Source organism: Mus caroli, unplaced genomic scaffold (assembly GCF_978045245.1).
Source record: "Mus caroli unplaced genomic scaffold, Mus_caroli_1 scaffold_19, whole genome shotgun sequence".
NCBI classification, from domain to species: domain Eukaryota; kingdom Metazoa; phylum Chordata; class Mammalia; order Rodentia; family Muridae; genus Mus; species Mus caroli.
In genome coordinates this window covers 3,038,748-3,327,105 of record NW_028227274.1, presented here as the reverse complement: position 1 = coordinate 3,327,105, position 288,358 = coordinate 3,038,748, and the positions used below count along the sequence as shown (strand labels likewise).

Sequence of the window (288,358 nt, the reverse complement as noted above, 5' to 3'; positions counted from 1 at the left end):
GTGTTGGATTCCCTGGAGTTGGTGTTACAGGACATGGTGCTAGAACTTTCTAATTCACTGCATCACCCCAAGAACCTGGGAGGTGGTTGAAGTCATTATTGTCACTGGCAGAAGAGACAGTGAGATGGAGACTGGATGCTAGGAGCAAAATTTGGTCCTCTTCAAAACAATAAGGACTTTAAACTGCTGAGCTATCTCTCCAGCTCCACCCCAACCCCTCCTAGCTTATTGTGGAAGCAAACTGGAGATGACCCTTCCTACAAGACATAGTTCTACACTTTGCAAGTCACTGAATCGTTCAAAGAGGTTGAGGTCATTATTGCCTCTTACAGAGGGGACAGAGGCATAGTAGTTGACCTGACAGTTGACACCTTGCAAACTTTTCCTTGCTCTTGTTCCCAAATACAAATGAATTTGCTTCTTACCTGGCCACAAATGGCATTGGGGCTGGGGGATATAAATTAAAGACATTTTTTGTGTGTTTTATGATGACATTCTCTATAAAATATGGGCTTAAGTCCCAAGGATTTTGCTGTTGTCAAAACATAGATGAACAATGTGAGTCACAGAGCAATCTGGCCCCTGCTCCCAGTGCTAAAGTCATTTCAAAAGTGGGCCATGGGCGTGGAAATGAGAGTCATCTTGAGGAAGCAACCTAGTCCCACCCCAGGAGGCAGAGACCTCAAGCTTACCTCTGGTTTGTCTTATAGTCCCTCTTCACAGGGGGAGAGTCACACCCTCCACACAGTTCCCAGTGCACACAGAGGAGCTGCCTCCACCTTGAGGGTTCTCCTGACCTTACAGTGCCCAGTGCACTCTCATCTTTCAGCTAAGCTGCCAACTTTCCTCTCAGGCCTTCAGAATTAAGACAAAGAAGCGTCCTTCAAAGTCATGCCAGGACTTTTGTTTTTTTCTTTCTTTGTTGGCATCTGTTTTCAGTGGAAACCTAATACACACATACACACACACACACACACACACATACACAAACAAACAGGGAACGGTAGGAGGAGGGAGATACAGAGCACTGCATCATCGAATTAAAAGTGTGCCCCACCCCAGGGTTTGAATGGGACTTCTCTGAGACACTCAGAGAACATTCTAGAAAAATAATGTTCTGAAGCACATGGCTGTCAAAGTATTAGTCTTGAGACTCATCCTTGCTGCATGAAACATATGCTTTAATAGCAGTGACAGTAATCTTACTGAGATTCAGGAAGTGTATTCCTCCATCTATCTGAGCACAGAGCTGGGCTGCCCTACTGCCTAGCTGTTGGTTCAGCTGGGAGACACAAAGGAGTAAGGAATTCTAACTTAACCAGTTCTTTTTTTTTTTTAAGATTTAATTTAGTGTGTGTGTGTGTGTGTGTGTGTGTGCATAAGCACACAAGTATGTGAGTGCAGGTAGGTGCCCATGAAGGCCAGAAGAAGGTGTCAGATCCCTTGGAGCTGGAGTTATAGGCAGTTGTGAGCCAACCAACAGGGGTGTAAAATCAGTACACCTCTTATCTTCTGAGCCATCTTCCCTGTCTCAACAGGTCTTTGTTGTTTGTTCAGTGAATGTGACAGGACAAAGGCTATAGACATAACAGCTCCTGACAGGAAAGTCTCTGAACTTAATGACCTAGGTCAAAAAAATCTGTTCTGCCATGTGCTAGCTAGGTGAACGCCAGTGTGTTATCTGGCCATGCAGGAGCTGTGGTGCAGACAGAATGGTGGCAGCTTGTAGAGCTGCTGGCTGTTAGATGAGTTAGGAAGTATGAAGCATCAGAGGGGTGATTTTTGTGTCATGTTATCAGGATGTCTAGTAAATGGTTTATATAGACGCATCATCAAGGCACAGCTTTCCGTCCGTATCGTTCTGATTGCGATCATTGCCTCCCTTGCTTCTGATTAACATTTGTGTCTGTAGACAGCCATGGCAATGGATGATAATCCTCACTGCCAACACCTCTGGGATTACCTAGTAGAAACATCTCTCTCTGGATTGTGGAGAAGACCGTGACGGAAGTCACCCTAAGTTCATCTCTGCCCTGCAAAGAACACACACGCAGCTGCCACATCTTAGCAAGGTGAAACTGAGAATTACCGAACATCAACTATGTACCAGTACTTAGCATGTCTCATTTCAATCCTCATGATGATTTTGAAGATAAATATACAAATAAATGTTTTGAGAAATGTTAATTTACTCCAGGGAGCAGCAAAGCCAGGATCTGAGGACAAGTCTGTGCCACTCTAAAACCCATGTCTTTCTCAACCCTGATGTTTTTAGCCAGCACTTCAGTTATTGTGAAAAAATGCCTAAAATAAGTCAACTGAAAAAGAGGAAAGGTTTGCTGTGACTCTAGTCTCAGAGGTTTTAGTGCACAGTCACTTGCCCTACTGCTTTGGACCCCAGGATAGCATAGGACAGTGAAAGCACCCAGCAGAAGGGGCCTGCTTGGTTCCCCACACCGAGCAGCTCACAACTGCCTGTACCTGCACCTCCACGGCATCTGACTCTGTGACCTCTTTTCTAACCTCTGTGGACACACACAAGCACGTTTTAACTGGAAAAAAAATGTTTTTTAAAGATACACACTCTAGACCCTGAGCTGGGAAGGACTGCAGAGTGAGGATACACCGCCCATCTGCTTGGTGGTGCCGACCCTACTTTAAATGAAACATAAGTGCTTCATTTTGTACTGGGATATAGCTTGAAAGATGCAGACAATCTGCTGAGAGAATCTCCCACCAAGTGGAAGCATCTGATGTAAAATCCTTTCTTGATATCAGATTTGACCGTGGCAGGAACAAAAGGGCATTGGTCCCAGAAATGGAGGCCAGATCAAATTTAGGCCACCACGTACTGCATTCCTGGTAGGGTTTACCTGCCCTAGAAAACTCCATATTCATGTCTGTTCCTCATATATTGCCAGACTTGAAAGAAAGAAGGAAGGAAGGAAGGAAGGAAGGAAGGAAGGAAGGAAGGAAGGAAGGAAGGAAGGAAAGAAAGAAAGAAAGAAAGAAAGAAAGAAAGAAAGAAAGAAAGAAAGAAAGAAAGAAAGAAAGAAAGAAAGAAAGAAAGAGAAGGAAAGAGAGAAGGAGGGGAGGGGAGGGGAGGGGAGGGGACGGGAGTTTAGTTTAGTTTAAAACATAAAACTAATATGTTTTAATATAAGTAGGTCTCGTCTCATGCGATCAATATTCAGGACATACTGTAGTTTAAAGCTGAGACTCACATTTAGCTGGTGAGCCTCTTTATTTCACTTGGCAACCAACCCTAGTTCCTTGACCTAAAGGTTTCCCACTAGATATGTGCAGATGGAAGGGTAAAGATGCAGCTGCTAGCCGGGCGTGGTGGCGCACGCCTTTAATCCCAGCACTCGGGAGGCAGAGGCAGGCGGATTTCTCAGTTCGAGGCCAGCCTGGTCTACAAAATGAGTTCCAGGACAGCCAAGGCTACACAGAGAAACCCTGTCTGGAAAAACAAACAAACAAACAAACAAACAAACAAAGATGCAGCTGCTAGGCATCTTGACCTCAGAGTCAGGCCTAGCACCTTCCTAGCAGCTTCGGTGGAACTCTGAGCTGTTTTCAAGCAGCACTGAGCTGGAGCCAGCCCAGTTGCCTACGAGTGGGAGTGTTGAGGTGGGAATGGGCATGGGCAGGGTGGAGCGTTGTTCTGTCTCTAAGAACTTGTATATTTGTTTCTATTACTACCCTAACAAGTAACCACGAATTTAGTGGCTTAAAGTAACACACATTTATTATTTCTCTCATAGATTTGTCTCAGCAAATCTCCCACCCCAGCCTCCTAAATGCTGGGATTACAGGCTCATCGTTGGTTCACAATCTTATCCATCTTCAAAGCCAATAGCAGTTTGTAACCTCACTAACTGTCCTCTGCTGCAGCCTCCTGACAGATGACCTCTGCTTTCTTCTCTCTCTCTCTCTCTCTCTCTCTCTGGGTGTGTGTGTGTGTGTGTTTACTTTTTTGAGACAGTTTCTCTGTCCTGAAACTTGCTCTGTAGATCAGGGTAGCCTCAAACTCAGAAACCCACCTGTGTCTGCCTCCCAAATGCTGGGATTAAAGGTGTGGTCCACCACCACCTGGCTCTTTTCTTTCTTCTTATGCTAAAGATCCCAGCATTGCCCTAGGCCAATCCAAAGAATTCCGAAAGATCTCTTTACAGTCATTGATTAAAAAATTAATTACACCAGCAAAGTTCTTTTTGTACATAATGTAATATATTCACAGGAGGAACAGAAGGGGACAAAGGTAATGAGCTTATAATTCTTTTTACACTCCAGGTTGGCCAGGATTGGCACACTTCCCAAGATCAACTCCCCATAATGTCCAAGTGTACAGCTCTGCCTACATCCACTGTGCTGCAGAGTGAGATAACTATGATGTGTGGTCAGCTTCATTGCCGCTGTGCCCAAACACCTGACACAGACAACGTAAAGGAGGAAGGACCTTTTCTGACTCAACGGTTTCAGACCACTAAGTTCATGACTACATGCTTAGTCTTATGCAGCTATGCAAATACATAGGGGTGGGGACAGCTATTTGCCTCATGGCTGACAAATGGGAGAACAAGATTCCCCAGGGGCCTTCCAGTAGTGTACTTCCTCCAGCTGGCCCCACCTCCTGACGTTTTTAGACTCTCCAAAAGTATATGTGCACCATTCAGGAGCATTGCGCATGGAAGGGAGGAAAGATTATAAGAGGCACAGGTTAGAAAGATCTGCTACAAAGCAGTATCTTCTGTATATCTTAGGGCCTCTGCACGTATAAGCTCACAGTAGCTGTGCTTATCTGTGTAACCTACACAAGATCCAGCATAGGTTGGAGAGGGGCACCCTCAAAGGACCACCATAGATGAGAAGCTCTGGCAACTGAAGGCTGCTGGGGAGCCAGTTGTATTCCAGAGAAGTGGCACCCATTAGGCTGCCCATACTCCAGTGGATGTCCCATAACCCCTATGCACATAAAAGACAATACTGATTGGATCCAGTGTGCTGTAAAAAGAAGACATGAAGTTAGGAGGGGGATGTGGAAGAGGAATGTTCTGGAATGAGTTGACTCTGTCGTAGTGGGTTGTCATGATTAAAGTACATTTTTTACATGAATGAAATTCTCAAAGAATGAATAAAAATAAGTAAGTAAATAAATAAAAACAGCTCTATAGCCGTCAAGCTGGAGACTGAATGTTTAACACATGTGCCTGAGGGAGATATTTCATATTCAAGCCATAATAAAGGAGAGCCCAAACCACCCTGAATCAAGCCCATCTAAATATTTAAAGTCAGTGAGTGTGTTATCTGTCAGTATACTAGAAAGAGTCTAGCTTCTAACCAAAGACCTGTGAGTAGCTTGCTCTGCACTGCCACATACATAGATAGCCAACCAGGAAGGCTCTTGTGGACACCCTCCCTGGTCTTATATTTACTCAGCTAGGGTTTCTATTGCTGTGATAGAACACTATGATCAAAGAGAACATGGAAGGGAAGGGATTAGTTCATCCGACAACTCTCAGATCCATCACTGAGGGAAGTCAGGACAGGAACCAGGAGGCAGGAACTGAAGCAGGAACCATAGAGGAGTGCTGCTGACTGGCTTGCTCCCCCTGGCTTGCTCAGTTTCTCGTCTTAGTCACCTCAGGATCATCTGCCATTCTACAATGGGCTGGACCATCCCTCAGTGACCATTAATCAAGAAAACACCCTGTAGGCTTTTCTAGAGCTCTGTCTTACGGAGGCATTTCCTCAGTTGAGGCTCTCTCCTCTCAGGTGACTGTAGCTTGTGTCAAACTGACTGAAAACTAGGCAGCACAACCCCGTGACTCCATCCAGAGCTTCCTTCCCAGGGAAGGAGCAAAGGAGCCAGGTTAGCCGGGCATGGTGGCGCATGCATTTAATCCCAGCAGAGGCAGAGGCAGGCAGATTTCTGAGTTCAAGGCCAGCCTGGTCTACAAAGTGAGCTCCAGGACAGCTAGGGCTATACAGAGAAACCCTGTCTGGAAAAACAAAACAAAACAAAACAAAACAAAACAAAAGGAGCCAGGTTTAGGCTCCACCTTAACTCAATACACAGGGCTCCTTTCCCCAACGCTTTGATCACAGGTCTATAAAGTGCAGGGTTTTGCAGGGTTTTGCTGAGTCCCTCAAAAGTGAAACTGCGCACTGCAAGCACCTTACACCGCTGATCCTTGCTAGGGCCGTTCCATGGAAGAAAAGGGAACTGGGGGCACTCGGGCCTTCTCTTTCACCTCTTGCTTGTAACGTTGCATGTAACTGCTACAGTTTCCTCATGGCGGCATCACGTATCTTCTGCATATCAGCGCTACCTAGAGCCACGGACCTATCAGACAGTGCAGCCGAGTGGCTCCAGCAGCGCTATGAATTGTTGGGCTAATGCAGCCAGGCATTGACTGATGCTTACTCAGTCCCATTAAAGTCTGGACACCAGCTGAGTGCCAAGCATGAAGAGGTAAGTGAGCCCTGTTTGCCACTGGCAGGAAGTGCTCACCTCCCTTAAGGCATTACCGCATGGGGTAAATCACTCTGTCATCAAGGATTGATTCAAGGCCTCACTTCTGGCCTCAGATTTCATATAATCCTCTGGACTCAAAGATAATCTTTATTTTCTAAATAAGTAGACTGAGGACCTTGGAAAACACACACACACACATACACACACACACACACACACACACGTTTTTCCAGACAGGGTTTCTCTAGTTCTGCCTGTTCTGAACTCTCTTTGTAGACCAGGCTGGCCTGGAACCCAGACATCCTTCTGCCTCTGTATCCCTATCGCTGGGATTAAAGATGTGTACCACCACTGCCTGGCTATCTATCATCTATCTATCTATCTATCTATCTATCTATCTATCGTTTTTGTGACAGTATCTTTGTGAAACCCAGTTCAGCCTTGAATTCATAATTAAAAAAAAATTATTTATTTATTATATGTAAGCACACTGTAGTTGTCTTCAGACACACCAGAAGAGGGCATCAGATCTTGTTATGGATGGTTGTGAGCCACCATGGGGTTGCTGGGATTTGAACTCGAGACCTTTGGAAGAGCAGTCAGTGCTCTTAACCGCTGAGCCATCTCACCAGCCCTCACAATCTTTTTTGCTCCTGCCTTTCAAGTGAAGAAAACACAAAAGTGCTTCAGTATTCCTGGTGAGAACAAAATCTTATCAGCCAACCCTACCCCACTAGTGTGTGATGGATTTGAGATTCAAACTCAGTAAGGGACTCCTACATGGCAGCTGGAGAGAGGCTCCAGAGAGGGGCCTGGAGGTGAAGCCTGAGCTTCCTGGGGTTAAAGGGTGGGAGGCTGCGATGCCTCAAGCTTTGGAAAGCTAGAGTGCTGTGCTTATTATAAATGGCACTATTACAATTATTATAAATTAATTCTTGTTACTTGGACTAAGACTTTCAAAAGTTCCAGGTCTGGCTGGGACTCTAGATCAGTTGGTAGAGCATTGACCTAGTCTGCTCTAAGTCCTGAGCTCAATCCTCAGTATTTGGGTGTGGTGGCCTGAACTCAGCACTCCAGGAGTGGAATAGTAGAAGTTCAAGGTCATCCTCTTCTGCGTAGTCAGGTTAAGGCAGCCTGGGCTATATGCTATCTTGAAAGGAAGAGGGAGTTATTCCAAGCTACCTATAAGCCACTATGAAAAGGCATGGTTTCTCTCTGAACTAGAGCCTTCCAGGTAGACTCTGACATGGGTCTCATTTACAGAAGTTCATCTGTGCTCTGTGCTGATGGAAAGAATACTCAAGACCATGGAGTCAATGGTCTACTCCAGGAGGGCGCTAGAGAGTCTGTTTTTGTGCAGTGATGCACTAAACACAGTGCCTCTCAATGAGGCCATTTAAGGACCAGCGTCCTATGTAGATATAAAGAACCCATTTATCCTACCTCACTGGCTTGATGAAAAAGCTAAACGTGGGTGTGTATAGAATGCCAGTTGATAATAAAGAGCACAGCCCAACCCGGAGCTAGGAGGAGAGCGAATGTGAGGATGATGTAATGGTCTCCTCCCTAAAAATGCTTCCCTGAGTCTCCACAAGGATGATAGCATTGGCAAACATTTAAGTTAAGTGCCTCTGCCTGTGCCCTGTGTGGTCCTGCCAAGGATGGATGCCAGGAAGCCCAGCCCTGGCCAGAGTCCATCCCAAAGTGTCTTCTGATTTCAGGTTGTGAATGCTAGCCCACTTCACAACCCTTTCTCTCCAGGTTCCCTGTGCAGACCAGAGGCCTGGCCTGGCTCAGCTTTGCCTCTCCCCTAGGGACAATTCTGCAGCCACAGAACAAACACAGCTTTTCCTGTCAGTTCACTTCCAGATGGACTTAAATCAGTCAGACTGAATCAGGTCAGGACTCTCTTTCCTCTTTGATCTTTGTTCAGTCCAGACAGAAAAGCTTAATGTACAAACAAGGAAGACTGACTTCTACCCTGCTGCACCAGGAGGCGAGCCGATCATTCTGCCCATCTCCAGCCTTCCCGATTACTAAACAAGAATGAAGGAAGCATTCACAATCTCAAATCTTGTACAATGCTTGAAGTACACTGAAGAAGAAGCAGAGAGCTACAAAGTACCGTGAAACTCCTTTGGGAGATTAGCAATAGTAATCACTGCGGTCCCATTCACTTATATCTTCTCTCTGACTATACATCTATTGAGCACCTACTGCATGTAGGGAGTCCTTTGCTGGCCATGCACAAGAAAGGGATGGTAGAGGGGTGAGGGAAGGGAGAGACGTAATTGCAGCTGTTCAGATGTCTACTGTTTCAAACAGGCAGAGTGTTAGAGGACATGAGCTGGAAGACACCCTTGGAGTTATTTCCTATTCATTCTGAACATGTCACAAACACGCCATAACAGGCAGAGCTGGTGCTGACAGCTGGCTCCCCTCACATGCCTTTCCGGTCACTGGAGAGCAAGGCCTGGAAAGCCTACATGCTCTCAGCTGAGCCCAAGGTGTGTCTGTCTGCTTAAAGGCAAACAAAGTTAGTTTCAAGTCTGTTAGTGGGCACTTTGGGGCTTTAAGTGTACTCATTTTTAATTCATGAGGTTGAAAGCCTACTCTAGAGCTGGCTCTCCAGCTCTAACAGGCTGGTCTGAAAATTAGGGGTGGCAACATTGCAGAGGAATTGAGGAGCCACACCCCAACTGGGTCAGAGAAAGTGATGACTCACCCAAGCCTCTTAGGTTGCGTAGGAAGCAGCTGACTCTCTTTTGCAGTTCTAGCTGTGGCAGGAAAGGACTGGGGTAGGGAGTGGGGGTGATGGGCAGGATGGAAGGTGTCCTGAATTCCGAGGCATGGGGGTGGGTAGCAGGAGCATCGTGGTAGAAGCTTAATTGTTACTTATTTTCTGTCTCTTTCTTGGTTGGTTGGTTGGTTTGTTTATTTGTTTTTAGGGATTTTGAGAAAGAGTTGAGCACTGGAATGAGCTGAAGGAGTCGAGTAGGAAGGTTAAAACCTGAGGGGATAGAGGACAAGTGCTCCTTGTGGAAGGAGAGTTTGCTTTGATGCTCAGAGCACCTGGCAGGAAACCTCCAAACCTCATTCTAAAACACAATTAATAATAGAAGCCACCTGTAGGATTGTCTGTGAAGATGAATGACAAAACCATGAAGCCACCAGGACAATGTGTGGTTCCGAAGAATGACTTAAGATTTTTAGTTATTTTTATGAGGTAAGAGGAGGACAATCACACACCAATAGCAACTCCTGCACAGACATCGCTTGTTAGGACTGGAAGAGCAGGGCCAGATGTTTTTCTATTTTAAGAAACCAGGCTAATGACAGGTGCCTGCAGGAAGTGACTCTGCACCTGTTGAGCCCAAGCTGGGTGCCTGGATGTGGCTCTTTCCTTCCTCTAAGCCTCAGCTGTATCTACTTGATTGTCTAAGCCTGAGGATCTCAAAACACAGACTCTGGCTCCTGGACCGGAGAGCCGCAGCTCTGCCTTTCTTACTGATAAGTCTCAAACCCTGGGATAAACAGCTTAGATACCGATTTAACCAATCAAAGTGAAGCTGGTGACCAGGTTCTCCCAGCATCCCTCGGCCTGTTACAGGGTCCTCTTGGGTCCCTCTCCTGCCCAGAGGTGAGCTGCTCTTGCCTGTGTAATCCAACTGTTTCCATATCCTGCCCTTTTTGTACCTTTGCTCTCCAGGCTGTTACAATAGGTTCCCTTCTCTCCCCTCCCGCTCCCTATCCCCCCTCTCCTCACAGCCACTCTGGACTCTTCTAGATGTCCCTGCCTCCAGCTATGCCCTCCCACATATTGACAATAAACTTTCTCCTCCAGCAGACATAGGACCAGTCGTGTCCTTCCTTTTTATTTCTTCATTCATTCAATAAATTCATTCATTCATTTATTCAAGCTCCCTGTAACGCCAGTACCTTGGAGTACCGTGGATAAAGCCAGCACTGTCCACAGCTTCTTCATGAAGCCTGGCACAGTGGTATGCACAACTATAATCCCAGAACTTGACCAGCAGAGGTAGGAGAATCATGAATTTGAGGCCAGCTTGGACTATATCATGGGACTTCGTCTCAAAAAACAAACAAACAGCCGGGCGTGGTGGCGCATGCCTTTAATCCCAGCACTCGGGAGGCAGAGGCAGGCGGATTTCTGAGTTCGAGGCCAGCCTGGTCTACAGAGTGAGCTCCAGGACAGCCAGAGCTATAAAGAGAAACCCTGTCTCGAAAAACCAAAAAAAAAAAAAAAAAAAAAAAAAAAAAAAAAAAAAAAAAAACAAACAAACAAAGCAAAAGCAACAACAAATGTTCAGTGCTGACAGAACTGTACAGTCTCTGCTGCTGATGGACCAGTGGACAGAAAGCCATTAGAAACTGATGCTTCAGTCTTACCTAAGCCAAGCATTAATCATGAGCACTTAGAGAATCCCTCATTGGACAGTTCTAGCCCTACATTCAGAGGCTAAGGTCAGGGTTCTAGTCCTTGTTAGAGCCATGGTCCAGACTGTGTCCAAAATCAGATGGGTTTTAGGATGAAGGCAGAGTAAAAATGTAGTCGGTTCTGTGTACCATCAACACACCCAGAAAACATAATACACAGGTATACGCTTTGCTGTAGCAGAGTCTGTAGAAAAGGCTTCCTGAGGGGCGGCACTTCTCTCATTCTGACCTGGAACTGGAGCCTCATTATTGTCTGTGTTTTGGTAAAGAAAGAATAGACGATAACCCCTGACTATGAATCCTACAACAGCTTCAGCTCATAATCTTCAGGTTTGAGTTGCTTTCCTCACGTGTTCAGTGTGTGCTTCTTTTTTTTTTTTTTTTTTTTCGAGACAGGGTTTCTCTGTGTAGCCCTGGCTGTCCTGGAACTCACTTTGTTTGTAGACCAGGCTGGCCTCGAACTCAGAAATCTGCCTGCCTCTCAGTGGGTGCTTTTGAGAGCCCATGCTACATAGAAATGGGCCTTTTCAGATGGATAGATGGAAATCTGAGTAAATTCAGGCAAGGCCATAGATTTTTTTTTATTGTAGTGTACTGAGAATAAGAAATTGAAATGCATAAGTAGCAAGATTTTTTTAAAAACCAGATGCAGTGGTATAGGATTACAATCCCAGAGCTTGGAAGGTGAAGAAAGAGGCAAGTTCAAGGCCAGGCTCAGCTACACAGCCAGCTAGAGCCAACCTAGACTACAGGAGACCCTTCACCAAAGAAGAAAAAGAAAGGGCTCTCTTTAAAGTTTGTTTCTATTAATTAGTGAGCTCAGATTGAAAACGGCAAGTGTTGCAACAGACAATAGTAGAAAGATGAGACACAAAAACATATTGGTCTTTAAATGCTTTTTAATTTCTTTCTTTCCTGGCTTTTTGAAACCTGTAGCAGTTTTGACTGACTGCAAACTTGCTATGTAGACTAGACTATGAATTGATGTATAGATCCAACTGCTTCTGCCTCCCAATCACTAGGATTAAAGGTGTGCACCACTAAGCTTGGCTTGATCTTTACATTTTTCATATCAGTGAACTAAATGGTGTAACTAAATCTTTATAGCAATACAGATTGGGAGTATTAAAATTCACATGAGCAATTGCTTTCTTATGCTGATGCCTAGACTGTGTGTTTTCATGAATAGACCTTCATTTCCCGTGTGTGCTCCTGTGTGTGTATGTGAGTGTGTGGTACACATATCTGAGTGTGTGCAATGTGAGAGTGTGTGTTGAGAGAGGCTAACATAATCTAGCTTTGTGTGTGGATATGTCTTTACTGAGCTTGTCTTAGACAGGCTTTCTGCCATTTTAGACACTGCTCTTTAAAAAATATTTTTAAAGTGTGTTCTTTGATAATTTCATGTTATGAATACAATGTATTTTAGTCATGTCTACTTCATTTTCTCTCTTCCAAGTTCTCCCAGAATTCCTCCACCCATCCTCCTCCCAATTTCATGTCCTTTTTTTAACTGAAGGAAAATTGTGTGTGTGTGTTCATTATTCTTTCTTCATGCAATACATCCTGCCTGCAACCTCTTTCCTCTCCTCCCAGTTCTCCCAGATCTTCTGCTCCTCCATTTCCCTTCAGAAAAAAGCCAGCCTCCCAGGGATATCAATCAAACATAACATAACAAAGTGCAATAAGACTAATCCCAAACCCTCGTATCAGGGCTAGATAAGGCAATCCAGGAGGAGGAAAAGGGTCCTAAGAGAAGGCAAAAGAGTCAGAGGCATCCCCTCTCCCATTGTCCCACAAAAACCCCAAGCCAAACAACTTGTATACAACTTGTAAACTCAGTGTATATGCAGAGGACATAGTGTAGACCCATGCACACTCTGTGATGCTGTTTCAGTCTGTGATCTCCTATGAAACATGCTTAGTTGATTCTGTGGGCCCTCTGACTCCTATAATCCTTCCTCTCCCTCTTCCACAGGTTTCCCATACGTAGCTCCACTTAATAATGTCTGGCTGCGGGTTTCTGCATCTGCTCCCATCAGCTGCTGGAGGAAGCCTCTCTGATGACAACTGGGCTGGCTGTGGATCTATAACTATAGCAGAATATCATTAGGAATCATTTCATTTGACTGTGTGTGCTTGGTGCTACTCTCAGTCTCTGCACCATGCAGCTTGTTCTGGGCCATCATGTCCTCTTTTTTAAAACCACCCAGACCAATTGTGTATGTGCCCTGGTGCTGTCCACTGAAGCATGTGACCTCTGTTAGAGACCACACCCCTGAAGAAAGCTGACTCTCCTCCCCAACCTCCCTGCTGCCAATAGCACCTCAGCTAGGGTAGGGCTTTGTAAGCCTCTCTCTCACCCAGGCTTGGCTTGAGACTGACTTGATCTTGTACAGGTCTGACTTAGGCAAGCACAGGAACTATGAGTTCATACATGCAGGAGTCACCTCCTGTCCCCAAACCAGAATGTGTCTTAATTCAACTAAAAGTTGCTTGTTTGAGTTTTCAGGGCAAGTGCCAAATTATTGAGTCCTACCTAGATCAAACATTCCTGCAACTATAGGATGCCCAGTGCTTCCCACAGGGCCACGTGTCACTGTGGATTCCCATTACCCAAGACAGTACGTTAAATATGATCAAAGAGAAAAATAGATCGACATCAAAATGTAGATATCGGTGACTAATGAACTAAAATAATGGTAATGAATTAGGATAGACTCCCAACTCCACCTGGATGAAGCTAGAAGAGTGTACCTGTCCAGGATACTTGTGTTTCTTAAACTGTGGAGCAGAAATGAGGCTGTCTTATGAAGAACCTGCCCCAGGGTCCCAGATCTTTCTGCTAGCCTGCAGAGTGATTGCAGGCTTCCTTCCACTCTGTCCTTAATTCACCAGGCAACCTGAACTTGAACCACAATCATGCCTGAGGCAGAAGAAATGTTTCTGTGCCCTGCCCCACCCCTCAAAGCCATGAGAAGTCAGTCAAGGCATTAAGTACCAAGTCTCAAACCCGTGCCACTGCAGAGTAGCTACACCTACCTTCAGGAACCCCTGGCTCTGCCAATACCCTAAGGAAATTCAGATCAAACTGCAGCCTGCTGAGTCCTGTTCTACTTTCAGGGTCCAGCTCAGGACCTTCCAGGGATCTTTCTCCATTTTATTATCCTTATCTCTTTGTGTGCTCCTCATTTTATCTTCACTACTAAGTATACAGAGGAGCACATTCCAAATTTAATCCATCCCTTCAACTGCTATTTCCCCCAGCATGCCTCACCCAAATTATGTCAACACTGACTAGGCTAGGGACTGCTGACAGAGCTCCAATATGCATTGTTACTTGAAGTCAAACAAGGAGCCAGCTGTTTCAACATTTGCATCTGCCTCTCTAGAAACAAAATGAGCTAAAGCAATGACTCAAAGCATGTTAGAAAGACAGGACAGTGTTTGCTGCCCTTCCTCTTCTCAGTTGGTTTAAACATTGGAGCACAGACTTTGCCCTTCACAGTCCTGGCTCCTGGCTTGTCCACTTCAAGGCTGCTCCATCCCAACATGATAACAAGTCGCCTCCTTTACTCAGCTTCAAAGAGAAGAAACAAAATGCCTTTTCCACCCCTTTGTAAAATTTCTCTCTGAGTTTTGTTTTTCTCTGGCTTCTGAGAGTTCCCAGGGAGAAACAATGCTGAAGGTTAGACAATTCAGCCTTAGTTATCAAAGCCCCTTCTCATTATCTGTGGCTTTTGCGTCACTCCCAACAAGCACTGCGGCTTCTGTCCTCCTCTCTGCATGTATTCTTACCCTGATGTCAATCAGCTGCCAGCAGGATCAGACGTTGCCCCCTTGGCTGTAAAGATTAACAAGGCACAAAGAAACCCTCCCTGATTGGGAGGTGGACAGAGTCACTTTCCCTTGGCAAGGACTCCCTGGGGGTGTTACTATCTGAACTACTTAGTCACCATTGTTCCCTAAACTGAAGCCAGGAACTGCAGTCTCTCCACCCAAAGTCATTGTGCTGGAAGAACCAGCTCTCCCTTGTTGCTGGTGCCTGTGTTGATGGCTCAGTGCCTGGACTCCCACTGGGAGCCAAAGGCTCTTCTTTGCCTCTGCAGAGCCTTCCATCCTGTCTTTCTGACTAACAGCTTATGTAGAGTTTTGGTCTCTTAAACAACATTTTCAACTTAAGGTGTTGATGTAGTAAACAAGCAGTGTTGAGCAGGAAGCCTTTGCAGATAATTTTGATTTGGTGATGGTTTTTGTTTGTCTGGTTGGATCACAATCCTTGCCTACTTAGAAGGAAGGAAGGAAGGAAGGAAGGAAGGAAGGAAGGAAGGAAGGAAGGAAGAAAGAAAGAAAGAAAGAAAGAAAGAAAGAAAGAAAGAAAGAAAGAAAGAAAGAAAGAAAGAAAGAAAACAAGCTATTTCCTGATCCACATTGCTGATAGCATGGCAGGCCTCTGTTCTCCCCTCAGTCAGTGGGATCCAGAGTAAGAGCCAAAAAAATGTGTGTTCCATAAATTTGGGCATGTTGTACCCTCATTTTGATTGAATTCTAGAAAGATTTCTTCCTTTATTTCTTCCCTGTCCCAGAGATATTTGAATAGAGAGTTGTTCAATTTCCATGACAGTGTAAGCTGTCTGGTGTTTCTGCTGTTGTTGAAGTCCAGCTTTAATCCACGGGCAGTCTGATAAGATATAAGGCGTTGTTTCAATTTTCTTGTATCCATGGAGGCCTACTTTGTGACCAACTATATGGTCAGTTTTGAAGAAGGATCCATTAGGTGCTAAGAAGGTATGTTTCTTTTGTGTTTGGATGAAATATTTTATACACACACATACATGCATATACGTATCTGTGTTAGGTCCATTTGATTCCTAATATCTGTCAGTTTCATTATTTCTCTGCTTAGTTTTGGTCTGGATGTCCTGACAATTGGTGAGAGTGGGGTGAAAATGAATAGAAATCTGCAACTGATGGAGGTGAGGAGCTAGGGGGTCATCTCCAGGATGAGACAGAGACCTGGGATAAGGGAGGCACCCAATGGGGGTGGAATCAATGGGGGTGACCTTAGCTATGACTCACTGCACTGGGGATATGGAACCTGAAGAGGCCACCTCCTGTAGCCAAGCAGAAACCCCAGTGGAGTGATATAGACACCAACCCACCCACAAAACTTTAGACCCAAAATTTATCCCGTCTACAAGAAATGCAGGGATGGGAGATGGAGCCGACTGAGGAAATGGCCAACCAATAACTGGCCCAAACAGAGACCCATCCATGGGCAAGTTCCAATCCCTCTCACTATTAATGGTACTCTGTTATGCTTGCAAATAGAGAGGCTCTACCAGGCAGCTGACTCAGACAGATACAGATACCCATAGCTAAACAGTGGATGGAGCTTAGGGACTCTTATGGAAGAACAATAGGAAGGATTATGACCCCGAAACATAGAAACTCCACAGGAAGGCCAACAGAGTCAACTAATTTGTACCCTTGGGACTCTCAGAGTCTGAACTACCAGCCAAAGAGCATAGGCTGGACCTAGGCCTCCCTGCACATATGTAACAGATGTGTAGCTTGGTCTTCATATGGGTCCCTAACAACTGGACTGAGGGCTATCCCAAAAGCTGTTGCCTGTATGTGGGATATGTTCTCCCTGGGCTGCCTTGTCTGGTCTCAATGGGAGAGGAAGTGCATAGCCTCTCAGAGACTTGAAGTGCCAAGATGTGTGTAGAGGGTTACCCAGGGGAGCCCAACCCACTCAGAGGAGAAGGGAGGAAGGAATGGGGGAAGGATTGTAGAAGGGGGTAACCAGGAGGGGGGCAGTGAGTGGGATGTAAAGTGAGTAAGAAAAAAATAAAATACATTTTTTTAAAAAGCTAAAACAAACAATAAACAACCAAACAAAAACTAGACTTCAATAGGGAAAGAACTCACTCTGAAAAGACAAGTGAGACTCTCATTTTAAGGCCTACCATATTTTTATTCTTTTTGTTTTGTTTGGGAGAAATAGCAGTCTGGTTGCTATTTAGAATATGAACTTGGAACCATTATTAGTTGGACATTGTGTTTTCACTTGCATCAATAAACAATTCTGCTTCTATATACTTATAACTTATTCATACAGATGGCATTCTGTGGGGCAAACCTTGGCTTGCCAATTCTAGCTGGAGAGCAAACTGTATTTCTAGAATTATTTTCCTTCTAAAACCTGTATGGCAAATTTCAAGGTCCTTAACACAGTGAAGATTAAGATCATCAAGGAGACAAAGGAAGTAAAAGGGCTTTCTGTTGAAGGAGTCATTTCAGAGTCTTGCATTTAAATTACCTTAAGTGTTTCAAAAGCCTTTGCAGGTCTTGTTTGAAGGTTTGCTTGTTTGGGTGTAGTTTGGGGGTGGGGAGGCGGGTAGCCTGAGTGATCTAGACACACTATGCTGATTTTAGTTCTAAAATTACATGTGTTTGTTAGTTTTGTCTGTCTGCCACACACTTACATGGAGGTTAGAGGACAAGTTGTAGCAGTTGGTTCTTTCTGTCCACCATTGGTCCCCGGGGGTCACTTGCAGGTACACAGTGTGAGGGTAAGTGCCTACCTGCTGAGCTATCTTACCAGGCCTGTACATGACAGATCTGCACTCTGCTGAGCTAGGTCCCCAGTGCCCTGAACATTATAACTTTAAAAGAGATTAAATGTCATATGAACATGGAATTTTAGTACGTGAGTATGAGAAAGAGAGAGAGAGAGAGACAGAGAGAGAGAGAGAGAGAGAGAGAGAGAGAGAGAGAGAGAGAGAATGTTATACTATGGCCAGTCTATAAGTGGCATTGAAGTGATCCATCCATGCCTGATTCAATGATGTTCACCTTTGAAATTCCTGAAGAGTTGGCTAGGGCATGACTTTGTGACATTCTTCCTAATGCACTTCCCCTTGAGCCTGTCCTATGTCCATATTCAATCCTACTCCTAAAGGTTTACCAACTCCAATACTGTAACAGGATAGAGACAAAACCTACAACACATGGGCTTTTAAGGACATTAACACCCAAGTAGCAGGTCCCAAACTCCTGGAAGACTATTTGCTCTTTAGGGCAGGAATTCTAGCACTATTGCATTTGATTTTCCTGTGCTGGGCATCAAACCCGGGGCCTTACAAATGCTAGGCATGTGTGCAGAGTTTTATTTATTGTTTGGGTTTCAACTTATACTGCAATTATCATTATAGCTGATACTATGAGGAAAAAAAAGAGAACAGGCATGGTGGCTCCTGCCTTTAATTCCAGCACTCAGGAGCAGAGACATGCTGATCTCTCTTAGTTTGAGGCCATCCTTGTCTCCACAGAGAATGTCAGGCCAGCTAAAACCTACATTAATAATTCTAAACTTAACTGATTTGAATGTCTCCAAAATTTTTCATTATTCACAAAGAAGTCTTTAGAAGATTTTATTTTCCCTTTAGAATTATTGAAAAAAAGAGAAAGACCTCAAATTGACTTTTTTTTTGGGGGGGGGTTATTTATTATATGTATGTGAGTACACTATTGCTGTCTTCAGACACACCAGAAGAGGGCATTGGATCCCATTATAGATGGTTGTGAGCCACCATGTCGTTGCTGGGAAATGAACTTAGGACCTCTGGAAGAACAGTCAGTGGTCTTAACTGCTAAGCCATCTCTCTAGCCCCATCAAATTGGCATGTTAATACACATGGCATTAGGCCTGGTTGTTCTCCTACCCTGTTTTGTAAGCACTGTGTGCTTCGTGACCAAATTCTGCCATAGAGACCCCACATTGCATTTCACTGGGCCTGACAAGGCAACCCAAACTTGTGACTTTTATGTTTGTTATTTTAAAAGTTATTTTATATGAATTTTAATAACAATCAACATATGCTTACTCAAAAGAAATGAAAAGTACAGATAAGTAAAGTGAAATTCCCCATCAGCCTACTCTGAATGTGGGACAATGGGGCATAGCTTTCTTATCTAGAAATATACAGAACTTGTTTGCTTTGTTTCTTGCATCAAGGTATCAGATAACCTGTTTGTAGTGAGAGATGGAAATTTACTCTTGAACAGATCTTTGTCCTGTGACTGTCACTTCAGCGCCACAGTTTAGATAGGAGTCTCTGTCCTGAATCCTCAGTTGACACAGGCCGGTTATTTGATTCCACAAAACTGACCTTCTCTCCCAAGCCCTTTCCACTGATAGTGGTGAGCACATGTTTAGGGAAGCCCAGCTTATAGGTATTGTGGGAAAACCTGATGTGCCCTATATATATGACTTTGTGAAGCAAAGCTGTCTTAGTTAGGGTTTTACTGCTGTGAACAGACACCATGACCAAGGCAAGTCTTATAGAAAAAAAAAAAAAAACCAACATTTAATTGGGGCTGCCTTACAGGTCCAGAAGTTCAGTCCATTATCATCAAGGTGGGAGCATGGCAGCATCCAGGCAGGCATGGCACAGGCAGAGCTGAGAGTTCTATGTCTTCATCCAAAGACTGACTTCCAGGCAACTAGGGTGAGGGTCTTAAGCCCACTGCTACATCCACTCCAGTAGTGACTTGCTTGACAGGTTTAGAAACCTAGAAGCAGTCCTGAGGCGAAGAGTTTCACAGAAACTTAGTCTCCTGGAACTGTGGCATCCCATATGCTTCAATTTTGCCCTTGCAAATGGATCTGTGTGCTTCCTTTCACTATTGTTTTGTTATAGGTGCCTCCAAGCAATGACTTGCCAAATACCTAAGCAAAATCGAACTTTGCTTCCTGGCCTTCACCAATGCCCTAGATAGTCCTTGAGCCGACCCTGGGTTTTGAATTCAGTAAGAATGTTGCCTATTCAGTGACATTCAGAATTGCCTCTAGTATTGTAAGAGAGATAGTGAAAGAAATCAGGCTTTACTATCTACTACATAGAGTTAGAAATCTCAGGGCAAGCTTAGCAATGTAAGTTTAGAATTCTTATTATAGTTATGTATGGCAGACTACATTACTTATTAGTAGAAAGTCCCACCACACTATCACTTAGAATAAAAGCCAAGTCACTCACATATACAGGAACTTACAATGGTTTAGGAAGTAGATCAGGCTGTGGTTTTAGAGTACTGCATTATTCATTCATGAGAAGGTTTGCTGCAGAGCCTTTTTGATCCCTGTCTGCGTAGAATGGGTCTCTAGTTGCAAGTAGACGAGGAGTCGGCGAATGAATGACAGACAGAAGCGACACACGAGATTGTGTAGAATCTGAATGTAATTTTTCAAGTCGAGCACCAAACTTTTTATACAGAAGAGTGACAAGAAACCAGGCAAGATACATCCACCGAGTTACAGTGACACAATACAAAAGGAATGTATGCATCAAAAGAAGGCAGGGACCAGGCCGCTACCACTAAGAAGGGAGCCAGGTGTAATGCTAGTCTATTGTTAAGCCCACCACCAGGGGTTCTTAGTAAATGCCTGATTTATACTGTTTCTTTGGGCCTAGTGAAGAAAACTGTCTCAGGGGGATTCCCTAAATCTTTCATGGTAAACCCACCTATTTGTTAGGCCATTGTGAATTCCCTTGTCTGAGTAAGACTGGCTACTGTCCTAAGTAATCACTCTGCAGACCAGCCTTGAGCTATTCCAGCTCTGTTCTTTGTAATGCCTAATTAGTTTCACTGTCTCTACTAGAAGTAAATTGGAATGTTACTAAATAGGTAAAGTTCTTACTGAATTCCAAGTTTGTCAGCTTCAAGGATTTTCTGGGAAGTTGAAACACTGGCAAAGGCTTAGCTATGTCAGAATTCAATATTTAAAGGCACTTATAATAAAATAATACTAAAAGAGAGCACATGCATTCATACATCAGACTAACACGGGGATAGGGTATGAGTATACAGGTTATGAGAATGCCAAGGTTCCAGGAGGTTGAGTTTCCTTGAAACTCTTTACCTCGTGAGTGCTTCCAGGCCTCTCGGCCTGCCAAGCAGACTTCACTGGACTGTGTGTAGCAAAGGTTAGCTAGAGCTGAACTCCCTAATTAGAACCATAAATTGGACATGAAAGCTCTTACCCTGGGAGTGTAAAGACCTCACACCTGGCTTCTAAGACTATAGCTGACCTTAGATAGAGCTGACTTTGTCTCTGTAGTTTTATTGCCCAGTTCCTTCCAGTCTTTGTGTTTGCATTCCTCTGTTTTGTGTAAGAGTCATTAAACATCCGGTAACCTCATTGTACCTTGCAGATGTGTCACCTAACTTCCCTATATTCTTCTGTATAAAAAGTTTGATGCTCAATTTGACATTACATTCAGATCCACTGTAACCTCCCCTCAGCCTGAAGCAGGCTGAGCCAGACCTTGACTTTGCTGCCACTAGAAGATTACCGAGGGTGGAGCCTTCCTCCCTAGATCACTCTATTGTTCAGCCACTCTTGCTGTTCCTCTTCAAGATACTGCTATAGCTCCAAGATACAAGAATAGCTCCAGAGCTATTCTGGAGACTATGCCCTATCCTGCAGCTGGTTCCAGGCTCCAAGGATGAATTGGTGGGAATGGGCCTTCCCCCCACCCACTTTTATAAGTGCATTCACCATTAAACATTTGTGCTTTGATCAGGAACCTTGACTTAGCTCCATTTTTCTCTTGTCTGCCTAGTTTCCCTCTCTTTCGGCTCTGGCCTGCCACTCAGGTGTACCCTGTCCAGCTTGCAACAATCTGGCGCCCAACGTAGGGCCTGAGGAATGGCAGAAAAACGCTGGAGGAACGCTGCTTGGTAATGGAGCTCCACGTAAAGAATCAGAGAATTTGTATCAGGGCAGTGAAGAGGAACAGCAACAATCCACACTCCCTTGTGTCCAGTCTGTTTGTCACCCCATTCCCGCCAACTCTATGCCCATCTGTCCAACACAGATTGAAGAGGGCCCACTGAGCTCAGTAGGTGGCAGCCCACACCCACAGTGACACACCTACTCCATCTAGGTCACACCTATTCCAACAAGGCCACACCTCAAAATGGTGCCACTCCCTGGTCCAAGAATATACACACCATCACAAAAGCAAATTCAGATTGCTTGTTGGTGCACTGGCTGAGCACTGTTTTCTTTAAGAAGAGTCAGTAGCGTCCAGTGCAATGCACATGAGGCTTGGGCAGATGTCACAACCAACAGTGGCTGGACACCATTTTCTGCAGAACTGTGGTAGGTCAGTGTGTGTGTGTGTGTGTGTGTGTGTTGACAAAACACCATGACCAAAAAGCAAGTTAGGAAAGAAAGGGTTTTTTATTCAGCTTATACTTTCACAGCACTCTTTAACAGTAAAGGAAGTCTGGACAGGAACTCAAACGGGGCAAGATCCTGGAGGCAGGAGCTGTTGTAGAGGCCATAGAGGAGCGCTGCTTACTGGCTTGCTTCCCATGGCTTGCTCAACCTTCTTTCTTATAGATCCTGGGACCATAGGCCCAGGGATGGCACCACAATGGGTTGGGCCCTCCCCCATCAATCACTAATTAAGAAAATATCCTACAGCTGGATCTTAAGGAGGTATTTTCCTCTTTTCTGATAACTATAGTGTGTCAAGGTGACATAAGACCAGCCAGCAGGACTGACCACCCCACCCCCCATCCCCTGTCAACTTGACACAAATTTATTAAGCCATAACTTTCCTTCTTTTTTTTTTTTTTTTGTGTGGTTTTTCGAGACAGGGTTTCTCTGTGTAGCTCTGGCTGTCCTGGAACTCACTTTGTAGACCAGGCTGGCCTCGAACTCAGAAATCCGCCTGCCTCTGCCTCCCGAGTGCTGGGATTAAAGGCGTGTGCCACCACGCCCGGCTATAACTTTCCTTCTTATTCGTGCCCAAGATCTCACATTAAAGGCAAATAACTTTAAAAGTTCCACAGTCTTTACAAATTCAAACACATTAAAATTTCAGTCTCTTTAAATAAATATCCAATCTCTCTAAAAAACCCAAAATCTCTTTTAAAAGTTTAATCCCCAGAATTTACACTGTAGCAGCAGAGAGTTGACTTCTGAAAGTTGTCCTCTGACCTCTACAAGTGCAGCCCAACTTCTACCCAACCCTACAAAACAAATGATAAACAAATAACATAAAAATTAAAGACATTAAGTTTTCAGCCATTTCTTAAATGTGCATTTACATTTTAAAATTATATATCTTAACAAATAGTATAAGAGCTAAATGTACTGAAAAAATTACATGAAGAGGATCTGCTTCTAGTTATTTTTAACTAAGTGTATTATAAAATGAGCCTAAGACCTCTCAGAGGTCAAGTTTTACAAAGATATAAAAATTGAACTAGTGTTGGTGGGGCCATATGTGGAGAACTCTGAAAGTGTGAGTCAGGACCTCTGGAATGAAGGCAGAATGGTGGTAATCAATCTAGGGACCTGAAGGCATGCACTCAGAGAGCTGGTCCAAATCTATTTTAGTAAATGCACATGTCTCCAAAATGAAAGGTATTCTCCAAATGGTCTAATGGCATCTGAACCTTACAGGGTTGTGGCTTCTAGTTTCATGTATTTAAAAATTATTCAAATGTTAATAGACACTCTAGAATCTTCAAAATGGTAGAGGAATGTCAAATATTTTAAGAGTTTGTGATCCGAGTCTGGTCTCCATCACACAGAGGGTAGAGGTCATTTGGGATATTAGCTCTCATGGCTGTGGGAGGCGCTGACTATACAAACAATGTAAGGGTCATCTAGGCTATTAGGCATCTCCAATCCTGTTTGTGGGAGTTTGATATAGCCTGGTCCTACACATAATCACCCGGCTATTAATCACTTCCAATTTCTAGCTTTTTAGAGTGGAGAACAGGTTTTAGATCTTTGCCATTGGAAATACAATCTTGAGTGCTTAGCATTCCTGATTTCTCTAGAGATCTATGAGCACAAGCACCTTTGTGCTGTCTTCCAACAAAGGGGAACTTTATGAACATGGACTTGGAGGAAGGGAAAGAGGTTGTGCCAGAAGTCAGTGTTCCTCCTTGACTCCATTCCTCCTCAATAAAACAGGGATGATATTGATACAAAGTGTATGGGCAGTAACCATGTTGAAAGAGATAATGCTCATGAAAGTATAATGGAAGCTAAAGTAGTGTGCAAATGCTATTCCCCTTCTCTGTTCTCCAGGCAAACACTGGGTTGTCATTTCCTTCCTCTGGACAGTATTGGAGGATAGTAACAAATACCTTTCCAAGTTCCTCACCCCACCCCAACACCACTGCTTCTGAAATGTGAAATGTTTTCACATTATCATTTGGAAGAACGATATGAACTCTATAATGAATTCAGCTAAGGTTTTAGAGGATGCTTGAGAATGGCACCTTGGCTGGGTAACTCCTATGAAAGAGGATAACCTTATGCATTTCATATTTTCTTATCACTACCTCTAACTTCAGAGACAATTGCTTTCACAACTTGTTCAAACACAGAAATGTGATGTGACTTTTTTTCTTTTAATCCCAGGTGTGGGATATGGGACTACTTCAGATCGTCCACAGCAGGTAACTATGATTTGTCTCCTGCTCTGGCAGGGGTATGATTCTGTCAGCTGAAGACAATTTACATTGGGAATTCTGGTGACTTTTCAAAGGGTATATAAATTTCAGAGCCCTGAGAAAGGTAGCTGCTGCAGCTCCTGCTGCTGGATTGCAGGACTGCAGGACTGCAGGACTGCAGGATTGCAGGATTGCAGGATTGCAGGATTGCAGGATTACAGGATTGTATATCCTGACAACAAGGATAAAATTTGTCCCCCAGAACTCAACACACCTAGTCAGCAAGAAGTAGTACAAGATCAATTCTCCTTTTCCCCTATATCCTTTTTCTCTCCCACCTAGTGTTGGGGAGTTGGTAGGGATATGGGTTTGAATGAGGAGGTAGATACAAGAACCCAATGAAGTAGTCAATGTCTGGTTACAATACTGTTTGGAGGTGACTTAAGCCAAAGAAACCAACACCTGGTGTCTGCCGATATATTTTGCTCTGGGGAAGCACTCAGTTTCTTCACTGTTGATAATTATATATAAAAATCTTGAAACATATGAGTTAGATGCATGTATCAGTAAATGAGCAAATGAAAGAGATGGTCATAGCTGGAAATACCAAAGGAAGAACTGCTAAAAGTGGCTGATCAAGGTTAAGCAATTTCTTTCATGTTAGAAATATTAAGTCTGCTACTTTCTACAGAGTAACATGTTAATTCCACCAGCTGAGAATAAGACCATTACCACAATTTAAAACCAAACTAACGCAAGCTTTTATTAAGTACTGGCCAGAAGCATGGACTCTGTGCAGGCTCATCCCTGGGTTTTCAGGAAATGGCCACAAGTCATGTTTTGCAGGGGCTTAAAAAGGCAAAATCATGGGGCTACCATATTTCCCATCAGGTCCAATCAGGGGCAAGAATATATCATCACATACTTCCTGCCTGTGCACCTCCCACCTACATCCGGTTTGGGGCAAGCACACCTCCTAATGTATTTGCTTGTCTATATAACATCTACACACACACACACACACACACACACACACACACACTCTCTCTCACATATCCAATCAAGCACATTTCAAGCAAACAAACTTGTTTATGAGAGTGAAAGCATGTGGTTTGTTATCTCCCATAAACTATAGCCTCCAGCATTTCAGGAAATAACTGTTCTTGGACAAGACAAGGGGCTTACTGGCTAGAGGCATTATTGTTTCATGGATCTCTTAGGCACTGTCTTAGTTAGGGTTTACTGCTGTAAACAGACACCATGACCAAGGCAAGTCTTATAAAAAAAACAACATTTAATTGGGGCTGGCTTACAGGTTCAGAGGTTCAGTCCATTATCATCAAGGTGGGAGCATGGCAGTATCCAGGCATGGTGCAGGCAGAGCTGAGAGTTCTACATCTTCATCCAAAGGCTGCTACTGGAAGATTGACTTCCAGGCAACTAGGGTAAGGATCTTATGCCCACACCCACAGTGACACACCTACTCCAACCAGGTCACACCCATTTCAACCAGGTCACACCTCCAAATGGTGCCACTCCCTGGTCCAAGAATATACAAACCATCACAGGCACTATAACTAAACTTAAAAAAAAAACTTTGGTGCGCTCTCTCTCTCTCTCTCTCTCTCTCTCTCTCTCTCACACACACACACACACACACACCAGGTTATTGCAGCTCTGGGCTCTGGAAAGACAGAGTTAGGGCAGCTAGGCTGGAATGAAATAGAATGGAGCAAGGCTCCGATGTGAAGTATAGGTATATAATTCCTTTGAATCAGAACTTACAGTGCTATAATTTTAATAAGTGCCCCCAAACTCCTTTTTTTTTTTTTTTTTTTGGTTTTTCGAGACAGGGTTTCTCTGTATAGCCCTGGCTGTCCTGGAACTCCCTCTGTAGACCAGGCAGGCCTCAAACTCAGAAATCTGCCTGCCTCTGCCTCCCGAGTGCTGGGATTAAAGGCGTGTGCCACCACGCCCGGCTGCCCCTAAACTCCTATGTTATAGGCTTAGTGCCTTTCTCTATGGATCTCAGAGCAATTTATTTATTTCAAGACTAGATCTTTCATTGATCCTAGAGCTGACTAGACTGTAGTCCATGAATCCTCCCATCCCTGACTCTCTAGTATCTTGCATGTATGAGACAAGTGTTCTTCCACTACATGTTGACATTGACTTTCTTTTTTTTTTTTATTATTTTTTATTTTTATTTTATTTTTTTTTATTATTATTATTATTATTATTATTATTATTTGGTTTTTCGAGACAGGGTTTCTCTGTATAGCTCTGGCTAGTCCTGAACTTACTTTGTAGACCAGGCTGGCCTCGAACTCAGAAATCCGCCTGCCTCTGCCTCTGCCTCCCGAGTGCTGGGATTAAAGGCATGCGCCACCATGCCCGGCGCCATTGACTTTCTTATTGTATTGTATTTTTTATTTTGAAGCAAGCAGAAGTCTACCTGAGTTGTCCAGGCTGGCTTCGAGCCTGCTCTGTAGCTTAAGCAAGCTTTGAACTTGAAATCCTCCCATACTAGTCTCCCAAGTAGCTAGAATTGTAGGCCTATACCATCACTCCCAGATGCTTAAAAGCAATTCTACAACAGACTCAAGACACCAAACAAATCTCTTCTATCTCAATTTGATTCTATTTAATCTGGACATGGTGTCTGAAGCCATATGATGCACCTTCCTCTTATCTCCACGTCAGATGCTGATCATAACCACAATATAGTTTGGCACCTGCACTTCTGACTATAAAAATCAGGGTGTCCACAGCCTTCTCCCTAGTTCTACTCAGTTGTTCGAATAGCTCACTAAACTCAAGAAGACACTTCACTTCCACTTATCTATTTATTATGAACACTAGTACAAAGAATACAGATGGATGGCCACAGGAACGTAGGGCAAGGCATGAGGAGACAATTGGGAGCATCCATGGTCTTCTTGGGTATACCATTCTCCAGACCTCCATATGTCCTCCAACAACCCTGTCCTTTGGGGACATTAGGAAAGCTCCATTCTGCAGTGTGATAGATATATTGAAGCTTTTACCTCTGGTGATCAGATATCATCCTTAGCTATTGCGCCCTCCTCCCTGTCCCAGGCAGGGAGATCAGGTGAGTTGTAGAATGTGGTTAGCTGAACAAAAGAGCCAGAGCCACATTCTTAATCAGATCATCTGTGTCTGCTCACAAGAGTCCATTACTAGTTTGTCCATTGTCTGTTGATGTCTCCTCAGTGAAGGGGCACATATGGTTATTTGACCTATGGGAAATTCCGATTGTTTCTCCCAGACATTTGCATGCAATTCTGGCTTAGTTGCATATGGCTTTGGTGTCTCAGGACATGTTAGAGTACATAGGCTTGGGGAACATGACAGAAGGGGGCTCTATGCAGCCACAAGAGCACTATCATCCACTCCAGGTGAAAACTTGTAGTAAGGCAGCTTTAGGGTCACCCACACTCCTGTAAGCAACCCTCACACATTTCCATAAGTCAGCCCAATAATCTCATTGGTTCCCAGAGTCCACTGCAGTGGAATCACACTGTGCTTTACGGTTGGGACCTTATAAGGAGGAGGTATATGCTGTTTACACCTCTCCAGGGAAGGAATCCTCAAAACAGAATGGTGGGAAAGCTTTAACTTGTTTTATTCTTTTTTGTTTTATTTCTAGTATAAATGTTTAATTTAGCACTCCTGTGAGCCAAGTGGTTGATATCCAGGACCCAGAAGCAAGGTCAGCCTCCAACAAGGTGGATCTGTCACACACACCCATGTGGGGCATATCACATTGAGGATGACTGAGAGCCTGGCATCATGAGTTGGTTCCACAGGCACCTGCATGTCATCCTCCCATGAGCCAGATCTGCTCAGCACTTGGGTGACCCAGGATGACAGGAATCCTGCTGAGAGCAAAGGCTTGACTCTTACTCATACCTTGGTCTTCCTTAGTACCCTCAGTCACCAGACAGTTTATTTATCAGCATAGCCTATGGCTCTGGCATCTTCAAGGGTTTTAGGAGCTGCATGCCAGACATGAGGATAAGGACCAAAGTTATGTTTGAACAGTTTTGTTCTATAATTCTAAAATGTTCAAGTTTGCTTTAAAGGAAGTAATAGGAAGCATTTATATAAAGCCAAGATACTACTGTGAGGGAAATGTGATCAGTATTTGGCCAGGATGGGCATGAAGAGAAATGATGAACTGCAAAGGGCAGATGGTGAGGTGAGGAGGGCCAGTCCACATCTCAATGGTTACACGGTTATTCATACTTATAGCAAAGCTGATCAAATACTTTGAACTGTGAGGATTTTACTGTATATATAATGCATTCAGAGTAGCAAAGGAAGTCTCAGGAAGGCACCTCAAGTGTTTTACACTGTTGTGTGAATTGCTGCAGGAAATTATCTAAGTTACAGGACAGAGAATATTTTGAAGATGAGATCAGCAAGGCAGCAACTACAGGATTCCAGGACCACAGTCTGACAAAGAACTGCTGGGCTGAAGTAGCAATGAGTGGTGAGCTCAAGCCACAGTGGAGCAGGCAGACAGCAATGAGACAGAGAACAGCCCCAGAGCCCATCACCCATCACTAGAGTCCAGCCACAGGAGGCAGGAGTAGAACCACTGCCTTACCAGGAAGAGTTGACTCAGATGTGGGCAGGGGAAACAGACCTGCTGCTGAAGGGAAGTGACACACTGACATCTGTCAGATCTTGGGACCTTCCTATCTAGTTTGTTCTACAGTTTTCAGGTCTTCAGAGCTCACTTGACCATATTTGCTTACATTGTAGTATGTCTTCATTACACCAAATATTTTTAAATTTGAAGTGTATGCCATAAATCTTAGAGATTAATAGTAAATTGCTCATCATCTTCCAGACACGTGCCACATCTTTACACCCACATTTAGGGAAAAGAAAATAAATCTCCCTAAGTTGGACACTAATCATGATTACTCTTTTTAATTTGATAACTTGAGGTCCTAGGTTTCAGGCTTCTCTGTCTCCTAGAGTGCATCCAGAGTTCCTGTCTGAAGTGAAATCATTGAGTCTTGATTTACTAGGCCTTGGCGTGATCGGATTTGCCTGATGTGGTGGCCATTTCTCAAGGACAAACAGATAAAAATAAAAAATAAAAAAATACCACAGTTATTATCTTAAAGGTTCTCTCTAAAATGAAACATCTCAAAGGTGTCTTCCACATCTGTCAACTAACAAAGTGTATTCAGACACATAGGGTTGAGGGTGCTACTTGTTTGGTGACTGTAGAGTGGTACCCTAGCTGCTGGACCTGTGTTTCAGGTTTCTGTTCCCTGTCTAATCCCCACAAGCAATGGCTACATGAAAGCCAACTTGCAGTTAAGGTATTACTGTCCCTGGGAGAGGTGACACTTTAAACAGTTTGCAAGTTGTATTTGATTAGGATTTTGTTTAAAATCCTCTCTGAGAAGAGATTTGAGAAGGAAATAGCCATTGAAGAAGGCTGAGAGAGGAAATACCAAAAGCTGGGATCCTGAGTTCTCCCACATATTCCCACAATTCTTTCTGATTCTTGCCCCTCTCCATCTCTCAGTGTTTCCATTTGGTCATCTGTGTGCCAAACTCTCAGGCAGAACCTCTGACAGGCAATTTCCCAATAGTGAGCATCCATATGAATAGTCACACAAATCAGAAGGTGTGGAGAGAATGCTCTTGAGCGTTTGTAACTCAGATGTGCCTGACTTCACTTCCCGTCTCACTGAAATGTGAGCAGTCTCAACTTCCAGCATCTGTGATCAATATAAGTCAAGGATTTTTCATTGTGAATGATGATTAACTTTTATTGGGTATCTATTTTGTGTCAGGTACTTTGATCTTAGTTTAAACAAAAATAGATGTGCAAATATATCTGCAAGAACAATAAATCATTTTCAAAGACAGAACAGAGTAAAATTTGAGAAAGAAATGCTATCCTCAAGAAATCTCAGTTCTGCCGGGCGTGGTGGCACACACCTTTAATCCCAGCACTCGGGAGGCAGAGGCAGGCGGATTTCTGAGTTCTAGGCCAGCCTGGTCTACAAAGTGAGTTCCAGGACAGCCAGGGATATACAGAGAAACCCTGTCTCGAAAAAACAAAACAAACAAACAAACAAACAAACAAAAAAGAAATCTCAGTTCTTGGGGTCTCTCCAACAATGAAGAAAAATGTTGGAAATATTATGCAAAATCTATAACTCATCATGTTCCTAAAGCTTTCAAGCTTTCACTTATAAAGTTGTGTGTGTGTATGTGTGTGTGTGTGTTTCTTTCCCAAATAGTTCATTAATGTGTTTTTCAAAACTGGGAAACAAGGGAACATTAGGCTCTCACAGGTAAATTTAAGCCTTGATCTCAGCAACATACACTGACCTCAGAACTTAAGTTTCTCTGAGTTTTAAGGACTCCAGGTATAGGTAAGCCAAGAACTTAGGTGACCAAATGGGAGGGCCTAAAGCACAATATTCTATAAAGAAACTATAAAATACTATAAAACTATAATTTTTGGTGCACGCCTTTAATCCCAGCACTTGGGAGGCAGAGGCAGGCGGATTTCTGAGTTCGAGGCTAGCCTGGTCTACAAAGTGAGTTCCAGGACAGCCAAGGCTACCCAGAGAAACCCTGTCTCGAAGAACAAAAAAAAAAACCTATAATTTTTAAAAAGAACTATATCTAAGGAAAAGTGTTATGGCATCTGTAGTTTAACTGGAAATACATCAGAAAGAAGGTAGTCAACAAAAGGATGGCTGAATGACTGGGTGGCTGGGTGGGTGATGACTGGATGGGTGGATGGATAGCTGGATGGGTGGATGGGTGGGTGATGGTTAAATGGGTGGTGACTGGGTGGGTGATGGCTTGATTGGTGGGTAATGCCTGAAGAGGTGATGGTTGGATGGGTGGGTGATGGCTGGATGGCTGTACTCACAAAAAAGAAAGTATAATGAAATGGTTAGTGTAGAAGTCAAGCTATAGGAACATATCTGATTATCAGAAGATTTTTTTGACTTTGCTATAAGTTTGCAAATTGACAAAGTGGAAGAGTAGATAGTTAGATAAATAGAATCTTTTTTTATGTTTCTTTCTTTTTAAATATTATTTATTTATTTATTTTTATGTATACAAGAATACTGTAGCTGTCTTCAGGCACACCAGAAGAGTGCATCAGATCCCATTACAGATGGTTGTGAGCCCCCATGTGGTTGCTGGGAATTGAACTCAGGACCTCTGGTCAATGCTCTTAACCACGGAGCCATCTCTCCAGCCCAGAGGAACAGAATCTTCAGTGAAAGCTTGTTTGTGTGTTTATTTGTGATAGGGTCTTAGTATGTAGTCCTGGTTGACATGGAACAGACTATGTAGACCAGGTAGACCTTGAACTCCTGATCTTCTGACTTTGCCTCCTGAGTGCTATAAACAGGTTGTGTGCCTCTGTGTTTGTCTCATATTTTTTTTTGAAAGGAGCCCAGAAACATGTCTATGAATATATGAAAAATTTGTGTCTGACAGTAGTATCAAAGAATTTTGATTAACAAATGGTAATGGGAAAATTAGATTTCAACCTTACCAAGTGGCCTCATGTTTCCCACCAAGCTGTGAGAGCCTTGATGGTGGATCTAGGTCTGTTTTTCCTTATCATAACCTCAGAGCCTGGTACTTGCTGGTAATATTGCTGATATTTGTTGTGTGAAGATTTGGGTCTTGGAAGATAATTGTGGACTGTAGGATTCCTGGCACCTGTGTTGCTGTCACCAACTGGAGGAAAGAGCACATAGCGGAACCCTGAACCCACCGCTTCCCTGTTCTTTGTCAGCCAGGCTGAAGCAACTGTTCTGACCACGGACTATTGACAAGAGATAAGAAAACAGAATAGTGAGTGCTGTAAACTCCACTCAGTGGCTAGCAGAGCATTTTTGTTTGTGACCTGAACCTGCAAGAACAAACTTTACGGTTGCTCTTACTTCCTAAGGCTACATTTAATGAAATGAGGGAGCAGTATCTGAGGGATGGGGGGAAACAATAATGTAGGAAAAAATGATTTAACCAAAATACAGATCCTATTATAGATATAACTTATGTATGCTTATAGATAGATGTAAATATGGTATGTGTGTTAAGTGTACATGTATAAAACAATAACAAAGAATTCTATCTGATGAACGTAAGCAGACCTTATAAATATTTTCCTTACAGCCCTGAAGGAGAGCAAGTTATTTCACAGTCAAATTTGGCAAAGGAACTCTGAACCACTTTCACATATTGACTCAGAGGTTTTAGTAGTCAGGCTACATCCTGCACTTTGATTCTGGTCAGTCACGTGCTCATTCTCAGCACTCCAATGAAGAAGTGAAAGAACTGCATTTGAATTATAGATACTGAACTTGGAGGTTGCATTTTCACTGCTAAATCAATCAGAGCATGTTCCTTGCTCAACAGCATCGTCAGTGACAGTTTTCTACAAGGCTGATCTGAATGAACTGCTGTCTTCCTTCCAGTAGTTTCCTAATTCCCCAGTAATTTAGTTCTTCCATGTTGTGAGCTTTACATCAACCAACTACAAATACACAAGTGAGTTCAGAAATGTCAATAATATCCATTCTAATGCTGTGAATAAAAGATTTGATGCCAGGACTGGAGAGATGGTGCAGTGGTTAAGAGCCCTAACTGCTCTTCTAGAGGTCCTGAGTTCAATTCTCAGCAACCACATGGTGGCTCACAACCATCTGTAATGGGATCTGATGCCCTCTTCTGTGTGTCTGAAGAGAGTGACAGTGTACTCATATATACAAAATAAGTAAATAAATCTTTTTAAAAAAATGATGCCTAATAGGTTCCTCTACCAATCAGCTATTGGAATCCCATCTTTCTGCCAGTACTGCTCAATTTTCAACCATAAGTGATACAGTTTAATGATCTTGAAAAAGACAGGATCTTTACAAATTTATATATTTGGTACCCCCTCATCCATGGATTTACAATTATCCAACTGCTATCTGAAACTATTAAATGGAAAATCTGGTAACAAACAACTCATATGTTTGGAATTGCAGGCAATTCTGAGTAGTACTATGAAATCTTCTGCCTTCCTACTGTCTCCCAGAGCATGAATCCCTTTGTCCTGGATGTCCACAGTGCATTGTATGTACGTGGAGAGAAAATAGGCTATAGCTAAGGGTTGGTGCTATCGGCATTTCAGGCATTCACTGGAGGGACTGGAACATGTACCCCTCAGACAAGAGAGACTACTGTGCCTCTTGGTTATTTTTGTGTATTTTATACCCAGCATGAGGTAGAGTTGTCCTGATTAAGCCAGACATGTTCCAACGTGACTACTATTAGGACAAAGGAGAGGTTGCCTTCTTGATTTCAACTTTAAAGACTTTTATTTTGATTCTATCATTAAGATGCATGTGATAAAATATGAGGCTATATTTTTACACACACACACTTCAGGCCTTCATAATAAGACATCTTGTTCCCCTTCTGAACAGGATTGTCTCAGCTCCTTAGCTTGTGGAATGACAATGATAACCAGAACTGAAGGGCAGTGGGTACTGGTGACCAGACAGCTTGAAGGTGCCAAGTGGTCGTTGACATTAGGATACACATTTTGGGGCTAGAGAAATGGCTTTTCGGTTAAGGACAGATACTACACTTGCAGATGACCCAAGTTCAGCTCCCAGCACTCATGTCAGGCAGCTCACATGAGTAGCATGATGAAATTTGCCCTCCTACTGTCTGACCTATAGTGAGTGGCCTGTAACAAAGAGCTCCCCAGCTCTAGGGGAGCCAGGGCCTTGGGTATCTGACATATATATATATATATATATATATATATATATATATATCTCCATATGTATACATGTTTGGTCAGAAACAAAAGTTAAAAACAACAACAACATGCTTGGAAAAAGTCATAACTGTCAGTTAAACAGTAGGTGGTCCCTACTTGGAGCACAGTCACAGAAAATTAGATTCACATTCTTTGCCTTTTAGTGGAGGGACCCATTTAGTTACTTGGATTTGTTTTTAGTTTCGGGTAAAGAAGAGGACAGTTGGTGGAAGAGCATCAGCTGGTGGTTTTTACTATGTGAAATCAAGTCTTTGCAGAAATCAACACTACATGTCCTGCAATGTTAGTATGGAGAGTGCTGTGATGTGCTACATATATTCACACACATGGTAGAGAGCAAGAACTGACTACCCAAACATAGTGGATATTTCCTTATACTCATCTGAATTGGTCTGCAGTTATAAACCTCCCTCCCACTAACAATGGGGGTATGGCCACTCACAGAACAAGCAAAAGTTAAGGTGCTAGAATTCCTTGATGGAAATCTCACCTTTGCATTTTGTTGCTCTGTTTCCTGAAATAACTTGGAAGATGCCCAGGAAACACCATTCTGCTTTGTTTTTCTTAAAATCCACCCATTCTGTCACTTCAGAAAAGCAAATGGCCTTTGCAAAGTCACTAAGTTTGCAGCTGCACATTTCCCAAATAAAGCAATTTTAAAGAGCCATCAAAAGTGTTGTCTTCTAACCTCCATGTGTGTTCCATGGCACCCTTCTCAAATGAGCATACATACGTGTCAAAGACAGAGAGAGAGAGAGAGAGAGAGAGAGAGAGAGAGAGAGAGAGAGACCTCTGAACTCTTCCACAGCAGTAAGATGGCTAGGTGGATAAAGGCCCTTGCCCCTAATCCTTATCATTGGAGTTCTATTCCCAGAATCCACATGGTGGAAGGGTGACCCGTCTAGCAGGTCCAGTTATTCGAGGGTCTCGAGGAGACCTTCTCCTAAGAACCAAATGGGGGGTAAAGAGAGACGAGAACCTTGTGAAATGAAGACACACGGAAGCAGTCTGAGTAGCATCAAGGTCCCACTGTATTAGCAAGGCTCAAGGTTTAAATGCACAAGCAAAGGGGGAAGTACTTCTCAGCAGGTGGGATGGGGCAGCAGAAATTTTTCTTTTGGTGACTACACGGGGAAGCAGGAACTTGGTGGTATCAGGGTACATCTTAGGTCAGGACATCCAGAGCTGACTTAGGGCTGGAACAATCTGTGGCCCACTTTTGACCCCCTTTTCTTCTCAGGGGGGTGGTGGTGAGAGGCCCAATTCAGAGATCAGGACAATAGTGTTGTCTTAATAGCTCCCAACAGAAGAGAATCAATGACTCTGATTTCAGAGAGATGCTGCAGCAAGCAGGGGCGGGGAGATACACACACTAAGTAAATAGATGAGAAGAACTGGTTTCCCAAATGTCCATTATCATGCTGTGATGGCATCACTTACATAGAACTTGCTCTGGTGATTTGGGATTATAATGACCCCATCCTAAAACAGGACTTCCTTAACAGGAAGCTGTTCCCAGTTGTAACTCATCACCTCTTGAGTACACCATAGTAATTAGGAAGCATTCATTGAATTCCAATCTCACTTAATAGAGATGATTCATTAGTGCATAAGAGAGCCTAAGTATTGAGCTAAAAAAGCATTTTCTGAGAATGAGTAGCATTCTCCAGAAAGGTTATATTCTTAGGGTGATAATTAGAAACTTAGAAACAAACTGTGGCCAATTAAATATGGCAAATTGAGGGTGGAGAAACAACGTGACAGTAGAGTGCTTCCCTGACACGGGTCTTGAAAACGATCTCCAGTACTGCACAAAGGGAAACAATGCAGACTGAATGTTCACATATGTCTTCAATCCTCTGACTTTCCATAAAAGTGACAGTTAATACATACAAATGTCCAAAACACACAAGTGTAAGAAAAGCTCGCAGGAAACCACAACTGACAAGAAAGCAGCACTCTGGAGAATGCCAAGTCCTATGCTGGCAGAGCAGAAAGTTAAAAATTCAGTCTTTATTCTACACACAACACCCCAAAACCTTAAGACTTGCAGATACCAGGAGGCACAGGGCAATGTACAGTGGAAATAGGAAAGTTTAGTTGAAGTTTCTATGGAGACCTTTTGAAATACAATCTCCCTCAAACAGAAATGCCAAAAGTTTGCTCCATTCTAGCACAATCAAAGGAAGAAAACGTCCTGTCTGGGGAGGCTGAGTCAGAGAGACTGAGGAACAGCAGACCGCTGAAGAGAAGACTGCCTGGCCTCCCCCAAAACTGCACATAAACCACAAACTGAATGTTGAGATCTCCCAACACAACTCAATTAAAAGAGAAAAAGGGCTGGAGAGATGGCTCAGCGGTTAAAAGTACTGTCTGCTCTTCCAAAGGTCCTGAGTTCAATTCCCAGCAACCACATGGTGGCTCAAAACCATTTGTAATAGGATCTGATGCCCTCTTCTGGTGTGTCTGAAGACACCTACAATGTACTCATATAAATAAAATAAATCTTAAAAAAAAAAAAGATTAAAAAAAAACTTGTAGCAGGATGTATATTAATCCAACAATAAATTAAGAGTTCACCTTTGTGGAAAACAACCAATCCAAAAGAATGTCATTAGAGACATTTTAGATCAGAGCAGTCTACAGATTCAGTGCAATACCTATTGAAATATCAATTTATTCCACAAAAATATATATATTGAAACATCCTTACATGGGCATGAAGTACAAAAGATCCTCAATAGGCATAGCCTTCTTGAGAAGAAAGAGCACACACAGCTGGGAGTGAACGCCTGTAGAACAGTAGTACTTGACTTCAAAATATACTACAAAGTTACAACATCCAAAACACCATGGAACTAGCATCAAAACAAACACATCGGCCAATGGATTAGAATAGGCAACCCCAAGATAAAGCCACACATCCAATTGATTTTTCATGATGCCAAGAACACACAGCAGAGACCGTGGAAAGCTAGTTATTTACATGCAGAAGAATGAAATGAAACCATATCTCACAACATACACAAAAATAAAATCAAAATGGAATAAATACTTTAATGTAAAACTCTAATTGTGAACCTATTGGAAGACAAACTTGAGGCCCCGGGGGAAGGAGAAAACCCTGGGGGGGGGGGTGGAGGGAGGAAGAATGGGGTAAAGAACTGTATGGTGAGGATTGGGGGGAGGGACAATGGCTGCAATGTAAATAAATAAAATAATTTTAAAAATAAATAAATAAAAGCCATTTTGGGCTAGAGAGATGGCTTAGTAGTTAAGACCACTGACTGCTCTTTCAGAGGTCCTGAGTTTAATTCTCAACCATGTGGTGCCTCACAACCATCTGTAATGGAGTCTGAATCCTTCTTCTGGCATACATGAAAACAGAGCATTTATATAAATAAAAGAAACCAATAAATATTTTTAAAAGCCATTTCGCATGAAATATAAAACACATATTCCTTAACCACTGTGCCATCTCTCCAGCCCCCTCTAAAACACACACACACACATATATATATATATATATATATATATATATATATATATATATATTTTAGCGCAGTAGGGGAGGAAGCTACTCTCGGTCAACTCTGTCAAGCATTTGCACAGACACCAAAGGAACGCTCTTCCTCCACTCCCCATAATACAGTTAGTGTAAGCTAAATAAACCCTTTCCTTCCTATTTGCTTCATAGTCACAGTGTTTCATTGCAGCAATAGAAACCCTAACTAAGACACGAGGGTTGAAAGGCCTGAGGCATTGTTGGATCTTCTGCTCAGGACCGGAGAGATGGCTCAGCAGTTGCGAGCACTCACTGCTCTTCCAGAGGTCCTGATTTCAATTCCCAGTTAACCACATGGTGACTCACAACCATCTGTAATGGAACCCAGTGCCTCTTCTGGAGTGTCTGAAGACAGCTACAGTGTACTCATATACATAAAATAAATAAATAATTTTTATTTTTATTTTTTTATTTTTTTATTTTTTTTTGGTTTTTTGAGACAGGGTTTCTCTGTGTAGCCCTGGCTGTCCTGGAACTCACTTTGTAGACCAGGCTGGCCTCGAACTTAGAAATCCGCCTGCCTCTGCCTCCCGACTGCTGGGATTAAAGGCGTGCGCCACCACGCCCGGCGCCATAAATAATTTTTAAAAAAGAGTAGTACTGTACCATACAGTTGTCATGATAGATCCTCTTCAATTTTTTATGTCTGGGTGTATTGCCTGCATCTATGTCCATGCACCACATGCATGCAGTGCCTGAGGACGCTAGAAGAAGGAGTACAATCCCCTGGAACTAGAGTTGCAGATGGGTGTGAGCCTCCATGTTGGTGATAGGAATCAAACCTGGGTCCTCTGGAAGAACTCCAGTTCTCTTAAACATTAAGCCATCTTTCTATCCCCCTTTCAAACTCTAGAATAAAGTCCAATTTAAGTACATTCATTACATATAAATTACATTTTGCAAACTTATTTCTGGAAGATAAAATTTAAGTTTGAAGTTGCAGGAACAGCTTGAAACAATAACTGCCTTATTGTATTTCATGATTTTATGGGCCAGGTATTTAGGCAGGCCTCAGCTGGTTGACTTTTCTGCTCTGAGAGTGTCAATTGAGATTACTTACTGGTATTCAACTAATGGATTATGTTGGTCTACATGTCCAAAATGGCCTAGGTAGGAATGGCTGGAGGGCTGAGATCATCTGAGACTATTGTCTGGAGTACCTACACATGACCTTGCTAGTATTGTGCTTTCAGAGTGGCTGGACTTGATGTGCCAGTCAGAACCACAAAAGGAGTATCCCAAAAGATCGAAGTTGATACTGCAAGCTGTCTTCACTGTGAGTTTAAGATACCATGAAGTGTTACACTTTTTCCATATCAAATAAGGGTCAAAGGGCCAGCTTAGATCCTAGTAAAGAGATCACACAGAGATGTGAATTCCTGGAGGTCTGATTCATTGGAGGGCCATTACTGAAGACTAACTTAACCTTTATAGATAAAGATATCATTCATATTTTCCTTAAGATGTTATGTTGACAAGTCACAAACTCAAAGAAATTTATTATTTCACTAAAAATACTGTATGATGGGGAGTGGAGGAAGAGCGTTCCTTTGGTGTCTGTGCAAATGCTTGACAGAGTTGACCGAGAGTAGCTTCCTCCCCTACTGCGCTAAAACAGCATCAAGCCACACAGGTCTTGGCAACTGTATAACTGTGGAGTTTATATATGTAAGACAAGTTGAGATTACGAAGTTTTTAAAATCAATCTTTTGGGGAGTGGACAGATAGCTCAGTGACTAGAAGCATTTGCTACTGTTCCAGAGGATGCCAGTTTGGTCCTAGTACTGATGTCAAGTGGCTGACACCATCTGTAACTGCAGCTCCAGAGCATCCTATACCCTCAACTGGCTTTGTAGACACCTGTAGACAAAGCACACACTCATAAACATACACACAAATAAAAAAGTAGAATTTAAAAAATCAATCTTTGTTTCTTCATGAAAGTTGTGATGGTTTGTATATGCTTGGCCCAGGGAGTGGGACTATTAGAAGGTGTGGCCTTTTGGGAGTAGGCGTGGCACTGTAGGTGTTGGCTTTAAGACCCTCATCCTAGCTGCTAGCAGCCTTCAGATGAAGATGTAGAACCCTCAGCTCCTCCTGTACCATGCCTGCCTGGATGCTGCCATGCTCTTGCCTTGATGATAATGGACTGAACCTCTGAACCTATAAGCCAGCCTCAATTAAATGTCGTCTTTTTAAGAGTTGCCTTGGTTGTGGTGTCTGTTCACAAACAAGTTTTGTTCACAAAACCCTAACTAAGACAGAATTATTCCATAGGAATTTATTATCATAATAGTTTATTATCACAAAAGGTTGAGAAAGAGCTTGTCTTCTACATAGCCTTTTTCTCCTTTGTGGTTCTGTGATGACAGGATATGGTGCTTCCTTACCCAAGTACGCAGGGCAGGTCCGAAAGCAGAAGGCTCTTGCAGGGCATTTCCCTTCATGGCTTTTGTTTTTATGAGACCTGAGCTTCCAAAATCTGCCATGTAGGAAGAAGCAGCAAGGCATGCTGTCTAGTCTTGTATCAACTAACCACAAACTAGAAGTATCTGAAAGGAGAGAACTTTGAGAAAATGCCTCCATAAAATCCTGTTGTAAGGCATTTTCTTAATTTGTGATTGATGTGGGAGGGCCTAGCCCATTGAAGGTGGTGCCATCCCTGGGTCTCTGGTCCTGTGTTCTATAAGAAAGCAGGCTGAACAAGCCCTGGGAAGCAAGCCAGTAAGCAGCACCCCTCCATGGCCTCTGCAACCCTGCCTCCAGGATCCTGCCCTGTTTGAGTTCCTGTCCTGACTTCCTTCAGTGGTGAACACCAACATGTTAGTGTAAGCTAAATAAACCCTTTCCTTCCTATTTGCTTCATAGTCACAGTGTTTCATTGCAGCAATAGAAACCCTAACTAAGACACGAAGGTTGAAAGGCCTGAGGCATTGTTGAATCTTTTGCTCAGGGCAGTATCCCAGAGTGTCCCTCTCAGGTTCATTCATCTTCCTTCTTTGTTCCCATACCTATGCAGCCTTCTGAGTTACCTCTTGGGAATGCTCCTCTATTTTAACCTAAAAACATCTAATTATCTCAGTATAAACCAGAGTTCAGTTCACTATGGGTTCCTTTCCAACTGCAGTAGCTTATGATTTTTTTTAACCTTTGATAATAGGTTAATAGTCAAAGAAATCAATGAGGGTCTTATCTTTATTGTTGGCTTTCTTTTTGTTTTGTTTATAGTTTTTTGTTTGTTTGTTTGATATAGGGTATCTATCTATCTATCTCAAGTGGCCAGGAACTCATTATGTATACCATGGTGATCTTGAACTCAAAATCCTTCTATCTCAGCCTCCTGAGTTCTAGATTACAAAAGGGCACACATTTGTCTCCTTTTTTCCTTAAAGTATGTTAAAAAAAAAAAAAAAGGAAGAGGAAGGAGGTGCCAAGAGAGGAGGAGGAGGAAAGGAAGAAGGAAGAGGAGGCAACTACAGAAGCTGACACTGGCAGGAGGCAGGTACTGGAGAATTTAGAATGTAAACAAAAAACCTACTTCTCAGAAAGAGGACTAGATTCTTTTGAAATTAGAGATAAAGATGACAGGATATAGATAATGATGAAGAAATAAGATGAAAAATAATAGAACTGAAGAGGCAACAAAGTAAAAAATTCTCAGTATCCTGGGCTAATAATAGACATAGAGCAGATACAAACAGAGCAGGAAAAGATCTCTCTCTCAAGGACATGCTATGTTCAGAAAGCATTTATGGCCAATTCCTCTTCACACTGATTCTCCACTTCTTACTGAAAACTTTGTTCTCTAAAATCATGAACTACCCAAAACCATGGTTCCAAATATCATCAAAAAGAACACCTTCCACTCTTGTCTGAAGGATAGAAACAGCAAAACAGCCTTCAATTCAAAAGAGTTCAGGAAAAAAAAAAGTCTTCCCAGGACAGTATTCCACATAGGTGCTTTGTCATGCTCAAGGACATGGTACCTTAGCCCACTGTTATCCAGACCTGATGGATGACGCTCTGCCTTGCCTGGAGCGTCTCAGAACACTGGATCATTTAAATTCTATCCAAATTTCACACTTCCAAGGCCTGTGATAATGCCCCTGTTTTCTTTATTTCTAAGATTCTCCACTGTTCCCCTGCAATTGAGCTCTTCTCCATTGCAGAAAGCCAATCAAGCTGGATCTATTTGTTTCTAGAGGTGCTAGAATGTTCCAGCAAACTCAGGGGTCAGGGAGGTGTCCATAGTCCCACCATTCATTTACCCAGCACAGTCTGGAAACCAGAAGAAAGGTTTCTTATTGTCACTGAAGGTTTTCCTTGCAGAACCTCAGAGCCATTTCCGCATAGAGTTTTTGTGGTATTTATCTTCTGAAAAGGGAATGCTAAGTCATCTATTTTTGAAGTGCAAGGGGTGGTTGAAGCCAGGGCCTCCTGCTTTCTAAGCAAACACACTACCAGAGTTCCAACTCTAGCCCCAGGAGTGGTTTTCTTAGGTATGTAATCCACACATATCAATCTAGGTCAGTGGTCTTTAACCTTCCTAACGCTGAGACCCATTAATATGCTTCATGTTATGGTGATCCCCAAGCATAAAATTATTTCACTGCTATTTCATAACTGTAATTTTGCTACTGTTATGAATAGTAATATAAAAAAAATCTGATATGCGATTCCCAAAGAGGTTGTGACTCACAGGTTGTGAACAGGCGATCTAGGCCTTTAAAGACATTGGTAAGGATCTGGGGCTGCAACATCAATCCTTTGGTGTTGCAGCTAAGTGGAGTTTCCCATTGGTCGGAGAAGTGGGAACTCAGATTTACCAAATACCTTTGGGATACTGTGGCTCACCTGTGTGATGTCAAGCCCTGGGCAGCTAAAGGTGACACGTGAGGGGAGGTTCTTCTCCTATCCCACCTAGCTGTTCCGGATCGCTTGGGAAACTTTTTTCATTACTGGAAAGAAGCTTCCCCTTTCTTTGTTATGTCTGAATAAAGCTCCCAGGCTCGCAGGGCGGGGTGCGTTACTGATGCTCCCGGGCCATGCCCCGCCCTTAATTCAAATCTCCCCGGTTTTGGCAAAGCGATTTAAAACAGAAACAAAATAAAACCCAAGGTTGCATCAGTAATCTTTCTTTTTTTTCTCTAAGGCCAAAATGAAAGCACTTTTCTTTTTTAGGGATCTGGTCTTATACTAAGTTGAACACCACCATTAAGTGGTTAAAACAAACTCCTCCAAAGAAAAAGATAAGTAAACCTTCTGGTGCTCTGAGGAATTCTGCAGCGGCCTTGGCGCTACTCAACTTGCAGGAAAACTCGATCTGAAGCCCCAAACCTGCAGCTGGGTGGAGCCAGCCAAAATCGGCGGCCCGGCGCGGGCTAGGATTGGCTGCTGGGCATCGCCCCGCGCCTGCGCAGTGTTCCTCCCGCCCGCCCAGCTTGCTGCCGGCCTGGGCACTAAGGCCTTTGGAGGGTGCGCGCGTCAGCTGGCCGGGAAGCCGGCGAGCTGCCGGGACAGGATAGTGGGCCGAGCCGTAGGCCTCGGCTATCCTTCCCGAAAACAAAAGAAAGAGCCGCTCGCCGGCCCCCGCAGCCTGTGGAGGCCGGTGAGGGAGACGCCGAGGAGCACTGAGGCTCTGTGGGCGCCGCCGCCGCCTTGGCCGCCATGATGGAGCGGAAGTGAACTTCGGGCGCAGGCTGCCGGCGACAGCGCTTCGTTCTAGCTGCCCGGGGTGCGCGGCGCTACGGAGCCCGGACCTTCCGGTCCTCGCGACCCCGGCCTCTTGGCTCCCTTCGCTTACCCCAAGACTGAGCGGCTTGGAGAGGCGCCCGGCCTGCGGTCCAGGCTTCCAGAAAGATGGCGGACCCGGCGGAGTGCAACATCAAAGTGATGTGTCGCTTCAGACCTCTCAACGAATCTGAAGTGAACCGCGGCGATAAGTACGTCGCCAAATTCCAGGGAGAAGACACGGTGATGATCGCGGTGAGTGGCCCCTGTCCCCACGTCACGTGGGGTCGGGCAGGACGGTGAGTTCTGGGACAAGGCGGGTCGCAAAGCCCAGAGAAGCAGGGAGTGCTCGCTCTCCCGAGCCGGGTTTGCGGGTTCAGACGACCAGGGAGGAAGGAGCAGTGTTCAGGCGACTCCGCGACGGTTCGAGGATCACCCCCACCCCAGTGCTAAGCTTGGCAGCTGGGAGGTGTCTTGTTTCTCATTCTGGACACTCCCCCACCTGGGGCTCTGGAGGCTGTGTCCCAGGAGCTGGTTTAGTGCACGCTCATCCGTGTGTGTGTGTGTGTGTGTGTGTGTGTGTGTGTGTGTGTGTAAAATAATATGCTTGTTTCTTAAATGGTCTCCCTCTCGACTTTCCATGTAATAAGTGGGAAATTGGAGCCTGTAAAAAGAACTAGTGGCTTTTCTTTGAAATTAGAGTTTTCTCTAACGTCATAAGTGGATTTAGATTGGGCCAAATAAGTGTCAGAAAGATCTAGAATTTCATTCTTTACCGTATTTTAACATTGTAGGAAAGATCGCTATAGCCGAGACATAGTGTTGTAAAGACCTTACAATGGGGCTTGAATCACTGTTACTAGATTCATGTTAGTAGTCTATCTTGAAGGAAATTGATTATGGTAATCTGAGAGGTAGCACATACTCCTTTGTAGTGTAAAATGTAACTGAGCTGATTGATTATTATTTGAGAAACTTGAAAGGGTTTTTATATCTAGCATTGCAGGTTCTCAGCATTCTGAGCTCAAGATTAAAAGTGACTGGATAAGATTGCCTCAGTATACAGAACTAAACTAACAAGTAAATTCATCATTCGTGATGATGCCATGGGTATTGCTATTAGGATTTGATTGTTAATGTCAGTTTTTACTCGAAATTGTTTGTTCTTGAGTAGTAATCTATATTTAGTACATTGTTTGCGCTACTTAATTTAGAAATAGGGCAGAGAGGTCACAGGAGACTGGCCATTGATGAGTGAAAACATTTTAGCCTGAAGATAGTACTAAAGTTCTCTAGTGGGTGTGCTAATGTGAAGGCTTCCAAAGTTCAGTTTTCGGAAATTGAATGTTAGTACTATATCCTCCCGGCAGGGTTTTGGTAGGCAAATATATATATATATATATATATCGGATCACCAACCCCGACTATCAGGCCAGTTCTTTGGGGGTGTTTTGTTTTGTTGTGTTTTTTCTTTTTCTTCGAGACAGGATTTCTCTGTATAGTCCTAGCTGTCCTGGAACTCATTCTGTAGACCAGGCTGGCCTTGAACTCAGAAATCCGCCTGCCTCTGCCTCCTGAGAGTCGGGGTTAAAGGCAACACCACCACTGCCGGGCTAGTTCTTTGTTAAGTCCTCAAGATGCTCTTGTATACAAGACATCATAGTAAAGAAGGGATGCTAATTGAGCATAGGAATCCTGTTCTTTAGAGCACAGAGGATAGAGTGGAAGGTGGTTGGGTGTATGTTGTGCCTGCAGTCCTTACCAGGTTTCAACTCCACTATTAGTCCCCAAATTTGAGGCTACTTATTCCTTCCCATCTATGATTATTCAGCTTTAGCTATATTTCATTTGTCACTTGTATTAAGATGGTCTTAATTCTCTGAGTTTTTGTGCTTGTTTAAAAAAATTGTAAATATTGCTAAGATTTCTTTTGCTTGGAATGCCAAATTTCAGGATTTACAAAATATGTTAAGTTGTGGTGGCTTACATTCTTGTAATCATAGCACTGGTGAGCCTGAGACAAGAGAGTTGTAGCCATAATACATGAAACAAAAGATAGCCACCACTACAGAAAACACATTTATTTTAGATCCTTTCCTTTGGAAAAAGTTGCCATAATTTCTGTTTCAAAATTTCTGTAAGTAATACAAATAAGTTTAAGTGATGAATAGAAACTTAGGGTAGATGATGAACAAAAAGTATAGGGGAAAGTACATTATTATAAAGCCACAGGAAACACTGAGGACACTAAAAAGATATTTAATATATCTCATCCCCTATTTTAGGAATTGATTTCTTACATGTATTATCCGTATTTATATGCTTGGGTCTTTGTGTTCAATTTTTAGTGAATTTTAAAAGCCTATTTGGTGACTTATACAGGGATTTAAGGAATGAAATGAAAGTCTCCATGTCCAAGAAACATATTGAAAAAAATTGTAAAACATGATTTATTTTATTCATTTTATTGAATCATAAACATGATACATTAGAAATAGTTTAGGAGAGAATTGAAGCAGCACAGCATGTAAAACTAGATTGTTTTAGATAGGATATTTAGGTATTTTGTTCATTATCTTTAAGTTAAATCAAAATTTAAAGCTTAAATGTGTTTGTCTATAATGTCGACTGAATGGTAATCATAATCACTATTCAGATAGAAAATAATTAAGGAGTCCGCTTTTCTTCTAAGTTTAGCTTTTAATATTCTGTCCAAAATTGTTCCTGTTATCCTCAGAACCGATTTTAATATAACATGGCATTCTGGTAGGCAAGTCTTTTGATCTTGCAGAGTTATGCATGATTTGAGTAGCTTTTAGTCTTATTTGTGATATAAGTGCTTGGTAAAGTGCCAGAAATGCTACCACACTGAGTGAAACAAATTATTCCCTGAAAATCTTTAAGTAATACAAAATAGCCTATTTCAATTAGAGAGCTCACAAAACAAGGAGAGAGAGAGCAAATAAAAATGAATATCTATGTGTTCCACTGAACTTACTGAAAGTGAAAACCTCAAAGCAAAAAAGTTCATAGAAGTATTTCTGCATCAGCGTGTGCAGGGTTAAATGTCTTTTAGTCATAGTTCCTTATATGGTATATTGTTCAGGCTGCAGAACCTAAGCCAGCTTGCTATAATTCATTGACATTAGAAGGAATTAAAACTTAATTAGATTATCTTTTCCCTTTCCTTGCCTCAAACAAAACACAACTTGTACTTACAAGTCAGTACTGGCTTGATATTAAGCTTTGATTAATTGAAAAAGAAGGAGTCCTCCTCACCTCAGTGTTTAAGAAAAACCCAGTGCAGTGAAACACCACTATTCAGAATGCCTCTCAGTAGCATATTCCTGCTTCATGACCAAATTTGGTTTGGTCTATACAATCTCACATGGCAGTCATTCAAGAAGTCTAAGGTGTCATGTAGTTTAGTTAAACTCATTCCTTGGATTTATCTTTTGAAGGCTAAGTCAGATATGGATGCATCTTGTGACTTAGAGTTTATAAAATAGAGTAATTTTGAAAACACATAGAATTATAGGTTGTGTAATGTGTATTTCAAGTCAAAAAATGAATTGAAAAAATTTAAGACCTGTTAGGTAGGCTTTCTTAATTATGGATTTTTCATTCTCAAGGTCTTGCTTTCTCCCTAGGAAGCCAGGTTCAGTTAGTATAGTAACTTTAGGCAGTATGTTTAGTGACAACATTTGACTTACATAGTAAAATGAATGATTTATTTTTATTGGGGTGTTTGTGAGTTTGAATGTATGAGCATGTATGCATTGGGGTCCCCGTGGAGGCCAGGAGAGGGCATTGGATTCCTAGGGGGTAGAGTTAGAACTATTGCTTATGCTAGGAGCAGAACTCAGACCAATAGGAGGTATTCTTAACTCTTTTTTTTTTTTTAATCTTTCTTTCTTTATTATATGTAAGTACACCGTCGCTGTCTTCAGTCACTCCAGAAGAGGGCATCAGATTTTGTTATGGATGGTTGTGAGCCACCATGTGGTTGCTGGGATTTGAACTTGGGACCTTCAGAAGAGCAGTCGGCGCTCTTAACCACTGAGCCATCTCACCAGCCCGTGTTCTTAACTCTTGAACCATCTTTCCAGTCCCAATTAATACTTTAGAACTGCAATCCAAAAAGAATGCTTTGTGAAATAAATAAAAGAACAAATTGTCTTTTTAAAGACCTGCACCTTTGGGATTGAATGTTAATGTGTTAGTAGCATGTTAACAAAGGGATGCTTTGAGAATAATCAAAATTGATGCCACTTGAAATTGGTGCCCAAATGAAGTCATTCTTGCAGTTGCTGAGGGGAAACAACTGGGGCTTAAATAAATTAAAGGCTGTGTTTCTCATACCATAGAAATTTTAGAAACAGGCTCACATTGCTGCTGCTTCCAAGACCCTGACTGTTACAGTCTGTCGTGCTTAGTTGCTCGCTTTGGATTATAATAGTTAAGATTTCAAGATGAGTACTACAGCTCCAGATTTGATTCCATGAATAACTGGTAAAGTAAGAACTTCTCTGAGGCCTGCTTGCAGATAACCTCTTTACATGATGCAGAACTGGGTCATATGACCACCAATTGCAAGGGGACTAGACTTGTAGAAAGGAGCAGGGAAAAAGACAAGGTTTGGGATAAGTAGCCATAAGAACAGGTTGTGTTTTTTTTTGTTGTTGGTTGGTTGGTTTTTTTTTTTCTTTTTTCTTTTTTCTTTTTTCTTTTCGAGACAGGGTTTCTCTGTATAGCCCTGGCTGTCCTGTAGACCAGGTTGGCCTCGAACTCAGAAATCCGCCTGTCTCTGCCTCCCGAGTGCTGGGATTAAAGGCGTGTACCACCACGCCCGGCTAAGAACAGGGTTTCTTAAACTTTCCTTACTTGCCTAAGAAGTAATAAGCATAGTCTTACGCTGCTTACAGTATATGAGTATATAAAATATTGGACATTTACTGATAATAAAATTATTTTAAGACATTTCTTTGTGATACTACTTTTTAAAGATGAACACAATTTTACTTACCAATGAGATGGATGTTCTTGTTTACTTTTAAATAAGGAATTAAGTTTTAGTTGACTATTTGATACTGCAATATATAGAACATCTTTAGTAGTTGAAAAGTATTGACTACTCCAAGTTGTCTTTAATGTGTGTGTGCAGTATAAGCACATATGCAAATTAAATGTAATTTAATTCTTTAATTAAAAAAAATAGAATATAAAATATATATACCTCAAGGAAAGGTAGTTGTGAATTGAAAAATACCCAGTAACAAAGGTGAGATTACTACCAGAGGTATGAGTCAGTAGTAGTAGAGCATTGACTTCAAAGGTAAGATTGGAAAAGAAGAAGAAGCAATCAAGTAGAGCAGAATTGTCAGTGAGTCTAAGAAGATTTAATTTTTAAGGTGGGCTCAACATTGGCAGGAACAATGTAATTATTTAGATCAGACCTTCTAAAAAGAGGAAAAGAAGGTCTAAGTATGAATTTGCCCGCTCCCTGGTTTTTTCCTAAAGGAAAAAATTGGATCTCCAAATATACAGCAGTCGTGACTCTAGGGAACATATGATTTTAACATCATTGAGTGCTTACTAGGCCCCCTACCTGAGTACCAGGGGTTGACTATGTGTCGTCATGCTTGGCAGACTCCTTTACCCAGTGAATCATCTCGATGAACTTAAAAAAAATTACGTAGATAATAAAAAATAATCTACAAAATATGATGCCCTTTTCACTGTATTGACATTTGCATTTGATCCTTGCTCCTGACACTTCAGACTTGACTTCTCTGTTTTTTGAATGTTATATAAGCTTCTTTTGACTGCAGGCTCCTAAACGTCTTATCGATGCCTACACTACTTCCTCACATTAACCCCAACTGGCTTCCTGGCTAATACTGAAGAGGGCCAGTGAGTCAGCTGCTTTTTCTAAGACTGTCTTGACACACTCTTGTGCTATCCTCTAGTGTATTCTTCCAGTATGTAGTTAAACTGTGGTCACTTAATTGTGCCATGTGTATCTCACTGTTAATTTAAGCTCCACTAAAACAGAATCTGTCTTTGTCATCATGGCATCTGCATTCCATAAATATTTGTTAAAGGAAAGGATGAAAAGCTGAATGGAATTATTGAAAGAGGACTGAATTTTAATTGATGGAAGTTCTCTTTTAATTTTGTCATTAACAACAGTTTTTATGCCTGTCAAATTCTATTTTTCTTATTTGCAAAGTAATATTAGTATTAAAAATGAACACTAATCCCAGCACTCGGGAGGCAGAGGCAGGCGGATTTCTGAGTTCGAGGCCAGCCTGGTCTACAAAGTGAGTTCCAGGACAGCCAAGGCTACACAGAGAAACCCTGTCTCGAAAAACAAGAGCAAAAACAAAAAAACAAACAAAAAATGAACACTAGTCCTGGTGGCGAAGGCCTGAAATCCAAGCTATTTTGGAGTGGGAGCCAAGAGAATCACATGTTCAGGACCAACTTGGACAGTTTAGTGAAACCCTGTCTCAAGACAAAAATGCTTTTAAAGAAGCTGAGGAAGGCTGAGACTAGAACTAGAAGTGGAGTTGTATGGATAGCAAGGAGTAGAGAGAGAAGACTCTCGGAGTAGAGCCTGCAGTGCACTGAGAGTAAACCAGATGGTTTGTGTGCATGGAGCTGACTCTCTACAAGTCTCTCACACTCGCGATGCATACATCGCAGGAATCTCTCACACTCGAGATGTATACATAGCAGGAATCTCTCACACTCGAGATGCATACATCGCAGGAATCTCTCACACTCGAGATGTATACATAGCAGGAATCTCTCACACTTGAGATGCAAACATCACAGGAATCTCTCACACTCGAGATGCATACATAGCAGGAATCTCTCACACTCAAGATGCAAACATCACAGGAATCTCTCACACTTGAGATGCAAACATCACAGGAATCTCTCACACTTGAGATGCAAACATCACAGGAATCTCTCACACTTGAGATGCAAACATCACAGGAATCTCTCACACTCGAGATGCAAACATCACAGGAATCTCTCACACTCGAGATGCAAACATAGCAGGAATATTGTTTCTAAAGGTGCCGAGGCAACGTTGTCTTTGAGTTTAAGAATGTGCACACACCTGTAACTTGTGAAACTCTTTTGTTTTCATTTTTTAGTCCAAGCCTTATGCATTTGATCGTGTGTTCCAGTCAAGCACATCTCAAGAGCAAGTATACAACGACTGTGCAAAAAAGATTGTTAAAGGTAAATATGTATAACTAGTCAAACCCAGTTTACTTACTGTCCTAGCAATAAGTAAAATTTGGTCTGTGATCTTTCTGTTTCACACAACATTGCTTTTTTATTTGTTTGTTTTTGTTAAAGATTTATTTGTTTATTATATCTAAGTACACTGTAGCCATGTTCGGATGCATCAGAAGAGGTTTCTGGGATTTGAACTCAGGACCTTTGGAAGAGCAGTCAGTGCTCTTAACCGTTGAGCCATCTCTCCAACCGCTCGCTTTATTTTCAATGCCTGCTTTCACCTGCATTAATTAGAAAGTTAAAGTAACAAAAATCTAAATAGAATTAGTAAACACTGTACTTTTCAGTTACCGTGATTTCATTATATATTGTACCTAGTGGAGACTGATACAGGGATTATGTTACAAGCATATTGATTTCATTATATATTGTACCTAGTGGAGACTGATACAGGGATTATGTTACAAGCATATTGATTTCATTATATATTGTACCTAGTGGAGACTGATACAGGGATTATGTTACAAGCATATTTTTGAAAAGTGATTTCATGGGAGAATTCCCAAGGTACTGTTGTAGAAATGGAACGTATGAGAATGAAGTGGCTAGATACATTTTTAAAAAATAGAAAATAAGTCTTTTTTTTTTTTTCTATTCCACTGTTCTTTCCTCAAAACCTTATCTTACAGTCATTAGAGAAATCCTGATGGAACTTATTAGGGATTGCCAAGGATTTAAAAAAAAAAGAAAAAGTAGTAGCACCTACAAGACTACTTTTTAGTTTTGTATTTTCTAAAACCTTTGACCTCTAAAAGCAGAGAGGGTGCTAGAATTTACGTTTACTGTTAAAGGGCTCTTACTATTAAATGGCTGTTTATGATAGTTATATGTATTTATAGTTCTAACAATGCCCATTAGTTTGCAACAAAAGTCTTAGATACCAGACAGGTTGGGCTTCAATATAAAAATGAATGAGGGCTGGTGAGATGGCTCAGCAGTTAAGAGCACTGACTGCTCTTCCAAAGGTCCCGAGTTCAAATCCCAGCAACCACATGGTGGCTCACAACCATCTGTAATGAGAGCTGACGGCCTCTTCTGGTACATATGAAGACCGCTACAGTGTACATAGATAGAGTAATAAATAAATCTTTTTTTTTTTTTTTAAAGAAGGAAAAAATAAAAATGAATGAGTAAGAGCAGGCATGGCCCCAATATAGGGGAATGCCAGGGCCAAAAGAATGGGAATGGGTGGGTAGGGAAGTGGGGGGCGCTATGGGGGACTTTTGGGATAGTATTGGAAATGTAATTGAGGAAAATATGTAATAAAAATATAAAAAAAAAAAAAAAGAGATAAGTGAAGAAATCACTAAGGAAAAGTGAAAAAAAAAAAAAAAAAAAAAAGAGCAGGCATGGTGGAAGAGGTCTTCAACCCCAGAACTTAGAAAGCGGGGGCAGGCCAATCTCTGCGAGCTCGAGGCTAACCTGTTCTATCTACCTAGGAAGTTTCAGGCCAGCCACGTCTAGGCAGTGAGCCACTACACATAGGTGCTAGGAACCAAACATCTGCAAGAGCAGCAGGTGCTAAGCCATCACCTTGCTTTTTTGAGACAGGATCTCTCCTGTAGTTTACCATTTGGGCTGGGCTGGCTTGCCTCCAGTTCCCCAGAACTGAGATTACAGGCACAAACCACCATTCCTGTAGCAGTTACTTTACCCATTGAGCCCTCTCCCTACTCCCCCACCCCCACATACATTTTAAAAATAGTATAATTTAAGATAATTTTAGCTTTTTGTTTTGTTGTGCTGAAATAAAGCCCTGTACTCTCCACACAATAGGCAAATGCTCTACCATTGAACTACATTCTGCCTTTTTAAATAATAAAAGATTGACTTAATGAATTTGTGGATACTTTAAATGGACAAATCTCTTAACGTGAGCTACAGCCATGTTGATGTACAAGTTCCATCACACACTGATGGATTTCATTTTGTTCAACTTAAGTCTTAGCTGTGTTTTAGTTTTAAGTTTATAGGCATCTTACCAGGAATCTGCCCAGGCTTGTCTGAAACTTATTCACTAGCCCAGGCAGACCTTAAATTTATACCGTCCTGTCGCAGCCTCTCATATAGCTGGCTTTATAGACCTGTGCCTTCCATATCTGATATACTTTCTGCAGTTGTCTTCCTGTTTCTCATAAGATTATATTAAAAGGAAAGGGGGGGGGGTAGAAAGATGTATATTATTCATAATATTCATAATCATTCAGCCATAATCATTCAATAAGATTTGATTCCTCCTGCCAGGCACTGATACTGTGAATTATGAGGCTGAAAAATGTATAGTAATACTCAATGACAAGTGTCTTGGATGCACGGCTGTGAGCACAGGACTTTCCTGTATTTGGAGTGGTTGTAGAGTTGGATTCAAGGAAGTACTACTAAAACTTCAATTAGTCTTACTTAAAAAAAAAGAAAAAAGGGGGTACCTTCTAGGTAGAGGTGCCAATCCACCCTTGGAGAATTTTCAAGACAACAATGTGCTACATGTGTGGGAGAGACCATATATTATGAAATTGTTACATTTGACTATTTTCACCAGAGCAGCAAGATGAGGGAAGTATGGTGGGAAGTAAGATGGGTAAGAGCCAAGTCAGGTCAGACTGTATGTGATTTATGCCCAGTATTATGTGACTACAGATTTGTATTTTCCAAGATTTTAAAGTATATCATAAGAGATTTAACATCACTTTTTTACCTTAAAAGAAAAAAGAAAATTACTAAATACTAGTTAATGATATGTATGCCCTGATAGTGTGAGGTAGAAAAGTCCTGAAGTATAGATGTCTACAGTTTACCTTGAAATGCATTTATAGATAAGGAACGAGCAGATGTATGACTAAACCTAGCAGTAAAATGGTGTTAGTGGCAGAGTCTTCATCATAGAGTATGCACCATAGAACATATTCTTTTCTGCACATTATATTGAAAATGTTGGCAGTGAAATTATAAAAACTAAAGTTGAGTAGACTTAAAGATAAGAAAAATGATTAGGGTCAACCATAAGTCCACCAACCTCAGGTCAGAAGTCTTTGAAAATAAAATTATACCATATCAAACATACATACACCCAATGTATGCATGCACCCGATTCGCTGTTCCCTAAACAATACAGTGTAACAACTATAAAGCACTGGCATAAGTTTAGTAGGAAACAAAAGATGATTTAAGGAAATACCATCTTATGGAAGAGACTTGAGTACCCAAGTATTTTAGTAGCCTCAGAGGCCCTGAAACTAGTCCCTCTTGCTACTCTTTTAGCCAATAAAAATGCAATCACATTTGCCATATTAGCATTTTGTTATTTTCCACACCCCAAACAGCATAAATGAAAGTGAGTGCTTAAAAAATGTTTCATTACTACATAGTATTACACAGCCACTGAAATTAGAAAAAACATTAAAAATTACACCTTAAATCTCAGATGTGTTACATGTATGCATTTATTATCCCAGTGTTATGCAACCGTATATTGTCTGGTAAGTATATTATATAGATATCTACCTACAAATATTTACTTAGTACCCAATTGTGAAGTAGCAGGATAATTAGATCATATCACGAGAGGACATTTTTACTTTTTATTATTTGAAATGTTTTCATTTTATTTTACTTGTTTGGGTGTTTTGTCCAACACTTGTGTGCCTGGCACCTGCAGAAGCCAGAAAAGGCATTGGATCCCCTGGAACTAGAGTCTCAATTGTGAGCCACCATGTAGGTGCTGGGAATTGAACCCTATGTCCTTGAAGAGCAGCCTGTATCTTAACTGCTGAGCCACTTCTCAAGCCCTAGAAAGGACCTTTTAAAAAGATATCAAAATATTGAATTGTATGCTGTGATGGTTTGTATATTCTTGGGCCAAGGAGTGGCACCATTTGGAGGTGTGGCCTTTTTGGAATAGGTGTGTCACTGTGGGTGTGGGCTTAAGATCCTTACCCTAGTTGCCTTGGAAGTCAGTCTTCCACTAGCAGCCTTTGGATGAAGATGTAGAACTCTCAGCTCCTCCTGTACCATGCCTGCCTGGATACTGCCATGCTCCCACCTTGATGATAATGGACTGAACCTCTGAACCTGTAAGCCAGCCCCAATTAAATGTTGTTTTTATAAGACTTGCCTTGGTCATGGTGTCTGTTTACAGCAGTAAAACCCTAACTAAGACATATGCTTAGGCATGTGATTGTTTGAAAGATCCTAAGGATATTTGACATAGACCTATTGAGAATGGTTATATATAAAGTGAATTGAAATGGGTCTGGCATTGGTTCAATCCCTGATACTGCAAAAGGGGGAGAGAGACAGAGGATATAATAACAACAAAAAGGCTTTGAAAAGAAGTTTCAGATATTTGGAGTTTCTAAATTACCTTTAGTAGTAAGTAACGATACCTTTTTCTCCTGTACCCACTCTGTCAACAATGGTTTTATAGCCCAGAGTGAGCTTGAACTCCTGATTCTTTATGTTGAGATTGGTGGAAAGGAGAGCATGAATCAGGACCCACCACAGAAGGCTGTAATGTCTTCTAAATATGTACCTTGCCAAAGAGCTTATAAAATGGGGAGTAAGCATGCAAATACATGAGCCTATGAGGGGGGTGGGACAGTCTCATTTAAACCATGATTGAGTCAGCAATTAATTCCACTTGCTTGTAAAACTAATTCATACATGTATATTTTAATTGATAGTGTTTTTGTCTTTTAAAACAGTAAAGCTTTAGAATATATGTATAATGAAATGCTGAGCTTTATGTTGGTAAGTTGATCTTAAGCAGTGGAAATTTTAAAGTGTTTTTGTGTTGTGGACTGGTGTTTACACACTTGAGTCCAGTTGCCCTTGGAGGCCAGAGCCATTGGATCTCCTGGAGCTGAAGTTACATGTGGTTATGAGCCTATGTGGATGCTGGGAACTGAATTTGGATCCTGGAAGAACAGGTGCACCCTTAACCACTGAGCCATCTATCTTAGTTATGTTTATTATTGTGACGAAACACCATGACCAAAAGCAACTTGGAGAACACTTCCAGATAACAGTTAAAAGCAGGGAAGGCAAGAACTCAAGCAGGGCAGGAACCTAGAGGCGTATGTTGATGTAGAGGCCATGGGAGAACACTGCTTACTGGCTTGCTTTTCATGGCTTGGTCAGCTTGTTTCTTTATAGAACTCAGGAACAACAATCTAGAGATGGTCTAGCCCACAATGGGCTGGGCCCTCCCATATCAATTACTCAGAAATCCACCTGCCTTTGACTCCCAAGTGCTTGTGATTAAAGGCATGTACCACCATATCAATTACTAATTAAGAAAAAAATACCCTACAGGTTTGCCTACAGCCAGATCTTCGGAGGAATTTTCTCAATTGAGATCCCCTCCTCTCAAGAGACGCTAGCTTGTGTCAAATTGACAGACATGATAACCAATATCTCATCTTTCCATGCCTCCTTTGGTGATTTTATAAGCTCATTACATATTAAACTTTAATCACTTCTTACTGACTTTATAATGAGAGCATTTCTTAAGGAAAAAAGACTTGGAAGTACAAGATTTTTTGTTTTCTCATAGATGTTCTTGAGGGCTATAATGGAACAATATTTGCATATGGACAAACATCATCTGGGAAGACCCACACGATGGAGGTAATGTTTCATAGTCTATCCTTAAGTATAGTTTACACCCTAAGTCATCCACTTACTGATTTCTTGTAGTTAATTCATTGTGCTTAATTTTTTATCTTTATTGCCTTTTCTCGTACAAATAATACACGTAGAAGTGCAAGATTCGAATTAGCTTCTAAGCTTGGTTAGTAAGCTGTACCTTTATTTTATATTACAAAGTCTTAGAAATTAGTATAACTATAAAGAATGTGACATTTTAAAATTAAATGGGAGTTTTTCTACTATTCTATAATGTGAGAAAACTTAGATAGTATTAAAAGTGATTGTCTCCTGAATATCTGTTACACTTCTTATAAGATAGTCTATATCAGCCAGGGCCACACAGAGAAACTCTGTCACAAAAGAAAAAGGAAGAAAGAAAGAAAAAGAGAAAGAAAGAACGAAAACTTAGTTTGTATATGCTTATACAGTATAACATGTAATAGTTGAAACTTTGAAATTATTTGTAGAGCAATTTCTAAAAGAAAACAAACCCAGTCACAATGCTTATCCTATTAATTTTATATTAGTAAAGAGTCACGTTTTTTTGTTTCAATTTTTCTCTTGAAATTTGTTAACAATTTGTTTTCTATGCAGGGTAAACTTCATGATCCAGAAGGCATGGGAATTATTCCAAGAATAGTGCAAGATATTTTTAATTATATTTACTCCATGGATGAAAATTTGGAATTTCATATTAAGGTAAATTCTTGTGAGAAAGGTTATATTTATTTAACTTAGGATACTTATTTTCCAAAATAGCTGCTTCCTGGAAGTCAAATTTAAAAAGTTGTTACAGGTATATAAGGTTGAAGAATTGTTAGGAGTTTATATGCCACTAGATGAATAACAGGGTAAGCTAAGTCTGTTCTTAGCTCCTTTCCTTGTAGAAAAACAGTTTAACTACAAAGCTTCAAGAAGCTGGGCGTGGTGGCGCACGCCTTTAATCCCAGCACTCAGGAGGCAGAGGCAGGCGGATTTCTGAGTTCGAGGCCAGCCTGGTCTACAGAGTGAGTTCCAGGACAGCCAGAGCTACACAGAGAAACCCTGTCTCGAAAAAACAAAACAAAACAAAAAATAAATAAATAATAATAACAAAGCTTCAAGATTCCCACCACACTTACCTACTTGTCCATTGTTCTTGTCCATTGTGGGTGGTTGTAACAGAAATGGGCTTTTCGTTATTTAAGAAGCTTAGTGACTCACACTTTTCTCTTACAATGTGAGTTGTGGCTAGTGTGGTGTCCTAGTCTAGATATCGGGCACTTAGACCACATTGTTTACAGAGAGAACAGCTGGATAAATTTAACAGATTGACTTTTCTTTGTGCTTTAGGTTTCATATTTTGAAATATATTTGGATAAGATAAGGGACTTGTTAGATGGTAAGTTAAATTCTTGCTTTAATAATTTCAGTAGTACCTGTTGCTCTTCTAGTATTAAATGTTCTTAGTAACATAGATGAAATTTCGTAAAGTGATAACATTATACATAGGATAACTTAATAGCATATGTATACTATTATTAAAGTCAAGCAACATTTATTAAGAACTGAAGGATTAGCTCCTTGTTGCTGGGAGGGATTGTGAACCTGAGATGCCATCATATGGGCACTTTTGAGGGCTTTAAACTAAGAGTTGTAGGGCTTAAACCCAAAGTGTTAGTCCCAGTTGTTCAATGCATTGTCCTTCCCTTGGGCCTAATGTTATTTAGAAACTGGGAGTGGTAGAAGTTTGAAATTTCTGTTTTGTTTTTTTAACATTAGTTTCTAGATTATTCTCCTAGTATGTTTACAACACTTTGCTTTTTTAGAGTAATGCATATATGTATAAAATATATATTTTAAAAGTTCTAAGGTTGGGCTGCTAAGGGAAACCTACCCACTTACATTATTTATTTTATAACTGATATAATGTAACTTTTTTTTTCAGTTTCAAAGACTAACCTTTCAGTCCATGAAGACAAAAATCGTGTTCCCTATGTAAAGGTACTTAAAAGAATGATGACTATAGAAAACACTGTAAGAGAATTTTTAAAGAGTATTAAGAATACTTTAAAATTACTCCACAGGGGTGCACAGAACGTTTCGTGTGTAGTCCAGATGAAGTCATGGATACTATAGATGAAGGGAAATCCAACAGACATGTAGCAGTTACAAGTAAGTGGGATATTCATTAGTACTCACCAGGCATGTCTGCCTTACATCTAAATGCAGTCTATGAAATCCAAGAGATTTCTAGCATATAGTAATGCTTGGAAATTACTAGGGAAGAACTGTATTTATACTTGCTTGCTAATGTCATTGCAGATATGAATGAACACAGCTCTAGGAGTCACAGTATATTTCTTATTAATGTAAAACAAGAGAATACACAAACGGAACAGAAACTCAGTGGAAAGCTTTATCTGGTTGATTTAGCTGGCAGTGAAAAGGTAAACCCTTTTGAAATTTCTAGTAGATACTTAGGCATTTCTGTAAACTTTACCTTGACTTGAAACTTATATGCTACATATTGTTGCATCTTAAGAACTTGTGGAATTGGATTTAGTAATCTGAGAATTAATACTGGTGATACCAACGCTATATGATAATTGAAGTCAATAACCTGTTTCCAAGTGACTGTCATTTAGCTATATTTGATCCAGTCAGTGGGGTATTTGGAATAAGATGTATGTTCTTATTGACAGCCTGTTAGCATTGCCATTATAATTTTATTTTCCATCTCTCTCGTATGTTGGCTCTATTCGTGGTCAGTTTCTCTGCAGCATTCTGATTTGGTTGTACTGTTGTCCCTTGCTATCATGGGGATTGTTTTAAGACCCCTCACCATAATCATATATCAACATCCACAGATGGCTCACGTAACGTATAAAATGATTAGTGTTTGCATAGACCATACATACATTCTTCTGTATGTAAATACTCTAGATAAATCCTAATGTAGTGAGAGCACATAAGTGGATGTTACATTATATTGTATAGAGACTATGGCCGCAGACAAACTATATATGTTTAGTACAGATGAACTTTGTTTTGGAATGTTTCTCAACCTTGGCTAGTTGAATCCATGGGAATAGGAGGGTCAACTGACATTTATAAAAATTAGAATATTTAAATGTTTTAATATAGACTTCTGTGGCCATTATGCTATTTTGCGTCTTCTGAAGTAGTCTTGTTTACCAAAAGTCTTATTATACACAGCTTATCTAGCAGTTAGTACCACTATTAATTCTAGAAGCCATTTAGGCAGTGTACTTGGTTTTCAAGTCACAGGTTAGCTTATGTAGTATTAGAACTGTCTTTTGTTTTTAGCAAATTATGACATCTATGTTGTAATTTAGGTGATTTCCAGTTCCTTGTTTTATAATGTAGCAGAGAGATAACACTAAAAGCTACATATTTCCATGTAAATTTATTATTGACAAAAGCACACTAGAAATAAAGTTTAATATTTCTCTAATCACATTATTGTCCAACTATTTCTCTGACTAGGCTATTAGACAGACAGTGAGAATTTAAGGATTCCTAGTCCTTAGTATCTAAGGATTCCTAGCCCTTCCCCTTTGTAATTTTAAACTAGTGTTTATTTTTGGCTATTTGGAAAGTTGAAAGAAAACGATCTTAAACTTGTAAGTTTGTTTTAGTGTGTAATCTTACTTACAGGTTAGTAAAACTGGGGCTGAAGGTGCTGTGCTGGATGAAGCTAAGAACATCAACAAGTCACTTTCTGCACTTGGAAATGTCATTTCTGCTTTGGCAGAGGGCAGTGTGAGTATACAATCTGTTCCCTGATTTATGGGTAGTAATTTATAGAGGATATACGTGTACACAAATGTAAAACTGAATGTGTCTTCTTAGTTTAGTGTTTATATATGTATCCTGGCTCCCTTCTTGAAATCAAGTAGATTAAGTGAATGAAATAAGCCAGGCCCAGGAAAGCACATCTGATCACAATGCTTGAGGCAGACACAGGATGACCAAGAGTTATACAACAAATATTATTGTATAAAACCCCACTGGTTTTGTTTTGTTTTTGTTTGTAGACCTATGTTCCTTATCGAGATAGTAAAATGACCAGAATTCTTCAAGATTCATTAGGTGGCAACTGTAGGACCACTATTGTCATTTGCTGCTCTCCATCATCATACAATGAGTCTGAGACAAAGTCAACACTCCTCTTTGGTCAAAGGTTTGTTGTTGAAATACAAAGTGTAAAGACATGGCATTAAAGTTACTAATGTCAGCTACTACTCAAATCGAGATGTATTTGTCGGAGAACTAGATCTGTACTTTTGAATCAGGACATAGGTCATATAAGTTAGAGATGTATTTTAGACTTAACGAGCTTTAACTTTTCATAGACAGTAAAATTGTGAGATGTAATGGTTAATTTCCTTTTGATGAAAGTAAACATCTGAGTCAGATGGGGAAGTAAAAGCTTTTCAGATATATGAGCCTATGTGAAGCTCACTGATGCACTTGAAGTAGCTGCATGAAAGAGCTACTTAGGAAAATCAGTAACAGCCTTACCTTAGACCTGCAGTGATAGGTAACGGATGCTACTGCTTCAGGCTTGCAAGTGAGTTGGGAAAATAACTACATTTTCTTAGTTTTGATTTTTTTTTTTTTTTAATGTTAACAAAGACAGTGCTGACAGAAATTTATTTGGGTTGTGAATAGATATTTTTTTAGTATTTGTTCTAAGAAAGAACTAGATAATCTTGGACAATTTGTTATTTAGCTATATCACATATTAAATACGGATGTCAATTAAAAATACTTTCAGTCATATGCTTTTTTTTTTTCGTAATGATTACTCTTCGTTAATGATGTCATCTTTTCTGTAATTGCATCACTTAGGGCCAAAACAATTAAGAACACAGTCTGTGTCAATGTAGAGTTAACTGCAGAGCAGTGGAAAAAGAAGTATGAAAGAGAAAAGGAAAAAAATAAGACTCTACGGAACACCATTCAGTGGCTGGAAAACGAGCTAAACCGATGGCGTAATGGTAATCACTTAAGCATTGTCATCTAAAGTTTGTGATTTAGGGCTCTTTTTACATACTTGAGATTTTATATGCATGGTAAATGAAAATGAAGCCTGTTTTCAGTTTTTCAGCATGTGGAGGTCTTCAAATGAAGATCAAGATTTGCCATTAAGTTCTTACATTACTTCAGGTAATGAGTAAGAGCCGTAGATGCCACAGTGTAGTATAGTAAGGTGCCTAGATTAGGAAGAAGTCCGCTACAGGTAAGCGTGGATGGACTTCAAAGAAGGGGTAAGATCAAGGGGAATTCCAGATGCCCAGATCTCAGGGACACAGCTTTGTGGTGTAAGCTATAATCCTAGCACATGGGAAGCAGAGCCCCAATGATCATGTAAATTTGCCCCTGCCTGGCCTTGTATCAAATATAGATAAGTGTATGGGTAACTACGTACACATGCATACACATATATACATGTGTAATGCATATATACTTATATACATTTATATATACTTATATGTAAAATGTAGATGGGAGTAGATGGTAGCATGTACCTTTAATCCTAGCATTTGGAAGGCAGAGCCTGCTCTAAATGGCAAGAGTCTACCATTCTAAAAACCAAACAAAAAACTCAGTATCAGAGCAGAAAGAAAAGTTGGTAAGAACTGCTGACATTGCGTAAGGAGGAGGAACAAAGAAAGATGGTGAAGTGGGGGACTCATTACCCATCACCCTTTATGGAAGCATTAATTTCAGTAATAGGCAAAAATAGAACTTAATGTGGTTTAGTAATAAAGTTTCACTGTCCATGTAGGACACTTTCAGATTACTTGTGTCTTCCTACTCCTTAACCAAGATACAGAGAAAGATAAGGAAATTAGTGTGCCTTGGACCCCAAGACTAGGCAGATCATCTCTGCTCTATACCTGTACTCTGCACATGCCTGCAGCCCTGCCTTACTGCCAAGTGGGAACTTACAGCCTAAGGCTTTTTTTTTTCCTAAGATCTATTTATTTTATGTATGTGAGTACACTGTCGCTGTCTTCAGACACACCAGAAGAAAAAATCAGATCCCATTACAGATGGTTGTGAGCCACCATGTGGTTGCTGGGAATCAAACTCAGGACCTCTGGAAGAACAGTCAGAGCTCTTAACCACTGAGCCATCTCTCCAGCCCCACAGCCTCAGGCTTTCAGCCTGCTAAATGGACCCTTGTCTCCATCATCAGTAATCCCAAGATTTGTACAGCACTCAGCAGCAAGCCGACCTCACCTCGATGGTACACCACTGCAGAAGTCCTGAGCTTCAGAACTATTCTGTCCGGCATCTCTACATGGGCTTACTGTTGATAGGCTTTCCTGAACAAATATAATCTGCAAAGACTAGAATAAGGAGGTAGTTGATATCAAACATATGTTAAGGATCATTCAGGGAAACCTGGCACCACAGATTGAGATGAAATGCTGGTGGTTGGCCCTAAAGAAACTGAGATGAGTGAACACCTGAGAATTGAGAGTAGAAATCCTGCAGAGAAAAGCAGTCAAAGGAAATGAAAACAGTGACCAGAATGAGGAATTTACTGATACTGAAGTACTTCTTAAAGTTCAGACAAATTGCAGACAATGGCAGTAGGGAGGACCACTGGTCGCACAGCAGAGGGAATGTGTGGGCAACTGCAGAGGGAAAGAAAGAACACCTGTTAGTGTCGGATATGTGCATTCATAGTCACCCTTTCATTGTCATTTCAGGGGAGACAGTGCCTATTGATGAGCAGTTTGACAAAGAGAAAGCTAATTTGGAAGCCTTCACAGCAGATAAAGATATTGCTATTACCAGTGATAAACCAGCTGCTGCAGTCGGAATGGCTGGTAGTTTTACCGATGCTGAAAGAAGAAAGTGTGAAGAAGAACTTGCTAAATTGTATAAACAACTTGATGACAAGGTAGATTTCATATTACTTGTTTTAGATTTGTCTGTTTTAGAATACTATCGATATCAGTATTTTTAATTTCAGTATTAAGGTTCCTTGTGATCTACATTTTCCTTTATTTCTGTTAGCTTTTAGAAAGCCAAGATATTACTGGATTTGTTAGAACATGCTGAAATTCTAGTACTTAGAAGGTAGAGGCAGGGGGACAGGAGTATAAGGCAAGCCTTGAGTATATATTGATTTTGAAGACAGCTTGGGTGATTATAGAGGGTTGGAGAATCATATTAACAGTAACTTTAAATGCTGAAGGGTGTGGAGATATAGCTAAGTGGTAGAATGCTTGCATTGCATGGGGCTTCAGATTTCATTACCAGCAAAGAAAATATAATTTTAGTTCGGTGTGGAGGCAGTGTATGTAACCTATGTTGGCTATTTGTGAGTAATAGTAATTCAGAATTAGTCCGGGAAGGAAGCCAGGTAATAGTTTGCTTTGTTAATTGGATACTTTAATATTTCTTAGGATGAAGAGATTAACCAACAAAGCCAATTGGTGGAGAAATTGAAGACACAGATGCTGGATCAGGAAGAGGTGAGTTAAATTCTCCCACAGTGTTTATCATCTAAACATACAGGAATCTGTGGATTATGTACACACTATACCTTTAAAGTTGTTGAGTGTGTGCATGCTTAACTATCAGTGTGCTGTGAGGTTAGTCTTTGCATGTATTGAAACAGACTGCTTTCCTCCTTGAGATGCTTTTCGTTATTTGGTTTTGATGTTTTGAGTTTCCTGTCGTATATATGGAAGAGAGAGGACAGTTTCTACAAAACATTTATTTTTGCCAGGTGTAGTGGCATGTAACCTGTGTAAATCTGTAATCTCAGAATTGGGGATGCTGAGGCAGGGGAATTTCAAGCTTGAGGATAGCAAGGACTACATAATAAGATCCTTTCTCAGAAACAACAGTAGGGAAATTGTGGACCATATGACTGCGGAGCTTTTAACTCCCTTTTACTTTATTTATTACACTATATATCTTCTACTCTCCTCACTCCTAAATATTTCTTACAGATTTGGGGGAGACAGTGGCCTGGAATAATTGTTAAGATTTTCTCCCTTAGAGAAAAAGATATTTACATATGGATGATAGGGAGTATGTATACAGAAAGCTGTATACATAATAGTTTTTATATTCACTTACTGTGGTTATGTATCTAAAGCAGGCCTTTCCCCACTAATAACTTAGATATATAAATGAATAAGATAAGTGTCTTTGTTAAGCTTTCTGTTGCTATGCTAAAATACCATGACCAAAAGCAACTTGGGAAGGAGACGGTTCATTTTGCCTTATATCATTTGAACCTAACTTGCATCAGATTGATATAAAACAAGTCAGCATACTAGATGGTGAGGGGTCATGCTTAGGTTGATTTCTGGGCTACACAGAAAAACCCCGTCTTGACCCTCACCCCGAAACAAAAAAATTCCATTTGGGTCTACTCAGCCATTTGGGTTTTAGTTAATTACAGTTGCAGTCAAATTGACAACCAAGTATAGTTATCACAGTTGTTAGTAATTGTACAATTCTCTGTGTGACTTTTTCTGGGAATGTGAATGTCAGATGAATAAACATACTTCTACTCCTCCATGTTGTCTTCCTACTCCCAGTCTGTGCCACCTTTCATTTCATTTCTCTCATGCTCATCTTTTCCTATGATTTAGTTTGAATCTGTATTTTATTTCACCCAGGATAGTGGAGATAATTGAAAAATAGTCCCTGTTTAGTGCTTTTTGAGAGCCTGAAGAAATAGAAAAGGCTGTAACCTCCAGCAGAATGAAACATCCATTATCAGAAAAATCAGTCTTAATCAATTTCTCCTTTTGGATTGTTGAGAGGTCTTGCTTTTTAGTTGGCCTAGAACTTGACATTGAGCCCAAGATACCCAACACAGCCTCCTGGTGTGTACTACCGTGCCCGGTGTCTTTTATTATTTACTTCAACATTGTTCTTTGAGGCAGGATTTGGGATCTGACAACTGGTCCACCCCTCACCCCCAATTGATCATCTACCTGACCAAGTAAAATTAATTCCAGAGAAAAAGGCATGGTTCAACATATGAAAAGGAGTAAATCTCGAAAAGAAAAAAACAAAAAAAAAAAAAAAGAAAGAAAAGAAAAGCAGTAAATGTAATCTACCATGAAAACAAACTGAAAGGAGCAAAAACACATGGTTTTCTCACTAGGTACAGGGAAAAAAATGTCAGTGGAACAGGACTTCAAGATAAGAGAGATTAAGAATACAAGGAATATACCTAAAGATAATAACAAGTGAAGTGCAAAGAATCGTAAAGCAATTCTATTAGTCAGGAATAAGACAAGGATGACCATGCTTCAGTAATCAATTCAACATAGTACTTGAAGTTTTAGCTAGAGCAAAAAGACAATGGAAGGAGATGAAGGGAATACAAAGTGGGAAAGAAGTCAGAGTATCATTATGTCCAGGTGATATGATAGTATACCTAAATGACCCTATAGGTTACACCTAAGACCTCTTACAGTGGATCAAATATTTACTAAACAGAAATCACCCCATGCTCAGCCCAGCAGTTGGCGGTGAGCATTCATCTGCCTCTGTATTTCTGACAACTTTTTAAATATTCTGTCTTGTGCACTGTAGGGCATTTAGCATTCATGATTCCTGTTTCTTAATGTTAGAAATAGCTGTTACTAGCTATTGCTAACATTCCCATATATTTCCAACTATTTCTGCTGAAAAGTAACTGACCTGGATGGTCCTTTGTCTTTTCTCCAGTTCAAATTTAATAGGCCGACATATTTCTCTGGGGCATTTCTCCCAGGCCAATCTTAGTTTCCTAAAACAAATGTAAGTTCTTTAAACATTATTTACTCTGATTTCGTGTATATATGTTCGTACCTGCGTGTATACATGTGTACCATGTGTGCCTGGTATCCTCAGAAACTGGAGACAGTTTTGTTCTGGGTGCTTGGATCTGAGTCCAGGTGTTCTGGAAGAGCAGCAAATGCTTTAGTGGAGAACTTGATGCAGATCTGAAGTTTTTAAAGAACCATTCTAATTGGATTTTGGATTTTGTACATAGTACTTACAAGTCTAGAATGCCTTTGGTTTTTGTTTGTTTTTTTAACTTTTGTGATTAAAATTGTACTACTTAGCTAAATTGTTCATGAATATCATGCAGAAAGATCTCCCTTTTTCATGGTACCAAGCACTCTGCTGTCTCTTTTTTGCTACTAAATGATGCCTTGTGTTGCCCTTCCCTGGGCTTCACACTTAGAGAGACTTCATTTCTTTTGCTTGCCTAAATCATGAAGCAAGTGAATGTTTCCTTGTGGGTTTGTTAAAATTCTATTTTACTCTTTCATCTAGCTTCTGGCATCAACCAGAAGGGATCAAGATAATATGCAAGCTGAACTGAATCGCCTCCAAGCAGAAAATGATGCTTCTAAAGAAGAAGTCAAAGAAGTTCTACAGGCCTTAGAGGAACTGGCTGTTAATTATGATCAGAAGTCTCAGGAAGTTGAAGACAAAACAAAGGAATATGAAGTGCTTAGTGATGAATTGAATCAAAAATCTGTAAGATAAATTTTGTTTTCTTAATACTCAAGTATAAATAACGCTAAATGAAGTTAGTTAAGTAAGTCACTACTATATAAGCCTAAGATGTGGGTAGCATAGTCTTAAGACACCCAGGTCTCACTTTCTTTTGTCTTTATATACAAAGCCTAGGAGGTAGAGCAACAGTGTTATAAATCTGGTTTCTAAAAGTATATTGATTTGTAATCATCTAAATGATTTGCCTACTTCTAATGTTAGGAAAAATAATAGCTTGAACTGGAAGCTACCTCATAATTCATTATGGGTCAAGAATCTCAAAACAAGAAATAAATGACTTTGTAAGGACTGTAATGACTAAGCAGAGTCTGTCTGTTCTGTTTTCATTCTGTCAGGCAACTTTAGCAAGTATTGATGCTGAGCTTCAGAAGCTGAAGGAAATGACCAACCACCAGAAGAAACGAGCAGCTGAAATGATGGCATCATTATTAAAAGACCTTGCAGAAATAGGAATTGCTGTGGGGAATAACGACGTGAAGGTAATACTGTCACTAAGTATTTTGTATCACTCTTTTGTATATAGCTCACACTCTGGCCAAGTCAGTATACTGTTAGAATCCAGCAGGCTGTTGTGATCCCCATGTGGGTTCTGGGAACCCAACTCAGCTCCTCTGGAAGAACAGTAAGCACTCAACACTTCGCCATCTCTCCATCCCCTTAGTTTTGATTTAAGTACATGAGAAAAGAGAGAGAAAACCAGGGGCATAGAAATAGAATATTCTAGAATATTCCCTAAGTACCTCATTGGGCCATGCTGAAGATTTTCACTTAAAAATCCCCTTACTGGGCTGCTGAGGTGGCTTAGTGTGAGCAAAGGTGCTTTACTACATAATCCTGATGACCTGAATTTGATTCGTGGGACCCATGAGAGAGGGCGAGAACTGACTACATGCATGTTGACATTGGTGGTAAATAATCTTAAAAGTATCTTACTTTATTTCTGTGTGCATATTTGAATAGAACAGTGGTGAGTCTGCTCAGGTGGCGGCCTTTTAAGTAAATTGGCCTGTTGTTACGTCATGTGTGTTGATGGATGTGTGTGGAGGCTAGAGATCAACCTCAGTGTCTTCCTTATTCACTCCACCTTTCGTTGTTGAGACACATTCTTTCATGGAGTCTGCAGCTCAGCTAGCTAGAATCTTTGACACAGAGATCCCTGGCTCTCCTTCCTGGGTGCTGGGGCTAAAAGTGACCACCATTCCTGCTGAGCTTTTATTTGGGTTCTATAGCCCAAAACCTCAATCCTCTCACTTGGCACCAAGCACTTCACCGATGGAGCTATCTACCTGGTCATACACATTATAGTTTGGAACAACTGTCTTCTGAGCTAAAAGCTCAGTGACTTGCTTAGACCAGCTGGCCAACAAGCTCCAGAGAGGCTTGTCTCTCTGCCTTCCCCAGTCCTGAGATTACAAGTGCATACTACCTTGCTTAGCTTTACATGACTGTCAGGCAGCTCATCCTTACGTGGTCAAGTCAGACACTTTACTGCTCGCTCATCTCCCCAGCCCAGCTGTGCTTACACTACAGTCACTTTAAACATGGAAAGGTGAATGAAGTTCAAGCCACACAGTACACAGTAAGACCCTGTCTTATAAACAAGCAAACAAAAACGGGTGAGAGAAGTATGGGAGAGGGGACTTCCACCAAATCTAAGGAACTGATTATAAATCTGGAATTCACATAGTAGAAGGAAAGAATTACAAGTTCTCCCTGTGATGTCCACCTGCACACCATGGCTCACATGCTTGTTCACACAGATACTGTGACTTCTGTGACTTCAGTTATGTTTCCTAGTCTAGCTTGGGAAAATAGACTTGAACATGTTTGGCTCTAACTTTTTCATTCTTTTGTGTGTGTGGTAGTAGGAAGGTTGTGGGGAAGGAGGCAGTGTCTTACTGGGTTCATCTTGTAGACCAGGCTGTTCTTGAATTTACAGAGATTCTGATTGCCTCTGCCTCCTAAGTATTAGGATTAAAGGTGTGTGCTACCATGTAGCCCTTGCTTTAACATATTTCATGTTTTTCTCTCAGCAACCAGAAGGAACTGGTATGATAGATGAAGAGTTTACTGTTGCAAGACTCTACATTAGCAAAATGAAATCAGAAGTAAAGACCATGGTGAAACGTTGCAAACAGCTAGAAAGCACACAGACTGAGAGCAACAAAAAAATGGAAGAAAATGAGAAAGAGTTAGCAGCATGCCAGCTTCGGATCTCCCAAGTATGTGTTTCAGATGGCTTTTCATTTTGCTGAAGTGTCATGTATAGATTTTATTTATTATAAAGGTTTTCAGAATCATATGAGTCTGTATTTTCAGTAATAAAAGGCCTATGTGTTTCTTAGTATAGCTGCAGTATAACAACTTGAATGATGTAGCATGTACATACTGAGTATGGAAATTAGCTAGAACAAGCAACTGACTGACAAAGTGGATGTAAAGGTTGTGTCGCTGGCTGCTGAGTAAGGTGGAGCCCTACACTAGGAAGTGTTCATACAGGGTTGGTAGTAGCAGGGTCTCAGCTTTCAGATGCTGTAAGCTGTACAGATAATGGTCTACTCGTCCATGTTTTAACTGCATAATGTGTGTGAGATATTTCCCCACTTCATATTAGTATATTTTTCCCCAAAAGCATGAAGCCAAAATCAAGTCACTGACTGAATACCTTCAAAATGTAGAACAAAAGAAGAGACAGCTGGAGGAATCTGTTGATTCCCTTGGTGAGGAACTAGTCCAACTCCGAGCACAAGGTATTGACTTCTGATTGCTATGTCTGTATTCTTCCTTACTTTTAATACAATTGTTGTACACATACTGGAACTGAAAGAAAATAGTAAGAATGTAGAAAATTTGAAATAGCAAATTATCCACCTCAGTGTGGCTTTGAAATATTTTTTAAAATTAAGGAGTTATAGAGGATACATGGAGTAAGCCCCCAGCTTCCAGACACAAGCATATAGGTCAGCACTTCATGTGAACATTCGTGGTTCAAACATACAAAAAAGAAAATTTGTATTGAATATAAATGGCAATTCAAGGTACATCCCACAAAGTTTGTGTGTGTGTGTAAATCCTAACATTCTAACTACACTTAGAAACTATTTTATTTCCCATTTGTGGTATTAATACATCAGTGGTAACAAAGTATCCTAGTGTTATGGAGCTTAGAAGGTTTTGCCAAGTTCTTTAAAAACCTGTTTGCCCTATGGTTTATCTCAGGAATCTTATTTGACCCTATTTTTTGTTTTGCTTTTTTTTTTTTTTTTTTTTATCTCTTACTCTCATGTACAAAACAGAGAAAGTCCATGAAATGGAAAAAGAGCACTTGAACAAGGTTCAGACTGCAAATGAAGTCAAGGCAAGTTTGCTGCCTGATGTACCCTGATGTTTTAATCCGTTACTATTAATAATCTTAATCTAATTTTGATCTTTTCCCTTCCAAACAAATTTCAGCAAGCTGTTGAACAGCAGATCCAGAGTCACAGAGAAACCCACCAAAAACAAATCAGTAGTTTGCGAGACGAAGTTGAGGCAAAGGAAAAGCTAATCACTGATCTCCAAGAGTAAGTGCTGTGCTTTCTCTGCATTGGGAGAGACTAATTCAGAGAGGTGGCTCTTCAGACAGGAGATCCTGATGGACAGGCATCCTCATAGAAACCTCCTGGGTTCAGTGAAAGGAGATTTTTTTTCCTTCTTTCCCATGTTTTCTGTCTTCATATATAGAGTATAAAGTGGAGAAATCTGTGATAATTTGAGGTTAAAACAAATAAAGAATGTAAATGATAGCAAATTTTGGGAGATGGAGATAAAGGTTGGGAGAAGGGACTGATCAATGACTTCAGTGACCATATGAGAAATCCAGAATGACTGAGGGTATAGCTCTGCCCTTCCTTTTTCTACCCTTATGAGAGCAGAGTAATGAGATCCTGACCAGTTGACAGAAGGGGTTGAGCTTATGAAAGCTCAAGCCCAGTATAGCACACACACTTGGAATTCTAGGCTGAGGCAGGAAGAGGTCAGGTTCCTAGTCAGGAATATGTAGTAACATCCTATTCTAAAAGGCAGGACGCCTTAAAAAGTAAATTTGATGACGACATTCAGACAACTTTTGAGGCTGAGCTTGTATTGTGTTCTTTTGTCAGCCAAAACCAGAAGATGGTGCTGGAGCAGGAACGGCTAAGGGTGGAGCATGAGAGGCTGAAGGCTACGGACCAAGAGAAGAGCAGGAAGCTGCATGAGCTCACGTGAGTCTCACTTGGGTTTAAGCTTACAAATACACAGTTGTAGGCACTCCATGGGCATGGTTGTCTTCTCTATGCCTTGCTCTGATTTGTCACATTTGCTTGGTTTTGAGTGAAAGCAAGACTGTAGTCCTGTTTCTAAGACTGCCTGCTCCTTTCTTGGTGTCTAATATTTCAGAGTCTATCATAAAGACATCTTAAAATCTGATGATAATCTAGAAAATTGTAGGATATGCTTCCAATACTATATTTTGTCCAATTTAGTTTTTCATAAAACTATATGTTTTGGTCGTCTTTTTCTTTTTTTTTTTTTTTTTTATTATTATATCTAAGTACACTGTAGCTGTCTTCAGATGCACCAGGAGAGGGTGTCAGCTCTCATTATGGGTGGTTGTGAGCCACCATGTGGTTGCTGGGATTTGAACTCTGGACCTTCGGAAGAGCAGTCGGGTGCTCTTACCCACTGAGCCATCTCTCCAGCCCGGTCGTCTTTTTCAAATAAAGTTGTGGTGTTTGGTTTTTGCTTTTGTTTCTCCCTTCCCCCGCCCCCATGAATGTATATGAATGTGGCCTGCCCAGATTTATTCATGTTTACAGTGTGCATGCCCGGTACCCATAGAGGTCAGTATAGAGCTGATAGAGCCCCTGGAACTAGAGCCACAGACTCTAGTTGAGTTAGCCTATGAGTGCTGGGGATCAAACTGGTGTCCTCTAACTGGAGTCCTCTGCAAGAGTCACAATTGTTCTCAACTGCCAGAATAGCTACCCCCTACCCTTAATTTCTTCAGCAGAGATTTCTTTCCCCCTTTCTTTTTCTCATTCACTGTGAGTTATTGGCTTTCTAAAGTCTTGAGTAGGTAGACAACTCATGACGATATTCTTCCACATCAGGGCCTTGAATTTTAGGAAATAATTTGCAAGTAAACTGCAGCAGTTAGGATGGCTACAGCAGAAGACCAGTCATAGTGCATCGCATAAAGGTTCTGCTGAGGGCTGGGAATGTGCCAGGCATGAACAAGGCTCATGAGTTCAAGTCCCAGCTCTGCAGTGAGGGTGGGGAGTATAGAATTCTGCTGAATTTCAGCTAGAGTTTTATATAATGGAAAGTACTTTAGTTTCAGGCTAATTTTATTATCAACAACTTCTACTTAGTATCTTTTTTGGATGAATAGCAGTTTTCTCTGTGTACCATACTTGAAAATAAAAGTTATATGAACTCTGGCACATACTGTTTGATCTCTTCCATTGCTATATGAGCTCTGTTTTGCCCTAATAAACTAGGTAATGAAAAAGAGATAGAAATACATACATACAGATTTCTTGAAAGGTACTGCATGGGCAAACTATTGTTTAAATATAAGCATATTTCTATTTGAATTTAATAAAGTTTGATTTAATTTTTGCTAAAGTTGGGATTTATGGAATTAAAGTTGAAAGGATGTAACTGTTGCTTCAATGTAGGGTTATGCAAGACAGACGAGAACAAGCAAGACAAGACTTGAAGGGTTTGGAGGAGACCGTGGTAAGAAAATGTGGAAATAGGACTGGGGAGCATGTTTTGGTTTTTCTGCCTTACGTATTGTGCTTGTAAGACCGATCTCTTTATTCTTAATTCAAGGCAAAAGAACTTCAGACTTTACACAACCTGCGTAAGCTCTTTGTTCAGGACTTGGCTACCAGGGTGAAAAAGGTGATGTCACAGTGCCCAGGGCTGCTTGTACAAATGGTGCTTGCTGTGGGTGGTGCTTTAAGAGTCCATATGTGGTCTGTGATGCCCATGTTGTGTGCAGGAAACTTGGGTTCTCAGATCCTTACAGTTCTCACTGCTTTGTCTCTGTTCTCTCAGAGCGCCGAGGTGGACTCTGACGACACTGGCGGCAGTGCTGCACAGAAGCAGAAAATCTCCTTCCTTGAAAACAATCTTGAACAGCTCACCAAAGTGCACAAGCAGGTAATGGAGAGTCGTGTGGTAACATCACCAAACGACAAATGGGCAAGTAGGAAGCGCTGCAGACTTCCAGAGCCCCAGACTGTTAGAGTGGATTATGTATTAAACTCCCGTGTTTCAGTAAGCAGTTGTTATATGGAGACCAGGGACCTTAGGAAAGTTAACAGGTTTATTTTTGATTTTGTGAGCCTGGGTCTCATGTCCTTAAGCAATCCTGACTCTCCTTCCCAAGCGCTGTGTTTACAAGTGTGAACTACTGTGCCCAGGGCAGGAGTTCATGTGTTTATCAACATGTTGTTTTAAACAAATCTTTTTTTCGTTTGTTTTTGGGTTTTTTTTTGTTTGTTTGTTTGTTTTTTTGAGACAGGGTTTCTCTGTATAGCCCTGGCTGTCCTGGCACTCACTCTGTAGACCAGGCTGGCCTCGAACTCAGAAATTCACCTGCCTCTGCCTCCCAAGTGCTGGGATTAAAAGCGTGCACCGCCGAGCCGGGCTTTTCATATGCCTAAAGAGGACTCTGGAGACTTAGCTCAGTGCACTGTTCACCTTGGATGCACGAAACCCTGGTTCAGTACCTAGGATCTCCATAAAAACTGGACATGGTAGTGGCTACCTGTAATCCCAAATGCGACATAAAGACAGACCAGAGGATCAAGGTTATCCTTCACTCCCCGTGTTGGGAGGCGATATAGGATACATGAAACCCTGTCTCAAAAATATACCCAAAGGGACAATTGCTTTACCAGCTGTGTTGTATTACTGAAAGCAAGTATTGTCTACTAGCACTGTGCTCTACTTCATTGTCTACCTAGGTACAGAGGGATTACAGGCCACTCAGCTGGATAAAAAAAAATAGTGAAATGAACAGGGCTAGGATGTAAGTTCTGTTAAGAGTGCTTTCCTAGCATTCAGAACAACATACTGGCTTCTGTCCTCAGTGTCACAGACACCTAGTGTGGTGACAGTGCCTCTACTCCCAGCATTCAAGGCCATGTGCTAAAGAGTGAGTTTGAGACTGTTCTAGGCTACTGCCTCTAAGCAACTAAATGACTGTGCTTTGTGAGATGTTACTATGTCTGATATGTATGCGATTTTACATGGTGCTACCTAAATGGAAAAATTAGTTTAACTTGCTAAACTGTAGTTATGAAATACTCATTTTCTTAAAACATCTTATTAATGCCATTGATATTTTCTCTGTGTACCTTTAGTTGGTACGCGATAATGCAGATCTTCGCTGTGAGCTTCCTAAGTTAGAGAAACGGCTTAGAGCTACTGCAGAAAGAGTGAAAGCTTTGGAGTCAGCCCTGAAAGAAGCCAAAGAAAATGCATCTCGAGACCGCAAACGCTATCAGCAAGAAGTAGACCGGATAAAGGAAGCAGTCAGGTCAAAGAATATGGCCAGAAGGGGACATTCTGCACAGATTGGTGAGTAAAACATACCCAGGTAACTTGTGGTCCTTCAGCTTGAAAACATCATCTCCTTTATTTATCACACTTTGTCATGGTGGTGTTCCTGTCTTTATTTTCTAAATTTCTGAAGAGCGATACTGTTGGGAAAGAAAATAGAAATTGAGAGAGAGCCACGGTCACTTGACAGGTAACTAAATAACTAGACAAGTGAAGGCTAGGAGACACTGTCCAGGGAAACACCACCAAAGGCTTTCAGAACAATCAGTGGTGTAGAAAAGGGATTATGGGAGCATGTAGGAGAAAGAACTTGCTATGCAAACCTGGTGGCTCATGTTTGATCCCTATATCCCACAGTAGAGAGAGAGCTGGCTCTAAAAAGTATCCATCTGTGAGTTCTAGCCCAGTCCCGTCCATGTAGAGTTCCAGGACAACCAGGACTACATAGAGAGGCCCTACTTCAAAAATTTTTTTTTTTTAAAGATTTATTTATTGGTTATATGTAAGTACACTGGAGCTGTCTTCAGACACTCCAGAAGAGTCAGATCTTGTTATGGATGGTTGTGAGCCACCATGTGGTTGCTGGGATTTGAACTCCAGACCTTCGGAAGAGCAGTCGGGTGCTCTTACCCACTGAGCCATCTCACCAGCCCCCTACTTCAAAATTTAACAAAATAGCAAATATTTTGAAAGATTATTAGAGGCAAGAGATTATTATATTGTTTCTGGAGAATAGGAGATAACCAAGTAAAAGGTATCTAGAAAGGAGAACACAGAAGTTAACTCACCAAAACACTCGGGAATGGTTAGTGAATAGAGAGAGACCTAAGGAGTCACTGTTAAACCTTATTCTGACCCTTACCTTCTTTCTGTTTCACAGCAAAGCCTATCCGTCCTGGACAGCATCCAGCAGCCTCTCCAACTCACCCAGGCACAGTTCGTGGAGGAGGCTCATTTGTTCAGAACAACCAGCCAGTGGGGCTTCGTGGTGGTGGAGGCAAGCAGTCGTAAACACTTGACACATTGCAGGTGTGAATCTGTGCCTGACTTTTGAGTTTTAACTGTGTGTGGAAATACTAAGCTACTTAGCTTAGGATTCGAGTTTCACAGTAGAATCAGGATTTTTTTTTTTTAATGTGTGTTATTTTATAAATGCAACTTGGCATGATTTTTTTTTATGGTCTATTTCATGCTACAGATAATCTATGTTTAGTTTTGTTACTAATTTTAAAACTTGCATTGGATCATTTATAATAATTCTTTGTATCCTACACAATGGGTATGCCCTGGTTTATAATATTACCTTTACTAGAAACATAATAAAGTACAGTAATTTTGTTCTAATTTTGCTTCTATAAATGACATTTGAAATATGAAGTATCTTAAATACTCCCTCATCCTTTAGATTACTATGAGAAGATTCCCAAAAGTGGGATTTTACAGTTTGAATGTTTTTAAGGATCTTACAGTTCCTATTATCCACATAGTGACTTATAATCACCCATAACTCCAGTTTCTAGTTCCAGGGAATTCCTCTTCTGTACTCCCTGGGCACCAAGCAATCATGTGGTGCACATATGATGTCATGAAGGCAAGACATATGAACATAAAATCTAATTAAAACATATTTTTTTAAAAAATTAAATCATTCCTGTCTTGTTCTTTATTTCAAACATGAGTTTTATAAGAACTAAAATTTTCTCTGCTTTTTCCTATTTCAGGTGTTGAAAAGTAATTGAAGTTTGAAGAGGACATAAAATCAGTCTTTCACTAACTAACCTCTGTTCCTTGGGATTGTAGAAATTTAATTTTTTTAATGTGTAAATTACTCCTAGCCTGTACAGCTGTTTCCTACCCACTCTTGTAAACTCTGCTGCTTCCCAACACTAGAGTGCAATGTTGATGTCCTAGAAGGGAAATGACAGTTTACAACTGCGGCCCTTTTTGTTACACGGTGTGTCCTTCGTGTCTTCACTGTGCTGAGTAACTGTGTTGCGGGACTCTGCTCCTTGATTTGCCTTTTCTGTGAGTGTGTAATCTTGGTTTACATTACCTAGCTGCTATTGCTTTTCATTTTCCCTTTTCTACTAAAATGTCTTTTTTTTTTAAAGGAAATATGGAACATTTAGATTAAATGTCTTAAATTTTACTACTTATAACACTAATTGCCACAAAATATATCAGGTCAGTCAGTACTGTATTTTTAAAAATCCCTCAAGCAAGGTATGGTGGCACTCATCTACTCCCAGCCAGAGGCGGATGGATGGCTGTCAGCTCGAGTTCAGCCTGCTTTCCAAGACAGCCAGGGCTATATAGGGAGACCCTGTCTCAAAAATCAAAAAATCAAAAATTACTTAAAAATAAATTTTAAAAATGCCTTGATATGTTGCTGGTATAGTCTCTGAAGCTTGCCTCTGAAAACGTTGAGCTTTGAGACCAGGAGTTGGAGACTGAACAGGCTCTATTATAGCATTAGCTCATGAGATGTCTGTTGCATATGACTTTGAGTACAAATATCTTACATATCAAAAATGGATCTCATGTTAAATAGATTTGGAAGTACTATATCCCTTCTTTCTACTTCTGCACTTAACATAGCTTAATGTGCCCTGCTTTATTCTGTTATATCTTCCTGCTAAAATAAGAATTGAACAGAAGCTAATGTCATCTTTAATACTAGGAAATAAGTGGATTAAGACATTATAGAATTAAATAATTTTCAAATGTTAAATAATTGTATTGACTGATAAATTTATAGCCTTTGAAAAATGAGAAAAATTGTGAACAGAACAGATGAAGTATAAATTTAAAACTACATGGTTAATTTTGCTCTGAAATCCTATAGGTGGTTTTCACCTGTTATACTAAATCATACACTATAATTTGTTTAGTTAGAAATAGTAAACTGTTTGCAAGTCACTAGTAATTCTCAAAAAAAATATTGTTGGCCATAGTGAATAATTTTTAAATTAGAACTGTGTACCTATTTTTGGCACTTATTTTTCAGATAATTAAGCTCAATCAAGTATATTTTAAGGATCTATAAAAGTAACAGGAAAGGATTTCAACACTTGCATCCTCAGTGCTTGGGGCAGTTTTAGCCGTAAGCAAAGATCTGCAGGAAATGGAGTGTCTGAGGTTATTTGATAAGTAGACAAGCTTTGGAAGTTCTGGGTTAGAATCTGGCTGGCAGAATCTTTGGAAAAGTTTTATATACAGATATTTGTATTATTAAATTTGGAGCCATAGTCAGAAGACTCAGATCATAATTGGCTTATTTTTCTATTTCCTTAACTATTGTAATTTCCACTTTTATAATAATTTTGATTTGAAAAATAAATTTATTTATTTTTTTAACAGTCAAAATCTTTGCTGTTGTAGTCTGCAGCCTTTAATGATTGTGTTGCTTTTATGATTGAAAGAAGCACTCCACAAATTGAAGAGCGCGTGATGCAGCGAGGTGTGAGTCGCGGAGAGTGACGCGTATGGCTCCCGTGCTCATCGCTGTCTCTGCGAGGCATCTGGCTGCATCCATAAGGACATTCGTTCCAAATGAAAATTGCTTCTCTGGCAGTTTTCATAATGGAAAAAAATTCTCCTTTGTCTGAGTATAGAAGTTTAAGATGTATCATGGGTATTGGTGCTTGTATAACACACAATGAATTGTAACTAGCATGTTGTTAAGAAAACACATTGTTAGTTTTTTTTAATCTTAAATGTTTCTTTTCTATTTATAATTTCAAACTTTCATAAAGTATACTAAGAATCTCACAAATTTCTTTTCAGTGAACTGAACTCTTTTTTGCAATGATAGGCCATTAAATATAGCATTCACACAAAATGGACATTTTTAATTACCTAGAATATTGAAAATATTTTAATTTGCAGTGTCTTTTTTTTGTGACTGGATATATTAATGTTCCTCTGAGTAGTATTGGTAATTGGTTCAGAAGAGAAACTCAATGAAATAAGAATAGTATTTATTCATGGTGATCAATTAAATTATTTGCCTAATTTAAGGAAACTAAATACTATGCATAACTGAATTTATTTGCAATTCTCAGTTTGATTTGAGATAACAGAAGAGAGTCTAAGTCTACCTGTGGAATATGTTGTTTTATTTTCAGTGTTTAGGGTTACATTTAAACATAGTTGGTTTGGGAAAACAACATATAATTTTAAGTTAACCTGCATGCTGTAAATGTGTTTAAATAAAGGAAAATCTTTTTGAAATGTAATGACACATTTGAACCTTCCTTCATGACGTATTAGCTTGATTTTATGTAGCTGAATGGCCTGCCCTGTGTGAATTGGGGGGGCGGGGGGGAGGGTGCGTGTGTATCCCTCTGTGTATGTTTTAGCAAGAAGTGGCTGTCAAGTGGATTGGCTTTTTTGTACTTTGGCTTGCATCTTTTAGAATCGTTTTAGAACGTTTTAACCATCTATCAGATGGTTAAAGTACTGGTCCCTTGGTTTGCAACAATTACTAGTTCACCATTTTTTCTGTAACCCTAATTGTACATTTTATTTTAAAAGTATTTTTGTGGTGATGTTAACATCTACTTTTTACAGATAAAAATACCCTAAAGCAGAGGCAGAGGCAGGCATGGTGGGGCATGCCTTTAATGGAAGCAGAAGCAAAGAGGATTTGGGGTTCAAGGCCAGCCTGGGACTTTCCTTATGCCTTGTCTTAAAAGGAGTAGAGACACACCAGATACCATTATCACACCAAACAGAAATAATTTGTTAACCAGAAAGATCCAGTTAAGGGCCACATATTGCAGAGTCCTCTACTATCTCTTATTTTTTCCCTTGAATTTAGTTTATGAAGAAAGCAGATAGCCTGCCATAGTTTCTCAGATGTCTGCTGTTTGTATTATCTGTTTGCAGTCAAAACACCAATGCACATAAAAGAGGGGAGGGAGAGCTGAGTTTGGTGCTTGTAATACAGTCCCAGGGAAGCAAAGACAAACTGTTGCCTGGGGTTCAATTGATGGGCCTGCCTAGTCTGAATAGTAACTCCCAGCACAATAAGAGATGGTGTCTCAAAGAAAAACTAAAGTAGGCGATAAATCTGGGGAATGACAGCCAGGGTTCACCTTCAACATACAAATTCATGTGCACACAAAAGAATTTGCATGAAGCAGTGGAGGACCTGCAGGATTGAGTTTGAGTTGTAAAGCTTTTCTTTGAAGATCAGGGTCTCTATCTCATAAGGCACACAATGTTCCCATGATCACAATGGAAAAGATAATGAGTCTTGTTGCTCCCTTCTAGAACAGCATTCTTCTGTGAACAAAGGACTCAAAAATACTTAGATGAGTGTGTGCCTTGTTCTTAAAGACTAGATTCGGAGATGGCCATTCAGCTAACACCACCATCAGTCCTTTTATGCTCCCAGACCTGCAGCTGATGGGTGTTGAGGTGTATGATCTGATTGGTGGGTGTTACCCTTTTGAGAAGTCCGTCAAATGTGCTAGAACCTTTGTCAAGACTTCTTAAGACTCAGAAGCAGAAGAGGCAAATCTCTGGCCCTTATAGAAGACAGCGAGGTCAACTTACCACCAAGTTACTAACTGCTCTCTTCAAAGGTGGCCAAGCCCATTGGGTGGCAGATAGAATGTGTCACCAGAGCAGTGATTGGGTCAGACTTCCTAGACATCAGTCTTTGTTTTAGGACCAGGTGTGGCTTTGATAGAGCCTACTATTGGCATTGCCACTTCCTGGTATGCATAGCAGTGTAATATAGAGCTCTTGATAGCTTTGTTCCAGTTTAAATATCTGTGTTCTTGTCTAGCTAATCATTTGACGGTTGACTATGAAATGTTTGTTCCAGTAGGGTCAGGTGTTTGAACACTTGGTTCCCTGCCAGCACTGTTCTGGGAAGGTTACAAAGATGGAGCCTTATACGGAAAGCACATCTCAGGGTTTATCACTTTGCTCTACTTCCTGTTCTGTCTGTTTTAGAAGTGGGTGCAAGTATGCCTTCATCCCCATGATAGACTTACTGTGTCCTCTCAGGAACTATAAGCCAAAATAAAGTTGCTTTTGTTACAGCAACAGAAATAAAACTAATACCTGATTCTAGGACATACCATTTTCTCTCACCTGTGAATATGTACACACAAGTTGGAATTTTCTAATCTTTCTGCCAAATTGGAGAATGGCTCCTCTATTGTATGACAGGAACAGTTACCCTTGTGACTATGGTTTGTTTTTAGTGTTTCCTCTCCATGCTCTTTCTATAGGCTTTGTTGTCTAAGCTCTGTTGTTTCAACCTTTACCAGAGACATTCATTTCCTTTAGCTTTTGTCTAAGAAATACTGCCTTGGGGTGAGGGGGGGTGGTAACTGTAGACCTGTGGCATTTTCGTTTTTGAAACAGTATCTTCTAGTAGGCTAGCTTCAGTGTGGTAACTCCCCTGCCTCTGCCTCCCAAGATCTAGGACTGCAGGCCTATAGCACCGTACCCGACCAGATCTTTGAGTTTGTTTCATTAATTTTGGTAAATCTTGGTTGTTACTGCTGCAGATACTCCTTTCCTATCATTACATTGGTGCCTTTGACTCTATAACTCTTGCATCCCATATATGCAGATCTAGTACCATGGGGCTAATTCCATGTTCTGTGGCCAGCTTGAGATGTAGTCAGAACTTCTTGGAACATGGCTCCAGCAGCTTCTCGGCACTGTGTGATTGACTTTGGAAACCTCCTAGGTGGTCTTACTTGAACAGGAGCCAACCCCACTCCCACCACCCTGTGGCTGTCTTTGCAGGTTCTCTACAGAAAAGGCAAATGGATTTGTGTTTGTATATTCTGGAGGTTTTTTTAGTGGGGTCTTGTTATATTGTCCCAGTGTAAGTGTGAGGCACTATTATAAAGTTTACAGCAGTTTTTTTTTCCACCCAGTTCTCTGTAAGTCTGGTTGAAAGCACCCAGCAGTTACCTTGCCACTGCCTGCATACTATACTGTTTCTTGGAATTTCTGCCAAATTAATGGCTCTATTACATTTAAATCTAGCCTGACTCAAATCCTGAGCTTATGTAGAGCTGTCCCTATAGCTCTGTTGGCTGCAGCACACATGGGCTCGCTTTTCAGAACATGCCAGATTGTTGGCCAACCTGCAACCTGAACTGCCTCTCAGTAGGGTTCTCATTCTTAAAACGATCCCCCCAGCACAGTCTTTGCTGTCTTCCTGCTCTCTATAGTAAGACTGCCTAAAAGTAAGACTAGTTTTTAAAAGGGACTCAACTGAAGAAAGGTTGACACTGGAGAGATGACTCAGTTAAGAGTACTTACTCACTGCTCTTCCACATGATCTGAATTTGGTTCCCAGCACCCATGTCTGCCTGCTCAAAACTGTCTGTAACTTGAGCTTTCAGGCCTCCATAGGTACCTACACATAATTACAAACAGTAAAAATCTTAGGATTTGCCAAGTTGACTACATAAAGGACAGTCACCCCCAGCTAGGGAAAGCTGCCAGTGGAAAGTTTCTAAGAAAAACTGGGCCAGATTAATTGATGTATTGCATTTTGAGAGGAGAGTTAATACAGTTGGGAGTGGAGCCTTGGGTTGAGTGAGTGCTACATAGAAAATTACTGATTCACAAAAGTATAGGGCTTATGATAGAACCCAGTGGTAAGGCTGTATGTTTATCATAGTCAAGGGCGGAAAGTCAGACAAGAAAGCAAAAGTCAACACACTATATTATTTGACTCAGCCTTGATTAGCAGCAGTTCACTAGATGAAGAACAGAATTCATAATTGAGAGGGAGAGAGATGGGGGATGCTGGTGGTAAGAATTCATCCTCTTCCATAGTGAATGGCAGATACTGCCTAAGGATAAATAATTCAGAACTAGCAGAGGCTAGAGACTAAAACATGATAGTGGCTGCTTGCCCTTGGGAAGGGGAGAAGTGAAATGGGCCAGTAGCTAGGAAGCAGGCTTCCTGGAGCCTTGACTTTCCCAAATGTCCCTGGTCGCCGTGTGGCTCTCCTTCCAGCGTTTGACAGGCAATCCTAGTTTCCTGACAGTATTAGACCCTTTCTTATTGCTATGACAAAATGCCTGGTGAAAGCTACTTTGAGAAGGAAAAGTTTCTTGCGATTCATAGCTTATCTGAGAAGTCACGTCAGAAGAGAGGAGGCAGCTGGTCACATGGCACCCCACAGGCAGGGTAGACCTGTGTTGCTGCAGCTTGCCTCAGGGTGGGTCTTCCCTGCTCATCTTTGGAACTACATGGAAGTTATCAGTACAGCATACAAAGGGTTGGGTTTGTCTTAATGAAGGCTTCATTATGAGACTGGATAAGAACAAGCCTAGAAGGTGTCACCTTGTGATACTCACTTTGTGAGATTTTCCATTGTTATGCACTGCCATGCTAAAGTAACTTTTCTAGATTATTGCCCTACTGACCTCAGTAAAGGAAGCCATGAAAGATGCTTATCCATCACCTGATGCTTTGCTCCCTAGTCCTGACAACTACCAACTATAGACCGAAAAGAGGAAAAATGTTCACTTCCCTTCCTGCTCCCAGGCTGAAGGTGGGGGAGCACAGGCTCTGGGGCTCCTGGACTAGAGGGTCCCTCCATAGGTCCTTCCCCAAGTAAAGGCCCTGTTGTTGAGCTCCTTCTCTGTCTGCCTTTCCTTCTGATAAACTTTAGTTACTGTTACCTTTCTTGAGCAGAGTCTAGCTTGTAGCTTGTGTGGGCCTTGCACTCACTAAGTAGCCAGGTTGCCCTCAAACTTGCAGCAGTCTTCTGCCTCAGCCGCCCAAGCTCTGGAATTATACTCACCTGGAGCTTACTCAGGTTAAGTAAGCAGATACTGGAAGTACTTCTGTTTTTAAATGTGTACTTCCAGATTTTGAAGATCTAAAAGAGAAACATTTTATTTAATTGTGGTAAAACACATACAGTATTTACCATCTGGGCCACTTTCAAGAAACTGTATGGAACTGTTTTGAAAGGAGTCTTTTTTCCCCCCAAGAAAATGCACACAGAATTGGTTCAGAACTGGAAAAGCTAGTTTACTTATTTGGGATTGTACACATACATGTACCATGGCATGCCTGGCTAGGTATGAGGACAATATTAGTGGAGTCACTTCCCTCTCTCTGCCATATCCCAAGGACCAAGCTCAGGCTGTCAGGCTTGGCAGCAAGTGCCTTCACCCACTAAGCCATTTCTTTAACTCCACTAACATTCTTGATGCAAGACTATTTCAAGATCCAAGCCAAAATACTTGTTTAGAGTTTTCAATTTATATTAGCTTACCAGAATATTAATATCATGGCATACATTCAGACTATTCTTCTATAGGTAAAATTAAAATCTGTGATAACTATTTAAAGTATTCAAGAAATTAGCATTTTCCCCCCATTTATTTCTGAGCCATTTGAAATGAAAATGAACACAGTAAAGTCTGATCAACTCCGGATCAGTACCCATTGTTTTTTGAGACAGATGGGATGCCACCAGTATGAGCAACAGAAAATAACCACATTAAGCATCCCTGATACATTATTTTCTCTGAGCAAAACGTTAGGCACACAGCTTTTCTGTACAATAACTAGTTGTGCAGAGACTCCTCACTGCTCTGAAAATGAACTTTTGTTTTATGCAGATGTAGGCGAATTAGAATGCACAAAGGCTGAGAACATTCAACTGGATGTGACAAAGGGATTTTTCTTCTGTAAGACAGGACCCAAACAGCTTAACACGGACCTGAAATCTGTCTGTTGTTATCTCAGTTTCAGAAGTGCCTGAGCACTGGTACTTTCTGACTACCCCTTCTAGGCTAGAGAAACAGAAGCTGAAAGATCTCCGGGTCTCCTGTGGTCCAAACCTGTGTAGAGGACCAAGTGCCTCCCATATTGTGGTAGCAACTAGTTCATCCAAAGGTCTGTACCACTATTGGCCCACAGACACCTATTGAGGGGGCTGAGACACTTCTCTGGACCACTAAACAGGACTCCTACAGGAGGGGAGGCCTTACCCCCATTCTTAGAAAAATGATGAAAAGATTTTAAGGAATGCTGAGGTCCACATCTCAGAGTCTCGTCAGAGATGGAACAGCAAAGCTCTTCCCACTCAGCCCTACACATAGCATTCCATGAAACTGAGTTCATTCTGATTTTCAAGAGCTATTTCCACGGGAAACCACCACCTCCATCAAAGTGCTGCTGTGTCCTCCAGGGCTGTGGTTATTGGCCACAGCCCAGGAACTAACATGCCTACTATTTGAGCTTCCTTACTCAGCACTGGGAGTGCCTGCATATGCCAGGAGAGAAGGTTGGATTCCTAGAGCTGGAGTTAGAGGCAGCTGTGAGCCACTGTCAGGCTTGCACAAAGTGTTTTTACCTGCCAAGGCACTCCAGCAGCCCTGGACTGTTTTGAGGCAGACTTTCACTATGTTCTCCTGTCTGACCTCTTAACCACGAGCATCCTCCAAATAGCTGGAAACCCAGGTGTGCATTACAGCACGTTAGTAGGCATGTTAGTTCCTGGGCTGGAACCAGTAACCACAGCCATGGAGGACACAGGCATCATGGACTTGGATCCATAGCACTCACCCTCCTTTTGATGTTGTTTTGTTTTTGTTGATTTGTTTGGGGTTTTTTTTTCCCCAAGACATGGTCTCACTGTGTAGCCATAGCTATCCTGAAACTCACTTTGTAGACCAGGCTGGCCTTGAACAAAGATCCACCTGCCCCTGTCTCCCAAGTCCTGGGACTAAAGGTTTTATTCATCTCTTAACCACTGGTTTTAAAGTCTGGTTAGATTACAGACCCTCTAGCTGCCATTTTCTATCCTACAAATCCAGTCTTGCTCCCCTGTGGCTCTCTCTCTGGGACAGAGTTGAGAAGCCATGTTGTGCTGTGGCCTCCCAGACCAGACCCTTCTTCCTTCAAAGCCACCACAGAAACTTGGAGTTCTGTCTAGCTCTACTCATGAAATCTACATGGAGCTTAAACCAACCTCAGAAAACTTAAAAAAATCAGTTATCCCTTTGTTAGGGAATCTCTCTGAAGGTTGTCTCCTTCCAAGAGCTATCATATCTATGATGGCTCTCCTTTTAATAGTATGTTTATTCTTTAAGAATTTCATACACGAATCCAGTGCATTGTTATTATATTCACCCTCTACCCTAACTCCTCCAAGATCTATTCACCTCCAACTTCGTGGGCGTATTAGACAGGATCTCTCTACATAGCCTGACTGCCCTGAAACTCACTATTGTAGACCAGGCTGGCCTTGAACTCACTGAGATCCACCTGCCTCACTGCCTTGAGTGTGGCGATCAAAGGTGTGTGCCACCACACGCAGCCTCTTTTTTTTTTCCTCCTTATAATAACCCACAAAGTCCAATTTGTGCTCCATTGGTATACTCCTGGGTGTAGGTACAGGGCTCAATAGGGGCCACAGTGTTAAAGGAAACTGACTTCGCCTTCCTCAGACGCCATCAATTGTTGGTAGCTTCTCAGCTAGGGGTGGGTGCATGCACGTCATCTCTGCTTGGGAGCCCCACAATCACCTGCAATTCAGTATGCTCAAAAGGCAAAAATTATGTTCTCACAAACCCTTGGGCACAAATGATTTATGGAATTTTGAGATTTTCAGAATGTAAAAAAGGTAGTGCACAGTATATAAATACATCAGTGGGTTCTTAAGAACTTCTGACACATTCCTCCAACAAAACATACAGCTGTGACTCGTTCCAGACGTACACACCTATATATAGTTGCAGGATTTAAAGGAGAGGAGCACTTGGGCATAGGATTTTGAGGTTAGTCTGGGTAAGCAGCATAGTGAGCAAAGGAAGGAAGGGAGAGACAGGAGAGGCAGGCTCAACACAGCTCCATGTGTCAATGGGTTATGTTTCTTTTCTTTTTTTATATTTACTTATTATGTATACAGCATTCTGCTTGCTTGCATGTATGTCTGTAGGCCAGAAGAGGGCACAAGATCTCATTATTGATGGTTGTGAGCCACCAGGTGGTTGCTGGGAATTGAACTCAGGACTGTTGGAAGAGCAGCCAGTGTTCGAGACAGGGTTTCTCTGTGTAGCCCTGGCTGTCCTGGAACTCACTTTGTAGACCAGGCTGGCCTCGAACTCAGAGATCTGCCTGCCTCTGCCTCTGCCTCTGCCTCCCGAGTGCTGGGATTAAAGGTGTGCACCACCATGCCCAGTACTGAGCAGCCAGTGCTCTTAACCTCTGAGCCGTCTCTCCAGCCCAAGTTATATTTCTTTACCAAAGAAGCTTGTACCAATTTATGTACCAAAAGATGACTTTTCAGATAAATTTAGACATTGGAACTTGTGACTTTAGTGAACATCCTTAATAAACATGAGACTCTTGGAAATTAACAAGAAAGAGAGAGATAAGACCCTGAAAGAAAATGGACTAAAGCTATAAATGGACCATTGAAGATATTTTCTGTCTGTCTTAGTTTCTTTTCCTGTTGCTGTGAGAAAAATACTCTGCCACAGAAGCCTAAAGAGAAAACGATCTGTTGTGGCTCACAGTTCGAGGGTACTGCCATGATGTAATGTGTAACTCACACACCCACCATGATGTTTACGTTAAGGCAGTGGCAGCTGGTCTTCTGAGTGTTCACAGCCAGGAAGAGAAAGCAAAGAAGGCAGGTTGCTCCTTCTGTGATCTGAGATCTAGCCTGGAAATGGTACCACTCAGAAAGTGTATTTTCCTGACCTAAGTACTTAAATAAGTATCTACTCCAGTAAGAACTAAACATTGTCCTTTCCACATAGGAAGTGGTCCAGTGTAGTCAGCCTGCCACCAGGTTGCTGGCTGGTCACCTCGAGGAATGGTGCCATATCTGGGGCTCAGTGTTGGTTTCTGCTGTTGGCAGATCTGGCATTCAGCAGCAGCTGTAGCCAGGTCAGCCTTGGTGAGTGGAAGTCCGTGTTGCTGAGCCCAAGCATAACCTCCATCTCGACCACCATGGGCACTTTGTTCAATGACAGGGATGGCTGGGGAAAGAGGCTGACTTCTAATTACTTCTAGTTACTTCTAATTCTTATGCATTGGTAAAATGGAAGGACGCCCTGACTAATAAATGGAAGGGTCCAAATCCAGTTCTAATCTGGGGAAGAGGCTCGGTTTGTGTTTTTTCACGAGATGAAGATGAAGCACGGTGGCTACCAGAGAGATTAATTCGTCAGGTAAACACAGATTCTGTCTCTTCTCGTAAGTATCATTCTAAAGACTAAAATTCCTCTTGTGCTGGGAGTGGAGGCTCTCAGAAAAACTGTTTTCCTCTGAGCCAATTCCCCTACAAGAGGCCGGAGATTAACTTTAGCTTTACAATTTGCATCTAAATAAAGTACCTTGACTTCTCCGAACAGAAAATTTACATTGCTACACTCTCATTGTTTAGAATTCTTCCTTCTCTCAAGCAGGTCAATCTACATTCTCCGGTTCTCCGCCCCTACGAGCAAACAGGTGGTACTGCTAATCTCCCTTCCAAGGACATCCCAGCATGTGGCTTTTCAGTCTAAGATAAGATCTAGATTTACCAGGAGAGCTAGGGAAGTAGAAATTTCATATATATTTACAAAGATTAGTTCTTATTTTGATAGAGATGGGCTTAGTCCCTTAGCTGGCCTCTGGCTTTTCACCCTTGCTGTTACTGCAAGGTGTCCTTAGTTCCTCAGGCTACTGGGAATAACAGGGATGAAGAGGAAAGACTTTCAGCTCCTATTTTAACCAAAATTAATGGTGTTAATACTGACATAATTCTTATCTTGGCCTTGCTAAATCTGAGGTTGACAAGTCTCATATAGAGACCGCGCAATAACTCAGAATTGCGCTACTGATTCATAATCATATGAATACAGTATGGGTACCGCTTGGCGCAGGAGATTACTGCGGAGGGAAGGTCCAGTTTGACCGTTTCTGAGTTCCCTGTGAGACACACCTGATTTGAAGGAGGTTGGTATCTGACTCCAGCTAAAAACCAAAAATACTTAAGGCTCTGCCTCCCCTCCCCAAAAGATACCAAGAGCCACAGATGTGAGTTGTTACAATGCTCACGGGAGGAATCAGGTCAATGTCCACCCAAGTCAAGGTTAAAGGCCCACTCATCTATGGATGAAAAGAATCATTTGATCACCTCTGTTAAGCATTGCCTATTTAAACTTAATTAATAGGGGGGAGAGAGGTTGGAGACCTTGCTGTCGTAAGGGCAAGCCCTTCACTGCCTCCCACGCAAAAAATAAAAAAGCCAATTGGCCTTGTACTAGGAGCCAGCCAGTCTTACCCCCCTTCTCTCCCTGTTCCCCTGCCTGTCACCCAAAATTGCAGAGGATTATCAGCTCAGTGTTATTCTAAAATCGTTTAGTTAAACTCAGCCAGGGTTCCAATGCCCTACTTAAAATGCAAACAGGTAGCTACCTATTCAGCACTAATTAGCATTATAAAGTCAGAGCCTACAGCCCAGCGCTGCTATTCAGTCAGTGCTTTAAAGACAGTCTTAGCCAGATACAGTTTACCATTAGAAAAGTTAGGGAATCCCACGGAAACAAGTTTTTTCTTTAGCCCTAGAAACTCAGGCAGAACTATTGAACATAAATAATTTTTCTGCCACAGGCCACCCCCTTTTTTATTTTTGTTTTGTTATCTAATGGGGGGAAATGTGGCCTCCCTTCCCCCAGCCTGGAACCTGCCTGCTCAAGGGTGGAGCTACCGGCTCATTCGTCCTGCCACGCCTACCTACTGCTGGAACCTGCCTTTGCTGCCTGGAGGCACACACGTGTTCGTCCTGCTACTGGACCCTGAGTTACTTGGCGGGAAGTTGGGTTCCCTCCCCCTTCCTTTATAACTGAGTGTCTGGAATTAGTAAAATTGAGCCTTGATCAGAACTTGTTGTCCTGGCTCCATTCTTTTCTTCCGCCCCGTCTAGATTCCTCTCTTTTCAGAGAACTGCCATTTTCAGTTGAACCGTTCGTGTTGTGGACTTTGGGCAGGCCGCAACAATCCAGAAACTCCTTCTGCCCTCATCGTCACTCAGGAAGCTTTCTCCATGATGCATGTGCTCGTTAAACCGAATGCAGTGATAAACCGAGTGCAGTGATAAAGAAAAACTGGGCCAGGTGGTGGTGGCGCACGCCTTTAATCCCAGCACTCGGGAGGCAGAGGCAGGCAGATTTCTGAGTTTGAGGCCAGCCTGGTCTACAAAGTGAGTTCCAGGACAGCCAGGGCTATACAGAGAAACCCTGTCTCGAAAAACCAAAAACCAAAAAAAAAAAAAAAAAAAAAACCAGAAAGAAAAGAAAAGAAAAGAAAAGAAAAGAAAAGAAAAGAAAAGAAAAGAAAAGAAAAGAAAAACTGGTCCTGCTGTCCATAAGAAGTGGTGTTTATAAGTCATGGAAAGCTGCACAATGAGTGAAAATCTTATTTACAGCAATTATTTTTAGAAAGATGGATGACTGATGCCTCCTAAATGTGCTATACTCTCTAAGTGTTAAAACATGTCCAAGTTTCAGGTCAGACTGGCTGCTGAAAGGCATCTTCTTAAACACTGCTAGAGAGAATTAGGGGGATGTTGGGGGACGCAAACAAAGAGCTTTTAGAAGATTGTACTTGTGAACTGTTAGGAATCTAAGAACGAGGCTGCTCAATGGAGACCTAGTACTTACCTGCACCAAGGGCTATAATCATTTTAATAACTAACTCAAAGACAAGCTTAGAAAACAAGTGGCGTCATGCTACCAAGTTAGGTGCCCAAGGGCACACTGCTGCTGTCAGCAGACGAAGGTGAAGTGTGGCCATCCTGAAGCATAATTTCCTAGCACAAAGTTCAATGTTTATTCCTCTATGTTGTCAGTTAGCTTTCCATTACACGAACAATGTGTGTCAACATTACACAGAGATCCTGGAAGTGTGGGAAGTTGGCTCAGTAGGTAAAGCACGAAGATCTGAAGATCTGATCATTCCCAGCTCCCATGTAAAAGCATGGGGCAGTGATGTGCTGTAACCCTAGTGCTGGCAGCAGGCAGAGACAAGCAGATACCCAGACCTCATTGTCCAAGCATTCAACATCTGCCTCTAAACTCCATAAGCACACACATATGCAAACATCAGCACACACGTGCATACATGAATAGGTATACATGCATATGCCACACACACACAAATATGTATGCATGGGTCCCACAAGCACATTCTTATGCACACAAAGATGAAGTAGTTTTGATGACTCGGTCAGTGAGGTACTTCAAGTCAACAAGCTTGAAGACCTGAATTCAATCTTCCGTGCCTACATAAAAGCTGTAGTCCCAGTTGCAGAGGCTGAGACATGGGATCTCTAAAGGCTTGCTGGCTAACCAATCTACCTCAATTTGTGAGCTCTCATTTCAGTGGAAGACTCAGTCCACACTGGAGACAATAGGAAAGTAAGAAAGATTCTTGATGTCAACCTCTGGTCTCCGCATATATATGCACACTCATACACACACACACACACACACACACACACACACCACACACCTTTAAAAGAAGAAAATTGGAGTTGAGGTAGCTCAGTCTATAAAGTGCTTGCTTGGCAAGCCTGAGGACCTTCATTCCACCCCCCAGAACCCATGTGAAAACACCAGGCATGTAGCATGTGCCTGTAATCCCAGCACTAGGGAGATGGGGACAGGCAGACTCATAGGGCTCTCTAGCCAGGCAGTTTAGCCTGATGGGTAAACTCCAGGCAAATGAGAGACTCTGTCTCAAAGGAGGTAGGCAACATTCCTGAGGACACCTTGGGTAGTCATCTGGTTAGCCAGACCCAGTGCTTTTGATCTTCTGACAGCAGCTCATCATGGTGGTGAGTGAGAAGAAGAACAAAGTTATCCATCACATGCATCTGAGATGAAGAGAGGGAGGAAGGAACTAGGGCTCCAATATTCTCTTTAGGAGAACATCTCAGGGGAGTGACTTCTCACAGCTATAAAGGCCCTATCCCCCCTCTCACCCTCCCCCCCCAGTAGCACCAAACTCTAATGCCTGTGCCTTTGGAAGACACTTGCCAACACCACAGCAAAAACAGAAATGGATTTAGTTGTTTCCTGGTTGGTACTGTACTTAAGTCTTGCTTTATTGTAGTTTAATCTTTCCTTCGCAGTATACCTAATTATAAATAAATTCAAGTCATAAAAAAGTAAACCATCACCAGCTGTCATATCATGCCAAACAATTTGATATCCATTAATAACTAAACTTTTGAACTAAGTGAAATTAAGTTACTGAGCCAGGTGAAGTGACTCAGGCTTTTAGCACCATCACTCCTCAGTGAATTCTAGGCTAGCTTGGTCTACAGAGTGTAACCCTACCTCAAAAAGTAAAAAAGTTAATTAAGAAAATTTATGTAATGAAAGTTTCCAACATCCAGTGGACATTTTGTGGCTACAACCTGGTCACTTACTATTTTTTCCTGACTTTTGCAGCCTGGCAGGAGTTTTGATTGCCCTTCTGCGGTGTCACGGAATGGAATCCTTTATTCATTGCCTAGGTGTTAGAATTAGTACAGCAGGAAGGGTTTTTTATTATTATTTTTAGCAACAGAAATGGGCCCTGGCTAACTTAAGGAGAAAAGGGATGGCTGTCAGCCTAAGAGAGCCCATGAGCATGGTGGTAAGAGGAAAGCCAGCCTGGGGAGGATGGGAACTGAGAAATGCCAGAGTGTAGAAACTGGAAGCAGGAAGACCTACACTAGCCCCACCAGCATCCCCAAGCACAATGGCACCACTGCAATGAAACTCCATCACTAATGTACGGCTGGCTCCAGGGTCAAAGGTCCTGGGCTGCTGGCATAGGTAGATGTGATAATGGGAAATACAGATGGCCCTAGATGCAGAGGGAGAAGATTATTCCCAAGGGAGTGAAAGGAACCCCAGATGAGATGTTATAAGGCTGTGGGCTAATGCTGTGCTTCCAAAGCCCTGCTCTAAATGGTTAATGTGTGGTAAAATCATAACGCACGTCCATCATTCCCATTACACAGATCATGAGGGCAGGGTGAGAAAGCACAGTAACACATGCACAAAGTACCAAGTGGAGCTCATTCTTTTGTATAACTTAAAACATAGGCTAAGAAACGAAACAATATCTGCTGGAGAGATGGCTCCGCACTTAGCACTGGCTGCTCTTCAGAAGGATCCATGTTCAATCCCCAGCACCCACGTGGTAGCTCTGTAACTCCAGCTCCAGAGAACTCAATGCCCTTTTTTGGCCTACAAGAGCACCTGCATTCACAAGCACACACACTTGCACATATACACAACCACACATGGAGAAACACAGAATAAAAATAAATATAGGAAAAAATAATTTAAGAAAATGAAATTAGGCCAGACACAGTCACATTCATTTAATCCCATCTCTAGGGAGACAGAGGCAGGAAGATATCTGTGAGGCCAGCCTGATCCACATAGCAAGCTACAGGGACAGCCAGAGACACATAGTGAGACACTGGGAAGGAAAGAAGGAAGGAAGGAAGGAAGGAAGGAAGGAAGGAAGGAAGGAAGGAAGGAAGGAAAGGGAAAGGGAAAGGGAAAGGGAAAAAGGGAAGGAAGGAGGGAGGAGGAGGAGAGAGAGAGAGAGAGAAGAAGAAGAAGAAGAAGAAGAAGAAGAAGAAGAAGAAGAAGAAGAAGAAGAAGAAGAAGAAGAAGAAGAAGAAGAAGAAGAAAGAGGAGGAGGAGCAAGAGAAGGAGGAGGAGGAGGGAAGAAAGGGAGGGAGGAAAAGGAAGGATGGGAGGGAGGGAGGGAAAGAGGGAGGAGGAGGAGAGAGGGAGGGAGGAAGGAAGGAAGGAAGGAAGGGAGGGAGGAAGGGAGGAAGGGAGGAAGGGAGGAAGGAAGGAAGGAAATATAAGTAAAAAACTCAAACTACAAAATATTCTATAGTTTTTCTAAAATTGGAACTATATTGTATTTAGTAACTTTACAACCAACACTTTTCACCTAACAATATATGAAGGGTTCTTTCTGTATTGTTATTCATCTGCATTATAGTTTTTTGGAGCTACAGTATTTCTTTATCTTAAAGTATTTATCGTTCTGGTTCTTGTTGTATCATAACATGATAGAGGGTGTCTCATAGCCAAACTACAAATCAAAGCAGAGGAGGCTAAACTCACTCTTAAAACCCATGAATCCATTTATGAAGGTAGAGCCCTTGGACTGGGGAGATGCTCTGTGGTAAAGTGCTTGCTGTGCAAGCCTGAGGACCCAAGTTTAGATTAACCACCACATAAAAGCTAGGTGTATGCTTGCATGCCTGTAACTTTGGTGTGGGGGGGGGGGACAGGAAGATCTCCTGAGCACACTACTCAGCCAGTGTAATAAAATGGGAGAATTGCAGGCTCTGTGAGAGACCGCGACTTCAACATGAGCTGGACTGTAATTGAAGGTGTCCAGCATCAACACCTCTAGCCTGTGAACATAAGTGAGTACTCATACCCTGTCTATCACATACCCACCCCAGAATCATTTTTTGCATATATGTGTATGTGTGTGCATTCATGTGTTGGGCACACACATGTGTATGCATGAGCCTGCGGTTGGTGTTGGTGTCCTCCTTGATTGTTCTCTATCTTATACTTTGAGGCATGGTTTCTCACTGTTCCCAGAGCTTGCTATTTTGGCTGGTCTGGCTAGCCATCATACCCTGGCAGTACACTCTGCCATTTCATGGGAGCTGGAGATCCCAGTTTCAGTGCTTGTGTGGCAGGTGTTCATCTCCCTGAGCCACCTTCCTAGCTTCCTTCACTTTTTATATTTTTCACCTCTTCTTTTATGGGTGTGAGGAAGTAGACAGTGCATGTGTGGAGGTCAGAAGATAACTTGTGGGGATCGGTTCACTCCTTCCACTAAGATTTGGTAGCAGGTGCTATTACCAGCCAAATGATCTTGCCAGCTTCCTCTTCCTCTTCTCCCTCCTCCTTCTTCCTTTTCTCCTTTCTCTTCTCTCCTTCTTCATTCTTCCTCCTTTTCCTTTTCCTCTTTTTCTTTTTTCTTTATTTCTTCTCTCTCTCTCTCTCTCTCTCTCTCTCTCTCTCTCTCTCTCTCTCTCTCTCTCTCTCTCTCTCCCTCCCTCCCTCCCTCCCTCCCTCCCTCCCTCCCTCCCTCCCTCCCTCTCTCTTTGATTTTTTTTTTTTGAGACAGGGTTACTCTGTGTAGCCCTAGCTGTCCTGAAACTCACTCTGTAACTAGGCTGGCTTCAAACTCAGAGATCCTCCTGCCTCTGCCTCAGTAGTGCTGGGATTAAAGGCATGCGCCACCACTGCCTGACAGCTTCATTTTTAAATGTATCCTTGTAGCTATGCATATGCCTTTAACACCTCTACAACTTTCTGTTCTTTCGTGACAAAAGCCTGCTTGATCTTGTCACAGATGTAGTTAGTGCACAAGTTCATTGCTGATCCTACAGACATGTGCTTTTCACTTAATAAATCTTAAGGATCTCAGATCTCACAGGGTAATGTGAGAAACAAAATTAGCAAGAAAATTAAAAGAGAGCTTTCTTTTGGCTCACCATCACTTGTCTCTGTTAGTTCTGGCTGTGGAGAGGCAGAACATCTTGGTGGAGCAAACTGTTTCCCTCATGATGGCCAGAAGGTAGAGGGAAAGTTCACTTTATAACAAATCCCTTCACAAACTCTCTGCGCTACTATCTGTTCTCATCCAGTAACATCTCAGAAGCCCAGTTTCTGAGTTTCTTCAGTGACATGGTGTCTTAACAGGGCTACCATTGCTGTGATGAAACACCATGACCAAAAGTAACCCAGGGAGGAAAGGGTTTATTTCGCTTAAGTGTCCACATCACAGTTCATCAAACAAGTCAGGACAGAAGCTCAAACAAGGCAGGAGCTGATGCAGAGGCCACAGAGAGGTGTTGTTTACACCCTGCTCAGCCTCCTTTCTTATAGAACCCAGGGCCACCAGCCCAAGAATGACACTATTCACAATGAGCTGGCTCTCTCACATCAATCACTAATTAAGAAAATTCCTTACAGCTGAATCTTATGGAGGCATTTCTTTAGTTGAGGCTCCTTCCTTCAGATGACTCTAGCTTGTGTCAAGTTGACATAAGACTAACTGGCACACATGTCAAAACTATACTATGTTGAATGCCTCTACCCACCATCATCAGCAGAGAACAAAAGAAACAAAACCCCAATTTTATTTCTACAAATTGGACCAAAGTCTGTTGACTCCACCCCTAGTCTCCATTGCGTTATTAGATATTTTGTGAACATCTCCACTGTACTTGTCTTTGGCTTGCATGCTTTTGTCCTTTGGGTAATGTCAGTTCTTTCCTCAGAGCTTCTCTGTGATACATTGGTTTTACACTGAGTAGTCTAGTTCTTCGTCATTACCAACAGCCATAATGTGAACCTCAGCTCATGATGTCAAACTGAGGTGGGAGTACACAAAAGCCCCTCTTCCCACATCTCAGCACCATGTGGGTTCAGGAGCTGGAGACATGATACCACACCAATTCCATTCCCTCTCTAGTCACACATGTGAGCTACATGGCATGAGTGACTGTGAATTCCATTCACTAAATTACAGAATGCTGGGCATGTGCAGAGCCACCCCCCTGAGGGCGGCCTTCTGGGCATGTGTGGAGCCATGCCCAGGCCGATGTTCCCCTTTTCCTATTTAGTTCTCTCACTAGACACCTTGGCGTGAATATCTCAGCTGTCACTCACAGGCCTTATCAACGACATTTCCCCACAGTATACAGCTTTCAGTAATATTTCCTCTTAAGAATTGGGTAGTCATCAAAAATAAAAAACCAACATTCAAACAGTTAGTTTTCAATTTTTTAACTTAGGTAACTTTGGAGTATTTTACTTACATTGAAAAAACATAATTATGACTTTATGATTGGTATTAGTATTAGGTGTATTTCACACTTATAATCATTTGAAGAGTTTGATTTGCACCTTTATATATCGTGCCTTTAACGCACGCTCTTATGCACACACAGATAGAAGTGTATATACACATGCTGGCGCACGTGTACATACACTTTGATATATACTCACACAGTATGTCTCCAGGATATATTGTGTGAGTTGGTATAGAAATATTCAAAGGCAATGAAATGTTGCTCTCTAGATATATGTATATAAATAGTGTTGATATAACTGTACATACACGTGTATATGTATGAGTTCTATGGCAAGCTTTTACATTTAGCAAAATGCTGCCCTACTGGAATATCGCCACGGCAGTGGCACTTGTATGTAATGATTTAAAAGACATTATCAAGAATTATTTAAAGAACATTAAAGGTCTCATCTAAAGACAGCCACACGCTATTTATTTAGCTTCCTATTCCTTTGATGTGTCTGTATAACTGTAAGGGAGACTGTCATTTTAAATCACCACCCGTGTGGGAGAGCCGAAATTCACTCGGGGTGCTTTCTATCCCTCCCCTCTCTGAAACAGTGATGTACCACAATCCAGCTTGTTTATCTCAGTTGTAAAGCAGTCTTAGTATTGCCATTGGTGTGTGTCATCCACCATGTCCTTGATCAACTTAATTCACCAATTTGCCTCTTCCTTTCATTAATAAATAATGATCATTTTGATCATTTTGCCTGGGGGAAGCTAACTCCTCTCTTGCTGCAGGGAAATAGATCATCTAGCTGTTGTTCTGCCTTGTTCCAAGTTCACTATGGAAAGAAGATGGTTCTCATAAAGCTGTCTTAAGCATAGTTTATTTTGCATCTATTTAAACATCTTACTTTTTTTTTGAAAGAACTCTTGAGTTGCACATACTTGGCACAGATTTCATGCCCACTGCCCTTCCCCACAAGATACCTTTTCATTGGTCCATCAGTTTTCCATACCAAACGCAAGAACATCAAGACGAAACTGTTAACTACTGTTACTGTCTGTGAGGAGCTGGCGGCAGGTTCTACCCGGAGAATTTAGAGGGAGAGGAAGGTAGCCGGATAATCCTGAACCCTCCTAAGGAAACAGTTCACAGAGTAGCTCCCTGGAAACTGATGTCAGGATCAGCCTTTAGCAGCAAGCCTCTTGGCAGAGGTGCTAACTAACCAGCTGCCCCAGTGTAAACTGAAACCAAGTTGCAGTGGGAAGTCAAGGGTGGGAGTAGCCATTGGAAGCCAGGAAAGGGCAGGCAGACTGAACAGTCTAAAACATCTTTTAACAAAGTAACTGCAGGGGAGCAAGGACTAGCGGGCCACGTTCTCATCCACCTTGGCACACTGTATGCTCCATATGCCATACATTCAGGACATAGGCAGGAGGACAGCTGCTTAAAGGGGACTTAAAAACCAAGCACCTTTTCTCGTGTCTGTGTCACAGCTGCCACTCAGTTCCAGGCATGTACACTGGGGGCAACTCGTTTCTGCAGAATACAAGGGGGCTGGCAGGCTTTGGAGAGGCCTACCCTCGGCGTTGCCAGGGGTTTCGGTGGGGAGGACACATCTGGGGAGATGATGGGACTTTTGGTTTGTGATTTCCCTTTAAACAGGAAGAGATGGTTCACATTTTCCATATATATATCTCAATGAATGTACTGAATTACTGTTTTAAAAATTTGATGAAATAATAATGGATTGGTCTCCTTTTGTTATCTGGTCTTTGTTTAATTTGCTTAAGGGTTTTTGTATACAAAAGTTTACATTTTTTTTTTTGTTTTGTTTTGTTTTTTTGGTTTTTCGAGACAGGGTTTCTCTGTGTAGCCCTGGCTGTCCTGGAACTCACTTTGTAGACCAGGCTGGCCTCGAACTCAGAAATCCGCCTGCCTCTGCCTCCCGAGTGCTGGGATTAAAGGCGTGCGCCACCACGCCCGGCTAAAAGTTTACATTTTTATGTATATTTTTCTTGTGTAAAAACTGATGTAATATGTGTATAAAACACTTGTATGTATTATCTGTATATAGTGTGACAAAATGATTTTTCTTTCTTTCTTTTGGATGTATTAATAAATCTTGCTGTGAAGTAAAAAAAATTACAGAATGCTAAGCAAAGAGCTGCGTTTCTGACTCCTTGAAAGGAGCTCTGGAGCCTACCAAAAAGTGCAAGACTTTCTTTTGGCTCCACATCAAGCCCACCGCCTGTCTGAACACAGTTAAATCTTGCAGAAATAGCAGCATGTAGTATGGTTCCCTTGGTGGTGTAATTATCAGAACATGTTGTAAGCTGCCCATCAATCACATGGGAAGATGGCAGACAGCAGCAACAACAGCTGTGAATCCTGTGGTCACTGGGGTGGTGGGTAGAGGTTGTGGGGTTGAGGGTGGGGTGGCAATTAGTTCCTAATTAAAAATTTCTAAATTGTCATTTGTCATAGGAAAATCTTACTCTATGTTATACAGAAGTTTAAAATGCTGCTGCTGATGATGATGTGTGTGTGTGTGTGTGTGTGTGTGTGTGTTAGATACATGGCTCAGTGGATAAGAACACTTGCCGTCTTTCCAGAGGACTCAGGTTTGCTTTTCAGCACCCATGGCAGGTAGCTCATCAACAACCAGTTCCTGGGGACCCAATATCTTATTCTGGCTTCTGTGGATCCCCCCTCAAACATACAAAAAATAAAATAAATGTTTAAGATGCTCTGAAAATAGCAGGCACGAGCACTTTGGTCAGGTTAGGTAACATCTGTCTTCTGTCCTGGGCTCTCAGGCTACAGCTTGTGAAAGAACCTAGTGGGGAAACCCCCACTCAATTCTCGATTTGGTGTGCACCCAAAGAATCACGAGAGACCATCTTGATGCAAACACATGAGGTAGTTTGATGGAGGACCTACATGTATCTCACCCAGGAGATAACAAATGTCAGCCACGTGGCTCGAAAGCTTAGGGGTTTTTATAGAAAAGGGTTTGGGGATGGGGGAGGAATTGGCGTGGTTTCACATGATTGGTTCATTTAAACATCAGCAGACTGTATGTGCAGATCGAGGTATCAACAGAGCATCTGGTTAACATTTAACCCATGTCAGAAGGGTGGGAGATATGGAGGCGCCGGGCCAGTCCAGACATGTCATTCTCTTTATCTTTATGGCCAAGCAGCCTCAGAAATGTCTTAACGACAGGCCTGCCCGGGCATGTCCTGGCCTGCTCCACAATGTTCTCAGCCCCAGGCTTCTAAGCTCACAAACAACTCTTTGGACTAATTGACATGAGTTACATGAATCACGGGTCTTAAATTTAATTTTCTTTCACTTGCACTTTCATGGCAGCCCACTGCAGGAGTCTGTGGTTTATGCCCAGGCAGCACAGCATATAACCCCAAATAGGCCCTATTTTACTGTGAAGTCAGCATAAGGAAAAGGACAGATTTCAGAGAAAACTGGAGTTTCCCCTTTTCTTTATCAGCATATATTAAGTTTATAAAATAATGTTTCCTGGGCTGAAGAGATGGCTCAGTGGTTAAGAACACTGACTGATCTTCCAGAGGTCCTGAGTTCAATTCCCAGCAACCACATGGAGGCTCACAACCATCTGCAATGGGATCTAATGTCCTCTTCTGGTGTGTCTGAAGACAGCAACAGTGTACTTATATGGATAAAATAAATAAATCTTTAAAAAATAATGTTTCCTTAATTTATTTTATACACCTATATAATCCAGCTGGGTCATATTCACCCTTTACTCCTCTCCAGCCTCCATGTGGTCTCTTCCTCTTCCCAAACAGTCCTCTCCATAAAAACATTTTATTTTCAGCCATGTGCTGGTAGCATATGCCTTTAATCCCAGTGTTCAGGAGACGGAGGGAGGCAGACCTCTGGGCTCAAGGTCAGCCTGGTCTATAGAGTGAGGACAACCAGGGCTACACAAGAAACCCTGTCTCAAAAGAAAATAAGTCATTTTTAATTGTACATGTTTCATCTGCGTGTCTGTATGCCACATGCCATAATGTAAGAAACAAACCTAGGTCCTCAACAAATGATTGTAAGGCTGGGTCATCTCCCCAGGGTGGGCTAAGAAGATGGCTCTAGACTCCTGGGAAGACGGCTCAGGGGTTAAGAGCACAGACTGCTCTTGAAGAAGTATGAATTTGGTTGCCAGCACACACATCAGGCAGCTCAAAACTGACTATACTTCCAGCTTCAGGAGATCCAAAGCTCTCTTCTAGACTCCTCATGACCTACACACATACACACACACACACACACACACACACACACACACACAAATTTTAAAAAAATATATTACACAGTACCCTGCAAACAGGTATATAGTTTTAATGTTTTATGTATCAGTTAAAAACGAAATTAGCCTGTAGAAAAGCCTATACAAGTATCATTTTGTTGGTTCATCCAATGTATTGATTATACATTGCCGTATAACAAACTGTCCCTGCCAAGCACCAGCCTCAGCTTACAAAAGAGTTCCTGAGAAAAGGGGTATTTGAGAGTGGTGGGAAAAAAAACCCTCAAAGTCAAATCATGGGATACAAACTGATAGCCTGTGATCTGCTCAAGACAGCTTTCTCTGGACTTCTTCAGACAGCTAATTTAGAGAGCTCAGCTCTCATAGGCCAAGGTCCAATCTTTTATTTACATATCAATTCATTCATTTACTCCAAGTTTCCTTTTGATTATCCTACAAACCACCATTTCCTGACTCCAGATCAGCAGCCCCCCCCTCCCGAATTCTTAGAGAAGGACAGCAAGTCTATTAAAAAATGCAAATGAATTCAGAGATCTGCCTTCCTTTGTAAGCACAAACAATAAACAAAGCTGGGTGGGATCCTGTCCTTCGATTACCATTCTGACCATGCCTGAACCTAAATTCTCTCTATCCCAGGCTGAACTCAGGAATCTGCCTGCCTTAGTATCTTTCTGACAAGCTAATTTATTAGTGAAGCTGCCTTTGTTCTTTTGGGTCTCTGAAGCTCCTCCTATAATTCATGTTGCATACTTATATTTTGCATAGTTGAGAAATTATATATTTTTGAGCTCATGTTTTCAGAGTTGTTCTCCCACATCCTTAAGAGTCCTGAAGGTCATAGGATTTACCATTTTTGCTAAGGACATGGACACACCCTCACCTCCCAGACTTGTGCTTTTCTGATTATCATGGAGTCATTAACTTTGGCAGAAAGGATGTTCCCCAATAACCCTCAAAGGAAGAGTATTTCCTGATAACCTTGGCAGGGAGAATATTTCCCAAAGGAGGAACATGAAGATATATACACACACACATACACACACACACCCCTCAGCTCATTTCCAGGAACCAGGAAACCATGTTACACTGTCCCTTCCACATGGTCATATAATACTCAGCATGTCCCTAAACTTAGTAGCGTGTAACAACAAGATTAAAATGATCTTTCAGTCTGTGTGGATTATGGGATAACACTCCTGAGAATCTAGGTCTCTCCGGAGGTCTTCCTGCAGGTTGTTAGCTGGGTCTGCATCTCACCAGAAGATCTGAGTGCTACGTAGATCAGATCCATGCATTTGGTTACTGTTAGTTTCAGAAAAGCCAATTCCAAAATCATTGTCATGGGCCTCCAAGGAATTAGCTTACAACACTGTAGCTAGCTTTTTCCAGGGAATATTCCAGGAAAACCTGGAACCACGATGGAGCCTACCAACCCTTATAATCTAATCTCAGAAGGGATGTACCATTGTTCTTTTGAATCACTAGATGTCAATCCAGCACACACTGGAAATGAGGTATCATACAGAAGTCTGAATACCAGAATGTAGGAATTGCTTACCACCACTTACCACAGGAACAGGGGTCTGTGATGGTTTTATCTTCAGTGAACTGTTTCTTCTCTCCCCTCTCACTATTTGGAAATTACTCCTTTTTTGGTTTGTAGATTCCAGTAGGCTAACTGATAGCGCAACCTATCTTGGCTGCTGGAGCAGGAGCTTCAGTGTTCTTGACCTGGTAGGGTACAATATTTCAACTTGTCTGGCCTGAGTGAGTGATTTGGGGGATGGCTCATCCCAAATTCCTTTCCCTTTGTGTGAAACTGGGATGCTGGGGCAGGAAGAGTATCTCCTATCACAAGTGCTGTGGGACATGGGAAACTGCTATTTCTCCACTTTCATATAGACCATGTTTGTTTCTTGTGGGAACAAAGTCCTAGAAGGAAGCAAACAGAAACCAACACAGCTGAGAGGTCCAGCTATAATGTCTGTCTTCCTATACTCTCTTAAGTTTGAAACTTTTCTATTGTTACAAAAAAAGATGTGTTTTCATTTTATTAATATTTTTTTGAAACAAGAACTGCTACTCGGGCCAAGATAGGTTGACCTTGTAAGCCTGTCTTAGTGTCAAGTGCTGAGGTGTGTGCATTACAACGCCTGATTTACAATGCTTTCCTTTGAAACAAAAAGACGATTACTAATTTACCCAGACATTGGGGTGTGTCTCCCAATCGTTGTTTCCTTTACTGAAACCTCACCAGCCTTTTGTGAAATGATCTAAATATCATGAGTTCACTTTTCAGTCTTAACAGTTTGACACCTAGAAAAACAAATCCCTCAGATTTTCAGTTGTGTCCCTAACCTTGCTGTCCTCAGCCTGTAGCAGTCATTTGTCTCATGGCAACCCTTAACAGCTTTCGGATGAACTAATGATGCTTCTAAGTATAACGTAGATTGTTGCCCCAAGCTTGTTCAGCACATTGTTTTGTCCACATGAAGACTGCTTTGATATTTTCTGCCTGCCCAGGTTAGCCCCTATGTGTAGGCTTTTCCTGGTCAAGAGAGCTTGTGGCCATTATGTCTTCCCTCTCCCAAATAATTCATAAAAGCAGGGTGGGGGGACTCCCAGTCCTCCACGATACCCCTTTATCCTAAACTATTGTTTCTCATCTCTAAGCAACTTCTGCCTGAATCAGTCCCTATCCAACCACTATGACTCCACTTTTTTCTTTTTTCTTTTTTTTTAATTAGATATTTTCTTTATATAAATTTCAAATGTTATACCCTCCCCCCATCGTGCTCCCCTACCCACCCACTCCCACTTCTTGGCCCTGGTGTTTCCCCTGTACTGGGGCATATAGTTTGCAATACCAAGGGGCCTCTCTTCCCAGTGATGGCCGACTAGGTCATCTTCTGCTACATAATGCAGCTAGAGACACAAGCTCTGGGGGTACTGGTTAGTTCATATTGTTGTTCCACCTATAGGGTTGCAGCCCCCTTCAGCTCCTTGGGTACTTTCTCTAGCTTCTCCATTGGGGGCCCTGTGTTCCATCTTATAGATGACTGTGAACATCCACTTCTGTATTTGCCAGGCACTGGCATAGCCTCATAGACAGCTATACCAGGGTCCCTTCAGCAAAATCTTGCTGGCATATGCAAAAGTGTCTCAGTTTGGTGGTTGATTATAGGATGGATCCCTGGGTGGGGTAGTCTCTGGATAGTCCATTCTTTCATCTTAGCTCCGAAATTTGTCTCTGTAACTCCTTTCAGAGTACCCTCAGAATAGGGTATTTCGTTCAATGGAATGAATTATCCACCCATTGGTCTTCCCTCTTCTTGATTTTCTTGTGTTTTGCAAATTGTATCTTGGGTATTCTAAGTTTCTGGGCTAATATCCACTTATCAGTGAGTACATATCTAGTGACTTCTTTTGTGATTGGGTTACCTCACTAAGGATGATATCCTCCAGATACATCCATTTGTCCAAGAATTTCATAAATCCATTGTTTTTAATAGCTGAGTAGTACTCCATTGTGTAAATGTACACATTTTCTGTATCCATTCTTCTGTTGAGGGACATCTGGGTTCTTTCCAGCTTCTGGATATTATAAATAAGGCTGCTAAGAACATAGTGGAGCATGTGTTCTTATTACCAGTTGGAACTTCTTCTGGGAATATGCCCAGGAGAGGTATTGCTGGATCTTCCGGTAGTACTATGTCCAATTTTCTGAGGAACCTCCTGACTGACTTCCAGAGTGGTTGTACAAGCTTGCAATCCCACCAACAAATGACTCCACTTCTAAAACAATCTTTTGTGTGGAACTTTGTGAAAGGCTTTTTGAAAATCTAAATAGACACCATTCATGAGTTTCTTTCCATGAGCGCATGTGCCTCCAAAAAAGGCTTTAATAGCTCCATTTGGCTCAGCACTCTCTTACTGACAGCACACATTCTCTTCTCAATCTTCCTGGACTCACTCTGGAGGAAACCAGCTAGGCCTGCCTGCCTTCCTTCCTTCCTTCCTTCCTTCCTTCCTTCCTTCCTTCCTTCCTTGTTGATCTGCCTAATCCTTCAGGTACTACAGGACTCTAAAGATTTAAAGTCATATAAGATTGTAGTGAAGTTAGCAAGTTGAGATTAGAAACAGAAATATTGATTCATGTGTGGTAAATATGGGCAGTAAAAAAGTAGTGTGAGAAGCATGGGCAGTTGATGGTTAATGATTAAAGGTCTAGAATGTTCTAGATACTTCAAAAATGTGTACTGTTGTTGATTTCCCTCCTCTCTTTAAAAGTGTGTGTGTGCGTGTATGTGTGTGTGTGTGTATGTATGTATGTATGTGCGTGTGAGTGTGTGTGCATATGTGCATGTGTGTGTGTGTGTGATGTGTCTGAGCATCTTAGTCTGTATGTATGAACACAGATGCTTGTTGGGTTGTACCACGGTACATGGGTGGAAGTCAGACTTCCGTCTGTGTGGAGTTGGTGCTCTCCTTCCTCAGTCGGCCCTGGGGATCTGGTTTGCAGAGCAGAAGCTTTTACCCAACGTCATGTTACCACCCACCCGTGTTTCCTTTTCTGCAAATCCTCTTTTCCCAGCTTTCCTCCATTCCTGACCTCAAACTCTTTGTGGAGTTCAATGACCTTGAGCTTCCCATCCTTGTCTTTTACCTCCTAAGAGCAAAGCTCACAGGCTACCACAGACTTAGGCTGGGGTTGAACTCAAGCCTCGGTGCATTTTAGGCACTGCTCTGATAATTGAGCCACTTCCTAACCCCGGAGCTTTCTGGGTTTGCTTTTTTAATGTGTTTTTGTCTGCAGATCTCATCCTTTCTGGTTTTCTGTTTGTTGTTGTTGTTGGTAGTGGATGTGGTGTTTTTTTCGAGACAGGGTTTCTCTGTGTAGCTCTGGCTGTCCTGGAATTTGCTCTATAGACCAGGCTGGCCTCGAACTCATAAATCTGCCTGCCTCTGCCTCTTGAGCACTGGAATTAAAGCCAGGAGGGTGAACATCAGCTCAGAGAGCAAGTGTCAGTCACTTCTCTGCATCTATGCTGAGATCTATGGGAGTATGTGAGACAGGTGTGCCAAAGCAAGCAACTGCTTACCTTTTCAGCTAGGAAACAGTGGAGAGACCAGGGTCCTATGAGTCCCCTTCCAAGGACCCTTATGACCTGAGACACATAAACACAGAAGGAAAAAGCCCACTAATAATTAGGGAAAAAAATCAATCAAATCAATAGAAACACCCAAAGAAATCCACTTTTAATTTAAAGAAGATGGAGCTAGTTGAGCAACTTCCAGGATAGCAGAGGTACAATAGAGAAAACTTGTCTCAAAACAAAACAAAACAAAACAAACAAATAACAGATAGAAAAGGATGTAGTGAAACACTATATAAATACTAAAAGGTGTTTAGTAACCATCACTGTTGGTTCTGAGTGTTTTGTATATAAATGGTTACCCCTAAACTGGTCTAGAACTTAAACATTTCTCTGTTCTCAAGTTCTGACTTTTCTTTCTTTCTTTCTTTCTTTCTTTCTTTCTTTCTTTCTTTCTTTCTTTCTTTCTTTCTTTCTCTCTTTCTTTCTTTCTTTCTTCTTTCTCTCTCTCTCTCTCTCTCTCTCTCTCTCTCTTTCTTTCTTTCTTTCTTTCTTCCTCTCTCTCTCTCTCTCTCTCTCTCTCTCTCTCTTTCTTTCTTTCTTTTTTTGTTTTTTTTTTTGTTGTTGTTGTTGTTGTTTTTCGAGACAGGGTTTCTCTGTGTAGCCCTGGCTGTCCTGGAACTCACTCTGTAGACCAGGCTGGCCTCAAACTCAGAAATCTGCCTGCCTCTGCCTCCCAAGTGATGGGATTAAAGGCGTGCGCCACCACGCCCGGCTTCTGACTTTGCTTTTCATAAATCAAGGGTGTCATCAGCAAAATCCTCAGCCACTAGACCAAGAAAAATGTCAACAAAAAGGTTTTGTTGAAAGTGAGTTTTTGGAGCCAGTGAGATGGCTCAGTGAGCACTTCCTGGTAAGATGACCTGATTTTGATCTCCAGGACTCACAAGGTGGAAAGAGAGAAATCCTGCAAATTGTCCTCTGATATACATACACACCACACACACAAATACACACACACACACACACACACACACACACACCCCATACACAAACATACATACATTTGCTTGTAGTTTCCCTTTAGCAGGGTTCCAGACTGTTTGGACACATTTGCTGTTAACTTTATATTGCAAACAGTCTTTTCAAATCTTTTTAGCATGTTACAGATTTTTGAAACAGTGCCTGTCATATTTACCATTGTGCTTAGCTGAGATGAGGTATAAACTGTCAAGCAAACAAGCTCACATAGAAACACACAAACAGATACATATACTCTCTTTGGATTTTGTCCTAAGTAACATGCGCGCACACGTACACACATACACACATACACACATACACACACACAGTATGTAAATAGGTAAATAGAACATGCTAACAGTCTAAAAATAAAACGTTTTCACGCCTGAGTACTAAGACGTCTTACGCCACTCGGGTAAGAATCACTCTGAACTTTTGCTGTGTACTTTTTCACATCTAATCTGTTGTTTTATAATTTGTTAAAGGATGTGTTTTTTTGGTTTTTTTTTTTTAAGGTAAGCCCTTCCCACATACCCCTGGTAGGTCTGGAACTCACAGCATAGCCTAGGCCGGCTTCAAACTTGCAGCTGTCCTGTCTCTGTCTCTTGGATGTTGGAATTCAGGATTAGTTACCATGCCCGGCTCCACTTGATGAACTGTGAGCTGCTTTCCTTTCCTTTTGTCCTTCCACCTCCCCTACTGTAATGGCCAAGGGAAGTAAGCATAACAAAATCCTCCCCAGTCACTTTTCCTCCTACCTTCTTGAATGCTGATAAAGAACTCCTGGATACATAACTGCTAATGCAATGATGCTGTAATGCCTGTAAGATGCTGAGTGAATTTTTCTAAATTTGTTAGAAAGATGTAAGGCATATGGGGGGAAAAGTTAATAGTTGAATGTGCTAAGTGTTCAGGTGCCCATCCACGGAGCCCAGAAGAGGGCACTAGACCATCTGGAGTTACAGATCAGCCAGGGCTATATAGAGAGATCTTGGACGGGGGGGGGGGGGGGGGGGGGGAGGGAGAGAGAGAGAGAGAGAGAGAGAGAATGTGCTAAGTGTTCAGGTGCCCATCCACGGAGCCCAGAAGAGGGCACTAGACCATCTGGAGCTGAACTGGGGGTGTGAGCTGCCTGAACTGAGTGCCGGGATGGAACCTGAGTTGTCTAGAAAGCAGTAGCCCTTATAAACACAGAGCCTTCTCTTCAGTACCACATTTCTCCTCTGTGTAAAGTAAACTCTGCCATGATATGAATGACATGCAGAGTGTCACGGGACAGGAATAGACCACAGAAGGAGCTCCAGATGCAATGTTCTGCCTCATTCTTAACAGATACTGTAAGGAAGAGCAATGGCACCTGGGAAATTTACCCCCTAAGAAGAGCAACGAAACACCTCAGTGGTCTGACATCTTAAACATTTCTGGCAAGACGTTCAAAGCAAGTATGACTGCTTTTCCTAGTTTTATCTCATTTATTTTCCTTTGATTTTATACTCTAATCATAAGTCAGGTGGCAGCTGACTTTCTGTCCTTTTATTTTAAATGAAAATAGGCTTTGAAGCAGCATACCATAGGCTAATAAAAAAATTAATGTGGGCCAATGAGGTAGCTCACTCAGCAGATAAAGATATCCTGGATGCCCAGGATCCAGATGGTAGAGGGAGAGAACCATTCCTGAACATTGACTTCTGACCTCTACAATTGGCTCCCACATGTTCTCCTTTCCTATCCTCACTCTTTCTCATGCACATACACAGACAGACAGACAGACAGACAGACACATACACACATAAATAAAGAAATATAATTAAAAGCTAACATTCTAGTCTTTGTGGGTTTTTTTTAAAAATAAAGTTCCATTCTGGCATCTGGGAAAGAACTTCTCAGTGCTTGGTGAAGCTTATTAGTGATAATATGTTTGGAATCAATTATTATAACTAAACAATAAACAGTATTTGATACCAGGGATATGGCTCAATTGAGTGCTTGCCTAGGGTTACATGCCCAATACCTCATTAATGGCATGGTGGCATACTCCTAGAATTTGGTAGGTAGAGGCAGCTGGATCAGAAGCTCAAGGTCACCTTCGGCTGCATAGCTAGTTTGAGGCCAGTCTGGGCTACATGAACTCTTGCTCTTAAAAAAAAAAAAATCAAGGGCCAGTGAGTTAATTAGTAATTAAGAGCATTTGTTTCTCTTACAGAGCATCTGGCTTCATTTCCCAGCATCCATATGGTAACAGTTTATCTCTCCACCCCTAGCCCAGCATCCATATGATAACAGTCTATAACTCCACTCCCAGCTCAGCATCCATATGATAACAGTCTATATCTCTACCCCTAGTCCAGCATCCATATGATAACAGTCTATAACTCCACTCCCAGCCCAGCATTCATATGATAACAGTCTATAACTCCAGCCCCAGCCCAGCACCCACATGATAACAATCTATATTTCCAGCTCCAGGGGATCTAGTGTCTTCTTCTGGCCTCCATGAGGTGCCAGGTACACTCGTGCCCATACACACATGCAGGCACACAAAGACTTATACATGTAAATTGATTTTTTATCAATATTTTAAGATCAGTATTTTTATATGATACAGTATTTATATGACTGTATCATATAAAATTTCCTCTTACCACTATGTTCTGGAAATGACACATACCCCAGTTCTTCTCAGACTTGGCACTACTGATATTCTCTATTTCAAGAACTTCCCTGAGTACTGGAGGATGCTCAGAGGGATTGCTGGTGTCAGTCTGCTAAATGTGAGTACCACCTTGCTCTTCCAAGTTGTTTGTGTAAGAAACATCTCCAGATGTGGCCTAATAGCCTTGGGCAGAAGGTAAATGAGGATAACATATTCGTTGGGAACTCCTCTCCCATATCCACATAGATAGAAGATGAAAATTCATAACAAGCAATGACAGGGAAAAGACAAGTCGATCCACTGATGCACCATTACTAAACCAAAACTCAAAGAGGGGAATCTTTAAACAAGGAAGAAAAACATCTTGTTATCTCTGTGCTATTAGTTATAGTGGGGGGAATTGTGTAATAAAAATACTTGTTTTTAAATAACCCTATATTAATTTTCCTTATGCAGTTATTTATATACTTCAACTTAATAAATACCATCTATGGGGCTAGAGAGATAGTGCAGTGCTTAAGGGTACTTGCTGCCCTTGCAGAAGACCCGGGTTTGGTTCCCAATACCAACATAGTGGACAGCTCACGACTGCCTGTCATTCCAGTTCCAAGGTATCTGATCCCCTCTTTTGGTGTCTGCAGGTGCCAGCACACATGTTATGCTATGCAAACATTTTGGCAAATACTCACATATGTAATATAAACATTAAAAATAGAAAACTAACAGCTAGTCAACATGATGCACATACCTTTAAAATTCCAGTATGCAGGAAGCAGAGACAGGTGGATCTCTGTGAGTTTGAATCCTGTGTAATGAGGCCCCATCTTCAAAAGAAAGAAAGAAAAGAAAGAAAAGGAAGATTGTCACCAGTGTTCTAGCCATTAAAATGCACTGGATCTAAATACCTTCAAAGTAAGCTTCTTTGAAATTAATGGCATTCTTGTCTTCCCAATCATATGGAGTTCTTGCTCACTGAATCACAGATAGTTATTCTGGCTCTGAGGGTGATGAGTTACATCATCTTGGGCAAGTTGTTTCCCTACTCAAGTCCTCAGGTTCTTCATCTGCCAAACTGAAATGCTTGAATCTGCTTCTGCCTGGGAAGTTCTCAGAACTTCTTAGTTGTCAGAGTTCTAAAAGTTACGTCAAGTGCTCAGAGGAGTGACTGTCACTCAGGGAGTGCCTAGTGCATGTCGACACTTATGAACATTTGCCGGTGTGAGGCCAGTTTTTTAACACTTTCCTCCCACACACTATTTTTGGGTAATTCATGCTGCAAAACGATACTAAGCAAAGTACACTAAGCTCCTGATAATCTTGTACAGTACACAATCAAGCATACATAGCTGGCCTGCTATTATATCAGACTACTAATAGTCTCTGCAAATATAAATGGGAAGTCAATGATTTGTGACAAAAGAGCAACAATAACGTCTCAAAATACACGATTTCTCTGGAGACATGTTCTCACTGTGTAGCTTTGGCTACCCTGGAACTTAATATATAGATCAAAGTAGCCTCAACGTTAAACAAACATCTACCTGCCTCTGCCTCCTGAGTGCTGGGATTAAAGGCATATGTTACCATACTGGTTCAAAATATGTTTTCAAAATCCCACCCCCAAGTTATAAATACATCTTTTAGTCTAGATGTGGTAGTACATAGCTGTAATCCCAGCCTTTGGGAGACAGGGGCTGGAGGATTAGGAGGCCATATTTGGCTACACAGCAAGTCTGAAGCCAGCTTGGGTTACATTAGTCTCTGTTTCAAACACCAAAAGAAAATAAGCTCTCTTTTCAATTGATAGTTGAGGTAGAAAGTATTTTTTTCTATGTGAATCCTAACAACAATAAAGTCTGCATTGACAGCATGTACTCTTTGCCAGGGACTAGCTTAAGGATATTGCTAAATCCTCAGCCAAGAACAGACACAGACGTAGTGCTTAAAGGCTTGCTCCCTTATGTCTCCTTCACATTTTTTAACATTAAAAATCATCATTCTCATTATTACTGTGAACTTGCTAATAATATCTCACTTCAGTGATTGATTAGTAATCGAAATAGTTAAGTTCTCACTTGCATCAGAGTTAGTAACATATACTCTTTCTAAAAGGACATGTTTAAAAACAATCATTTAAAGGGTGTGATATCAGGGAAAGGATGCAATAGGGAGCCTACAATACTGTTCACTCAGGGAGACACTATCTTCAGATAAGACAGGTACACAGAGCCAATTGTCTTTGCAGAATCAGTCAAAAGGCAAAGGCATCTAGGTGAGAACTCAAAGCTATAAATAACTTCATCAAAGAAAGAAAAAGCCTGGGTGTGCTGACATATGCTTGTGCCCAGATAGGGAGGACACAGCGGATTAGAGTCTGGTTACCCTTGTTGACATAGCAAGTTTGAGGCTAGCCTATGCTATTTAAGACCCTGTTTCAAATAAACAAAAACAAAACAACAAAGCAGGTAGGAAAAGTGTGTAGAATTTTGTCTCCAGTAACTTCTGGAATGGTCTAGAGAATATCCTGACTCCTGGCTTCTGCCTCAGCAAGAAGAGAGCAGAAAATACGATGTAATCTCACAGATTCCCGAGGATCTCCCCCTCTGACACAAACAGAGATGGAAAAAGCAGCATGAGTGCTCACTGAAGCTCTGCAGAGAACAAAGGAGAGGACTACAGCACAGGACACCAGGCAGGCTGACTAAAGGAGACAGAGAGACTCCAGGGGAAAGAAGAGGTTTCATGCTCAGGACAAGAAAGTCAGGCTGGTCCTGAGCTCACTATATAGGGGAGGGTGGGCTTGAACTCATGATGCTCCAACTTCCATCTCCTGCATGCAGTCATCGCAAGTATACACCACCAAGCCCGGCTGTGTTCTGGGCATAATTTTCCAGTTCAAGAGGATTTTTGAATTATTTAACAAAGAACTAAAACTACCCATAATAATGATAAACAGTCTGCTTGAGGAGAGAATGCAGTCAGTAAAAGGAAGTCCACGAAATGATTACTGAAAGTGGTAAAATGGCTCAGTGGCCAATGGTAGTTGTAGCACTAGCCAGACAGCATGAGTTTGAGTCCCCAGAACCTATGTAAAAGCCAGACAATCCTCTGACCTCCAATATGACCCTGACGCAAGAAAACAAATACAGAGGTAAAAAAAAGAAACAGAAAGAACAAACGTAAGGCAGATCATTTGAAGTTATGAAGCCTTGTGAGCAACAAAGAAAAATAAATGGAAACAATCAGGCAAAGTAAGCCAGGCATTGTGGTCACATTCTTGATCCCAACATCTAAAAGACAGAGAGAGGCCAGAGGATACAAATACACAACTAGCTTGTCTTATATAGTGATCCATACACACACACACAAACAAACACACACACACAAACACAAACACACAGAATGCTAAGGAACTTATGGGACACTGCCAAGCCAACCAATATATACATTATGAGACTCCCAAACTAAAAAGGAAATGAGAAAGGGGCACAGACCTTACAAGAAGAAATTTTCATCATAAACTCCCCAAATTTGATAACAGAAATGAATATATAAATTCAAGAAGCTCAAAAAACCTGAAGATAAATTCATATTATAATCAAACTGTGGCAGGATATGGGTGGCTCAAACTAGAACGCCACCACCGCGATGACTGAGACAGGAGGACTGCTGTAAGTCCCAGAGCAGCCTGGACAAAAGCGTGACAATACAAATTAAACCGCCTAAGTTACAGATGAAGCATATCTTCCAGGCAGCAAAGAAAACAAGAAGCCGGTTTGCCAGAGAGGCTTATCAGGTTAATGGTCCTTTCTTCTCATTTTTGCTTGATTGTCTGCCTGTGTATGAGAGGCATGGAATCAGATCCACACACAACTGTGGAGATCAGAGGACAACTTCATGCAGTCCGTTCTCTCCTCCACTTGTAAGTGGGTTCTGGGGATCAATCTCAAGTTAACAGACTTTGGTCTTGTCAGTCAAATTCTTAGCAGAAACAGTGTAGCTGGGAGAGAGGATGGTGACATATTAAAAAAAAACTGGAAAAATGGAAAAATACAAGAATTCTGTATCAGGCAAATTGCTCTTTGAAATGAAGGAAAAATTAATACTTTCTTAGGAAACAAATGCTGAGAGAAACATTTGCCACCCAAGTCTGATGACCAGAGTTTCATTCCTGGGACTCAGGTGTAAAGAGAACTAGTCCCCACCACTGTTGTCTTCTTACCTCCACGTATATGCCCAGATACACATGTGTATGTACACATCCACTAAATAAATAAAATGTCAAACAACTTAAACGAGGAGGAAGTTCATCCCTGTTAGACTTGCCCTGTAAGAAATTGTTGACCGGGGGCTGGAGCCGTGGCTCTCCCTGGACTCACATCCAGCACCAGGGAAGCCAATACCCTTTTCTGTCCTCCACAGGCACTGCATACACTTGGGCATATCCACACACAGATATATAGATAAAAATGAAAGGTTTGTTTGTTTTTAAGATGCTAAATGGCATTGCTGAACTTGTTAGCACAAACACTTGGTGGCACTTCAGCATTCAGGAGACAGAGGTAGGCAGATCCATCAGTTTCAGGACAGCCTGGTCTATACTAATTCCAGGAGCCAGAGCTACACAGAGAAACTGTGTCTCCCCCAAACTCCACCCCCCCTACACATGTACATGCACACATACCTATCACACACACCACACACGCACACATGCAAATACCACACATACCACACACACACATGTACACACACATACTCACAGATGTTAAATAGCATCACTGAAATGGAAATGTAAGGCTTTTGGTCCTCTGTAAGAACACAAATTTAAGGTGGGCACCTTCCAATGTCTGAAGCTTTTGTTAAAGTGCTGTCAAGGCTGCCCAGATCACTAATCGTGTCTAAAGAATTGGCTCAGAGCTTAAGAACACACACTGCTCTTGCAGAGAACCTGGTTTCAGTTTCCAGCCCTCACACAGTGGCTCGCCACCATCTGTAACACCAGTTCCAGGGCATCCCATGCTATTTTCTGTCGTTTGTAGACACCTGTGCACATTCATGCACTGCACATTCTCAGGCCATACATATACACATAGAGCGAATGAATGAATAAATAAATCTTTAACACATCATTAATGTGCTGGTGAGTAAGTTCTTAATGTCAACACTCCTAATGTTCCATAAATTAAAAAAAAAAAAAGTTGTTGGGAGAGCAATTTGACTCTAAATGACAACTGCTGAACTCCCCTTTGCTCTCCCCAAGGCTTCAAGTAAAAGGTCCCTCAGTCAAACAGCCAGTGACTCCCCTTGGACCACAACAGCCACTCTGAACAGATGCCTTGAAAAGCTACATAAGGATCCCAGTCAATTGCTGTGGCACGGCATGCACAGACTTGCAAGCAGAACACCCATAATCATAAATAAATCATTACAAAAAAGAGTAATTAAAATAAAAGAACATAGTCAGGTGTGGTGGTGTTTGCCTTTAAGCCAGCCTTCAGGAAGCAGAGGCAGGAAAATCTCTGAGTTGAAGCTAGACTGGTCTATAGTGTGAGTTCAAGGACAGCCAGGACTACACAGTGAGACTGTGTGTGTGTGTGTGTGTGTGTGTGTGTGTGTGTTTGTATATATGTATGTATATACATTCCAGGAGGTCTAATCCAGTAAACAAACCTTTGTTGGGGATCCCTGGACCTGGCAGGGAGGTTCAGGGCCTGAGTCTGTGTCTCCACAAGCTCCAGGCTGCTGTGCACAAATTCTGAATTGTTTAGATATGCATATGGAGAAAGAAAGAGACAAAGACAGAGACAGAGACAGAGAAAGAGGTCTTTTGTCACAAAGGAAAATAACCAGTAAATGGAATTCTCATCAGAAGATCGCTAACTTACTATACTGTAGCAGGGTACAAAAATTCAAAGACATGCCAGAAGAAGCTATAAAGAACTAGCCAGGGGGGCTGGTGAGATGGCTCAGTGGGTAAGAGCACCCGACTGCTCTTCCGAAGGTCCAGAGTTCAAATCCCAGCAACCACATGGTGGCTTACAACCATCCGTAACGAGATCTGGCGCCCTCTTCTGGAGTGTCTGAAGTATAGCTACAGTGTACTTACATATAATAAATAAATAAATCTTAAAAAAAAAAAAAAAAAAGAACTAGCCAGTGAAAACTCAAGAGCTGCAACCACAAGTCATCTAGGGACACCAGTCTTGTGGCCCAGGTGTGGCAGCATGTGCCACTTTCGATGGACAAGTATGTGATGAAGAAGTGGGAAAGAGAAAAGTGGAGCAAAGGGTGTGCAAGGGAGAGAGACAGGGCTGGAGATGAGATGACTGAAGCGGGTGAGCGAGAGGGCAAAGGCCAACATGCCCTCATTGCCCAGTAGGATGAGCAAGTTGCTGTTTTTGTACAGTAGCCTGGAGCTTGTGCAGAAACAGACTCAGCCCCTGAACCAACACCCAGCTGCCAGATCCCCTGGCAAAGGTTTGCTTTCTGGACTAGACCTCTTGGGAAGACCACAGGTGTCCACAATGCTACCAGAGGCATGCTGGTGTCTGATTCATGCTGCTGCTCCAGGCCACAATGACGCCTGAGGTTTTGTCCCATGATTCAGGCACACACCATCATGTTTACCTTCCAAAAATATTTTCAAAATATAATGTATCAAGTCCAAGAACAGTACTAAGTTGAACATTTAAAAAATCCATCAACTCAGCTAGGCAGTGGTGCCACCCGTCTTTAAGAGAGGCAGAGGCAGGTGGATCTTTGAGTTCCAGGTCATCCTGATCTATTGAGCACTCCAGGACAGACAGAGCTGCAGAGAAACCATGTCTTAAAAAAATGAAGAAGAGGAAGAGGAAGAGGAAGAGGAGGAGGAGGAGGAGGAAGAGGAAGAGGAAGAGGAAGAGGAAGAGGAAGAGGAAGAGGAAGAGGAAAAAGAAGAAGAAGAAGAAGAAGAAGAAGAAGAAGAAGAAGAAGAAGAAGAAGAAGAAGAAGAAGAAGAAGAAGAAGAAGAAGAAGAAGAAGAAGAAGAAAAATCAATCAATTCGGGCTGGAGGAATGGCTCAGAAATTAAAGGCCAGGCACCACCTTGCTCTTTCAGAGAAGCCAGGTTCAATGCCAGCACCCACATGGTGACTCATGACCATTTCCAGGGCATCCCAAATCCTTCTTCTAGACTCCCCAGGCACTGGGCACACAAATGATAACCAGACATACCTATAAGCATTTAATAAAATAATAAAAAGTTAAAAATACATCTACTTAATTAAAAATTCAGTTTAAAAATAGGCAGGAATGGAGAGATGGTTCAGCAGTTAAGAGCAATTCTTCTCTTGCAGAGGACCCAAGTTCAGCACCCAGCACCCACACTGGGCAGCTCACAACTACATGTCACTTCAGCTCCACAAGCACTTACATTCATGTGATACAAAAGACACAAGAAAATTAAGAGTTGATCTTAAAAAAGAAAAGGAGCCAAAGACTTTAACAGATACTGTACCAAAGATCTACACATACTAAACAAACATATCAAGAGATCCATACCAAATGTCATCTAGGAAGTACAAATTAAAATAACAATGAGCCGGGCGTGGTGGCGCATGCCTTTAATCCCAGCACTTGGGAGGCAGAGGCAGGCGGATTTCTGAGTTCGAGGCCAGCCTTGTCTACAGAGTGAGTTCCAGGACAGCCAGGGCTACACAGAGAAACCCTGACTCAAAAAACCAAAAATAAAATAAAATAAAATAACAATGAGATATTAGTACATGCTTATTACAAGGGCAATGTCCAGAATATTGACAGCTTCAAGAACCAAGCAGAGTGGAGTCCCAGGAACGCCCTTCAGTGCCGGTGGGAATGTGAATGTTTCAGTAAAGATACTTAGGAAGTTTTCAAACATACATACTTTTAGCATATGTGGTGTATATACATACTCATATACTTAAAATAAATACTCGAATACAAATAAAAAATTTTAAAAGATATTAAATGGAAATACCCTACTAAGTACTTTATTTAATGTTCCATAGTTAGGAGATATTTCATTCAGGGAATACAAATTACTTCTCACTGTTATGGTTTGAAAATAAAATGCCCCCACTGGCTCAGGTTCTAACACTTGTTCCTCAGCTAATGGTGCTGTTCTGAAAGGCTGTGGAACGGTCAGTATTTCACTAGGTATAACCTTTGAAAGCTATACCTAGCCCTTGCTCCCAGTGTTTCCCTCTACTCCCTGCTCTAAAGAGAAGTGATAACCCCTGGTTGCATCCTACCTCCACTAACTGGGATGAAGGCTTTGCTGCATCTTTCTTCCAAGATGGAATGAGACCATCTGAAACCATGAATCAAAATAAATATTTCTTTCTGTGTTTCTAACAAAAATTGTGATCACAGAGGTTAAAAACATATCTAATATCTATATAAAACTAATATAAAAGTGGAATCATTGTTTCAGTTGGTCGTGTGCTCTTGGACCTTTGAAACTGGTTTGTGACAGGATCTGGGTAAGTAGGCTGAAAAGCCCCACCATACTGTGAGAAGAGTTTAAAGGGCAATGATGTAGGAGTGCAGAAGACCAGAAAGTCAATAGAAATAAAGAGAGTGCTCAAGAGGTTTTAGATGGACTCCAACTCCATTAAAGCACTGAGCTACAGTCCAGTTATATCACAATCTGGCAGATAATTAGTCTACATTTTGCTGTGTCCTTAGAAATGGAGTGAGGCTGAATTCCCAAGCAATAAGCTAAGCAATTTGGCAGAGGAAATTCCAAGAGAGCATAGCACTCAGTTGTGGCATGGTTATCAGTGGCTGCTTTTAGCCATGTTTACAGTGAGAACTAGGAAGGAAAAGTGGAGAAAGGTGGGAAAACACAATGGTTAGGAAATGGTGCATTTAAAGTTGTGAGTGGTAAGAGCAAAGTATAATATCATATTTGTATGAAAGTGCAATAATAAAACACATTAGTTTATGCACTGTAGCAGTTTGGATGAGAAATAAAGGGAGAGAGATGGACAAACAGAGAAAGAGAGACAGAGAGAAGCACAGAGATTATTAGATCCATTAAAGGAAAGTCATGTACATTTTAATGGGATAACTGGAAAGGTACATTGAAGACATTTTAAGAATTAATAGGGCAGTACATTGAGCTCCATAGAGACAGCGCCGGGGCAAGCAAGAGCCTGTCGGGCACTGGGCAACTCTACCTCTCGGAGGAAAATCAACTAAACATGGGCAAAGGAGATCCTAAGAAGCCAAGAGGCAAAATGTCCTCATATGCATTCTTTGTGCAAACCTGCCTGGAGGAGCACAAGAAGAAGCACCCAGATGCTTCAACTTCTCAGAGTTCTCCAAGAAGTGCTCAGAGAGGTGGAAGACAATGTCTGCTAAAGAAAAGGGGAAATTTGAAGATATGGCAAAGACTAACAAGGCTCGTTATGAAAGAGAAATGAAAACCTACATCCCCCCTCCCCAAAGGGGAGACCAAAAAGTTCAAGGACCCCAATGCACCCAAGAAGCCTCCTTCGGCCTTCTTCTTCTATTCTGAGTACCACCCCCAAATCAAAGGTGAGCATCCTGGCTTATCCATTGGTGATGTTGCAAAGAAACTAGGAGAGATGTGAAACAACACTGCAACAGATGACAAGCAGCCCATGAGAAGAAGGCTGCCAAGCTGAAGGAGAAGTACAAGAAGGATATTGCTGCCTACAGAGCTAAAGGAAAACCTGATGCAGTGAAAAGGGGGGTGGTCAAGGGTGAAAAGAGCAAGAAAAAGAAAGAAGAGGAGGAGGATAAAGAAGATGATGAAGATGAAGAAGATAATGAATGAGTTGGTTCTAGTGCAGTTTTTCCCCCGTGTCTATAAAGCATTTACCCCCTCTGTACACAACTCACTCCTTTTAAAGAAAAAACTTGAAATGTAAGGCTATGTAAGATTTGTTTTTAAACTGTACAGTGTCTTTTTTTGTATAGTAAACACACTACCGAATGTGTCTTTAGATAGCCCTGTCCTGGTGGTATTTTCAATAGCCACTAACCTTGCCTGGTACAGTCTGGGGCTTGTAAATTGGCATGGAAATTTAAAGCAGGTTCCTGTTGGTGCACAGCACAAATTAGTTATATATGGGGACAGTAGTTTTTTTTTTCTTTTGGTTTTATTTTTTTCATCTGCAGTTGTCTCTGATGCAGCTTATATGAAGATAATTGCTGTTCTGTTAACTGAATACCACTCTGTAATTGCAAAAAAAAAAAAAAAAAAAAAATCTGGCTGTTTTGTCGACATACTGAATGCTTCTAAGTAAATACAATTTTTTTAATTAAAAAAAAAAAAAAGAATAGGATCCCATCCATTGCAGGATGTGCAGTATAAAACGGGAAGCCCATTTAAGGGATTTTCTTTGGAAAGAGGGTGCCTCCACTGCATCCTGCTTACAAAGAACCTACTAGGGGAATGTTTCATAGTTCAGCTACCCTGGCATTCAGAGGGGACTGCAGCTATTGTCTAAGAGGGTTCCAGAAACGGTTGGCACCATCTATGTGGTACTGTGTTTGCAGGTGTGAAAAAATGTAAGAGCTACAGAATTAAGAGAAAACCCTAAGAGAGCAGGCATGGTGTGGCAGTGTTGGATTCCCTGCAGGGAGCCCCTGACAGGGCAGTGTATGAAGCTACAGGAGATATGCTAGAGATTCTATAATGTTGGAGATGCCTACTAAGAAAAGCTACAGATATTAAAGGAAGCCAGCCCAAGAAAAGTTTCCTGTGGACTACAAACAGTGACACTGCCCATGCCTGTTGGCACTCAGATGATGCCATACCCACATAAATGTCAGGCACAAACAACACAGAGTCAAAGGTGTGTCTGTTAGCTTCAGTCACACTTTGACTTCATCCTTCCCCACTATGTTCCCATCTCTCCCTTTACAGTACATACAGAATGTTTACTCCGCCTTACTGTATAGTAGATGTATGCAACTTTCTTTTATTATTTTATAGGGAATCAAAACTTAAAGACTGCTTTGTGCTTCTGGACTTGATGGCACACACCTTTGATCCCAGCACTTGGGAGGCAGAGGCAGGACTGTGAGTTTGAGGCCAGTCTGATCTACAGAGTGAGTTCCAGGATAGCCAGTGCTACACAGAGAAACTGTTTCAAAAAACCAACCAACCAACCAACCAACCAACCAACCAACCAACCAACCAACAAATAAGAAAGACATTGAGACTTTTAAAAGTTGAATTGAATACATTCTGCATTATGTGATGCCCATGAATCTTAGAGGGTGAGGTCAGAGACAGATTTTATGGCTTGAATCTGAAATATACACTCTGATAAACTTCATGTCTTGAATAGCTGACCTTTGACTGGAGATGTTGTTGGGAGCTCTGTGGAGCATTTAGGAACATCTTGGGATTCCAATGGAGATCAAGCTTCATCATTACAGCACTACATCTTATCTCATCCAGAGATCCTTGCAGGGAATCTGGCACTGCCACACAGTTCCTGGTCTCAGAGGCTTTTCTCTGCACTCTTGGTCAATGCCTCCATGACCCTTTAGGGAATGGAACCTAGCTGATGCAAGTAGATCCCTGGTGTTGGCCTCTGGAAGCTATACCTAGCCCTTGCTTCCAGCCTCTTTTACTGCTTCCTTGTCTACTGTGATGTGAACCTTTACCAAGTGTTCCTGCAGCCATGAACTGATGTGCTGTTCTGTGCCTTCCTGCCATTCAGACTCCACTTTCCCAGCAGTGGCAGTGTGATCAATGGGGATCACAACAGGTGGATTCTGGGAGGGGAATGAGGCTGGACATCTGAGAGTGCAGGTGGTGGTAAGCATGGCAAGAACAGTCTTGGGAGGCAGCTCCGGTGAGGCAGATCGTTTTAATGGGGGGAACAAAGGCTATTTAAGCCTTTGGTGGTGGGCTAGGGGCTTTAGGGTGAGTGTATTATTGGTGGGGAGCCAGGGCATAGGGCAAGTGGGTCATGCCACCAGACAGGAATAAGAACTGGTGAGGGTGAGTGAGCTCAGGCCCTGGGAATCTCAGAGATCTGAGAACAGCAGGAGTGGAGCTGCTCTCTACCTTGCTCTGAAACATATAACCAAGACAGCCCACTGAGAGGACCATGGGTAATTAGTCACATAATGTAGCACCTGGAGTCCTTCCCCACGCAAATAGAGCATGATTAACATCTCAAACTCAGCCAATAGAAAATAGCTACCCACTATATCCCATCCCACATATGGTCCCTGACCACATGGAATAAAGCACACAAATTATTTCACCATGGATTGTCTGAGAGTGGCTGTCTTTACTGAACTGTAACACGTGGGGAAGAGTTCTCCTTCCCAAATCATTCACTAGATCTTGGACCTATTTGGCTGACCAGGCTGCCCAAAACTCTTTGCTTCTCTTCTAAGAGCTGTTATGTTACATTCTGGTGTTTCCAGCTGAACTGGAGCCCTGTGGAACTAACCCATCCAGGCCTCCCTTTGCTCTTCTTCTTCTGGCATACAGATGTCTGATGCCCCAGAGGGAAACAGGTGAACAGTGGACCACACCAGGGCACTGGGGATACCTCATTAGCACAAGGAAGAATTCAGGTGCTGCTGGCTCGACATTATAATGGGAGAGGAAGTTTAACCTGGCTACTTGGGCAGGGCGGGTTGGGGGGCAATCCTACTCTTGTTGATCTTTTCTGGGGGGTTTAGACACATCCCAACCCCATTCTTGTCCCTTGTCTGTGTCCCCAACCTCTATGCTTTCCAGCCTTACATCTTTCCCACCAAGAGGAACTAAAAACTAAAGTTCTTCTCTCAGCTGTTTCCAGCAGGAATTTTGGTCACAGCGATGCAGTGATTGTTTTACTTGCTTTCCTGTGATGGGACGGACATTCTCTACTCTCAGGTAAGTTCTTCAAAGGTGTATGCTGATCAGGTGAAGACCTAAGAGGAAATTCTGAGGAACTGTCCTTCTATACAATTCTTTCCTGTCCTCTACTACAAATTCTACTGTTTTGTTTTGTTTTGAGACAGGGTCTCACTATGAAGCTCTGGCTGGCCTGGAACTCACAATGTAAACCAGATTAGCCTTGAACTCCCAGAGATCCACCTGCCTCTGCTTCCTTGAGTGTTGGGATTTCAGGAATGTGCCACTGTGCCTGGTTTTGAATTACAGATTCTCATTATATTCACTCCAATTCAGTCATTTTCAACTCCATTTTCTCCACCCGGGAAATCCAGGAGACCCTATGTGTGTTTTCCTCACCAGGAGCCAAAGCCCAGATGCTCCTCTCTAGATAGGAAGCTGAGACTGGGGCAAGTCTCATCTCATTTCCTTTTTTTCTTCTAGGGAACACTGTCCTCGGCTTCCTGCTGTTCACTGTGTGGAAACAAGTTCAGTTTCTTGTTTAAGGTCAGACAGTAAACTGAATTCTTGTTTCATATGACTGGAAAATCTGATCCTACCAAATGACCTTCCTCATAGTTCACCAACTAGCAATAAAGTAATGGCTCTACAATTAGAGCAATGTCTGGGTCAACTTTCTGATCACAGATTAGTGACATTTGGGGATTCTAAGGCCCAAACGTGGACCTCCTTTTTGCTAAGTACTCTCCCTGGCACTGCACTGTGACACTAGCCCAGTGATAGTTGCAATATATGTAAAGAGCATTACCCCCTCTTGAAAACTTTCCAAGGACCACTGTACTGGCTATTTTTGTGTCAACTTGACACAGCTGAGTTATCACAGAGAAAGGAGCTTCAGTTGAGGAAATGCCTCCATGAGATCCAACTGTAAGGCATTTTCTCAATTAGTGATCAAGGGGGAAAGGCCCCTGTGGGTGGGACCATCCCTGGGCTGGTAGTCTTGGGTTCTATAAGAGAGTAGGCTGAGCAAGCCAGGGGAGGCAAGCCAGTAAAGAACATCCCTCCATGGCCTCTGCATCAGCTCCTGCTTCCTGACCTGCTTGAGTTCCAGTCCTGACTTCTTTGGTGATGAACAGCAGTATGGAATTGTAAGCTGAATAAACCCTTTCCTCCCCAACTTGCTTCTTGGTCATGATGTTTGTGCAGGAATAGAAACCCTGACTAAGACAGACCACTAAGTACAGAAGTGTTTCCATCCCCCAAGCCTTGCTTGTTTCTGTCATTTCCTCCTGAAGCAGGGTCTTCCTAAGTGGTCTAGACTGCATCAACTCAGTTCCTATGTGTTGGGATTATAGGCGTGTGCTTCCAAGCCCAGTTCTCCTAACCTTTTATTTAGAAAAAAATGGGATACTTGTGTAAAATAGTATTTTATTTATTTTTGTTTGTTTGAGTCAGGGTCTCAAAACATAGGCTCTGGCTAGCCTGAAATTCACTAAGTAGACTAGGCTGGCCTCAAATACACCAAGATCCAACTGCTTCCTTGAGTGTTGGGATTAAATGTGTGCACCACCACACCCAGTCTTATGTAAAAATTTAAAACTTTGACCAATGAATATGCGTTCAGTCTTTGTCTGGATTCACTATTAGTGTTTTGCCACAAATACTTTTCTTTTTCAATTAATTGAAAGAAAGATTATCCTGCATCTTGAAGAAAGAATATTTTCTTATAAAGTCAAATTATTCTACCTAAGAAGCATTCTATTATACAGATGCAATAGCAGTAACTAATATAGGCCCAGTCAATAAACTGCTTGCTTTGTAACCACGAGGGGTCAAGTTCAATTATATACACACAAATGTGTGTGTATAAATACCAGGTGTGATGGTCCATGCTTGCAATCCCAGAATGGGGATGCAGAGACAGGCAGTTCCCTGGGTCTTTCCGGCTAGTCAGTATAGACTTATACTGAGTTCAAGGCCATGTGAAGGAATCTGTGTCAAAACCCAAGGTGGACAGTACATGAGGAGCAACAGCTGAGGCTGTTCTCTGGTCTTTAAATGCACTTGCAAATGTACATAGTCCACTTCCAAGCGCCTGGGCGCGCGCGCACGCACGCGCGCACACACACACACACACACACACACACACACACAGAGATACTAGTTGCTACAAAGTTCATTTTAAAATGTTTCCAGTTATCTTCCATAGTTTTACTTTTTTGATAGATTGCAGTCCAATCAAGTGTCACTTAGTAACTGCCTGATTTGTTATCTTTGAAACAGGGTCTTACTATTTAGCCCAGGCTGACTTCCAAACTTCTTTCTGGTCCTCTGGCCTCTGTCTCCAGAGTGCTGAAATAGGCAAGTACCACCATGCCAAGCTCATTCTATCCTGTTTTTTGTAGCAGCCTAAACATTCAGTCCTCTGTCTGCTTCTGATATAACAGTGGCAGTCTTGAGCAACTCATGTTTGCTCTCTTGTTACTGTTGGTTGTAAAGAACTGTGATAGCAGGGGCTGAAGAGATGGCTCAGCAGTTAAGAGCACTGACTGTTCTTTCGAAGGTCCTGAGTTCAAATTCCAGCAACCACATGGTGGCTTATAACCATCTGTAATGACATCGGACACCCTCTACTGATGTGTCTGAAGACAGCTACAGTGTACTTACATATAAATAATAAATCTTAAAAAAAAAAAGAACTGTGACAGCACTAGCAAACTTTGTGACAACTTATGAGAAACTGCTCATTGCCTTAGACTGACATTTATCTTGTCACTTTGAAACTGTCAAATGATGAACATAAATAAATACCAGTTTACAAACCAGTATGCCCTAAACTTGTTCAAGGGCTCAAGTGTGTTATTACAGAGTCTAGCAGCAGGACACACACACACACACACACACACACACACACACGTATTCCCTCAGCAAGGTATTGAATTTAAGCTCTATTTTATTCTGTCATTTTTGTTTAGGATCTCAGAGTTACTTAAAACATGGCCCAATTTTTTCATAAATACTATTTTTCTGTGGTTTTTAAAGGAAACAGATCTGTCATCTATGCAACAACTGAACCTGCTGAACACTTCCCTAAGGGAAACAGAGGTGAAAATTCCTTCTTTTTAGACCCTTGCTTGGCACTTCCATGAGAGAAATAAACACATTTTTCCCTCAAGGGGACAACTTTACTACATAAATTTCAAAAGCACCATCTGGTAGCCAAGCCTTTTCTCCCAGCAGCAGAGGACAGCAACATTTATAAAGGATGAGCAGGGTGAGGAGAATGCACACAACATCCATAAAGGATGAGCAGGGTGAGGAGAATGCACACAGGCTGCAGGGCGGAGGTTGCAAGGGCACCTGCTAGCTGCAGGTGCTGTGCAGACAGTGAGAAGCCCCATGTGGGGACAGTGGCAGGTCCCAAGGGAAGACAGAAAACAATGCGTGGCTGCACCCAAGCAGTGGCCTGTTTGAAAAGCAGCTCAATGCATGAAAAGGGGCATGCCTTTCACTTTTTTTTTCTTTTTTTTTAATTTTTAATATTTTTATTACATATTTTCCTCAATTACATTTCCAATGTTATCCCAAAAGTCCCCCATAGCGCCCCCCACTTCCCTACCCACCCATTCCCATTCTTTTGGCCCTGGCATTCCCCTATATTGGGGCATATAAAGTTTGCAAGTCCAATGGGCCTCTCTTTCCATTGATGGCCGACTAGACCATCTTTCGATACATATGCAGCTAGAGACAAGAGCTCCGGGGTTCTGGTTAGTACATCATGTTGTTCCAACAATAGGGTTGCAGATCCCTTTAGCTCCTTGGGTACTTTCTCTAGCTTCTCCATAGGGAGCCCTGTGATACATCCAATAGCTGACTGTGAACATCCACTCCTGTGTTTGCTAGGCCCCGGCATCGTCTCACAAGAGACAGCTATATTTGGGTCCTTTCAGCAAAATCTTGCTAGTGTATGCAATGGTGTCAGCGTTTAGAAGCTGCTTATGGGATGGATCCCTGGATACGGCAGTCTCTAAATGGTCCATCCTTTCATCACAGCTACGAACTTTGTCTCTGTAACTCCTTCCCTGGGTGTTTTGTTCCCAATTCTAAGAAGGGGCACAGTGTCCACACTTTGGTCTTCATTCTTCTTGAGTTTCATGCGTTTAGCAAATTGTATCTCATATTTGGGTATCCTAAGTTTTGGGCTAATATCCACTTATCAGTGAATACATATTGTGTGAGTTCTTTTGTGATTGTGTTACTTCACTCAAGATGATGCCCTCCAGGTCCATCCATTTGGCTAGGAATTTCATAAATTCATTCTTTTTAATAGCTGAGTAGTACTCCATTGTGTAAATGTACCATAATTTCTGTATCCATTCCTCTGTTGAGGGACATCTGGGTTCTTTCCAGCTTCTGGCTATTATAAATAGGGCTGCTATGAACATAGTGGAGCATGTGTCCTTTTTACCGGTTGGGACATCTTCTGGATATATGCCCAGGAGAGGTATTGCTGGATCCTCCGGTAGTACTATGTCCAATTTTCTGAGGAACCGCCAAACTGATTTCCAGAGTGGTTGTACAAGCTTGCAATCCCACCAACAATGGAGGAGTGTTCCTCTTTCTCCAAATCCTCACCAGCATCTGCTGTCACCTGAATTTTTGATCTTAGCCATTCTGACTGGTGTGAGGTGGAATCTCAGGGTTGTTTTGATTTGCATTTCCCTGATGATTAAGGATGTTGAACATTTTTTCAGGTGCTTCTCTGCCATTCGGTATTCCTCAGGTGAGAATTCTTTGTTCAGTTCTGAGCCCCATTTTTTAATGGGGTTATTTGACTTTCTGGAGTCCACCTTCTTGAGTTCTTTATATATATTGGATATTAGTCCCTTATCTGATTTAGGATAGGTGAAGATCCTTTCCCAATCTGTTGGTGGTTTTTTTGTCTTGTTGATGGTGTCTTTAGCCTTGCAGAAGCTTTGCAGTTTCATGAGGTCCCACTTGTCAATTCTCGATCTTACAGCACAAGCCATTACTGTTCTATTCAGGAATTTTTCCCCTGTGCCCATATCTTCAAGGCTTTTCCCCACTTTCTCCTCTATAAGTTTCAGTGTCTCTGGTTTTATGTGAAGTTCCTTGATCCACTTAGACTTGACCTTAGTACAAGGAGATAGGAATGGATCGATTCACATTCTTCTACATGTTAACAACCAGTTGTGCCAGCACCATTTGTTGAAAATGCTGTCTTTCTTCCACTGGATGTTTTTAGCTCCCTTGTCGAAGATCAAGTGACCGTAGGTGTGTGGGTTCATTTCTGGGTCTTCAATTCTATTCCATTGGTCTATTTGTCTGTCACTATACCAGTACCATGCAGTTTTTATCACAATTGCTCTGTAGTAAAGCTTTAGGTCCGGTATGGTGATTCCACCAGAGGTTCTTTTATCCTTGAGAAGAGTTTTTGCTATCCTAGGTTTTTTGTTATTCCAGATGAATTTGCAGATTGCACTTTCTAATTCGTTGAAGAATTGAGTTGGAATTTTGATGGGGATTGCATTGAATCTGTAGATTGCTTTTGGCAAGATAGCCATTTTTACAATGTTGATCCTGCCAATCCATGAGCATGGGAGATCTTTCCATCTTCTGAGATCTTCTATAATTTCTTTCTTCAGAGACTTGAAGTTTTTATTATACAGATCTTTCACTTCCTTAGTTAGAGTCACGCCAAGATATTTTATATTATTTGTGACTATTGAGAAGGGTGTTGTTTCCCTAATTTCTTTCTCAGCCTGTTTATTCTTTGTGTAGAGAAAGGCCATTGATTTGTTTGAGTTAATTTTATATCCAGCTACTTCACCGAAGCTGTATATCAGGCTTAGGAGTTCTCTGGTGGAATTTTTAGGGTCACTTAGATATACTATCATATCATCTGCAAAAAGTGATATTTTGACTTCATCTTTTCCAATTTGTATCCCTTTGATCTCCTTTTGTTGTCGAATTGCTCTGGCTAGGACTTCAAGTACAATGTTGAATAGGTATGGAGAAAGTGGACAGCCTTGTCTAGTCCCTAATTTTAGAGGGATTGCTTCAAGCTTCTCACCATTTACTTTGATGTTGGCTACTGGTTTGCTGTAGATTGCTTTTATCATGTTTAGGTATGGGCCTTGAATTCCTGATCTTTCCAAGACTTTTATCATGAATGGGTGTTGGATCTTGTCAAATGCTTTTTCCGCATCTAACGAGATGACCATGTGGTTTTTGTCTTTGAGTTTGTTTATATACTGGATTACGTTGATGGATTTCCGTATATTGAACCATCCCTGCATCCCTGGGATGAAACCTACTTGGTCAGGATGGATGATTGTTTTGATGTGTTCTTGGATTCGGTTAGCAAGAACTTTATTGAGGATTTTTGCATCAATATTCATAAGGGATATTGGTCTGAAGTTTTCTATCTTTGTTGGATCTTTTTGTGGTTTAGGTATCAGAGTAATTGTGGCTTCATAGAATGAGTTGGGTAGAGTACCTTCTGTTTCTATTTTGTGGAATAGTTTGTGAAGAACTGGGATTAGATCTTCTTTGAAGGTCTGATAGAACTCTGCACTAAACCCATCTGGTCCTGGGCTTTTTTTAGTTGGGAGACTATTAATGACTGCTTCTATTTCTTTGGGGAATATAGGGCTGTTTAGATCATTAACCTGATCTTGATTCAACTTTGGTACCTGGTATCTGTCTAGGAACTTCTCCATTTCATCCAGGTTCTCCAGTTTTGTTGAGTATAGCCTTTGGTAGAAGGATCTGATGGTGTTTTGGATGTCTTCAGGATCTGTTGTTATGTCTCCTTTTTCATTTCTGATTTTGTTAATTAGGATGCTTTCCCTGTGCCCTCTAGTGAGTCTGGCTAAGGGTTTATCTATCTTGTTGATTTTCTCAAAGAACCAGCTCCTTGATTGGTTGATTCTTTGAATAGTTCTTCTTGTTTCCACTTGGTTGATTTCGCCCCTGAGTTTGATTATTTCCTGCCGTCTACTCCTCTTGGGTGAATTTGCTTCCTTTTGTTCTAGTGCTTTTAGGTATGTTGTCAAGCTGCTAATGTGTGCTCTCTCTAGTTTCCTTTTGGAGGCACTCAGAGCTATGAGTTTTCCTCTTAGAAATGCTTTCATTGCGTCCCATAAGTTTGGGTATGTTGTGGCTTCATTTTCATTGAACTCTAAAAAGTCCTTAATTTCTTTCTTTATTCCTTCCTTGACCAAGGTATCATTGAGAAGAGTGTTGTTCAGTTTCCACGTGAAGGTTGGCTTTCTATTATTTATTTTGTTATTGAAGATCAGCCTTAGTCCATGGTGATCTGATAGGATGCATGGGACAATTTCAATATTTTTGTATCTGTTGAGGCCTGTTTTGTGACCAATTATGTGGTCAATTTTGGAGAAAGTACCATGAGGTGCTGAGAAGAAGGTATATCCTTTTGTTTTAGGATAGAATGTTCTGTAGATATCTGCCAGATCCATTTGATTCATAACTTCTGTTAGTTTCACTGTGTCCCTGTTTAGTTTCTGTTTCCATGATCTGTCCATTGGTGAAAGTGGTGTGTTGAAGTCTCCCACTATTATTGTATGAGGTGCAATGTGTGCTTTGAGATTTACTAAAGTTTCTTTAATGAATGTGGCTGCCTTTGTATTTGGAGCATAGATATTCAGGATTGATAGTTCCTCTTGGAGGATTTTACCTTTGATGAGTATGAAGTGTCCCTCCCTGTCTTTTTTAATGACTTTGGGTTGGAAGTCAATCTTATCAGATATTAGAATGGCTACTCCAGCTTGTTTCTTCATACCATTTGCTTGGAAAATTGTTTTCCAGCCTTTCATTCTGAGGTAGTGTCTATCTTTTTCTCTGAGATGAGTTTCCTGTAAGCAGCAAAATGTTGGGTCTTGTTTGTGTAGCCAGTTTGTTAGTCTATGTCTTTTTATCGGGGAGTTGAGTCCATTGATATTAAGAGATATTAAGGAAAAGTAATTGTTGTTTCCTGTTATTTTTGTTGTTAAAGTTGGCATTCTGTTCTTGTGGCTGTCTTCTTTTAGGTTTGTTGAGGGATTACCTTCTTGTTGTTTCTAGGGCGTGGTTCCTGTCCTTGTATTGGTTTTTTTCTGTTATTATCCTTTGAAGGGCTGGATTCGTGGAGAGATAATGTGTGAATTTGGTTTTGTCGTGGAATACTTTGGTTTCTCCATCTATGTTAATTGAGAGTTTGGCTGGGTATAGTAGCTTGGGCTGGAATTTGTGTTCTTTTAGTGTCTGTATAACATCAGTCCAGGATCTTCTGGCTTTCATAGTCTCTGGTGAAAAATCTGGTGTAATTCTGATAGGCTTGCCTTTATATGTTACTTGGCCTTTTTCTCTTACTGCTTTTAGTATTCTATCTTTATTTAGAGCATTTGTTGTTCTGATTATTATGTGTTGGGAGGTATTTCTTTTCTGGTCCAGTCTATTTGGAGTTCTGTAGGCTTCTTGTATGTTCATGGGCATCTCTTTCTTTAGATTTGGGAAGTTTTCTTCTATAATTTTGTTGAAGATGTTTGCTGGTCCTTTGAGTTGAAAATCTTCATTCTCATCTACTCCTATTATCCGTAGGTTTGGTCTTCTCATTGTGTCCTGTATTTCTTGGATGTTTTGAGTTAGGATCTTTTTGCATTTTACATTTTCCTTGATTGTTGTGCCGATGTTCTCTATGGAATCTTCTGCACCTGAGATTCTCTCTTCCATCTCTTGTATTCTGTTGCTGATGCTCGTATCTATGGTTCCAGATTTCTTTCCTAGGGTTTCTATCTCCAGTGTTGCCTCATTTTGGGTTTTCTTTATTGTGTCTACTTCCCTTTTTAGGTCTAGTATGGTTTTGTTCATTTCCATCATCTGTTTGGATGTGTTTTCCTGTTTTTCATTAAGGACTTCTACCTGTTTGATTAGGTTATCCTGTTTTTCTTTAAGGATTTGTAACTCTTTAGCAGTGTTCTCCTGCAATTCTTTAAGGGATTTTTGTGCTTCCTCTTTATTGTCTTCTACCTGTTTACCAGTGTTCCTTTGTATTTCTTTAAGTGTGTTATTAAAGTCCTTCTTGAAGTCCTCTACCATCATCAGGAGATATGCTTTTAGATCCGTGTCTAGCTTTTCGGGTGTGTTGGGGTGCCCTGGACTGGGCGAAGTGGGAGTGCTGGGTTCTGATGATGGTGAGTGGTCTTGGTTTCTGTTAGTAAGATTATTACGTTTACCTTTCGCCATCTGGTAATCTCTGGGGTTAGTTGTTGTCGTTGTCACTGTTTAAAGATTGGAGCAGAAGCTGTGTTCCACTCACCAGCAGTCTCAAAATCCTGTGGCGGGGGTCGTGGGTAGCTGGCGGGTGTCAGCCGACCCTGCGCTCTAGCTACACCTGTGCTGTTCCGGCCGGATGAGGCCTGTGGCCCTACTCAGGCCGGTTTCTGCTTCCCTAACTAATGCAGTCTCAGGTCCCGCGCGCAATTGGATTGGAGCAGAAGCTGTGTTCCACTCACCAGAAGTCTTAAGATCCTGTGGAGGGTGTTGTGGGTAGCTGGCGAGTGTCAGCCGACTCTGCGCCCTAGCTACCCCGATGCTTCTCTGACCGGAAGAGGCTTGTGGCCCTACGTAGGCCGGATTTCTCGCCTTTTACTTTTGATCTGTAAGTTAAGAGCAAAATGTATCGTATCATTTTGTCCCTTTTAAACTTTTGTTTCTGGCACCACAGATTACAGAACAGCTGTTAAAGGGTGGAGGAGTTGTTGATATTCAAAGTGAACTAATTACATTCAGTACCCAAAAGATAGCTTATGTTACTAACAAGCAGCAAAGTACTTTGGGACAAAAGGGGAAAAGCAAGCTGAGGTTCTGCTAGGGAAGTTAAGGCTCTTGACACTTCTCTAATGAGAGTGTTTTAAATGGTCTAGCATAGGCAGAGGCAGGCGGATTTCTGAGTTCAAGGCCAGCCTGGTCTACAGAGTGAGTTCCAGGACAGCCAAGGCTATACAGAGAAACCCTGTCTCGAAAAACCAAAATAAATAAATAATAAATAAATGATCTAGCATGATGGCAATCTCAGGAGAAGACCAGGGCTAGCCTGGGCTCTAGGTCCAGTGAAGCAAATATAAGATACAAGCAGAGGGTCCCTATCGTGAAGTGAATGTGGGTCAATTGAGCTATTCTCACTGTGCTAGGGACTATCCTGACCCAGGCTTGTTGGTGTGGCAGGGTTGGGGAGCGAGCAGGAAGTAGTCCTCAAATGCTGACAGGAACTTTGTAGCAGGCTTTCTACTTCTCAAGCAACTTCTCCAAGTTTCTAGAGGAAAAAATAGAGATAATAATTGTTCTTCTCATACACTGATATTTTTGCAGTGTTTTAATTTCACAGTTATGTAAAGTACCTGACCAAAGCAACTTAAGGCAGAAAGGGTTTATTTCAGCTGGGCATTTGAAAAGCGATCCTAATCATGGTGGGGGAAGCATGGCAGCCGGAGCAGAGGGTGCTGGTCACACTGCATGTGGGTGATTAGCTAGGTTTTTTGTTTTATGACTCTGGCATCCCTGTTCATATAATGGTTCTACCCACAGTGATGATGGACTTACCTCCTAACCTAAAACACTTCAAAGGCATGCCCAGAGATTTGATCCTAAAAAGTTAGCAATGGATACAAACCATCACACAGTGCTAGTGCTAGGCCTTGCACATGCTGGGCTAAGTGCTGGACTACTGGGCCAAATAGCTAGCTCCAAAAGGCTATTATAATAATGCTCAAGTGGGACTCAGTGGTAAAACACTCATGTGTCTGAAGCATCATCAGCTAAAAGATGCCATTTTATTCTCCCTCCTCTCCACCCTCTCCTCTCCATGGAGCTTGGTCTAGCCTGGAGCTTCTGCCTCAGCATCCTTGAATGCTGGGGTTATAGGCATGCAATAGCATGCTCTCTCTCTCTCTCTCTCTCTCTCTCTCTCTCTCTCTCTCTCTCACACACACACACACACACACACACACACAAACACACACACATGAAACATATAAGTAAGGCTAGGGAACCAATTAAAGCTTGGAAAATTGTGAGTTCAGGACCAGCCTGTGCTACACAGAGAATCTCAGGACAGCCTGAACTATAGTGTGAGAGCTTGTCTTAAAAGAAAAAAAAATCTACTACAAATAGACTAAAAATATATAGATAGAAGATTTTATGACAATAAAATATGAACTTATGCAAACAAAATATCATATGTCTACAACTTAGAAAAAAACGTATCAAAGAGCAGATGTTAATCAAGGCAAACATCTTCAGAGTCGTATTTCAGGTTGATACCAGTCCCTATCAGCCAGCATGTACTGCAAACACACAGACCGAAGGTCACTGAAAGGAGGTGAAACCAGTTTGACAAAGAGTGTGCAATCTTGTTTCAACAGATTGATTAACATGAGAGAAAATAAATGGCAGGCAGTGAGGAGGCAGGGTTTGGGGTGACTTCACAGGAGTTCCACAGGCAGGGGCACAGCCATTTCAGTAGGAGTGCAAGGGACTCTGGAGTCAACAGATGGAAATGCTATTGAGAAAAGACAGGGAAAGCGGGGAAAGGAGCTTTATTTGAGTGGAGTTATGGAAAAGTGTCTATTAGTATCTACTTTCAAGCATGGCTAGTGGAAGGGTATTAGCAGATGGAGAGCTGGCAGAGGATGTATCAGTCGGGGCTGCAGGTTTCCTTCTTTTTCTCATTTTCTTTCACTAGTTCACAACTTCTGTGCTCCTCCATGCATTTCATCCAATCTAATAGATAATAAATACTCAGCTATACAAAATTATTTCTTTCAGTGGAAACATTCATTCAAGAAGTGTAGGAACGTATTGAACAGAGAAATAGAACTGGATGTGGGGACACAAACCTGGAATCCCAGTACCTGGAGGCAGAGGCAGGAGGATTGCCTCCACTGTAATACCCAGTCTCAGTCAACAGAGGTCAATGAACAAGTTCCATACTTCAATAGCTTTCCTGACACTTTCGAAGTAGCCAAATTATTTGCCTCTTTTTATTTCTTCTGTTAGACAGGGTCTTTTGAGCATGGTGTGAGAATACATACCTGTAACTCCCGTGCTTGGGTGGTTTACTAAAGCAGAACCACTGCCACAAGTTCAAGGCCAGCCTGGGCTACACAGTGAGTACCAGCCTGGGCTATGCAGTGAGTACCAAGCAGCAGCGGTGAAGGCAACATAGCAAGACCCTGTCTCAAAAGTCTAAGCAAAACAAGGCTTCTAAAAATAACTAATACAGAGAGGGCTAAAAGATGACTTCATGGGTAGGAGTGGGTGTGATTCCTGGATTCAGCACTCTGTAGATAACAGTGGTTTCAGGGTCAAACTGCAGTTCATACTGATTTCTCACATTGTGTAGAACACACAGTCAAAGAAGTTTTCCCACAACTCCTGCTGTGAATGTGTTGGTTCTGGGAATTCCAGTCTGGGGTGTGATGCCCAGAAATGAACACCTATAATACCTCACTTCAGCCTTTTATTTCCATTTCTTCTCTACTAACCTTCAAGTAGAACTAGTACAGCAGTAAAGGGGCTGCTTTCTGTCCCTGACAACCTTGCCTAAAGAGGAAAGTGACATGCTGTAAACAGGAAACAAAGGCCCCAGTCAGGACAAAGTGAGAACTCAGTCGCTGGGGCTGACTTTACAGTGAGATGAAGTCTTCACTTGGCTCTAGTGCAGTGTCAGGGATCACACAGTGGCTTTGGTTCATACCCCTTGAAAGGGTGCCTCTGGCAATGATGAGGGAGGACAGGGCTGTCGTCCTGCTCAGAGGCTGGAGGTGCCACTTGCTGACTCACCCTCACTTCCTGGGATGCCTGGGTGTTCCAAGATGCTAATGGAGGATTAAATGAAGGTTGCCATGACAGCTATGTAAATGCTGTCATGATAATATCCACAGACTTTGTATCACCTTCCTTGGAAGTTCAATCCTCTCTCCTCTGAAACATTTATCACTTTAATAATTGTATTTCTTCAAAAACTAAACAAAATTAATTTACAGTATGATAAGGTTTGGTTTCTTTTCTTTTCTTCCCTTTTTCTCTTCTCTTCTCTTCTCTTCTCTTCTCTTCTCTTCTCTCTTCTCTCTTCTCTCTTCTCTCTTCTCTCTTCTCTCTTCTCTCTTCTCTCTTCTCTCCTCTCCTCTCCTCTCCTCTCCTCTCCTCTCCTCTCTCCTCTCCTCTTCTTTCTCCTTTCTCTCTCTTTCTCTCTCTTTCTTTCTTTCTTTCTTTCTTTCTTTCTTTCTTTCTTTCTTTCTTTCTTTCTTTCTTTCGACAGGGTTTCTCCCCTGTCTCGAAAAACCAAAAGAGAGAGAGAGAGAGAGAGAGAGAGAGAGAGAGAGAGAGAGAGAGACAGAGAGAGAGACAGGGTTTCTCTATGTGTAGCCTGGCTGTCCTAGGACTAGCTTGTAGACCAGGCTGGCCTCGAACTCACAGAAATCCAGCTGACTCTGCTTCCTTAGTGCTGAGACTAAAGGTGTGGGCCGTCACCTGGCCCAGTCTTTTTCTTTCTTCTTTTTTAACCTAATTGAACAAACCCTCTAAGACTAGCAACTAAAGCACTAGCATCTACCTTTTCAACATTATGTGCCTTTGGCCCCTCATTCCCTTAAATACCGAGGAGAGACTTGCTAGAACAGGAGATGCCTACTAGCCCAATCCTTTCTTATAACTCACTGAGGTCTCTCCTCATCCCTGGCAGTATCTTTATCTGCTAGATTCATTTTACTCTATCCCCTTTTGCAATTGTTAATGCCACCCTTTGTTTTTGATTAATGGGTTCTGTTTTTCCTCCGTGTATATAATATATTCTAATTACTTTGACTTACTTCTATCAGTCCCTACCCCAGTTCTCTTCATCCCTACCTTGCATTTCCCAAATTTATGGCTATTTTGTTTTGCAACATATTAGCTGAACCAGGGCCATTTGTGTGACCACTAACTCGCACTTAAGAGCCTGATGGGTCATCAGTGGGTATATATCACCTTTCTCTGAATCTGTCAGTAGCAAATAGTACAGCAGTAAGTGTTGAGCCCCCAAGCCCCCTCCATTCATGCCCCTTGACTATTGATGGCCTACTCTTGTGCAGACCCAGTACAGGCATGTGTAGCAGCTGTGAACTCTGGATTGCAAAGGCTGGGTCTTGGCCAGAAGAAGCCAATTTACAGCTCTTTTCTCTTCTGGCTATTGCATTCTTTCTGCCCTCTCTTCTGTCATGATCCTGGAGCCATAGAGGAGATGCACAATACTAATCTTTTGTTTTAATATTGCAAAAGTTTTACCTAAAAACGAGACCCTAAATTTCTATAATATGTCTAGGTTAGTACGTGCTCCCCCATGACTTCTTCCATTCCTGGCAAACAGTGCTTGCTGGGGAGCCTGGTCTCCCAGTTTTCATTCAACAGGAAATAGCTAGGCAGTCTCCATCCTCATTAAAAAGATCATCTCATGCACTGATGACAACTCCCCAGATGATGAGGATGACAGCCAAGGGCACTCCCAAAGGTGTGACTTTTTTTTTTTTAAAGGAACTCTGGTGGTTGGAAATGTAAAAGAAATGCGGGGTCCTATCCTACAACAGACACAGCCTATAATGAATGTATGATCATTAACCTACCCCTGCTCGGTCTGTTGGAGTTTCTTGCTCACATGGTCCCATGTAACTGCACTGCATTAGTTACTTCTGGAGTGCAGGTCAGTGTCTGTGATGTGGCAAAACCACACACTATACTTGGATAAACATTTCTAGCTGAGTTGCACAGGAAGCTTCCAACTTCTTAAAATTGGCTAATTTCCAAATATGGGGATGGGGGGGGGGTAACTTCAAACGGTCCTCTCAGTTGAATAAGTGCTATTTTCAGCTCTCTTCAGCTGGCTGTGCCCACCCCCACCCCCAAATGGTTCTTCCCTGATGTTTCCTTCTTCCCTATTGGGGCTAAGCATTTGGTTTCTCTTTAAGATCATTCTATGCTGTTTTAATGTTTATGAGAGACACCCTCTGGAATATCTGGTCAGGTTCAGCTAACCAGAAGCCAGAAACAACCCAAGAGATTTTGATTCAGATCAGACAGATACCTGGTGCCTTTATTAGTAAATGACTTCAATTTCTCAAATGATACCAGCTTCAGGGATCTTTTCTTTTTTTAAACTTTATTTTTAAAATTGTGTTTGCATGGGGGTTTTGTCTGCATGTATGTCTATGCACTATTTGCAAGCCTGATGCTTGAGGAGGTCAAGAAGCAGACCCCAAGCATCAGATCCCCTGGAACTGTAGTTACCAACAATCGTAAGCTGCCATGTGGAACTGAACCTGGGTCTTCTAGAAGAGGAGCCAGTGCTCTTAATCACTGAGTCATCTCTCTAGCCCTTCAGGCGTGAAACCACTTTGCTCTATTTGTTCATTCATTTTGTGAGTCAAGGGGCCTCACGTGCGATGCAGCTCTTGTGTCTGAGGTCTAAGGACAACTTGTGGGAGCTGGCTTTCTCATGTGTTTCTCAAGGACTAAATTCAGATTGTCAAACTTAGTGAAAAGTGCCTTTACCTGATAAGCCATCTCACTAGGCCCTGGCTTCCAAACTCCTGATTCAGCACCATTCTGATTCCATTATGGCACATAACCATCAGTGCTTCCTGCATTGCCTCAGGCTTCCATCCAATGGAGTCAGCAGTGTGGGGGATCAGCAGTTATGAGCAGTTGCTCTGTTCTTCCAGAGGATCTAAGTTCAGCCCCCAGCACATGAGGCGACTTATAACCGCTGGGAACTTCAGGTTCAGGGATTCTGATGCCCTCTCTTGACATCTTCAGGCACCTACACACATATCACTCACACATGTAGCACACACACACACACACACATGCAGCACATACATGCAGCATATACACACATGCAGCACATACACGCATACCACATACACAAAATATTAAAAAAATAGAAAAAAGAAAGTGTGATTTTTTTTTCTTTCAAATCAGGGTATCTCTGTGTAGCCATGACTGTCCTGAAACTTGCACTATGGACCAGGCTGGTCTTAAACTCAGCGACCCACCTGTCTCTACCTCGAGTGCTGGCACTAAAGGCCCAAGCCACCACATATGACTGACTATTACACCTTTTATTTCTTAGTTTTTGCTCCTGTGTAGTACTCAGGCCATCTGTATCTAGGATAGGACTCTGTCAGAGCCAACACCTCTAGCTCACATCACTAGGGATACTGGGAAATGACAAGGTTATATTTTCTGTAGCAGTAAAGATGACCACATGCATTTTCCTGTCCTAATATTTTTCTAACAACTTTTCTAAGTGTGTAGTAAGAAAAATTGCCTGAGATTGATTTCTCATCCCAACCCGGTGCACAATAGTAGGGTAAATTGGCAGTAAAACCCACTCAATGTAAATCTCCCATTGTCAACTCGAAGTAGCCCAGACTCCAACTAGGGTGGCTGATTTCATTGCACACAACAAAGTCAAGCTCATATTTGGGCTTCGCAGGAAGCTCTAGGTCTGATCTTCAGCAGCCTTCCCTTTTACCAACAGAAAAATTGAAAAAAAAATTCTTTCACATTTTCTGTTTCTACTATTTGCCTGGGATTGGTTCTGACACTGGTTCCCTCATCTACTTCTAAGATTCTCAAAGCAAACCAAGGACAGACTACGAAAAGGAAGCTGTGCCCTGATAAGAATGCGCTGATCTGTTATTTTGTTGGTCTGCCACACATTCTAACACACTGATTAAACATTTCAACAATGTGCTGTTTGGATGGTTTAATCTATTGGACCAAATGACATAATTTCCCTAAAGTTTCCTCTCCAAATTGACTTATTGCTGCATATTTACTAGAGGCAAAAGCAGATGTCCTTGCTTCACTCCTTTACCAAGGAAACAAGCCAAATAAGCCATGCTATTTTCTCTCAGCTGTGACCCAACTGTGACAAACAGTAATAGCTTTACCTGCCATGTGAATAGGCTTAAACATTTTTTCCCCCCCGAAACAGGGTTTTTCTGTGTAGCCCTGGCTGTCCTGGAGTTCACTCAGCGATCAAACTGCCTCTGCCTCCTGAGTGCTGGGATTAAAGGTGTTTCCACTACACCTGGCTTTAAAAATGTAAAAATTTAATATAAAACTACAGTGAGTACACTTTTAATGAAAAGAGCACAGCAGGGCAATTTATCAATGAATGGCTAAATATTGCCTAAAGTTGAAGGCCAATTAACTAATTCTTTTTCTTTTTTGTGTGTTCTTTATTTTGAGAAAGGCTGGCGCCTTATTTCAGTCCCAGAGAGCTAGGATTAAAGGAAGTTGTTCTACACTGATCTTCTTTTGTTAGGCAGCCCAGGCTATATAATTTTAGAAAGAGAGCTCCATATAGCTATTTACAAAATGTGAGTAAAAACAGTGATATTTTGTAAGAAAACATAAATAATATATATATTTTAAAATAGTGCTGTTACTTTAGTTACTGTGGCTTTTGAAATAAGCACAATAAAATATGAAACATAACTAACATAACTATGGGACATCTGTGTAACCCATGGAAACAAAAGGCAGTTGATCTTACAAAGTAGGCAAGAGAACAGATACACAAAGAGACACATTACCTTGGAGTTTTCCCAAAGTATTTTTTCTTGACTTTAATTAGCAGACCAAAAAAAAAAAAAAAAAAGGTCTGTGAAATTTTAATTTTTAAAAAAGATTTATTTTATTTATATGAGTACATTGTAGCTGCCTTCAGACATACCAGAAGAGGGCATCAGATACCATTGTAAATGGTTGTGAGCCACCATGTGGTTGCTGGGAATTAAACTCAGGACCTCTGGAAGAGCAGTCAGTGCTCTTAACAGCTGAACCATCTCTCCAGCCCCTCAAAAATTTAATTTTAATGTTTACACCAGAGGAGTCAAGCAATTAAAACTTGTTTAAACAAGGTTCTACTTAAAACACTTCTGAAAACTTAAGAGGGCCTGGGATTGTAGTGTAATGCCTAAGTACTTGCCTTCCTTGCATGGAATCATTCCTCAGTCTCCAGTGGTGGGAAAGAAACCAAAAAAGTGAGAGACCAGTCATTGGACAAGACTCTGTGGTAGGAGGCCATGGCTAGGTAACAACAGTGGCTAATTCCCAAGACCACCAGCTTCTTCTTCAACTTCTTAGTATTTCTTCTATTGCTTTGGCCACAGAACACTATAACCAAAAGCAAGCTGGGGAGGAAAGGATTTATTTGGCTTACACTTCCACACTGTGGTCTATCATTGAAGGGAAGGAACTTAAACGGCAGGAATCTGACAGCTGGAGCTAACACAGAGATCATGGAGGGTGCTGCTTACTAGCTTGCTTCCCATAGCTTGCTTAGCTTTTCTTATAGAACGCACAGCCACCAGCCCAGGGATGACATCCACCCAAAATGGGTCGGGCCCTGCCCTGTTGACCACTAATTAAGAAACTGCCCTACAGATTTGCCTACAGCACAATCTTAGGGAGGCATCGTCTCAATTGAGGCCCTTTCCTCTCTGATGACCCTGTGGGCTTGACATTAAACCAGTCAGTACAGCCTCCTGACTTGAGACAAAAGCCTCTGTCCTGTGCACAGGGTCTTATTTGCATGTCTGTGGTGTGTGTATTTCCTCACTCCCCAAAGCCTGCACTGCGACCTCCTGTGCTTCAGATTTTTCCTGCCTTTTAATTCTTTATCTGGCAGAGAAAATGAACCTCATCAAGACCCTTGACTGCATCATTTCAAGACTGTATGAGAAGGAAGAAAGGCAAGCTTACATATCTAGTCTCAAAATGAATTGTTTTTTGTTTACTGAGTTAGCATACTCCAAATAAACTACTTCATAAACTAGATTATTTCTGCAGTTTCATTTAAGAACTTGAAAACTTAATATGAAACCAGAAAGAACTTTTTCTTTCATATAAAATATTATAATTGATCTAGTATTCCATTGATGTACATTTATGTTGCTGACAATTTTTCTACTCTCTACAACAGTGCATGTTAACTTTTCACTACTATAACAAAATATAAGAGACAATTAACTTATGAAGAGAAAAGCTCTGTTTCTGGTGCTGGAATTCTAGTGCATGATTGGTTGGTCTTGTGCCTTGAACTTGTGATTAGGCAGCACACCCTAGTTGGAACATGTGTTGGTGTAAAAAGCTGCTCATCCTTATGTATAGAAATATGTCTTTCCGCCGGGTGCGGTGGCCCATGCCTTTAATCCCAGCATTTGGGAGGCAGAGGCAGGCGGATTTCTGAGTTCGAGGCCAGCCTGGTCTACAGAGTGAGTTCCAGGACAGCCAGGGCTACACAGAGAAACCCTGTCTCGAAAAACCAAAAAAAAAAAAAAAAAAAAAAAGAAAGAAAGAAAATATGTCTTTCCATGTTCACATGTGTTTGTAGTTTTGATTCTGTCAGTTCCTGTTTCACTCTAATCCCGCAACGATGCTACACAGACGTTAATGCTTTTTGGTTACAAATGAGGCAAGTATGTTGGCTTCTTGTTTAAAACCAGTGAGAAAGCACAAGTACATTCAGTAATGCAGTTCATTTTCAATGAAAACACAGGGATTTCTTTTGAATCTAACCCATATCAAGAGCTTTTAGGCACTTGAGCTACTCATACACACCAGCAATTCAAAGTCACATTTCTGCCTATGTTGGAACTTACTTTTGAGTTCTACATTTTGAAACTCTTTGCTGCTTCTTAAGAAGCCAGTTAAATGTCAAAATCCTGAATTTGTTTTGCTGAGATTCTCCACATGGGAGCCAGACATATGCTACCAAGTGTTATTTAAAATCCAACTAGGGGCAATGTTGCCTGTGATTTCATCACTCCATCAGGTCCTCTCCCAACAACATACTAACCAGAGAGCTCTTTTTATCTGACTGCATCTGCTGTTGGTAGTGATCAGCATACTGTGGGCACAGTGGTATCATCTGAGATTAGGTTGTGAAATAGGAAGTGGAGTTGCAAGCAGATTTGCAAGTGTATGCAAACTGTTCCCTTCTATTTCTTGCTGAAACTAAGGGTGCCCAGCTCAGGTTCGGGAGTAGGCAAGATAGAGCTATCAGCACATTCTTATCAAGGTAGTTTCCTTTCTGCACACTGTCCTTGTTTTGGTTTTGGAAAGAGATCAAAAGGGGATTATCTGGAAAGTAGTTTCAGAAGCAGACATTACTATATGAATTACTGTATGCTGAACAATGGCATATTCTGAACATGTTGAACAAGGGCATGGAAAAGGGGCCATGTTAGAACCTGGGGGGAGGTGGGGGCCCAGAAACATGAGAGCCAATGAAAAGGAACAGCAAGTTCAAAGACACAGTGTAGTAGTCTCTTAGATTTTTAATTCGCATTTTGAGCATCTAAGAGGAGAATTTCTTAGAATATTGTTCCCATTAGATTTAATAAGGACTGTAAGCTACAGCTGTTAGAAATTTTCTCAACATTTCGGTGATATTTATTATTATTTAACAATTGAGAATTCAGCTTGTTCTAAAGCCGCTAGACATTTCGGCATCTTTATAGATGAACGTCAGAAAAAAAAGCCATCTCCAGAACCTGGCTTTTGAGCCCTACGCTGGTTTCCCTCTTCGCTGGTGTTATTTAAATGTGATCTGGGCATCATAAAAGGCACAATCAACAAGTGGTTAATGAATGAGTTCTGATTTCCTAATATTTTTTTCAGTCTCTTGATTTTAGAGCCTGAAGGTTTAAGTCAACAGTCAATGTGATAGTGGAGGTGTAAAGAGTGAAGAGGCAATTAATGGTAGAACTACGCCAGGCCTTTGTGGATTCTCATTCCAGCTACTCACCACACGAGCACTACACATTTCACTGCGGGCTACTTCCGGGTTCCACGCGGCCACACTGTAAACTGGATTGACTTTGGACAATGGCACCCGGGTGGCCCACAGTGATTGCACACAGCAGGCCCTATGGATTCAAAGTGCAGTTACGCTCCTGTGTACTGCTCGTCCAGCGCTCTGCGCGAGGCTCAGGCCACCAATAGCTCCGCACAGACCTAGTTATTAGCTCAAGATCCCCAGAGATCCAATCCATCTCCTGCCAATAGAAGTGCGACACGTTCACCGATACTAAGCGGAGTTGCCAGGCTGTGGACCCTAATAGAGCTAGGGCGCCATTAAGTCCCAGACGGCAAGGAGCCTGCGGCCGTGCCACTCTCCGTTCTCCATTCGCCCAAATCCCTACTAGCGTTTTCCCAACACTTCCCACCAGATGTTTACAAAGTGTTGACACCCAGCTTCCTCGCCCTCCCTAATTCCTTCGCACCGCCCAGCCTGTTCCAACAACCTCCGAACACCCCGCCCATCTGGCATTCCGTGGCCACCTTGCCCTACTCGCCCTTTGCTGCTTGGGACCTGGCGCCCCGCCCACTCCAGCCCTCACGTGAGCCTCCCGAACCTCACAAGATCCATTGCCCCGCCCCTTCTGTCACGTGCTCCCAACCATTTTCCCCTCCCCATTTACAGTACCTGCCCCGCCTCCGCTTATCACGTGGTTACCCCCCCCCCCCCGCCGCCTCTTAAGCCTCTCGCCACACCTTCTCACGTCCCTCCGCCCCGCCCTCCCGGGAGACCACCAGCCCCTCTCATCACGTGGCCAAATGTCCCGCCCCCTGCTTGTGCCTGCCCCACCCCCGCGCCGGCGCGCTCCGACGTGCCCTGGAACTTACCCTCCCTCAGAGACCAGCCTGCGGGGACGCCCGGTTGTAGTTGCGGCCGAGTGAGCGCTCTTCAGGCGGTCTCTCAGTCGCTCGGCCACAGCGTTGGATGAGAAGGGAGCTGCCCGTCGCGAGGTCTGCGACCCTTGGTAAAGAGGCCGGGCGCGGGTTCCCGCGGAAAGCACAAAGGCGCTCGGGGGCGCGGGCTATGCCCGCCGAAGGCTGCGCCGGGGAGGGCGGCGGCCGCTTGGCCTGCGGGGCGAGCTGGTTTACTTGACCGGGGTCTCAGCCTGGGCTCCCCGGCTTCCTGCCTTGGGGGAGCGGGCTCCGGGGAGTGGCCGGAGGTCCGGCCCGCCCTCCGCATCTGCTGCTGGTGGGCACACCTGCTATCTGGGCCGCGTCGGGGACCGTGGATGTGCACGGCGCGCTCTCCCCGGCCCTGATGAGCTGCCCCCGGTTCTGCTGAGAGGTATCTCTTCCGAGCCCTTGAATCACAGACAACAGACCCTGCTGCCAACGCGCTGCTTGCCTGCCTCCGGTCTGGAGCGCTTGTTTTGTCTTTCCGGAAAGGCTGCCCTTGACACGTTGTGTCTTAAGTTATTGCAGACCCTCGCAGACTGAATGGCCACAAGGTGGTCATTAGGGAGAAAGGCACGCCCTTCAGTTTCTGAGGCGGGTGCAGTTTCCCCCTCCTCCTTTTTTTTTTTTTTTTTTTTTTTTTTTGCCTACAGCAGCGTTTTAAAATGCTTTGCAAAGGCGAACGCAAATTTTCTAGTATATTGACACTGGTTACAAGGTTGGTCTGTGTGGTTCATGTTGACATGCGGAAGTAGATTTTATAGCCCATTTAGGCACACATTCCTAAGGGAGGTACACTGGAAGAAGGGTCATTAACAAGGAGTCACCCAGGTTCTGGTTCAGATTTTGCTGTCCGACTTACGGAGGTGAAACCTTGGGAAACTTCGAATGTTGCAGTGAGAAATTGTTCAGAGTATCTAGCCGGTAGCAGTGCCTCTTTTGTACTTAAACGCTGAGAAAGCCTGGAGGTAGCCTGGAGGTGTTTATTTGCTTACGTTCGGTTTTGCTTACCTGATCTCTAAGAGGTGTATGGTAGAATGGATCATCTTTGTGGTTCTCCATTGCTCCGTGTCTGGCTACAAGTGCACTGTTTTCTATTTTAAGGTAACATTGAAAACCTTTCAGAACAGTTTTGGAACCCAAAACAGTACCTAAGATGGGTTCGTGAAGGTGTGATTTAAGCCATACCACCGAAGTTTAGGCCAACAGGGCACACATAACTTTACATCTTTCTGGGGAGTTTTTCTGTCCGGGAAACAAAGTATAATTCATATTCTCCTTCTCCCCCCTTTCCTCTCCCTTTCCTCATCTGTGTGTGTGTAATTCCTAGTATTTGTTGACTATCTCCTGTTCTTTATCAACCACAGGGGTTGGAGATTGCTCATTGAGTCATGATATGACTTGTGTAGATTATTTGTGCTTATACAATTGTCAATACTTACATTTTTTAATTATACTATTCCATTTGTGAGGCATAGATGAAATATGTAAATGCTGCAGAACAGCTTATTAGTTGTAATCATTTGGCTTTTTTGTTAGAAAATATTTATTCAATGCTTTTTAAAAAATGGCTTAATTTAAAAATGAGCTTTAGTAATTTAAATATGAGTTTTAGTAATTTAATTCCTAAAAGTGCAAATGACATTACTGGGAATAAGGGTAATAAGTTTATTTATTTACTTTTTTAAAAAAATTGAGATAGGGCCTCACTTATGTAGGTAGGTCTGGCAGGCCTAAGACCCACTAAGTAGATCAGACTGGCCTTCAATTGACAGAGATTTCCCTTTCCCCTGAGTACTGGGATTCAAGGTGTATACTACCATGCCCATCTACAAATAATACTTTTTTTTTTTTTTTTTTGGTTTTTCGAGACAGGGTTTCTCTGTGTAGCTCTCGCTGTCCTGAAACTCACTCTGTAGACCAGGCTGGCCTTGAACTCAGAAATTTGCCTGCCTCTGCCTCCCAAGTGCTGCAAATAATACTTTTAAATTAACTAAAATGTGATAGTGGTCTGTAATATTATTTATCCGAGAAAATGGACATTGAAATTTTGTAATAAAAGAGAAAAGTGAAATTAAACTTTTATTCCACTTTGTATTTAACAGTTTTAGTCTTATTTGGGAGTGTGTGTTACTAGAAACTAAACCCAGGGCCTTGGCATGTTGGGTGAGTGTTTTCTAGTAAAACCAAGAACCTAATAAACATTAGTTATAATTGTAAATATGTTTTTGTTTTCTGTAGCATAAATCAGATATGGAAGTGAATCTTTATAACAAAGGGATTCATTGCACTTAAAGTTACTTTCAGTTGAGGACCCCAATATTGGGCTACCATTTTTGTGACTGCACTTTTACTTGGTTAGTTGGTCTAATTATACCAGAACCATGTAGTTCAGCTATTGCCTTGTTGCTTTCATAGAGCTAGTGACTGTCCCGTGGTTCTGGTTTGTAGGTGACTTATATTTGAACAGAGCCAACAAATGCTGATGTTTCATCTGGGAGCTCTTTGCTCCTTTTATAATCTATGGCTTTTCTAATCCTTAAGCACATGGGATCACCTGCCCTTCTAATAAGCCCTTGGGTCATATGTATTGTATCCAGACCACTGACAACTGTAGTACCATAGACATGTACTACCTACCACCTACCATGTGGTCTTAATTTGTAGTACTTATGTTACAAAAAAACAAGTGAGCAAATTACATAACATAAATAACCTGGTATATTAAAATATTTTAGTGTAAAGCCGGGCGAGGTGGTGCACGCCTTTAATTCCAGTACTCGGGAGGCAGAGGGCAAGCGGATTTCTGAGTTCGAGGCCAGCCTGGTCTACAAAGTGAGTTCCAGGACAGCCAGGGCTACACAGAGAAACCCTGTCTCGAAAAACCAAGACAACAACAACAACAAAATTTAGTGTATAATTAACATAGAATTCTCATTGTTTTGATTAGCTTTTTGATAGATTGTGTAGCTTATACTTAGAGCAGTTACTTTATTCTACCCACGTTTCATATTTTTTGTAGTAGTGGCTGTTGTGTTATGCTTTATATTGTTGGTTAGTCTGAACTCTTTTTTTTTTTTTTTTGAGGCAGGGTCTCATTATGTAGCTCTGATTGGAACTCTTGTAGACTAGGGTGCAGTCCCCTGCCTGTGGAGTGCCCAACTGGTTAGTCTGAACTCTAAGGATGCTGTTCTTAGTGCGTTTGCAGATTTAACGCAACATAATGTGATTGTGAAGTGTAATATTTTGGGACTTTAGTTTCATACTGTCATTAAAATTTCTAAAACTGGGACACAGTACTTCATGGCTTAAAAAAGCTCTCTAGTATATGATTATGGAATGCCTGTGGCATTCTGGATGAGATCCTAGATCAGAAAGGTCAGTGTCGGGGCAGTAGGGAAGAACTAAGAAAATCTGAATGCAGAATGGACATTTTTATGCATCAGTTGATTTTGATACTGATTTATTGTCTAAGAAAAGTGTGCCAAGTATAACATTTCATGAGGCAAATAGAGTCCCAGGGCACATAGGAACCCTTCTGCACTATTTTTGTAGTAATTCTATAAGTCTTTTTTGAGTCAAGGTTTTATGTAGCCCAGGCTGACCTTGAATTTGATAAGTAGTTGAGGATGACTTTGAATTTAGGATACTCTTGCCACCACCTCCCAAGTGCTGGGATTATAGATGTTTGCCACTGCACAGAGTTGAAACTATGCTGGGATTGGAACTCAGAGCCTCTTGTATGCTGGCCAGCTACTGGACCTAGGCTATATCCCAGCCCTAATTCTACAAGTCTTAAGCTCTTCCAAAAATAAGTATGCTAAAAAAAATGAGATGATCCTTCCCAGATGATTCCATCGCTCCACATATGAGAATCAGTGCTCCGGGTCACCAGTGATTTGTCCTCTGCAGGTTGAATGGCAGAATAGAATCTGGTATTGAGTATTGTTGCAGAGGAAAGGCTTACTGTTTTAGTCCCTGTACATTTAACTCTCCCAACTGTAACAGGACTATGGCTTTGTTATCAGCTTGGAGAGGTGTGTTGCTTTCTCTTAGATCACACAGCTGATGAAGCAGGAACTAGTTTTAGTGTAGTATTTTTTTCTATTCGCAACTTTTGCTTTCTAGAGTAAATGGTGGTTAATATGAATACTGTGTATCATGTTTTGATTTACAAAGGTCATTTCTCTTTCCTCTTTCACGGGGATCTTTTGAAGTTTGTATTGTTTCTCTCTTTTTTAACCAGTAAGATACCCAAGGAGCTGAAATGGCACAGAGACCTTAGGTCTCTGACACTGAGTTCTGTGCTTTTTCTCTTCTCTCACACAGAATTTAGAATATTGTAAGGTGTTAGAGTGTTATCTTTGAAAATTGGACAAGAAGTACTTGTATTTTGTTATATATCATTAAATTAGATAAGAAGTACTTGTATTTTGTTATATATCATTATGTTTTTAAGTTTCACTTTTACTAAGGTATGGTATATATATTAGTCAGAGTCCCAGTTTTACTGCTGTGAACAGACACTATGACCAAGGCAAGTCTTATAAAGAACAACATTGAATTAGGGCTGGCTTACAGGTTCAGAGGTTCAGTCCATTGTCATCAAGGTGGGAGCTTGGCAGTATCCGGGCAGGCATGGCGCAGGCAGAGCTGAGAGTTCTATGTCTTCATCCAAAGGCTGCTAGTGGAAGACTGACTTCCAGGCAACTTGCATGAAGGTCTTAAGCTCACGACCACAGTGACACACCTACTCTAACCAGGTCACACCTATTCCAACAAGGCCACACCTCCAAATGGTGCCACTCCCTGGTCCAAGAATATACAAACCAGGACAGTATATGTACACTAACCTGTATCCTTTTCTATAGACCAAGTCACAAATGGAAAGGAATAATTTTAACACTGAAACTCAATGTACTTTAAGTCACTTTTGGTTGAGGATCTATTGGGCTGTCATCTTTCTCACTTAACTTTTCTTTGGTCAGCCGGTCTAATTGTGCTAGAACCTAGTGATTGAGCCATTACCTTGTTGTTTTCATAGAGCTGATTGATTGCTGTTTCAGTTTATAGTTGATTTGCTTTAGAGTTGAACTGCTAAATACTGAGCTCTGGAAGGCCCCTGTGCCTTGTTGGTAATTGCTTCTCCAGATTAACCACCTGTACTTTTAGTCAACTCCAGGTTTATGTATAATGGTCCTCTGCCCCAATTTAAACTTGCTTCTATTGAGGTATACTATACATGGATTAGAAATATACTAATGCTTAAAATGAATGAATTCATACGAGTAATTGCATATAACAACACAGATGTACTTCAGAAGCATTATTCTAAATGATATACAGGAAACACAGAAGGCTGTCTCATCCCCTATGATTTGTTTTTCCTATCATAACTTTTGCATCCTTTGGCAAGCAGTGACTAATGGAATACTCTTTATTGCACTTTTTATATTGGTAGATACATTAGTACACATTTTATCTTTCTCATCTCTCAAAAATCTTTGTGTTTACTATTTTATAGAGGTGTGTACATGAGTTTGTTTAGGCACTTGGTGGCTGATTGACAGACCTTTTTGTGGATGAATTGCCAGCTTATACAGTAAGCATACACTTTTATTAGGAACTGACAAGTTGTTTTTTAGGATAGCTGTGTCATTTTGCATTCTCAGAGTGATGAGTGTAGGTTTCAGTTGCTACTGTTCTTATCCTAAAGAACACTTTTTTAAAAGTCATTTTTGTCAGGTTTGTGGAAATACAACCTTTTATCCCAGCATTCAGGAGGCAGAGGCAGGTAGAACTCTTTGAGTTCAAGGCCAGCCTGGACTGCATATTTTTAAGCCAGCCAGGGCTATACAGTAAGACCCTGTCTTCTTTAAAAAGGTAAATAAGTAGTAATGCTTGGGTGTTTGACTTTAAATGTACAGTTTGATGGGCTTAGTAAAATGTATATGCCAGAGAAAATACTATAGTTTAAACATAATTTGAGTTTGTCCATGTGTTGAAGCTTGCAGGTATATCCAACTTGCAGGTGCCTCCAAAAAAAATAAACTGTGAAACTGAGTGTCATGGTATACGCCTTTAATCCCAGCACTCAGGAGGCAGAGGCAGGTAGATTTCTGAGTTTGAGGACTGTGTGGTCTACAGAGTGAGTTATAGGATATCTAGGGCTACATAGATAAACCCTGTCTCAAAAACAGTCTTTGTTAGGGTTTCTATTGCTGTAAAGACACACGTGACCAAGGCAGCTGACAGCATTTAACTGGGGCTGACTTACAGGTTCTGAGGTTCAGTCCATTCTCATCATGGCAGGAAGCATGAGGGTATCCAGGCAGGCAGGCATGGTGCTGGAGGAGCTGTTCTGGACAAACAGGAGAAACAAGTGCCCCCCACATGGCTAGGAGGAGGAGGGTCTTCAAGCCCAACCCCACAGTAACACAGTTCCTCCACCAAGGCCACACCTACTTCAACAAGGCCACACTTTTTAATAGTGCTACTCCTTGGGCCAATTATATTCAAACCTCCACACAAACAAACAAAACAAAAAATAAGCTATGAAGATGGCCCAAAACAAAATTGTAGTCTAACTTAGAATAAGATGATGCTTTTGGGTGTGTGGTTTTAAAAATTTCAGTCACACAGTTATTTTTTTACTTAATTTTATTTTTAATTTACTCTTTACACTCCATATTACATTCCCTGCTCCTCCCATCCACCTTCCAACTGCTCCACATCCACACCTCCCCGCCCTGTTGGTTACTTTTCGAGACAGGGTTTCTCTGTGTAGCCCTGGCTGTCCTGGAACTCACTTTGTGGTCCAGGCTGGCCTGGAACTCAGAAATCCACCTGCCTCTGCCTACTAAGTGCTGGGATTAAAGGCGTGCGCCACCACTGCCTGGCATTTGTCACACAGTTCTTGAGTGTGACTTTTGCAAATGAGAACACCTTGTTGCAGTGTTGAAAGATTAGACACACCTGTGAGAGGTAGGGCCTATCAGGAAATTAGGAAGTTGTTGAGTGTACCACCTTCAGGAGGAATTGTGGTTCTCATTAAACCTGGCTAGTTTTTGAAAGGTTATTGGTAAGAGAACAAGTCTGGCCTGACTCTTCCTTGTCACTGATAGGGCTTCTTGCCCAGTGGTTTCCCCTTCTCCATTTCTTTGTCAGCACTTTGAAGCTATTTGTTATGAACTCTCACCACAGCCTAGCTATTGCTAGCACCACACCATTTACACTCTAGAACTGTGAGCTAATAACTACCCAGCCTCAGGAATTGTCTTATGTAAATCAAATACAGAAGGCATCACCATTATCAAGACTGAGTACACCTACCCCCTTAGTCCCAAATCTCTTGAGTTTCTTTTCCCTTGTTCCCTGGCATTACTCACCTGCTTTCTTTTACTTAAGTTAGTATACATTTTCTAGAATTTTGTACAGATGGACTCTCATGCAATGTTTGGGATTGTCTTGTAAAATTATTTGGATTTTACCCAGTTTGTGTGGTGTTAGTTCACTTTTTATTATTGAATGGCATTCCTGAGATGGGTATAACAGAGATATGCCTGCCTCTGCCAAGTGCTGGGACTATGTTGGATTGTCATTAACTTGAAAACTCTTTTTTTTTTTTTTTTTCTTGATGCAGAGTTCTTTGTTGAAATATATTTTCAAAAATCCATAGCTTTCCTAATTATTTTTTTCAGTGGTGTCTTTTTTATTTTATTTTTTTTATTTTTTTTTCATTTTTATAACAAATTTAGTCTTTCAGCAACAGACCTACAGAACAGTAATAATAATCCATTCATGAACCACATAATATATTCACCTCTTATAAGTCCCTAGCTCGCAAAAGTGTTGTATCAGATATCATAGCATATGAACTTTAGGGGAACAATTTTCAAACATAATAACACTCATAAATTCTCTTTATGTTTCTTAGAAATACAACTTGCATGTTTACAGTGTTCAAAGACAGAGTTAAGTGAAAATTTCATTTACAAAATGAAGACACAGGGAAGCATGTAGATGCTAATACATCAGTGTTCAGCATATGGAGATGCTTAGTTTAGTGGTTTCTGTGGTCCTAGTGATAATGTTATATTGAAGTAGCTCTTTATACTTTTTTTTTAATATTTTTTTTATTACGCATTTTCCTCAATTACATTTCCAATGCTATCCCAAAAGTCCCCCATACCCACCCACCCCCCTTCCCTACCCACCCATTCCCATTCTTTTGGCCCTGGCATTCCCCTGTATTGGGGCATATAAAGTTTGCAAGTCCAATAGCTGTCTCGTATGAGGCTATGCCAGTGCCTGGCAAATACAGAAGTGGATGCTCATAGTCATCTATAGGATGGAACACAGGGCCCCCAATGGAGGAGCTAGAGAAAGCCCAAGGAGCTGAAGGGGTCTGTAACCCTATAGGTGGAACAACAATATGAACTAACCAGTACCCCCAGAGCTTGTGTCTCTAGCTGCATTTGTAGCAGAAGATAGCCTAGTTGGCCATCATTGGGAAGAGAGGCCCCTAGGTCTTGCAAACTTTATATGTCCCAGTACAGGGGAATGCCAAGGCCAAGAAGTGGGAGTAGGTGGGTAGGGGAGCAGGGCGGGGGGAGGGTATAGGGAACTTTCGGGATAGCATTTGAAATGTAAGTAAAGAAAATTACATTATGGATATCTCTGAGTTTCTCCATTTCCCTACTGAAAGATCTCTTAGTTGCTCTTTGGTTGTAGTAATTACAGCATTGTGGTTCTCACCTGTATGCAGATTTTTATATAGACTTTAGATTCTAACTTCTGTAGGTAAAAGTCAGGAGGTAATAGGGCAGTGGTATGCACCCCTTTAATCCCAACACTCAGGAGGCAGAAGCAGAGTTCAAGGTCATGCTGGTCTACAGACTGAGTTCTAGGACAGCCAGGGCTACACAGAGAAACTGTCTTGAAAAACAAAAGCAAAAAACAAAACAAAACAAAACAAAAAACCCCACTACTACATATAAAAACCCAGGAGCACAATTGCTGCTGCATGTGCAGCACAGTATGTTTGTTTAGTTTTGAAAGAAACTTCCTGAGTGTCTTTATTGAACCTTTCACATTCCCACCGGCACTGAAGGGTGTTCCTGGGACTCCACTCTGCTTGGTTCTTGAAGCTGTCAATATTCTGGACATTGCCCTTGTAATAAGCATGTACTAATATCTCATTGTTATTTTAATTTGCATTTCCTAGATGGCATATGGTATGGATCTCTTGATATGTTTGTTTAGTATGTGTAGATCTTTGGTACAGTATCTGTTAAAGTCTTTGGCTCCTTTTCTTTTTTAAGATCAACTCTTAATTTTCTTGTGTCTTTTGTATCACATGAGTGTAAGTGCTTGTGGAGCTGAAGTGACATGTAGTTGTGAGCTGCCCAGCGTTGGTGCTGGGTGCTGAACTTGGGTCCTCTGCAAGAGAAGAATTGCTCTTAACTGCTGAACCATCTCTCCATTCCTGCCTATTTTAAAACTGAATTTTTAATTAAATAGATGTATTTTTAACTTTTTATTATTTTATTAAATGCTTATAGGTATGTCTGGTTATCATTTGTGTGCCCAGTGCCTGGGGAGGCTAGAAGAAGGATTTGGGATGCCCTGGAAATGGTCATGAGTCACCATGTGGGTGCTGGCATTGAACCTGGCTTCTCTGAAAGAGCAAGGTGGTGCCTGGCCTTTAACTTCTGAGCCATTCCTCCAGCCCGAATTGCTGCTGCTGCTGCTTTCTTCTTCTTTCTTCTTTCTTCTCCTTTCTTCTTTCTCCTTTCTCCTTTCTTCTTTCTTTCTTTCTTCTTTCTACTTTCTTCTTTCGTCTTCGTCTTCGTCTTCTTTTTCTTCTTTTCTTCTTCTTCTATGGTTTCTCTGCAGCTCTGTCTGTCCTGGAGTGCTCAATAGATCAGAATGACCTGGAACTCAGAGATCCACCTGCCTCTGCCTCTCGAGTGCTGGGATTAAAGGCGGGTGGCACCACTGCCTAGCTGAGTTGATCGGTTTTTTAAACTTTCAACTTAGTACTGTTCTTGGACTTGATACATTATATTTTGAAAATATTGTTGGAAAGGAAGCATGATGGTGTGTGCCTGAATCATAGAACTTGGGAGGTAGAGTCAGGAAGATTAAAAGTTGAAGTCATTAGGCATAAAGAGTTCAAGGCTAGTTAGTGTAGACTACGTGAGATGAGGGGGGAGGTTAAAGGGATCTAGCTTGCTACAATTGTATTAGCAACTTTTCTATCTATATTCTTGAATGATACTGGTTAGCAGTATCATTTTTTTCTGTTTTCCCGTTTTTTGTTGCTATAAGTATGCTAATTTTATAGAATGAGTTGGGTTCTTTTCACATTGATCCTTTATGGAGATTTTTGTAGAAATGTGATCTTCCCCCTTCATTTTGAGTAAATTTACCAGTGGAAACTTTTCAGCCAGGAGTTCTTTTTTGTGGTTAGTTTTTAATATGTACATATGTCATGTATGTGTGCCTGTGTATGTGTTTGCTTGTGTATGGAAGCCAGAAGTCCCACCTTTTGTTTGTTTTGAGACAAGAGTTTCTTTGACCTGGAGTACATGATCATGAGAAGCTGGCTGGCCCACTAGCCTTAGGAATCCTTCTGTTTCCTGCCCTGGGATTATAGGTGTGTGCCATCATGTTAGGTTTTAACTTAACATTAAATAGCAACCATTTTACTTTTTTTCAGTGGTGTTGAGGATCTAACCAAGAGTCTGTTCCTCATGTGCTCTGTATTCAGATTATATTCCAGCCCAAATTTGGGTTTCTTATGGTTTCATAAGTGTATAACTTCATTGTGATCAAAGTCATTGTGACCAGAGAACTAACTTTGCATGATTTCTGTCCTTTATATTTTGGGACCTGTTTCCTGATCTAGAGTGTGGGCTGTAGGAAGTCATGCCTTCCTAGTAGCTGCTCTTCCTGTTACAGCATTAGCAAGGCTGAGAACCACTGTTATAGAAGCTTTCCCATTCTGCTCTCTCCTGGCTTCCCCAGGTCAGGAGAGAACTTCTATTCTCTTGACTTCATGTAAGTGAGACCATACAAGATTTGTCTTTTATTTCTGACTTACTTAACATATATCCTGTGAATTCTGATATGTTGTCAGAAATGACAGGCTTCCATCCTTTTATATGGATAGCTACTTTATTGTATATACACCATATTTTTGTCATTCATCTGTTGGTGGAAATGCTGATTGCATTTCTTGGCTGTTGTAATAGTGTTGCAAGAAAAATGAAATTGAGTCTGCTTCTTCAAAATACTGATTTACAGACGCTTTTAATTTTAGTAAAGTCTACTTTTTTCTTCCTCATGTTTATAAATATTAAAATTCATTGCCAAATCCAAGCTTGGATTTCTATTTTGAATTGATGTACCCTTTACCCCCAATGTGCACACTAAACCTTGCACATGCTGGGTACTGCTGATTATAAAACTCCAGCCTGTGAACCACATTCAAGGGAAAGTCATGAGATGATCCCATTTCTGTCTTTCATGGCACATGGATTTCCAGATACTCTGTGCTAATTTTCTTTTTTAAAATTTTAATTTTTTTTTCTTCTTTTGAGACAGAGTCTCAATATACCCTGACTGACTTGCAAATTCACTATGTACACTAGGGTGGCCTGAAAATCAGAGATCCTCCTGCCTCTGTCTGAGATTAAAGGCTTGGTTTACATATTTCTTTTATTAAAGCGCTTATTTCTCCAAATGCTTCTTTCGATGTTTCCTCATTTTTGTTTCATGCCTAAGTCTTGCTTTTGCGTTTCCTTCGCTGGTTCTCCGTCTTGTACCACTTTATAACTTTTATAACTATTAACTCATTTCCTCTCCTATTTTTGCTTTTTTTTTAAATAGCCAGACTGGTTTATGATATTTGCCTTTCTTTCGTTACATTGCCTGTTTTAATTCAGAGACGTATTTTATATTGTGTATCTGTTCATTCTTAGAAAGCTGGGATTCATTAAGAAAATAACTTGAGCTTAATACTGGCTAATGATTACAAATATACAACTTAGAAAACTAGTTGGTGGAACAATTTCTTCTGCTGGTACCTTGTGAATTTTATTGTTGCTTTGCTCATTAAACTTTATCTTATTTATTGGATGCTTGTTTGGGGATTATTATTTTATTCTTATTTTTCCCCTTTTGTGGTGTCTAGGTACATACTAGGGGCAAGCAAGCAGTCTACCAACTAAGTTACAGCTCCAGTTTTCTTTTTTTTAAGAAATTAAAAATTGATTTACTATCAGTTTTTTATTTGACAGTTTTGTACATGTATGTAGCATATCTAGTCACATTTGTCCCCCATTTTCTTATCTTTATCTTAATGACAATAATTTCTCACAAATATTAAAGAAGTATTCTACTACTGATAATAGTATGCTATAGCCTCATTTTATTATTGTGGATAATGTAGTGCCAAGAATTAGTGATTCAGCTTTGATATATTTAGATTGCTTAATATTTACATGCTTGATGCATATTAGCATTTTATCATTCTAGGTACTAGAGTATCAGAATTACTGCATGTGTTATGCATATCTGGATTAGTCTTAAATTATAAACCGCTTAGTTATGGATTATTTACTTAAGTTTTTGTTTCTCTTAAGATTTTATTTCCTTGTTTTTGTTTTGGATTGTTTTTGATATATCTAGTAAGATATAGTTGGTTAAAGCAGATGTCCTGGGGGAGGAAGGTAACATTTGTTAAGCTGTATAATTTGTGGTAGGTTTCTTAGTAATTTACACAAAAAGACAATTAAAAAAATTAACAGATGGCTAAAGTAGCATGATGGAAAATACTAAGTGAGCTGAGGATAGAGCAGTGGTAGATGTGATGGGCTCATCAGTTGGCTGGAAACCTAAGTTTGCTCCACAGAACTCACAGAAAAAGCCAGGCACAGTGGCATGTGATTGTAATCCAGCCCAGCGGAGGTGGAGATGAGGTGCATCCATGGGGCTTGCTGGTCAGCCAGCCTGGACTTCGTGGTGTATTCTATACCAGTGAGAGACCCTGTCTCAAAATAAAATAAAATAAAATAAAATAAAATAAAATAAAATACCAAGACAAAACAAAGCCTGGTTTGGTGGTTCACATGTTTCTTTTTAGGCAGAGGGAGGAGGATATCTATGAGCTTGAGGCCAGCCTAGTCTACATAGCTATTTAGTTGGACTCTGTCTCAAGGCAAAACAAACAAAATGATAGATGGTACCTGAGACTATCTGAGGTTGTCCTTGACCTCTATAGGACTGTAAGTGTGTGGGCCGGCACACACACACACACACACACACACACACACACACACACACACATCCTTTCCCACCTCTTCTCCATAAATACAAAAGATGTATGTGTGTGTATGTATTTGTTGAAACGTAAGGAAGAAGTGATTGCAACAGGGGAGGAAGAAGACTTGCATGAAAGTCTCATGTGAACATTTAAAAAATTGCTGAGAAAAGCAGGGGGAATTCAAAGAAATAGACATGGAAAAATTGAATGTTCTGGTGCTTAGCAGTTTATGTTTGCATAGACAGAGGCAGGTGGTGATAAGTACTGAACAGGTTTAATTTCAGGAGTGTTCTGGTGAGAGTATTCTCTAGTTAAATAAGCAGAATCCTATCTATCTAGTTATCAGAATAAATAGCTTCTGACCTGATTTAAGGAGAAGAGGAAGAAATAAATCCAAATCAAAGTAAACTTTCATTTTACTGTAGCCTGTTCTTAAACAAAATAGAATAAATGACTCACACAGTTATATGTAGGATTTTCACTTAGATCTGTCTTATTATAGTTATCTCATGAATATCTTAATCTCTTTCAAGGTATTCTTTGCAATAAGACTTCATTTTATCTGATTTTTCTTAGAACTATTTATATTGTGTAATATACTATGTAGTTTCTTAGATATTTATGATTTTATCAGTTATTTAGTATTTTTCAATTTCATTTCCTACCTCTGTTTTGACTAATAATTTATCTGCAGCTTCTATTCCTCATTTCCATGTGTCTTCTTGCTCATCTCATCCACCTTGGTATGTGACTACCTTTTTACATAGATGACATTATTTAACTACCACATTTACTTGCTTTCTCACATCTCATTGCCTTTATCTAAAACTGTAGATTGGATGTCTTATGTTGAATTACTGAAATTGACTCTCTTGTGTAATCCTCTTTCTCCCTAACTTTTCCTGGATACTTGTCTTCATAGTCACTAGGGTGGGTGCGGTCATAAAGCCTGGCAGTAAAGAGGGAATATGGATTGGCCTGTAACTAATTGCTGTTCTCCAGTGCCATAGTTTTTCTACAGAAGCATAAAATCAAATACTGACCAGTCCTGAAGTTTCTAAGCTATAGTAATCTTGTGAAAAGTAGATGCATGTCTCCATACTCATCTCCCTATAGTCAAAGGTACTTCTCATTTTATGTTGCTCTTCAAAAAAAGAAAACCCAACTCATTCAAGGATAAAGTACAGTTATACTTCATGTACCAACCAGTCGAATTGTGAGATCTGTCATTGGCTGATTCCCTCATTGTTGGACTATCAGTGTGTTTATACAGACTGGATGTTTACTTATTTCATCTGGTCTCTTGATGCAGTAGGTGATGTTGTAATAAGCACAAGATGTATGAGGGTGCTGCCAACATTACATGGCACACATTACTGCTGTAAGAACTTTTAAAAATAGGTAAATATATGTATTAGATGATGGTTTCTAAAGTATCAATAAAATGTAGTATAAAAACAACTATTATACTAATTTATTATTATCAAATACTATGCTCTGCATATTTGTATTATGCCTTTTATACTACTGCAGCATGGTAGGTGTGTGTATATTTTATATTACCGAAAATATGAATAATGTGTTACCCTAGGATATTAGAATACTATGACAACATTTTTCAACTTCACTGACATCTTAGGGACCAGTGTGTGTGTGTGTGTGTGTGTGTGTGTGTGTGTGTGTGTTTGTGTTATGGCCCATTGAAGCTAAAAGAAGCCATTGGATCCCCTGGACTTGGAGTTCTAGACATATGTGAGCCACCCAGTGTGGATGCTAATCTGAACTCAGGTCCTTTGGAAGAGCAGCAAGTTTTTTTTTTTTTTTTTTTTTTTTGGTTTTTCGAGGCAGGGTTTCTCTGTGTAGCCCTGGCTGTCCTGGCACTCACTTTGTAGACCAGGCTGGCCTCGAACTCAGAAATCCGCCTGCCTCTGCCTCCCGAGTGCTGGGATTAAAGGCGTGCGCCACCATGCCCGGCTGAGCAGCAAGTTTTAATTGCTAGGCCATCTCATCACCTTTAGGAGGAATTTTCAAAAAGTTGTGAAAAGTTGTGACTGATGTATATATAGTAATACATGAAAGCAGAGACTGAACAGTTCAAAGGTTGAAAGCTCTCTTTACTATGATGAGCAAATTGGGCAGGATAAAGGTACTGTATAGACAGGAAGTAGATTTTGGATGTGGTAAATTTTAGGTACTTCTGACCAGTTTTGCTTATAAAAATGTCCAGTATTAGACAAGGCTGCCCACTTTCTCCCTACTGATTCAATATAGTACTTGAAGTCCTAGCCAGAGCAATTAGACAACAAAAGGAAATCAAAGGAATACAAATTGGAAAGGAAGACATCAAAATAACACTATTTGGAGATGATATGATGGTATATATAAGTGACCCCCAAAATTTCACCAGAGAACTCCTAAACCTGATAAACAGCTTCAGTGAAGTAGGTGGATATAAAATTAACTCCAACAAATCAGAGGCCTTTTTCTACATGAAGGAAAAACAGGCTGAGAAATTAGGGAAACAGCACTCTTCAGAATAGTCACAAATAATATAAAATACCTTGGTGTGACTCTAACTAAGGAAGTGGAAGATCTGTATGATAAGAACTTCAAGTCTTTGAAGAAAGAAATTAAAGAAGATCTCAGAAGATGGAAAGATCTCCCATGTTCATGGATTGGCAGGATTAATATAGTAAAAATGGCTATCTTGCCGAAAGCAATCTACAGATTCAATGCAATCCCAATCAAAATTCCAGCTCAATTCTTCACAGGGTTAGAAAGGACAATTTGCAAATTCATCTAGAATAACAAAAAACCTAGGATGGCAAACACTATTCTCAACAATAAAAGAACCTCTGGTGGAATCACCATGCCTGACCTCAAGCTGTACTACAGAGTAATTGTGATCAAAACTGCATGGTACTGGTACAGCGACAGACAGGTTGATCAATGGAATAGAATTAAAGACCCAGAAATGAACCCACACACCTATGGTCACTTGATCTTTGACAAAGGAGTGAAAACCAGGCAGTGGAAAGAAGACAGCATTTTCAATAAATGGTGCTGGCTCAACTGGTGGTTAGCATGTAGAAGAATGCGAATTGATCCATTCTTATCTCTTTGTACAAAGCTCAAGTCTAAGTGGATCAAAGAACTCCACATAAAACCAGAGACACTGAAACTTATAGAGGAGAAAGTGAGGAAGAGCCTTGAAGATATGGGCACAGGGGAAAAATTCCTGAATAGAACAGCAATGGCTTGTGCTGTAAGATCAAGAATCAACAAATGGGACCTCATAAAATTGCAAAGTTTCACACCAGTCAGAATGGCTAAAATCAAAAAATCAGATGATAGCAGATGCTGGCGAGGATGTGGAGAAAGAAGAACACTCTTCCATTGTTGGTGGGACTACAAGCTGGTACAACCACTCTGGAAATCAGTTTGGCGGTTCCTCAGAAAATTGGACATAGTTCTACTGGAAGACCCAGCAATACCACTCCTTTGCATATACCCAGAAGATGCTCCAACATGTAATAAGGACACATGCTCCACTATGTTCATAGCAGCCTTATTTATAATAGCCAGAAGCTGGAAAGAACCCAGATGCCCCTCAACAGAAGAATGGATATAGAAAATGTGGTACATTTACACAATGGAGTACTACTCAGCTATTAAAAACAATGAATTTATGAAATTCTTAGACAAATGAATGGATCTGGAGGATATCATCTTGAGTGAGGTAACCCAATCACAAAAGAACACACATGATTATCCACTCACTGATAAGTGGATATTAGCTCAGAAGCTCAGAATCCTTCTTAGAAGGGGGAACAAAATACCCGTGGAAGGATTTACAGAGACAAAGTTCAGAGCAGAGACTGAAGGAATGACCATCCAGAGACTGCCCCACTTGGGGATCCATCCATAAACAACCACCAAACCCAGACAGCATGGCAGATACCAACAAGAGCCTGCTTACAGGAGCCTGATATAGCTGTCTCCTGAGGGCTTCTGCCAGTGCCTGGCAAATGCAGAAGTGGATGCTCACAGTCATCCATTGGATGGAGCACGAGGTCCTCAAAGAAGGAACTAGAGAAAGTACCAAAGAAGCTGAAGGGGACTGAAGTTCCATAGGAGGAACATCAATATGAACTAACCAGTACCCCCAGAGCTCCTTGGAACTAAACCACCAATCAAAGAAAATACATGGTGGAACTTGTGGTTCTAGCAGTATATGTAGCAGAGGATGGCCTAGTCGGTCATCAATGGGAGGAGAGGCTTTAGGTCCTGTGAAGGTTCTATGCCCAAGTATAGGGAAATGCCAGGACTGGGAATGGGAGTGAGTGGGTTGGGGAGCAGGGGGAGGAGGAAGGGGAAACTAGGAAAGGGGATAATAATTGAAATGTAAGTAAAGAAAATAATCTAATTTAAAAATGTCTAGTATTGAGAAATCTTTTATCCTTTTCGTTTTTCATGACATTGACTCTGAAAAGTTTATTTCTATTATCTAATGGAATGTTTTGCCTTCTGGATTTGTGTGTTTCCTAGTTATTGTGTGAAGTGAAATATGCTTTTTTATTTCTTACTTATTTTAGACTGGGTCTTACTATGTAGCTCTGGATGTCCTGAACTTCATGTTGCTGGCCTCAAAATCCACCTGCCTCTGCCTCTCAAGTGCTGGTATTAAAGGCATATGCCACTATGCCCAGCTGAAATATACTTTTGATAAGAAGACACATAAATGACAGTCTACACTATAGGTGTGTCTCACCTAGGTATCACTCTTGATTGATAAGGTCGATCATTTGGCTTAAAACTTTTCATTGAAAAAGAAGCATTGCAATGTCTGTTTTCCTTTTTAGAAGGAGTAAGTAATCTGTGGGGAGAAATGTGTTAGGATTCCTAACAACTTTAAACATATATAATTATTCTCTATTCCCACTCAATACCATGAACTTAGAGAAGCAATTATTTTAAAAATTTATCAAGTTTGTTTATCATATAATCCCTGTTTGTTGGAATAAAAGTAAGGGGTATTGGTACAGTGGTGACAACAAGCAAAGGCAGTGGCAAAATTGATCCCTTGTGTTCCTTATCACCACCGTAAAAATTATGCCTCCAAAATCATACACATTATGTGCTTAGTCTTTAAGGAATCTTGTTTAGAGATATAATTTTTTTTATTTAATTTTTAGGTTTAAATGAAACACCAGATGTTTACAGCCTTCCAAGGTAAGCTTAATGTTTTTTTGAAACAGTGTCACTGTATTTATTAATTTATTAATTAATTTACTTACCACCTCAGCCTACTAGCTTTATCTTAGAGACTATAGACCTCAGAAGAATGATTGTTATTGCACAGACTGTACAACAACCCATCACATGGGAACTTGCATGGACATTTTATTTTGACCCTTGCCATGTTAGTGCTGAAAAAGTTTCAAGATTTTAAAATTTGGATCCGTGATACTTAGACTGTACTGTAAGTGGGTGGCTTTGAATGATGACCTTAGTCTCTGCAGTTGGGTGATTCAGGCAGGCAGATCTTGATGAAGTCAGCCTGGGCTCCAAGATGAGAACCTTTATCCAGAGTTATGGAAGTGTTAGTGTTGACGTTCTTTGTCCTGCCTTGCGTCATCACAGCTTGTTGTTGCTGGGAGTCCTTGATACTCTGCCTGTTTTGGCCTTTGTCTTCTATTTGACTCTTCTGTTTTGTCTTCCTCTTTCCTTTCCTCCTTTGCTTCCTCCCTTTATTTTTTATTTGTTTGGAAACAGTCTCTCATAGTCTAGGCTGACAACAAACTTGCTATGTAGCCTAGGATGTGAAGAAAATGAGGAAATACCTAACTGCTCCTAGATATAGTTGAGGAAAAGGATTTCATTGTAGATATGAGGGAGAGCTCAGCCAGAGATATCTGGAAGGGTCCAGACTGAATTGGGCTATGAGAAGAGAGAGAAGTGAGATGAAGAAAGAAAAGAGGGCAAGCTAACCAAGAGAGCCTGTGGCCAAAATAGCAGGTTTATATAGGAATGAGGAGCTGGTTGAAGGAAGGGAAGCCCAATCCCTGAGCTGGAGAGTTTTAGGATAGGAGGTGGGATAAGAAGTGCTGGGAGAAGCCATAAGTACTGTGAGCCTTGTTTTGGATTTCTTTTGGACCTGACAGAATGAGCTTGAACTTAAAGGTCCTCTGCCTCCACCTTCCAAGTGCTAGAATTACAGATTTATGCAACTATGCTTTGTTGATATGGTGCTGGGGATTGAATCTAGGCCTTCATGCATGCTAGACAAGCACACTACCTATATCCCTATCCCTTTTTCCCTGTTTCTAAATCTGTCTCCTTCCTTTTTAAAGACGTGGGAGGGGGCACAGATAGAGGATTGGGGAGAAGGCTTATCTGGTAAAGTACTTGCTACACAACTCTGATGACTAGAGTTCTGATCCCTAGCCCTTAGGTAATGCAGCCTTCCATATTCTACACATGGAAGGTATAGACAGAGAATCCTCAGTGCAAGCTGGCCAGCCAGACTAGCCAAACCTCTGTTTAGTGAGATATCCTGGAAAGTAATAGAGGGAGATACCTTGAGCCTCCACATTGACATGTACCACATGTGTGCTCAAACACACATAAAAGACATATACAAGAACATAGATATCATATAATACATATAACAAAAAGATACTGACATGGGGATTATCGGTTCCCTCTTATCAAACATGACTGTCTTGGTTAGGGTTTTTATTGCTGTGAAGAGACCATGACCACAGCAACTCTTATAAAGGAAAACATTTAATTGGGGCTGGTTTACAATTCAGAGGTTTAGTCCATTAATTTTCATGATGGGAAGATGGTGGCACAAAGGCAGACATGGTGCTGGAGAGGTAACTGGGAGTTCTACATCTGAATCAACAGAGAGTGAGCCTGGCCTGAGCTTCTGAAACCTCAAAGCCAGCCCTCCAGTGAGGCCACACTTACTCCAAAATAATGCTACTCCCTATATGCCTAGGAGGGCCATTTTAATTCAAACCACTACAATGACCCTGTTTTAATCTTCCATATGCAAAGACCATTATTTTCAGCTAAGACCACCTTTATTTATAAGTCCTGAGGTGAGGATTTGACTACACCTTCTATGGGACACAGTTCACACCTGTACAACAGTGCTTACTCTGCCCTCTTAGATCGTAAATAATTGAAGAATTAGAATGAAAATGTCTTAAATGTAGGTTGATACATGTGTTACTAGACATGCTTACTTTATGGAGCTTAAGATTTGAAGTTAAGCTAGAGAAAGTATCCAAGGAGCTAAAGGGATCTGCAACCCTATAGGTGCAACAATATTATGAACTAACCAGTACCCCGGAGCTCTTGACTCTAGCTGCATATGTATCAAAAGATGGCCTAATTGGCCATAACTGGAAAGAGAGGCCCATTGGACATGCAAACTTTATATGCCCCAGTACGGGGGAATGCCAGGGCCAAAAAGTGGGAGTGGGTGGGTAGGGGTGTGGGGGGAGAGGGTATGGGGGACTTTTGGGATAGCATTGGAAATGTAATTGAGGAAAATACCTAATAAAAACTATTAAAAAAAAAAAAAAGATTTGAAGTTAGCCAGGCAGTGGTGGCACATGCCTTTAATCCCAGTATTTGGTAGACAGAGGCAGGCAGATTTCTGAGTTCAAGGCCAGCCTGGTCTACAGAGTGAGTTCCAGGACAGCCAGGGCTACACAAAGAAACCCTGTCTCAAAAAAACCAAAAAAAAAAAAAAAGGCATGATTTTTGAATGGTATGTATAATGTTTATGAGTATCAAATTTAGATTACATTAATTTTTTTCTTTATTCTTTCTCTGCTTAAATAATAGTGTTATATTAATGCATCGAGGCACAAGGCATAATGTGGCATGCTATCTGTTTTGAGAGTGAGTATTACTGAGTAGAAATGGCCGAGAGAAGTGGAAAGATTACTGCAGGACAAGCGTATATTGAGGTGGAGTATGATTATGAGTATGAAGCAAAGGACAGAAAGATTGTGATCAGACAAGGGGAGCGCTACCTCCTGGTGAAGAAGACCAATGATGACTGGTGGCAAGTCAGACCTGATGAGAACTCAAAAGCATTTTATGTGCCAGCACAGTATGTCAAGGAGGTCACTCGCAAAGCTCTGATGCCGCCTGTGAAACAGGCAACAGGACTGCCAAATAACTCTGTGAAGACAATACAGAGTATGCATCTCCAGAGATCGACAGAAAATGTGAACAAAATGCCTGAGCTTTCAAGTTTTGGAAAGCCATCGTCATCTGTTCAAGGAACAGGTCTTATTCGTGATGCCAATCAGAATTTCGGATCCAATTATAATTCAGGCCAGACTCTCAGCCTAAGCCTGGACCTGACCCATAATAATGGAAAGTTTAACAGTGACTCACATTCTCCTAAAGTCTCCAGCCAGAATAGGACACGCTTATTTGGTCATTTTCCCGGGCCAGAGTTCTTGGACATAGAGAAAACTAGCTTCTCTCAGGAACAGTCATGTGACTCAGCTGGAGAAGGCTCCGAAAGAATACACCAGGATTCCGAGTCTGGAGATGAACTTAGCAGCAGCTCCACTGAGCAGATGAGGGTAAGAGAAAAGGCCGGTGAAATTCGAGTTTGCCTAAATAAAAATGATGTTTTAATTAAAACCATAGTGTTATAAATTTGGTTGTTTCGCTTTATGTATTCGGAACACATGGAGTCGATCCTGATTTAAAGAGCAGGAAAAAATATGTAAAATAGCTTGTGACATTCATAGAGAAAATCCCTACGTGGTATTCATAATTCTTACATCTATGTGGGGTGGGAGTTACTTTGAGCCTGAAAACTTTTTTTTCTCCCCACTGATGTGCATTAGGTAGGAAGCACTTCCTTTAACAGTAGGTAATTCTTTAGGAGAACATGTGTTTTGTTTTCTGGTTGTACTTTTTGACTTGTTGCTAGCAAGTGCTAGGTGTAAAATATGGGTGTATGGGAAAGACTTACCTGGACCACCATGCAGTATAGTGTGAACAACTGTATTTCCAGTCATGTTGGTGTCTGAAGTATTTCCCCTGCAGTGAAGACTGGCCCAGAAAGAATGGTGTTATAGGTTCGGTCTTTACTTTTTCCCTACCTAGTTTTCTTTTCAGATTGTGAATAGTAGTTTATTTTTCAAACAAAGTCATTTAAAAAGCACATGTATGAAATTGGGCAATTCTGATTTTCTTTTTTTTTTTTTTGGTTTTTTGAGACAGGGTTTCTCTGTATAGCCCTGGCTGTCCTGGAACTCACTTTGAAGACCAGGCTGGCCTCGAACTCAGAAATCCGCCTGCCTCTGCCTCCCGAGTGCTGGGATTAAAGGAGTTGCCACCACACCCGCTGATTTTTTTAAAAAGAGTTTATTTATTTATTTAATGTATATGAGTATACTGTCATATGGTTACATTGTGAGGCACCATGTGGTTGCTGGGAATTGAACTCAGGGCCAGTCAGTGCTCTTAACCACTGATCTATCTTTTCAGCCTGGCAATTCTGATTTTTAAGTAAATATTTTATCTTTAAAAGAAATTTAAAAACAACTATTTGCTCTGAAGGTTGTGTGTCCTCTTCTCTCAGTTTTTTGTTTGTTTGTTTGTGGTGAAGAGAAGCTCCCTCTAACTCCTTCTCTCTCTCTTTTTTCTTTGTTGTTTGCTTTTTTTTTTTTTGTCTTGTTTGGTGCTGGGAATTTAACTCTATAACTGCTTATAGCATTTTTGAGAGGATATAGGAAAAGAGAAGATTCTGTAGCAAAATTTCCATTGTCTGAGATCAAGGCATGAAGTAGTACTAGCACTGTCTTCTGTGGGTCCTCAGTTTTAGTGGGACACTTTGGTGTAGATTATGTAGTGTTTGCTGAGGCACACCTTTAATCTTAGCACTCAGGAGGCAGAGGTAGGCAGAGCTCTGAGTTAAAGCCAGGATGATCTAAATAGCAAGTTCCATACCAGTCAGAGCTACAAAGTGAGTCCCTGTCTTTAAAATTTACATATATACAGACATACATATGTATGGAGAGAGATATTTCTGAAATGTTTGTGTATATAGTTAGTTCCTTATGGAACCTTAGAGGCCTTGGGAAAGATGTGTTTCCTATTACATCCAGCCATAATAATTGTTTGACAGCTAAAATTGTATTTTATATTCATATTCACAAGTAATTCCCTGTTCTTTTGGTTATAGTCATCTTAATTAAGTTCCCTGCACTGGAGTTCATGGCTCCTGATCTTTCATGGGTCTAGCACCATTTGAAAGTCTTATAAAGAATTCTTTGGCAGGCTCTTAGCTCTCCATGGCAATGGTCTCAAATCTTTTGCACTTTCTTCTTTTTGCGGATTCACTTGTACTTTTATCTGGTCTTATCAGATCACTTCGCTTTATACTTAACAGCAGAAAATAAGTTCCCAAACAAAATACCAAAATGCTATGGTATAGCACTAGGGAGCACATTTGCATAGAGGTCATTAAGGCCAGCTCTCAGTTTTATCTGATCCAGCATTGCCAGCTGTGTGATGGTTGGGGGTGGGGGATTAGCTTTATTTTACTCACATTGTAATGCTCAGGGTGAACCCTGGGCCTTCATGTATACTAGGCAAACACTCTACCATTGAGCTATGTCCTAAATTGAAGGATATTTCATGTATTTTATGTATGAGTGTTTTATCTGCATTTATTTATGTGTACTATATATATGCGTGGTCCCTGCAGAGGTCAGAAGAGAAGGTGGCAGATTTCCTGGAACTGGAGTTATGGATGGTTGTGAGCCACCATGTTTGTCCTAGGAACCAAACCCTGGTCCTCTGCAAGAGCTCTTAACTGCTGAGCCACCTCCCTTGTCCTGAGGGGAAAGTCCCTTAACCTGAGTTAAGGAATAGTCACAGGGATGTTGAGGCACATAGTAAGGGCATTGGGCATCTATCACTGCTTAATTAACTACCAAATTGATCAGCTTTCTTTGCTTTTGTGGGTCAGTACATTAGTGTAAGCTTGGGTGCTCTTGAGGCCGCAGTCTTAGACAAGCCAAGTTGAGAAGAAGAATTACTTGTAATGCCTTGCTTACAATGTTGCTAGTTAAGCCTCTTCACAGTTGTTTGAATGTAGCAAGTAGACGTCCCAAAATGAGCAGTCAAGGAGTGAGAGCATGGTAGAAACATGGTAGATCTTCAGTTCATGCTCCACCCTGGTGATTATGCAGCTCCTTCCTCTTTTCTGTGGGAGACTGCACATAAGTGTCAGTAACAGGATTTGAGGGTTAGTGAGGGGAGTACTTTGAAAGTTCTCTGTTAACAGATTCTCCCTGTGATTGTTATTTCTACTTTTTTTTCTTTTTCTTTTTAAAAGATTTATTATTATACATAAGTACACTGTAGCTGACTTCAGCTGCACCAGAAGAGAGCGTCAGATCTCATTACAGGTGGTTGTAAGCCACCATGTATTTACTGGGATTTGAACTCAGGAGCAGTCAATGCTCTTAACCACTGAGCCATCTCGCCAGCCCCATTATTTCTATTTTTATTCCTACCATCAAAACGTCTGTGTTAGCAATTGCCTTTCTTCTGGTATAGTGCAAACATTTCTTTTAAACATTTTAAAATATTTCTATTAGAATGTATGCTCTTTATACTTGCTCTTTGTACTTTTTCATGACCTTTGGCAAAATATGATATTTGTTATGTTCACAGCTTCAGATTCACTGCTAAGTCTTTTCTATCATCATTTAATATATATGTATACGTGTGTGTGTGTGTGTGTGTGTATATATACATATAGAGTGTGTGTGTGTGTGTGTGTGTGTGTGTATGCCACCCTCATGCAAGTAAGGACAACCTCACCTGCTTTGCTTGTTTCACACCTTGTTTTTGAGGCATGGCCTCTTGTTTACCTCTGCACTGTAGCTAGCTGTCCTGTCTAGCTGTCCTGTGAACTTTTGAGGGGTTCTCTTGTCTCTGCCTCCCATCTTGCCCTAGGAGTATGCTGGCATAAGATACTGCTACATCTAGCTTTTTGTTTTTTGTTTTTTGTTTTTTTTTGAAACAGGTTTTTTTTTCTGGTATTGTTGGCTGTCTTCTTGGAACTCACTGACCAGGCTGGCCTCAAACTCACATTTGTCTGTCTCTGCCTTCTAAGTGCTGGCATTAAAGAAAGTCATAGGCTACCATCTCTGGTGCATCCAGCTTTTTACAAAGGCTCAAAGGACTCAAACTCCATTCATCATCAGGCTTGTGTAGTCAGCACTGTTGCCTGATGAGCCATCTTCCCCAGAATTTAGATTTGCTTGTATTTCTCCCTTTTATAACGCTGCTTTTCCTGTATTGCTTCACTACTCCTTTCCTTTATCTACTGAGCCATCTCCCTCACCACTTCCCATTTAGATAGACTGTTTGAGAGCTCTTAATAGTCTGGAATACTAAGTCGTCTGTCAGATAGCTTGCAAAGATCCTGTTGTGTAGCTTTTCATCCTTTTGGTTAGGTCTTTCTCAGAACCATTGTTTCATTTTGATGAACTCCAGTTTATTGGTTCTCTATGTGTGTCATAGCAATTTTAGGTATATTTGAAGAAACAGAATCACTAAGGGAGTGTGTATCTGCATAAGTACACACATACACAAAGCAGGGTGTGTTTTAAACACTTGGTTTGCACAAACATCCAGGTCTGCAATTTTAGAATCTGGGTTTTCTGGCAGGTGACGATGCTCCAGGCAAGTAGTCGTTGGTGGCTTTTGTCCTCATATCCAAGAGGACATTGCCAAATCTGAGATCATGACCATGGACTCTGTGCCTTCTCCTGACAATTTAGTGAAGTTTTTAATTATTCTGAATTATTTTTCGTGTAAAGTTTGAAATAAGCATCCAATCTCTTTTTTTTTTTTTTTCTTTTTTTCCCCCAAACTCTTCAAGACAGGGTTTCTCTGTGTAGCTGTGGCTGTTCTAGAAGTCACTCTATATACCAGGCTGGCCTTAAACTCACAGAGATCTGCCTGCCTCTGCCTTCCATAACTTAAGTTTCCTGTCTGGTAGTTCTATTGTCTGTGCTGTGTCCAAGTTTGGTTGTGTTACTTGTTTTTATTACTGTGTTTTGTTATCTTTCAGCATGCCTTCAACTTCTGGTTGAAAGTCAGATATGTATCAAATAATAGGAACTGAATTAAATAGGCCTATAGTATAAGGTGTTAGGCTAATTTGACCAGAAATTGGTTTGTGTTTAATGTTCATTGTAGTTGTACATACTAGATGCTTGAAATTTAGTATCTGTAGTTTTGGCTCTGTTGCTTTGGGGATTTTGGGTGGCTGGTTGGTTGGGAGGTTCCTCCCTCCCCCTCCCCCTCCCCCTCCCCTCCCCTCCCCTCCCCTCCCTCCCTCCCTCCCTCCCTCCCTCCCTCCCTCCCTCCCTTCCTTCCTTCCTTCCTTCCTTCCTTCCTTCCTTTCATTTTTTTCTTTCAAGACAGTCTCAGTGTGACTCGCATTGGCCTTAAACATGCAAGACTGGCCTTTAACTTCATCCTGTTTACCTCTCACAAGTGTGTGGCACTATGCCTAGTCTCTTCTAACAGCTCCCTCTTTATGTACTTCATACTTTTTGAACTGTTTCCTCTGTGGTCCACTGAAGCCCACAATAGAGAGCTGTCACAAGTATTCTGTAATCCTGTGGTTAAATCTCAGTCTTACACTGTTTGCTGTTGGGCTGTGGGTTTCTTCCTTTTACCCTTTCCCTCAGGGGAGACGAGAAGTCTCTTCGGAGGGCTTTGGTGTATGGGGAATGCTTTCTCCAGGTTGGATAAACTCTGCTGAAGTTTGTTTGCTTGTTTTTCTTAGACAGCAGTTCTTTATTAGCAGGGACTGCTTGGACTTTAGGTTACTGGCTCACCTTTTCTTGTCAGAGCCACCGAAGGACTCATGGTAGCCTTGGAAATAAACTCCACCAAAATCCAGGGTCTCTCACAGAGGCTAGTTCCAAATAGTGTGTGCCTTAATTCGTCATGATTCAATTAGGTGTTCTAGTCAGTTTATAATACTAGTAGTTTCTGTTTTAGCTGCATCTCCTCTGCAACTCAGGGTTTACCCCTTCAAATGTTGGGGCAGTAGTTTGCCATGAGACCTTTTTGTCTGATGGGTGCAGGAAATCATGAATTGCCTGACTTTTGGTTTTGTCTTAATGTTAAGAGAGTGATGACTTTGACATTTTCTCCAAGTTAGAACTAAACTTGGAAGTTGATAAGATTGTGAATAAAAAAAAATAAAATTAGTGTCTGTGTTGAGTGGGGAGTAGTGTGTGGAGGTCAGAACAACTGGATTTTCTCCTGCCATTGTTTTAAGGATCAAATTAGGTAGCCAGACTCTTGTGGCAAGAACTATCCACTGAGCCATTTTGCATTCTTGTTGCTATTTAGCATACTAATATATAATATATTTGATTTTTGAACATGGGCCATTCTTCTTAGATAATACTAGTTTTGGTCATGGTCACATGAATGATGTAAGTGGTCAGTGATCATATATGTGCGTGTGTGTATATGTATATAAATGTGTGTGTGTGTGTGTGTGTGTTTGTCTGTATACAAAGCTGAAATTTATCAAGTTTTCTTTTGCATTTGTACTAAAATGATGTTGCTTTTGTGTTTTGTGTGTGTGTTCTTGATCTGTTGTTCATTAATCAGGATATTAAAAAAATGAGTGGGAAAGCACTTCCTCTTTTGTACTTAGGGAGATGATGTGTAGTTTTGATAGAATTTTCCTTTGAATCCTCTTGGGTACCATGTTTGTTTTCATTAGTAATGTTAGAAACAGAGAATAATCTTGGTATTCGACAAAGGGACACTGGAAAAAGTAAAGGTAGCTTGGCAAGCCAATGTCTTTTTGTAAAAAATGCTGCACCAGAGCCCAGTGGTGCTAACAAGCACACTTGGAAAGATAGTTTCTATATTTTTATCCCTGATGTAGGTGGTGACTGCAACTCATCCCATTGGTGGGAGCTTGACTTCACAGGTAGATTGGCTAGTCAGTTCAAAGGGTTCAAGTAATATGAGTCCCTGCTGGGTTAATTACTTTTCATAGAAAAAAAAATTTCTTAAAATAGTTATTGGGGTATTAAAATTAGCAGTTTAATTTTGGTGAGATCAAGTTAGTTTCATTGACGTTATAAGTCTATCCTGGCAGTATTCTTTTTTTTTTTTTTTTTTTTCGAGACAGTGTTTCTCTGTGTAGCCCTGGCTGTCCTGGAACTCACTTTGTAGACCAGGCTGGCCTCAAACTCAGAAATCCACCTGCCTCTTGCCTCCCGAGTGCTGGGATTAAAGGCGTGCGCCACCATGCCCGGCTGGCAGTATTCTTTTATTGCCATTTCGCTATATACTGTGTCTTCATTGATATCTATTTCATTGATTTTTTTCAAGTAGCCCAGTACTTGTTTCATTGATTTTTTTTTTTTTTTTATTTTCCTGTTGTGAAGTTTGGTTTTTTTTTTTGTTTTTTTGTTTTTTTGTTTTTTTTTTTTTTTGGTTGCTGCTGCTTCTCCTCCTCTTTTTTGCCCCCCCCCCCCAATTTGGAAACAGGACTTTTTATAGCCCAGTTTGGCTTTGAACTATGTAAACTGTATAGTAAAATGACCTTGAACTCCCAACCATTCTAGGAAAATGAAGGCACCTCTCACCATGCCTAGCTACAATCATCATTGGTGTGTTCCTGTTCTGCTCCAGGTTCTTCATCCAGGAAGCTTAGCTAATTGCTATGCAATTCCCCCATTTCCTAATATGAGTGCTTGTGAAACTCTCCCCAGCACTGCTTTAGCTTTCTACAGCAAGTGAGATGTATTTTGTCTTCATACTGTTGAACTCAGTGCATTTAAAACTCCGAACATTTGCTTTTTAAACATGCTCATGGTACATTTGGAGAAGTATCTTGTTTAGTTTCCAAGTGTTTAGAGATTTCTTTTTTCCACTTTTGTATTACTGGTTTATGGTTTGGTTCCTTTGTACCTAGGTAACAATCTGTCTATGACTTAATTTTTTAAAAAAATTTTCTTGGTATATGTTCTATAGACACTAAAATAGTGTATTATATACTATGTCCTTGGTCTGTAGTTTTGATGAGACCCTTAGGTTTGATGGTGTTGAGTCTTTTGTAGTCTTGCTGAAGAGTCCTGTTAGTAGGGAAGTCTGTCTCCTCAAGTCCTTCTACTTGGGTTCATATATTTTCAGCATCACTTTTGGTACACACACTTTCCCAAATTCTTAAACTTTCCTGCACATTTTACGTCGTCTTTATAAATGTTCACCTCTGTTTCTGGCAATTTCCTTTGCTGTGAGATCTACTGTATCTGTTCTTATAGAAACATATAGGTAGGCCTTTTAAATTTCTTCTCTTTTGCCAATCTTTGTCTTTTAAGGGGCACAGAATGTTGAGTTCATTCCACCATTTGTAACGAGAGAAGCCCTCACTCACACTGTGTTGGTTTTGTTGCAATATTAAACACAGCAGAGAAACTCTAGAGGTGCACTCAGAGTTCTTTCCTCTTCCGTGGCCTTCCAGGTTCCTTTTGTCACCATTTCCATTCTGCCTAAACCGTCAGTTATTCGTTTAGGGAAAATTCTAAGTTTTCTGTCATCTGAGGATATTTTTGATTTCTCCCTTATTTCTGAAGAACTTTTTTTTCCATTTATTTGTTTTTATAAATACACAATTCTGGGTAGCTTTTCTTTTTTAGTCAGTTTTCAAAAACCACTCAAATCTTCTGGCTTTCATGGTTTTTGATGAGAAGTCAGTTTTTCTTTTAGCTTTCTCTTACAAATGAGCCTTTTCTTGTAATTGCTTTCATCTTTTTCTTGTTTTTCATTTTGACTGTGATGATTTTAGAGTGGATCTCTGTGGATTTATCCTATTGGTAGTTTGCTTAGTTTGCTCCTATAGGCTTCCCACCCCCAAGCTTTGTAAGTTTTTGACATTCTATACTTTTTTTCAGCCCTACACACACGTGTTCTCTCTCTCTCTCTCTCTCTCTCTCTCTCTCTCTGTCGTTCTCTCTCTGTAATTCTGACGATATGAATGAATGTTGGGTCATTTGTTACAGTTTCATGGGTACCTGGGGCTCTGTTCATTTTTTATCTTCTTTTTGTTGGTAGAATTGGCTAATTGTTGTTTATAGGATGATCTGGAATTTGAGGTCAGCCTGGGCTGCATAGCCATATCCTGTTGCAAAAACCAAATGCTTGAAGTGGGGGTCTTCATCTTTCTGTCACTCCATTCTCATGTCTGTAATATTTTATTAATTTTCCATGATTTTTTAGTTCTAAAGTGTCTGTTTCTACTTCTCTCCATATGTGTATTGTTCCAGTTAGCCTTTTGTTCCTTTGCTAAAGCACCACAATCAAAAGTAACTTGGGAAAGAAAGTGTTTTTTTTTTTTTTTCTTCAAGGAACTCAAAGCAGGAGTTTGAAGCAGAAACCATAGGGGAAGGAGGCCTGCCTGGCTTGTTTCCTCTGGCTTGCTCAACTACCCTTGTACAACCCATGCCTACCTGCCTAGAGATGACATTGCTCATTAGTGAGCTGGGCCCTCCTACATCAATTAGGAATTAAGAGAATGCCCCACTGATATGTCTGTAGCTTAATCTTAATGGAGTCAATTCCTCAGTCAAGGGTCTCTCTCTTCCTGGGTATGTCAAGTGGTCACACATGTATTTACCTTTAAAAATTTTTATTTTGTTTTGCAAACTGGGGATCAAACCCAGGGCCTTGCAGATGCCCTTTTGTCAGTGAGCAACATCCTCAACCCTTCTGGGTTAGCTGCCTTACTCTGACAATAGACGTTTCCTTATTACTACTCGGTGAAGGAGGTAGTTTTGACGGCTATGCCCTGACTGATACCTGTCTGGTTTTGACATGGCATGACACTTGGCCCTGAGGCTTTCATTATTGCTGATGCCAATGAGAGTTCTGCTCTCCACAAGGCCTTCTCTGACACTAGTCTAGCAGGGAGTGGGAGGAGCTGCTCTTGTCACATTGGAAAGGACTTGTGTGTGTGTGGTGGCTAGATGCCTTGTTACTGACCTGCAGTGATTATTCCGGTTCTTTCCTCTGCCTTTCTGACACTCGTCTGACAGTGCTTAGGGTACTTTGTGATGGCCTGGTGAGTGAAGAAGTCTATTTAGACATTATTGGGGTGGGGCAAGGCGGAGTTGTTGTTGTTTTCTCTCCTCCTTTATGGCATTTGTCTGGAGCAGAGTGTTTATATATGAAAGCTTTCATTGAGCTAGAATGTCTCTTTTTTTTTGGTCTCTGCCTGACAGAGCAGGGGTGTGTTTGAGGGACTTTTTGGTCTTACTATGCCTTTTGGTGTTGCTGACTTCTTCCTTTCCAATCTTTAATGTAGGAAACCAAAAGTAAATGAACAGTACTCACTTTCCCCATATCACTGTTCTGACTTTCTGTCAGAGAATTTGTGGATCTGTGTCATATATTAATCTCAGAATTTAGAGTTGTACCTAATGGAAAATAGGAAAAAATACATTTATTCTTTCTGAAATTGGAAATGGTTGTCTTTTTTTTTTTTTTTTTTTTTTTTAAGATTTATTTATTTATTATATGTAGCTGTCTTCAGACACTCCAGAAGAGGGAGTCAGATCTTGTTACGGATGGTTGTGAGCCACCATGTGGTTGCTGGGACTTGAACTCGGGACCTTTGGAAGAGCAGTTGGGTGCTCTTACCCACTGAGCCATCTCACCAGCCTGGTTGTCTTGTTTTAAATACAAATTTTTAAATCTTTCTTTTAAGGACTTATCTTTATGTATGCCTGTGTGTGGGCATGCCTGTGGAGGCCACAAGAGGGTATTGTATCTCCCTAGAGCTGTAGTCATTTATAAGCCTTCTGAGTGGCACTAGGAACCAAGCAAGAGTCTCTTAAAAAGGAGCAAGCACTTATGACCCTTAAATGCTGAGTCATTTCTCAAGTCTTTTTGATCTTTTAACCTAGCTTATTGCTGGCTTCTATAGTCCATCTTTGATGGCAAGCTTCCATTCTACAGTGGTTTCCCGCTGCTGTGCTCATCATAGCTGTGATTGCTTTCTCTTTCTTCTACCACTAGTTTTTAATCCTCAGATCAAACTTGGTTATCTGAGTATATAAAGTGCTTAGTGTAGTATCTGGTATACCTATTGTGTAGCAGATGTGCTAAACCATGAACACAAGCTAAAAGGAAAAGTTAGAGACCTAGATGCATGCTCTTTGTTTCTACTTGGAACACAGTATTTAGGAGAAGTGTTATTTCCTTATGTTATTTATTATGTGGATGTGACACAGCACAAATGTGGAGATCACAGGACAACTTGTAGTAATTGGGTTTTTTTCCACCATGTGGATTCTAGGGATGGAACCCTGGTTGTTAGGTCTTGTGCAAGTGCCTTTAGTGACTAAGCCATCCTGTCTACCTGGTAAAACACAACCTTTAAAGAAGAATTGGTGGAAGAAGTTGTCATTGATTGTAGAGACTCCAAAATTTGAATGAAAACAAAATCACAAAATTCATACTGCAAGGAATAGCTCAGTGGTACAGTGGGTGTCTAACATATGCAAGGCCTTCATCACTGCCATCAAATCACAAACGTCAAGGTAGTGAGACCTAATTGAATAGCCCCCACAGCAACACTCATAGAGACAGATACACTATGTGAATTGTCATCCATAGGTTTAAGTCTTTTCAAAGTTCATACTGTTGGAAGAAATGAAGATGAAACTTGAAAATCAAAACAGAAGATAAGAGAGGCCCTGGTGGTATATAAGAAGCAGGAGAAGTCCCTGCAAGTTCAGATCTGGCCTGGTCTATATGAGTTCAGCTAGAGCACTATAGAGAAGAACTTGTCTCAAAAACAAACAAAACAAGAAATGATACAGCCCTGAAAATAATGGTAAACAATTCATACTTTAGTCCCCATGTCCCCCCCCCCCCCCAACTAATACTTGAATTGTTTAATCAGTCTTTCCAGTCTTAAGCATTAAAGTAGACTTCACCAGGAGGCTGACAAATACCAGGAGAAATAGTGATGGACAAAGTCCCGTTAAAAAGAAGACTGAAATACTATAAATCTAAGAATGAGATTGTTTTTTAAAAAAGTTTCATTCCAGAAGTCTGTAAAAACTATTTTATAAGTAGAATTTTAGTTTAGAATGAATGAGGGATGTGATTTTTCAAGCTAGTTGCATTTTTTAAAATTAATGTTAAATCCTTTTGTTTCAGTGCTTTAAAGAGGTTTTCCTAAATCTGTGTTCCCTGTATAAGCATTTCTCAGCCAGTGGGTTGTGACCCCTTTCAAGGTGTGTGTGTGTGTGTGTGTGTCTGAGAGAGAGAGAGAGAGAGAGAGAGAGAGAGAGAGAGAGAGAGAGAGAGAGAGAGAGAGAGAGAGAATGGATGACCTTTTCACAGGGGTGGCCTAAGTTCATTGGAAAACACAGATATTTACATTATGATTCCTAACAATAACAAAGTTTCAGTTATGAAGTAACAGTGAAAATAATTTTATGGTTGGGAATCACCTAAAGGGTCACAGCATTAGGAAGATTCAGAACTTCTTTGCTCTAGATGATGTTAATCCAAAATCAGGTGTATATTAGGCTTTTGCAACAACTGCAGATTGTCTCCTTTCATCCCAATCCTTGTTCTCTGCTGATCTTTTTCTTAGGTCCTCCCCACCAGGCTACTGGGGTCAGTGGAGGCTCTTAGCTTTCCCAAAGCTTAGTGAGATGCAGCTTGACACTTGCCTGACCTTACACAAACTTCCTTCTTAGTGATGCTTTTACTGCTTAGAACTGGTCCAGAGTTAGGGGACTTAGCCTTAGGGAAAGGGCTACTACAGCACTACTCTATCGCACCCTTGTAGCAATCTGTGCTTATTTGGTGAATTTGTTTGAAGACCTAAGCCTGGTATTGAAAAGGTGATTTTTGCTGTTGTTACTATTGTTGTTAAATTATGCTGTTTAAGTTCTAATTGTCATACTTAGGAAGCAGCCTTTTTGTAGATTGCAGTTGTCTCTTGAGCACAAGTATAACTACTGTTTAGTTTTCTTTCTTTTAAATTTAAGACAGAATGGTGTTTGAATTTGGATATGGTAGATGTAGGCTTTGTATGTCATACTGTTTTGATCTATGACTTTAGACAAACCATTTAATCTCAGTGCCTCAAGTTTTTCACTTGTAGAAATGAAACTCAGAATTGTGGCTAGTTGTAAACAGGCTCTCGTGTATGTGTGTGTAAAATAACCTGTGAGTTTGGCACAAGAGGGACCACATGGCATAATTTTATTTCTGTTTACCGCTTGGAGGCAATGTGTATACATTATGATATTAGAGATTGTAATGACAGCATAAATGAGTGTAATGGTCTCATAGCACTGTTTTTCTATAATTTTAAGGGATTACTGGGTTTTAAAATACTTATGAATCTCTCATATCAATTTAGAAAGTTGTACTTGAGTGCAAAAGTGAGCTAACATTATACCCTTAATTATGGTTGGTAGATTCTGTTGCATTATGTATTATTTTCATAGAGAAACTGAGGTCAGATCACTCAACAAAGGTGATGGCAGAGTCCAGGCCAACTGATGTTGTTCTCTTCAGTGGCTTGCAGGGTAGGGCTATCCCCTTGCCTAGAATGTATTAAATCATATTTACTGTGTATGGCTCTTTAAAAGGTAGAAATTATTAGTTTGATACAGCTGGGCATATGAGTTGTATCTTTAGAAAGTAAAACTGGAAAAGCTGGAAACTAGAACTGGTTTTAAATTTAATTTTTGTTTAAAAAAACCCATACTTGTGTGTGTGTGTGTGTGTGTGTGTCTGTGTCTGTGTGTGTGAGTGTGTGTGTTGGGGGGTGACTAGGATGAATACCCACGTGCCATGGCACACATGGAAGGCAGAGGACAACTTGGAGGAATTGGTTCTCTCCTTCTATCATGTGGGTCCTGGGGACCATAGAAGTGGCCTTACCCACTGGGCCATCATTCTGGTCATCATAGCATTAGTTTTAAATAACTAAAGAGAGAATATTCACAATAAGATTAGAAGTGTATGCAACTGATGATAATTGTATTAGTCCTTTAATGATGCCTGCCTATATGAAGGTAAAAGTATTAATGTTCAGTGTGGATCAGGAGTAACCAAAAAGCTGTTTTTAGTATTTTCTTCATTAGTTTTCCCATTGTTCTCTAACCGCACCTCTGAATTGATGTGATTGGCATTTTAATTCTGTTTCATTGTCTCTAATACCCCTTGCTTTGTTCATAGAAAAGATTAATGGGGAGGTGAGTGAGATGGAAGAAAAGACCCATAATAATCTCAGAAGGATATTGGTGACTTCTCTGCAGGAAAGAACTGGTTCTATTCACATTGAATCTCACTTGGGTGGTACTTTAGTGAAATTTCAGAGTAACAAAGTCAAAAATGCCTTTTTTGTTGTTCAATTGACTGGTTTTGGTTTATAAACCAACTTAAGTGAGATTAAGCAAACCATATTTAGACAAAAGTGTGCTTTCCTCTCTGAGTAACATCCTGGAGATGTCATTTTGTGTTTTTGCTTCCTACTGTAGCCATATTCTCCTTAAAACAGGAAAGACAAGTAATTCTTAGATTTGTATGTGGTTGTGTATTCAGAACATCAGAAGAATTGAACCATCATGAAAATTGTGTGAAACATCATGAAATTGCTTAGGAAATGTCACATTTATACCACATTACTGTAGTTTCAAGGTATCCAGAGACCCAGATTAAAGTGATCTGGACAAAGTAATTACAGAGTTAAAAAAAAAAAAAAAAAAAAAAGCAAAACTTGAAGAAAATTGAGGCTTAGGTGAGTAGGTGGAAGAATGTTTGGGAGTAGAATAAGACGGGTTTGAAAATTACATTTGAATCACCATGGAACAAGCTGGAGGAGTGAGCTTGTTCCTTTGGCAACACCTCTGCCCCAGGGACAACACATGGGGACTACAACTGGGGTCTTGCCCTAAGAACCTGTTGGTACTAGAACACAAACACTACAGCCAGCCCCCCTGAAGCAAAAAAAAAAAAAAAAAAAAAACCTTATGTGGAGATAGCTCTTCTCCTAAGGCTTCTTCCTCACTTGCTTGTGACCTTTTTTAAGATCTAGCACAGAGCTGTGGATTGTCCTCTGAGTGTGTGTGTGTGTGTGTTGTGTTCCTTCACCCCTAAGGTTTTGTTAGCTCGCAGTCCGCAAGAAAGCCCTCTATGTTCTCTTCCGCCTCTTCACATTGTGTCAGTGGTCCCATTTTTATCTTTCTTCAACATTTTCCCTCTGTCTTTTTCCCTTTTTTGGAGAAGGGATCTCACAGGATAACCCTTGTTGATTTTGAACCTGTGATCATTTGCCTCAAGTGCTGGAATTACAGGTATTCACTATGTCCCATTCATTATCTCTTTGCTGAGACAGACTGGTCTCTGCTTTATCTTTCTTCTAAATTGTACTTGCCTCCTTTCCTTAAGATTTCTAGAAATAGTTGGTATTTTTAAATATCTGTTTGCTCCCCCACATCCTGTTTTCATATTTGTGCAATAGTCAGAATGCTTACTAAGTACTAGAAACTCATTCACAGTAGTTTAGGTAAAAGAATTTCCTGGTTTCTGAAAGTGAACTACAGAATGGGTTTATTCACTTAGCATTAGGAGGATTGTAGCAGGGACCTATGTACTGTGAGTGGTCTCCAGGCTCTGAGCCATGGTTGTCTATCCATGATGTTGTCATTCTTCCAAATAGGTTTTGTCCCATGACATAGTGGCAAGTTAACAGAAACTGCCAGGTATACCCTTAGTTTTTCTGTTCAACCATCTGGTTTTCTTTCTTTAGTTCTAATTGAGCAAACCTTGGAGGAGTCTGGCTTGGCTTGACTTGAGACAATGCTTAATACTGTTTTTAATGGCCAGAGGTTTGACTTAACATCCTGGTGTGTGATTGAAGCTGATCCAAACTGCATAGCTAAAATTTGAGAAAGAATTCCTCCAAAGAAGTTGTAGATAGGCTGTTTGCAGAATAAGAAAGAGACGCCAGGCATACAAAGTAATATTGCCTGCACATCTTAGTCTCCTGCATTATATTTACTCTGTGCCAGAATGGCCATCCATATCCAACTGCTGTAAAGGCCAGGGGAGAGTGTAAGCAGGAAGCAAAGTTCCCAAGCATACTCTGGTTCTCCTAAGAGGTTTTGAAGATAAAAGGTTTTTAAGTGATATAATGTGAGAAGAATAAAATAATATAATCTCTTTGAATGAATTTGTGTATGTCTGATTCTCCAAGATATAAATTTTTTGATGTTAAAGATTTTGTCATTTTGATAATATTATGGAAAATATTGTACAGGGAAAGCAATACACAATTAAAAAACAAACAAACAAACAAACAAACAAAAACCCTACCCATAGGGCTGAGGAAGTAACTCAGTTGGTAAAATTTGTGTAATGAACATGAGGACCTGAGTCATGTGGTGGTACATTCGAAACCTCAGCACTAGGGAGTAGAGGCAGACAGAGGCCAGAGGCCAGCTGGCCAGCACCAGGCCAGTGAAAGACTTTTTCCAAAACACACCACCATACACAGTGAAAGACCTGAGCAATGACATCTGAGTTCTTCTTTGGCCTCCACATACGGGCATACATGTGTGCATATACATACCTACATATACAAACATGCGGATACATACACATACAAAACACCTTAGTATGGTTTGTGTAAAGTTGACAGTGAATAAACTTGTGATAGCTTTATGTGCTGACTCAGCTCATCTACACTGCCCACATATTTTGGTTCATTATTATTCTAGAAGTTTCTGTGAAGATGTCTCTTATATGAGAATAGCCTGTAAATCTAGTTTTTTGAGTAAACCATATTGACCTTCTTAATGTTTGAGCAACATCCAGTTTTGAATGCTTGGGTAGAGCAAAGGCTGAGCTGGGCAAGGAGTTCTTGGACCTGTGATTACCCTCATACTAAATGACAGATCTTCCCTGGATCTCATCCTGCTAGCAGTCCTGCAGATTTTGGATCTACTAAACTTTTGGTCATGTGAATCATTTCCCTAAAAGAAATCCTCTTCCCTGTTGTGTATGTAACATTTATACACACATATCCTTTCTGTTGGGTATGTTTCTCTAGAAACTGCCAAATAAGCAGAGTATAGCTGCTGCACACATTGTTAGGTTTTTACCACCACAGTTAGGTACTCAAGAAATGACTGAAGTTCACATGTAGAGTCCTTTGCAGACACTTCGTATCTGGACTGATTATGGATTATGTTACCCTGGCAGACAAGAGGAACACTAAAGTGGGTATGAGGTCTGCAGGGTAGTATGGTTAGCAGTGCTGACAGAACAGTGTCAGTTTGGGAAGAGGACAAATAACTAGAGAAGGAGTGTGGGAATGGTAGCTGTGCAAAAACAACATGTGGTTATAATAGCACAGATATTTGCTATATGTTGAGTTACATCTAACATTCAGAATATAGAATCATCAATATATTCATTATGTCTTAGCATTCTTAGATAACTTACAAAATGATGACAAAATTTCCTTCACATTCTGATAGACTGCATTAGTCATTGCTTAAAACTACAATTTAAACAGTCTAAGATGCTATATATCTTAAAGTTACAGTGTCAGCTGTCAGTTAGAATTTGAGAAATCTCTCATGCGCACGTGTGTGGAATTAAAGAATGGGGATTGATAGTGAAGCTGTCAATGTCTGATTGTAAGAGTCATCCAGAAGTGTTACATCCAGTGTTCAGTGTTATCCATCCACCTTTTTCTTACCTAGGTGGCTGATGAATCAGCAGAAGAGAACCTCATGGATATATAGAATACCTTCTACAGTTCTGCAGTAAAGCCAGACATGGTGGAACGTGAATGATCACTTAGATAACTTAATCACCACAGTGCATCCAACACTTCAAGTCTGAGTGTTGAAAAGTAGTGAGTGTAGCCTGTTGTTTAGGAGCTGACTTCTGACTCAGAGTGGCTGGGGTCTCTGGCAGGAATGCTGTACGGGCACTGGACCTTTGAAACCTTGTCAACTATGGTTCAATACCAATTGTCCATTCTGTTTTTCTGTCTCATGTAACAACAGAGTTAAGTGACTTGAAGTTGCTGGAAGCTGGATGTAGTGGTGCAAGTTTGTAATCCCAGAACTTGAGAAGCTGAGGCATACAGATCATTGCTGTCAGAGGCATGGGCTACATACTGAGTACTAGCCCAGTCAGTGCTGTGTAGCAAAACCTTGTCTCCGACTTCCTCCAGTTAGCCTCCAAAACAAACAAACAAACAAACAAACAAACAAACAGACAGACAAACAAACCAATTACAAAAGGCTTGAATCCAGACAAAGCGGGGCAGGATGGTTCTAAAGCAGACACTGAGCATCTTGGGTTGGTGGATTAGTTTTGGAGGAAGGATTCTTTGGGAGCCAGCCACTTTATTCATAGAATGTCAGTTCTACCTGATAGGATGACTGACAGTATGGTTATTCCTAACAGCATATTTGACATTTTCTCAAAAATAAAACATAACTTCCACTTCAAAGAAAACAGTTCATTTTTGTTAAAATTATAAAATTCAAGCTTTTGAATGGAAAAGTAGAATTTCATTTTATTTTTTGAGACAGGGTCTTATTTTGTGTTTCCAGCTGTAATGGAAGTTGATCAGGCTAACCTCAAATTCACAGTGATCTGCCTTCCTCTGCTTCCCAATTACTAGGGTTAAAGGTGTACAACACCATGCCTAGCAGAAAGTAGAAAAAAATGTAAAAGATTGTGTATGTGTCATGTGCAGGTACCTGTGATCCAGGTCTTATATCCCCTGGAGTTACAGGCACTTTTGAGCCCCCAACAAGCGTGCTATAGATGTACTGAACTTGGGTTCTTTGGTGGAGGAATAAGCACTCTTACCTGCTGAGCTGTCTGCAGTCCGAAAATAGAATGTTAAAAACGTGTATTTACGGCTATATTTGTAAAGCTTTTCTGATGAAAAAGTGTGATTTTTGTTGTTTGGTTTTGTTTGTTTTTTTTTTGAGACAGAGTTTTTCTGTAACATTCTTAGCGGTACTGGAACTCACTCTGTAGACCAGGCTGGCCTCGAACTCACAGAGATCCACCTTCCTCTGTGTGGGTTTTAATACAACTAGGTAAATACTTAATTTTTATGGTTTTAGATTCCAGCAAACCTTAAGAAACCAAGAATGCTCACAATTCTATGAAATGGCGAATAAAATACCTTTCTCTTACCCACTTTCATGAGAATATAAGGCTTTTCTTCCTTCCTTCCTTTCTTTCTTTCTTTCAACAATTTTTATTAGATATTTTCTTCATTTACATTTCAAATGCTATCCCAAAAGTCCCCTATACACTCCCCCCACCCCCTGCCCTGCTCCCCAACCTACCCACTCCCGATTCCTGGCCCTGGCATTCCCCTGTACTGGGGCATAGAATCTTTGCAAGACCAAGGGCCTCTTCTCCCAATGGTGGCCGACTAGGCCATCTTCTGCTACATATGAAACTAGAGACACAAGCTCTGGGGCTACTGCTTAGTTCATATTGTTGTTCCAACTATAGGGCTGCAGACCCCTTCAACTCCTTGGATACTTTCTCTAGCTCCTCCATTGGGGGCCCTGTGTTCCATCCAATAGTTGACTGTGAGCATCCACTTCTGTATTTGCCAGGCACTGGCATAGCCTCATAAGAGACAGCTATATCAAGGTACTGTCAGCAAAATCTTGCTGGCATATGCAATAGTGTCTGGGTTTGGTGGCTGATTATGGGATGGATCCCCAGGTGGGGCAATCTCTGGATGGTCCTTCCTTCTGTCTCAGCTCCAAACTTTGTCTCTGTAATTCCTTCCCTGGGTATTTTGTTCCCCATTCTAAGGAGGAATGAAGTATCCACACTTTGTTCTTGATTTTCATGTGTTTTGCAAATTGTATCTTGGGTATTCTAAGTTTCTGGGCTAATATCCACTTATCAGTGAGTGGGTATCATGTGAGTTCTTTTGTGATTGGGTTACCTCACTCAGGATGATATCCTCCAGATCCATCCATTTGCCTAAGAATTTCATAAATTCATTGTTTTTAATAGCTTAGTAGTATTCATTCCATTGTGTAAATGTACCACATTTTCTGTATCCATGCTTTTGTTGAGGGACATCTGGGTTCTTTCCAGCTTCTGGCTATTATAAATAAGGCTGCTATGAACATTGTGGAGCATGTGTCCTTATTACCAGTTGGAATATATTCTGGGTATATGCCCAGGAGAGGTATTGCTGGATCTTCCGGTAGTACTATTTTCTATTTTCTGAAGAACCGCCAAACTGATTTCCAGAGTGGTTGTACCAGCTTGCAATCCCACCAGCAATGGAGGAGTGATCCTCTTTCTCCACATCCTCGCCAGCATCTGCTGTCATCAGAGTTTTTTCTTTTTTCTTTTTTCCCTTTGGTTTTTCGAGACAGGGTTTCTCTGTATAGCCCTCGCTGTCCTGGAACTCACTTTGTAGACCCAGGCTGGCCTCGAACTCAGAAATCCTCCTGCCTCTGCCTCCAGAGTGCTGGGATTAAAGGTGTGTGCCACCACCCCGGCTTGTCTTCTTGAGTTTTTGATCTTAGCCATTCTGACTGGTGTGAGGTAGAATCTCAGGGTTGTTTTGATTTGCATTTCCCTTGATGATTAAGGATATTGAACATTTTTCAGGTGCTTTTCAGCCATTTGGTATTTCTCAGGTGAGAATTCTTTGTTTAGCTCTGTACCCCATTTTTAAATAGGGTTATTTGATTTTCTGGAGTCCAGTTCCTTGAGTTCTTTGTATATATTGGATATTAGTCCCCTATCAAATTTAGGATTAGTAAAAATCCTTTCCCAATCTGTTGGTGGCCTTTTAGTCTTATTGACAGTGTCTTTTGCCTTACAGAAACTTTGCAATTTTATGAGGTCCCATTTGTTGATTCTTGATCTTACAGCACAAGCCATTGCTGTTTTGTTCAGGAATTTTTCCCCTGTGCCCATATCTTCAAGGCTTTTCCCCACTTTCTCCTCTATAAGTTTCAGTCTCTGGTTTTATGTGGAGTTCTTTGATTCACTTAGATTTGAGCTATGCACAAGATGATAAGAATGGATCATTTCTCATTCTTCTACATGATAACCACCAGTTGAGCCAGCACCATTTGTTGAAAATGCTGTCGTCTTTCCCCTGCATGGTTTTCACTCCTTTGTCAAAGATCAAGTGACCATAGGTGTGTGGGTTCATTTCTGGGTCTTCAATTCTATTCCATTGATCTACCTGTCTGTCTCTGTACCAGTACTATGCAATTTTTATCACAATTACTCTGTAGTACAGCTTGAGGTCAGGCATGGTGATTCCACCAGAGGTTCTTTTAATGTTGAGAATAGTGTTTGCCATCCTAGGTTTTTTGTTATTCTAGATGAATTTGCAAATTGTCCTTTCTAACCCTGTGAAGAATTGAGCTGGAATTTTGACTGGGATTGCATTGAATCTGTAGATTGCTTTCGGCAGGATAGCCAGACTATATTAATCCTGCCAATCCATGAGCACAGGATATCTTTCCATCTCTGAGATCTCCTTCGATTTCTTTCTTCAAAGACTTGAAGTTCTTATCATACAGATCTTTCACTTCCTTAGTTAGAGTCACACCAAGGTATTTTATATTATTTGTGCTATTGTGAAGGGTGTCGTTTCCCTAATTTCTTTCTCAGCCTGTTAATCCTTTGTGTAGAGAAAGGCCTCTGATTTGTTGGAGTTAATTTTATATCCACCTACTGCATTGAAGTTATTTATCAGGTTTAGGAGTTCTCTGGTGGAATTTTTGGGGACACATATTATCATATCATCTGCAAATACTAATATTTTGACATCTTCCTTTCCAATTTGTATCCCCTTGATCTCCTTTTGTTGTCTAATTGCTCTGGCTAGGACTTCAAGTACTATATTGAATTGGTAGGGAGAAAGTGGGCAACCTTGTCTAGTCCTTGATTTTAGTGGGATTGCTTCAAGTTTCTCTCCATTTAGTTTGATGTTGGCTACTGGTTTGCTGTAGATTGGTTTTATTATGTTTAGGTATGGGCCTTGAATTCCTGATCTTTCTAAGACTTTTATCATGAAGGGGCGTTGGATATTGTCAAATGATTTCTCAGCATCTAACGAGATGATCATGTGGTTTTTGTCTTTGAGTTTGTTTATAGAGTGAATTTGCAGTGATGAAGCCTACTTGATCATGATGGATGATCGTTTTGAAGTGTTCTTGGATTCAGTTTGTGAGGATTTTATTGAGTTTTTGCATCGATATTCATAAGGGAAATTGGTCTGAAGTTCTCTTTCTTTCTTGGATCTTTTTTGGTTTAGGTATCAGAGTAATAGTGACTTCATAGAATGAATTGGGTAGAGTACCTTCTGTTTATATTTTGTGGAATAGTTTGAGGAGAATTGGAATTAGGTCTTCTAATAGAACTCTGCACTAAACCCATCTGGTCCTGGTCTTTTTTTGGTTGGGAGAATATTATTGACTGCTTCTATTTCTTTAGGGGAAATGGGACTGTTTAGATTGTTAATCTGATCCTGCGTTAACTTTGGTACCTGGTATCTGTCTAGGAAATTGTCCATTTCATCCATGTTTTCCAGTTTTGTTGAGTATAGCCTTTTGTAGTAGGATTTGATGATGTTTTGGATTTCCTCAGGTTCTGCTGTTATGTCTCCTTTTTCATTTCTGATTTTGTTAATTAGGATACTGTCCCTGTGCCCGCCCTCTAGTTAGTCTGGGTAAGGGTTTATCTTGTTGATTTTTTCAAAGAACCAACTCCTGGTTTTGTTGATTCTTTGTATAGTTCCTTTTGTTTCCACTTGGTTGATTTTTTTTTTTTTGGCATATTTTTCTTTTTTTTTTTTATTAGGTAATTTCCTCAATTACATTCACTTGGTTGATTTTTGATTATTTCCTGCTGTCTACTCCTCTTGGGTGAATTTGCTTCCTTTTGTTTTAGAGCTTTTAGGTGTGCTGTCAGGTTGCTAGTGTAGGCTTTCTCTAGTTTCTTTTTGGCGGCACTTAGAGCTATGAGTTTTTCTCTTAGGACTGCTTTCATTGTGTCCCATAAGTTTGGGTATGTTTTGGCTTCATTTTCTTTAAACTCTAAAAAGTCTTTAATCTCTTTATTTCTTCTTTGACCAAGTTGAAACTCTAAAAAGTCTTTAATCTTTTTATTTCTTCCTTGACCAAGTTGTCATTGAGTAGAGTGTTGTTCAGCTTCCAAGTGAATGTTGGCTTTCTATTATTTATGTTGTTATTGAAGATAAGCCTTAGTCTGTGGTGATATGATAGGATGCATGGGATAATTTCAATATTTTTGTATCTGTTGAGGCCTGTTTTATGACCAGTTTTATGGTCAGTTTTATCCAATTCTGGATAAAATGTTCTGTAGGTATCTGTTAAGTACATTTCTTTCATAACTTCTGTTAGTTTCAATGTGTCTCTGTTTAGTTTCTGTTTCCAGGATATGTCCATTGATGAGAGTGGGGTGTTGAAGTCTCCCACTATTACCATGTGAGGTGCAATGTGTGCTTTGAGCTTTACTATAGTTTCTTTAATGAATGTGGCTGCCCTTGCATTTGGAGCATAGATATTCAAAATTGAGAGTTCCTCTTGGAAGATTTTTACCTTTGATGAGTATGAAGTGCCCTTCCTTGTCTTTTTTTGATAACTTTGGGTTGGAAGTCAATTTTATTTGATATTAAAATGGCTACTCCAGCTTGTTTCTTCGGACCGTTTGCTTAGAAAACCGTTTTCCAGCCTTTTACTCTGAGGTAGTTTCTGTCTTTGTCCCTGAGGTGGGTTTACTGTATGTAGCAAAATGTTGGGTCCTGTCTACGTAAGAGCTATTATTTCTTATACTCCAAACCAGATAACATACTATAGCAGTTGGAATATAGAAACAGATGTGAGAATCCAGACAGCAGTGAATATACATTTTTAGAGGAAGATCATTTAAAAATATGATAATATATAACAAGGTGATAATTAGACAAAAGCTCTCTGTGGTGCTGTTAGGGATGTAGCTTTGTGGTAGAGCACTTATCTAACATCTATGAGGCTGCAAGTTCAATCTCCATTTATACCCTGAAAAATATAGTTTATCTATGTTCAAAAGAATTGTTCTGGTAAAAAGATCAGTATTTACTAGTTAAACCTGACATTTGACTGTGGCGTTCTGTTACTCTCAGAACTCAATTCCTTATTCAATTGGTTTGGAGTAAATATTAGTGGTTTAGAGTTGTTGACAATTTTTGGTGAAATGCTTTAAAATTTAACCAGTTTAACAGAGACAATGGTACATGAATTCTTTAATGGTTAGTAGAGCACACGGTCGTTCAGCTATATAAAGATTTTAATTTTCTTATGTAAACACACACAGTATTACAAACTGTAATACCATTCAATTATGAGGTTTTGTTTTGCTTATAACTAGTTGTATATATATATATATATATATATATATATATATATATATATATGCTGGCTTGGTTTTCTTTTGCCCTAGTGGTGTCTAGACACCATTGTGCACCAGACTGGACTTTAAGGAATGAAGCTTAGCAGGGAGGTGGTTCTGCAGCACCTTGGGTGGTGTTGAGTGCCAGGAGAAAAGGCCTTCCTTCTCTTTCAGAGACGGATTTCATTTTTATTGGGGTAACGAGGACTATATAAACCTTGGGGAGTGGGTAGGGGCTTTTGGTGCTGAGAATGTTTCATTTGCTCGAAGAGGAATTCCAGGTGCTTGCTGGACGTGTCCTAACCTCTAATTTGGCCACCAGGCTACATGACAACCTCATGGATGGCAAAGGTCATATAGGCTATGTGTGTGGGGTGTGCAGGCCTAGAACAGGGAATGAGCAGTTCTAACTCTTGCTGGTCTGATCTCAAGAGGAGGTTTTGGGGTTTGGGCATGTCGTGACCTCACTTTTGCTCCAGGTGGGCTCTTCCAGTTTTAGGGCTTTCTGGACCCACACTTATGTTACTCCCACAAGGAAAATGTAGTGTAAGAGTGCTCAGTTCCAGATGGGAAAACACGAACCATGAAGGACAAGAAGTAGAAGGCTTTGGTGAGGAAGTTAAACAGGAAAGACTGAGCATTTTCTGTGTTGGAAATTGAAAAGCTTAAGAAAAAAAAAAAAAACCTAGTGTATTGCTCCTCTACCAGCTTCCATTTGCAGCAAGAGACGGGGTAGCCAACAGATAGACCTGTTTTTCAGTTTGTCCACATAATGTGAATTTCTTTTCTTTTATTTGTTTAATTTATTTATTGAACTAAAATTTGAAGCAAGTTTAGTTGTGATTTAGTTATATAAGCCTTAAGGGAATAAATTACTTCTTTCAATTTTTAAAAATAGTTATGTAAAATTATGTCTATGGGGAATCCTGTGATTGATTGATTGTTTGATACAACATGTGTTAGATTGATACATGTATGATGTTTGAATCAGGTAAATACATCTGCTAAAATATTTCTTTCTTTGTCATGAAAACATTGCCAGTCCTTTGTTGTATATCCCCCCCCCCAATTTATTTTTGTGTGTGTATTTGTGTGGAGGTCTGAGGGCAGTGTTAGGAGATCAGTCCTTCATATTCTTCCATCGTGAGGTCCAGGGATCACACTGAGGATGTCAGGCTTAGCAGCAAGTACTTTTACTCACTGGGCCATCTTCCCAGCCCCCAAGACCCCACTGCACTCCCCTCCTACACACACTGACTAGCCAGCCTGCCTCCCTCCCTCCCTCCCTCCCTCCCTCCTTTTCTTCTTTCTTTTTTGAAGTATATGTGCAGTCAGCCCATAATGGGACACAAACTTCTCTTTATGATTTAATTCTCATGTAAATTTTTCTCTCCCTTTTGTTTCTACTGGCCCCAGCCTTGGGTAAACACTATTCTATTGGAAATTTCTATCAGATAAACTTTATTTACTTATTTTTTTGAACATGAGTAATTAGTATGTGTGTGTGTTGCGTGTGCCATAGCTTGTGGGTGGAGGTCAAAGGACAGCTTACAGGAAGGAGTGATTTTTCTCTTTCCACCATGTATGGGGTTCCAGGGGCTGAACTGAGGCTTTTACATTTACATGTTGATCTATCCTACTGATCTGAGAAAAACTTTTTTTTAAAGATTTATTTATTTATTCTCTGTTTGTGAGCACACTGTAGCTGTACAGATGGTTTGTGAGCCTTCATGTGGTTATTGGGATTTGAATTTTTAGGACCTCTGCTCACTTCTTTCGGCCCCTCCCACTTAGTCCCCACTAGCTGTGGCCCAAAGATTTATTTATTGTTATACATAAGTTCACTGTAGCTGACTTCAGACACACCAGAAGAGGGTGTCAGATCTCATTATGGGTGGTTGTGAGCTACCACGTGGTTGCTGGGATTAGAACTCAGGACCTTTGGAAGAGTAGTCAGTGCTCTTACCCACTGAGCCATTTTGCCAGCCCCTGAGAAAAACTTTTTAAAAAGATCTAGATATGCATGAGATCAAGTAATATTTATCCTTCTGCATGTCTTATTTCAATGAACATAATGCCCTCTGGTCTCTTGCATGTTGTACAAATGATATATATTCCTTTTTGTGACTCAATGAAAATGGTGCACACTCCCCATATTTTTCAAGGCTGAATTGTAATTTACCATACATATATCATATTCTCTTTATCCATTTTATCTATTACTGGACACTGGTTAATTAATTGGCTATTAATTAATTGTCTATTGTGACTGATATTAAACATGAGAGTGAAAATGTTTCTTCATCTTCCTGATTTTATTTCTTTGTAGTAAGTATGGAGGTGTATTGCTGAGTCATGGTTGAGGACTTTCCACGCAGCAGTGTTCCTCTGACAGCGTGTGAGCATCTTTATTCTCTGCCCTCTCACTAGCACTTGGTACCTGCCTGCTTATATCTCATTGTAGCTTTAATTTATATTTGTCCAGTAATTAGTGTCATTCAGCATTCTTTGGTAAGTGCATCCAGTTTTATAAATGTTTCATTTTTTATGTTTTGAAAATTTCATACAGTGTATCTCCCAGATTACCTTTTCATTCTTGTTTTGCTGTACAGTTTTTAGTTTTGTGTAGTCCCATACTATGAGCCCAGTCATTGCAGTGTCTTCCTGTAGTGACTCAGTTTCAAATGTTGCATATCTCTAATACAATTTAAATTGATTTTGTTACTGATAAGGAATGGGGGGGTTCCACCCTTCTGAACTGGTAATTCAGTAATCAGTAACTGGTTACTGGTAATCCTTGGTTACCAATAGTGTTATTTTGACGGCTTCTCTTTTTTCCATCCTATGTTCTTACCATTTCTGACAAAGACCTGTTCGCTGTGATGGCAGGGTTTACTTTCAGATCCTGTCTTTTCTGTCTGTTTCAGGCTAACACCATATTTGATTCTTTGAGACACTTTGTATTTTTTATGAATTTTAAGATTTTTTTCCCCTAGTGATAAGAATGCTGATACCTGATCACTTCAGCAGTTCGGGCTTTCTAACACACTGATTCAATCTGCCAGCCCCTCTATATGGGAGTCTTTTTCTGTTTTCTGTGTTCTTAAGCACTGGCCAGTTCTTGCTGTAGTTCTTTTGTAGATGGGGCAAGCATAACAGGTCTGTCAATTTGATGGAGGGACAGAGCTTTTTGTGTAATTGATTTCCTTTTAATAAAACAGGGATATCCAATATCTGTTTTCTTTTTAAGTTTTGTTTTTGTTTTTGTTTGAGACAAAGTCTCATGTAGCCACGACTAGCTGTGGACTTCTGATCCTCTGTCTTCTGACTCCCAAGTGCTATGATTTCAGGTGTGCCCCGTCAGTCTTAGCTGGGTATCTGTTTTCTTCAGCACTTACTGATGGCAATGTTAGGCTGTTTCCTAGCAGAACACACTTCCATAGTGTTAATCATCCTGGTGTTATTTTATATAGCAAAATTAACTGTAGGGTTAGAACATGGTAGATAAAATTCTGTCTTGGCTAGAGTTTTTGCCCTTAAAGAACACATAATTTTCATGAATTTTTAGCCCACTTTGTTCAATATTGGCAAAAGTTTATGTGCATGGAAGCATTTTTTTAAAGATTTATTTATTTATTATATGTGAGTACACTGTAGGTGTCTTCAGACACTCCAGAAGAGGCATCAGATCTCATTATGGATGGTTGTGAGCCATCATGTGGTTGCTGGGACTTGAACTCAGGACCTTTGGAAGAGCAGTCAGTGCTCTTAACTGCTGAGCCATCTCTCCAGCCCACACATGGAAGCTTCTTTTAAACAATATTATTATTAATTATTATCATTTTATTATTTTGTGTATATGGGTGTTTTTGTCTGTATGTATGTCTATACACTGTTTGCATGCATTGCTTTTAGAGGCCAGACAAGGGTGTCAGATTCCTTGGGACTGGAGTTAATACCCACCTACCATGTGGGTACTAGGAATTACCAGTGCTCTTAACCACTGAAGCCTTCCTCCCTCTCCTTCCCTCCCTCCCTCTCACTCACTCACCCATAGGGATATGTTACTTATGTGTGTTGGTAATGTGTTCACATATTTAATGTTACTTTGGAGAAATTCAATCATATTATGAAGTGCCATTTTACTTGATGGAGTGCTGGCATTTGGTTGGGTGGACTCTGCCTCACATGTTGGGTGTAGATGTACCTGCAGAGCTTAGGTTTAGTCTTTTTTCTAGGCAGTAGTCTGCACATCTTAGAGTTCTCCGAAGCTCGGCTCCCTCCCAGTCTGGAGAACTCTCATTAGGCATCTTGTAGTGGGAGGGGTTCCTGTTCCCAACTGTGCAAAGATGGTCAGGGTTGCATGTTGTCAGAAGTATGTTTGAAACTCATTTTAAAAAGAAGATGGTGAGTCTGTCTTAGCAGTTAGTTTTATAATTGCTCTGTGATACTAAGGATCCATGAAAACTTATCTTGAAAATTATTTCTGTCCTTTTAATAAGAACTAACTAGTGCCTCATACAGGCACTTACTTTGTTGGATGACTCCTTGGTAAGGTGCCAGTAGAACACACTGTGAAGTGATAATAGTCTTTCATTTTGCTTACCATCACTAGCTAGAGACTAGAAACATGTTGAATGAGAACTTCTGGAACTGACACAGTATGTCAACCATATTTTCCAGACAAAGATAAAAGTGTGTTTTGATAAATATGTGAAATGAGAATGTGCTTCTGGGCAGAGGAGAGAATATTTGAGATATGAGCTGGCCTGTTTGGTTGCCATGCTTACACACAGATTATTGCTTGATTATTTGAAATATTTATTACCTATACCATGTCAGACATGTTTGACAAAAAAGAAATAAAATCTAAAATCTTTTACTAAAAGGCAAGCTGAGATAATGTGAGATAATGTAGTTCTAAGGTCTCTGGAGTATTCCTCTAACTATAGGAAGAGAATATATGAGTTCTTGCATCCTTTATCCCAGTGACAAGTGTTCTCAGCACAGTGTGATGAATGACTTGTGATAGTTCTCTTTGGTGGGCAGTGCAGGTAGTGATTAACAGTCTGGACTTTGGAATGCTTCTGCAACTTCCTCATGAGGAACACACGCCTGGGTTTTGAGATAGTTTACTGGATAAGGAAGCAGATTGACCTCAGAGTACATGCTTGATAACATTAACTCTTTATTGGTCTTGATCTGGGAAAAGGAAAATTCATTGAACAGAAAAATTCAAGGCTTTATGAATTTGTCTTTGAGATCATTAAAAGAGGCTTTCTAATTACTAAGCAAACAGTTTTAAAATGTGTAGTTTCTAAGTTAGAATTCATTTGTTCATTCCTTTTTATAGTACCAGAAATTGAGCCAGGACCTAACACATGTCAGGCAAGTGCAGTATCCAGAGCCTGCACCATAGCTCTATTTTTCATTTTATTCTGTAGTAGAGCTTTGCTAAGTTGCTGAGGCTGGCCTAGAACTTGTGATAATCCTATTATTGCCTCAACTTCCTGAGTAGCTGGTATTATAGGCATATACTTCCACACAGGCTGGGCTTGTTAGGTTTTAATATGTCACATTGTGTTTGATGATGAGCCTTTTGTTAGGCTTTATATTTTCTGAGAATGATAAATTCTTGCTCGGGAACTTACCATGTGAAATTTGGGAAGAGCTCTTGGTTGCTTGCAAAGTTTCTCAAGGGCAGACCTTGTGGCTATTACTTCATTCTTAAATTCAAGCAGAATTGTAATGGATGTTTTTCAAATGAGAGAGTAAAGGAAGGAAGGAAGGAAGGAAGGAAGGAAGGAAGGAGGGAAGGAGGGAAGGAGGGAAGGAGTGAATGAACATAAAAATGCCACTAGTAAAATCAGAAGACCTGGACTGCTTATTCCCCCTTACCTCCAAATAGTGCACACTTCAACAGGGGGATTGTTTTATTCCCTAGCTTTTATAGTCTAGTCTGTATGATTTTCTGAAGAATTTTTAATTGTGTTCTTTTTTTTTGTTGTTGTTGTTTTTCGATACAGGGTTTCTCTGTGTAGTCCTGGCTATCCTGGAACTCACTCTGTAGACCAGGCTGGCCTCAAACTCAGGAATCCGCCTGCCTCTGCCTCCCAAGTGCTGGGATTAAAGGCATGCGCCACCACACCCGGCTTTTAATTGTGTTCTTACAGCTTATAACCTTTTCTCCCATCCAAGTACTAACCAGGCCCAACCCTGCTTAGCTTCTGAGATCAGACAAGATCCGGCGTGTTCAGGGTGGTATGGCCGTAGACCCATTAACCTTTTCTAATCACTGAATGTTGATTTTTCATATTAAATTTATAGCTTTAATAAACTGCTCATCCTTCAGTAAAGTGTTACAGGCAGGATAGCATATGGAAGATGGGATACACAGAGTCTGAAGTCAGGTGCCTAAGTTCCAAGTCTGATGGATCACTTTCCTGTTTTCTGCCCCTGGATAAGTAGCTGAACTCTTCTCAACTACTTTCCCCATCTGTATAATGCGGGTAAATACTGGTATCTGTACAGTTTCTTAGTAACTTTCCTGTTGCTGTGATAAACACCAGGACCAAAAGCAACTTGGGGAGGACATGGCTTGTTTCTTAGACTTCCAGGTAACATGAAGGAAGAAAGTACATGAAGGAAGGAAGGAAGGAAGGAAGGAAGGACGGACATGAAGGAAGGAAGGAAGGAAGGAAGGAAGGAAGGAAGGAAGGAAGGAAGGAAGGACGGACATGAAGGAAGGAAGGAAGGAAGGGCAGGAACTGAAGTAAAGAAAAGGACATAGGCAGTATTGCTCATGAGCTTGCTCCCTGTGGCTTGCTCATCCTGCTTTCTTACACACCTTTCCAGGGGTAGGTGGAAATGTTCAGTGCCTCCTGAAGATTTCCCTCCTACTTCAGGACTCCTCCTTCAGTTATTGAGAAAGTGCCCTATAGACTTGTCTACAGGCTGATGTTCTGGAGACAACTTCTCAGTTGAGGCTGTTCTTCCCAGCCAGCTCTAATTTATATTCATTTGACAAAAGCTAACTAGCACTAAATATCAGCTCTTAAAAAAGTGCAGTTGACAAAATAAGCTGCATAAATTCTTTCTATATTCTTGTTTTATATGTAGATACCCTTTTTGTATGGGATTTAGCCATACAGGTAGTGCTGAGATATTCTGTGACATTTCTTGTTTTATTTTTGATATTTTTTAAAATTAAAAATAAAGGAAAAATAGCTAAACTGTCAGGGTCTTGTTCACTTTGAGCTCTCCCAGATGTCCCTGCCTCTGACTGTGTCCTCTCTTTAATCTACCATAAACTTTCTCCTTCCTTTTTTTTTTTTCCTTTTTTCTTTTTTCCATTGAAAGTGAGCATATGAAATGTAAAAGCGGTTTTGTATCTGATTGATGGTATTAGCAGGGGGCACTGAAAATTTGGTGTTTGATGTTAAGAACTTTGAGACTGTTGTCTTAAGGATTTTTCTAATGATGTGAATGACAAGACAGTGTTGAAAATAGATTTCTACCCTCTTCCCTGTATTTTAGAAAAGTTTGAGTTCATTAGTGAAACAGGCATTTTGTTTGTTTTTGAAATTTGTAGTCTATTGAGTGTTGGGATTATCTGTATGCTCCACCATGCCTTGCAGGAAGCAGAAGGTTTGAACACATAATGTGAATCAAAGACTTTAAGAGAAGTGTTAGGTTTTTCCCCCCATACATTTGTTAAAATACTTTAATGATTTTTATATTTGGAAAGGAAAAGAAAGCATAAGCTAATTTCAGATTATTTGAAGAATTCATTCATAAATTCATTATATAAGTATCTGTTTTACCAGCTGTGTATTTTGTGGTTATTTATTTATTTATTTTTTGTGAGATGGGGGTAGCACTGTGTAGCTCCAGCTGGCCTCCTCCTAATTTTAATCCTCCTGTACTTACTTCCTAGTGCCAGGCTTACAATTGTGGACATAAAGCTTGGGAATAGTATTACATTTTCTTTATTTTATACATATGAGTACACCACCATTGCTCTCTTCAGACACACCAGACCCCATTATAGATAGTTGTGAGCCACCATGTGGTTGCTGGGAATTGAACTCAGCAGGATCTCTGGAAGAGTAGTTGGTGCTCTTAACCACTGAGCCATCTCTCCAGCCCTACATTTTCTTTAGATGTATTTTATGTGTATGAGTGTTTTACCTGCATGTGTGTGTAACATATGCCTGCTTGTAGGACCTTGGAACCTGGCTTCTCACTGAGCTATCTCCAGATCCAAGAGTGGCTTTTTTTTTTTTTTTTTTTTTTTTTTTTTTTTAAAGAGAAACTGTGTTGTGAATAGATGATACTTTAGTAAAGTGGACAGCAGCTCACTGGTGCACAGTGTGCTATTAGGACATCCCACAGAGGGAAATTCTGTATGATTATTTAGGAGTGAGTGAGCTAACTTCTACATCTTAGAAAGCATAAAATAAAATATCCCAAGTAGACGGCACTTTAAGATGTTTGCACCATAAGTCCTGTTGCTGTGTCTTGTTGCTGATTGTGATACGGAAGGAGCTTTGGGCTTTTACTGTTGAATTCTGAAAGGCAGACTGAAAGTCAGCTGTTCCATGAAAAGGCCACCTGATGTGCTGTGCTGCTGCTGCTGCTGCTGCTGCTGCTGCTGCTGCTCCTCCTCCTCCTTCTTCTTTTTTTGGAGTTCAGTTTTGGTTTTCTTTTTTTTTTTTTAATAGGATATTTTATTATTTACATTTCAAATGTTATTCCCTTTCCTGGTTTTACTTCCTCAAACCCCCTATCCCATCCCTGTTCCCCCTGCTTTTATGAGACTGCTCTCCAACCCGCCTACCCACTCCCACCTCACCGCCCTGGCATTCCACTACACTGGGACACTGGACCTTCACAGGACCAAGGGCCTCTCCTCCCATTGATGCCAGATAAGGCCATCCTCTGCTACATATGCTGCTGTATCATGAGTCCTTCCATGTGTACTCTTTGGTTGGTGGTTTAGTCCCCGGGAGCTCTGGGGGGTCTGATTGGTTGATATTGCTGCTCTTCTATGAGGTTGCAAACCCCTTTAGCTCTTTCAGTCCTTTCTCTAATTCCTCCATTGGGGTCCCCATGCTCAGTCCACTGGTTGGCTGTGAACATCCACCTCTGTATTTGTCAGGCTTTGGGAGAGCCTCTTCATTTATTTTCCCTAGGGATGGCATTATGCTGGTTACCTTTAGGCTTTGTATCTATATTTGTACCAGGAAAAAGGAGAAAGTTATATCTATGTGCTGCAAACCTCTGCAGTTCACCCATTATCCTGTATGTTTAGAGGAAGCTAAAGAGGCAATATTTCAGAAATAAGAAAAGAGTATCTATGGCTGACTCGGTTGCTTTCAATCCTAACAGAAATAGATATCTATAGAAAAAATAAGCATAGATAGATGCCTAGTCTTCAAACTCAGAAATCCCCCTCCCCTCTCTCTCTGTGGTATGTTAATTCGTTAGGTAGTTTCACTGAAAGTGCAATTTATAGACAGGTTAAGAACCACTGACATATATGAAGTTTGGTCACCTAGAACAAAATTGAGTTTCAAATAGAAAGCAAAACAGGAAAAGTAATGGGTAGTTGCAGGCAGACACAGCTGGAAGTCATAAGCTCAGGACAGTATGAGCCAGGTGTGTAGGGAATATTAAAATCCAAGGTTAACATGGCTGAACAATCCCTTTTTTTCCTTGAATTTTTTTATTAATTTATTTTTTTACCCTCCATAGTTTATTCACCCCTTTGCCCCCACCCCCTAGCCCCTGTCCACCTGCAGACTGTTCCACATCCCATACCTCCTCCCCACACCCCTGTCTCCACATGGATGTCCCCACCCCCTACCTCACCTGACCTCTAAACTTTCTGGAGCCTCCAGTCTCTTGAGGGTTAGGTGCATCATTTCTGAATGAACACATACCTGGCAGTCTTCTACTGTATGGGTGTTGGGGGCCTCATATCAGCTGGTATATGCTGCTTGTTTGGTCCAGTGTTTGAAAGATCTCAGGGGTCCAGATTAATTGAGACTGCTGATCCTCCTGCAGGGTTGCACTTCTCCTCAGCTTCTTTCAGCCTTTCCTAATTCAACATCAGGGGTCAGTTGTTTCTGTGCATTGGTTGGGTGCAAATATCTGCATCTTACTATTTCAGCTGCTTGCTGGGTCTTCCAGAGTGTGGTCATGCTAGGTCCCTTTTTGTGAGCGTTCCATAGCCTCAGTAATAGTGTCAGGCCTTGTGATTCCCTTGACCTGGATCCGACTTTGAGCCTGTCACTGGACCTTCCTTTCCTCAGGCTCCTCTCTGTTTCCATCCCTGTAATCCCTGTAATTATGGATCAAGGTTATGACTGGGGGATGGCAACCCCATCCCTCACTTGATGTCATGTCTTCCTGCTGGAGATAGGTTCTATAAGTTCCCTCTCCCTACTGTCTGGCAGTCATCTAAGGTCCCTCCCTTTGAGTCCTGAGAGATTCTCACCTCTCAGGTCTCTAGTGCATTCTGGAGAGTCCCCTCAACCTCCTACCTCTGGAGGTTACCTGTTTCCATTCTTTCTGCTAGCCCTCAGGGCTTCAGTCCTTTTTCCTCACCCAGTACCAGATCAGGTTCCCCTCTCCACCGCCGCCCCCTTCCCACTTTCCCACTTTCCCTCCCAGATCCTTCCTTCCCATCCCACTTGTGATTGCTTTCTTCTCCCAAGTGGGACTGAGGCGTCCTCACTTGGGCATTTCAGTTTGTTGACCTTTTTGAGTCTGTGGACTAAATCTTGGATATTGTGTACTTTTTTTTTTTTTTAACATCTACTTATTAGTGAGTACATACCATGCATGTCCTTTTGGGTCTGAGTTACCTCACTCAGGATGATATTTTCTAGATCCATCCATTTGCCTGCAAAACTCAGAATGTCCTCATTCTTAATAGCTGAGTAGTACTCCATTGTGTAAATGAACCGCATTTTCTGTATCTGTTCTTCTGTAGTGGGATATCTAGGTTGTTCCCAGCTTCTGGCTAACACAAATAAGGCCACTATGAACATAGTGGAACATGTGCCCCTGTGGCATGGCGGGGCATCTTTTGGGTATATTCCCAAGAGTCTTATTGCTGGGTCTTCAGGTACATCTATTTCCAATTTTCTGAGAAACCTCCAGAATGATTTCCAGAGTGGTTGTACCAGTTTGCCATTCCACCAGCAGTGGAAGAGTGTTCCTCTTTTTCCACATCCTCTCCAACATGTGTTGTCACCTGAGGTTTTGATCTTAGCAATTCTGATTGGTGTAAGGTGGAATCTCAGGGTCATTTTGATTTGCATTTCTCTGATCAGACATTCGAGTTTCCTCAGTTGTGAATTCTTGGTTTAGTTCTATACCCCATTTTTTGATTGGGTTGTTTGTTTTTTTGTTGATTAACTTCTTGAGTTCTTTATATATTTTGAATATTATTCCCCTATGTGATGTGTGTGGGGTTTGTGAAGATTTTTTCCCCCAATCTCTAGGTTGCTGATTTGTCTTATTGACTATGTCCTTTGCCTTACAGAAGCTGTCCAGTTTCATGAGGTCCCATTTATCAATTCTTGATCTTAGAACGTGAGCCATTCATTGGAGTTCTATTTAGGAAATTTCCCCTTGTGTCAATGTGTTCAAGATTCTTCCTCACTTTCTTCTGTTAGCTTCAGTGTATCTGGTTTTATGTTGAGGTCCTTGATCCACTTGGGCTTGAGCTTTGTACAAGGTGACAAATAATGGGTCTATTTTCATTCTTCTACATACATACAACCAGTTAGACCAGCACCATTTATTGAAGATGCTTTCTTTGTTCCATTGTATATTTTTGGCATCTTTGTCAAAAATCAAGTGACTGTAAGGGTGTGGTTTTAATTCTGGATCTTCAATTCTATTCCATTGTATTCTGTCTCTGTACCAGTACCATGCAGTTTTTATTACTATTGCTCTGTAGTAAAGCTTGAGGTCAGGGATGATGATTCCTTCAGCTGTTCTTTTTTTGTTAAGAATTGTCTTTGCTATTCTGGGTTTTTTGCCTTTCCAGATGACTTTGAGAATTTCTTTTTCCATGTCCTTGAAGAATTGTGTTGGGATTTTGATGGGGATTGCATTGAATCTGTAGATTGCCTTTGATAAGATGGCCATTTTTACTGTTAATTCTGCCAATCCACGAGCATGGGAGATCTCTCTATTTTCTGAGATCTTCAGTTTCTTTCTTGAGAGTCTTGAAATTATTGTCATACAGGTCTTTCACTTGTTGGTTAGAGTTATCCCAAGATATTTCATATTACTTGTGGCTATTGTGAAGGGAATTGTTTCCCTAATTTCTTTCTCAGCCTGTTTATCTTTTGTATAAAGTAAGACTACTGATTTATTTGAGTTAATTTTATATCTGGCCACTTTGCTGAAGTTGTTTATCAGCTGGAGAAGTTCTCTGGTAGAATTTTTGGGGTCACTTATGTATACTATCTTATCATCTGTAAATAGTTGATACCTTTATTTCTTCTTTACCAATTTGTATCCCCTTGATCTCTTTTTGTTGTTTTATTGCTCTAGCTAACACTTTTATGTACCATATTGAATAGATGTGGGAAGAGTGGGCATCCTTGTCTTGTCCCCGATTTCAGTGGGATTGCTTCTAGTATGCCTCCATTTAATTTGATATTAAGTGTTGGCTTTGAATAAATTGCTTTTATTATGTCTAGGTATGAGCCTTGAATTCCTGATTTCTCCAGTACTTTCATCATGAAGGGGTGTTGTATTTTGTCAAATGCTTTTTCTGCATCTAAGGAGATGATCATGTGATTTTTTTTCTTTGAGTTTGTTTATATAGTGTATTATGTTAATGGATTTTATATATTAAACCAACCTTGCATCCCTGGGATGAAGCCTACTTGATCGTGGTAAATGATGATTTTGATATGTTCTTGGATTCGGTTTGCAAGAATTTTATTGAGTATTTTTGCATGGATATTCATAAGTGAGATTAGTCTGGAGTTCTCTTTTTTGGTTGGGTCCTTGTGTGTTTTAGGTATCAGAGTAATTGTGGCTTCTTAGAATGAGTTAGGTTGTGATCCTTCTGTTTCTGTTTTCTGAAATAGTTTGAGGAAAATTGGTATGAGGTCTTTTTTGAAGGTCTGATAGAATTCTGCACTAAAACCATCTGGCAGTCTTCTTGTATCAGTTGAGGGTTGTTTTGTGACGAATTATATGGTCGATTTTGGAGAAGGTACCATGAGTGTCCTGACCCACAGGATGGTGAACGAGGACTGGGGGACCACCTGGAAGAGAATGGGGCACAAGAAACACAAAGAATGGACAGCAAGACAAAAATCTGATCAAGTTGACAAATTTTTATTTTTCCCACACAGGTTATATATTCATAGGAGCAGGAAGTGGGGTAGAGGGGAGTAGCTTTGTCTCTGGGTAATGCACCTGTTCCCAGGTACAGGATATTGGCTAGGCAAAAGGTTCAGCAGGAGGAACAGAACAAAAAAGATTGCTAGGTACCTGTCCACAAGGTCTATAGCTATTTGTTCTTAACTAGGAGCAGTACTTTTCCACAGAGGCCTCAACTTTTTCCCACAGAAATCCCAACTAAGCTAGTATTTTCCCACCAACGCCAAGACTTTGTAAGTAAGCACTTATGGCTGACTAGGCAGTTAACATTCTAACAGGGTCGCTCCCAACACATGAGGTGCTGAGAGTGTGTATTCTTTTGTTTTAGGGTGAAATGTTCTATTGATATCTATTAAATCCATTTGGTTCATAACCTCTTCTTTGTTTCACTGTGTCCCTGTTTAGTTTCTGTTTCAGTGACCTGTTCATTGGTGAGAGTGGGGTGTTAAAATCTCCCACTATTATTGTGTGGGGTTCAATGTGTGTTCTGAGCTTTAGTAAAGTTTCTTTTATGAATTTGGGTGCTCTTCCATTTGGGGCATAGATGTTCAGAATTGAGAATTTCTCTTGGTGGATTTTCCCCTTGATAATTATGAAGTGTGTGAAAGTCTATTTTATTGGATATTAGGATTGCAACTCTTGCTTGTTTCCTGGACCATTTGCTTGGAAGACCTTTTTTCATCCTTTTACTCTGAGATAGTGTCTGTCTTTGTTATTGAGGTGTGTTTCTTGTATGCAGCAAAATGCTGGATCTTGTTTGAGTATCCAGTCTGTTAGCTTATGTCTTTTTATAGGTGTGTTGAGCCCACTAATATTGAGAGATATTAAAGAGAGATGACGGTTGGTTCCTGGTATGTTTGTTTTTGTAGGTGGCTTTATGTGCTTGTGGTTCTCCCCTTTTGGCTTTGTTGTGAGATGCTTAATATTTTGTCCTTTCTTTGGTGCAGGTACCTTCCTTGTGTTGAAGTTTTCCTTCCAGAATCCTCTGTAAGGCTGGGTTGATAGATACTGTTTGAATTTGGTTTTGTCCTGGAATATTTTGTTTTCTCTATCTATGTTTATTGAGAGTTTTGCAGGGTATAGTAGCCTGGGCTGGCATTTGTGTTCCCATAGTGTCTGCATGACCTCTGACCAGGCTCTTCTGGCTTTCATAGTCTCTGTTGAGAAGTCTGGTATAACCTTTGTATGTCACTTGGCCCTTTTCCCTTGCAGCTTTTAATATTCTTTTTTTGTTGTTGTTGTTCTGTGCATTTAGTGTTTTGATAATTATGTGATGAGAAGATTTTCTTTTCTGGTCCCCTTTATTTGGTGTTCTATAGGCTTCTTGTACCTTTATGTTCATTTCTTTCTTTAGGTTGGGGAAGTTTTCTTCTATGATTTGGTTGAAGACATTTTCAGGTCCTTTGAGATGGGAATCTTCGTTCTCCTCTATTCTGATTACTCTTAGATTTGGTCTTTTCATTGTCCTGAATTTCCTGGATGCTTGGGCTAGGGGTTTTTTATATTTTTAATTTTCTTTGACAGTTGTGTCAATCTCTTCAACCATATCTTCTACACCTGAGGTTTTCTCTTCTATCTCTTGTATTCTGTTGGTGATACTTACATCTGTAATTCCTGACCTCTTTCCTAGGTTTTCCATTTCCAGGTTTGCCTCTGTTTGTGTTTTCTTTATTGTTTCTACTTCCACTTTTAGGTCTTGGATCACTTTTTTCAATTCCTTCACCTGTTTACTACCTGTGTTTTCCTGTATTTCTTTCAGTGAGCTATTGATATCCTCCTTAAAGGACTCTATTCTCTTCATGAGATAGGATTTTAGGACAGATTCCTGATTTTCAGGTGTGTTTGTATTCCGGGCTTGCTGTGGTGGGAGAACTGGCTTCTGATGATGTCCACAAAGTTTGACTTCTGTTGCTTATGATCTTGTTCGCCATCTGGATATCCCTGGTGTTTGCTGGTCTGGGTGACTATCTGGAGTCTGCCTCTTTTGTCCCTGAGTTGCTTCAGGTCTCCTGGTAGGCTTGATCCCTGGCTGTATCAGACCACCTGTGGGGCCTTTCAACTGGGGGCTCTTCACAGGGGCAGAGAAGCTGCTGATTTGTTGCCCTGGCTGCAGTAGATCTCCTGGGAGGCCTTCAGACTGTTGGGTCCTCCGTGGAGCAGTCAACTGCTCTGAGGGCATCGGGTCCTCTAGGATGGATGAGGATACTGTGACTTCAAGGGAGCAGACCAACTAGGAGTATGCCCCAACAGCAAAGGCCGGGCAGAAGGGGTGGAAGGGACGGAAGGGTGGTATTTGGGAGGGTGGGGATTTGGGTGGGTGATGAGTCCAGAGTCCATCAGGCTCCCAGCAGCAGCTCTGGAACTGGCGGAGGTTGAGGTGGTGGGTTGTGGGGAAAGTTCTTCCCAACTGGTCTGTGTGCAGCTGGTCCTCTAGGATGGATCAGGATACTGTGTCTTACCGGGAGCAGACCAACTAGGAGTCTCTCAACTGTGATTCTTTTGTCATTTAAGATCTCAACAGAAGTTACACTTGCTTTCTGCATTACTTCCCTTTAGTTCTGTGTATTGTCTAACAATTTTGCCCTCTGTATTTATATTGCACGATTTAAAGAAGAAGGGAATGTTCTAGGCAGCCAATGTATCATTTTATTTTAGTCATGTAACTGTGTCTTTAAGTTTTGTTAATTATTTTTGTTTAGATATCTTCTTTAAGCATGGCAGATTTTCCTTCACTTATTTTGAGTGCTAATGGTACTGAGGAATGGCTCAGTCATTACAAGTTAGTGTTCCTTTTGCAAAAAAACTGCAGTGTGATTCCAGCATCCACGTAGGTGCTGTACTGTAGACTCAGGATTTAGGGGGCAGCTCACAGCCACTCATAACTTCAGCTGCAGAGGAGCTAGTACCCTCTTTTGGCCTCTGCAGGCCCCAGCATGCACATGGGCACAAAATAAACATTTAAATAAAATAATTTATTTTGAATGCTTGCTTTTAGAGACCTTGTTGGATGCTCGTGTCATGGCTAGTATGAACACTCAAGATGTGTGCACGTAGGGCTAGAATGTTAGGAAAGAGTAAAGAGAAGTCTTTTTAGTAAGGTGTGATAAATTACTAGCAGTTTAAAAAAATCAAATGGGAAGGAATGTGATCTTGTTATAATTTTTGTTGTTGTAAATTTAAAATCAAAATGGTAATTGTTAGATGCTTGTGTCTACCCAGTAATTGACACTCACACGTGGAACACTATAGAGTTCTTAAGCAAACTTGTTAATGAATTGCTTCGTGTGGTATTCTAGAAAACCATTTATTTGGGCTTGAAGTGACAGTTTATAAATTCTTTTTCTTAAGCACTATGATTGAATATTTTTTTGTTCAGAATGTTCTCATGGAATACTGTATTACACTGTGCATATCATTTTCATCCTGGTGCAGTCATTGAGAGAGACTGAGGAAACTGGAAACTGAGTTGCAGACTTGGTCTTTCCAGTGAGTGGCGCCTTCTTCCTTGAAAAGGAAGAACCTTTTCAAAGAACCAGGTGTTTTTTATGCCTTTCAGTATTCTTTATTTCAAAGAGCAGTAGAATTTCCAAAGGCAATGATGGGCAAGAAGTAACTACATCTTAGCTGAATTTAAATCTCTGTGCAGGTTTTGCCATTTGTGGTGTCTGTGTTCAGATACCTAGTATGCACATAGACAGGCATGGAACAGGAAAGTCTCTAATTTGACTTAAGAGAAGAATGTCTTCTGTATTTTTTGGAATCTTTCTCAAAAAACCTGATTTGAGAGCCAGTTTTTTTGATGAAAACAGAAGCTTGTAAACAACCCTAGAAAGTTACTAAAGGTCTTGGAAAATAAGTTGCAGTTTGGACCAGACTTGAATCCCTATAGAGTGGAGCATATTTGTGTTTCCTGCACTTTTTCATTTGAGTAGGAGTATATGAAGAGTTGTAGAAAGGAAAAAACCAGCTTAAGTTGCAGTGTGTGTGTGTGTGTGTGTGTGTGTGTGTGTAAGTCAGAATGACACACCAAGTTTCTGCCTCTATTTTGTCCTTAGTTTTTGAAGGTTTTCAACATAGCTTTAGGAAATCTTAAGACTATTAATTCATTGTGTAATCAATACATTATCTAAGTAGCTGTGAAATCAAGTTCTTAAGCAAACATGTTAATGAATTGGTACGTGTGGTATTCTAGAAATCCATTTATTTGAGCCTGAAGTGACAGTTTATAAAATTTTCTCTTAAGCTCTATGATTGAATAGTTTTTGTTTCAGAATATTCTCATAAAACAAGAGATACTCAGAAAGAGAGTAGAATTATGGCATGTCTGCATTTAAACTTATAATATAAAACTAGATTAATTTAGGAATTTAAAATATTATGGATCTGCCAGAACCCCTAACTTCTAAACTTATACATGTAGTATATGTTCAATAAGTACGTCACGGAGCCCTTGTTTTCCAATTTGTAATAATGTTAACCTTTTGAAAATTTTTAATTTTATTATTTTTGTTTCACGTGTGTGCTTGTGTATATGTGTGTCTGTATTAATGCAGCATGTGTGATGGTGCCCAGAGAGAGCAGAAGAGGGTGTTGGATCCCCTGGAGCCAGAGTTTACAGGTAGTTGTGAGCCACCCCATGTGGGTTCTGGGAAACAGTCTCAGATCCTCTGGAAAGAAGTAAGTGCTCTAAACCACTGAACCATCCTCCAGCCCCATTATTAGCTTTTAATCTCCAGAAATTTTAGGACAAAGTATCTCTACTTATTCTCTGAATGCTGATGGTAGAGTTACCATTCAAGTCCTTTGGGAGGGAGATTTGTAGTTATGAATGGCAGGGGACCAGGTCATTGTCTGCTACTTCATCAACATAAAATAGCAGCTGTCTTGCTATAGCTGCATAATGTTCTGTTGGAGAATTGTGTGTGCTTTGCAGACCAGACAAAGACAAGCATGTCTGTATGGTATTTTTTAGCCTGTCAATGATGAAATTTCATTAGTACATATTTGTTTCTTATAGTTATCTCCTTTGCTTTTCCACTTTTTGAAATACTCCATGGATTTTTGAAAACAGTAAAGGAGAAAATAAGATTCACAGAAGTCTTACTTAGTTTTGTCTATGTGTATATATGGTTGTGTGAGGGTGTACACATCACAGCACACATGTGTGGGTCAGAGGACAAACTCATTCAGTATGGATCTGAACTCAGGTGGTCAGGCCCACCCAGCTTTTACTCAGTGAGCCATCTCCTAGCCTCCAGCTTAAATTTTAAATTTTACTTAAGTTCACTTGTTGTAAAGTTAAGGATTTTGGCTAATTTGAGTATGTCATATTTTCAGCTATGTTTTATGAAACATAAATATAATGAATCCTAGATCTAAATTGAAATATATTATAAAATATAAATTTTGAAAACATAAGTTTAAAAGAAACGAAGTATATTTTATATTGAATATGTATGTAAAGAAGTGATAATATTTTGGATATATTAGGTTAAATAAGCATATTATTAGGAGCAATTTTATTTTACCTTTTTAATGTGGCTACTGAAAATTTTAAGATAACATTCCTGGCCCTTGGTATATTTCTATTTGTACTGTTTCAGACACACAAGAAATCTGTGTAAATTTGCTTCTGAAGTTAGAGAGTGGCTCAGAGAGATTGAGACAACTCTATTTGGTTGTATCCAACCCCGGGGATTTTATGCTGTTACAGAAATCAAAGCCCCTGGAGCCAATACAAAAAGCCCTGAGTAGCAGTGTACATTGCAGCCGTATGCAGTTAGGTGAACAGAAAGGAATGAGGGACATGCATTCTGCATTGAGCCACATCTCTGGTTTCCTAGTTTTATGTTTCCTTTGCTGGGAATGAGACATGTCAGAGGTAAAGATTTCAAGTTGTGGGAGAAAAGTAAAATGGGCTTGCTAATAGGATTGAGTAGCAAGAAGTGTAGAGCAGAGAACACAGCAGAGCAGCTAAGGATGGGAGTGCTTAGGATCCTCAACTTCTGTCTGTCCTGGGATTCATTCGGACTTAGCGTCAAGCACATGAGTAATAAGAAATGCATTTGTAGAGATTAGCTAGTGGTACTAAGAAGATTGGACAAGACAAAGAAATGGGTCAGTGGACGTCACTGTAGGTAGTTGTAGTCATTTCATCAAGAGGTGGGGCTTGGACTTACTGTGGTTAGAGGTGGAAAGAATTGAAGTGATGTTTTAATGGGAAAATAGTAAAATTGTTAGAGTCACAGAATTACTTGAGATAGATGAGTATACTGTATTTAAACTAACAAATGGAGTGAAAGAGGGCGAATTTGTGGAGTCTTAGCTGTAGTATACCTTTAGACTACTTATGTGTAACTGTAGCTCAGGAAGAGAGGGATGTTAGAGGGAAAGATGTTGTCTTGCTGAAGCAATGGCATCAGGTAAGATTTCCCATGTAGACTATAAAGATAGGAAGACAGAATTGATTTTAGACGGATTCCATTGTAGCATTCCTGTTTGCAGCTTCCTTGGTTGTGTAGAAGTATCTTTTGCATAGAAACTTGCTGAGTGTTTATCTGTGTGATGCTAGGCTTAGAAGATGAAGGGATAAGCCAGGCAAACACTGCCTTAGAGATAATCAAGTTCTGGAGGGAAAAGCAGACAAGGAAATCTGGGCTGAAAATGGTATATTAAGCACCCTTACAGAAAGCTACAGAGCAGCACAGCTGGATGAAAGGATGCTTTGAGAAGATTTGGTCTGAAAGGAGAGTTTTCTTTCATTCCTTTCAGTTAATCTGTCTGGATAAGCTTCATAACTGAAAGCTAATGTGGCAATGATATCTTGGTCACTACCATCTAGGACTTGCAAACAGCAACTTCTGTGACTTTGGTTCTCTTGTAGAATGTGGATGGACAGTGTTATTAATCTGTACCCGTTTCTGCGAGTTAATAGTACATAAGTGACTTCATTAGTGTGTTGCAGAATTTCTAGAAATGAGCATTAGTTGGGCTTCAGAATTTCTCCTTGGGACCTGTTTCTTATTGGTGCTTAAATGTTAAAAAGTAAAATATCAAGAATAACAGTGTGGTATGCATAACTTGGAGCCTCAGTGAGGCTGTGCTTTAAGATAGTGTTTGCAGGAATAATTTTGTTTCAGAATTGTTAAATGGCTTCTATACTGTTTTTCTAACCTTTCTAGCCTTCAGTGAAACACTTTGCTTTGGAGTTAGTGTTGATAGATTTTAGCCACGTTTTTTACTGTTGGCTGCTTAGTAGAGTTTGTTCTTTATTGTCTGTTAATTGGGCCAGTGTTATAATAAGCAATTAAAGCAAAGAGACCTCTGTTTAAGCAACTAGATTATAAACATATTATATACATACCTAATTTTTTTGTTTTGTTTTTGAGATAGGGTCTCACTATGTAATCCTAGCTATTATGAAGCTACAAGGACGAGGCTGGCCTGGAGTTTGGAGGAATTCCTCTTGCTCTCTGCTGGGATTATAGGTCTGTGTCTTGCCTGGCATGCTTGCGTGCTCTCTCTCTGTCTCTCTCTCTGTCTTTGTCTCTCTCTCTCTCTCACACACACACATACACATACACACACACACACACACACACGTTTTTGTTGCATAAATTAGAGTTTAAAATACTTTAAATTCAGTTTTGGAGCCTAGTCATTAACCAAATCAATATGATTATTGGCTGTAGGGATTTATTCTGCTCAATAGTGTACTTGTTTTAAGAATCAAGATACGCAGAATGTTGTTTAATAAATGAGGTGTTTTTCCTAAGCTGACTTGGATTCTGCCATTCTCTGAAGTTTATTGTAGTATATTTCTTAAGATAACATCAAAGGTAAAAAGACAAACTACTTTCTATATTGAAATAAAACTTGAGACACAGTTTGAGTTTAAAGCTCTCTTTAGATGTGTTTCCAGAGTTCCTTCCTGGAGATCCTTTGAGGATAAAGTGGAATAGGCCAAGTCTTTTTAAAAATATAAATCGGGTCATGTGCAGCAGCACTAGTCCCAATTCAGTTGTTAATTAATGACAGACGTAGCTTATACAACTAACTTTGGATTTTTGTTCTCTTTTTAAAGGTTGATTTTTTTTTTCCTTGCGTGAAAAATTCACCTTTGTTTGTTGATGACAATATACAAACAAGGTTTTTCTTACAAATGTTAGAAAATGAATTTTACTTTGATTCATATATTCTAAGCACTTTGTTAATTCTTGCTTAGATTCCTATGTAGGAAGAGTCAGCTGGAGTATAGATTCAGGAATTGTGTGTATTTGCTTTTAGACTAAGGAGACTGATGTTACTGATTGAGTTTATCAGTCTTCTGTACAACAGTGTATGTGAAAACTTAACCAGGGCATTTTACATGTAGATCCTTGACTTTTCCCACCACTGCTTGTAGTTCTGTGATCCTGCTCAAGAATTTTAACACCCCTAAGTGACTGAGACAGATAATTCATCTGGCACCCTCAGGAAACTCTTCCTGTGTTAACCGTGATGGTGCAGGTGCTCGTCGCCCCTAGCCTCTGGCCCCTAAGTGAACTCTGGGTAATGTCCTCATGGTAATAAACGTAGGAGATGAAGTGTAGAGAGGTTCTGCCTGTTCTTACTCAGAGAAAACTTGGAACCCTTTGGTTTTTCTTCAGGCTTTCCAGTTTTTAGATGGGATTCACTGTGTACTTTTTAGATGGGATTCTCTTTTTCATGTGTGTGTGTGTGCTGTTTTAAATCAATTACATATGGCGTTTTTCAAGCTTATATAATGTTAGACAGTAATAACCATGCCTTTGTTCTTAGGTATTCAGTTTGACTCTGATAAGTAATAGTACAACGAACACCTTTGTAAGGAAATGATTTTTCTATAACAAGATTTGTTTTTCTGCAAAAGCTTATAAAATATTTATGGAAGTATTTTTAAAGGTATTTTTACAAAATTTTAAAAAGTTAATGGCTAGAGAGATGGCTTAACAATTTATAGCACTGGCTACTTTTTCAGAGGATCCAGATTCAATTTCTATCGCAGCTCCAGTTCTGGGGAATCTGATGCTCTTCTGACCTTTGAGACATGTGGCATAGACACACAGACAAAATACTTTAACATATAAAGTAAATAATAATTTTAGTCAGGTGAGATGGGATACAACTTTAATCCCTGCAGAAGCAGGCAGATCCCTGAGTTCAAGGCCAGTCTGGTCTATAGAGCAAGTTCCAGGACAGCCGGGACCACACAGAGAACCTCTGTTTTGTATCGCCCTCCCCCCAAATCATTATTTCACTTGTGTGCCTATCTACTAGCTGTGCACTGAGCCACTGTGCACTTTTGAAGTTCAGCACAATTTTGTGGAGTCAGTTCTTCCTTTTTACCTGTATATGGGTTCCAAGTATCAAACCTAAATTTGTCCTTTTTCTTTTAATTCTCATTCTCCCCCTCTCTTTCTGAAAACTGAAGACTTGGTGTGGTGGCACACACCTGTTATTTCAGTACTCTGAGAAACTGAGGCAGGGGTTGAAAACTAGACTGAGCTACATAGTTCAGTTAAAGACAACTGTAGGATACATAGTGAAATACCAATTCAAACACTCAAGCCAGGGGCTGGAGAGAGCCTTGCAGTTAGAGTGCTTGCTGTGGAATCATGAAGACCCAAGTCTGATCCTATTTCTGTACCCTATTCTAAGGTAGGCAGAAACATGAGAGCTTCCAGTCTAGCCAATGAAAACTGAGCCCCAAGTTCAGGAAGAGACTGTGCCTTAAAGGAATAGATGAGTGAAAATAGGATCACATCCAGTGCCTTTTGTGTCCTACACACAAGTACAGATGCATGCACCCACTTCCACCCATGGTTTGCACATATGCTCACATAGACAACCCCACAATAAATGAATAAATCATCTTTTTTTAAAGCAAAAAATGAAGATTTAAGTGGACTATGAGTATGGAGTGGATTAAACAGGACTAATATTTCATCTAGAAACTGTGAGGTATGTATGCATTTCTCTGTGTGTCATATGCATGTGCACTTGCCTGTGTGGGTCCGTGTGAAGGCCAGAGGTTGGCATTGGGATATGTTTTTCAGTCATTTCTTTGCCTTATTGTGAGACAGGTTCTCAGTGAGCCTGGAAGCCTGCTAAGCTTTCTGCCAGTGAGCCCCAGATCTACACTGATAAGGTTACAGATGTGGTATGGGGTTGGGGATCTGAACTTAGGTACTCATGCTTAGGTCCACTCACTTTGATAATGGCAGGCCAAATACTGAAGACTGGTAACTAAATCTTTTTAAAAGGTTGAATGCTGAGTCAGGTGACTTCCATCCCTTTATGATAAGGTCTGTGGATTTGGCACCGTTGTGCTCCCCCTTGGAAAGCCTATTCTTTGGCTTTCCAGCACAGCATTTGCTGTAGAAGACATTTACTCTACCTTCCTAACTGGATCTGTTTTCCTGGTCTTGTCTATACTGACACGGATGGTAACAGAGGTCACTATCCTTAGACCATGTGCTACCTCTCAAATATTCTGTGCTCACTTTTCCTGGCTTTTTACTTTTCTCAGGTTCTCATGTTTGTTCTCTTAACTGACCCAATATCTTTCCCTTTATAATTTTTGCTGTGATTTTGCTCAGCTCCTAGTTGATGTATTTAGTTTGAGCATTTCCAGTTGGACATTATAGGATACCAAGCAATAGAATCCAAAGAGCTTTTCCTTTCCCTCTTGCTGTGCAGTTCTCTATTGTGATACTAATCTATAGTTTAAAGTTGTGAAATAAACTATTTCACACAAATGTAACATCTCTGTGATTATTTAACCTGGTTCTATCTGGACTCTAGCTCACCTCACTTGTGCGTTCCCACCATTTTTATTACAGTTCTCCTCATCTGTGCTATTGGCATCCCTCTGCCAACAGATCTCCAGAGAGGGGTGGAGAGGGATGCACGGTTTCTCACCCTCCTCCCTTCCTTTGATAGGGTGGTCCAGGCTGAGTTTGAACCTTGAGCTCTTGATCCTCCTGCCTTTCTCTACCTCCCAGATTATAAGCATATACCACCATACTTGATTTTGCTGTGCTTGAATCAAATCTAGGTCTTTGTATATGCTAAGTAGGCACTTCACCCATGAAGTACATCCTATAGTTGTATCCCTCTTAATGTTATAGTAGTTCAAAATATTCAAAATCTGTGATAGTTTTCTTTCTCTCCAAGGGGACTGTGCTGAGAGTTGAACTCATGGACTTGTGCATGTTAGACAAGCACTTTTGAGTTACACCACTAGCAACATCAGTGCTTTTAAACATGGCACATAGGTCGTTCTTGTTCTTTTACTAATTAGGTATTCCTAAGAGTGTAAACCTCAGGTTTTCCTCTTTGCACTTCTTCACCTACTTTGTGAGATCACAAAGCCTGTGGCTGGTGCCAGGCTGGTAGTTTTCTCTCCCACGTTTTTGAGGCAAGGTCTCACTCTGCAGCTCTGACTGTCCTGGAACTCATTACGTAGAACTGAGTGGCCCTACACTCACACAGACACCCATGCCTCTTCTTCCTGAGTGCTGGGATCAAGGTAGGGTCACCATGGCTGGCTTCCTGCCATGCTGCTTTCTTCACATGTGTTTCTGCCTCCCAGCTAGCTCTCTTGTATTTATTTTTTTTCATCCCAAATGTCTCCTCACTCTTGCTCAGGATGCTTCTTTTTGCTCCAGTGAGTGTCTGTTTCCCATGTAACCTCAACATTGTCTGTTATTCATTCAAATGATCAGTTAGTTTCACTTTTCTTTACTATATTATGAAATCCTAGAAGACAGGATTTTTATTTGTGTTTGTACATGATGCACAATTCATTTGGAGATGTTTCATTCGTAGATAGGGGTACAGCTGACCATCCTTTTCCCAAACTAGAAATGATTGCTCTTTGTCACATCTAACCAGTTTCAATTCCTTAGTTTTGTGCTTATTTGGCCATTGTGTTTGCATTCTTTGTTCACTCAGTAGATTTTGTTGTCTGACAAGTACTAATGTGCTAACCATACTACATGTTGAGATTGTGTATTAATTTGTAGAGAATTTACATGTAATAAAATTTTGAAATTAGGAACAGGGCTTATGTCTGTTTAAGTTTCTGTGGTGCTGAGGAGTAAGTATGTGGTTTGGGATTCTAAGCACACAGTATACCACTGAGCCAGTCCTTAGAGGGTTGTTTTTTAAGTATTCTCATTTGGTTTTAAGATTTGTTTTTAATTAGTTATCTGTTTGTCTCCCTACTATGAATAAGTGTTCCTTTTTCCAGTTACATTTTTAAATTATTTGTTGAATTGAAAGTGATTAGATTATCGTGTATCTGGCGGGGGGGTACGGCTATAGAAATGTATTATTTAAATTGTCTGAAGAGGTGGCTCAGTATTTAAAAACATGGTTTTCCAGAGGAATTGTTTGTTTCCCACCACCTACATTGGGCAGCTCACAACCAGCTCCAAGGAATCCGACACTTCCTTCTAGTCTCATGAAGCAAGACACATACATACACATAAATAAACCTTTTTCTAAAATTGACTAAAATCTTAGAATTATAGAGCCAAAGGAAACCTTAGTGGCTTAGTCCAGTCCTCTAGTTATGGGTTAAATACTTGATGTTTGGATAGTTGACGTGGTCTTACCCAGTGTTGTACAATCTTCTGGTGTCAGATCTTGAATAGAACCTACAGCTGTCAGTTAATTGACTATTGCTTTTGGAATAGGGAAGATCTGACAGGCTCATTTTAGATTCTGTTTGGAGATACTTATTTTCAATCTGGCGATGAATATTAAACTATACCATTTATGCCCATGGTTTTATATATTTTTATTTTTCATTTAAAATTTCTTGGTGAGTTTTACGTGTTATTTGAAAATACTTATTTGCTCATTTATTTTGTAGTGCTAACAATCAGATCTTGAGCATTCTGAGCAAGGGGTATACCACAGAGATACACCCTCAGCTCTTGATATTTTCCCCAAGTTTTAAAATACATTAGTATGGTTATTTATAAGTCTCTTTAATGTCATTTCAATTTGTAAATGTAATGCCATTTAAACATGAGATTTAAATTTTATTTCACAGGCAACCACACCCCCTAATCAAGGAAGGCCAGATTCTCCAGTCTATGCTAACCTACAGGAACTGAAAATATCACAGTCTGCTCTTCCTCCTCTTCCTGGGAGCCCAGCAATTCAAGTTAATGGGGAATGGGAGACTCACAAAGACAGTTCAGGCCGTTGTTACTACTATAACCGCACAACCCAGGAGCGAACCTGGAAACCACCCCGATGGGCTCGAGATGTGAGCACAAGCCGAGATTTTCAGAGCCCAGGAGAGCAAGAGGTATGAGTATATCAGAGCCAAACAGTAAGGCTTCCACTTTTTCTTCATTATTCAGAAATGAAACAAAAAGCTTGGTTTCTTGGTGTCAGTATGGTAGAACATTTGAACCTCTAAGATTTCCCCAAGCTTTCTTCAAACCTTTAACTAGTGTATAGATGCTGTCTTTAAAGAACATACTCTGGCTTTTGCCCGATGCAGGACCTTATCTTTATTGCATCAGAAGGAGCCAGCACAGCAGATGTGAAATTCATAGCACTTGGGATATGAGGCTGAAAAATCACAATGTCAGAGCCAGTCCTGGTTACATAGCCACCTTTAGACTGTCCCGGCACAGTGGCTCCCTCACCCCCAAAAGGATGCTTATTACATAAACCAATAAAAAGGAAAGGAGGTCCATGGCTAAAACCTAGCAAGATACATAGAAACAAAGTTACTTAACTGATCAAAACAGTTTTCTGTGGCCATCAAACTCTTTCTTCATGTTTTTCTGCCAGTAAGGATACAAGGCAGTCCTTTAATTCTGCTTAAGAGAAGTAATGATTATCCCTTTGCTGTAGTTGGGTTAGTCAAGTGTAAGGATAACTCCCTTAGAACTGTTATACACTGGTGTTTGTTTGTTTGTTTGCTTGCTTGCTTGTGGTTTCTCTGTGTAGCCCTGGCTGTCCTGGAACTCACTCTGTAGACCAGGCTGGCCTCAAACTCAGGAATCCGCCTGCCTCTGCCTCCCAAGTGCTGGGATTAAAGGTGTTCACCACCATGCCCGGCTATACACTCTTCTTACTGCTGCTTTCCTCTCTCTTCAGTACCTCCTGCAGGCTGTTATAGAGACCTACTAGTTACATTTTAGGGAAGCACCATTTTGTTGTAGTTGTTGTTGTTTAGTTTAACTATGTAGGTGAAAGGTGGGTTGGATTAGTGGGATTCAGTGAAGCCCTGTTATTTTGTGCTGGGCCACCAACTCTCACAGGAAGCAGCTAGGTCACCTGTCCTGCATTTAGCAGAATCTAAGAGCTTTGCAGCTAATATTCCCCTTCTCGTCCTATTTTTCAGTTGGTTATTCATAGCTTTCTTTCATGGTGACTTATAATGTTCACAATTGAGAACAAAAATACCAAAGCAAAACTGCTGGAAAAAAAACCCAAAAATCAAAAACAAACAAAAACAAAAAAAAAAAGGAAAAAAGAAAAAAAGGCTAGGAAAGCTCCAAAAAGATTTGGGGGAAAAAAAAAAAACAACAAAAAAAAACAAACCAAACTTGTGTATTGATTGTAAAATCTTTATAATTACTGTTAGAACAGTAGAAAAAATGAGATATGCCCAGGAACTCTGTATGTATTTCTTAGCTTTTTAGTTCTGTAAATGAAAGTGATTTGTCTATCAGGATCCCAATTTATGTGTAAGAATAGACATTTCCAAAGTCTCTGGACACATCTTTTATCAGTTGTGAAGAAAGGATTCACATGGGAGGTAAAACTGAGAGACTTTGTGAATCTGAATACATCTTTGTATTTAATTAATCAAATGCTTGAGTGTAAAATTCTAGGGAAATAATTTTCTCTCACAGTTACAAGTTGTTTTAAACTTCACTTGAATCAGGCATCTACCAGTTGCTTGTCTTCCCTGTTGGACCCAGTGAATTTTTCCACAGACTGAGGTTTTCAGCTCCTCTCCCTACAGCATGAGGGCCTCTAAGGCATCGGTGTCAGCATTCAGGCCTCGGGTGCCTTAGTCTTTGAGTCCATCTTAATTGTGTTTGCTTTGCAACTGAGGTTCTTCCTGATTGCCCTCTTGGGGGGATTAACATCATAGTTCTGCTTGGGAACTGTGCCTAAAGAATGGGCATGAAGAAAGGATTCTGGTACTGTTAGTCCTCTCATCTTTCATACCCTGAATGTCAGCTCCCAGGTCTAATGCTTGTTTCTGAGCCAGCTCCAGTAAGTCTCTTGGTATCCAATACCATTTCCTACCTGCCAGTTTAGACTAAGCTCTCTTCTGCATGGTTAAGTGAGATGTTTGTTATCTGCTAACTTGCTCTTCCAGTTCTTGTAGGTGGGTATCTTTTTAGACATAATTCACTATAGTTATTTTTGTAAAATTTGATAGAGAGTGGCCATGCTTCTCTGTCTAACCTTAGAACAGTGGTTCTCAACCAGCCTAATGCTGCAACTCTTTAATGAAGTGCTTCATGTTGTGGTGACCTGCAACCATAAAATTATTATTGTTGCTGCTTCATAACTGTAACTTTGCTATGTTGTGAATCGTAATGTAAATATCTGACATGTGACCCTGTGAAAGGGTTGTTTGACCCTCAAAGGGTTTGGGCCACAGGTTGAGAGGCTGTTTTAGAAGCTTTCCTGATGATTGCCTTAGGACAATGGTTCTTATCTGGTGACAGTGCTTTCCAGAATCTTGGCAGTGTTTGGAGTAGACTAAGTATCACAGTGAGGGAGTACTGCTGTGTTAGAGGCCAGAGGTGCTGCTTCTGTTTGACACAGCATATGACAACTGTTCACACCAAAGGGTTATCTGGTCTGAGTGTAGCAGACCTGCTACCCACTGCTGGACTTCCACCATGTCTGCTTTATCACAGTTTAACCTTTACCAGTCTCCTCTGGCCCTTAATGCTTTTTTTTTTTTTTTTTTTTGGTTTTTCGAGACAGGGTTTCTCTGTGTAGCCCTGACTGTCCTGGCACTCACTTCGTAGACCAGGCTGGCCTCGAACTCAGAAATCCGCCTGCCTCTGCCTCCCGAGTGCTGGGATTAAAGGCGTGCGCCACCACGCCCGGCTCCTTAATGCTTTTTTATTATTGTATATTTTGTTTCTGTTTTTAGCTTCTCTATTGTGTATTACAACTCAACATTAATCCTTAATTTTACTTTTTCCCCTTCAAATTTCTTCTGTTTTAGTACATGCTTTTAAATTTCCTTGTGAGCTTTTCTTAGTGATAGAATTTTTTTCTTCGGTCTGGAAATGTGGTGTATGTGTGTATGCACACACATGCGCCTACACATGCTCAGCACACACATTGTTGAGTTACTTAAGGATTTAATGTAGTTCCAAGTTGGCTTTTGAGTTGGTTCTTTTTGTTAGTTTGGTTTGCTAACTTATTCTTGTGATTTTTAGCTTCCATTGTTGATGCTGAAAGCTCAGCTGTCATTTTCTCCTATAAAGAGTACACTGTCTTTTCTGGCTAGTTGCTTAGATGATTTATATATGTAATCTCACTAGGATGTGAATGGTAAAGATGCCTTTGTTAGTCTCCTTTCTATTGTGACATCCACTGTAGAAAACCAAGTTAAAGGAGTTCATTTATGCTCATATTTTTAGTCTTTGGACAGTTGGGTCTGTTGTCTCTGGCTGTTCGTAGGGAGAACATCATAGTAGGAGAACATAGTGCAAGAAAGCTGCTCACCGCCAGACAGCTGCTAGGAAAGAGAGGTGAGGGATCAGAGACAGCGAGGAGCCAGGGACAGGCTACACCCTAAAATACGTGCTGCCTGTTACCCATTGGCTGAAGCCAGTCCTCTCTTACTCATCCTTACCTCAGGTATGGATTGACCTCATCCTCAGGGTTAGCGCCCTCTCAGTAGCTCCAAGAGCTGAGAACCAAGCCTTTCAGCTGTTCTGTATCTAAACTGTAATTATTTTTATTTCCTGTCAGGAAATAAATATTTCTTTGTCTAGGATTGTATGAATATGATAAAATAGCCAATGTTAGTTGTACCTCACAACTTATAATATACTGAAGACAAATATATTTTGAAAAGTAAATACTATATTATTAATATATTCAAGTTTTCCTAGTATGTATAGCCAAGTAAATTCAGTCTTTTTAGATTCTCACTCACTGCATATTTATATTCAAAGAAGAAAAATCTGTGTTTCTGACTGTTTATAGCCTCTTTCATCAGAAGAAAACTACCACAGCAGTTGTTTCAGCCAGTCAGATAGTCAGTGTGGCTCTCCTCCCAGGGGTTGGTCAGAAGAGCTGGATGAACGTGGGCATACCTTGTATACCAGTGACTATACTCAGGAAAAGGTACTTCTCTTTTTCTTCTTTTTCTCATTAGTGAACCTTGGCAGAGTCCTCACGAGATCATTGTGCACTGAGGTTTGATAGTAAAATAAACTCCTAAGCTGGCATGGAGGTATATATGTATAACCCAGCAGTTGGGAGGCAGAGGTGGGATGTTGAATTTGAGGTTAGTCTCCACTGATCAGCAAAGCTCTTTTTCTAAAAAATCTCATGAGAAGTATTCCTCATAGCAATTTTACAATGGAGTACATAGGAGTACTACTGATTCATGGTTTTGTTGGTGTGTTGTGGCTGGGGATAGGACACGGCATTCACATATGATAGGTAAGCACTCAATTACTAAGCTACATCCTGATTCTTGCTTCACAGTTTAAATGGGCTACAGCAATGGTGGTTTTCCGGTACTGATAACCCATTCAGATGAACCTTTGAGGGCAGACCTGTTGTCATTTGCTTAAGGTTCTTCAATAAAAATATTTGTTGCTATTTCTCTTGGGGAAAGTTGTTTTTTTTTTTTCCCAATGGATTTTCCAACCTGCTATTATCACAGACTTTCTTCACACCACTTATATTTTTTTTCCGTTATGACTGAGTTTTTGTAAAACAAAGACCATGAATCTAATATTTTGTGATTAATAAATATCAAAATTTTAAGCACTACATAAATAGTCATTTTAAATGGTGGCTGACTGGCTTACTAGTTAAAGATAGGGGGTAAGCAAATAGCCCCTTTTCCTGCTTCAGTTAGTTAGTCCCAACATGTATAGAATTAGTGGTTTTGCTTCTATAAAGATAAATATTATTATTTATTTATTCTCTGTTCTATATTATGTGCAGTTCTCTTGTTCCTTGAAATGCATTGGCTGAGGGAAATAATGAGGATTTGTGTAAAGTTAGGCTTAAATTATGAGATTTTTATACCAGAACTTAAAAAAAATGTTTTTAATGTTTTAAACTTGTTCTCAGGATGTTTTAGACACTCTGCTATACCAGCAGATGCGTGTCTCCGTGTATGTTTTATGTCATATGTTTCTTACTATGTTGTCACATACTATTTGAATTATTATGTGACATTTGAGGAAAGAGAGACGTGCATACTAGTATCGAGTATTATATTTACCAACCATAAGTGCACTTTCCTATCATGCTAACCTTCTGGAGTTCATTTGTTTATTTATTTCTCTGTTGCTAGTAGGATGAAATTTCTAAGAACAGTATCTAATAATCTTACTATAGCCATTTAAACTAGCCTTTATTTAAATTGAATACGAACCTGTTGTGTTTTTGTAGTGGCTCAAGCATGTTGATGATCAAGGTAGACAGTATTACTACAGCGCAGATGGATCTCGGTCAGAGTGGGAATTGCCAAAGGTAAGGAGCTTAATGCTGGCCTTATTGCATAATGTCTGAAGACAGCTGCATGAGACTCATTGTTTTTTATTTTTTGGATTTTTTTTTTTATTGTTGTCTTTGTTTGTTGTTTTAGAGACAAAGTCTCATTTTGTAGCTCAGACTGGTCTGAAGTTCCCAATGTAGATCAGGGTAGCTTTAAACTTACTTTACAGATTTATTCTTAGCTTTGTTTTATTCTTTAAAAAGCAGAAGACTTTTTTTCTCCTAAGTTCATTTGCAACCCCGTGGTTCCCTAACATTGTCAGAGATGTATATTTACCACTTTCTCATCTAGGTTATTCTCAATCAGGAAATTTTTTGATAGCTTGAAACTAGTTTCTTATTATCTCCCAAAATAAGAGTGCTACTTAATGCCAGTAGTACCAGCCTGTCTAGTTATCTGAGGATCTTACCTGGAATGGGCCTTATGTCTTTTTAGGAGAAAGGATAGTGGTCTTATTCAAGACCATCATCAGTGAAGGTATATGTAAGTGAATCATATGTGTGTGAGCGCACACACACACACTTGATACCTACCAGGTATGGATAAACATAGGGCACAGTACAGTTAGTTAAACAATATATTGATACTAAGATTTTTTCAAAATATGAGATGCATGTGAGTGATGAACACATTGTTCGTCATATAATATAGCACGAAAGGGGACGAGAGATGGATCTGGAAGTTGTATTCAGAAGGCATCAATGTGTACCAAATACTATGTCACTTTATAGAAAAATACCTGAAGCAAATATCTTACAGTAAAACAGTAAAACTTAGTGCTAGGTTCTTACTAGAGCTTATTTTTATGTATGTGCTTAAAATAATACACACTGGGCTGGCGTGATGGCTCAGTGGGTAAGAGCACTGACTGCTCTTCCGAAGGTCCTGAGTTCAAATCCCAGCAACCACATGGTGGCTTACAACCATCCGTATTGAGATCTGGCGCCGTCTTCTGGTGTGTCTGAAGACAGCTACAGTATACTTGTATTCTAAAATAAATAAATAGATTAAAAAAATAATAATACACACTAAGATTTTAGTTCAGATTTTTAAAAAGTTTTTTATAGGAATTAGAAACATGTTAAAATTTGGTCATCATTTTAAACTAAGGGTGTTTAAGTTGTGGTATTTCTTTGGTCTTTTTCTCTATTATGAGTACTTTGTTATTGGTGTCTCACATTTTTGTTGTGCTTGATTTGCCCCTATGAATATTCTCTGCCTAGTAAATTATGAGTACATTTAAAATTATGATTATTACCTGAATTAATTTTACATTATTTTTCTTACCACCTTTCTAAATCATAGTAATTACAAGCTCAAAAGCTAGGCAAGGTTCCATGAAAATTTCATATATAAACTTACACAGTCACATGTTTGCTAGAGATGATTGTATTTCAGAGAAGCCCTGTGTAACAGGTCTCTTTAAATTAAATGTCTGGCACAGGATATTGGTGGTCTTTAAGCATTATCATTGTTTAGTTTAGAAGTAATAATTTGAAGATAGTTGTCAGAAAACACTGAATTGGTTTGTATGCATTCATTTTGGAGAGTCAAAAAATAACATACTGTGCACGCATACTCTAATATATAATTAGTGTAATTATAATCAAAGTCATTGAAAGCTAAGGTTTGCTGGACTGATTTTAGAGCTGAGGGGCATTGATACAAGGAATCCTTCCCTTTCAGGGGGAAGAAAAGTATCTGTATAAAAGTTTATTTGTACAACTTAAATACCCTACATAAGGTAATATAACTCTCAAAGCTTAATAGTTCTCTATGTTTTTATATGATCTACATAACATGCTAATTTCACATGCAGCTTTCTCTTGACTGTGACTGTTCTATTTTCTACACTGTTGGTGTATTCAGAAGTAGTGTTCAGAACTTACACACTTTGGAAAAATAGCAGTGTGTCTAGCCTTACGTGAGACAAAACAAACCTTTAAACCATGAAATGTAAAACTGTATGTGTGAACCTTACTGAAGCCTTATGATAACTGTGGTAGTATTTTTATGAAGAACTGGGATGTTTCTACTTCATTTACTCTTAGGACATCTCTGAGTGAGGTAACAACTCTGCTCTGTCTGTTTTGCAACTGAAGAACAATTTCAGAGGAGTAAATATTTTACAAAAGACAACATAAGACAATATAGCCGGGTATATCCCACTCTAAAATCAAGGTCTCAGTCATGTTACAAGGCTGCTCAGTAAGAAGATTGAGATGAGACAAGTCTTGGTGTGGTATCACTTGAACATTGCCTAGTGTCATGTGTCATTAGGAGCTACTGTAGATTCATATTTGTATCTTTACTTATGGACTGTATTTTGTTTTGTTTAGTATAATGCTTCATCTCAGCAGCAAAGAGAAATAATTAAAAGTAGGAGTTTGGACAGGCGGCTGCAAGAACCAATAGTGTTAACTAAATGGAGACATAGCACCATTGTGTTGGACTCCAACGACAAGGTAAGAGCTTGGAAAAAATGTGTTAAGAGTTTTGGCAAGTGTTTGGGAACTATATTGTTCACAGTGAGTTATAGATATTTTTACTAATATTTATATAAAATTTTGCTGTTAAACATAATTCTTAGCAAAAATATTAACTTATTTTGAGCAAGTACAAAATAATGTTAGTTTGTTTTAATTTTTCATTATTGTGTACATATAATGTACCTTGATTATATTGCCCCCTCATTAGCCTATTTTATGCTCTTCCCACTGAATCCCAACAAAATTTTTCTCAACAAAATCTCCCTCCTTTCATCTGTTTGCTTTTATAGTCCACTACATTTAACTAAGGGTTGCTGAGTGAGCCTGGGTGGAAGGACAGGGCAGCTTACCAGTGGCTATGCCACTGAGAAGTATGATGCCTCCCCAGCCCCAGCCATTAGCTGCCCATAACCCCTCAGGGCAGACTGAGACCTAAGCTCCTTCCCATGTGTGCTGGAATGCTGAGACTCTTAGTCTTGACAAGGTATGCAGGCAGTCTCTGCTGCTCTGAGCCACATCGTATCCAGAAGGGTTTCATAGCACTCCTTCCTGTATTCGTTCTTTCTTCACTCTCTCTTGTTGGCCCCGAACCTGGGAAGGTGATACAGATAACCTGTTTAGGGCAGAACACACAATAGTTACTTAATTCTTGCATGTAAGTTAATGGTTTTGTCTACATGCAATGGGAAAATATTTCTTAACTAAATGGCATGAGTTTGTATTTAGTATCAGATACTATGTGTTAGTTTTTGGCTTAGAGTTTTCTCAAATTCTGTACAATAGATCAACTTTTTTGTGACTTCCTGATCAGATATCACTTGACATATTTGAGCTAGCATGTGCATGTGTGTATATGAGTGTATAGTATATAATGTTTACACACACACTATTTTAAGCCACTTTTGCTGTCTTTGGTCTTCAGGAAGTTTTATATAGTAAAGGTTTCATTTTCTTTGTCCCGGGAAAGCCTGTGATCCTACTTTCTCTATTCTCTCCCATAATATTGCTTTTATCAGTCTGAGAAGTAACGTTCTATGTTTCTAATAGAATATGGATTTTGATTCAGGTTTCAGAAAGGATCTTCTTAAACTTCTTCATCTGTACTGTTAGGATATGATTTTCTTTCAGGGCATGGTGGGCATTTACAGTATATCAGTCATATCCATTAGAAGGAGAAGGGAAAGGGGTTGATAATATTCTATAATTAAACACATTACCTTTAGAAAGGTCTTTGATCACTTTTGTAGCATAATTAACAGGTCTTCCATATCTCTCTCTCTCTCTCTCTCTCTCTCTCTCTCTCTCTCTCTCTCTCTCTCTCTCTCAGGAAAAAACAAAAAAACAAACATGATCTTTCTCTGTAGCCTAGGCTGGCTTGGAACTTAGCAACTGAAAGTGTTTGGGAAAGATTAGGAGGTGTGGCCTCACTTGAGGAGGTGTGTTACTACAGGTAGGTTTCCCCACTACACACATCTTGAGCTTGTGGATCATTTGTAAGCTCTTAGCTACTGCTCTAGCACTGTTCTTGAAGAGACACCATGATAAAGCCAACCTTATAAAAGAAAGCATTTAATTTGGAGGGCTCAGGATTAAGAGAGCTACACTTCATGATCATCACAATGGAAACATAAACGTAGCAGGTAGCAGTAACTGAGAGCTTACACGCACAAGGTGTGTGCAGGTAGGTGCCTGTAATAACACACCTCCTTCAGTGAGGCTACATCTCTTAATCTTTCCCAAACACTTTTCACCAACTAGGGACCAAGTGTTCAAATGCATGAGTCCATAAGGGCAGTTCTCATTCAGACTACCGTGCCTCCTGCCTTAGCCTCGAGAGTGCTGGGATCATAGGTAGACACCACTGTGCCTGGTTAAAATGAACTCTGTTAGTTTCCCCAGTGTTTGGCTACTTTCACTCTTAAATCCTTCTGTAAACAATTGATTTCATTCAGCTCAAAATAAGATGTTTTGTTAGTGCAATTGAGTGTAAATTTGTCTTTCTATATAAAACAAGGTAGACTTTTAAAAGAGTGTAGTGTGCACACTTTCTATATTTATAATAACTTACAGAACAATAATGAAAGTAGACCAGTTTCCAGTTTTTATTTTCAAGAATAATTTACAACTAAGTGTAGACATCTAAAAGACAAATGAATGGCATTTTGGAATCAGTATTTTTGAAGATGTGTTTGAAAATCTGTTAGTATTGAGATTAGCCTAGGCAAGTGAAATTCCTAGAAGTATTAATGGAAAATACAATCAATTCCAGGAGTTAATTACATTTCTAGGTCTATAGAAAACTGCTAACTGCCATATATAATGTGGCAAGGCAAAACCTATTGGTGAGCTACCTCTGCTACCTCTTCCAGTGATAGGAAAGGTATTTTGGTGAGATAGACTTAGACTTCCTTTTTTCAAGTTTTCCGTCATCTTCAAGGGTGCACGTGCATGCACGAACACCTGCACACATATTCCTGTGAGATTTCAGCTTTAAACTGATCCTTGACGGTACCTTTACTGAGAATTACTTCATGTCCTTTTTCATCTAAGCCCTTAGGCAGCAGCAATGTGATTGTCCTGAGAACAGACATTTACTTATTTTTAGTAGAAATCTGTCTCTTCAAGTTGGCCTTTGAAATAGATTCACAGCTAACTGCTTCATCAAGTAAATATTTCCATTTCGTTTTATCACCTAAATATGCTGTCTTCAAATAGGGCAGTCTTTGAGGCTATGGAAAAGAGATTACACTAGGACAAGCTTATACATAATGGCACCTATAACTTTAATGGAATAAAATCCAGTGTTATGCAGCAAGCCTTGTTAAAATGACATGAGTTCACAGGTAAGATTACCTTGAAGGAGGTAGTTGTAGGTGTGTCTTTATTATGTCTGAGTGGGTTTCCTTGTTTCTCCTTATATATGGCTTTTACTAAAACTATTCATGGATGTGAAAGATGTGTATGCACATATTCTTACAGGGATACATAAATGTACAGTTGTTTGTTTACTGTAATTATAATTGTGTATTCGTTATCACTCGTACTTGTGGGTTGTAGGACTGTAGGCTGTATATCACTTTTACTCCCTTACTGTGTTGTTATGGATTTTTCAGGCTTTATCTTTTCAGGCTGTTTTAATACACATAGAAGTCATATGACTGAGCTCAGAAAAAACTCTGAAAGAAGGTGAAAGGCAAGTCTGGATAGCTGAGTTTGCTTTTCTTGGATTTGTAGCTAGGATTCTAATACTTTGTCCATTAGTGGTGTTAGCTTTGGTTGTTTTGTTGTAAGATTGTTCTTCCAAAGGTTTCCCTGTAAATCTTGATTGCTGTAGCGTTTCTGTGGGTACAAATGTATAGGGTGCAAATTGAAGATTTTTTTTTTTTTTTTTGCAAGTGAATGAGTGTTGAAATCAGGGTTTTTACACTGTTCTTAAAATGTTCCTAGGTTTGTTGTCAGAATCTTGTAATTTTATAAGCATAGATGTTGGGATGAGCAGATGTGGAGATGAGTAATCAAAGCACTGTCTGCTTGGACTGGGAATTAGTAAGAGAATGAGTAAACTTCATCATTTACTTGATGAAGCAATTAGTGTGAATCTATTTCAAAGGCCAACTTGAAGAGACAGATTTCTACTAAAAATAAGTAAATATCTGTTCTCAGGACAATCACATTGCTGCTGCCTAAGGGCTTAGATGAAAAAGGACATGAAGTAATTCTCAGTAAACGTACAGTCAAGGATCAGTAAGGGGGCTAGGATGATTTCTCATTCTCTTTTCCTCAAACATCTAGGAGAATGGAAACTTTAAAGTAGGTATTAGTACCAAAAAAAATTACTTTTCAGTCTTACCTTTCATAAGAAGTAATATCTTTCAGATTTGACCAAACTGGCTGTTGATAGAACCCCTCGCTTGTTGTTATATTGTTGTAAACTTAAACATGTATATCCCTCCACCTCCCAGTGCATCATTAATCTTTAAATTCTAGATTTCTCTGGCATATATCTATATCTTTATATCTAATTATTGGACAGTAACTATAAATTCCTTTAATGCTGATAAATGACTAAATTTATTTCCCCATATTGCTTTAGACTAAAAATTTCACTTGTCAATTATCACTTAATTCTTGTGAATGTACTTTATAGCACTTAATAATCATACCTATCATACTAATAGTACGTTATATGGTGACTGGTGTACAGGTAATTTTAAATAGGGTTAATTAAAAGTGATAAAATGCTGTTTTACCCAACATAGTTGCTATATGAACATGCCATAGGTTGTAAACTTTTAGTAACATCTGTAGTTTTCAGATCAGTGTCACCTGACTTCTAGAGCATCTGAGATAGAAAATAACAAGGAAACAGTTTCCTTTGTTTGCCTTGTTACATTCTCCCACTGTGATCAGGAAGAAACAGACATGTTTAAAATAGAGTAACGTTTTTCATTACTTATTTCTTGTAGGATTCTCCAACTACCACCAAACTCTGCTTACCTGAAAATGAATCTCCTCCTACTTCATCAAAGCGCCAAGATCCAGTTAGTATGTTAGAAACACAGAATAAATAGCCTAGCCGTTTCAATCACTTTCAGGAAATTAATTTTCTTTAAATATAATGTTGAAGTATTTCTTGTGCCTCTATTAAATTTTATTGGCCTTTTAGAAAAATTATAACTAAAACAGTTTTAAGAATCAAATTTTATTCATTTTAAAGCCCCTTTTGTATGAAATATGCTAGTAGTTTATGTTTACATATATGCTGTATTTAAATATATGCCATATATCAAAGTGACAAATTTATACTTAGTTTTTAAAAGTAAAAAATTCTAAGCCAGGTCTGGTGGCACATGCCTTTAGTTCTGGCACTCAGGAGGCAGAGGCAGAGGCAGAGGCAGAGGCAGAGGCAGATGGATCTCTGTGAGTTCCAAGGCCAGCATGGTCTACATAGTGATTTCCAGGACAGCCAGGACTTCACAGAGAAACCCTGTCTCAAAAAACAAGCAACAGAACTTTCCCAGAGAATATTACAAATTAAATTACACTTCCCTTTCTTTCCCAGGCTGGCAGTCTGAAGGTAAGATGTATGCCCTTCCTTTCCAGTAGCATGGCTGCTCTTGTGCATCTGTGATTTGGAAGAGCTTGTCAGTCTGGGCCAGGGAGGACTAGAGATGATAAGTCTGACTGAAACCTCCCAGCAGCTTTTCTCCTCACGGTGAAACCCATGTTTGGACCCTTTGACCTCATCCTCATGTTCACACACTCCTGCTCTTCCTGTCAACACTGATCTGCTGTTGGCTTGTACTGCTGTCCTCTTACTGGGTAACATTTAACATTTTTTAAAGGAGAACATTTTTAAGCAAGACATATATGCTTAGGCTCTTGTCTGTGTCCCTAGCTCATACTTCATGTGTCCTCTTCTCCCATACTGCACAACGCTTTCCTCTGCCACCGAGGCTCTGCCACACCTTTGCCTGGAAGCCTGTGCATATCCCCAGGATTCAGTTCAGAGTTGGCTTCCTAGAGAATTTAGGCCAGGCCTCTAGGTGAGATGAGGTTCCTTGTGGTACTCCTTGTAGCATGAGTGCTGTTTATTTCATAAAATCAAGAACACCCTCTGTGATCCAGCTTTTGTCTCTGTCTTCTCCAGCAAGGAGACACTGTTAGCAGAGACGGGAATATCCATTCCTACTGCACAGCCACACAGTAGTTGCTGAGCAAATACTTGTTGAGTTAATGAATGTAACTAACACGTTAAAAAGACAAACTTTGATCGTTACTATTTGATGAAGTTAGGTTAAACTTTTGTTTACTAGTCAGACTTTAGATTCTTTCTGATCATTCTGACTTTTGTTTTCCTTTTCCCACATATATGTGGCAATACATGTATATTTCTTTTTAATTGTTCTTTTTGTTCCTTATATTTTATGATTCCCATCACATTGTATATACTTTTTATTTTTAATTAGCACTAAGTAAGCTAAGAGGTAATGATGGGATGTATTTTTAAATATAGGCAGTATACATTTTACAGAAATATCTCCATAGACTATGTTTTAATAAAAAGGAATTTCTAAGTAATTGTAGAAACAAGAATTTGTAAATCCTTCATACAGTTTAAAAACACTGTTGTTCAATGATCTTCCTGTCCATTTGACATCCATTAAACTGTCCTGGATGCAGAGTGCCCTCTGATGGTCACCCCGGGAACTGCCTCCCTAGTGTGCCTTGTTTCAGTGCTCTGTTAACACAGAACAGCTGTGTTGATGTTGCCAGGACTACTGTTTCCACATAAACAGGGTGTTCTTTCCTCCTCACACTGAGGCTGTTATCCCTTTGACCTCTCTTCCTGATATCTATTTTGCAGGCCCCTCCTCTGTGTGCCTTGCTTCTAAGAGTCCTATTTGTCTCTTCCATTCTGTCTAGTTACTACCCAGCTATCTCCCCCTCTCTCTGTATGTGAATTAAAATCTTGGCATAAATGTTTAGTGGCAATGAAGGTACAGATTTAGAAGGCTTTATAAAAATATAACATTGAAACAGATTCTGCTGTCTACATAGTTGCTTAAACTTCGCTCTTTGCTCACTATCCTCCCTTTCCTCTGTGTGCATGGCATCTCTGTCCCCTCATGACCTGTTTCTCTCTGGAAGTTAGCCCCTTTCTCACTTTCCTTGGTCAAGTTCAGACCTTTGGCATTCTTCAGCATATCAGTTAGAGGTGCAGCTGGTTGCCAGCCTGCCGTTGTCTCTTAGTGCCTCTCTTCTTGCCACTTGTTTACCTTGCCTCATAATTGGTAGGCCCTGTGATGTTCTTTCTGCCTTTCTCCTTCTGTCTCCATCTGGCTACTCCGTAGGTTAGAGGTCAGCTCCTGTAGGAAGCTGCTCTGATTCTGTTCTCTGTCTTCCAGGTTGAACTCAATTCTCCTGTCCAGGTTGAGATAGGAGTCCATTTCTCAGAGCACTTAACGTATTGTGTAATGATTGTTTGGGGTACTTTCTGTACATTTGAGTTTAGCAAGTTTTGTTCTTTTATATTCAAATGAGAGTGCTCAGTACTTAGAGGGCCAGTGCCTCCATCTTACTCCCTGTGGGAATTTGGAGAAAGTACTGACTCCTTTTGAACAGTGCCTGAATAAATGCAGCCTCTTGCATGTTTCTCGTTTCTGGTTTTAAATCAGTTTTATCTGTTGACTCTGGTAAAAAAAAAAAAAATCTCTGACTTAAGTTCTTTCTCATTCCTGTACTCACACTGTCTGTCACTACTGCTGTCCCATTCGTTTTCACTCTTTATTTTGATACCTGAATCTCCTTCCTCCTGCTGCTGCTGCTTTTATGCTATTCCACCTATAGCTTTAAAAACATCCCAGAGTCTCACTTCTGACAGTTCACATTAAGTCATCCAGAGAAGTTAATGTTGTTATTCTCATTCTTTGGAAAGCTTTTATCTGTATCTGATGAAAGGACAGTAAACTCAGAAGGCTCTTAGGTAGTAACTTATACATACTTAAAATTGTATTTATGTAGTGTCTTGTACATACTTAAAATTGTGTCATTGGCACTTTTGTTGAAAGACAATAGGGTTCTTATGAAAAGTATCAAATGTGTATCTGAGAGATCAAACACCTATGCTTTATAAAATGATTGTAGTAAAATTGTAACTAAGTTATATCCAAGTTTTCAGTCTGCCAACAATAAATAAGAGTTAACAAATTTTCAGTTAGAGATGCAAGCAAAGTTTCAAACATTATCTTCTAAATATTATTGAGAAGGTAGTCAATATTATATTTATATGCTATATAAAAAAGATTTATATTTTCTTGTTAAAGTACTTAGAGAGAATTTGCTGAGGAACCAATCAAACAAATTTTGGGGCTGGAGAGATTGCTCAGTGGTTAGGAATGTTTGCTGCTCTTGCAGAGGACTTTGCAGTTTGGTTCCCAGCACTCATTATCAGGCAGCTGACACACCTGTGATTCCAGTACCAAGGGATCTGATCTGACCTGCTGACCTCTGCAGGTACCCACACTTGTGTGCACATACCAACAAATAGATAAATATGAGTAAAAATAAAGCAAAAAGCTTTTTAAAAGAAACAAATTTTGAATTTTTTTGTGTTTATATATGTGTTTCAGTTGAGTTATAATTGACTGCTGTCTCATGTACATATTGTTTCTAGTATTGATGATTTTAATATCCACCAACTCATTATGATGAATCTCATTTGTATAGGAAACTAATGTGGTGAGAAAGTATTTCATGTTCATTTGCAGGTCTTTTGAGAAGACATCAGCTAGCTTTTGCTTGCATGATGGTTAATGATAAAGTTTTGTCACTTTTGCATTTGTAATGTCATGGCTAATAAGTCTAGTGTTTTCAGGACCTAGGTCCATGGTGATCTGTTTAATGAAGCACATACTGACATTTCTTTATATCATATATCACATTAATTCTATGTAGTATACTGGACACTTTTGAATAATTTATCAGTCATTTCATTTGTCTGACTAGTCATTATTATGTTCTGACAAGATCAGTATTTTTTTAAATCTACTATTTATCATCATAACATCACATCACATTCTTTGAACAGGCTGACCAGTGAGCCCTTGGCATCTGTCTGTTTCCTCCCCCAATACTGGGGATCCAGGCATGAGTAGCCCCACTTGACTTTTTTTTTTGGTGGGGATTTGAACTCAGGCCTCCATATTTACAAAGCAGATATAAACCATTTTTCTGGTGGTTACTGGTAAAATTCTAATTGCTAACAAAGTATCTAAATGGCTGCTGTGACTTCAGGAGAAAAAGATATTTTGCCAGGCGTTGTTGGGCATGTCTGTGATCTCCCACTACCTGTGAGTGATGCGGGGGAAGAGGGGTAGTTCAAGCAAGTTTATAGCAAGTTCCAGGTCAGCCTGGGCTGCAGGAACCCTTTCAAAGAAAAAAAGAAAAGTCCTTAATTATAAATTACTGACAATGTCAAGATAAGTATAGTGCTGTGATAATAGGTGTGCTATTTACTAACTAATCTCTAAGTTTTTGTACTGCAAGGTCATTTGGATTCCAGTGATTATTATGGCTTGGATATTAGTATTTGTATGAATTTTACATTAAAAGTATTACTTTGTTCCATAGGGTCAGGAGAAATATGGACTGTTAAATGTAACAAAAATTACTGAAAATGGGAAAAAAGTTCGGTAAGTATGAAATCTTTTAATATTCTTATCTGATTGAAGTAAATGAAAATTTATATCCCAGTAGAACTAATAAAATGGTTTAGGATAATTTTCAATCACATATTTTCTAGTAAGTTTGCCATGAAATATTTCCGTTGTTAACATACTTAAAAATAATATTCATAGAAAAAAATCTTCACCGGCTGTGTGTTCTCATGTCAGGTCCTATGAGCATAAGTGCTTTCCTCTACAGAGGATTTACATGTAGATGTTTGTATATATGTAGATGACAGACCCCCTAGGTGTCTCGGACTCAATTTGTAAACCAGGCTGGCTTCAAATTCATAGAGATCTGCCTGCTTCTCAAGTGCTGGGATTAAAGGCATGTGCCATCATGCCCAGCCATAGGATATACCATTAGACATGGTCTACTTTATATTTATCTTGAAGATGGTTCTAGTTTATGACATCACAGCTAGCGCAGCATGTGCTGCTACAGAATAGTTAATCACTATTTATCTGCAAGGATGTAACCAGACCTGCTGTTAGGATGCATTTAGGGTGCTTACAGTTTTTGCTGTTACATGCATTATTATACCTAGTGTTTTGCTTAGTTAATTTTGCAAATGTAAAATTGATACAGTGATTAGAAGTGCTTGCTTTGCAATGTGGAGGCCCGAGTTCAAATCCCCACCACCAAAAAGCTTGGTGGGACTGCACATGGCAGGATCCCCCAGCATTAGGGGGAAAGAAATAGTCACATACCAAGGGCTCACTGGTCATCTAGCCAGTCTCTTCAGTTCCTATTCAGTAAGACACCCTGTCTCAAGGCAGTAAGACAGGGAGTGGTGGAAGAGGTCATTCAGTGTCTGTTCTGCCTTCTGCCTGTGTGTATGTGGTCATGGGCTCCTGCACACTTGCATGCAAGTACCATACAAACATATACACACAACATCCTTTTTTAAAGGAAGAAAAATAATTTTTCCTTTCACATCTAAATTTGGAAAGGGAGAAAAGCATCTTTCATAGTAGAGAATGGCATAGGTTCACAAACAAACAAAAGTTATCTCAAAACAGCATAAAAGAGGTCCACACAAAATGAAACAGAAAACATATTTTATTAAACAGTGTTAGAATCTTCACTACTTCTAACAGGCAGATAGATGATTTAGATCAACTAAAACAATGGGTGCTCAGATTGAAACAGAGCACTGTGTTTAAAAACAACCTAAAGTGATTTAGAGCTATGAGCAGGGATGTTAAAGTTTAAAAAATAAAGCAGGAATAGGAACCTAGCAAAGAAGAAATGCATTTGAAGTATTACAAACATGGATACTCTAAAATGGCAAAGCAGGGAGCCAGAGAAATGGCTCAGTGGGTCTGAGTGCCTCTTGCACAGCCATGAGGACCTGAGTTTTGATCCCAGCGCTCCTGTAACAAACATGGTCTCCCCACCTGCTTATAACCACAGTGCAGTAGGGGCAGAAACAAGAGAAATACTAGGATTTGCTGGCTGCCAGCCTAGCCCCAAGCAAGAATTTTAGATTTAGGCAAAGACCTTGCCCTAAAGGAAAATGTGGAGAGTAATAGGGAAGAACACTTCAAGTCCTCTTCTATCCCATGCATGTGCTTGTATAGACTCACATGCAAACACATGCTATACTCTAACATATACACATGTGTATAGAGATGCATAAAATAATAGTATTGTGAATCTGTTCATGGGGAAGCACTAATGATTAATAATAATCATTGACGGGCTAAAGCAGTAGCTCATTTGCTACAGTGCTTATTTACATACACAAAGCTCTGGGTGTAATCCCCAGCACTGCAGGTAGGCGCAGGATCAGAAAGAAGTTCAAGGTCATTTTTGACTACACATTGAAGCTCAGCCCTAGAACACGTAAGACCTAGTCTAAATTATACTTCATTGGGCACAATAAACAAACAGGCAAAAATAGTTGTGCATAAACTACAGGAAATAAATGGAAGAGTAGATCTCATTGACAGGTATTGAATTCTACATCCTGACAAAGTAATCAAACTGAAGTCCTTGCAGAGTTCCCACAAACTGGCTGTGTGGGGCTGGATGGAAAGCAGTACTAAATCTCTATAGCACTGTAGCACGTGGAGTTACAGCAACTGAATTCCCTTATAATATAATTTTATTATTTATAAATACTAATGTGTTTGCTACTTAAGACATTTTCTAAGCTTGAAATAGATACAAAAATAGATTATCAAGTAATGTAAGGTTCACTGCAATGGGGGAAACATTTAAGCAAAAAATCTTTAATGGATAATTTAAGGTAATGAAGAAGGGAAGATTCTGGCTAGACTAAACCGTCAGTCACCTTTAAAGTTCTTAGTAGAAACATCAGTAGTGGTACACATGTTTTTTGTGAACTGTACCTGTGTATCTGGAGACAGAACAGTAAACCAGTAGACAGTTTCTTTTAATATTTTTAATTTTATGTGTATGAGTGTTTTGTCTGTGTGTATATATGTGCACTGTGTGCATGCTGGGTCCAAGGATGTCAAAAGAGGACTCTGAGTCCTCTGGAACTGGGGTTATAGATGGTTGTGAAATACTATGTGGTTGCTGGAGATTGAACCTAGGTCCTCTGCAAGAACAGAAGTTGCTTTTAACCACTGAGCCACCTCTGGAGGTCACACAACTTCTAGTGGTCAGTGTGTGATGGCTCAGCAGGTGAAAATGCTTGCTGTGCAAGCCTGACAGCTTCAGTTGGACCAAAGGACCTACATAAAGATAGAAGCAGAGAACAGACTCCAGAGGTATCCTCTGACCTCATATGCACAAGCACACACAACAGTAATGCATAACACTTTTAAAAGACCTATACACACCAGATACTTAATACTTGTCTCTAGAATGTGGATTGGGGGAGGGGCTTTACAGATTTTGACAATGTGAATATTGATGTTAGAGAATTGTGTGAATTTCTCTTTATATTATGTGGGTCCAGGGGATTGAACTCAGATTATTGAGCTTAGCAGCAAGTGCCTTTACTTGATGAGCCACCTCAGCAACCTGTCATTTACAAAAGTTTATATTCAGAGTTTTCTGCATATATGCGTTGCCTTTATAATTCAGTAATTTTTAGAATCTTAGCAATCAGTCTGTCATTTAGTATATACTTTTAACATCTAGTATTTAACATGTCTAATATCTATGGAACATACACATGTGTTCTATTTGTATGACTGAAATAAATTAATGTTCTTAAACACAGTGTGCTTGATTAGTTCTATGTAAAAACACCTGGGTATTTTGGTTACAGTTATTTTGATTATTTACATTTCTTACAAACCTCAATTGTTTTGTGTGGGGGTTATGTGTCAGATTGAGGCACTAAAATGACTTTGGATGCCATTAGAATCATATATCTAGTGCAAATAGTTCAAGTACTAACCATTACATTGTGTTTAACAGTGATAGTGCTAAGTAGATCTTGGTTTCTTTTGATTGATAGTGTTGCATTTCATCTGTATATTTGCAGAAAGAACTGGTTGTCTTCTTGGGCAGTGCTTCAGGGTTCGTCTTTACTTTTTACAAAAACTCAAGGAAGTAGTACAAGCTGGGTAAGTATTTCTCTGTAGAAATGTACTTAAGTAATGTGAGTGCTGTAGCATCTGCATGTCCAAAGTGCTTGAAGTAAAGATACATTTTGACTTGCACAGACCATTAGAAAAGTCTGGCTGTGTTAAAAATCAGCAGTTTACCCTATCCTTTGAACTGACAGCTCACAACTTGAGCATTGCAGAACATTAACTCATAGGCTTTGAAAGCTTTCTGTGTTTTTAATTATTATTTCAGATACGTACTTAGAAAATAGGTAGTCATTGTAGCTGGGCCTACCTGTTTGATCCTTTGTAACTAGGGGGTGACTCAGATGTCCATGTCTTACTGTCAGGCAGCCTCTAGGCAACTATGAAATGGGGCTTGATTTTGTGAACTGCTGACACTGTTTGTTTTTGGTGTTTACTGGTGTTACTGACTGTTATAGTTGCAGTTGTTACAATGCTACCAGGTTGTCACTTACAGTTGCTTATGTTTTGAATGCTGGCATGTTCTAAATATACAGGATTACACATACCTTTCCTTCAACTCCAAGACAGCCATTTCTCCTGCCCTTCTTTCCCATCATAGGTGAGACATTGAGGCGTCAAACATTCAGACTTAAGGCTTGACAAATACTAAGTGACAGATCTGGGTTGAGAATGTTGAGAGTGACTCCTGAATTCATAATTTAGGTGTTTCTAGAACTTTCAATAATTTTAATTGAAGAGTTAGTATTCAAATGAAATTATTTTAAATGTATCTGGTCTGTTTTATATCCTATCTAACCAGCATTTTCTTACAAATACTGATTTTTTTTTTTAATTAGCATAGGACCAGTGGTTTGAGGAAAGAGAGAACAATTATCAAACTCCAAACAGCCTTTTGTTTTCTACATTTGTGATGCAGTTGTGCAGAGCAGTGCTGATGCTGCTAAGCTACACATACCTGAGCTGCTATTTCTCAGTCTATGTAACAGCACTCTAAAACCCATATCAGCTGTACATGAGTATGGACATTCTAGAATATTTCTTCTTTTTGTGTCTCACTAACCCTTGAGTTAGTTCTCTGTTCAGCCAGTATGGTGAAAATAACTTAGAATATGCATTGATATCACAAGACGGAAATGTTGGTTTGGTCTGTCTTTCTTAAATCCTCCTTTTCCCTGAAGTAAAGTATGTGTTTCTATTGTGTTGTGTATTTCTGAAGAATTGTGTAATTATTTCTTTTTGTACCTGTGGCTCCACTTTTATTAGAAACTGACTGAAGAAAATGGATGCATGAAAGAAAAGAAATGGAGAAGCAGTTAAGATTAATAAATAGTAACCCAATACCTGAAACACTTACTTGATATCTAATGAGCCTTAACTATTGAAGGCTGTGGTAGATAGAGAGTAGACAGTGTGCTGAAGGAGGTCAGTGACATAGCTATGTTTGTGATGTAGTTTTTCATTTTCTTAACCTTTGAGAGAGAGTTTAAGAGAGAGCACATGGGTGCCATGCTTTGCATGTAGCAACAGAGGATTGCTTTGTGGAATTGAACTTAGTTTACCAGCTCATGCTGCACTCCTACTTAGCCATCTCTTCAGCCCTGTATGTAACTTTTAAAAAAATGCAGACATGTGGGAGGCCTTAGTGAGATACAGTTCAAAATTCACTGGGTTAGCCAATTTTGAAATTGAAGGATTATTAATGACATTTTCATTTGGGAGATTTATTGTTTGAATTTTTATCTTAAGTGAAGGTTTTTTATGTAAATACCAATAGTTGATTTAAATAAGAAGTCTATGAGTCTATATAATATTTTGCAAATACTTTATAGGTTAGATGAATGGTTTATAAGACTTATTATAAATAAGCATATCTTAGCCTACATTAACAACAAAACAACTGAAGGCTAACAGAAAGGACTCACCTATTCCAACCAGGTCACACCTCCAAATGGTGCCACTCCCTGGCCCAAGAATATATAAACCATCACACACACATTCCACCTGCAATTGAGAAAGCTACACACAAATAATATACAATCATTAGTAGTTACTGAAGCAGTCTTTTAAAAATTATTTTTCATCTACGTGGTGAGGAAGAGAGCAAGGTAGGGGAGGGACACTGAATGCAGGTGCACATGGAGGGCAGAAGACAGCTTTCAGAAGGTGTCCTTCTACCATGTCAGTTCTGGGTGTGAACTCTGGACATCAGGCCTGCTCAACAGGACCTTCATTCACTGAGCCATCCTGCTAGCCCTTGAAGCGTTTATTCTCTTATACTTTTAAAATTCTCCAAAGTAGAACTGTTTTGAGGATAGGCTTTTCTGTTGTGAGTGGTGTCTATGAACAAAGGTGTTTTGCAGATGACTGGTGCCCCCATCTCTCACTTAACTAGAACTAGACACTGTCAGATGTCCCACAGAGGATAAAGATCACTTCTGTCTAGGTATTCCAGAGAAAGTGGAAGGTAAGCTACATAAGACCACATGCAGGAAGTGACCTGAAGAGGTCATTAGAACTGCCCAGTACTCCTCAGGAGGAGGGCTAGGGTTTCTGAGCTGAGAGGCTGGACAAGGTAGCTGAGAGCCAGATGTGAGTCCTTTCTGTTAGCCTTCAGTTGTTTTGTTGTGAATGTGGGCCAAGATACACTTATTTATAATAAAGTCTTGTAAACCATTCATGTAAAAAATAAACAAGATTTTTTGTAATTACAAAATACTGTAGGAATTCTATGTCTTTGGCAAACATGTTTTGACTATGCTAGTATGGTGTCTGCTTATAGAGGTGTGTTCTTATGGTGCCTGGTTTCCCCGTTCTCTTATATGTGCCATTCTACTGTTATATGTTGTTATGAAATCATTTTCTCTCCTTGCCTCATCATGTCTTTTTGCCAACAGGGCTCAGTCAATGAGTTCTTCATAGGGGGAAAAAATATCTGTCCATTATCAGATGTAAAGTCTGCCCCTGTTTCATCTGTCACTGTTTGTGTCTAGTTACTACTGGTTGAGGATTTTGTTGTTTGTTTTGTTGGTGGTGCCCTGAATACAACGACAGGGAGGTGATTGCTGTAAGGTACAATGCTTTAAAAAAGAATGAGAAAAAATGTTGCCAAACATACTGATTCCGTTTTTCTGTTATTCTTCATATCACTGTTTATCTTTAACTGGTTAGTTGTACATTCTCTTAGATCATCTTAAGCATCTACAAAACATACTAGTAGCTAATTAAGTAGCTGATTTTGTTTTACTAAGTGTATTTCAAGTTATAAAACATTTGGAATGTTTCAGTTCTGGCCAGGAAATATTACTATGTCTGTTATAGCTTTATGGTTAATTGGTTTCGTTACAAAGGTAGAAATGTTTCGGGAGTAAGTTACTTTTGGCTCATATTTCTTCTTTTGGTATAACAAGTACATTGTGTAAATCTTTACTACTCACTGAAAAGTTGAAGAAAAATGAAGTAGTTGGAGTCTAGCCATTTCTTAAGTGCAAAGCTGCTAAGTAGAGTACTGCTGTTACAGTAGGAAGTTATCTACTGCAATATTGTTGGCCTGATTCCAAGGGCAAGTATATATTGACATGACATTTTAGCAAACCAAACCTTTTATATAAAATTCAGGAAATATTTGTAATCTTTATTACATGTAAATTATCATTCTTAGAAATTTTAAAGAACCAAATCATTGCAGTACCATAGGAAATCATTGCAGTACCATAGGAAAACCTTTTTTTATTCTTATTAACCAGGCTGAGTAGAAATGTTAAGTTATCAGAGGCATGCCGACAGGATAAATATGTGTTTAGTGCACATTTTCTTTCTGCTAACTACTTTCTTGTGTAGTTTTACATAATAAATAGCTAAGGGCTTTTTTTTTTTTTTCTTACTCATGCTACCTGTTTTTCTGGGTTTTGTTTTGTTTTGTTTTTTTCGAGACAGGGTTTCTCTGTGTAGCCCTGGCTGTCCTGGAACTCACTTTGTAGACCAGGCTGGCCTTGAACTCAGAAATCCACCTGCCTCTGCCTCCCAAGTGCTGGGATTAAAGGTGTGCACCATGACGCCCAGCTTTTCTGATCTTTTCGTGGCTCTTATTAGGTTGTGAAGGGCTTTAGCATTTGACTTATAATTTCTAGCAAAGGTTGACTGAAATGATGGGACTTAGGGTTTCTGTTTCTGTCAGTCATTAGCTATTGGCAACTGAACTAGTTGACAAGCTAGTAAGTCTTGAAAGCACAAAATAGGACTAGAGAATGTTTCTTAGAAAATGTGTGTGGCATCTGCTTATGATTTATGTCCAGGTGATAGTTGGTCATTGCATTTAAAACACAATCTTTTATTATTATTATTTTTATTATTATATGTAAGTACACTGTAGCTGACTTCAGATGCACCAGAAGAGGGTTTCAGATCTTATTATGGGTGGTTGTAAGCCACCATGTGGTTGCTGGGATTTGAACTCAGGACCTTCAGAAGAGCAGTCAGTGCTCTTACCTACTGAGCCTTTTCACCAGCCCCTTAAAACATAATCTTATATAGCCACATGCGGTGTAGCATAAGTTATAGAAATAGAACTGTGAAGTCCCAGTATATCCATGTCCACTTGGTTGCAAACAATAGAGCATTACCCGATTTTCTTCTCTGGGAATTAACATGGACATAGCTTTACCTTTGTTGCTGAGGACCTGTTAGTTTAAAGCTCATCAGATTTAGATATAGTTTATAATTGTTGAGTCTGAAAAAAGAAGAATTTAAGATAATGTGTTTATTATACATAGTTGGTCTTCTTTTGTACATACCTATACATCTATATCACATAAAGTCTTTTTTCTTTTCTCTAAAATGAAGTTTGGGAGTAATCAGTCCAAACCAGAATTCACAGTGGACCTGAAGGGGGCAGTGATTGAAATGGCATCAAAGGACAAATCGAGCAAGAAGAATGTATTTGAGGTAAATAACTCACATTCTTGACTTTAGGGTGTACATGTTTCAGGGTTTTGTTGTGACAAATTTAGGCAAAGTTTGTGGCTAAGTCATTTGTACCATCATGTTGTAAGGGCACTGGTGTGTGTTGTGGGGAGGGGTATCTAATGCCTTCTTACTGTCTCTGTGGCCCTAGAACTATTTTGCAGCAATGAAGTCTCTCCTCCTTGTCATTCCAACCTTCCACAACAGTTTGCGATCTGCATCAGTTTTTTATCAGTATATAATAACTCAGATAGAACTTTAGAGCTCAGCAGCTTTGTAGAAGGGCTTCCCTCACTTGTTCCAGCCAGTGCAAAGTGAGAGAATGGCTGCTCTGCTCTCACCTGGGGACCAGTCATGATGGAGTCTCAGATGGAGTGGGTAGTTGGACTGACTCATTTTACCCACATGTCCTATATTGGCTCATGGATAGGCTTCCTTCTCCCTAAGATCTCTTTTGTTTAACCCAAGAAGCTAACACCAGCTTCTCCACATGGCAAGTTACACACTAGCGCGGGGTGAGAGATGACAGGGCTTCTCAAGGCCTAATCTTGGAAGCTGACCACCTGCCGTGCACTCTGTTGTAGCACAGCTCAGAGGCCTTGCTTGCATTCAGGGTCCTGAGAGGTGAGAGTTCACCTGGGTCAGAGAGCAGTAAAGTCCATTGCAGAAAGTTGGAGGCATTTTTGAGATGTGTTTGTTATTTGCCTTCTTTCCCCATTCTTTATAGCCTCGTGTCCGAGGCACTTTGGCCTTGCCAGTGCTTTCCAAGCAGAATCTACATGATTGTTTCTCTTTACTGTCCTACCTTATGTTCCAACCACGCTAAATTCTGCTTCCCAAATTCTGTTAATCTCTAAGACTCAGGACAAATGCTGCTACAGTGATGCTACTTATAGTGGTTCACTTTGTTCTGCTCTTAAGAAACTCTTTTATCTTTGATCAGGAAACCCTCCCTTGTCTATAACAGCATACATTTAGTGTTGGGGGTTGGCTGGACCATCTTGTCTAGAGAGATGCATGAAAGGATGCCATTACTTCCCAAATCAGCTTTGCAGTTTCAGTAGCTGGTTCCTGAATGAGAAAAGAATCTATGATCAAATGCATTTTGGAATAGAATGTATTTTATCCCTATTTTAGACAATTTCAGTATTCTCTAGACTGTCAAACTCCTGAGAAATCTCAAAGGAGAGTGTCTTCTTTGACCTGATGCTTTTCAGGTTAATATTTCATCACATCTTACCTTTTTTTTTTTTTTTGAGGAATAGCCTTACTAAATAGTAATTAGGAAATTATGGGGTAATTGATTGTTTGGGAGAAAATTGCCAAATGTTCCTCTAGAAAAACAAACTCAGTTATCAGCCAGGAAAGGAGAGGGATGTTTTTATAACTTACAGTTCTTTCATTGAAGTGTAAAAAAAACAAAAAACAAAAACATGTAGTCCAAAGAGACTAAGTTGGTTTTGGGTTTCATGTAAAATAATAGATATTCTTACATCAGTTCATGATTAGATAGTTACCAATGTTTATGTTCAGAAGGGGTATGAAGGTTGGTGGGTTAGCTCAACAGTTAAAGGCATTTCCTGCCAGGCCTGAGGACTTGGGTTCAGTTCCTGGGATTAACATGGAGGAGGAGAGAATTGACTAGTTGTCCTCTGACATCCATAGTCAGGCCACGGTGTACATGTGAACACACACACACACAATAAATGAATTAAGTTAATAGATGTATAAACATTTTAAAGGGATGTAACGTTGTCATTTGTGCCTTGTCTTCATAGTCATCATTGTCTGGTAAGTAGGAAATACTGAAAACTTAACACTTAAACAGTCATTCATATATATTAAGAATTAAGAAAATTCTCAGGCTATGAAAAAATTCTTAAGGTGTGTGAAATACAACAGACTTTTATTTCTTTACAAATGTTTCAGTTTTCATTGTCTGCATTGCTTTTACACTTGAATTTATTTTTAAATGATAAACTATACGACTCTAGGATCCAGAATTACTAGATTTTTCTTTAGAATTTACCACAAAAAAATAAACAAACAAAAAACCCAACTTCATGTTCTATACAGTAAGCAGACTGGTACTGACACTGATGAAAGGCATCCCCTGGCTGCCAGGCTACCTCTACTGCTCTCAGTGTAAGACTGAGTGCACTGCAGACAGTGGGCTTAGAAGTACATGTTTTCACTTGTTCTGTTGAAAGCACTGACTGTGTTCTTTCTTCACCCTTCTTTTCTCTAAAGCTGAAAACTCGACAAGGAACAGAACTGCTAATTCAGTCTGATAATGATGCTGTTCTTAACGATTGGTTTAAAGTTCTCAGTAGTACTATCAGTAACCAGGTATGTATTTGACTTAAGCAAAAAATTTTACTGCAGAACCAGGTGTGGTGATGCATGCCTTTAATCCTAACACTTGGGAGGCAGAGGCAGGTGGACCCCTGTAAATATTAGGCTAGCTTGGTTTGCATAGAGAGTTCCAGAATAGTCAGAGCTACTGTGTGAGACAGAGCTACCTGTCTCTATCTCTTTTTTAACTGCAAAGCTGTTTTCCTGGTTTTCTAATTGTAGGTTGTATATGCAAATTTCAGTTTACAGATGGAAAGACTGCATGCATGCATGTATGTGTTAACCCAGGTGGGAAAGGCAAAGGTCACTTTAGCAGTTTGTGCCAGTGATAGGACTAAACATTCTCCCTTATGAAATGTCAATGGTTTGCATCAGGGTTTCTTTTAGGCACTGGTTCATGAAGAAGGACCAACAGCGCTTAGTGCACAGTACTTACATAGTACTTAGTGCCCAAATGCATCGGAAGGGATATTGTTTGATGGAAAGAGGTCAGAGGTCAGGTTTTGAAGTGTATACAGCTGTAGCCTTATGAGTATGTTTCTAGTGACACCAAGTCTACTTTTCTGCTGCTTCTCTTCTGAAGGTGTTCATTGTTCCCTCATTGGGCCACCAAGAGCTATGTGTTCTCTGCAGTCTTAACTTCTCACTTGTACTGAGGGCCTTCTAGCTGAGGAAAATGAAAGATAACACGTATTAAGGGAGATTGGAGCTTTTCTAGCAAATAAATCATGAAACTATATATATTGTATAATTTTTTTTACTTTTATATGCCTCTTTATCTCTGAAATTATGACTGACTTTTATTTTCATACTCAAATAAGAATAACCTTCTAAACCAGTTACCCAATGTAACATGATGATCTTTTGGTCTCTCTGTATGTTTGTTTTGCTTGCTTTTTGGTAGTTTTGATTAGCCTGGGGCCTTGTGCATGCTGGGCAGTCTTCCACTGGGCTCATTGCTAAAATGTAATTGGTTTTGGTAGCCAGTAGTTCATTCTTAGAAACCTCCTGTGATCTTCATTAAAATCCATCTTGAGCCCTGTCTCTATTCAGATGTTTCTTCCTTAGCCCATGTAGGTTTTCAGCTGTAATCACAGTACATGCATGCATGCATTTTATAACTACATGAGTGTTTGTGTACTGGGCAGCAGGCAGTACTACACCATAACTTCTGTGCAGAAGTTATAGTCAAAGGCAGAATAAACACATATGGGTTATCACACAGTAAGATGTATTGTACTGTGGTGATGAGGAGGTGTAACATACTCCAAAAGCATTAGGAAGGGCTAGCCTAGGGAAGGTACCACAGGGCAGTGCTGCAGGAGTTTTGTTTTGTATTTGAGGTCTCTAGAAACAGAGAATGAAGCAAGAGGAAAGAGGAACATATTGTTTACTGTGAGCTGTGAAAGTACCTACTGACAAACACAGAAGAGCCAATACACAGCTTCTTCCTGAGATCCCAGCACTTGGAGTAAGGTGCCAGCCCAGCCTTAGAGAGAACGGATCTGAAACAGTCACAGAACATTACTGAGAGACACCGAGTCTCAGACTCAGCGATGGAAAGATGCATTTCCTAAATGATTTCTAGATCGAAGGAAATTTTGAATCTCATTAAAATTCCAAGTACTTTTCTTGTAGACTTTAAGAACCTTATTCTAAAATTCCTTTAGAGATAAAAGGGGCTAAAACTACCCAAGACTTTGTTGAACAAGGAAGTAAAGGACCTGCTGTATCCAAGAGATAAACCTGCATTAAGCGGTGGGGCTTCATGTCTATGTGGGTAGATCTGTGGGACAGAGTAAAGTGCCTGGAGACAGACCACCCTACCCATGGACACTTCGTGCCAGAATAGCACTGAGGAACAGGGAGAAAGGACATGCTTTGAGTAAATAGTATTGGTGCAAAAATTGGAGGCCCCTCTTTATACATATATGTGAACAGAAATAAACTCAGTGCAGCAGACCTCAGTGAGAAGAGAGACAAAGTCCTTAGCTTTGGAAATGTAGTCCACTGTCTGGGATTCTGTACAGGTGTCCTTGGTGAGGCTGTAGATGAGATCTACTTCTGTAGAAGTAGAAGGCACTTTTCAGTGCCTGACGTCTATGAGTGTTAAGTCTGTCTCCCACTGTTGTTTCCACACTGTGATAGCGTGCTCTTAAACTGTCGTCACAGACAATATGACTGTCCCGTCCAGGAGTGTAAGTCTGACCCTTTTGTCAGAAAGTCTTTTATCACCGACTTCTTCCTAAGTGCTGTTTGCACCATCCATGTGCAGTGTCAAATGATTCAATTATACCTAATGCTCTATCAATTTAAAGATTGGCAAAATACCTAAATTGTATATACTGTACACTGTTTTCCTAGAATCACTGGTAAGAGTCAATCATTCTGAAAAATAAGCCATTCAGCTACAGCAATTCTGGAAGTAATATGTGTTTTCCGACACCAACAGGTAGCAGAGGCTGATGAAGCAGCTGAAGAGGAGACACCAGATTCACCAGGGGTAGAAAAGCAGGATAAAGAAAAGGACCAGAAGGAGCTTAAAAAACTTCGCTGTGAGTTGTTTCCTCGTTGGCTGATAAATGCCCATATAAAAATGTAGTCTTCGGTATTAGAAAAGTGACAGGGTTAATTAAGTACTATCTTTTAACTCATTGTCACTTCTAACCATAGAATGCATTCATGTGATATAATAATTTTAAGGCAGGATACTTCTTTTTTTTTAATATTTTTATTGGGTATTTTCCTCATTTACATTTCCAATGCTATCCCAAAAGTCCCCCATACCCTCCCCCCTACTCCCCTACCCACCCACTCCCACTTTTTGGCCCTGGCGTTCCCCTGTACTGGGGCATATAAAGTTTACAAGTCCAATGGGCTCTCTTTCCAGTGATGGCAGGATACTTCAAGAGAAAATACAGTACACTTCTCTTGAGGCCTCTAGGAAGTTAGACTCTTTTGAGTTAAAAATATGTAGTTTTGCATAAAATCTTCAACTTTGGGAGTCTGAAATCAAGGGATAATCATTCCATAGCCCCACTCCTACTCCAGGCACCAGACAGCCAGCTCACTGTCATGTGCTCATGCACACAGCCATGTGCTTGGATCTCTAGAGCACACAAATGGGAGCAGAGCTAAGCTACCAGTTTTAAGAAAGTTTCAAATGCAGACTCTTGTAAAGTATATTATCGACTGTTAGCTGTGACTCCACACCTTTTCTGGCTTAACTAATCCACATGCTTAGCTAAGGGTTTTCTGGCCTTCTAATTAAGTAATTAGAAAGTAACTTCTAGTTTTGTTTTCCAACAATATATTTCACACACACACACACACACACACATTTTATAACTTTTAGTTATAAAAATGAAAATTTTACTTAAAATTAGAATAACCATTTCTTCTGCAATTTTTGATCATAGGATTGATATGTTTTGTGTTATCTGTGGAAAAACTCTAATTAGAGAAGTTTTCTGAAATACATATTATCTGTTTGTCTTAAGCAATGAAAGGATCCAGCATGGATTCTTCAGAGCAGAAGAAAACTAAGAAAAACTTAAAGAAGTTTCTTACCCGGCGCCCCACTTTGCAAGCTGTTCGTGAGAAAGGTTATATCAAAGGTATGGAGGGGAAGTGGTGCTCACAGTGATGAGTGTTGACTGAGTCAGAAATAAGGTGTTTTAAAGTTAAAATTGAACATATCCAACATTTCTATTTTTTTAATTTAAGTTTTGTGCTACAGAGATGAAAAGCATTTGAATAATTAGCACTGATTTTTAAAAAGTGCTCAGTAAAGTGTAGCTAAAACATGGAGCCCAGGTATAAATCCCAAACTCCCATTTTTGAAGGCTGTGTCAGAGGAGGACAAATGAGGTGCAGGTTGGGCAGTGGTGGTCTTAGAGGTCATGACAGTGGGGTTTTGGTTCTGTGTTGTAAGGATCAGAAGTTAGAAATGAGACAGGCAGCTACTTAGAGCCTGAGGGGAGCAAATGGCTCTGTTCCTGATCGTTTGCTTTTAGCTCTAACTTTAGATAAGTTTAAAGTTAACAAAAAATGTTTTCCACTGATTATTTTGTATGTTTCTTAATTTATGATCACTGTAATGCACCAACAAAAAGTGTCCTTAAAAGTACATATGTCTGTGTATACCAACAGTTACTTATAGCTGTGTTTATCTCAGGAGGTTACATTTTTAAATTTGTAACTCATTTATTGTGGCATTTATTCAGAAATAATGGTGACCACATTTTCATGACTCACCTAACCAACCCATGGTGGCTTCCCCCACCCCCCGCCCCCACCCCTTCCCTTCCTTCTCTCTTTCCTCTCTTTCCCTCTTGGTTCTCCTCTGACCCTCCTCCCTGCCCACCCTCCCAGCCCGAGAATCCTAAAACTCCATGTATGTTTCCTACGCTGCTCAGCTATTGGCTGTCAGCATCTTTATTCACCAATCAGAAATAACTTGGGGCAAGGCCACATAGCATCACTTGGGCCTGTGTGTTTGGTCTGTGAACCGGTGTTAGCATTAGAATACAAGCAGCATCAGGCCAACCACTACACAGTAGCAATCTTAGGGGTCGTAGATAACAAGGACTTCTGCATAAAAGATGTAGATTACTTTGCTGTTTACCACCTTCAAATCAAGTGGCTGGAAATCAGTTGTTTTAGTTATGGATAGTCAGATTCTTCTGAGGGGATTTTTGCCTGAGACCAGAAGTGAAGAAAGGGAACCATATTTAGGGTTGCGCTCTCCATAGGAGGAATAGAAAACATAAAGCTTTCCCACAGAGTGAGCTGTGCTCTTGGAGGGTGCTGAGGACGGTGGATGTGAGGCTGAAGGAAGCTTGTGCGAATGATGTTAGTAAGAGACCTGCATGTTTTCTCTTGCACTCGGAAGGACTCAATCATTTCCTGAACTGACCTTAAGCAAGATGCTTCATTTAAAAAAAAAATCTCTTTCAGATCAAGTATTTGGATCTAATCTTGCTAATCTGTGTCAGAGGGAGAATGGGACAGTGCCAAAGTTTGTGAAGTTATGCATTGAGCATGTCGAAGAGCATGGTAAGAGAACACGTCCAAGTTTTATTCTTCACATTAAACAAAACCACTCATTGATTCAGCGTCGAAATTCCTAGATCTAGGCCAGCAAGGCGGCTTAGCTGATAAAGGTGCTGGCCTAAAGGCCTGAGGACCTGAGAGAGAACAAGAACTGTTTTCTACCAGGTATCCTTTGACCTTCACACAAGCACTATGACACCCCACCCACACACAAACACACATAGTACATAAGTATAATAAAATCCCTCAAGGGCTTTTTTGAGTGAGGCAACCAGAAGATCATACAGTCCTAAAGTGTGTGTGTGTGTGTGTGTGTTACATACTAGCACCTGTTTTGAATTAAGGCCTTCTGATATGGCGCTACATTATCTGTCCAAGTCATTTGGAGTTGCCAGTGCTTAAATGAAAACAGTGGTGACTGAAGCCAAATTCAAGGACTGATATACCGATGTGAGTGCTACAAGGATGTTCACTCAACAGGAGAATGCTTGTGTTACAACAGAAAGGAGAACTCAACTGTAAAATATCTAAATACAGACATCCCAGAGAAGAACACTCTATTTGGTATTTTTATTTGAATTTAACATGTAATTATACTACCTTCTAGTGACTGACAGTATATTGATTATAATCACAGCATCATGTGTGTCCATGATGTATCCGGCACAGTTAGCAACATGTGTTACCTAGTTTGTAACTTCTGCCAGTTTCAGATGTTTTGCCCATTGACTCTGTCAGTATAACAGTTAAGGCTCTGCACTGTATACTTGCTTTATGTGAAGCTAAATGGTTAATAGCATATTAAAAACACATATTAAAATGTGTTTTGTTCAATATGTACAGCTTTGTTATTTCATGACATTTAATTTTGAATTTCAAGTGATTCTGGCCCATATCTGAAAGAAGTACTATCATGTGATATGTTTTCTATAGAACCACTAGATAAGTCTACTATAAGCAGTTGGTGTGACAGACACTTGTGAAAAGAGTGCAGGATTCTTCATTATGTGCAATTACATTATGAAATCATGTGCAAAAAATGCATGGGTTGATCTTTACTTTCTTTTTTTTTTTACTATCTCCAGGTGTTACTAATTTTTTCTCATTTGGTTTTCTGAGTTTTGTGATTTTTTTTTTTTCATGAGCTTAGCTATAGTGTATACCAGATAAAATGTAGAATTACTGCTGTTTATTAAACAGAATTCAGAGTAAATTGTTACCTCATTCCCTGGCCAAGTGTTGATTTTGGCTAATGTTAAGAATATGAATTCTGGGGTGCATACCTTTAATCACAGTGAAGCAGATGAGTCTCTGAGTTTGAATGAACATCAGGAAGAAGCTCTATGAGGGTAAGACAAAAGAAGTCTATGAATTGTTAGACAACCCAGGCAGAGTCCTTCTGCAGTGCAAGGACCAGATCACAGCAAGGAATGCAGCTAGGAAGAACCACCTGGAAGGCAAAGTCACCATCTCCAATAAGATCACCAGCCGCATATTTCAGTTGTTGCGGGAAGCTGGTATAAAAGATGCTTTCACCAAGAAATGTGGGGAGACTGCTGCCTTCATTGCACCCCAGTGTGAAATGATTCCCATTGAATGGGTGTGCCGAAGAATAGCAACCGGATCTTTCCTCAAAAGGAACCCTGGTGTACAGGAGGGGTACAAGTTCTATCCATCCAAAGTGGAGAAGTTCTTCAAGGATGATGCCAATAATGATCCACAGTGGTCTGAGGAGCAACTCATTGCTGCAAAAGTTTGTTTTGCTGGCCTTGTTATAGGGCAGACTGAAGTGGACACCATGAGCCATGCACGCCACACAAGCTACTTTTGAAATTCTGGAGAAATCCTGGCTGCCCCAGAACTGTACACTGGTTGATATGAAGATTGAATTTGGCGTTGATGTAACCACCAAAGAGATTGTTCTTGCTGATGTCATTGATAATGATTCCTGGAAACTATGGCCATCAGGAGATCGGAGCTAGCACAAGGACAGTCTTACCATGATCTCAAAGAAGTAACTCCGGAAGGACTCCAGATGGTAAAGAAAAACTTTGAGTGGGTTGCAGACAGAGTGGAGTTGCTTCTCAAGTCAGACAGTGCAGGGTGGTAGTGCTGATGGGCTCCACCTCTGACCTTGGTCACTGTGAAAAAATTAAGAAGGCTTGTGGAAATTTTGGGATTCCATGTGAACTTAGAGTAACATCCACGCATAAAGGACCAGATGAGACTTTGAGGATTAAAGCAGAATATGAAGGAGATGGCGTACCTACTGTATTTGTCGCTGTGGCGGGCAGAAGCAATGGTCTAGGCCCAGTGCTGTCTGGTTATCAGCTGTCCCCCGATCACACCAGACTGGGGCACTCAGGATGTGTGGTCATCTCTTTGACTGCCCAGTGGTCTTGGCTATTCAACTATACTTTCTCCAGAAGGAACAGCTCAGTTTGCTGCTCAGATATTTGGATTAAACAACCATTTGGTGTGGGCCAAACTTCAAGCGAGCATATTAAACACGTGGATATCCTTAAAGCAGGCTGATGAGAAAATCAGACAATGCAATTTGTAAAAAAGCAATTTAATTTTTTTTTTTAATTTTTAATATTTTTTTATTACGTATTTTCCTCAATTACATTTCCAATGCTATCCCAAAAGTCCCCCATAGCCCCCCTCCTTCCCTACCCACCCATTCCCATTCTTTTGGCCCTGGCATTCCCCTGTATTGGGGCATATAAAGTTTGCAAGTCCAATGGGCCTCTCTTTCCAGTGATGGCCGACTAGGCCATCTTTCGATACATATGCAGCTAGAGACAAGAGCTCCGGGGTACTGGTTAGTTCATCATGTTGTTCCCCCTATAGGGTTGCAGATCCCTTTAGCTCCTTGGGTTAGGAGTTAAAGGAGAAAAGTTACGTAGTCCTAGTTTGGATTTAAAGGGAAAAATCAAACAAAATGATTTCACATAAGAGAAAACAATTCAGTTACTAATGAACAAATGGTACTCGGTGTTTATGAGTTGGCACATTGTCAGTGGATATTGCTAATATTTTCTAGCTCTACATAGTGATATGTCCCTGTAACCTTAGCACTCCAGAGGCTGAGGCAGCAGAACCTCTTAAGTTCAGGGCCACCCTGAGCTGTGTATTGAGACTTTACTTGCTGGGGAGGGAATCTTTATAGTTTGTAAAATTGGCATGACACTAAATTTATTCTCACCCTCTGTATAGTCATGTTGGATAAATATGTAATTATGGAACTGGAACAATATGTCTGCTGCATGAACCACTATGAAGAACCAGTGTGGCTCTCTTGCAGACGACCTGAGTTTGGTTCCCAGCATCTGTGTAGACGGCCTCACAATAAATACCCTTTAAATCAGGGGATCTGACCCCATGGCTTCCTTATGCATCTGCTTTCAAATACTACTACATCCCCCACCCAACACACACAATTTTAAAAGTAAACTTTTTAAAAAGAGTGTTGTTTCTAAATGGTAGTAGCATTTTTTTTTTGTTAATCAGTAGATAATGCTTGATCTGAGTGGATACATTGAAAATTAAAATACTTGTGCATAACAGAAAAAAAAAGAATATGAATTCTGAAGCTGGGTGCAATGTGTCTGTAGGTCCAGCTGCTTGGACAGCTAAAGCAAAGGATTTCTTGAGTCCAAGACTTCAAGGCCAGCCTGGGCAATATGGTGAAATCCCTAAATGGAGACGTTTATGCATCTTTAGATACCACAAATGAGTTTCTTTCAAACATGAAGTATTATTTTCTCTTAGGTTTAGATGTTGATGGTATTTACAGAGTGAGTGGCAACCTTGCCGTGATCCAGAAGCTGAGGTTTGCAGTCAATCATGGTAAGAGCGCACTCCCTGCTTTACCCCCACAAGCACTGTCCGTGACTATAAGAACTGATTCAAATCAATTTTCATACTATCTTGTTCTTGCTGTTTTTCAGATGAGAAGTTGGACTTGAATGACAGTAAATGGGAAGACATTCATGTCATCACAGGAGCACTCAAAATGTTTTTTCGAGAACTACCAGAACCTCTTTTTACGTTTAATCATTTCAATGATTTTGTTAATGCAATTAGTAAGTCTGCTGCTCTGCTCAGTCTTTTCTACATATTGAAAAGCATTTTACAGATTAGCTATTGCATTATTCAGTCTTATTTTTATTTTATTTTTATTTATTTATTTATTTTTGAGACAGGGTTTCCAGTCTTATTTTTAAACAATTTTTTTATTAGATTGTGTAACTCTAGAGATTTTAAATGCAGCCACCAGATGTCACTACACATTACCAGATACCAGCTTCCAAACTATGCCATTGCCTTTTATTCTGTAAGAATTTGTTGCAAACTATCTGCTTATTACTTTTTTTAGAACAAGAACCGAGACAGCGTGTCACTGCAGTTAAGGACCTAATCAGACAGTTGCCAAAGCCAAATCAAGACACAATGCAGATTCTGTTTAGACATCTCAAAAGGTAAGAACTTGCAAGGTGGGAATTGTCCCTTGCTGTCTTTGTAAATTGAAAAGAAACTTGTCTGATAGTGTCCATTTCTTCTAATAAAATGCTTTGGTGTGAAGACTTTGTTAAAGTATATATTTTCTGTAAAGTGTTTGTGTAATGCTCATCACACAGAAGGTGTTCTGTTAAGACTGAAGTTAACAGAAGTTGAAATAGCTTAAGTGAGGCATGTGACATTATTTTAAGAAAACATTCATGGCTCAAGATTACTACTGCACACTACTGCTACTTTAATAAATAATTTTGTTCATACTATGAAGAGAACATTGAAATAGTAAAGTAGGGATGGCAAGATGGCTCAGCAAGTAAAGGCGTGTGCTGGTGAGTGTATGGTCCTGTGTTCAATCCCCAGGACCCACATGATGGAAAGACAAGAGATAACTGACTCTCACAAGTTGTCTTTTAACTTCCTCATGTACTTTGTGGCATGTGCGCGTGTGCACACACACACACACAAAATTATCAAATGTAAAAGTAAATAGTCAAGTACCAGTTAGAGAAAATTTGTTAATAATATTAAATTGAAAGTTTTAATTTCTAGTCCGTGATGAAATACCCTCCCCATATAAAGGATAGGTTATTGTTTCTTAAATTATAACAATTCTGAAAACGAAGTTAAAATATCATACATTTATAGTTTGCCAAAACAAGCTTCATGTGGCAGCCAGACGGAAGTCTACGTGGCTAATGGCGGTGTGTGTCATCCAGCACATTGAGCACTCTCTTTCTAAATGCAGACTGTTAGCTTTGTAATACAATTCAAAGTTTTATTGTTTTTTAAATAAGTTTGTTTTTTCCTCCTAGGGTTATAGAAAATGGAGAAAAAAACCGAATGACCTATCAGAGCATAGCGATTGTTTTTGGCCCCACCCTTCTAAAGCCAGAAAGAGAGACTGGTAATATAGCAGTTCATACTGTGTACCAAAACCAGATTGTAGAGCTGATTCTCCTGGAATTAAGCACTGTCTTTGGACGCTGACTCTCATGAAAGACAGCCTGTGGAATAGATGCTGGATTCCAAGATTTCAAATCTTACACGTGGTGTGTTTCATTTTGGACCAAGCAGTGACTCTGATTTTGCACTTTTTTGAGGGTCAGAGAAGACGAGGAGAGTGAAGGCACCAACTGGGCCCTCATTTGCTGCTTGTTGGAAGCAGACAGCAAGCTATGACTGTGTAAATTTGGATTCATTTTATCCTGGATGCTTGCATTTCATCCTCTGAATATCAGTAAACATCAGAACTCAGAATTCTAACCAGTCATATACACTGGATAATTTGGTAAGGACAACTCTGTGAGTCCCCTGTGGTATTGTCCTTGCTGACTGCAAACTGGATAATGTAGATTCCTTATCATGGTCCGTAAGCTCTTTACTTGGTACAATGATACTCACTGTCAGTTATTTTTAAAATGCTCTTGGGCATTTAAGACAAATGAAGTTGATCATTTGAAACCTGTGTACTGCATATTTCAGGGTGTTTGCATGAGTGGCAGTCTTAAGTGCCGAAGCTCATAACCCAGATAGAATCCCTTGGGTGAAGGCTTGCTGTCTGATTTTACGTCTCATGGCATTCTTGCTAGATACCTTAGTTGTCTGTTGGAGCAGCACACTGACAGGACTTAAAACACTGTGATATACTGGAGTTCTGGTTAGTATAAGTCAAATCAGGGTATTTGGTACCTGTCTTGCTGTACTGAATTATAGCTAATAATCCTTATTATATTTAGTGCCATATTGAGTTTTTGGTATGACACTGTGGAGACAGACGTTATTTGATGTAAGTATGGACTAAGGACCTAATATAATTTACCTTATGTATATAACTGTGTTGTATAGGCTCAGAGTCCATCTAACTCAATGTTTCTAATCATGACATTGGTAACTGTTTCCATGAATATTAGGCTTCCTGCAGATAGAGGCCATTATTTGGGAAAGTTAAACTGTGCACTTTTAGGTTTCAATTAGATTTATAAGCAGACCACTGCAATGAGAATGGTACTGGGAAATACTGAATAGACTTACTAAATAGTGAACACACTACAAGATCAGCTCCTTAGGTTATTTAATATGTACAGAAGACATTAGAAAAATCATTACAGAATTCTAACCCAGCTCAAATAGTGGAAACATGTAAATTGGATGTTGGATAGAAAATGACACTGCGAAATCTGAGTATTTTCTTTTTACATTACTACTGTAGATTGATTTGTACAATAAGACAGGGTTTGGAAGGTTTTGTTACAGGGAGGCATGGTCTGTTGAAGATTTTTAAATGTATTTTTCTAGATTAACTGCTGTATATGAAATGTCTAATCTAATAAAGGAAACTACAATATGCTTAGAGGTTTTTTCCATTGGAAATGTGCATTTTAGTTCTTAATTTTGTTGTTGTTTTGTTTTTATTTACTGGCATACTTTTATACCTCATTTTAGAAAATCAACCAAATCCATATTTCCTGTGGCAGATTGACTTTTCTCACTTCGTATGTTTTCTGCTCTTCCTGTACCAACATTTCCCTAACACCACACCCTTCCTCATCCTCAGTGTTTGAAAGGAAATGATTTCCGACCATGACTCTTTTTCATAGGATTGCATTTATAGTTTCCAGATTGCCTTCCTGGGGAACAATTTGTGTGTGTGTGTGTGTGTGTGTGTGTGTGTGTGTGTGTGTGTGTGTGTGTGTGTGATCTGTCCAAAACCTTTCTCCTAAGTCTTGTGGCTAAGATCTTGTGTGTGTCATTGTAATCTTCTTAAATAGGTAACAAACTAAGCTGTTTGACAGCTCATGCAGATTGCTTTGGGTGGGGAAAAATTCTAAACCAGAATGTGTAGACCTGAAGATGCCATTAATAACAAAGTGTGCTTTAGGGCTCTTGTGTCTTGACTGTGTACCAGGAAATCAATTAGACTCAAATCTGTGATATGTGCTGTTCTTTCTCTTGGTGATCATAAACATGTCAAAGGTTTAAAATTGTCCTGTGTTTCTTGTTTCAAAGTACATGTGTGTATGCAAAGTCTTTAATGTTGTATTGGTCTACCACTAATAATTGTATTGTAATACTGTATGTACAATGAGATAAGTGTCTTGTGTTTTCATCCTTTGTGAATTAAAAATTATCGATTGTTTTTGTAATAACATATCCAGTAATATTTTCCTTCCTTTCTTTTGTTTGTTTGTTTGTTTGTTTGAGACAGGGTTTCTCTGTGTAAGCCTGGCTGTCCTGGAACTCACTCTGTAGACCACCGCCGGCCTCTAACTAGAATTTTAACAGTGATTTGAATACACTTTTCAATTGTCTCTTTTATGATATTTTGAAGAAAAGTCTATTAGTAAATGAAATTCTAGGGGCTGGTGAGATGGCTCAGTGGGTAAGAGCACCCGACTGCTCTTCCGAAGGTCAGGAGTTCAAATCCCAGCAACCACATGGTGGCTCACAACCATCTGTAACGAGATCTGGCTCCCTCTTCTGGAGTGTCTGAAGACAGCTACAGTGTACTTACATATAATAAATAAATAAATCTTTAAAAAAAAAAAAAGTAAATGAAATTCTACTAATAATATTTATTTTTAGCTTTTATATTTTCTGCTAAAAAAAAATCAAGTTGTCAAAAAAGGAAAATATTGCCAGGCACATGCCTTTAATCCCAGCACTTGGGAGGCAAAGGGAGGCAGATTTCTGAGTTCGAGACCAGCCTGGTCTACAGAGTGAGTTCCAGGACAGCCAGGGCTATACAGAGAAACCCTGTCTCAAAAAACAAAAACAAAAATACAAAAAAAAAAAAAAAAAAAAAAAAAACAAACCCAAAATTCTAGTTAGAAAAATATTTCCTTAAATTTTGTTTCACTGAGGTATTTTATCTTTTACTTTGAAGACTATGAAGTAGCTCAAATTGAGGCAAATCTAATTTTTTTCTTTTGTGAAGATTAAAAATAAAATCATAAATTCAGCCAAACTTCAAACTTACTGGTGAATAGGATATCATCATTTGAATACAGCCACACATAAGTGTATGTATAGCTACTGCCCAGAGAAGTGAAAACTCACCAAAACCAGTAGTGGTCAATGCCTGAGACCTATGACTATTTTAATGTCAGCACTTGCATCTTTGAAAGCTACAATATTGGATAGTTAGTTAGTCTGCAGCAGCAAAAAAGTTAGCTCCATTCTTGTACCAAGAGTGTGTTTTCAGCTTGTGAGAGAAGCTTCTAATTTAAGTAAGCATGGAGTTCCTACTAACACTAGTTCTGTAGGCATCTGTATAAGAATATGCGGAAGTTTGCAGAATACATGGAGGACAGCCTGTTCTCGCTGCTCTGGTAAGACAAAAGTTCCAAAGCACCACTTGGACAAAAGACTGGAAATGCTTAGGAAATAGAATTTTGTGTAGTTTACCTTGTGTCTAAAGTCCAACCCTCAGCTCTGATTTGAAATGCATTCAGAAAATGCATCTCCAGTTTATGACTAGAAAAGGTATTTAACATGCCTGCTGTTTGGTTTGTGTCAAAACAGTGTTGGAAATGGGACACAGTTTTGTTTTGTTTTTTTAAACATTTTCTAGTATAATATAGTTCTTAAATGTGACTTTTAGTGTGAAATAAAGAGCAAGCAAATGGGTATAGAAAACCAGCAGACTCCTGACAATAGTATTTTGAAGTCTCTAGGAAATTTGTGAGCAGTAAAGTCATGCTGAGTATAACCAAACCGAATATTGGAGAAAGGGGAGGTTTAGGATGCCTGGTGCAATGGTCTATATTGCCAGGGCAAGGTAGTTGCCTCCATACACTTGTATAGGCCAATATATCCAGCTTGATTGTGCTTTCACACATTTCCTTATGTGATCTGGCACTTGAATGATCCCTTTGATTTCCTTTTTTGCTTCCCTGCACCCATGGGACCATGCTCACACACAACACTTGCAGAACAAGGTAATGATTTGACACACCAATATGCACTTAGAGTCTGGTTTCTTTTTCCCCCTAAACTCTTCCCTTATTTTACTTCTTATCATTCTGTTTAGGTAAGCATGCTTTAGTAAAGATGTATAATAACCGATGTTGGTAGACAGCTCTTTCAAGTACTTCTGATACTTGTGGTTCAAGGCCAGTGGCATTGAAACTTGTCCTGAACTATTGGTGAACTCCATAGATACTTCAGAATGACACATGATGCTGAGGTTGAGCAACAAGGTCTCTCTAGGTTCAATGTTCTGCCTAACATCCAAGGCCTCTTATCCCTTGGGGGTATTTTGAACGTTCACATTTAGGCAAGAGTATTGAGAAACTCAGTCTCTGATAGATTGAAGGGTAGTAGGAGCCTTCATATTCACAGGGATTTTGTCTGCTTATTTTAACAGATCCTGAGCCCTGAGGGTTTTGATGAAAATAACCCATTGGAGTGCTCTGGGGTCTCTGACTTTATGTTGTCCAGTTGTGGGGCTCTGTTGATTTCCCTCTGCTGTAAGAATCTTCTCTTATGAGGGTTGAACAGTGCCCTGAACTATGGGATTTAGCAGCATGTCACGGGGAGTCATTGCTATGAGGAAATAGTTTTCATTGTTACTATGATCAATTTGAGTTATTTTGTTCTGTATTCATAAGTGGTCTCTACCTTGGCGGATGCCTGAAGTCTTGGACAATATCAGACTATATCCCCATCCCCACATTCACATACATTTGTTTCTCTTTATCTGTAGGCTTTCTATTTGTGGATTCAGTCCATTGGTCAAAACATTCAGATAGCAAATATGTGTGTTTTGTAAGTATCAAGATGACTTAAGTTATGTGGGAACATGAATAGGCTCAATACTGCAATACAGTAAATGCTGCAGCATTACGGGACTCGTGCTTCTGTGGATTTCAGTATCTGCTAGGGAACAGTTGTAGACCTGATCCCCGTAGGTACTAAAGGATGGAAGCATTGGTTTTTCCACTGCCCTGCAACATTGCCACATACAACCTGCACTGATCCTTTGATGTTTTGTCCTTATGACTGGGCATTTCCTGTGCATTCCTGCACTTATACTCTGCGGCCATCATTAAGTAAACAAAGTTAACTTGAAAGCAAACACTGGTGCACAGCAGTTCTTCTGATAGCCCAGATAATCACAAGGGGATGCAAGTAAAGGATGGCTTGTGTATCAGGTGGGATGGAGATTTCATCTTCCTACTCAGAACAGTGAATAATATTTTTGAACTAGCACTGCAGAGTTTGCCATGGGTAGCAATGGTCATGGGAAGAAACAGCAGGAGAGAGGAAGGATCACTGTAAAGCACATGTCAGTATGACCAATGTGTGTGCAGATCTTATTATCCGGCGAAGATCATTTTATGTGACATTGAAATTCCATTCTTTTACACATTGACTTCATTATTATGTAGATCGTTAAGGTGGGGCCTGGCTTCTATTTTCTCTTCATTCTGGGTGCATAGAAAGAATGAATTTATGAAATTCCTAGGCAAATGGATGGACCTGGAGGGCATCATCCTGAGTGAGGTAACCCAATCACAAAAGAACTCACATGATATGTACTCACTGACAAGTGGATATTAGCCCAGAAACTTAGGATACCCAAGATATAAGATACAATTTGCTAAACGCATGAAACTCAAGAGGAATGAAGACCAAAGTGTGGACACTTTGCCTCTTCTTAGAATTGGGAACCAAACACCCATGGAAGGAGTTACAGAGACAAAGTTTGGAGCTGAGATGAAAGGATGGACCATCTAGAGACTGCCATACCCGGGGATCCATCCCATAATCAGCTTCCAAATGCTGACACCATTGCATACACTAGCAAGATTTTGCTGAAAGGACCCAGATACAGCTGTCTCTTGTGAGACTATGCCGGGGCCTAGCAAACACAGAAGTGGATGCTCACAGTCAGCTATTGGATGGAACACAGGGCCCCCAATGGAGGAGCTAGAGAAAGTACCCAAGGAGCTAAAGGGATCTGCAACCCTATAGGTGGAACAACAATATGAACTCACCAGTACCCCCCCCTTACCCCCTGAGCTCGTGTCTCTAGCTGCATATCTATCAGAAGATGGCCTAGTCGGCCATCAGTGGAAAGAGAGGCCCATTGGTCGTGCAAACTTTATATGCCTCAGTACAGGGGAACGCCAGGGCCAAGAAGTGGGAGTGGGTGGGTGGGGGAGCATGTGGGGGACTTTTGGGATAGCATTGGAAATGTAAATGAAATAAATACCCAATTAAAAAAAATAAACTAACCTTTCCCTCTCCCCACATCTCCCCCTCCCCTTTGACCTGCCTCTCCTCCTTCCCCCTCTCCTTCCCTCTTTTCCTCTCCTTCCCCTTTCTCCCTCCTTCTCCCCCCTCCTCATTCCCCCTTCCCCAACCCCTCTTCCCCTATAAACAGAACTTGAGGGCTCTGTTTATATTCATTGATGTTCCTGGACAAACCAGTGTGTGCATTCAGCTCTTTAGTGTGTGGTAGACTTTCATTTAGTTCTGTATAACAGAGTTGCCCAGATACTGTAGGTGCTAACCACATAAGAAAGTTTTTTGTGCAAAACAAAACAAAACAAAACAAAAACCAGTTTGCTAGTTTAAGCGTGTCAGTCAGCATGGCCGAACAGTCATGGTGTGCAGCCACTGCTGCTTCATGTCCACAACATCTCCTTACAGCAACTTTTGCCTATTGAACAGTAAGTAACCCCACATGCCACTTTGAGCCCTTGGCCCTTACATTTCTGTTTTCTGTCTCTGTAGTTGTAGCTATGCCATCTGAATGCAATCATACAGTATTTGCCTTTTTATGACTGGCTTCTTCATGCCTTTCCTCATGCCTTTATACTTTATTATTTATATACTTTTAATAGTATATTGATGGGTTCCTATATCCACTTATAGGCTGAATAACATTTTGTTATCCATTGTCTCTCTGTAGGCAAAGTGGTTTATCTTGGTCACTGTGGATAATGCAGAAGACAGTCTATTTAAGACATATTCTGGGGGCTGGAGAGATGGCTCAGTGGTTAAGAGCACTGACTGCTCTTCTAAAGGTCCTGAGTTCAAATCCCAGCAACCACATGGTGACTCACAGACATCTGTAATGAGATCTGATGCCCTCTTCTGGTCTTCTGGGGTGTCTGAAGACAGCTACAGTGTACTTATGTATAATAAATAAATCTCTTAAAAAAAAAAAGACATATCCTAGAAGTTGGTGGGAGGCAGAAGCAGGAGGATCTCTGTAAGTCAACAGCCAAGCCTGTCCTACAGAGTCAGAAACAGTTCTGTGAGGCCCTCACTAACAAAGGCAACAGAAAAGACTCGTAGCAGTGGTATTGAATCTGACACCAGAGACAGCAGATAAGACAAATTGAGCTTCATGACATTTTGTGTGTATTAAAAAATAAACAAAAAAGGGGCCCAAAGAGGGATAGAGTATTTACAATCATACCTGGTAAAGAACTGACACATAAAACTAAAACAACAAAAACCCAGTTTAAAACAAGCAAAGGACTTGAATATGGAAATACATGGATAGTCAATGAACCCAATGAAAAGAAGCCCAGCATCTGGTCAAAAAGTCAGTTTGAAAAGAGATACAGCTTCACACCGCTGCTCAAAAAAGAAGTTTCTCTGTGTGTCTAACATATATGTACACACACACACACACACACACACACACACACATATATATATGGAAAAACTGGACCAACTAATTCCCTGTTGAGGATGTAAAACAGCTGGCATTTCGGAGGGCTGTACTCTCAACAACTCTGCAGTCACAGTAACCACATTTCAGATGTAGTTACATCTTGTAGCCAGCATTATTTCATCCTCATTCCAGAAGATTGGTAGTGAAGAATAAATAATTACTTTTTTGGCCAAATTCTTAGATTAAAAAAAAGCTAAGGGATAGAATATTTGATCCTTGTCTGAGACATTAGAGTTTAACCTTAGGGAGGAAAAACACTTTAAGTAGAGAGTTTCTGAGCTAAGGACCTGTCATAGCATGAGCCTGTATATTGGGGCTATCATACACAGAATGTGGGCAGAATGTGGTGTGACTTCCAACTACAGCTTTAGATTTAAAAGACATTGAAATCATGTTGAAAGAAACCTCGTTCTTTTCATGGAAGATGGGCTATATTGTGAGAACTGTGTTATTAAAACTGTGATACAAGATTATTTAATCTTTGGTGTGAAAGATCCTCTGAAATCCTAATTAAGAAAGTCTGCAGACCTAGTGAGAGCCTTGGGCTCCACACTGCTTTACTGAGCCCTCTGCAGACTGCAGTGATATATTGGAGATGTTAAGAAGGTCTCCTGATGCCTGATTTATAGACATGGATAATAGAACATTGCTGATATTCTCTAAACAAGTCACTGGGTCTGCACATGACTGCACCAGCTGTCAAATTCTTGCCAAAGTGTGGATTAACAGCTTCCGGAGGAGTCCTCAGAACAGGTGGGCAATTCATATTTTTGTTTTTCATCAAATTACTATTTGGTTTATTTTAAGAGTGCAGGCCATGTGTTTTATAGTGGTAACACTCATGCATATTTAACATAGAGTGTTCCAGAGAAGAAGTTGGATAAGGTTTTTGGGTTTTGTTTTTGTTTTTAAAGATTTATTTATTTCATGTATGTGGGTACATTGTTTCTGTCTTCAGACACACCAGAAGAGGGCATCAGATGCCCATTATAGATGGTTGTGAGCCACCATGTGGTTGCTGGGAATTGAACTCAGGACCTCTGGAAGAGCAGTCAGTGCTCTTAACCACTGAGCCATCTCTCCAGCCTATGGATAAGGTTTTTTAAGTTCTAAGAAGGGAGCATAGGTCCCTTCAGTGTAACTTACTGTGCTTCAGTTCAGACAGATCTTGGGGATGCAGCTTTGCCCTCTCATGAGGTAGGCTCAGCCCCGCTTCTCAGTAAGTGTGCAGGGACACCAAGCTCCTTTTCACCTCCCTTTCTACTCTGGTTCTCATTAGTGCTTGCTTTTTCACAGTCAGTTGAGTGACTCCCTTGGAGGCTATTTGGGACTGCCTGATGACTGTTCAAAATGTCATTTTTTTCCTGGACAAGATGGACTCAAGTGACAGAGGCATGGGGTGTGAGAGTGTCAAAAAAGCCAACACCACCATGTTAACAAACTAGATTATTTCTGTCAAGAATCGCAGCATCCTTGCCTAACAGTTGTGTGTATTCCTCTGAATCCAGACTCTGGTTAAAGAACCCAATCTGAAGGAACATCCTGATACATAGCCATATGCTGTTACTGACCTATGGTTACACCCTGTTTCATGACCTGCTGTTAGTCTGGCCCCCTGAGCTTGGCCAGTGGCACTGACTGGACATCTTTAGACATCAGACTGTTTTTGTCTATGCTGCCAGCAGGCTCAGCCACCATCAAGTTCCACAAAGCAAAGATCACACAATAAGAGGTGACTATTTTAAACCACATGTCCAGAAACACCCATGTAAAAAAGTCAGAGGACTAAACAATCTACTTGGAAGCCTCCTTACTGAACAAATTCTGTGCATTTGTTTTGATATTTAAGTATGAAGCCTTGTGCTGTCCTCTGGGGCAACAGAAACAACCAGAGCAAACACCAGTGCTCACATATTTTTGTTAAGACTAGGGATGGCTGCTGCATCTCCAACAGGCTCATGACAACCAGTCTTCAGTAGCTTTTTAAAAATTTCCCTAGAACCAAGCATGATGGTCAACAACTTAACAGAGCTCCAGGATGAAACATCGCACTGGGGAAAAGATTCTGAGGTAAGAGAACACAATAGCCATGATAACAGCTGTTGTGGGTCAAAGTGGGAAGGCCAAGTAGGAACCAAGAACAACACCAAACACAAGCCTCAGGGTGTTCTAACAGTGCACAAACAGCACCAGAATACACCCTGAAGCTGACAGAAACCTGAGTCTTGTCTCAGTACTTTGGGCTAACTAATTTTACATAAAAATAAGCAAAAATAGTGTCAAGGTCACATCCAGAAGTAGATCAAGGAGCAGAATAGCACATCAGTGGAAAGAACCCAGGAAACTGCAGGTCATGATTGTAAACAGTAGCACAAATATCTAAGGTTAGAAATGGGTTGTTAAGGCACAGCAGGCAAAACCGAGTGGCCTGTGGTGGTTCCATGTGTGCTGTGTCTACAACAGAATCAAGAGCGATTCTATTTTGAGGAACAGAAAACATCTCCAAAGCATTGAAGGCACAAGCATAGTATATGAAAGTAAAAAAGAAGATTTGAAAGTAAAATAGAAAACCTGAGTTTTCTTTTAAAGATTAAAAGATGCATTGAGATGTGCAGTTTGGTCTTTATGTGGGTCCTGAACAACTGGACTGAGGCTATCCCAAAAGCTGTTGCCTGTACGTGGGATATGTTCTACTAGCAAGGCTGCCTTGTCTGGCCTCAATGAGAGAGGAAGCACCTTGCCTCAGAGACTTTAAGTGTGGGGGAGGGGGGCAGTTACCCAGGGGGGACCCCACCTGCTCAGATGAGAAAGGGAGGGAAGAGGGGGAAGGATTGTGGAAGGGGTTGACCAGGAGGGGGGCAGTGAGCAGCAGGATGTAAAGTGAATAAATAAAACAAAATATTTTTTAAAAAGATGACATTGAAGAAAGGTAAAATCAGACAGGAATATGTAAAACTAAGGCAAGCAAAAGAAATGTTAAACATTTCTCAAATACATTTTACTGAAATTGTAAAAGAAATATTTTAAAAGAATACTACTAACCTTACCCTCCAAGGTCTAGTCTAGTAATATCACTGAAGAAATAGAAGCAAAATTTGTGACCACTTAGTTGAAAGAAACACTTGATAGCCAGGGAGGTATAAGAGCATATGATTTTTAAACGATGCTTTCTACCACACGAAACACAGTGGTATAGTTAAGATTTCCAAAGAAAGTCAGACAAGGATTTTTTACCTAGAAAAATTCAGTTTCAAGGGCATAAAGTTGCTACTGATTAAAAGGATGCTCTTCCAATGAGCCCCACTTTAAGACTAAATTACAGAACCCACATACTAAATACCATGACAACACCTACATAAGAAATGATTGAACCAGGCCTCCTGGCAGAGCATATCTGTAAGGAGGCTGAGGAAGAGGGGGTCACAAGTTTGAAAGCCAGACACAGCGCTCGCTCTCTCTCTCTCTCTCTCTCTCCCTCTCTTCTCTCTCTCTCTCTCCCTCTCTCTCTCTCTCTCTCTCTCTCTCTCTCTCTCTCTTGAACCAGGCCTGGCAGAGCATATCTGTAAAGAGGCTGAGGAGGAGGGGGTCACAAGTTTGAAAGCCAGCCACAGCTCTCTCTCTCTCTCTCTCTCACACACACACACACACACACACACAAACACACCCCTAATGGTTAATGTATAAACTTCCCACCACTACAAGGAAATACCCAAGGCACTAAGCTTATGAAAGGTTTATTTTGGCTCAGGGTTCCGGAAGTTCTACTCCACCATTTGAAATCTCATTACGATTCTGGCAGGGGTTATACATCTTCTCAAAAGCATGTAAGAGAGCAAGCAAACTTCACCCCAAAGCCAAGCAGAGACACAGGACTCCATAGTTCCCTCAGGGTGCACCTCCACTAGGTTCTACCCTTACCCCAAAGCATCATCCTGAGTACCAGTGTCTGGGGAGGATACTCACATAAATCATAGACCTTGAAAATGAGATACTTATTTAATTAGTTATATAAGTCAGAACTTGATAAAGTAGAAACTGTGCTATATGCCCTCACAAAAATGAAAATGCTGTACTGATTTTACAATGGATATACAAATATTTAATGTTTTCAGCATCATATTGGTGTTTTCTATCTGGTATATAATACATGCATTTGAGCAAGTGTGTTCATGTGGGATATTTGGGCTTTGTCCATATTTATTATCTCTATCTACCAAAGACACCTACAGAAATGATCAGCTAAGGGGGAGTCCCTAGCACCCACACTTTGAAGTCCTCATTAAATGGCAGCACAGCTTATGGCCATAATGCTGACTCGAGGTGTGGAACAAGAAGTGACAGATAGATAGATGATCCTTCAAGGCCTGGTCTCAGAAAGAAGCTACTGTATGTGACAAGGCTTTGTCAAGAGTGCCAAGACACCAAGCAGAAGTGGGCAGTTTGAGCTCCTCCACAATAACTACAATGAATTAAAACTTGCTCTTGAGCTTCAACCCAGGATTTCATCATGAGATTTAAGCCTAGATTGGTCACCTTGTCATACCAAGAGAGAATCTTGTCATTTGGTAAGGAAAGGGAAAAAATTCAGTTCATCCTACCCTTGTGTGTACTAGAGACCTGATGGCTGATGAAGGAGAGCAACTACTGATGGACAAGGGAGTGAGAGTCTTAGCAAGACTCCACATGAGTCTGTAACAGCTGACATCACTCTGCCAATCTGCCTGAGTCCGTGGGATTGTCAAGAGGCCGCCAGAACAGCACCAGAGGGTTTTGGGTGTGTGGTTTTTTGTTTTTTTTTTTTTTCTATGAAGTCACAACAAGTGGAGCTCAGCAATTCAGTGTAAAGCAAACCAATACATGTGTGTTGTTAGCAAAGAATCCTTCACCATGAGACCTTTCACGTGTTTCCTTTAGCAAAACATCCTTTCACCTGTGTCTACTTCAGAAAAACACTTTTGATAAAACTTTCCAAAGAAACCAGAAGTTTCCACTTGAGTATCTTTTTCCTAAGTTCAGACTTATATATCATTTAGAAACAATGACAAAGGCCAACATTTAGTTATTTGGCATTTTGCTATATTTCCCTATTATCTGCACTCTTTTTTTTGTTTTTGTTTGTTTGTTTGTTTGTTTGCTTTGGAGATGTTGTCTCACTAAGTGCCTTTGTCTGATCTGGAACATTCTGTGTAGACCAGACTGGCCTCAAACTCACAGAGATCTATTTGCATTTTCCTCTCCAGTGCTGGGATCAAAGGCATCTGACACCTTACTCAGACCACACAACATCTACAATTCAAGGGCATATTGTATGTGGTGGAATCCCTCAGCATTGTGTGTGCCCCACATGGTTCTCCTAATCTGTGTGCTGTGAGTGACATCCCAGCAGTTTGAAACTGACTGTGATGGCATTTAGACTAGCCTGTATTAATCATGGAGTGTTTGCTTGATTTGTCAAAACAGTCACTGGAAAAAGTCTTGAGGCTGATGAGAGCTGAAACTGTGCCTGTCTGGATCCCACTGTAAGCAGCACAAAACTGACAAAATATCCTCCCAGTACTCAGACAGCGATGCTCATTCAGCAGAGGAAGACAGATTACCCTGGAGTGAACAGCTGACACATGCCTTAACTGTCCTCCTTTGTTTTCTTGTTGATGCAAATGTAGTAACTGCCGGCTTGCTTGCCAGAATATACTCATTAATCAGTTGTAATTGTGGGATGGCTGCAGGTACAAGAACTTTTGGGAAAGTTCAACAAAAACCCTGAAAAATTATGTGAAATTTGCCATAAAGTGTTACAAATAAAATGCATCACTAAATTAATTTCAACATATGTGTGTGTGTTTTGTGCTAGTTATTTAAAAAGCACATTCCAGAAAGGTAAGCGTAATAAATGTTAGTTGCTTTTGCTATTAGCATGGTAATAATAGCATTATCACAGTCACAGAGTCTCAACCTAGCGCAGGAACATGGAAGGATGCTAAAATGAAGCATGATAGATGCACAGTGCCACCCTAGGGGGAGGACGGGGCTGTGTGCTTAGCATGGACCACACAGCATGCTCAGATGTTCATAGAGTCAAGGACATTCACCCATTCATTCTGATGGAAAATAGAGGCCCAGAGTCAAGTTCTGCCTTGCTGATGCCTTCAGAAGGGATCAGCCGTGTGGCTACTTTTAACAACGTTAGTGTAGGTATGGAGATGAGAGGTCACTTGGGAGGCCAGAACTCCTTTATTCTGAAGTTCACAGGGAATGGAATACAATGTTGGACTTAGCTAGCAATGCAGAGTCTGGTTTTAGCACACATAGACCTCTGAGTGTCAAAGCAAATCATTCCATGGGAATGTGTTTAGGAGGTGAGATTACAAATACACTTTAATGAGAGCAGAGGTGGGAGAACCACTAAGCTGTCTGGGCTGACAAATGCCTGTGCCAAACAGGAAGCCAAGCTGTCTACGTGGTACACATCACCAAAATGCCCATGCAGTAGCATGGCTTTGTGAGGATATTAGAAAAAAAATCATGAAGGTTAAGAAAGAGCTGGTCAGCAAAAGGCACTTCTAAACCATATCCAGGATCCAGGTAATCGGGGCTGAAGACAAGGTAGAGATGAATCCCAGAGGCTAGGAAAGCCATGGGAAAGTGCCAACACCTCAGATGGGCTCATCTCCAGAACCAGACTGGCTCCAGTGCACTCTGCCTCTTAAAGATCCTGCTGGGGCTGGTGAGATGGCTCAGTGGGTAAGAGCACCCGACTGCTCTTCCGAAGGTCTGGAGTTCAAATCCCAGCAACCACATGGTGGCTCACAACCATCCGTAACAAGATCTGATTCCCTCTTCTGGAGTGTCTGAAGACAGCAGTGTACTTACATATAAATAAGTAAATCTTTAAAAAAAAAAAAAAAAAAAAGATCCTGCTGACAGAAAGCAAAACATGTCCATGATGCTGGGGTAGGAGCAGAAAGAACATTCACAAGTATCAGTTTAGGAAGAAGAACTCTGACTATGGTTGTGCCCATGTAATCCCAGAGCTATATCCACAAGCTGTGGTATGCAGAGCTACATAAGTCATCCTGAGGAAGGATGACTTATGATTGTGAGGCAAGCCTATGCTGCATTGTGAAGCTCTGGAAAAAATATTTGAAAAATACTGGAATCAACAAAACCTTTATATGAAATTACACCCACCATCTGAGATAATACTTAACCTGTGGTACTTCTCAGTGTAACAACTGTGACAGATAGGAATAACTGGCATTGTGGGAGCTGTACTGGTTTGCTCTATTGTACACTAGGTATGCCAACACTGAAAAGATGAACACTTGGTGAGCCAGCACCATCCGGTGGGGACCAGTGTGTGATAGCCTAGGAACAAAGGTAGGAGACCTGCTCTAGATACATGGTGGATTTTAATTTGCAAGTAGAATATGGAAACCACACCTTCTATGTAGCCATGTTCTAGTATTTTGAAAGACACACTGCCTATGATTATTAGAAAAAGTGATTTAAACACTCCTTTCTCTAACTACAGGAAGTTTAGCTGCCCCCAATCAGAGCAGCAGACCAGTGCTGAAATGGATACAGCAACACCTTTCTCCTGTTGGGAGTGTTAAAGTATTAAAGAAACTTATGAAATCAAATTTATAAACTTATAAGATAATAACTTTTTAAAAGACATTCTTGTTTCTGTGTCTTTGCTTTTAATTCAATGAACACCAGTAGATAAAATGCAGAGAAGCAGTTCTCATGTGAGCTGCCCTTGCGTGCGCAGCACCCCTGACTCAGCCTCCCGAGGCTGGAGTCTTAGAGTAATTTTGGTGCTGCGACTAGTAGTCTTCTGGAATTCGGTTGTGGGCTTGGTTTTGTTTGTGTGTTTAAGGTCTGATCATTTATTTGTTACTTTAAAAGATTTCTGGTTTCTGACTGGACTTGGACTTAGAGTAGAAGCTCCCAGCGAGAAGAGTCAGCGTCTGTCCCTGCGTTCTCTTTGCCTTCATTCTCTTGGTCAAAAGTTTAGCATATTCTAATGCTTCCTCCTTACTTTTCGTAGTGCATTGTTTCTTCAGAGCAATATGTGGACTTTCCACTCTGGGTGAAGAGCAGCAGCAGCTACTTCTGTGGCCATGCACTTCTCATGGAAAGTACAACACTTCCATATCTTCTCTGTGCCAGGGAGTCTCTTCGCTAACAGCCAGTGGAAGAGGTCTTCCCAGTTTCATCTTGGTGAAGCCAACTGTCTAGAAGATACCACAAAAAAAGAACTAATTTTTCTTTGTCAATTGATTTTACTTAGCATTTTCTTTAATCCTATAGATATCTTAATTTTTATATAGTTTATTTTAAAATTACTTTTGTGTGTATGAGTGTTTGCCTACATATATGTATTTGCATCAAGTATATGCCTGTTGCCTATGAAAGCAAAAAGAGGCCATTGAGTTCTCTGAAACTGGAGTTACAGATCACTGTGAGCTGCCATGTGGATGTTGGGAATCAAACCAGGGTCTCTGCAAGAGCAGAAAGTGCTCTTAACTGCTGAGCTGTTGTCTATCCAGGCGAAAGAAGCAGTTTTGTGAAGTGACCATGATACCACTGGCTTGAGATGACACCTTTCTCATACACTGGATTCTGTACATATTTTGCATGTGGACATTTTTTCTATGCCATTGGTCTACTGATGTATGCCTGTTGAACTTCGTAGTGTAGTTTTGCTAACCTGTCTTTCTCTATCCTGTTATCTCTCCTCTCTTGGTTTAGTCACCCATGTGACTTTTAGATGCTATGGGTCGGCTTCCCTTGTGTGCTTGCCTTGTGCTGGAGAACGTGTGTCTCAACCTGGGCTTTGCTGCCACTCTGCTACCAGCTAAGATGGTTATGATCAGGGTTGCAAGAAGCTGTGGTATGCAGAGGGAAATGTTTTCCCGGCTCGTGCCAATGTGATGCAAGATGTGGGAAGCTGAGTAAACTATTTTCAGGGTCATCTGGAATCAATGTTGCTTTGTTAATATTATGGCAGCAGAGGATGAAATGAGAAGAATAGAACATTATTATCATCATCATTATCATAGTCATCGTTTTCTTCTTCTTCTTCTTCTTCTTCTTCTTCTTCTTCTTCTTCTTCTTCTTCTTCTTCTTCTTCTTCTTCTTCTTCTTCTTCCTTGAGTTCAATGTAATTCATTGGAGAAGTTCTGCCTATCTAAATTTGTAGGGGCCTGCTTCTTGAAATGGTTCCATGTTTTCTTACTTATCCTGGCCACCAAGTAGTCACTGTCTAGACTGAGAGATTGTGGCCTCCCTTCCCCCAGCCTGGAACCTGCTTGCTCAAGGTGGAGCTACCGGCTCATTCATCCTGTCACGCCTACCTACTGCTGGAACCTGCCTTTGCTGCCTGGAGGCACACACGTGTTCGTCCTGCTACTGGACCCTGAGTTACTTGGCGGGATATTGGGTTCCCTCCCCCTTCCTTTATAACTGAGTGTCTGGAATTAGTAAAATTGAGCCTTGATCAGAATGTTTGTTGTCTTGGCTCCATTGTTTCTTCCGCCCCGTCTAGATTCCTCTCTTTTCAGTTCGAACTGCCATTCTCAGTTGAACTGTTCGTGTTGTGGACTGCGGGCAGGCCGCAACAAGAGATGACTTTGGTCCAATAGTCTCTGTGAGTGAGCATCAGGACAGAGGAGGTGTGGGGGACACAGAGACAGAGAGACAGATAGAAAGAGATTCTCACTTGTGTTATGTGAGATAAATAAACACATTGTAGGATGACACCACCAGCCTGTTTAGCATCATTCTGCTGCCTTGTACACCACCATAAGAGTGTGGGGGATGTTTACAGAGCCTACAGCAAACCAGCAGAGCACTGGATGCAGGATGTCTGCTGGACCACAGGGTGCTGAATACCCCATGTAGCTGTCCAACACCATACAGAGAGGAAACAGCAGGATGGTTATCCAAGAAACTTGTGATTCCTCATGAAGTGTTGGCTGGCAGCTTTGTAAGTCGAGGACCACCAGTAAGGGCATATGTACAGTATTATTTCATGGTTTGAAGGTATAATTTCACCTAAACTGTTCTGGTTTTGGGTGAGCTGTGACTTTAGGTGTTGCTCAAGTGCCTAGGAGCTGCTCTTTTGAGCTCTGACTATGGAGGGAATCTTCAGTCCAGTCCACTGTACCAGCATCCTCACTTCTGTCAGCTTTATTATCAGTACTATTGTTCTCATTGTTTTTTTTTTTTTTTTGGTTTTTCGGTTTTTCGAGACAGGGTTTCTCTGTATAGCCCTGGCTGTCCTGGCACTCACTTTGTAGACCAGGCTGGCCTCGAACTCAGAAATCCGCCTGCCTCTGCCTCCCGAGTGCTGGGATTAAAGGCGTGCGCCACCACGCCCAGCTTGTTCTCATTGTTTTAAACATGTGTGTGTGCATGTGCATGCATGTGCATGTGCATGCATGTGCATGTGCATCCTTACCACAGTATGCATATAGTGTACACTGAATAAAGTGTATAAAGTCATTTCTCTCCTTCTACCACATGGGTTCCAGGCCTTTACCTGAGCCATCACACCAGCTGTTTGCATTATTGTTATATCGTCTCTCATAGGTTCTTCTCTGAGGTAGCATGAGCTAGGACTACCCTTCTTAAGCTTCAAGAATGTAAGTGAACTTTATAGAGAAGGGAAGGAAAGATCCTCTCTGCTGACATCAAACCGTGTAGACCTCCCTAACCTTAATAATAAAAATGTCTGACCAAAAATTTTCCAAAAAGTATAGTTGAAGTTTAATGACCTAGCTCCCACCTGTAACACCCAGTTTTACTGTTGGTCCCAAGGTGACTTACAAAGAGAAAAGGTGATTTTGAGTCACAATTTTGAAGGTCTCAGTTGGTGGTCAGTTGGCTGAGTATTTTCAGGTGTGTGAGGCAGCACACTGACTGGAGCAAAGCGGCTTACCTCATGGCAGCCGGGAAATGGAACAGCCAAAGGAAAAGTCATGGGGTCCTAGAATGCTCTGAGAAGATGCCTGAGTGCTTTGGCAGATTCCCACTAAGTATTTACAACCTCCCAATAATGCCAAGCTGGAACCAACCTGTTAATTTGTGGGTGCCTATGGAATAACTATCCAAGAATGATGATTACCCACTTCCCAGATGGAATTGTGTGGCTCAGATTACTATCTTTTTACTTCTAGAAAACACCATCTTGGCATAAGATGATTTGCTTGGTGGTGGTGTAACTTGTCAAAAAACCCTCACCCACAAAGAGCACAGAGACCACCATCGTTGCAAAACGCATGAGGATTTGACTTATCCAACATGTTGGGGAACCCCCTCTCAGCACACAGGCCAGAGGAGAGACCCAGAACAAAGAAAGAACACAGGTTTTGTTCCTTTGTAAGGGCCGGATATAGGCACCAGGGTAGTTTGGCTTATTTTAATTGGTGTAGTCAATAACCTTTTTAGACATTGGTTGATTTGTACAGGGTGACTCTCATTTTGTCTGTCCTTGAGTTTTTAGTGTGAGGTGGGGCAGGGGAATTGTTAATCTTGTTTTGGAAGCTTAGTAATTTTGACCGTTAAAACTATGTTTCTATAATTGTTTAGTCAGCCAGCATTTTTTTTTTTTTTAAATCTGGCTCTGTACTTGGCCTGCTAGTACAGTGTGGAAAGTCCTTTTGAAGGGGGAAGGTACTGGGTAGTCTTGAATTTATTGTGGATATTACAGTGTCTGATGGAATACAATGATTTCACTGTGTAGGGATTACAGGATTTCCCCACCTGAAGAGTTGTATGCATTTATTCTTTCAGAATACATATTGGAAATAAAAACTCCCCACATGAAAAAAATCCGCGGGCTAGCAAGATGGCTCAGTTGGTAAAACTCTGGCCACACCAGAAGGAAGACCTGAGTTTGGTTCCCAGCACCCAAATTTAAAAGAAAGAATCTGGGTGTGGTGACATTTATAACCTAATTGCTGGAGGGCAGGAAGTGGGCAGATCCTAGGCCTAAACAGTGTGGAACTCTCTCTAAATCACGGTGGATGGCTCCGGAGGAACAACACCTAATGTTTTTCGTCTCTCACATAGGTGTACACAGCTATATGCACACATTTGCCCACTCCAACTCAATTGGTCTCTGTTCACAGCATCAATTTCTGAAGGCAAAGGGACATATTAAAGCTGTCATCATTGGGTGAAAATATACCTGCGTTTAGAGCATTTGAGGTTTGTCATGATGACGTAGGTTTGGTTTTTTCGTTTTCTTTTTTCAGAGTTATGTCTCATATGTAGCTCTGGCTGTCCTGGAACTCATTATGTAAACCAGGCTGGCCTCAAACTTACTCAGGAGGCTTGCCTTAGTCTCCTCATGACTTGCTCATGAGGAGTTTCTTATAAACCCCAGGGCCACTGGCTCAGGATGGTGCCACCCACAGTGGCTTTGGTCCCTTTCCCCATATCAACCACTAATTAAGAAAATGTCCCACAAGCTTTCCTACAAGCTAATTTTATGGAGACATTTTATCAATGTGGCTTCCTCTTCCCAGAGAAAACTTGCTTATGTTTAATTGACAAAACGACTGACCAGGACATACAGTGTCTTCTCTAAGATATCAAGCCTGCTTAGAACTTTAGTAATACTGTTTTTATTATTGCACTGCTTAAACTTTCTCTCTTAGATAATGGTATATTTTGTTGAGAATAATTGTTTTGTGAGGTAAAGGAAAATAACCATTAAACACTAATGCTGTCTTCTCCTTGACATCTCTAACCTCCCAGGTTCGTAATGCACTGTGGTTCGCTTGGTGAATTCAATAAGGAATGGTAAATTACCTGTCAGATTGATTTGTCTGCGCTGCTCATTATCTTTGGTGTGAATACGTTGTGATGACTCTGTGCATAAGCACGTCTGCTCGTGCATGTATGCATGAGCACAAGTGCATGCGTGTGCATGTATTTTAATTTCCAGGAATGTAGGATAGTAGCTGAAAATATCTCTTTGTAGAAGAACTCTTGGTATACATAGCCCAAAGCTGGCAGCACATAACTAGATCACATGTTCAAAACTGATCAAGCTTAGTTCTTTTTGCTTTGATGTTTTCTTATGAAGTTATGGTCTCCTTTTCTAATTGTCACAGGTTCTCTTAAGGAATTCTGCAGCTATGCGTGAACACATTACTAGGCCAGGTACTAGACGCAAGGTTTTTCCTGCTCTTTGGACAATTGCACTTGAAAACCTTTGTACAGTATACTCAAAGGCTTTCTAAAACACCAAATAGAATATGTAAAGCAACTCCATAATAACTAAAGTTCTTTAAAAACTTTAGGCAACAGTGCCTTTGGATGCAGAGATAATAACAGAAATTTTTAGACATTTTTGTTTTAAGGTTATTCAGCCTAAAATTATAGTCAGCCTTCTGTTACAGTAACACAATACCCAATGCCATCAACTTATAAAGAGCTGAGGTTCCCTTGGTGATTTTGAGGTTTCAGTCAATGGTGGAATCATGTTCTGGGACCTGTCTGAAGCATGCCATAACAAGGAACCTGTTGTGGCATCCAGTTCTTCTCATGAAGCAGAGAATGGGGGACCTTGAAGTCCTTTGAGATGGGCCTCTCCTCCATGGCTTTGGGGCTGCCCTCTGTTTCATTGATGCCTCTGTACTTTTAAGGAGAAGTCATAAGCACAGGACTCCCTCAAGGCTTCTCACCGGTGCCTGTAACTCCAGTTCCAGGTGATCTAACTCCTGCTTTTGACTTCCATAGGCACCAGACCCAGACATGTCTCACAGACATATATTCAGACTAGAAACTCATATGCCTAAGTTAAATATTTTTTTAAAAAAAGGAATTCTAAATGTCATGGGGCAGAAGGGACCTTCCTTGTCTCCAAAATTCCAGGCAGAAAGTGGAGGCTTCAAGCTTTGCAGAAGTTTGGCAAGGAAAAGTAATTTCCTCTTGCTAAGGTGTGAGACTTTTGTGTTTATTTTTCTTTGATTCTTTTTAACCTATCCTGTTACATGATTTCTGGTCAGGAGAATAATGGCTGAGTTTTAACTCAGGCCCTGGGTGGAGACATGACACTCTAAACTGCAGAGAGGTCAGAAGATTATAAAGACATACTCTTGTCTACTTCAATATACATGACATGAAAGTAGGAGGGCGATGTGTTGTGTGGGGCACAGGGGATAGGAGGGGGAGGTATATGTGGACATGATCATTATATACATGGGTGAAATCGCCAAGTAATAAATAATTTTTAAAAAAATATTTTATTTATTTACAGTCCAGCTGTTGTCCCCGCTCAGTTCCCCTTCCCACTTTTTCTCATCCCATTCCTCCCCTCTCCCCCTGTTTCTGAGAGAATGTTTCTCTCCTCACCAGGCCTTCCCCTTCTCTGGGGCCTCAAGTCTTCCAAGGATTAGATGCATCTTCTCCCACTGAGATCAGACCAGGCAGTTCTCTGCTATATATGTGCTTGGGGCCTTGGATCGGCTCATGTATGCTCCTGGTTGATGGCCCTGTCTCTGGGAGCTCCCTGGGATCTGGGTTAGTTGAGACTGCTGGTCTTCCTATGGGGTTGCCCTCCCCTTCAGCTTCTTCAATTCTTCCCCTAATTCAACCATAGGAGTCCCCAACTTCAGTCCAATGGTTGGGTGTAGGTATGTGCACCTGTCTCAGTCAGCTGCTGATTGGGCCTCTCAGAGGACAGCCATGCTGGACTGCTGTCTGTAAGCACATCATAACATCAGTAATAGTCTCAGGCCTTGGTACCCTCCCATGAGATGGATCCCAAGTTGGGTCGGTCATTGGACCACCTTTTCTTCAGTCTTGTCTCCATTTTTGTCCCTGAGGTTCTTTTAGACAGGAACACTTCTGAGTCAGAAATTTTGATTGTGGGATGGTAGCTCTGTCCCTTCACTTGAGTCCCTGTCTATCTACTGGAAGTGGACTCTACAAGTTCCCTTTCCCCAATGTTGGGCACTTCATCTAAGGTCACTGCTATTGAGTCCTAAGAAACCACCACCTCCCAGGTCTCTGGTGCTTTCTAGAGCCTCCCCCTACCTCACACTCTCTGAGGCTGCATATTTCCATTCATTCTGCTGGCCATCTGAACTTCTCTCCTGTTACCTCCTTCCAGCCTAGCAAGGCTGGCTGTGACCATCAGGCCCGCAGCTTGAGCGGAGCCACCTGCTGTGCTGCTCCTTTGATGTGCCGCTACCTGCCTGAGGCCCAACCTGCCAGAGGCTGAACCGGTTCTCTTCCAAGAATCTTCCGGAGTTAACACCGAACTGCTGTCTTCGGGAGTTCCCACTAAAAGGCTGAACTATCTACTTCTAGGAACTTGCTTGGCCAGGGATCAGCCTCCCCTTTTCTTTATAAAGCGTGCTTGCTGACATTAAAATTGAGCTTTGATCAGAATCTAATTTGACTTAGCTCCGTTCTTTCTTCCGTCCGTCTAGTTCTTCTCTTTTAGCTCGAGCTGCCATCTCAGTCGTACCTGTTCCTCGTGAGCCGCTGGTCGGCCCGGAACACTCTCCTGTCTCCCCGCCCCCACCCCCCCCCCCACCCCCGCCTCCCCACTGATCCAGTTCCCCTTAAATAAAATTATTTTAAAAAATTCACGAATATTTATCCAGCATAGGAAGTAAAAAGCTATGATGGAATTAAAACTAGGGAAAGCCTTTATATTTTCTTTTGTGACTTGTGAATAAAATATAGTTGATAATGAGAGTATAAAGCCCCTAAGTGAAGCTCTCTAGATGAATCCAGATTGGTCATTCTGCCTGTATAGAAGCTCACTGAGATGCATAGCAACTGGGAGTGGCTTCCTTAAAGGAGCTGTGCAATGTTTTCATTTGTGAGTTAATAAAAATAAGGTTAATAAATTAGAAAACCAGAAAACCCATTAAGGATTAAAAGCTATCTACTCATGTGCATATAAATGTCTCTGTGTTTTACACATAGAGACCAGAAGAGGACTTTGATCATCAATGCACTGTTAATTGGTGAGCCAAGTCTCCAGCTACCAAATTTCTCAATCTTTCAGGGCTTGTATTTCTTCATAAATAGGATATAAATAGAAAAGTCTCTTCACAATAAGGACTAATGAGGTGCTCTGTGTAAGTGCCTGGTTTATAATGTGCCTGGCATGACCAAGCTGTTTAGCAGAATTACTCCAGCTACAATCCTAAAACAATATCCCATACTTTCCGTGTCCCTATGTTTGCGCACAGGCATGTGGAGGCCAGGGATCAGTATCCAGTGCCTTTCTAAATGGCTGTCCACCATAGTTTTTTGAGACAAGGTATCTCTCTGAATCTGGAGGCCATTGAGCTAGAGTGACTGGCTAGAGAGCCTCATAGAGTCTCCTGTGTCGGCCTGCCATGCTGCAGTGACAGCACACACCACAGGGTCTGGAGATCCAAGCCCAGGTCCTCACAGTTATACAGCAAGTACTTTTATAGGTGGTACCACTTTCCAGTCTCTGAATCCCATTCCTTTAAATCTTGGGTTTTATTTGATCCACCAGTTGGGGTGGGTCTTATAATTTCATTATATAACTAAATTTCTGAACACTCAAGTGCCAGGCAAAGGCACAAGGTAAGTGATAAACCCAAGTCTTACCCATTTAGAGCATAGTTTTGATAATTTTTGAGGATCATTACCAGATATATTTCTGGATATTGGCAGGTAGGGGGATACAGGTCAGTGAAGAACAGAGATGTTAAATGTTTCCCACTGATAAATGCAGAGTTAAGAAAGAACTCAGTCTCTCTGAAGCTAAGGGGTATTTTCACAAGGGACAAGGCTAACACAGGTCAGAGCAAACCTCCCTGAGGAAATGCTGCTGCAGTTCAAGTCAAGAGTTTTGGGAGAATGGATGCTGGTCTCAGCTAGTGTAGAGCCCAATGGGACAGCCCAAGCCAGTGAGGGAAAACTGCAAGGGCAGAGGGCAGGACAGGCAGAGCGGTGGCAATGAAGGTGGACAGAGTGACTGTGACTGTATAGATGGACTCTGACAAGTGGACTGGGCCAGGCTGGGGCCACCTATCCTCATCACGCATAAGTATGGCTAGGCATATCCTTCCTTTTCCCTTGCCTTTAAAACCCTGTAACCTGCACACATGTCTCAGGAGGAGTCCACACCTTCATCATGGTCTCTTTGCTTAGAGAGAGTTAAACCCGTGATTGCTTTATCTGCCTTAGCCCTCAGGGTGGAAGCAACCTCCTGGATTCCCTCCCACTTCTTGCTTCCTTGCTGGAAAGCTGCTCCCTGGCCAGCGTAGCAATGCCTCTAAAGATCCAGCTGTATTCTATCCAGTTTCTTTGTAGGGAATAGCGTACTATAAAAATATGGCATGTAAAAATCAAACAGCCTCTGCACCGTGTGCTGCTGTGCTCAGCCTAAGGAGGCAGGAAGTAGACATACTCATGTTCAAACTCATGGTACATTCACACACACACACACACACACACACACACACACACACACACACACTCACACTCACACACACACACTCATACACACACACACACTCACACACACACTCTCACACACACACACACACACACTCACACACACACACTGTATTTTTTTTCCTTTGGGAGGAATTCAGTAAGAGAAGAACTTTTTTAGTTCTTGAGAAGAACTAAAGAGAAGAACTTTTTTAGTATGATAAACACATACAACATAAAATTTACCATTCTAGCCATTTCAAGTGTCCATTTTCATGGCATTGGGTAGGTTCACAATATTGTACAGCCTCATCTCTATCCTGCTCTAGATTTTTATCATCCTGAATGGAAACCCCACCTACTACATCCTAACTTCTCACCCACCCCACTGCTCTTATGACCTCTGCTGCACCGGCACTCTGTGTTGGTGAATACGGGCCACTGCAGGTACCTCATGTCAGTAGACTCATGCAGTCTTCCCTTTTCTGTCTGCTGGTTATTTCATTTGATATCATGTGGTCCAGTCCCATCTATGATGTGGCATGTTTAAACCTCCATTCTGTTTTCTGACTAATTTATATTCTTTTGTGAACATACACTGCATTTTCTTTATCCACATGCTTGTCAATAGATGTCTGGGCTGGATCTGTCTGTTGAGTGGTAATACTCTTCTAGACACTGGGGTGCAAGGTCGTCCCTGCATTCAGTGTTGTAAGGGGCATACCTCGTAATGAAACTGTCAGTCTGTGATGAGCTGCTGGGGCATCAGGCATTTGTTCTTTGAAATCACCCTTTCTGACATGCACTTTCAGCCCTCCTGGCCTCTCCCAGCATAGGTCCTCTCTGTAGTGTCAGATTTAAGCAAACCCAAAGGCTCACGTAGTAAAAGTATCGTCTCTAGAGTGTTGCTATTGGGAGGTGGCAGGAGCTTCAGTGGATGAGTCCTAGGGAGAGGTCTTCTGGTCTCTGGGGGTGTAGCCTTCAAGGGGAAGGGGATGATATGACACACTTCTTTCTATCCACGAGATGAGCAGTTTTGCTGTGCCCTTGGTCCCCACCACAGTGTGCTGCTCATCCTGGGCTGGCACTCCTAGAAGAATGGGCTGGAAGAACCTTTCTTTTTTATAGGCTAATCAGCTCAGGTATTTGTTATGGTGCTAGGAAGTTGATAGACATCCTGAAATTGTGTCCTCTCTGAGACAGTGATTCTGTGTGCTGCTTTAAGGCACCTGCCAACCCTGTGACCACTCGGTCACAGCTTCTGTGCATCTCCCAGGGTTCCAGCAGCATTCTAGAGTCTACACCTAACACTGTGCACTTTTTCATCTGCATCAGGGCTTAGTGAGCCTACCTCCCCCTTGTATGGATGAGCAGCTTAAAAATACAAGGCGGCTAATAGGTCCACAACACTTGAGGAAGCATGTTCTGTTCCACTCTTAAGTCTGTGAGGCTTGTTGGGGCCTTACTGGTGGGAGAAAAAGCCCAGCAGACTTTGGTCTCACGCCACCAGACATTTATTTTGGATCAGGAGGGTGAAGAAAAAGCCAGAAGTTTGCCATCTTTATTATCTACCTGTGTCCTCTCCTCATCCCATCAGGAATCTATCATGGCCATTTCATTGGCTCACATCTCACCTTCCAGGGTCATTTGAGCATTCCCATGGTTTGGAAAAGGCCACCATTAATTGCCAAAACAGATTTTGCCTTTCTAAATACTATGATGCTTACCTTCAGACTGCCCTAGACCTGAGAGCCTAGGCATTTGCAGTGTTACAGACAATGCAAACAGGCTGCCACTGGCAGCCCACCCAGAAGAGCCTTATTTGGGAGTTCTCCTTCTTCCCACCCTGCTCTTCTCCCTATGTGTCCACAGACCTGGAAACCAGTCCCAGGGGTTGCTCACCTATTCTCTGAGGCATCAGCACAGCCTGCATGCTTGCAGAGCCAAGCACTCCATAAACAGTACTAATCAATTATGACTTTTGTATGCAGTAGATGATTGGGTAGGTGTTAGCTTATAGGCGATTCCACAGCATGGGAGTTTTGACCTGCTCTGTTTCCAACATGGGCTGGTTCACCCTTCCTTAGGCAATGCAGTGACCCACCCCGACCCCTCCCAAGAGGTCACCATATTAATGCCAAACTTAGTGTGGGCATAGGATTCCTGGACTCAAACGAGCCTCTGGTCTCAACCTTCCTAGTTCCTAGGACTACAGGTGTGTGCCACCTCAATGGCATTATGATGTTTTATAACCATAGGTGCAAAGCAAAACTAGAGAATTGGAGCTGGAAGCTTGTTCTGGAATTCCCCCACCAAGCATCACTACTCTAAGCTCTGAACTGTTGAAGTTTTGCTTCGTTGTCACTTCAAAGAGGAGACCTGGGACTTGGGACGCGCTCTGCTTTGGCATCCTGATGCTTTGCCATGACCTAGTGACAATAGTGATTTCTAGAAAGTCAGCCCCCTGCAGCCTCCTGCACAAGCCTGTAAGCATCAGTAATGAAGAGGGTGAGTTAGGAGGAGCCTGCCCATGAGCCACTGTGGGCTACACTTTCAACCTTTCCCTGAAAACAAGGTCTCTTCTCCCGTTGCTGTCCGGCAAGGCCATCCTCTACTATATATGTATCTGGAGTCATGGATCTCTCCAAGTATACTCCTTGGTTAGTGGTCTAGTCTCTGGGAGAACTGGGTAGTCAGGCCAGACTATGTTGTTGTTCTTCTAATGGGGTTGCAATCCCCCTCTGCTCCTCTAGTCCTTCTGCCAGCTCCCCTACCAGGTTCCCTGAGTTTAGCCTGATGGTTGGCTCCAAGCATCCTCGTCTGCATTGGTCAGCTGCTGGGCAGACCTCCCAGGAACTGCCACACTTGGTTCCTGTTAGCAAACACCTCTTGACCACAACAATAGCGCTGGGTTTGGTGTCTGCAGATATGATGGATCCCCAGGTGGGGCTGTTCCCAGATGGCCCTTCCTTCAGTCTCTGTTCCATTTTTTTGTCCCTGTTCTTCCTTTGGACAGGAACATTTCTGGGTTAAAAAACCTTGAGATGGGTGGGTGGCCCCGTCCCTTGACCAGGGACTGTGCCTATCTACCAGAGGTGGCCTCCACAGAGTCTATCTCCCACTTCTCTGCACATTACAGCTAAATTCAATCTTGCTGGTTCCTGGGAGCCCCACGTTTCCCTGGTGTCTGGGACCCTCCAGTGGCTATCCCCAGTTCCTCATCCTCCCTGCTACCTATTTTTATTCGGTTTCCTGACCCTCTGTGCCCCTCTCACATCTCCTCCCGTTTCTGATACTGCCTCCTTTATTTCCTCCTCTTCCTCCCACCCCCCTTTCCCCATCTCCTTCAACCTATTGCAATCATCCTGTTGCCCCTCAATGAAGGTCTGAAGCATCTACCTCCTGGTCTTCCTTTTTCTACTCTTCATATGGTCTGTAGGTTGTATCATAGGCATTGTAAGGTTTTGGGCTAATATCCACTTATTAGTGAGTACATATCATGTGTGTTCTTATGTGTTTAGGTTACCTCACTCAGGATGATATTTTTTAGTTCCACCCACTTGTCTGTGAATTTCATGAAGTCAGTGTTTTTAATCAATGTGTAGTAGTTCATTGTCTATCTGTATCACATTTTCTGTATCCATTCTTCTGTTGAGGGACATCTGAGTTCTTTCCAGCTTCTGGCTATAATAAATAAGGCTGCTATGAACATAGTGGAGCAAGTGACCCTGTTATATAATGGAGCATTTTTTGGGTATGTGCCCAGTAGTGGTGTAGCTGGGTCTTTAGGTAGAACTATTTCCAATTTTCTCAGGAATCTCCAGACTGATTTCCAAAGTGGTTTTACCAGCTTGTAGTACCACCAGCAATGGAGGAGTGTTCCTCTTTCTCCACATCCTCGCCAACATCGGCTGTCACCTGTGTTTTTGATCTAAGACATTCTGACTACTGTGAGGTAGAATCTCAGGGTTTTGATTTGCATTTCTCTGATGACTAAGGATGTTGAACCTTTCTTTCTTTCTTTCTTTCTTTCTTTCTTTCTTTCTTTCTTTCTTTCTTTCTGTCTGTCTGTCTGTCTGTCTGTCTGTCTGTCTGTCTCTCTCTCTCTCTCTCTCTTTCTTTTTTTGTTGTTTGTTTATTTGTTTTCGAGATAGGGTTTCTCTGTGTAGCCCTGGCTGTCCTGGAACTCACGCTGTAGACCAGGCTGGCCTTGAGCTCAGAAATCCGCCTGCCTCTGCCTCCTTCAGCAAATCCTACCGGCATGTGCCACCATTACTGGCTGAACATTTCTTTAAGTGTTTCTCAGCCATTCAAGATTCCTTGGTTGAGAATTCTCCATTTAGCTCTGTACTCCACTTTTTAATAGGGTTATTTGGTTCTCTGGAGTCTAATTTCTTGAGTTCTTTATATATTTTGGATATTAGCCCTCTATTAGATGTAAGGTTGGTAAAGACCTTTTCCTAATCTGTGGGTTGCTGTTTTGTCCTATTGACAGTGTCCCTTGCTTTACAGAACCTTGTCAACTTTAAGAGGTCCCATTTGTCCATTGTTGGTCTTAGAGCATAAGCCATTGGTGTTCTGTTCAGGAAGTTTTCCCCTGTGCTCAAGTATTCAAGGCTCTTCCCCACTTTCTCTTCTATTAGATTCAGCTTATCTGGTTTTATGTGGTGTTCCTTGATCCACTTGGACTTGAGTTTTGTTCAAGGAGATCAGAATGGATCAATTTGCATTCTTCTACATGCAGACCACCAGTTGAACCAGCACCATTTGCTGAAAATAATGTCTTTTCCCCACTGGATGGTTTTAGCTTCTTTGTCAAAGATCAAGTGACTATAGGTGCGTGGGTTCATTTCTGGGTCTTCACATCTATCCCATTGATCTGCCTGCCTGTCGCTGTACCAGCACCATGCAGTTGTCATCACGATTGCACTATAGTGGAGCTTGAGGACAGAGATCGTGATTTCCCCCAGATTTTTTTTATTGCTGAGAATAGGTTTCGTTATCCTAGGGTTTTTGTTATTCCAAATGAATTTAAGAATTGTTCTTTTAAGTCTTTGAAGAATTGAGTTGGAATTTTGATGGGGATTGCATTAAATCTGTAAATTGCTTTTGGTAAAATGGCCATGAGCATAGGAGATCTTTCTATCTTCTGGGATCTTCTTCAATTTCATTCTTCAGGGATTTAAAGTTCTTGACAAACAGATCTTTTACTTTCTTAGTTAGAGTCACACCAAGATATTTTATATTATTTGTGCCTATTGTGAAGGGTGTTGTTTCCCTAATTTCCGTCTCATCCCTTTTATCCTTTGAGTAGAGGAAGGCTTCTGATTTGTTTGAGTTAATTTTATATCCAGCCACTTTGCTGAAGTTCTTTATCAGCTGTAGGAGCCTTCTGGTAGAATTTTTGGGGTTGCTCATGTATACTATACTATCATATCATCTGCAAATAGTGATACCTTGACTTCCTCCCTTCCAACTTGTATCCCTTTGATCTCCTTTTGCTGTCTAATTGCTCTGGCTAGAACTTCAACTACTATATTGACTAGGCAGGGAGAAAGCAGGCAGCCTTGTCTTGTCTCTGATTTTAATGAGAATGCTTTCAACTTCTCCACATTTAATTTGATGTTGGCTATTGGTTACTGAATATTGATTTTATTATATTTAGGTATGTACCTTCAATTCGTGATCTCTCCAATACTTTAAACATGAATTGGTGTTGTATTTTGTCAAAGACTTTTTCCACATGCAATGAGATGATCACGTGAGTTTTTTCTTTGAGTTTATTTATACAGTGGATTACGTTGGTGGATTTCCATATATTGAACCAACACTGCATCCCTGGAATGAAGCTTACTTGATCATGGTGGATAATAGTTTTGATGTGTTCTTGAATTCTGTTTGTGAGAAATTTATTAAGTATTTTTACATCAATATTCATAAGGGAAATTGGTCTGTAGTTCTCTTTCTTTGTTAGGTCTTTTTTTGCTTTAGGTATCAATGTAACTGTGGCTTTATAGAAAGAATTGGGTAGTGCTCCTTCTGTTTCTATTTTATGGAATAGCTTGAGGAGTATTGGTATTAGATCTTCTTGGAAGGTCTGATAGAATTCTGCGCTAACACCATCTGGCCCTGGGCTTTTCTTGGTTGGGAGACTTCTAATGGCTGCTTCTATTTCCTTAGGGGCATGGGGACTGTTTAGATGGTTTATCTGATCCTGATTCAACTTTGGTATTTGGTATCTCTGTAGAAAATCATCCATTTCATCCAGATTTTTCACTTTTGTTGAGTATAGACTTTTGTAGTAGGATCTGATTATTTTTTTAATTTCCTCAGTTTCTGTTGTTACATCTCCCTTTTCATTCCCAATTTTGTTAATTTGGATAATGTCTCTGTGCCCTCTATTTAGTTTGACTAAGGGTTTATCTACGTTGTTGATTTTCTCAAAGAACCAGCTCCTAGTTTTGTTGATTCTTTGTATAGTTGTTTTTATTTCTACTTGGTTGATTTCAGCCCTGAGTTTGATTATTTCCTGTAGTCTATTCCTCTTGAGTGTATTTGCTTCTTCTTGTTCTAGAGCTTTCAGATGAGTTGTTAAGCTGCTAGTGTATACTCTCTCCAATTTCTTTATGGAGGCACTCAGAGCTATGAGTTTTCCTCTTAGGACTGCTTTCATTGTGTCTCATACGTTTGGATATGTTGTGCATTCATTTTCTTTGAATTCTAAAAAGTCTTTAATTTCTTTATTTCTTCCCTGACCAAATTATCATTGAGTAGAGTGTTGTTCAGTTTCCCTGTATATGGGGGTTTTCTGTTGTTTTTGTTGTTATTGAAGACCAGCCTTAGTCTGTGGTGGTCCAATAGAATACATGGGATTAATTCAATCTTGTATCTGTCGAAGTTTGTTTTGTGTCCAAGTATATAGTCAATTTTTGAGAAGGTACCATGAGGTGCTGAGAAGAAGGTATAATCTTTATTTTAGGGTGGAATGTTCTGTGCGTATCTGTTAGATCCATTTGGTTCATAACTTCTCTTAGTTTCACTGTATCTCTGTTTAATTTCTGTTCCCACGATCTGTCCATTGGTGAGAGTGAGGTATTAAAATCTATTATTGTGAGGGATTCAATATGTGTTTTGAAGGCCGGGTGTGGTGGCACATGCTTTTAATCCCAGCACTTGGGAGGCAGAGGCAGGTGGATTTCTGAGTTCGAGGCCAGCTTGGTCTACAAAGTGAGTTCCAGGACAGCCAGGGCTACAGAGAAACCCTGTCTCAAAAAACAAAAAACAAAAAAAAACCAAAACAAAACAAAAAAAAATGTGTTTTGAGCTTTTCTTTTACAAGTGTGGGTGCCCTTGCATTTGGGGCATAGATGTTCAGAATAGAGGATTCATTTTGGTGGATTTTTTTCTTTGATGTGTATGTAGTGTCCTTCCCCATCTTTTTTTGTATAAAATTTTGGTTGAAAGTCTATTTTATTGGATACTAGAATGGCTACTCCAGTTTATTTCTTGGGACCATTTGCTTGGAAAAATTTTCCTAGACTTTTACTTTGAGGTCATTTCTGTCTTTGTCACTGAGGTGTGTTTCCTGTATACAGCAAAATGGTGGGTCCTGTTTATGTATCCAGGACCAAAGATTTTTGCTTCCTGTTATTCTT

At 40.7% G+C, this 288,358-nt stretch overlaps 2 protein-coding genes and 1 pseudogene across 7 annotated transcripts; all 3 read left to right on the top strand.

The window, feature by feature from the left end:
- The first annotated feature begins 43,316 nt into the window (after positions 1 to 43,316).
- On the top strand, positions 43,317 to 78,956 carry Kif5b (kinesin family member 5B). The gene is made up of 26 exons (XM_021150222.3): positions 43,317 to 43,845; positions 50,760 to 50,847; positions 56,459 to 56,532; positions 57,148 to 57,252; positions 57,886 to 57,934; positions 58,481 to 58,536; positions 58,620 to 58,707; positions 58,858 to 58,982; positions 60,214 to 60,318; positions 60,594 to 60,739; positions 61,411 to 61,559; positions 63,285 to 63,478; positions 63,987 to 64,055; positions 66,874 to 67,080; positions 67,455 to 67,598; positions 69,153 to 69,341; positions 69,752 to 69,869; positions 70,416 to 70,477; positions 70,573 to 70,682; positions 71,262 to 71,363; positions 72,822 to 72,882; positions 72,979 to 73,050; positions 73,207 to 73,311; positions 74,520 to 74,736; positions 75,599 to 75,747; positions 76,440 to 78,956. Exons 1-25 carry the CDS (start codon positions 43,720 to 43,722, stop codon positions 75,727 to 75,729), a joined length of 2,892 nt encoding a protein of 963 aa, XP_021005881.1. The 5' UTR covers positions 43,317 to 43,719; the 3' UTR covers positions 75,730 to 75,747; positions 76,440 to 78,956.
- A 65,297-nt stretch (positions 78,957 to 144,253) lies between these two features.
- Positions 144,254 to 257,709, top strand: Arhgap12 (Rho GTPase activating protein 12). 6 transcript variants are annotated; one of them, XM_021150665.3, is made up of 19 exons: positions 144,254 to 144,414; positions 162,869 to 162,905; positions 165,537 to 166,291; positions 216,745 to 217,005; positions 220,905 to 221,045; positions 222,333 to 222,413; positions 224,778 to 224,903; positions 229,394 to 229,468; positions 234,060 to 234,121; positions 237,622 to 237,703; positions 242,513 to 242,614; positions 244,883 to 244,981; positions 247,440 to 247,542; positions 248,488 to 248,604; positions 249,947 to 250,045; positions 253,817 to 253,894; positions 253,996 to 254,130; positions 254,424 to 254,526; positions 255,376 to 257,709. In XM_021150665.3, the coding sequence occupies exons 3-19, from the start codon at positions 165,614 to 165,616 to the stop codon at positions 255,548 to 255,550; spliced, it is 2,517 nt and encodes an 838-aa protein (XP_021006324.1). In that variant the 5' UTR covers positions 144,254 to 144,414; positions 162,869 to 162,905; positions 165,537 to 165,613; the 3' UTR covers positions 255,551 to 257,709. The 6 variants fall into 6 exon arrangements, with proteins under 6 accessions (XP_021006324.1, XP_085689638.1, XP_021006325.1 ...); XM_085833511.1 differs by having other exon boundaries at positions 144,255 to 144,400; XM_085833512.1 differs by lacking the exon at positions 220,905 to 221,045.
- Positions 250,073 to 253,783, top strand: LOC110284782 (bifunctional phosphoribosylaminoimidazole carboxylase/phosphoribosylaminoimidazole succinocarboxamide synthetase pseudogene; annotated as a pseudogene).
- Positions 257,710 to 288,358: the final 30,649 nt, after the last annotated feature.

Coding starts and splice junctions, on each gene's coding strand:
- Kif5b (XM_021150222.3), top strand. CDS start 43,720: ATGGCGGACCCGGCGGAGTGCAACATCAAAGTGATGTGTCGCTTCAGA. Junction 60,740..61,410: donor ACACTCCTCTTTGGTCAAAG/GTTTGTTGTTGA, acceptor TGCATCACTTAG/GGCCAAAACAATTAAGAACA. Junction 70,478..70,572: donor AGACTGCAAATGAAGTCAAG/GCAAGTTTGCTG, acceptor AACAAATTTCAG/CAAGCTGTTGAACAGCAGAT.
- Arhgap12 (XM_021150665.3), top strand. CDS start 165,614: ATGGCCGAGAGAAGTGGAAAGATTACTGCAGGACAAGCGTATATTGAG. Junction 221,046..222,332: donor GTGACTATACTCAGGAAAAG/GTACTTCTCTTT, acceptor GTGTTTTTGTAG/TGGCTCAAGCATGTTGATGA. Junction 237,704..242,512: donor AAGGAAGTAGTACAAGCTGG/GTAAGTATTTCT, acceptor TCTAAAATGAAG/TTTGGGAGTAATCAGTCCAA.